The following is a 254,172-nucleotide window of genomic DNA, read 5'->3' as shown; positions in this document are numbered from 1 at the left end:
GCATGCTAGGCACACAGTTGTGTGTTGGAAATATGTACCATAGCTGTTTAAACAAGGTTTCAGAACTAATGACTACAGTAAAAAAGTCATCTGTATTCCCATAAATGTATAAAACTGTGCAGTTTAAATACAAATTAAGATCTGTTTTCTGACTGTGATTATTGTTCTATTATTTATGGTGAATAGAAAGGCATCATTAACAATCTAGGAACAGATGCACCCAGAGCAATATGGTGCATATTTATAATAAGATTATCCAAATATCAGTTTACTCACAAATTAATGTTACAAAATAGAATGTGTTCACATAGTCTTATGAGAGTGCTGTTAAAATTCATCATATGCAGTAATGCAAAATAGATCAGCTACAGGCACCAACATATATTTAAATATTCTCTACCTTGTTGAATATCCAGTATTTTCCTGCAACTATGTCCTGCTGGAGAGACTAGTACAAAAGAACAAACCTTTACCTGGGTCACTGAAGGTCAGAGATGGCCACTGCTGTTGAACAGTTTGTGTGACCATGACAAAGGAGAATTTGGATCACTGCTGAATACAAATGCATACCACACAGGCAATTGCTCTGGCATGATAGGCAGCTGCAAAGTTGGAAAAGATGGAGAGACACTGAATTTCACTTTGAAAAGGAAGACAAGTTGCAGTGATTTCTTCAGCTCAATAGAAAACTGTGCAACCACTGCAAAGCCAAACATCATTATTAACACTGATCTGCTGGAAAAGCTCCCATTATGATCAATGAATCATGCTCTTAGAAGAGGTACATGACCAGGTCTCACTCACAGCCATAGAAGAGAAAAATGTTACTTTAATCATGCCTTAGATACACTAGCAGCAACTCAGAGGGGTTTTCACCCAGATAGTTGTCAGAAGTTTTCTCTTTCTGCTCTTCTACTGTAAAAACCCACAGTGACTCAGTGATTCAGTACTTCTACTAAATAATTAAGTATAATCATTAAGAGATAATAATCATTTAGAGAAGCTGAACAAGGCACTTCACCCCACTGCACGGACAAGCTCCCAAGTGCTTTTACATTTTCCAAATGCTGAACAGATTTGTTTGCCATCTCTTGTTTACAGAACAGATACTTCTGGAAGAAGAGACCATTTATGCTATCCAGAACTTCTTCTGGATGGCATCAATCAAGAGTGCATCTGCCAGCCTGTAGAGAAAACCTGTTGGGGAGCAGCATTTTCCCTTGCCTGAGTTGAACCCGTGCAATCTCAGTGTATTACTAGGGTCAGAAAAATTCTATATATAGCTGGTTCAGGGGAAACACAATATTTATTTTGTCTGCTGTGGGATAATGATCTGGGTGTTTCCTCAGCTGGCATTTTGCATCCTGCAGAGAAGGAGGAATTCCCATGAACTGACAGCTACGCAGTTGTTGGGAGACAAAGCAGTCAGAGGGCGATTCTTTGCAAGTCAGCTTTGGCAGCATTGTTGCTGTGACAGGGCACCAAGCAGCCTGGACAGCATGCAGAGGCACAGGGCATTCCTCACATTTGTAGTCTTCCCACGTGTTGTGTTACAATAGATTGCAGTTATTGTGTACAACCAGAATCAACTTCTGGATTTTCTTGGCTGAGCAAACAGATCACTGAGGCAAGAACTGCAGGATTCTGACTGTTTACCTTCTGTGCTCCTATCTCCTCACCTTCACCATGCCTTATGACCACTTTTACCTTTCTTTCTATGCAGGAGAAAAGTCACTCTTTGAATTAAAAAAAAAAAAAGGAGAGGTTAGGGTATCACAAGTATGAGATGAAAAAATTAGAAAAGTAGTCTGTGGAAATTTATACTGAATTACATAAGTTAACATATCTCTTATAGAAAATGATAGAAATGCACCATTTGTGTCCCTGATGGACAGACTTCCCAGAAATATGCCAGAAATGCTACTTCAGCTAAGAGAAGGAGGAGACAGAGCTAGGACAAGTGCCTTGCAAATGGTTCTTGTTATGACTGCAACATAACAATATTTCTGCTATCAACAGCATTTTTAATAAAGTATGCTATTCTATAAGCTTGGCAAGAAAGCATCAGCTCTAGCAGAAGGAGAAATGGTTCATGCCACTCATACTTATGCAGCTACTGTTCAGTGGGTCTCATGAATCCAAAGCCAGCTGCTGTGAAGTGCTGTAGGTGCCCACTGTGGGGCTTCCTGAGGGAAGGGTGGGATATTGAGTAGCTGTATGAAAATGTTGGTGCCTAATGATGCCATTTGCATGTTGCTAAATCACTGCTGCTAAACTGGGCTGCACTGATACAAGAGGAAAAATGCATATGCTGTGTTCTTGTCTTCCCTTCATATCAACCACCAAAACTATGTCTCCATCGCCTAAAAAAGCAAATGCTTAAAAATGCTGATGGATGCAAGTTAATAATTTTGAAAGGATCCAAGCCCTTGGCAATGTAACTTGAGTTACCCTTTAATGTTTATCCTAAGACTCCACTTGCCTGTTGTAGAGCCAGTTGACCAGCTGGCAGCACCCTGCAGGTGGGGCAGGCTGTCCTTCCCTCGCGTTGCCTGAAAAGCCCTCGCAAGCTCAGCAGGAAGAGGCAGTGACATTTGGCTGTAGCGTCTTTTACTTTTCATGGTTTGCATTTCTCATTCCTTCTAGCAGCCAGCTGCCTGAAAATTAATTCACAGCCTTTCTTTTCAGTTAGGCATCTTTTGCCTTGATTTATAAAAGCTTTGTACATTTTTTGTGTTGACTTGGTCAATAACTTGCCAATGCAACTATGAAGCTTTAAATTTACATGAAACTTGTTAAAGTGGAATTAGCTTTTATAGCTAATCAAATAACCAGCTGAAATAGAGTGGAAGAATGGTGCAGTTGAGGTGCAGTTCAGAAAGGGGCAAAACTACTCCCAACAATGTCACTGGCAAATAGTGCCACAACACATGACAGAGATTGGAGGCAGCACAGAGGACACTGCCTTCAGCAGATAAACCTGTACCCTTGATGGACCTAATGTTTAATTCTGAGGGGTTGCTGAGCTGAAGCATCTATGGGCTTTGAAGTCTGTTTTCCAAATGTCAGCAAGAAGACCAGAGCTTATCTCTGTGTATTTGGTATTAGAATCATGTATCCTTGTAGTGCAAAAGCTTTGTCATGATGCCCAATTTGAACCTCTCAAGGCATAACTTCTGCCTGATTTACCCTCGATGTCTATTGAGAAGAATTTTTCTCCATTGTGTTTTAACTGTCTTTCAAGTACCCATAGGTTGCTTCTAGTTCCTTTTTTAACCTTCTCATTTCCCAACCAAAGAAGCCTAGCTCTCCGAATCTCCTTCCATGCCACATGTTTCAGACCCCTAATTGCCATGTTAGTCTTCTGCAGGGCAACCTCCAGTTTCTCAATCTCTTTTCATGGGCCAGCTCCAGACCAGAGAGAGTATTCCAGATATGGCCTCACCAGCATCAGGTAGGTGGGGATAACAATTTCTCTTGGCTTACTGGCCATGATCATCCTGGTGCAGCCCAATACATTATTTGCAGGCTTTGAACCTGGAGCGCTCAGTAACCCTCAGATCTTTTTCTGCAGGGCTCCTGGTTAGTTCCTATGGTGTACAGATGTATCCATTTGCAAATCTTTGCAGTTCTCCTTGTTGACCTTCATGAAGTTGCTGTTAGCCCAGTGCTCAGTTTTCACAGGGTCCATCTGAATTCTTCCACCAATCAGTACAACTCAAAATGAAGATTTCCACATTGAGCATATTCAAACCACAAAGAGAAAAAGGTAGATTAAACTGATTTACTGCTGTTGAATTCAACAGCAACCTTCTATATATAATACTAACCCTCCCCTCCCATCCTTTCACTTGTTTAGGAGGAATTCTAGCCAAAATCAGCTGCTTCCTCTTAGTTCCATGGAAATATCCCTGTATTCAGCTCCAGGGACCTATGTCTAGTTACACCAATAAAATATCTCAATCACCTTTTCCTGTCCTGTCTTGAAACTGATGGCTGAGTCTTTTTTCCCCCTGAAATCCTGAGAACTTGTGATGACCTGTAAATTATTGTTTCCTGTGTGCTGCAGGTGTTCTGCACCAATGCTTACACTTCTGTCTGATATGTTGATATTTAGATTTCTCTGTCCTTCTACATTTGATAGCAACTTAATATTTTGTGGAAATCCAACTGCTTTAATTTTAGGTAGGCATACAAACACTGCTAACCACGTTATTGGAAATAAATGAATGTTGTCTTAATAAGCAGCCAGGAGAAGTTGGTTCACATAGTGAATATGTCTGCCAGTAACTTTGCTGACCACGTAAATCCAGGTCTGTTTGAAATGTACTTGTGAAATTAAATGCAGAAGACCAGTTATGCCTTTTACAATCTGACTGCAAAGATAAAATCAGCACTGAAAGCAGAGACCTCTCACTGATTTCTCTGAAAGCTGTAACAGAAAATTTCATGCATTTTGGCAGTTCTGCTCCTTACTGCTATAAATACATATAGACTAGTGCCTCAAAATGCTCATATTCTTATTCCTTTCAGGATCAAGGAAGAAATACCATATGGTAATAAGTGCAGTAAGTGGGGATGGAAGAAATTTTATTGTGCATCTATAGAAAATATAATTATTCAATTATTATGATCATAATTTTAGAGTATGGATAGATAGATCTAAAGTATAATTATCTGCTCACTTTAACAGATACATTAACAGCAAGAATGGAACTATATACTTAACTTATTCTTTTCAGTTGCAAATAATATAAATCAGCTTTTTAATAGCACAGGGGAAAGCATTCTTTCATTTATTTTTCACAGGAGAAAGACACATTTTTAAAGATAATTAATGGTTTCAGGTGATTACACTTCTGAGTAGTCTTCTTTCAAGACCTGAAAGTCAAAGGCTTGGAGAAGCACTTGTAAAAAGCAACATCTGAAGTATCCTAAGTAGGACATACCACACCATGACTCATTTCTCAAATTCTCTCCAGAAACAGTGAAGATGATAAGACAGTGTCATGTGGGAAGCATTTTGTAACCAACGACAGGACTGCTGTATATAAAATGAGACTATAACCCAAACCTGATTAGCAAAGGGGATAAGGATCAATAACTGTTGATTTTAACAGCTGTCTGAGGTACCAGGTGACTTTTGCTGTGTATATTGTCACCTTCTGATTAGAAAGAAATACACACACACACACAAAAGTAACATAGTGATTCTAAAATATTCTAAAATGCAAGACATAATTCAAGATCAGCCAACTGAAAATACGTCATTTTCCTATTTAAAATTTGGCAAATACGAATCTAAAATTCACCATTTTAATCTTCATTCTCTTGTTCATATATAAGGCTTTCTTTCCACTACAGGCTACAGGATTAGTTACTAAAGTCAACTCTTTCCAATAGGGCCTATTGGAATTTTATTCTTTTTTCCCTAGGCATCAAGTTAAACCCTTCCTAAAGAAAGAAAAAATATATGAAGACATGGCAAGTCAATAACCATATTAATCTATGTTAGACATTTCATAGATTCATAGAAAGGGACCTAGAAGGTCCTTGGCTGGAAGGGACTTTAAAAATACTCTAGTTCCAACTCCCCTGCCATGGCTTGGGACACCTGCTCAAAGCCCCAACCAATTTTAAACACTGACAAGGATGGGGCATCTACAACTTCTCTGCACAACCTGTTCCAGGGACTAGCCATCCTTCAGGAAAGAATTTCTTCCAAACATCTAATCTAAATCTCTCTGGTTTTAGCTTAAAACTATTCCTTCTTGCCTCCTATCTTACCTATGTAAAAAGTTGTGCTTTGTCCTTTTTATAAGCCCCCTGTAAGTGCTGGAAGGCCACAGTGAGGTCTCCCTGGGCTTTCTCTTGTGCTGGCTGAACAACCTCAGATCTCTCAGCCTGTCTTTGTAGGAAAGGTGCTCTTTCTTGGTAAATCAGAAAAAGCTGTGCACACATCTACCCTCCATGGGCACACCAATCTCCATTACATGCACAAAGTTAGATTGAGTAGCTGTATAAAAATGTTGGTGCCTAACAATGCTATTTGCATATTGCAAACTGCAGCAAGTGTGGGTTTTTAATCACTTTGCAAAAACAATTTTACCTCCTCTCTCTCTCCTCAACCTTTTCTTCCAAATACTCCATTTATTTTTTTTTCCTAGTGGCATTACTACATAATACTATGTAATAGTTTTCTCTTTGTTTCTTTCTTTCAAGATCATGACCTGCACCAGCTACATCCCCCTGGAACAATGAAACTGTCAAGGACAGGAAAAACATGTGGCATTTAGCCTGTGAAATTTGGAAGCCTCCCCCAGAAATGATCATGTTGACTATGGACATCTGTGTCTTCAAAGAGAAATGCAAAATCCACTTCTTTGATCTAATCCTCTGCTCAGTAACACCACATTTGTAAACAAACATGCATCATATAAAATCAACATTAATTTTCTCCTGTTGAGCAGGGAGAGAAGAAGGCTCCTTCTGTGCCTGTTTTATTTTTGAGACACAACTGCACATTACAGCAAAGAGACACTTTATGTGAGGACCTAGATAGGTGGAGATGTTCAAAACTAACAGCACATTGAGCACTGCCAGTGTGGTGAGTCCGTTTTTGCCATTAACGCCTTGCAATTCTAACCACATATTCAGCTGAAATCCCACCTGAAATCTGCCAATGAAAGCAGCTTTAGCTTGATCACAGCAGTGACAGGGAATGAAGATACACATCAGGCTGATGAGCACTAAAAAGTAAATTGTTTGTCCAGATGGAAATCAATAGCTCTCTTCACACTCTTCATTCTTTGGCAAGATCAGGAGCAGTTGGATGGCAATTAAAGCTTACCCAGCTGCCAAGTGTCCTAATTATACACACAAGAAATCCCACGTTTCACCTCTACCTGAAACATCCCTTGTGCCACATTCATTAGGCTCATTACAGTCAGACCTGCTGTTGCTGGCACTGGTGTATATTTTGACACAAAACTCCCAAATAAATCCTTGTTTGCACCCAGCCCCACCGGTGAGGAATCCTCCCGAAGCACTGCAGATGCTCTGTGGTGGTCACCAGCCTCTGTGCCACACAGAGATTTTCACAAGGCCCTTCTGGGCAGTGTTTTCCCTCATCCACTGCATTTCCAGTGTTTTTCACCTCCCATTGAATTTTTCAGCTCACCCTCTCTTGTTCAGGGCACGTCCCATTCATCACTGCCCTGCTGACTACTCATGCACTGCCATTTGTTTCTTCTGCTCAGGCTGAGCTTCCTCAGGTCCTTTCCAGCCATCCCCTGCCTGCACAGGACCTGCATTGCTGCCCAGGGTGGGCTGCATCTGAGGGGCAGTGCTGACAAACAGGGCACCCCCTGCATGGCAGGGAACCCCCAGCAGGCACAGCATGGGCACTGGAGACTGGCTGCACTTGTCATGGATGGACTTGTCTGATTCTCTTGGAATTGAAGCCAAATCTTTCATGTGTTTGGTAATTACAGTGCTCATCCATCTTTTGTGAACTGAAGCAGGTCTGGGTTCTGAGGAAAGAGCAGATTTTACTTCCCTCTTAAGGAGCAATATAGCAAAAATTTCTCATAGAATTTCATAATTACTTTAATTTTCCTGACATGATTTTGGAACTGTATAAATAAAAGTAACTAATGGAGGGTTGAGTTTGAGCTGTGGAAACAGTTTCCAGGAATTCCTCCTAATTGTCCTTGACCAAAATATGCATTTTTTCCAGAAGTTTTCAAAAAGTCAGGTCTGAATCTAATATTATTAGTGAAGCTGTGCAAAATATGATAATGAAAAGAACCACTAAATTTTAGGCCTCTTATTTGATCATGATGATTAACATTTTATTATGAATTATATTGGGAAAACCCATTTAGTACCTATGGATTCAAGAGCAAGAGGTCTAAAAAGCTCCAAAAAACCGAAGCCCAACAGCTCCAGACCACATTGCCCAAACATTCTGTTGCATAAATCACTTTGTTTATGCACAAAATTGTTAGATTCTATTAAATAAGACTAGCTGAATAGAGTTCAACAATATTCACCAAGTAACAACTAAGCTATGGGAAACATCAAGGGAGAAAAGAAAGGGCCAGAGGGAACCCATCAGTCCCTGTGAGCCATCCATAACTTTTTCATTTACATCTAAGGAAGAAGGTTAAAAGAGTATTGTTAACATTATAAAGTATTTGCTTCTGTTACACTTTTTTTTGGCCACTTTAATAGCATTTTGGTTGCAATTTATTCTCAGCCTCTGGTGCACTGCTCTGGAAGGGCAGAGAGGCCATAAAGGCAGGCATAAATTAATTTATACTGCCTGAGAAGCACAGGAGCACCTTAGAGCTAATGAAAATTGTCTCCACTATCAGAGAAAGGTAAAATATTGAACAGCTGTTTCTACTGTTGATGCAAATAGTTAAAAATTTCACTTCATTTCAATGTGTTTTAGCTCACCAATAAATGCCATACTAATTCTCTTTTAATACAAATAATTCACATGCACATAAACCATTGCAAATAAAGCCTGAGGGGAATCCTCCTTGAAGGAGAAAAAGACCAGCTGTCCTGCATCAGTCAGGCACCAAAGGGATGCCTTGGTATTCCATAAAAGCTCCCAGTCAGTTCTAGGTGTGGGATCCTCTATGACAAGAGCAATGTGCCGTCTTTCACCCTGGTGAAGTGCTGTGTAATTTGCAGTGCTGTGAACATGGTTTGTAGTTATGTTTGATAGGGCCATAGGACATAAATTACATAGTTTTACATTTAGCTGCTACTGCAAATTCTTAACTGACATTAGCTCCTAGGGATTTTCCAGCAGTGATGAGGAAGAAGAGAAGGAAAAATACATGTTCTAAATTTCTTAGGAGACTTCATTTTTAAAAAGAGAGGTTTAGGAAAAAGAATTAATAATGTCTATATAGGAATGTTTTATTATTACTATTTTTGTTTTGCTGTCAGTTCAACTGGACAACATCCCAATAGGACTAGCATGCCAAAAGACACAATTTTAATTTTTTTTTTCTTTTTTTAAGGTCTAAGTCTGGCAGTATCTGTCGAGATATGTCACAGCAAGACCAGTTTTCTTCTCCTATTTGCAATGATTTGTGAGCACTGCTGTCAGGCAATATTTGGGTCTGGAAACCAGCTCCATAAAAAACGATAGCTTATAACCTCTTACGAACATTTTGAGTGCAATATTGATCATACTTGCTGACTATTGTGACAGATACTCTCCAGGACACAAAGCAAGAAGGCCCTTCCCGCCGAGACCTTGACAATGGAATTTGAGGAGACAGAGCCCGGTCCCAGTGCAGAGCGCGTACTCTGGGCTTCCCTGGGGTTTACTGTCATTAAGGAACCGGAGGCTGAAATGTCGGCACGCCAATGCCATCCCCAAACCCCCATCTCAGGGAAATGCTGAATGATTGAAGATTAGCAACTACTTAATCCATTTTGGCCTGGAAAGAATTTAAGAAGAATGAGAAGCTTGAATTAAAACTTGAGTAAGCCTGAAGCTATCTTGACATGTTTGTGAAATAAATTCCCTCCCGACACTTTTCTATTATTTCAGTTCTTGGATCATCATTCTTTGCATGCTGGGACCAACAATGCCTTTTATTGTAGCCTGCCCAATTTTCCTCTTGCACACAAAGGGAAAGCTCCCTTGGTGAATGCCAGAGGCAAATACTGCTTTCTCAAAAAGTTACATGGGAGAAGTATGCTTTGGCTTTTGTTTGCATACTGTAAGCTTCAGCCACACTGAGAACAGGCTGAGTCATTCATAAATATGGCCTTTGGACTTTAAAGGTCAGCTGTGCTTTTCATAATAAAAACCTGTTAACACAAAATCATCCTGGCAAACACAAACAGCAGTTTTAAGTGAGGTATCACAAAGGACCCACCAGGATGAATACCCCACCCATAAACTGTTGCTCAGCAGTCTACAACAAGCAGTACCAAAACAAGAAAAAGTTTTCAAGTGAAGGTGGTTTTAGAAAGGTCTAGGAAAACCTACAATATTTTTCACATACCATAGGGAAGAAGTTTACAGAAATGCCTGACACAGCTAAATTTGAGAATATGTAGACATCTGTATACAGGTGGCCACCTTAGGAAAGAGGTAGCATGCAAAGGACCAGCTCATGGATGAGAAGACTTGCAGAGAAACGATAAGGGCTGGTTGCAAATAAGAGAATAACATTTGAGGCCTAAAAAATCAGCACAAGCTATTTTCCAAACATAATGAAAAACTTAAACTCTTTCAGGGGCTTAAGGGTATTTAAATGCAAATGAACTTCCTTCACTCAACCCAGAATCAAGACCTGCTTAGAAATTGTTGGATTATCTTCTGTTGAGTAATCATAACATTTGAGCACCCAGCATAGTTTGGGAAAGGGCTGTGAGCATGGTAGCTGGGTGTGCATGGGATTATCTCCTGTTAAATAGCACAGATGTCTGCTCTAAATGTCATAGCACCTTCACAGCTGGGTTCTGTGTACATCTGTTTAGTGGAGACTAACTCCCTTACACATGTGCCTGAATGCCAGTACTCACTGGAAACCTGCTATTTTTATGAAAATGAGTTAGAAATATGTAGAAAGAGTAGCATGGAGTTACTTTTATACAAGAGCCATAATATACTTTAAAATTTAAATGAGGTTGATGAAAGGCAGTGGGATGACAGACAGACACCAAAGTCCTCCAAGCTCATGCAAGCAGTACTGGGAAGCAGCTGTGCCTTGTACTGCACTCTGGCTCATCTGCCTCCTACGCCTTTTCTTCCTTTCCTTTCCTTTCCTTTCCTTTCCTGCCAGTAGTCTCACCACCTCCCTTCCATTCAAGCTGTCTGATTCAGGTAACTTCCACTTCTTCTTACCCTTTTTGTCCTCCCAAAACGCGTCTAGGCTCCAATGTTTCTCTACAACTCAACTGAGAAATCTGGGCTGACCTGGTTGTGACTGCAGCATGGAACCCCTTCTGCCACCCTTGCTCTGGGCCACCCCACTGGCTTGTAACATTTCTTTTCAAACTGCTCAACTCTGGGATTCCTCAAAGCCACAGCTCCTCATGATTCATCTAACCTTCAGCAGGTTTGGGCTCCTTAGAGTAAGCCTGAGATCAGTGGGAGCTGCCCTAGGTCCCTTCTTGCTTCTCCTTTGAAAATCCAGCCCTGGCCTCATCAGACTCCAATACCATCTCTGATATACACACACACCCCTGGTGCTCCTTCCAGGCTCACCCAGACTGATGTTTTCTTCTCTTTTTTTCTGTGCCACCTCTCCAAAAGGAAATGTTTTGCTAATTCTGCTCAGTTTATCACATCTTGTCTTTTAAATCCCTCCTCAAACTCCCTCTCACCAGCCTGCTCACAATGCAAACACATTAATGCCCATTTATTTGCTTCAGCTTTATGCCACATTGCAATATGAATTAACTCTTTCTCTGAGTGCTTGTCTGGTGGGGTGCCAAAGGAGCAAGCTGGGGGGACCAGACAGGTTCCTGAACACAGGGGAAGGCTGAGAAGGAGCCAAGCACTTCTCCCAGCCACCCATATCAGTTAGTGTCACCATGGTCCCCACCCCCAGGTTCTTCATCCCCTCTTCTGACAGCTCTTGGTCATGCTTAAATTTGCAGTATTAGGCTCTCTGGCCAGGAAACTTGTGCCATCTCAAATAAGAGAATTTATCTGAAAATACCCAGCAAAATTTCTAGGCACTACCAATTTACCAAAGGGAAGGCTGTTTCTATTTCCAAATAATATGAAAATTAATTGATTTGGAAACATTTGTTTATAGTGTTGATAAATGTTTACTTGTGCTGATTAGGAGTGATGCTATTCCTATACCCAGTTTATTTGTGTGTGATTAAAATTATGTATCATTTCAGCTGACTGCCTCTCAGACCAATTTAAAAAGCCAGTGCTGGAAGCCTTCAAGTGAGCATGTGAAGATGGAAAATGAAACAAGAAATTAGCCACATTCTAGAATATTTGGGCTACTGGATTTCTATTGCAGATATCTAAATGCAGAAATCCCTCACGCCGTATTGTTTCCCTGCTCTACACCCAAAAAGACGTCAGAGATATTGTCATAGTTTCTACATTTGAACTTGTTAAGGTTTGATCCTCTAACCTCTGCATATTATGAAAAGGTCAATCCCTAGTGAAATATGTATTTAATTTGTATTTGAAGTAATTTTTTTTAAACTAGACCTGGGTTTATTTTACACAGAAGCCTTACGGATGACATTTTCTTAAGCTTCAAATTGTACTCCAATGAGTAAGATCTTATTTTAACTTGCTTATAAGGATTTATCTTGGCAAGTGGCTGCAATGTGCTATTTTATTTGTAGTTAATGTCCTGAAAATCAAGGCATCACAGACATGTTTTCTCCTCTGCTATTAGAGCAGTAGGGAGGAGATGTGCCATTGAAGCCTGAGTGAATTTATGAGACATGCTGTCATGAAGATGAAAAACAAGGGAAGAAGTGGCTGTGGGTGGATGAGTGAGCCCATGCAGGAAGAGTGCTTGGAATCCACACAGGACACACCATGGGGGAGCTGGGAACCTGCATATTGAGAGACATTTATTGCCTCAGTAATGAAGAGGAAGATGAGTATCCCAACCATGCAGCAAATGGGCTGAGAAAGAATAGCAACAACTGGATACAAATAGAATTTATAAAAGCATGCTCTAAAGCCAAGGACAAAGATACTGATATCATTTAGAGTCCCAGCCTAGGCAAGTGATCCAGACTAGAAACTCCCCTGAAAGCATAGGTCTCTCTCTGTATTCTAATATGCAAAAGCAAAATTCTCATTTAGACCATCACCTAAGTGTATGTGCTTGTATCTTTAAGCAATATTTTAAATTCACAAAGCAAGGGTGATAGCCCAAGGATATGTAATTTCCCACAGAGAAAACTGAGCTTAGGAAGAACAGATCACCTTTCTGCCTTGAGCCTACACATACTGGTGCTGACTCAAGGGAGACTTTCCTAGGAAAAACTGACAAGGAGGATGAGAGAATAAAATAACAGGCAGAAATAAAATTGTGGAGACAGGGTGGGTACATTCTGGTTGCTATTAGGAGAAGCAGGTTAGGGATGGGTATCTTCTCAAGTGTTAATATCTCAGCAAGAATCTGACCTGAAACACAGAGCTCAGCATTGCAGTAATGCATTTTCTGTGTCTGGATCTAAGGAGGAAAGAAGTCACATCCATTTCTGCAACAGAGCTTGGACTTTAGCTGGGACAGTTCTCCCACCCCTCCTGCCCAGTACCCAGGCAGTCACCTCAGGGCTCACCACACAGGTACTTGGAAGTTGTTTTTATAAGTCAGATGTCAAAAGGACACCTTTTTCCTCTCAAAATGGAAAACTTCTCGTACTAGAATCAAATAATTGAAAAGTTGCTGAAACAAGAGAGTAACAGTTAATCCTGCCCAAAGGGTAGATCTAAATTCTCCCTGGAAAGGCTACTGCATTTGGGATTATATATAGTGGTTAACCAAATATTCAAGGGACATTAGTAATTACCATAACATGCCACCACTTACTCTGTCAAATGCACAATTTATGCAACAAACCCATAACTTCAAAAGGAATTTGTTTACTTTAAAAATAGTTGGAAATACATTTCCAACCCACAGTTTTTCCCCCAATGCCTTCCTGTCCCCACCTCAAAAAATGCGTGAAAGGCTTCTAGGTGTTTTGTGCAAACATCTTTCCCTCAGTGCCATTCACTTCTAATGTGTGCCATGCCAGGGCACACAGCTCCTTCCTTTCCCTGCTGTCCTGGCAGAGGTGTCTGCTGGCTGCCAGTAGGAGATGGCTGCTCCTGCTGCTGGCTCCCAGGTCCAGAGCCCTCCTGCTGCCCCATCCATCCATTCCATTCCCCATTCCATTATGGGGAAAGCCAATTGGCTTTCTAGCTCAATGCAGCAGGGGAAGAGGGTCACAAAGAAGGCTTTCTGCGGAACAGAAATCAAACTTTATGCTGCCATTTCTAAAAATCTAAGATTTATGAAAAATATACATCTGGAAGGAGAAATACATCAGGGAGTTGTAGATGGGTGTCAGGAGCCAACAGTTCCCACCCTTCTGCAAAACCAGCACCAGCAGTCCAAGCACCAGAGGTATTCTGGGATGCAGGAAAGTTCATGCTTCTCTTAGCTGCTTTACTCTGGACTGCAAACAAGCTGCAGCCCTGGTTGGACGGCCCCTGCCCATAGGGAGCAGCTCCTCTCCATGGGAAACAGCCAGCTCTTGCACCAGGAACCTGCAGCTGTCAATGGCAAACCAACCAGCCCTTATCGTTTGAGGCTACACTGACTCAGGACCCTAAAAGTAAGAGCTGGTGCCAATCCCTGTGCTCTTGGATCTCATAGCCCTGATGCTGAGCTGACCCAGCACTCCTGGAGCACTTTGCCAGCTGAGCACTGGCCTGCCCAGACTTTCTGTAACCCAGAGCTCTGCCATTCAGTGAGGTGCCACACTGCTAACTGAACTCTTGCTCTTTAAATCCGATGCATGTTTGGTAACTTGCTTCTTACCTACACTCTGAGAACAGCAGATGCTCTTAGGGACGAGGGATCAGGATTGGTCCCTAATAATGCCATGTTTTTGTAGAAGCATTTCAGTTTATGATGGCATCTATTTAAGACTGTGGAATATTTTTAGACAAATGGAACAGAGCAGTGGAATAAAAATACACTTTATAACTTAGGTTTAGGCTGTTAACTGACAGCACTGGTAACCAAGAAAGTAGTGCTGGGTTATATAATTTTCCTCAATTGGTCCAGCTTGACGTGTTAGGCTGAGCTTAACTGGTCCCCTGAGCTTGTGCCCACTGCCTTCATCAGGGCCTAGGACAAGGTTCCCAGTCTCTCTCTTGCCTCAGCACAGGCACAGAGCTGGCTGGTCCCCCCAGTGTGGCACTGCTCCCCCCAGCGTGGCACTGTGCTCCCCCCCAGCGTGGCACTGCTCCCCCCCAGCGTGGCACTGTGCTCCCCCCCAGCGTGGCACTGCTCCCCCCCAGCGTGGCACTGTGCTCCCCCCAGTGTGGCACTGTGCTCCCCCCAGTGTGGCACTGCTCCCCCCCAGCGTGGCACTGCTCCCCCCAGCGTGGCACTGCTCCCCCCAGCGTGGCACTGCTCCCCCCAGTGTGGCACTGCTCCCCCCAGCGTGGCACTGTGCTCCCCCCAGTGTGGCACTGTGCTCCCCCCAGCGTGGCACTGTGCTCCCCCCCAGCGTGGCACTGTGCTCCCCCCAGCGTGGCACTGCTCCCCCCCAGCGTGGCACTGCTCCCCCCCAGCGTGGCACTGCTCCCCCCCAGTGTGGCACTGTGCTCCCCCCAGTGTGGCACGCTGGCCAGGGAGAGCCTCAGCTGCAAGGGAGGCAGCTCCCATGCCTGGGCACAGCTTGTGTCCATCTGTCCCCCTGCCCTCTCCCTGGGCACAGCATCACCTGCAGAGCTCTCCTGACCACCCTTCTCCTGCCCTGCTTTCTGCTCAGCTCTGCCTCTGCCCTTGATGGCTCAGCAGCTGAGCCTGTCTTGGCAGAGGCTCATTACTAAAGTAACTCTGTTAGGCTTAAAGAAAAGATCTTGCAAAGATATGGGAACTGAAAGCCTCACTTTGTTCATATTTGTCTTTCCTTGGCAGTGTGCATGCCACAGGGCTATCATCTTCCTTCTAGGCTAAAATAGAAATTCAGTAATGCATACTTGGGAAGTTCTGTCACTGCAGTAATCATTTAATAGTGACAAATAAGACAGGGAATAAAACAAACAGATGGAAAATGGTCATCCCCATCCATGAACACCTGCTCTGGGATACAGTCTGTAATGATCTATATACACGTTAGAGACAAAATTACTTTACCACCTGTTGGAGAGTATCTGTTCAGATCTGGGAATGAACAGTCTAAAAAGTACCTAGTTGTACTTTTGAGAATAACAGATTATCTCATTCACACAAAAAGCTCTTGAACTGGGAAACAAAACAAGAGTAAAAATTTTCCTTAAAGAAAACCAGTATGAGGTCCAGCATTATTTGCCCCCCAAGACAAGTCACTGACATCATAAACTTCCAGGACTTTTTCAAATGTGTGTTATTGAACCTGATTTTGTTCGAAAGAGGCATTCTTCTTACTACAAACAAGGTGGACCCTTTCACACATTCAGCTGCCAGGTCTTAATGCATTTCAGAAGTCAAGAACTTTTAAGATTTTTAAGGCTTCTGAAGCCCATATTGAGTTTGAGAAACCTACATACTCATTACTTCTGAAAGGCAAGGCCAACCCAATGGTATGGATAAGCAAGATTTAGGAGCATAATAACACTGGCAGGGATCCCAGTCTGAGTACAGTTTACATTGAAAAAAACCCTTTGCAAGAAGACCTTACATCTGTTCCCTCAGAAAAATTAGCTGTGTTTATTAGGTTTTTCCAGAGAAGTGGAGAAATGAAGCAAAGAAAACATGCCTCTATTCAACAGCACCCTCCCAGCAAAAGCTTCCAGTCACCATCCTTCTGCTGGAATGTGTTTTCATTCCTGCATTTTGACAGTATCTCAAAATGCAGATGGACAGAGAGCTCTTACATAAAACTAGTGTGGCTTTGTGCTGCAAAGTCACTGTCCAGTAAAATTTCAGCTGTTTCTGTACATGAGGGTTTTAAGACTGGGATTTCTGGTCTTTATTTGTAAGAAGGATAGATTTAGGTTTCCACAAACTGAGTAGAAAAAATTTTCTTTCCCCACTCTACCCTCCCTTCTGGTGTTTATGGAAGAAGCAGAATAGGTCCTGAACATGCACTGATTGGTTCTCTTGTACTTTTGAGTACACATAAACACATTCAAACAGCTCACTAGCTTTCCCTCAAACAAAAAGCCCAGGTAGATGGCATCATGTGACAATTAATTTTCTAAGGCAGCAATACTTGTGCACAAACAGAAGAGATATAATTGCACCTCTGGACTTTGAACTGAATCCTTGATGTCCAACAATGTGTTTGAAAAAACTTAATAATGGGAAGAAAAGAAAAACAGATGTAAACATGGGAAGAAAATTGAAAGCAAGTGGGTTGAATTTTGGTGGTGATTATATAAAACAAGTGTGATCACAGAGAATATATATAAAAGCCTTACTGCATACATCAATATCAATTATAAACCATCATTCCAAAAATAACTTTCCCAGCAAAAAAACATATCCACAGGAGGAACAGAAGACTGTTATATAAAGGGATTCAGGGTCAAAAAGGAAGGTCCAAGAACAGAGATCTATTCACAAACTCTGAATTACTTCACCTCTTTGATGGAAAAATACAGGGCGAGCATAAGGCTTCCTCGCTTCATGTGGTTAAAACTATAAATACATTCTCTGCCGACCTGCAGGTACTCACTGATGCCAGGCCGACTAAAAGGGAATTCTTGCCAGCCTTTCACTCCTTTTTTTTTTGATAACAGGTACATGTTCACAGTCTTTAGCCACAGCATGGTACAAAAGTTACTTTGGGACTTTTACCAGTAATGGTGGCTATTTTTACAACCCTCTTGCCTCGATCTGTGGGATTTTCCCCATTAGACAATTGCTATTTTAAGAGTAACTTGTCAGCCAACATGAGAAAGACGAGATCCAAACTTTGCCCTGTTTGTGTCACCATCTTGAGTCAGTAATTGGTAATGCTGTAAAACAAATCAGTTTAGGCATCTGAGGCACAGAAACAACTTTTGACCAAACCAGGCACTGTGAGTAGACCTGGCCCCAACAGAAAACCATTCAGCGTGCTGCAGATGCTGCCTACTGCTTTTTGGCAGAGAAAACTAATTAACCCTGTATCCAGATGCAGCCAATATTTCTTCTAACCCCTGCATCAGCCACCAGGTCATGGAGAGCCTGGCAGTGTCCCACTGGATTTACCTTTCCTTGCAAAGGGCATCCCTACAGGCACATGTCCTGCTGCTGCTGGCCAGCGTTGAACTTAGAGCAATGCAGATTATGAAAGACTTCAGCTGTATGGGAAAGAAATTGTTATTTTTCTTCCTGCACAGAAAGGAATGGATTTAGCATGTGCCAGACTTGCCTCTTTTTTTCCCCTTGACAACTTGCAGCCCATTGTTTATCAAATGGCACCCTGAATCTTCTGCGTCACATTTGCTTTGACTAAAATACTTCACTTTAATTAACACAATGTGTATGATGGCAAACAAAAATTTTTAAAAAGCAGGACTTCTCTGGAAAGAAAGTTTACTATTTTCCAGACAGATTAGATGCTACTTTTCTTAATGAAATAAAATATTTGCATATAACTTGCTGCTTTCTATTCCAGATAAACCCAGAGCCTCATGCTGGCTCTTTTCAGTGTGACACCTGATTACACACATGGTGAATCACCTCACCTTCTTGCCTTCTGACCTTTTTTATTTCCTCTAACTGAAATGAGACTGTTCCAAAATCCACCTGTGTCATCCTCTGCACCAGGGAGTTTTGGGGCAAGCCAAAACAGATGATCTGTGTCTCTGGCCCACACTGAGGTGATGCTCTACTGCATGTGATCCTGTGCCATCACCAAGCAGAGAACCTGCCAGCAGCTCAGTGGACACAAGAAGATTTTGGCTGGACCCCAATGCACTCCAGGATGACAACTGCTACAATTTGTTCATAGCTTGAAAAATTTAGAGCAGTCTTAGCACTGCTCCAAATCCTCTGAGGCTGCATAATCCCCCCCTGCTGCACTGTTGTGGCTATCAGAATCCATCTCCTCAGTCCTCTCCAGTGAAACTGTTTTAATTTTTGCCTTCAAACAGGCAAACTAAATAAGAAATTCTACATGCAGGTCATGAGGACACCTGGAGTCACCTGCAAGGGCCTGCCAAAGGCAGGCAGCTCCACAATGCCCTGCTGGCACCACTGCCTTCTGTGCATCCCTCTCATCCAACCTCCACTCATCCTCATTTGCAATAAAAAAATTTTACAAATCTCGCTCCTTAAAGTGCCTGGCTGTGAAGTATCAGGTTATCCTGAGGGGTTCCAGGTGGCTGCAGCCTTTCCAGGCTGATAGCTTTGCTGTGAAGGACTACTGCATCAAAAAGTTCAAACATTTATGATCCTGAAACAAGACCAGGAGATCTGCAAAGGGTACTTGTACTGTAACACTCATTTAGCATTGTTAAATGGTACTATCTTCTCCTAAAGACAATATTCATGTTTGGATTTTTTAAAAAAACAGACAAACAATATTGTTTTGAACTTACTTAAAATTTTCTTTTGAGATTGTTTTGTTCAAGCAGCCACATGATCTGTACTTACAGAAGGTCTACAGTGCTTTTGCTTTGGGTTTTTTTAGCGCAACCTTAGTTGTAAATAAAACCTCTGATGACTAAAATGGCATGGGATCAACGTGTGAAGCTTTTTCAGGCTGTTATTAGAACATCTAAGAAAACCTGGTTCATTTTTTCCTCTGCACAGGCAAGTTTCCTCTTCTTCTGTGTACAGCAACAGAGGAGAGAAAAACACTGGGAAGATGTTGGAAAATATGATAGTAAAACTACAAACACTGACAGGTGGGCTCAGAGGAGGCAAATCTCTCCATCATTTTGTTTTTAATGGACTAGATTTGATAGTGAAGCACTGCCTTCCCCTCCTGTTTAGGAAGGAGCTTCTTTACAGAGGAAGATGGAAAGGTCACAGGGCAGGAGCATCAGAGGATGGCATTAGCATTTCACTCGAATTCCTTAGCTCTGCAGAGCTTCTCCAGTCACCTTTGCCCTCCTGCCTCTCCAACCCTCCCAGGGACCCCTCCTGCAAGCAGGGGTGAGCTGGCTCAGCCCAGGTTGTGTAGGGATTCATCCCCAGGAGCAGCTCACATGTCCAGATGTGCTGTTTCTGGGCTGAGGCTTGGCTGTGAGCTGCTGGCTGCCTGCTTCAGCTGGCACAGCACTCAGACCAGCAGCCAGGTGGCCAGCAGGCCAGGACAGCTGGGGCAGAGGAAAGAGAGCACTGGGGGCACCTCCCCAGCATAACCTCCCTTTTGGTGGTGCTGTGTTTGTGGTGGCTGGCAGCTCCCTGTGCCCAAGGCAGGGCTGTGCCCTCAGCCTTGCTGTGCACCCACGCTGCTGGCGGCCGTGTGGGACCATGGGCAAAATGAGTAGCACAGTTTCTTGTTAGGAACATTTGAAAGCAGTTTTAGAGAAATGTATCACATTTGGAAAACTCTGTGTCACAGAGCTGTTGTGTTTCTGGAGTGAGGAGACAGGAGGTGTGGAAGTGCAGCTTTACACAAGCAGGAGGAAAAAGCTTGGCAGTGCTTTCAGCTCCACAAAATCTGAGCCTGTGTTAGCATGGATGGAACAGTGGTTGCCCAAGCATTCAGGTAATTTTTCCCAAGAAATACTCCTGAAGGGCTATTTTTTCCTTTTTTTTTTTTTGTTGCACAGCATCTCCCAGGTCCTGTGCTACTACCTCCCATCACTCTCCTGAGGACAGCAGGACTGAGTGGCAGCAAATGTCCCAACAGCCCAACCCTAAGAGGCAGCACCACACTCACAGCACCCCTGACCTCTTCCCTGCCGAGCACTGCTGGCTCTATTCCCAGTGGGGATGCTCACCCTCCCACGGTGACATTGACATCCCCACAGATTCTCTGCATCACAAATGAGCTGCAAAGCTGCCAGCGAGGGAAGAGGAAAGGACACCTTTGAACTCCTGCCCTGGTCTCTCTTCTCCGGCAGCCAAAAGCTGGGCAGAGCCTTCCCTCTGCAGCAGCAAAGGCTCACCCAGGGGTGCTGGAAGGCACTGAGGGTGGGTCCAGCCACGTCTCCATGCCTGGGTAGTGCAGCCAAGCTAACCAGCTGGAGTGTGGAGGAACAAGAGCTGCTCCGTGGTTTTAAAAGGGGAAATTATTTTTCTGCCAGACCATCCCAAGCTTCCAGCACTCGCCACACCATCTGACCATGGCTACATTTAAAACATGCTTTCTGGCTCTTTCTTGCCCAGGAAAGGATATGAATAACAAGCTGGTACAGCCTTCTTATAATGCCACATTTTTCTGGTTAGTAAAATCTCTGGCAAAAACATGAAGAAGCGGATGGCTTGCTATGTGCCAGCACCCCAGATGCAGGCTGGATGCCTGTGTGATGACGGACAGCTGGACATCACCTTCTCTAGCAGCACCCTGGCCTGGGAAACACCCTGACCCTGGGGAGGTGGAAAGGTAGGGTGACTCAGAGAAGACAAGTGCCCATTTTCCAATAGCCCTTCTACCAAACCAAACACTTGGAAGCACTGGTGGAGCCATGAGCAAGTTGTGGGCAGTAGAACTAATGAGACTCCATTTCCTATGGATTTGTGTCTTGTGGTTGGACTTTCCAGTGTCTGAAGACCATACAAGCACCAAGGAGACACCCTCTGTGGTTAGGGTGTTCACAGCCTCTCCCTCTGCATTCCCATCTTGGATTCCTCCACCAGCCTCTAACTGGAGCTGGGCTCAGGCCATCAGCTCTCCAAGGGCATTGGCAACACCCTCTTCCCCCAGCTCCTCACCTTCCCTTCCTGGGCTCTGCCTCTGGCTTAATCTCTTGGAAACAAATACTTTCACTGCGGGGTTGGCTGAAATAGATCCACTGGACTCAAAATTAGAGGAGAAACCAGCAGGCAGAAGTGACTAACAAAAATGCCTATAGCAAGAAAGCCAGCATAACAACCTTACATAAACATTAAATATAAAGCAGGAGCAGCCCACATCCTTGAGACTAGAAGCCACAAATGAAAACTTTCTCAGGGCCAGGAGATCCTGGGCATGTACCACACACCCCTGAGCTCCCAGGGCAGCGAGGGAGAGGGAGGGAGTTGTTATGATTGCTCCCAGTTACCTCCCTGGACATCAGCACTGTCAGCTTCCCAAGCTCCCCCTGCATCCCTGGAAAGCTCAGCAGAGCAGTCCCTGCTGTGGGTGTGAGGATCAGCAAGCATCCCGACCCCTGCACAGTCCTGCCACAGGTTACCCAGCACAGCAGCACAGGGATGAGTGGGAAAAGGCTGGTAAACCCATCTGTTTGGTACACAGCTGGGCAGGCACACGCTGCATTTCCCACATTACAAGGGGATCTGTTTTGCATATGGTGCTTACCCTCAGTGAAACTAATTATGTAGTGCCAGCAAGGAAACACTGAGCTTTGCTGACCTGCACATGATTCAGTGCCACGGGCTGACTGTTGCTGCACTAAACACTGCCTCACATTAATCTCTTGCAAGGGCACAGGGACTAACGTTTCACCGTGAAGATACATGACAAAATAAGCGGAACAGATCAGATGCAGAAATGAAAGGTTACCCAGCTCTATTTACAATGTTGGAGGTGTCATATGCCCAAAGCTATATAGTTTTTAAAATAGACAGAAAACAAGGTCAGGCATGTTCTAGTGACCATGGGGTTTGCTGTCAAGGGCAAGGGCAGGAGCAGGGTGCAGCCACAGCACAGCGTCACGGTGCCTGCTGGAGGGGAGCAGCGATCCCCCTGCCCCGGGGCTGCAGTAGGAGGGAGGAGAGATGCAGGCACGGCTCCCTGCATGCACACTGGGCAGGAGCCAGCAGCAAACGTGGCCGGGATGAGGGAAGGGTGCTTGTCGCCATGGAGAAGCAAAGCCTCCCCCCCCCAGCACCTCTGGAGCATTATCCGCAAGGCAGAGCGAGACTGATCCCAGTGGTGCACACCAGAGAGACACGAGGCATAAACAGCAATGAGAGAGGCTCAGACTGAGTTTGGAATTCCAGCCTGAATTATCCAGTGATCTTCTATTTTCCCTATGGCTTGGCTTCCCACGTGTAAAATGGAGAGGCACATATAGATAGCTTTTCCCACCGACAGGAGAACACATGCACTAAGACTGTGCGGCACCAGAGACCAGAGAGGCTTAAAAATAAATACCTTTATAAGACAATGAGGAATAAATACCCATCACATGAACAAGTGCAAAATTAGCTGGGACCATGTTGTCTGTGGGACAGGAATTCGCTTTGCTGTCAAGCTGGTTTGTGGCAGAGCTGACTGGCCACAGGGTGGGATCCAGCAGCACATCCCCTACTGCAGGAGGCGACCAGGACAGCGGGACATGGCCTTGGTCTGTATTTACAGCTTACTCCATGCATCTCACACTTACTTTCTTTGCGTGATAATCTGCTTCCCACAATATTTTTCTTCCTAAAACTAACATGAAAATGAGAGCAGAAGAAAACATAGCCTCAAATTGCAGTTTGAACAGCACTGGGTTACTAAAAAGTAAAGTAAAAAAAAAAAGGAAGCTGAAGATGCTATCATCTGGAGTAAAAGAGGCTAGACTGAGAGTCAGCAAGAGACTTCAAGACAAGCTGAGGGAAAGATGGCTCTCCTTCACATCAACAGCAAAATGTCCCTCAGCAATTGAATCAGGTCCCCTCTGCACTGGAAATCAGCTTTCAGATGGGGCCAGCCACTCTTTCATATTGACTGCCTGTGCCACAGTGACACTGCCACTAACACCTAATTTATTTTGTCCATTTAGGAGACATCTAGTTATCTCAATTATTTAACAATGTGTAAAATTACAAACATATTCAACTACAATATGTTCCTCTTGCGTAAACCTCTCCTCTTGGCCACATACATAATGAAAACCCTGTTGAGTCAGTAATAAAATCCAGAAAGCTTTCAAGTCTCAGAACTGAATGTTCAAATTTTGTGGCTCACTTCCTTTTCTAACCAGACAGCAGGGCTGCCAAGAGAATTTCTGGGCGTTCAGCCCCTTTTGATATACATACACACACAAATATATATATAGCACTCTGCTGGGACTGGCAGAGCGCAGGCACTAATTGTTTTAAATGCAGTTATGAACAAATGCACTTTAAAAATAAATCAGAATACTACTTGTTTTCATCTGACAGAACAGACATCTCAGACTTGGACAGGGAAAACGATCAGCTCCAGCTCTGTCAATAAATAAATATTTGCATTTCACTCCAGGAGAGGAAAAATGCAGCACTAATTTTGGGAACAAGCCTCAAAAATTCCTGTGTGGAAATACCATGGCTCTTTATGCAAATAGACTGGTTACACATGCAAATGCATGATTAAGGTACTGTGTGCATGTACAGGTCAGATGTGATCTAGCACACCACAGGCTTGGAGGCCAAGCCCTGCTCCTGTGAAGAGCAGAGCATCCTGACCCTGCACTGGAGCCAAACAGAAATGAGTGAACTGGACCAATCACAACTGGGAAGGTTTTGATAGCTAAATACAAGAGCTTTAAGGCTATAATACACAGAACACTTGTGGATCCTGCCCAAAAAGACTAAATAGCTTCTAAATCCTTTGCACTATTTATAACAACAACCACCACCACAATTACATTTATTTCTTTTCAGAAGCACTGCCTGCTTTTGTATTTATGGTGTAAGCAGCATATTAAAAAGGGGACCAAATAGATTTCACATATGTCAGTGCAATCCAAGAGCAGCAGCCATGTGAAGGGATGGCAAATATTCAATGAGTTTCATATGGCATGGAAACACAAAGCAGAGTTCAAGTCTGAGAGTTTTCCCACACTTTGGCTGAGTATATTACCAACAGGCACTGTACAGGAGCAGGAAGATCCAGAGCACAGGGCAGCATCCCCACATCACCCAGAGGTGCTTAAACTGCTGTGGGAGCAAAGGACCATGGAATGAGAGATACACTGGCAAACTGGCATTGGCTGAGGAATTAAACTCTGTGGCTCTTCACGTGACGGGTGGAGCAAGGTCATCCTAACCTACCCTGCACTCTAAACTGGGAGATTTTTACATCACTTTCATGATGAAATTTTTCCACTGTCAGTGGGCAATGAGTCAGAAGGGAGAGGGGAGGGATGCTGTTTACTGAAAAGCTCATGGCTCTAGAGAGAGTAAAAGGGAAATATATAGGAGAGGCTAAGGATGGGTTCCAAGAAGAACATAAGAAAAATAAAACACAGACAAAATATGGAAGTGAGGCTGGAGGTAGAAGCAGAAATACCAGAGAAGACAAAAGGGAAGACACATCTAGAAGAACCCAGACAGAAAACTGGATACAGACAAAGAATAGCAGAAGGATGTAAAAGGAAAGAGATGAAAAATGGGGGGATAAAAGGTGGTGGGTTCTCAAATTGTATGCTACTGAAGTACATGTGCCCTTTTTAAAAATAAATCCATAGCAAGAAGACCCTGATATTATCAGGATACCATTGACCCTATCAGGACAGCCAGCTTGCTCCAGCAGAGGGTACAAAATAAAGGTGCCTGACTAGTGAAAATCATTACATTGACTAAAATTATTGGAATCAAAGGGAAGACCCATTGCTTCCCACAAAGATACCATTCCTCCTCTTGAGAGGAGTCAACCTGTGCATTGTAGCTGCTCTGCATGTGCTCCTATCATTTACAAGCACCCATCGTATTCTCACTTCTGCTTCAGGTACCTCGTCCTTAGCACACCCTCCTGACCCCCAGGAGTCAGGCAATAACATTTATCTCCTGTCTACAGAGAGTCATTGAGCACAGGGAAATGAATTACTTGTCCAAGGCCATGCTGGCAGACTCTGGAAACCCAGAGCTTGAACCCAGCTCTCCCAAGTTCCAGGTCAGAACTGGAACTGCTAATGAGAACCAAGAAAACGTAAAACATGCAAACGAGCCATCTTGAAAGTTTTATAAGTGAAAATCCTGCTTCAGGCATGAATGGAGAAAGTGCAGACTCCAACAGGCAAATTCTTTGCCATCCCATCTCCTGAGTCCCAGAAATCCCGTTGATCTGGGCTAATAAATTTCCCTGAGCCCTAGACATTCTCTTGGCCCTTATCCCAAGCTCACATAAGAAGCTATTTCATAGACGAAGTTCTTATTTACAGTTACTCAACTCCCATAATATTTTATCTGAGGTGGCATTTTTAACACTCCCCTCCCCAATACTGGATGAACTGTCTCTTTCTTTGCTTTATAGGTTTGTAACTAATCTAGTTAAAATCCCATAAATATTGGGATGTTTCTGTGCTCCCCATTCAGACAGGAGGCTGGCTGAGGAAAAAGTCCATTCGCATTAAAATGGTGGTGACATCCAGACTGGAGCTGACAATTAGTTCATTTTCTAAGGCTACTGTCACCGTGCCAGCTGCCCTTCAGGAGCTGACTGTGCATCAACTGTGCAGCCTCCTAAATGTGTGATACTTGGGCAAGAGTGTCCATAAAACCCATTGAGAGTCACCAGTCCTTGCCAGGTCTCACAGAGGGTTAATGTGCTGTTTGCTACCCCTGGGGGGCCCAGGCAGGAGCTTTTGCTTTACTGCAGCCCTGTGTGCCACTCCAGCATCAAGGGATGTGGGGGTCATAAATGCAGGGAATGTGGCTCCAGGGAGCAGCCAGCAGGCTGCCTCAGGCCAGCAGGACTGCTGGAATCAGTGAGTCTCAGTTTGGGTCCCGCATGGTCGGGTTTGCTTGAGCCAGAGCTCACAACTGATGTGCAGCAAAGAGGAGGGAGAGGGCCATAAATGAAAAACCAGGGCTGTGGTTCAGCTTGCAAAGCAAAGATGGTGCTGCTCTGCCCCTTCTCCTGGATGTGCAATGGCCCCGAGTGCTGCTGTGGCAGTGCCAGTCCTCAGCCCAGGATCCCCCTTCTCTTGGCACCCTCCTTTCTTGATGCTCCCTGGGCAATGGGGTGGTCTGTGCATCCTTGTCCCAAAAGGAGCTGGCAGGCAAGGGAGCTGCAGCCAGGGCTCGAAGGAAAGGCAGCCCCTCACCCCTCTGCTGGAGGGCTCCAGGAAGGAGAAGTGCTGAGCTGCTTTCACCACCATGGTGCTGTCCTGCACTGATATGGGACAGCCCCAGCCCCATGTGCCACCAGGATGGCACGTCACCTGCAGTCAGGAAAGATGTCCTTGGCAGGTAAAGCTGGGGAGAAAGCAAAACCATCTCACCAGGACTCCTGACTTTCTCACACACATGACATGATATATATTTAATCATAAAGTGCTCAGCTATCCCTAAGACAGGCTTCTGCTTCCTAATTCCACTTTTTCTTCAACAGAAAACTTTTATGAGAAGTTTATCAGCCCAAGATCTCCTTTTAAAAGTTCAGGGGGTTTTTCTTTCAAAAGCTGCCAACTATTTAATCAGATTACTGAAATAAACTCACTTCTCAACCAAGGATAACTTCTGAAGAAATCTGAGAGAGGCAGATGCAGCCACCCATTCCTTGGGAACATTCCAAAACCCAAATGTCAGTTGTTTCAGTTAATCAATGTGTGCTAATTAATTGATGCCATTAATTTTGACCAGATATATCAGCCTTAATGTCAGTATAATGAAAGGGAAGCTAATCCTCATAAAATACCTCAGCCAATGTCAAAACGAGTTATTAAAAAAATCTTGAACGTGGAAGTGGGTTCCCAACCATTCCTGTCAGCATCTCAAGTGTGTGGGAGGTGTGTCCAACCTGTTGGGTGGGGAGGGCTCTGCACATTTTGCTTTCCCCACAGCATTTGGTTCCTCTCGGCTTTTAGAAATATTCCTCCGGATAAACATCCAGGATCTCAGCCATGGTCCTGAGCCCCAGCTCCTTGTCTGTGGAAAACCACAAGCACTGCATTCTGGCTTGCATCCCCACCTACCCAGGCTTCCCATGCACAGGGTTTGCTGCCCTGCTCTGCTCACTCCTGAACTCTTTATTGCACTCCCTACCTTCATCAGGGGCATTTCAGCAACAACCATCCTCTCCTGCCAGAAGAACTGCCCATGACTGTCCCTCTCCCCGGTACATAAGAGAGGAAACACTTACTGCACATCCCTACTATCCAGTCCCCTATTTTTGAAGTATGTAAGGCCTGAAATGTAGAGTTTGGGATTTTGCACCAGCTAATATTAATAGAAACATTCTCAGGATTTTTTCCCCCCCAGTGTAAATGGAACACTTTTATTTTTTTAAGCATGTCCCTGCAGAACTCCCAGGCCAAACACTGCAGCATTGTACCTGCCTGGGGAGCACGCTATAAACACATCTGTCTAGCTGCTCTGTCAGGCCCACTGAGCTTTCTATAAACCAGGAAAAGTAAACCTGTACATTAAATATTTACTGTTTTCAGTGTGTATAATCTAGAAGTGTTTTTAGCAGCACAAGCAAGGCACAATTTTAATCAATGATTTTTATTTTGACACGGCACTGTTAAAGGCTGCATGGGTACATCCTTGGAACCAGAGGCTCTCCTCTCACAGCCAGCTACAAACATTATCATGTTATCACACACTGCTCACCTGAAAGACCCATCCTATCCACCACTTTTCTGCCCTGATCCTAAATTATCCTCTGAGATCTGATCTCATGGAGGGGGCTAATAGAAGCAGACTCCAGGCTGTCCAGAGAGGACAGTGGCAAACTCGTGGTTGAGTGTGTACAAGAGAACAGAGATGGATGCAAAGTGCTAAAAGAATTAAAATACAAAAGCAAACTTATCTGAAAGTAAATAGCTGGTAGCCAGCACTAATTTTCTTTTACAATTAGTATATCAGCTAGCTTTTAATGCTTGCTCCATGCAGAAGAGCTTCTGGTTTCATCTCAACACTGACCCTAGGAGCCATAACTTAAGTACAACAGGAATAGTTATGTTAATGCAGTCATAAAAAAGTCTCTGCACCAAAGTCTGCTGATAGCCTCTGCTAACCTCCTACTTCCTGAGAACACTGGTGGCTGGGAAAGCAGTGGGCAGGAGACAGGCTTCCTGGCTGGCTCAAAGAGGTGGCCTTCTCCCTGAGGCTCTGCACACAGCTGCTGGAAGGAGCCCATGTGTGCACCCTTCCTCAGAGCAGCCCTCACCACCTTGCTCCCTCCAGTTTTATTTTAGCCCCTAGCAGAGAGAAGATAAAGATTCCATTCATATAGTTTCTTCTTTGCTCACCTAGAAAAATCATCCCAACCAGTCCCCATAACAAGACAAATTTTTTTTGTTTGTATGCTAGTCAAGTCAAGAGATGGTTTAGCACTTCTTCCCCATCACAGGCATGTAACACTGGGATGGGCAGCTATTTGCACATTCTTGGATCATCACCCCATTTCCACAAGCATTCTTAAGGCACATACATGATCTGCTGTCTGCCTGCAAGTCCTCCCTATCTGCAAGGATGACATCGTGTCTAATTATTTGTCTGCTATTGATTTTTCCACTGCACTATCACAGACTGGAAGCAAGAGGCAGAAGTAACTAATTTCCAGCAGTGGAGTGTCCCTGGGGGAGGTGGTGCCTGGCTTCCTTGCACCACTTAGCTCATGAAATAAGCATGCCCAAGAGAAGAACACAGCTAGCTGCCACTGCTAGGTGCTCACAAAACATACTGGGGGGAAAAGGGTAGGAGTCCAGATGGAGCAGAATAGAAATGAACAGTAATGCAGCAAACACAGCTAAGGTCTCACTGTGTTTTAGTAACAGAAAATGAGTACATAGCAGAGAATGAGTAATGATTTTGGACAAAGCCAACAGGCACCTTAGGGGATTCTGAAATTAATCCAGTGACATTTCCAGCAGCTAGCCTGGAAAGTGCAGTAAGTGACAGAAAGCACTGTGTGGCAGAACACGTTCAGCATCCTGCCAGAGCAGGCTTGTCCTCCCATTTGTGTGCAAAGAAAAAATAATTAATCAATACTTCCTTAATTTTTCAAGAAAACATCTACAAAAACTTGCTAATACAATTAAAGGCTAGGCAACTCCTTTGAATGCCCACAAATCAGTGAGAGAAAACTATTCTGTCAGGTCATAACCAGCAGGGAGGGAGGGAGGGAAAGCATCAGCAGGAAGGCAAAGGGTTCCCATACCCATAACACAGACTAACCTTAAGGAAATGTAGTTATGATTATTAATTATAATGAAAGAAAGCACCTTTGGGAAAAGAAGAGTTTGTAATATATCTCAAATGTAGACAAGGAAAAGAAACAAACCTGAACCTACCAGAGAGTGTGCGTTCTGAGCAGACAGTCCCACAAGGCAGACTCAAGCAGGAGCTGGTTGTCTCCAAGGTGCAGTTAGGCTGTAGACTAAGGCAGACTGCAGCTGACAACCATTACAGATCACAGCCTGGAAGTGTGCTTTGATCAAGGATTTCTCAGGCACAGCCCAATTGACTGCAATCTCAGGTTCAGCTGGCTCCAGTAACTCCTTGAGATCATGAGCAACTTTCTTCTGAGCTTGGTTATTTTGTCTTAGCTGCTGTCAGTGCACACACACAGCTCCACTGGGAAATCCTGCACTCTGAAGACCAAAGTTTAAAGTTAAGATGTTTTCACTGAGGTCACTTGGGATGATGAATTCTCTGCAGTGAGATCTCTGCCTGAGACCTTTGTCTCAGCAGATGCTGGGAAAGAACCTGTGTATGCCCCTGACACCTCAGCCTCCTTCATGTGAGTCATGAGACAGCTGTGAATTCTTTTCTGGAATTTATAAAGAGATTACAGGCTATATTGCTACATTCTGCAAGCTTCATGAATGCATGGGATGAAAACAATAGACATAACTAATACATGTGTAGCTAGGACCACCTGATGATTTTTATTTTGTGGCATGGAGAGACAGCCCACAATAGTCTCAGCATTGCAAACTTCAGCTATAGGGAGGTGCTTGTTGCAAACTGCACCTTCTGGATGTAGCCTAGCATTGAAGTACACCTGCATGAGAGTAGATGACCATGTGTAAGTAATTTATTCATCTCACTGAGGTAATAGTAGTCATTGGTGCTGAAGTTAATGTCAGATCCTTGAATGACCATGACAAAGGTGTTTTGAGTCTCTGACTGGGGAGGAACTAAGCATGAGCTGGCTGTAACTGCTGCATGTTTCTGCATCCAGCTTGGTGTGAGGAAGCCATGGAGTACAGACACACAGCACAACAGGGGTTCAACAGGAGCATGCCAACCCTGACTGTCAGCAGGGATGCTTCCTGCCTCTGTCACATTGCTGTGTCCCTCATGTCCATGTAAGTTGCAGGTATCCTTGTATCCATGTAAGCTGCAACTATGGCCATGCAGTTCACACACCAAAGAAGAAATAAGCACAACTGAATATGACATCAGATTTTCCTTCTCTGTTTCCCTGCTGGATGAGGAGGCTCACAAGTCCCCCTTGCACTTCCATACAATGGGAACCTCTATGACACCTTGACAGCAGCCAGGGGAAAATGCAGCACACTTACAAAGCACAATGTCTCTCACTGCACAAATACTACAAAGCAAACCCCACATATTAGAAACCACAAGTAAGGCACAGACTGTACAAAAACTGACAGGCATGAGCTTAGCTGAAGGGAGGGCAGTAGGGAAGAGGAAGAAAACAAATAGGAAATGCCATACTCAAAAGAATTCAGCATAAACTCTGAGCAAATCAAAGCAAGGAAAAACTTCTGAACCCGCTTGAATTTTAGCTGCCGAAGCCTCCTGGCTACTTGGCCGCTCTGCCTGTGCATTGCTATGCTTAATTTGCCCCACTGGATTTGCACCTCCTGTGAGTGACTGAGAGGAGCCATTGAGTCAGGGAGGACTGATTTAGTGCAGCAGGAACCGGCGGCCTGGCAGAGGCTGCGGGAGAGGCCCAGCCCAAGGTAGGTAAACACTGTCGTGGTTTCACCCGGCAGGCACTGAGCACCACAGAGCTGCTCACGGGCTGCAGCGGCCTGGGGGAGGGAATGGGGAGCACCAGGACAGCCCATGGCTCACACAGAGACACTTAACACAACAGAAAAGGATGCAAAGGAATAGTAAAAAGGAACATACAAAACAAGTGATGCCCAACACAATTTCCCACCATCCTCTGACCAGTGTCCAGCCAGTTCCCAAGCAGGGGCCCTGGCCAGCTTCCCCCTAGTTTACATACTGACCATGTGTCATATGATGATACAGAATGTCCCTTTGGCCAGTTGGGATCAGCAGTCTCTGCTGTGTCTTCTCCCAGCTTCTTGTGCTTCCCAGCCTCGTTGGTGGGGTGGGGGGGAGGAGCTGAAAAGTCCTGAACTTTGTGCAAGCACTGCCCAGCAACAACTGAAACAGTGGGCTATCAACAGTCTTCTCATCCTAAATCCAAAACACAGCAATGTACCAGCTACTAGGAAGAAAATTATCCCAGCCAAAACTAGGACATAGCAGAGGAGGGAAGGATGTGGTGGAACAACAAAAAAGAAAAGAAAGAACAGGAGAGATGGAGGAAACACACAGCAATGGATCTGCAAAAGAGAATGAGAAAGAGGAAATTAAACACAGTACAGAAATAGGGCTGGATGCTGGATTTAGTAAGATTTTTCTCCAGAGTCCACATGGTTGTAAGCCTCTGGTGTGCTCCAGTTTGGGGCTGGATACTTACTGCCAGTGGGAGCACCCAGAGAGCCTCTGTCCCACACAACCTTTCTGGCTGCTCCATGGTCCCTACGTACAGCTGTGAAGAACTGTTGCTGGGTGGAGGGAAATTATTTTATTCAGTTATTTTATTCTTGATTTGTTTCTCTGGAAAGTCCTTTCCCCGGAGAGACACAGGCCTGTGAAAATGACAGGATATACTCAGTAAATCTGTAATAGCTACAATGTAAGCCAACAGCATCAAATTCCTGCTTTGCATTAGCCAAGGTCCCAGTGATTCCCTACAGCACTAAAAGTGAGAAACCAGTGAAGTACTCTTCATGACATGAAGCAGGGGCTATTTCCCAGTAGGCAAACAAAGTTTACTTACTGGGAACTGTAAATTACACTGAACAAAATCTAAAAAAGGAAGATATTCCAAACTTCTTCCTGTTTCCTGATGTACATCCAGGATAGGTAGGCACAGCCTGGAGTGCAAATGCTGGGTCATGGTTTGAGATAGGGAAGTGTGTGCAGGGAAAGGGTCACAGACTTACCTGAACTCCAAACAAACTCAACCTATCTCAAGTGTTGTCAACTACTTGAAATTCAGGACAGGTTTGTTAAAAGGTTCTTCAAAGCTTTTGAAGTGACCTTTTCTTGAGCAAATGTAGGTTCAGTTGGTTTCCCATCAGAGTTGTGTGAATGTGTGGTAAGACATGAAACCAAGTGAGAAAAGGCACTATTCATTGACTTTTCCTGTGGCATTTGCTGAATGTCATAAATCAAAGCAAATGCTCCATGCATGTCCTTAAATTAAATGTAATTAAGCAAACAAGTGTTTGCATAAATCCCTGAAAAGCAAAACTGGCCAATTTATACACACAATAGTGTGTTAGCTTCTTTTTTTTCAAAATTTTAGACTTTTTTTGAAAATTTTCATTAATCAAGGTGTTGAATCACAAACATTTTCCTCCTCATCATAATGCTGCTGTGTAAAGAGCTATCCTGGGAAAAAAGTACCAGTCAGGTTCCCTATCTAAAAAAGTACTTTGGATTTTTAAAACTAAAGTACCACAGTTTACAGTACACCTGTAAAACTAAGACATAGTGGATAAAAAAACCAACATAGTGGATAGCTTGAAGTCCAGAGCCCTGCTGCTCCTTGTCACCAGCTGGGGCTCAGCTGAATCAGCAGGGATGGAAAGTCATTACTACCATTACTGGCAGCCATCAGAGCTTGCTGGTGGTCTGTCTCCAATTCTTGATGGACACATAAAATAATTTCTGCCATCAGAAATGGCACTACATGGTACATATTGGCAATTTCCAGAGAGCTGCTTATCACTAAGGACTGGTTTTCCCTCTCAGCTGTTGTTTTTTCTGGCCAAATTTTGAGGCATACAAGTAATGAACAAAACCACTGCCACTTTCTGAAGCACAAGTTCTGGGCAAAGTGTTCATGGAGCTTTCATCCCAACACCTTTTCCAACCCCCAAACCACCACAAAGTAAAGCGTCAAGTCAATTTACTTAAATGAAAAGAAAACCATCAAGACAAGAAACTGAGGAGGGGAAAAACCCTACAACGGGAACTCTCGATCGGGCCTGGCCCGGGCAGGGCCTGGCGGCGGCCGGGAGGAGGGTCTGCAGTGCTGAGGACACGGCCAGGGCCGCGGGGACATCCCTCAGGAGGAGGAGCAGGAGGAGCCGGGCTCCGCAGCCCGGCCGGCAGCGTCATCCTGTCCCCTGCGGGACACCCGTGGCACCGCCCCGTCCCCGGGGTCACGGCATCGCTCAGCGGAGAGGCTGCCCCGTCCACAGCGCCCACCCCGCCTGGTCCCAGCCCCCAGCCAGTCCGGTCCGGCCCCGCGCCGCCCGCGGAGCCGCTGCGGGGCCGGGGGCAGAGCCAGGGACAGCGCCGGAGGCAGCGGCTCCGGGCTGTCCTCACGGCCCCCGTGCCGGGCCGGCAGCGGCAGGTGCGCGGTGGCGAGGCGAGACCAGCCGGCGCTGCCGCCGAGCATCCGCAGCGCTCCCGCCGCCCCGGACGGGCTCCCCCGACCTGCGGCCCCGGCAGGGTCCCACAAGGTGCCTCATCATTCCCGCACGGGGAACAGCACACGGGCCCGCGGCACTTACCGGAGCCCTGCGCACCGTCCTTGCTGTCACCCACCGGGCAGGCGACGAGACGACCGGGCTCGGCTCCTCCGAGCGGCGGGGCTGCGGCTGCCTCCCCTCCCCGGGTGCCCGTCCCCGGCGGGCGGCACGCAGGGACACCCGCTGTACGGGAATGCCGCAGCCAGGTTAATCACATCCCTCCTGTCCGCATCCCCCCCACCCGCTGTCCCCCTCGCCCTCTCCCCCTCCACTTTTCATGACCTTTGGAGGGGGTTTTGCAAGCTTTCGCCTCTCTTTTGAATCCGCTTCTCTACCTTCCAGCCTTGAAGGCGACAAGAAAAACCCCAAACTCGTGTTGGGAACAGTAATCTCATTTGCAAAGAAAAATCCCTGGAATGGGGACTCATTGTAACGCCTTTGGGCAGCAGACCCAACTGCTGGGCTACTTCAATAAAGAAGCGAACTGCAGCAGAATGCCAGTTGGCTCCTCCAGCAGAGTTCTCCTAAATCATGATAGACAGATTGCGTGAAAATCAGGAATTCCAAAGAATTTCCTGCCCTGGGAACAGAAGTTAGGGCTATATTTAACAACATCTGAAGCTGTCAAGAATGCTTTGTGGTTGGATAACAGAGCAGAAAAATGTGAAAAATGCGGGCTACTGCTATACCAAATATGGAAATATTGTTACGTCTGGGGTCTAAATCCCATCTGGAAGTACTTACAGCCAGGAAAAGAAAAGACGCCACAACAGAAGCTGAAACTCTCCTCCCTATCCCCAAATATTAAACTTCAACGAGGCAATACAATTCAAGGGCGCCCAACCTGAGTGGGGGACAGAGAACCCAGGGACACACAGGCTGAGGGAGGCTGAGGGGGGCTGGTCACTGCGTGCTCATCCCGTTCCTGGCCGGGAAGTCGAGCCCCGGTGCCGCCGGGCATCTCCCGGGCTCCGCCGCGCCGGGAACCGCTCGGACGCTCGCTCGCACCGCAGCAGCAGCGCGGAGCGAACCCCGGCACGGCCGGGTGACCCTGCGGGCCATGTCACAGCGCGGAGCAGCCGCGGGCCCTCACGGCGGCCCGGGGAGCTCCCCCGCCGCTGCCCGCGCAGGTGGCCGGTCGCGGGGCGCCACCGGCACAGCCCCGGGTGCGAAGGGCCCCTGCGGCCGCGCTCTGTGTGAGGGGAGCGGGGCGCAGACCCCGCGTAAGGCGGAGAGGCCTCCGCGCCCCCCGCGCGGCCCGGCCGGGCCGGGACCCCCCGCGGCTGCGCCGGCGGCCGCGAGCGGGAGACGGGGCGGGGCGGGGCGGCCGCGGCGCGCGCCAGCCGCATTCCTGGGATGCCGCGAGCGCTGGACGCGGCCGCGGCCCGGAACGCGCGACGTCAGCGCCGCGGCGCACGCGGCGGCCCCGCGCCCTATATAAGGCGGTGGCGCCCGCCGCCGCCTCAGACCGCGCCGGCCGCGCTCCCGCTCTCACTCGCACGGGCTCCCGTTGCACCGGCGCTGGACATGGGCTCCGCGGGCACCCGGCCCGCTCTGGCGGCCGCTCTCCTCTGCCTGGCCCGCCTGGTAAGTGCCGCGGTTCTTCCCGCGGTCCGGGAGAAGAGAGAGGGAGGGAGAGGAGGCGGGTCGGGTGGCTCCGCTCGGCTCCCGGCGCTCACCGGACGCTCCGCTCCTCTCCGCAGGCTCTGGGCTCGCCCTGCCCCGCCGTGTGCCAGTGCCCGGCGGCCGCACCGCAATGCGCCCCGGGCGTGGGGCTGGTGCCGGACGGCTGCGGCTGCTGCAAGGTCTGCGCCAAGCAACTGAACGAGGACTGCAGCCGATCGCAGCCCTGCGACCACACCAAGGGGCTGGAGTGCAACTTCGGGGCCAGCCCCGCCGCCCTGAAGGGCATCTGCAGAGGTAAGCGGCGACCCCGCTCCTCCGGGACGGACCCCGCGCCCCGCGGTGCCGGGGTTCGGTAATTTCGAGCCCATGTATGGTTATGCTTTGTTGTCGGTAGCTTGGCAGAAAGGCACATGACTTCAGCAGTCTGGAATGCGATTCAGTATGTCTGGGCTCCGCTAAACGCACATAAGGAAAAGTGATTCCTGACTAAGTTATTGTTCTGGCCCCGCGTCCCCGGGGGGTTGTAGGGAGCTCCGCCGTACATTGAGTTTAACAGACCAGCAAATACCTGTGCTTAAACCAGCGATTCCCGCCGCTCACCCCCTTCTTTCCCTTCCTGTTGATCTCTGCAGCACAGTCCGAGGGAAGACCGTGTGAATATAACTCCAAAATCTACCAGAACGGCGAGAGCTTCCAGCCGAACTGTAAACACCAGTGTACGTGCATAGATGGAGCTGTGGGCTGCATCCCGCTCTGCCCGCAGGAGCTCTCTCTTCCCAACCTGGGCTGCTCCAGCCCCAGGCTGGTCAAAGTCCCCGGGCAGTGCTGCGAGGAGTGGGTCTGTGACGAAAGCAAGGATGCACTGGAGGAGCTGGAAGGCTTTTTCAGCGAAGAGTTTGGTCCGGATGATTCCGAAGGCGAATTAACCAGGAACAATGAGCTAATTGCCATTGTGAAGGGAGGCCTGAAAATGCTACCCGGTGAGTGTAGGTTTATCTGCGTGACAGTTAAGGGGAGGAGACTAGAGGGTGGCTAAAACTTAGACCCCTTAGACCCCAAGGGAAAGACAAAAACCTAGTGAGAGAATATATTTAGACTAACCCCTCCTTTTCTTTGCCAGTTTTTGGATCCGAGCCACAAAGCCGAACTTTTGAGAATCCCAAATGCATCGTGCAAACAACCTCTTGGTCCCAGTGCTCAAAGACGTGCGGAACTGGCATCTCCACCAGGGTGACAAATGACAATCCTGACTGCAAACTCATCAAAGAGACCAGGATATGTGAAGTGAGGCCATGTGGCCAGCCCAGCTATGCCTCCCTAAAGGTAAATACACTCTTCTGGTGTTCCTCTTCTCTCTAAGTTGCTTCAGGTAGAGGGTAAAGGCTGGAAAAGAATCTCCTGCTAATAATGTGATTGCCTTTCCTTTGCAGAAGGGAAAGAAATGTACCAAGACAAGGAAGTCCCCCTCCCTGGTGAAGTTTACTTACGCTGGCTGTTCCAGTGTGAAGAAGTACCGGCCCAAGTACTGCGGCTCCTGCGTGGATGGCAGGTGCTGCACACCCCAGCAGACCAGGACTGTCAAGGTCAGGTTCCGCTGTGATGATGGGGAAACCTTCACCAAGAGTGTCATGATGATCCAGTCCTGCCGCTGCAGCTACAACTGCCCACATGCCAGTGAAGCCTATCCCTACTACAGACTAGTCAACGACATCCATAAATTTAGGGACTAACTTGTGGTGGGGGTGGGATGCAAAACACAATTTTGAAGTACCCAGCCATGGAGAAAGGACTTTTGATGGAAGTGGTGCCTTGCCCATTTGAGGGCAACATTGAGATGTTACAGGAGTGCACTGTGCAACTGGACACTAATGCAACAGAGATTTAAGCATACTTAAAGCTTCATAGTACTGGAGCAACTTTACTGCTTCTTTTTGGAGCACCTTATCTAATTATATACTGTTTTCTGTTTGTAAGTGATCAGATTAATGTTTTGTTCCGGTTATGAAAACTTTTCTGTCCTGTTCAATTTAACACTATGCTTCTTCCCCTTCCTTCAATCTTCTCCCACCCTTTCCCAACTAAGTTGGAAGTTACATTCCTTCCTGAGGTGGGCACCTGTGGGGTGTTCACAGTGGCAGCTATTATGTACCAACTGTAGTTTAATGGCAAACAGAAATCAGTTGTTTTAAAGCTGAGTATTTTATTTATCAAACTGTAGCTTTTTGTTCGTTTGTTTGTTTCCTCTGAGGTTTTTTTTACCCCTTCCAGCCCCTGTAATACTGGAATAAGTTGTAAATGATTTTAATTTTATATTCAATGAATTAAAAGAATTTATTTATGGAATTAATCATTTAATAAAGAAATATTTACCTAACTACTCTTAGTAGAGTATTCTGATAGGCAACAGGCTTAAATATAGCATATGCAAGAGGTTTCTGTAAAAACTTGGAATTCTGAAAAGTTTGGATTCTCTGAAAGCAAGGTCTGCTGCAGATGCAGAAATGGACTAAAGAGCCAAGTTTAATTCTTTGGATAAATGATGTTTTGAAGGAGTGTCTGCAGTCTGCAACCCCATGCTTTAGAAAGTATAGAAACATAGAAAGAGCTTCTTGGCACTGAATGCAAATCTTTGATAGACTGTCAGATTATTCAAGCTGTCCTGGAATTTCCAACATAAGGTACTTCATTAGAATGCAGTGCATGCACGGTGATGTTGAACATTGGGGTGAAAACGGTCATCAGGTCTCACGTTTTTGGTGGCTGGTTTTTGCAAATTAATACATTTCTATGGCAGAGGAATGCTTCCTACAGGCTGCAGGAGGTAGTTTGCTTTCACTAAATTCAAATTAAATGAGCTTGAAGCAATGACTTTTGTTAATCCTAATAACACAGTGATGAAAAGTAAACATATAGTTAACAAAAGAATGTGAGGAATTTCAAGTACTAGTCCCAGAGTAGAAACTAGTAGTACTAGAGTAGAAAGCAAGGGAGCTACTCTTTTCCTCACTTCCCCTTCCCAATTTTAAATATGCAATTACACTTTACGTTGTGGGACACAGATGACATTTGGCTAAGCAAGGGAGCTTGCTGGCATGCAATAAAAAATGACATTTAAAGAAATGAACTAGAGCAGGATCTGAGAATGCATCCAACGCTGCACACTTAGGCTAACTTCTGGTTAGCCTAAAGCTGTGCTACAGATAAGACTGACAGGAAACCTGCAACAGGGTATTATTTTCTTCTTGTGTGGGTATTTCTCTGTCAAAAGATTCTCCCACACTCTTCAGCAAGAAAGACACTGCACATAAAAAACAGACTGATTTTGAGGTTTTAGAATTGTGAAGGGGTGTCATCCAGTGTCATTAGTTACAAGTAGAATTGGTTAAGGGTCAATTTTTTATTAATTAGACATAAGTATCTCAATAAAATAAATAGCCAAATATCTCAGAAGCTTATATCTGGCAGCTAATGCTTTGAGAAAGTACAGCCTTCCCTCTTTTCTGCTCAGTCAAGTTTTCTCCCTGAAGGCGTTCAAAAGTAGAACTGTTTTGGAATTCACCACCTGGCCACCAGTCTCAACTGTACCTAAACTTGTCTGTACAGTATTTGTTGACAGCAGAAGGGTGAAACTCAAGGAAGCACTTTTGTTTGGCTTCTCGGTAGATCTAGCAGTGAACACTTCACTACATCAGCCGCTGGCTGGGAAACCATCAGGTTTACTGTTGGGTTACTGTCGGGCAGGGAAGAGGATACACTGCTCCCAGCCAGCCAGCAGCTGCAGGGCATTCCTGCCACAGCCACTGTCACCACACTTGAATGACATCCATCTTCACAGCAGCACAGGTCACAGGTCCCCAGAAATCACAGGTACCTGTGACTGTACACAGAGACTGCAGCTGTGACACACGTCATGGACAAACAGTGGCCCTACTGACTCCAGCTGCAGCTCTAGCACAACCTGCCCTTGGGCTCTTCCATGGTAAGGGGTGCCTCTGTACCCTGCCACTGGAAACATGTGCTCTTGGGAGAATAAGGGCTGTAGAGGTAGGTCAGATAAATACTAAGTGAAGTTATCCTGTATAAAAAGAGTAAAATGAAACCCACTAAAAAAACCTGCAAGTCTTTCAAAGTGGAGCTGTCACTCCAACTGGTCATCACCCATATAGTCCTCTCTTCTATTTTGCATTTCACAATTACATGGCAAAACTACTTTTACAACACTATAAAGGGAATCACTGTAATTTTTTGTGTGTCATCTTTGTACTTGCTTTGAAATCTTTACATCCTCTGTTGTTCTAGCAGAATAAAAAAAACCCAAAGTAGTGGGTGTGGATATATAAAGGATTATAAACTCAAGTTTCATGAAGTGAAGCAGCAGAGCTTACAGGTAAAGTAATGAGCACAACTTGTATTTATTGTCAAAAACTAAAATATCAATATCCTGCTTCCAGAGGAATATTAGATGAGGAGTTAGGAATACGATAAATAATGTACATAACAAAAAGCTGTGCATTTGGAGCGAATTCAAACCCTGAAAGTCAAGCCACCAGCACCGTGTGGAGCTCCCTGGAGCTGAGCAGAGCCGGGGGAGTCTCAACACGCCAGGAGGGAGAGCGGCACCGCCTCAGCCTTCAGCGCAGGTTGCAGCACCGTGCCCTGCACAGAGCCCTACTGCAGCACCCTGCCTGTGCCCTGCACAGAGCCCTGCTGCAGCCACCCTGCCTGTGCCCTGCACAGAGCCCTGCTGCAGCACCCTGCCTGTGCCCTGCACAGCAGCACTGCTGCAGCCACCCTGCCTGTGCCCTGCACAGAGCCCTGCTGCAGCCACCGTGGCTGTGCCCTGCACAGAGCCCTGCTGCAGCCACCCTGCCTGTGCCCTGCACAGAGCCCTGCTGCAGCCACCCTGCCTGTGCCCTGCACAGAGCCCTGCTGCAGCCACCCTGCCTGTGCCCTGCACAGAGCCCTGCTGCAGCCACCGTGGCTGTGCCCTGCACAGAGCCCTGCTGCAGCCACCCTGCCTGTGCCCTGCACAGCAGCCACCCTGCCTGTGCCCTGCACAGCAGCACTGCTGCAGCCACCCTGCCTGTGCCCTGCACAGCAGCACTGCTGCAGCCACCCTGCCTGTGCCCTGCACAGAGCCCTGCTGCAGCCACCCAGCCTGTGCCCTGCACAGAGCCCTGCTGCAGCCACCGTGGCTGTGCCCTGCACAGAGCCCTGCTGCAGCCACCCAGCCTGTGCCCTGCACAGAGCCCTGCTGCAGCCCCCCTGCCTGTGCCCTGCACAGAGCCCTGCACAGAGCCCTGCTGCAGCCACCCAGCCTGTGCCCTGCACAGAGCCCTGCTGCAGCCACCGTGGCTGTCCGTCCTGTGCGCCCCGGTCCTTCGGCTGCTCCCTGCCCAGCCCCTGCTGGCACTGTCCCGCCGCACCGGCACGGGGCACTCGGCCGAATGCGGTGCTGCCGCCACAAGGAGCGTTTCTCACACTACAGGTTTAGGATCGAAGGAACGCGCAGCCTTGTGTTCCCCACGCTTATTTCCTTGATGGCGGTAAGCACTGTAATATCGAGGTTACGCATAAAATCTTCCCGACTATTAGTGGAGACAAAGTTTCAGCTTCCATAAGTGCTCCATGACAGGAAACATAACAAAAGCAGGAACACACAGACAGACTTCCATGACTACACAAAGTCCTTGTGGGATGCTGCCAACTCGCTCCTCTGCAGCAGCAGCAGGTGGAGGAAAAGCAGATACCATACTGACAGTGGCACTACTGAACCCTCGTGGGGCTGCAAGAATCTCTTTATCCACACAGCAATTCCTGCAGAGCCCATGGCAGATCAGTCCCCTGGGCTGCCTGACCCAGCTGACACTGTCTGGGAGCAGGCCCATCTCCCTGCTACTCGTGGGCAGCCGCTGGGCTATGCAGGAACGGGCAGTGACCCTGTGATCACTGGCATTGCTGCAGGAGGATTTCCAGTCCACTGAACCTGCATGAATCCCTCACATGTAATGAGGACTGAAACAGAAAAGTTTGCAGTGGGAAGTCATTCCTGGTTGGAAATCAAACCTACCTACACAGAAGCAGTTAAATGTGTCACACCAGAGACTTGCTCTTGCCAGATGCTTGCCAATCTGAGCTGATCCTGCAGAAATGCATGTGCACAATTTAGCTCACTTGTTTAATCAGTGAAACTATTTCGATGCAGGGCTCCAAGTGCTCAGCACACAGCAAGAGAAAGCTGTATAATTTCCCAGCTGCTCTGCCTCAAGCCAGTTCCTTTCATGTAGACATGTTCCCATTTTCACCTTCACAGTTTCTTCCTTCATATTACATAGCCACAATTAAAACAGCACACAGAAACAGGGAGGTATCACAGAGAAAGCAGTAACATAAAACTAGCTTTGGAGGTACTTAGAAATGCACTCCAATGCACAGACAACTAAACTGCATTAAGCTGCAGTGAGTGGTGTCTAGAAAATATAAATCCTGCAAAAAAAAAAACCTCCAACCAACAGAATGATATAATAAGCATCTCTCTATCATGCTGTAAAGACCAAACAAGAAACTGAAGAGATGGCATCCACTACACTATGGTTCCCCCCATAAAACTACATAGCTATGACTTCTATGTACACAATTTATATTGGAGAAGATCCTGAAAGACCCCAAGGCACCATTCACATAAGCAACTTCATCTGTCTTGAAGTACAACCACTTATGGGATGGAATGTAACAACCATCCAGGAGGAAAACATTAAACAATTTTTTTAAGTTTTCTTCTTCATGTCAGAAGAAATTCAAAGGTGGGGTGGACACATTTGCCCAGATGGGAATCCAGCTGCGACATACACATTAACTATTTCACCTCCTGACAAGTGTCAGTTTCAATCAGGATGAAAGGAATCAATTTAAGTGAGAGAAACAATCAGCAGTAGCCCGGCAGTGTTTTGAGACCACTGAATGTCAGATCAAAAGAAGCCCAGTACACCAGCCAAGTCGAAGACACCAGTTTCTCTGAAACTACTAATTTCCTTCAGCATCTCAAACCAACCAGGTTTGAGAACAACTCCTACTTAGTCTACTTGTCAAAATCAGACATCGAGATGCCATGGCTGTAAAACCAGCAGTCTGTTAGAAACTTGAAACAAGAAAATGCATTTTTCTCTAGAGGCAGGTATTTGTGCTGTAGTGGAACAATGCTGCTAAAATCAATATGGATGCCCAAGCACAGCTGAAAGTAGAGGCTGGGAAAAAAGGTCAACAAAGAGATACCACTGAGAATTTAGATCACAGAATCACAGAAATGCTAAGCTGGAAGAGACACAACAGGATCATCAAGTCCAACTCTGGGCCCTGTGCAGGAAACCCCAGGAGTCACACCATGTGCTCAAGAGCACTGTCCAAACACATCTTGAACTCTGGCAGACTGGTGTGGTCACCACTGCCCTGGGGAGCTGTTCCAGTGCCCAAACACCCTCTGGGTGGAGAAACTTCTCCTGATATCCAACCGAAACCTGCCCTGACTCAGCTTCAGGCCGTTCCCTCGGGTCCTGTCAGTGTCACTGAGCAGAGATCAGTGCCTGCTGCTCCTCTTCCCCTCCCGAGGAAGCTGTGACTGCAGTGAGCTCTGCCCTCAGTCTCCTCCAGGCTGAACAGACCCAGTGCCCTCAGCTGCTCCTCACAGCTTCCCCTCGAGGCCCTTCACCACCTTTGTTGCCCTCCTCTGGACACTCTCTGATAGTTCAGTGTCTTCCTTACATTGAGGCACCCAAAACTGCCCCCAGCACTCGAGGTGAGGCTGCCCCAGTGCAGGGCAGAGAGGGACAATCCCCTCCCTTGCCCAGCTGGTGATGCTGTGCCTGATGTCCCCAGGACATGGTTGCCCCTGTTGGCTGTGTAAAAGTGATGGGGACTTCTTGCCAAGCTTCTAATGCCACCCATCCATTCTTTTTTAGTATCTACACCTCATCCACTGACTTAATGCTTACCTCACTTTAGCACAGCTCTACTTCATATTGGCACTCTTGGCAAAACAGACAAGTTCTGGAGCTGCAATACAGACCCAGTAGAGAACCTGGAAGCAAGGAATGGAAAGGCAAAAGCAGCTTTCACAGTTGTTTCTTCCTTCTCCTTGAAGCAGAATAGGGATGATGTTTTAAAACAATTTTAAAAACAGTTTTGATTTTCCACCAGCTGAAATGATGCAGGAACCAGCCAGCTCCCAGTGTAGTCATTTATTCTCTAAAAAAAGACTCCCTCTCCCTTCTCATTTCTATTCTTCTTTCTCTGGCATATTGTTTTGACCTCATTCTGATTTGCCATGCAACCACATGAACAGCTGTACTCATGTAGCTGATACAAAAAGAAGTCTCATGTAAATGGATTAGATAAATACAAGGACTACTGTGACAGTAAATTAAAAAGGAATTAATTTCACCATTTCTATCATGAGTGCACAAAGACTTTCCCTTACTCCAAAGGTAGGCAAAACTCTTAAATATGGGAAGTGGCTTTCCATATTTTATCACTCTATTGATTTTTCCTGCCAAAAAACTCTACTATAGTAAAATATCCTGAAAATGCTTTTCTGCAGGAAAAACTAGCAGCAGTGAAATCAGGCCAGGCTAGGGGAACTTTGCTTCCAAAGCAACAACAAAAAAGCTACAGTGCACAGGACCATTGAGGGAAAGAAGCTCTTGCTACAAAAGCATCACTAGAGCAAAGTCACTGTACTATGGGTCTGTGAGACCTGCTGGGCCATACTGAGAACACACTTCTGCTAACAAATCACAGACAGCAGAACAACTACCCCTTTTTTATCTCATTTTACATGGCATCTATAACTTCCCTTTCAGTTTCAGTATTTCTATTGAGTTATTTTTGCTACCATTTCTTGTCTTGCATACATGTGACTTCTTTCCATTTCACCACAGATCTCCAGCAAATAAGACCATATGCACTACCATAGCAACATTTTAATACAAACACAGTGTAATCTTTGTTCACTGAAGTACACAGTTCATTTCTTTTTCTCTTATTAACAGAACCTGCATCTGCATACAGTTTAACTGAATGTCATAGCAACAACATAAACATCAATTCAAGATATTTTTTCCTTTGGAGGGCAGAAGAATAAATGTTTTCAGGAAAAGAGTGTGGGACTTCAAGCAGAATGAAATGTTTGTGACTAAACAGGGCCTGCAGTTACATCATCAGGGCTGTGTATTTACACTTGGAAAGCCTGCTCTTGCACGGTGTTATACATTCTCAGCTCCTACAGATGTCAACAGAGAACAGCCCTATCTGGCAGGGCAAGCACTGAATCCCAGCCATGCTGATACACAACACATAGCTGGGACTTGCTATCAGCACTCCCATGAACTCAGAAATCCAGGTCCTGCTTCAGACTGGAGTCCACGTTCTGCACTGAGTTTTCCTCTAATGCAGAGTAAAACTGCACTGTTGACTGGAGTAACACAAACTAGTCCAGTTTTTGTCTCCAAGGACCAGTGCCAGCCACACATTCTGTGGCATGACCCTCTTTTCCTCTATGGATCAACAATTCCTAATGCCAGGATAAATGTAGCAAAACTCAGAATTCCAATGTGTTCATTCAAAACTGAGCTGTTCCACTGACAGGGGGTACAACTGTTTACCCATGACAACTCAATTATGCCTCATCTCCCCAGGAAGTTCTACAAAAAAGGAAAAGAACCAAGTTCTCTCCCATGGCTGAATCAGTCCTACTTCCCAGCTATTGCTGTGTGCTTAGCTGTGCTCTATTTTTGTCCTTTAAGGTTTGTGAAAGGGATGACATCATTAAGCTTTTAATTTTTTTAAGTAGTGTTTTCATTCAAGACAAGAGCCTTTACTCTTTGTAAGCTGATAGTCCTTCAGCTCAAGCATGTTGAAAAGTCTAAACATTAAAAGAAATGCTGTAACAACACTACACAGAAATAGCTTGTTCCCTCTGTGACAAATAGTTTATAGAGGAAAATAAATGAGTAAGCATAGTAGGCATAAAATCAAGCACTCAATGCAAGCTGGTGTTGAATGACGAAGATTAAAACAACATCACACAGTTCTCATTCACAGACATGATCTGTTCTGAATCAAGGCAGAGTCCTGTAGGGATCTGTGTGTAATGGGACTACAATAGTATGTTTTCAAAATGGACAGAATGGAAGCCCTCTAGGAAGCCTCAGCTCTTTGTCTTAAATTTCTAGTTCTTGACCAGAAATTTAAAAAATACAGAAGATGCTTTTTCTCTCTTCTGTTTATTACAAGGTGCCTGTTCCAGGTTAGGTCACTAAAAAAAAAGAAAAAAGAAAAAAGAAAAAAGAGAACTTTCCTTCACTGCCTATGAAAGTGTTAAAAATATCTGCCTCCTAGCACAACAATGCATGAACTGATTAAATCAAGAACGTCATTATTATGAGGAATTATGACTAATATGAAGAATTTTGATTTCTTACTATAAAGAAAAATTGAAAAAGCTTAGGAAAACTGAATAAAATATTTGAATTGCATTTTGATTTGTATTTGATCAATCACTTCTGTTCAAACTAGTGTAATTGTAAAAATAGGTAAGCAGTAACTTAGTTGGAAAGAATGGCAAATGCTACCTTCAGTCTGACTGAACTCTGGGAGATTATTCCCAGCTTTGTCTAGGAAATTTCAGTTCTAGTAACCACCACAGGAATAATGTTTTAAAGCCTTCTTTAAGGTGTAAATCTGAAGGACAGATTCAACAGCATCTTCATTTAGAAATAAATTATGATGTGTTTTGACTCACAAGGAAGCTTAATGTAGATTTATATAAGAAAAAAAAAACCCCAGGCAAACCCTTTGGTACAGTTAATGAAAACCCCCAAGAGCACAGGAAAGTAATGCAAATCACAAATCTGTGCTCCTCAGCCAAAGACTAATCACACACACATGCAGAACAACACTACTACTTGCAGCACTCCCATTTTCACTGGGCTCTGGACCCAACAGAAGTGCCATGCTTTTCCTGCAAATGAAACATTTTCTGGCAAATGAACTGTGGCAGTTTTGCTATTTGGCTCTTTTACTGGTATTACTATGAATGAGTTCAAGACTGGTCTAAAGTAATTTGTGGCTACCAAGTCAGTGTGCAGCAATCACTGATTAGGAAAGGCTTATTCACTTTCACTGAACTGAAAAAATATGAAAGCAGCACCTATAGCTAGGAATCCTGGTCCTTTAAAAAGGGTTAAAAAAACAAACATTGAAACAAGAGGTGGGCAGAGGACCAACAATGACTAAGAAAGAAAACAGAGCACAGGTGGCTATTGCCAGGCGAGAAGAAAAACTTTCCTGTTTCACCAGAGGTTGCAAAACACACAAGAGAAAGGACACATGATACCACTGGGAGAAAAAGTAGTATGTGACTACAAAGGTCTGATGCTCTGGCCAAACTTCAGTAGTGAGCTGTCATGGTAAACAATTTATTAACTCCAATTTCTTTACAAGGGAAAAAAAAAAAAACCTTCTAAAACTTTGAACATCTCAGAAATCCTGTCCATGCAGCATGGCTGGTGAGGGCCCAGCAGCCTGGTGCCCTGAATCCCAGACTGAGGGTCCAGAAGCCTAAACCCTCTCCTGTACTGCTCCCCCAGCCTCCTGCTACCTCCAGAAGTTCCTTCACTGCTTTCTGTTGTGTTTCCACCCACAACATCAGCACTGGCAGAAGAAGACATGACTGAAATACAACCTTCATGGCAATTCAGCACACACCCCAGGCCACCAACACACCAAGGTGCTTGTCTCCAGCAGGAGACAGATCTGGGAACTAAGACAGCAGCAGCTTCAGAGAGCTGTTTAGAGTGAACATGAACTGAAGACAAATGCTGGCTTGGCCAGACCCCTGCAAAACCAAGGCAAAGGCTGATGCTGATTCCTGAGAATGCCCTGGTCAGTGGGGAGAGGGGCTCACCTGGCTTGCACCACTTGGGGCATTGCTGTTCTCATCCTCCACAGACCCCACAGCACAGGGGACTTGGATACAGGACAGCTGGTCTCTGATCTAAGAACCTTTGCAGAAGTTAACAACTGTCAGCAGACAATACAGTACAGGAATTTGTTTCCTTTACGATTTATTTGTTTTTAAGTAGGTAAATTTAGCTGATATGGCAGTAAGTATTTACAATAACTAACTGCAGCAGGTACTAGGAATATGAGATGCATAACACAAGCATTCTTTAGAGGTCCAGTGTTATTTGCATTAGTGCCACTCTATGCATCCATTTCTAGGGATATAAAAACTCATGCTAATTTAGAAGACCTGGAGAGAAGACCAAACACACTTGCAACATGCCACCCTGAAAACACAGTCTGACCTCTCCATTAAGACATGGAACAAGATGCAACCAAGTAAGGAACAAAAAAAAAAGTATTGCATCAAGCACCCAAAATGTCACCAGACAAGATCAAAAGTAACATAAGACCATTTTCAGTAGCTCAGTGTTACACAGAAACACTGTAGAAGGAAACTGATCTAATGAGATAACTGTACTTTTTTCTCAGTAAATTTAAGCATTAAGACTCAAATCAACATATAAATACAAATATGTGATCAGATATTTAAACTCAAACATTTGGCACTGAACTGGTTAGGGAAAAAGTAAAAACAATGGTGCAATTAAAGACTGCAATGCAGTTAGAATATTATTTTCTTCTGGAACCACAATTCCCCATCTTTTGATTTACATCCCTAAATATGCATTATTAAACCCAAAAATAGTCAAGCACTTTGAGAGTGCTAGCTTTAGTAAAGGAAGTTAAGCCAAACCTCTAGGAACTTAGTTGTATCAAAAGAATTTAATTAAATAATTAAAAAAATAAAAGCTCATTCCATCCTGTTCTCTCAAAGAACTGTCATGAACTGTCCTGAATCTCCCCTTCTTCCACAGATGAAAGGGATGAGCTTTCACTGTCTGAGTTCTCTGCAGGCTCACTGCCATCTGAGGATACAGAACACAAAAAACAAACAAGCAATTAGTTTCAGCAATGTTGTTTGCTCATCATACAGAAGCAGTTTTGTATCTTCTTCTCCTTTTAATCACTCTTTTCTTTAGGACAGCTATTTCATAAGACATAAAAAAGTTTCATGACATAGGATAAAGCCCTGGATAGCACCTCATTGTTGAAGGAGAAAGCAGGACAATGCTGAGAATTCCTTTTATCTTTTAAATCTTGGTCTTTCAGTCAACCAGCAAGCAGAATATTTATCCCCCACAAAATTCTAGATCTACTGAGAATTTTAAATTATTCTTTTGGCTTGTTTTAAATGTTGTTTTCTGGGATGTCACAGACATATATCACAACTGTAATGAATTATAAATAATTTACACTTTTCCTAGCATTTCAGTTAAGATGAGGAACTACAGAGAAACTGGAAAGGGAAAAATGAAATTCCACTTGTTTTAGCACCCCAAAGATAGTGATAAGCTATGTACATCCATAAGCTAAGGCTGGCGAAGTTCAAGGTACACAATAACTTGTGCTTTAGGGCACAGCTGTTGCGCCCAGCTGAGATCATAAAGTGAAATTCTCATCTCCAAAACTGGTCTTCAGCCTCACACCCCACAGATCCTTCTTAAACGAGCCCTGACCCTGGTCACCTTGTGCTGATGTCATCAAATGCCACTTGGTTGGTGACACTCAGGCAGCACAAAAATAAACTACAGCAAAGTAGGCCCATGAATCACACTCTGCTCTCATTGTTATTTTCAGTATTTGATCTATGAATTTAAAGATGCATTTGAGCATTTAGTATCAGAGGTTTCATTAAGAGAATGTTACCAAAAGGGAGCTGATGAAGTATAGCTACTGTCTGGTGAAGATAAGTTCTACAGCTGGCAAACATGGATAATACACAGGACACAGTGTGCACCTGTACAGTTTCCAAGGAATTTGTTCAAGAAAATAGAAGCATTTCACCCAGAAACATCAGAGGTCACATTTTGTCTATATTAAATCTAGTGTATAATCAATTAACATTTATATGCCAGATATGTACTGAGTAATGCACAAAGTAAGGCCTGTGAAAGCTTCCATAATCCCCTGCTATCTTCAGCCATGACTGACCCTGTATGCTGAAATCAGAGCACCTGTAGGTTTTGCTGTTAATCAAGTCAAGCAGCAAAACATCACATAAAAGAATGTGGCAATCTTCTGACTCACAGCAACGCTCCACAGATAGATTTTACTTCTGTTACAGTAATATTTAACAAGAATTATAGATTATCTTCACTAAAAAAGAGCATACTTGTATGGTGCTGATAGCATTGCCTATAAATTAGGATTGCCCAATCTGTGTCACCATAAAACTGTCTGCAGTTTACTTATAATGTAAAATTTAAACTCTGAGTTTAAGTTTTTCAGTGGCAGTTTCCTTTCTCAATCTTTATTTTCCTTATGTAGTTGAAAGTTTCAGCCAAAATACTTCAGCCATTTCTGAAAAGAATAATAGGAGGAATAGGCTTTATACTCATTAAATCCTAGCAGTTTCTCTTTGAAGGTGTCCAGCTCTTGCTATCCCCCACCTATTCCCCACCAGTCCTTGGGGGTTACTACTTGAATCTCAGGGAGAATGGTGATGTTTCCCCAGCATGTGCCTGTTGCTGTGGCCATGAAAACTTGATTCTGTTGTTTCCTGGGGAAGGAGGTAGATCTGAGATTGCTCAGGAAGGAAGCAGATTTTAGCAACTAAATTCCCCCAAGACTTAGCTTCTTGTTCTAGCCTGAGTCCCTTGCAAACAGGGTCAGCAGGGTTATGGCTGCCCCACGCTCAGCAGACGCCCTGCCACATGCCCACCCCTGGCAGCTGTTTGCCTGGAATGCAAAGGGAGGTCAGCACCAGGCTCCCAGCAGGACAAGTGTCACAAGTGTCCCTCTGGGCATGCCAGCAGGCAGAGAGGAAAGGCAGCACTGGGGGCAGTAGGATCAGCAGGGTGGATGGCTTGGGAGGAGAGGGCCACTGATACAGAGAGCCATACATGGCAAGGAAACTGGACTGCAACAAACTCTGAAGATACTGTAGCAGAAAGGTCACTTCTTGGGAGATGGGAAGGGGCTAAAATACTTCTCTGATTACAACAGAGAATTCTCCCTGGACAGCCTGGAGGTTAACGTAAGGTTTGCACTTTTAGCAATTATCTGTGAATGCAACTGCTAAAGCAAACTGAAAACTGTTTTGCTCCTCCTATGCTCTTTAAAGATCGCATGCAATAGAAAAGCACAATGATTTTGACACACTAACTAAAACAGCACTTTGTCTTCAGGCAGAGTAACAGCAACAAAAAGTCCTCCAGCTTTTATATTCATGTTGTGAACATGCTTTTCCTCAATGAATCTGAAATCACTGTCACATGTTTCTACTCTGAACAGAAAAAATACCAAGAACACAGGTTCCTAACCTAACTCAAGGCCAAAGTTGATTATTAATATCTTAACTAAGAAGATGACAGTAAGTTATGACAAAAGTTGTGAAAATCATAGTATTTTTGCCATTAGCTGTAATTTTTGCTATGTCACACCCAAGACAACTTAACAGGGAGCTAATTAATTCATTTTTATGGAATCTATAGAAACAATTAAAACAACAACAACAACAAAAATCAATGGTTCTCAAAACCTGAAATGGCTGTTAGTGTTCTCAGAACCCCTGCAGGGATGACCACACATCAAATGATTCCTGCAGCAGAGGAAGGTTACTGTCCCCAAGACACACATCTGCACTGCCCTGTGGCAGAGCTGTTGGCACTTCCCAGCTATTACTGGCTCTCTCTTCCCCTGTTCTGCCTTTTACAGAGGAAATAGGTGCTGCAGCAGCATGGCCTCAAAATACCATTGTTCAATCAACACTTCCTTGAATCTGCACCCTTAAAAGGACAATCTCCCTATTAGCTCAGGAGACAATGACAACCCCATACAGATTAAGTACATGAGTCAATCAATTGTAATTCCCTCCTGACCTCTAAGTCATAGAGGTACAGCTGAGTACTGAAAAGCAAGGCTCCTAGAAAAAGAAATAATGGATGAACTCAAAAGCTGCCAGCTTCATGTACTGCAGTGTCTGTATGTGCACTGCCAGGGTGTGCACCCCAGTTACCAGACCTGACCCCCACCTCATCCCCTGGACTGCTCTCTCACTCTCAGCAGCCCCTGCAGTGCATAACTCCAGGAATTGTTGCATGCCACATACTTGGGCCCAGATTGCTCTCACTTAGGGGATCCCTCAGTGTAATCTAGCCAGAACAGCCAAGCTCCATGGAGGTCCACATCACTGGTACAATATTCTCAGTCTCATATTTTATCAGTCACATTATATACATATAGAGCCATGGTTGAGCTGCTGCAGGGAAACAGTAACTGCAAATATATATCAAAGCTTTTTTGCAAAAATCTGCAAGAATTAGAGACGGGCCCATCACAGAAAGTTATGAGATATGATAACTAAGGTGACTAGGTGGGGGACTAGAAGATGAGAACTGATTCCCTCTTTCAACAGCTGAAATATCTTTGAGCAATCTTTTAGCTTTAGAAACAGATGCTGGGACATGAAGCCTTTACACTGGGGAGAAAAATTGAAATTAACTTAGAAACTAAAAGCAAATTCCTGCTAGATCTGGATTCTCTTTTAAATTAACTCCAAGATCAAAGTTCTCCCTCAACAAAGTAATTTTTAAAAGATAACACTGTGCTTTTAACTCACCCAAAAAGCAACTTTGCCATTACTATTTCTAATAACTATCTCACAACTCAGAATTATTTGTCCAATGTTAGAAGCTATGCTAGAAAATAATGGAGAATGATTCTTTGCATGATTATCAGGTTTATTTAAAATTCATCTTCCCCAGAGAGCCTGACTCTTCAGGAATAATCAACTCTGTCAAACTTTGCTACATAAAAAGAAGTTAGCACAAGTCTCAATAATTGTTTCACCTTAGTGGCTAAAAATATATAAAAAAAAACCAGTAAAGCACCAGTAAACAAAGTTAATAAAAACACATCCAATACAGCTCATGGATGGATGCCACCAGCCAGCAATTTTAAGACAAGAGCATTCATAACAGATTCTTCTATAGCCTTCTTCAAGCTTCAGAAGGAAATATAAGACATATTGCTCATTCCTGGCAGTATCCTTAACTACTGTTTATATAACTAAAATATCCAAGTATAACATAACAGGAAATAAATATGTACTCACCTTGGCCAAGGACCACCATGTCATGCTTCAGTGTTTTCAAGACCACAAATAATGTTGGATACTCAATTATTACTTTGCCTTTCAGATTATCTAGAAGGCTTCTGCTGGCATCCAGTTCATTGTACCTTAAAAATAACAGGAAGTTTACTTTGGATTTTAATACTAGCAAGGACATAATGTGCATTTGCTGTGGGGGGGCGGGGGGAAGAGTAAAAGGCTTTCTGGCATTTCACACAATTTTCAGGTGATACCATGTCCAGAAGAACTACCTTATAATTCAAATTACATATCCAGTCTTATACTTCAACTACATATTTTTTTAAAACCTTCCTTGTATCTAAGCATAAAGAAAAAAAGGAGAATGAAAGTCAAATTTCTCCAAGGGTTGAAATGTTTTATTATGCCTTAATGAATATCTTTAGCATGATAAAAGAAATCTGATAAGGACATAGGGCTATCAAAATACATTTGATACATTTATCAAAACCTGATTCTAAATAAAAAATAACATTTAATATTTTACTTACAGGTTTTAACACTACAGATTTAATTTACTTGATTAGTAGTGTACCTTATTTATCACGTTTGCTTATAAATTACCAGTGAAGCCCTAGGAAGATGAAATAAAACTACAAAATCACAATGTACACTGGAGCTCTTAGAGCTCTGTTTTTGTAGGAGAGATATCCTTGTTCTGATACAGGAGCATTACAGCAATAATTTCTAAAAGATGGTACAACAGCCGCTATGCCAGAGCAAACCTCTGCTCACAGCAGCATCAGTGAGAAGCTCCCTGCAGAAATCCCCACGTGTGTGTGTGCTCCAGAGGCACAGGACTGGATGTGCAGTCCCCTCCCAGGAAAGGGCTCCTCTTCATAACAAATGATACCACAGTAATGGAAAGCAAACTGAGCATCCTCTCCACAATTATTCTCTCAAACTACAATGCTCTCCCCCAGCTCTTGAGCTACAAACCTGGATGTGGGATTTTGTGGAAAGGAAGTATTTCAAAGGCTTCTGCAAGACGGGCTTTGTTGCCTTCACTTACCAAAACTGAGGCATCCAAAGGATGCTCTGATATTATTATGCTGCAATCTGAGTTATGCAACTTTCTGTATGCAGCATTATTAAATTATCAGTAAGCCAATGTATCATCTAAGGGTAGATGAAGTTCAAAACCAAAATATACTGTAGGCAGTACATGTGGTATTTCCCATAGCTGCTCTACCTCCTCTGATCATTAACATATTATACAGTTGTGTTTTCTTTTGCCAAAACCAAAGGGATGGGTGAAGAAAATTATATACTTCATGATTTACAATAGTGTGTGATTAAAAGCAGTACACTGGGAGTCAGCACACAAGAATACTGGAGGTAAACCAGGAATTGAGTTCCTGGGATTTAAGGGAAACTTAGTTTGAGCAAAAATTCTCTCATTTTCAACTTCAAATCATCATGAAAATATTTGGTTTCGTGTTTCTCTCAAGCCAAAGTAATTATGACCTCTTCTTACTGAAACCCTTGAAAAGGGATAACAGTACATTACATGTCTTATTGAATGAATGCATTCATAAGTTGTGGATTAACACACATGAACAGAAACATATTTACTGCTTTATTTACAGTACTCTAAATGCAAAGTATGGCAATACCTTTCCTTTGGCAAGGACCTCAACACATTCCTTTCTGGTTAAGCAAACATTTACCACCAAGAGGCTAAAGTAATTCACATGCCACAATACACTTTCCATTATCTCATATTTTAGACAAAACATCTTTAGCGTCCAGCTTGGCATAAGATAAAACATTTGTACTTAAAACTATTTTATGATAGTAAATTACTGAAGTGTTAGATCACTGAGTCAGAGCTTTATCTTTTTTTGTTAAAGTAAATTTTATTGGTTGACAGTGACAGGAAAGACATGTAAATTTTTAGTCCATAATGTGAGCCATAAATTTCAGAAAGAATGTAACAAAGGAGCTTAATGCTTCTCTTATTTAAACTTGCCTGTATGTATTATCCAAAAGACCTAACTCTACCATATTTTCTACTTCATACACAAGTGCAAGTTGAGGTTTTCTGCTAATCCACCTGTCAGGCTCTTCCTTGACTGTGCATGCTTAAAAGATCTCAAAATAAAACTATTATTCATCACATGAATTCCAAAGTCTACTAAAGAACAGCTCTTGAGCAAGACTGATTTTTCAGGTTATCTCAGAAAGACCAGGTCGTGATAAAAACCTTCCCAATTTCATCCCAGAGCTAGAACAAAGTCATGCACAGTGTCAGAGGGTGAACAATAGAAATCTATGGGCAAAAGAAGACTGCCCTGTAGGGTTTAACCAGAAGCCTACACACACACACACTTCTAATTTTTACTTATGAAAAGGCTAGACCTGTTTAGAGAAAAATGAAATGAAATTGCCTTTTTTACAAGTCTTGTAATTTCCTGTAGTGACTATTCACCAGGATGAGCTGAGGATGTAGAGCAACACTGGCATAGTAGGCCCTTCCATGTATGTGCAGCAAATTGGTCTCACCAAAAGCAGGAGATAGAAGAAGAACATCACAATCAGATATTACCAGATATCCTTTTATCACCACTTTTACCCACTAGTTCTGTTTCACTGGGATTGCATAGCCAGTGTGAGAAGAACCTGTAAGGAGCTGTGGCCTTTTTCAGACCCATCCTTCACTGTGCACCTCAACTGACAACCCAGTGAAATGAAGAACAACCAGTGTCAGTCTATCCTTTCATTTGGACTCTTCCTTACTCCAGGACCACCTGCATGAACCAACTTAATTGAGGCTGTCATCCTAAATGAGCTCCTTCACCCCCTCATTCCGGGATGGATTTGAGATAAACCTGGCTCCAAACTTACTGACCACACCAACAACACCATTGCCTTAACACCCATCTTCAGCTCTTTCTTTTAAACCTCCCCTCTGCTTTCTCTTTATTCCCACTGTCCCATTAATGCAAGTTGTCTGCACTATGGCTTCCTAATCCCTGTATTCAGCAGGACTTCTCTTTGCATGTTCCCTCTCCATCTTCTTTCCTTCCTGGTATTTACTTTCCACATATTTTCTTTTTCCCTTCCTTATGTTCCTTCAGCCTCCCTGAACAACACCCACTATCTAATAATACACTTTGCTGATTATTTTCTTGCCCCAAGCAAAGCTTTATGCCCATGTTGCAAAGCAATAATTAGGCCTGGATTTTTTCTTTATAAGAAATGACTCCATTTATAAGGACCACAAAGAGATGATCTTAGACAACCGTTTTTGATTTTAGCTGGAATGAAATAACAATAACTGCTTTTTGAAGAACCAAAATTAAGTAGAATTTGCCTGCTAGCAGGCAGTTTAAAAGCCTACAAAAATTGTGACAACTGAGAAAATTTAGCAAGATTCAGCAATCCCACATCAGTTCCCATACGAGCTCTATGAACAGTTGTTACCTTTCACAAAATACTGAAATTATTATGTCCCTGCACTTCTGATAGCATCTGTGAGTTTCTCCAAAGGCACGTTTCACTATAGTTATTCCACCACCTTCCAGGAATTCAACAATTCAGTCTCCTAATCTGTCTCCCACAGGCAGGAATGCCACATTAGGTCACTGCATCACAACAAGTTCCCCTCAAATGGAGCCTGTGGCTATAATCGCAGTGGCGTAACTTGTCTCCATGAATTCAGACAGCAGGAAATTCCCTGCTGATCAGGTCTTCCTGAATGTCATCTACAGGAATTTTTTATTCTTTAATAATAATAAAAAAAAATCTGCAATCTGGAATTAAAGATAAATTGTAGCCATGTTATTTCTTTAGTTTGCTCTTCTATACACTGAAAAGAGAACAAACAAGTTTTAGTGATCTAAATAATTATAAATATTACCAAAATGTGTATTTGTGTAACGACAGTTATGATTTCCCTGTGAGAGTGATCAACTAAACTGCTTGCACATATTTTACACAAAGATGACTTCTCTTCCTAGAACTGAGTGGAAACATCGAGGTATTTACTTGGCATAACTCAGATACAATAAATCACACTATCTATTTTGGGCCTAGTCCTAAAAATCCACAACCAAGCTTACACTAATGTATGGGAAGAAAAAAGGATTTTTTTTCACCAGACCAAAGAGAGTAGCATTTCCTACGTATTTGCATATGCCTAGAAGGGGGCAAAGACTGGGTACAGCATTTAAAGTCTCTCCCAAGCACTCATTCTGAAGTGCTGCAGTATTGCAAAGATAATAACTAACAGATGGACTTTCATTCCTAAGTGGTGAATAACCTCTTCGTGTGGTTATGATTTGGTGAACATCGAAGTAGGGAAATGCTCTCTTGAATTAGGTATGAAAGGAAAACTGTATGGCAGAAAGCAAACACAATGTATTGAAATAATGCACAGTATTTATATTTAACTTTGTCACTAGAATTCTGACATTCTAAAAAACCTAAACCAGTGAATTTGATTAGTCCAAATACATGACAAAATTGGAAAACTCAATGTGCAAAACAGCAGATATCTTAGAAACAAACACAAGAAATCCCTCAAGACTTGCCATAATACTTCCTTTATAACTAACTCTTACCAATAGCAAACCAATATGAAGGAATACTCTCCCGGAACACTCTTTTAAGGAAAGAGAATGGGAACCTAGCCCAAGTTGATATTTTAATATGAAAAAAAATATACTATAGTTTACAGAAGTATTTAAAACCTGCCAGCTTCTCCTTTCACTCTTGGTTACATTTCTTTTCCTGGTCTAGGACCTCCATAATTTGCCTCAACAGAGGTTCCTCCATACTACTGATGAACCTCTCCTCCATACTACTGATACCTGCATAACTTAGTCAATACCAGTACAGACCAGATGCCTGGCCAAACCCTTTTCAAGTCAAATCCCTATCCCAAGCAACACTTCCATCAAAAACGTGCTTTTTCTGGGGAGAAAAAAAAGAAAATTAGGACAAGAAATGGTCTCTTATCAACCATTTGGACTACAACTCCTGCTAGAAACCAACTAAAAAATACAGGAAGAAAAGTTGCCAGCATAACAGGAAAGCATCTTGGACATCATCACCACTTCCTAACTACACCTATGTTCACAGAGCAAATAAAGGCACAGCCAATTATTGAGACAACTAAGGAGCTGTTCCTTTTCCTTGTCATATTTCACCCATAGGTCATCCTCAAACAATGACTACACTAAGACAAGCTGTAACAATCCAAGGTCTCCTCTCTTTCATGGGCTAAGAAAGCTAAGAACTGTTGAAAAGTCAAGTGTAAAATGGGGAAAAGAAAAACTGAACTCACAACCCCCCTCTTAGGACAAACGTATTTCAGGCAGTTTAAACATCTTGCAAGGAAAAAAAGTAATATCCAGGTGAAGATAGCAGGAACAACTGTCACCTAAATGATATGACACCAATAGTAGATGTCCAGAAAAACTCATTGGTGTTTTTCTAGAAAATATACAAAACAGTTAATGGAGAGTGGAGTAAAGTAAGAGTACAAGTATGTCACCATAGATGCACAAAGGCTGTCCTTGTTTAAGCCTCTTGAGAATGAGGCAATTGCACAAAGGAAGAAAAGCACTTTAAAAGTTGATTAATGGCAGTAATGGAAAAATATATCAATTGAAGGCAAAACCCATTAAGCAGATAAGGCAACTGCTTCAGCAATTTAGTGGACTGAGCTTTAAGAGTGATGTGGTAAAAGGATTCAGGATCACAATAATGATCTAAAGATTAACTGAAGTACAGAACATTCTGCATCTTTTAGTTATAAAACAAAGTACAATAAAACAAAGGGAAAATGTGAAACTAGCAAACGTCGGTTTCTTGCATTTGGCAGAATTTGGTGCAAAGACTACAGAAATAGAGTGATACTGAATTTCAAGAATGCAAATTCTTTCCCCATCTCATAAGACATAATGAAAAAAAAGAACAAAAATCCAGCAGCAAGTAAAGATGCTATAATTCAAGTGCATCACAGCAATAGCTCTTTACACACATGGGAATTTACCTACTTTGTGAAGCCAGGCAGCTTCACAAACTGCTCAAAAGCTCAAGGTTCACAACTCTTTAAATACTATAGAGCTGACATATGAAAAAAACGCAAACCACAATCATGTAAGGCCACTATATGACTTAGATAAAGAAACAAAACAGCCTGAGTTAACACTAGCCAGAAGACTTATTGTGAATATGAAATTTCACAAGGGAAAAGTTCTGATTAGTAAGACAGTGAGCTGGCTACTGCAGATGAATGCAAAAACTGCAAAGGCATCAGTGGCATATTTAGTATAAGTAAAAGCTATGCATGGTTCCCCAAAAATGCAGAGAAGTCAAAATAGGAATCTTCCATCACTAATACATTATTGGCACAGTCACAGGGAAAAAGCCTATATGGTAAATCTACTTTACTGACAGCATACTGATACACAGCCCCATGAAACCTAACCATAAATCATTTTAGAGGTGCATGGGTTATCAAGGAGTATCAAGAGGTGAAATGATAAACACTTAATACATCAAGTTCAGAAAATGAATACATCAAATCTCATTTGACAAATTAGCGCAAGCAGGCAGTACACTGCTAAAATAAACAAATACAAAACTGATGAGAAATCAGTCACTGTAAATTGGAAATACTTTTCTTATTATGCTTGAGTTAATCTCATGAACCTCCACTTCAGGAAGAATTGACCCTTCTCTAATTTTGAATCCCTGAAGAGCAAGTATTAACTTCCAAATTTAGCTCATATGGAGAGAGTCTAAATACCTTTAACACTCTATATTGAATGGTGGAAACATATTCAAAAATTTTATACTTATTTTCATGGGAATCACAGTATCACAAACATTCCATTAAGGTAACAGGTTACCAATGCTTTACAATGAAAAGGAAAAGCTATGAAGTAAAAAAAACAAATTACTCTCTTGGGAAACAAGCAGGAAGGTCAATTCCTACTTGGCAATGTTGAAACAATCAGCCCTAGCTCACTTCCGTCAAAAGAGAGTTAAAAAAAAGCGGGATTCCCCTTTGGCAGGATCAGGAGGAAAGAACAGGTTTTCTCCTTCCTGACAAGAACGTGAAGAAGTTGTCCTCTCCTCTTTTTCTTTAAAAAAACTGATGGCTATGCTGTCATGTTTTCACAGTGCTGCAGATTCCAAGCTCAGCCTATCACTTTAACTGTCCAGCACAGAGTTTGTATCTTTGCTTCTAGAAGCCTCTTCAGCCTTTCCATGCTCCTGGTCCCTGAAATTTAGGAACTGTGCTAACTCTAAGTCAGCATCTCATTGGTTTTTTCTGCCAAGAAACAGGAGCCAATCTGCTTGTTCCTTCAGAAGAATATTTTAACAACAACCCACAGAGTTGAATTAAGCCCCTCAATAGATCTCACAGCTCTTATTCTATACTGGAATAGGACAAGGTTTCAAGATCACTTTGGTTCTACAGCTCATTTTCACCAGCTCCTTCCCTCAGCCAAGGGGCTACTGATTATCCAGCAGGGTTTTTCCAACTATAGCAATTTCTTGAATTTCATAGCCTGTTTTCCTGCCTTCTAGCCTGCCTTACATGTGCATGCTACACAGCAGATGAACTCGCATGAGGACTCTTTCCATACTATACATGTTACATAGGTACATACATATAGGGGAGCTCCCCTCTGTTCTCCAGTAGAAATGGCAGGCTGGAGCAAACTGCAAGATTTGTTCTTGAAACAGCTGCACATTCTAAGAGAGGACAGAAAATTTGCTTGTGCCTGTGCTGAGTAGGCTGCTCCTATGCTTTAAACCCAGACACAATGAGAAGAAGAGAATACTGTGTACAGTTTTTCTGGTTTAGAATTTGGGGTCTGCCAACCTGCTTTGCAAGCATGAAGTGTCTGGGGTATTCAGATCTGCCTGTGGTGCTTACAGAACACCACTACATGGCTGGACAGGTCAAACGACAGCTGAAGCCAACCTTAATGCCCTTACTGCTCTCTCATCTCCACCTCTTTAACTTACATATTCCTCCTCTGCAAGTTGTCTGGATTTAACTTGCTGTAGTATAGACAGCAGAATTTTGGAGTGGAGGTTATGATCTCAAAAAAAATCTCTGTGCAATAAATGTCTCAGTCAGCAACTCTCTAGCTGGGACACTCTAGAAACCCTAATGCAATACCATTAATTATAAAACAGTTCATCCAAAAGAATTCAGCATGGATTACAAAACACTGGATTGTTACTTTAAAAAAACCAGGCGTCTACTGGTTCATAAAGGAATCCCTTTCAAGAAAAAATGATTGCACAAGATAGTAAGATGGACAAACTCTGGGTGTTTTTGAAATCATCCCAAAAATCTTTTGAAAGGTCAAGTAATTGTAGTCAGACATCACTAACATTTAACTATGCCTGCTATGAATTCTGACCATACACACTTACTATACTCAGCAATGAGTAGTTTTTTGCTTTCCATCTCTGTTGTGTAACAGGATTTTACTGAAAAATGTAAGTAGCTAGGAAGGAAAGTGACTGTTTTTTACAGTAAAAGCTGTGTAACCTGGCATCTGCTGCTCTGCATTGCTTTTGTCAGCAGAAAGACTGATGTTCAGATAAAAAAGGAGCATGTGAAAAATGACACTGAAATGGCTGCAGTAGCAAACTAGGAAGTCTGAAATGACCTGCAGGAGAACGTAAGGAAGTATTCAGTAAGAAAAGCAAGAAGTTTTAATTCAAAAAGCCCCACAAACCAAAATCCAACACTCTGGGGGAAAAACAGCAGCAAATTTAAATACACAGGAGTGCTGTGTTTAAGAAAGAGACTACAGGCCAAATTCTATTTCCCCTTGAACAGCACAAAGTCACCGGTGCCTGACTACAGTTGTGCAGAATGTGAAGAATGACTATTGTAAGCTGGCTCCCTGCTTTTGTAAAGCTGGCAGAGCTGCTTTTGTGCCAGCTGCTGTAAGCTACAGAGAAGTAATGAATTCTACTGTCAATCTTCTGGCATAGGTTAAAGCCAGCTTGGGGTCTGTTCCAACTCATGCCAAGGCCAGCAGTTCAGCCAAGGATTTGTATCCTTAATTCCTGTCTCATGTATATTGTCTACTACACAAATGTGAAAAGAAATTGCTTCCTAAGTAAGACTAGAGAATAATAAATAAAGCACACCACTTTTCAACATTTGCAGAAAATGCAAAGAAGAAATAATGCCTGAAATGTACTAATTCTAGAACACTTGCTCTGCAAGATGAAGTTTCTTTTTAAAAGAAACTGAGTTATGTGTGAGAAGCAGAAAGCAAAGACTGTAAGTTCTCTTGGTTTTACATGAAGTTATTCACAAATGATAATGCAGAAGGAAGTGTCTAAGGAAAACATAAACAGCTCAACACTTAAAGCTACCGTCAACGTATTTCAATAACAGGGTTTTTAAAACAATCCTAAAGTAACTGACACAAGTATCTAATAGACATTTTTAAAGATAAGGAAATGAATAATCTAAATGCTACATTAAAAAATGTGGTTCCATTACATTTCTACTGCTTTTTGAATTCCAGGATAATTTTCCAAAAGTATGTTGGCTTTATTTGCCCATACTAAGACAAAAAGCTTCACCTTCCTGAATCTATTACTGCGACTACTGCAACCTACTGATGAGATCTAACCCATAGTTATTTAAAAACAATAGACTACAAAAGAAAATTCTCTTTGAGCACAGGGCTAAGTCATCCAAGGAAATAACTTTCATTTCTGCCAGCTGATCTTGAGACAGGGAAGTGATCCAAAATTACTAACATCATCCAGCCTTCTGGAAAGCAACTGAATTAAATCAGTTAAAGCAAAAGAAGTGTTCACCACCATAAAACAATGGCATTTAGTAGAGGAGAACCTCTGATACTTGTTTAGCAGATTTTCTTCCCTGTGGTCCACAAGAATTAAGTGCCAAACATGCCATTATTCTCATGTGCCCCAGCCAGTGCCACCACAGACAGTTAAGAAGCTCCTTGATGTTGGAATTGGCACAAAAATCCTTTTGGTATTTTTGCTTTCTGAGTAATTGAAGCATGAGCTACACCAGTATTTCTGATACAGAAAACAATTCTACAACTGATTCTGTATCCATTCCTGTATGATGTGGCAGTTTTACAACAGGAAAGTGACAGGATATAGTCCGGTACAGTTCTGTACTCCAGCTCCTTCATGTATTTGCTCTACTGAAAGCAGTGGGCTTTGCAAAGTTCTTAAAGCCAACCAGACCATATTTTCCAGGCACCTAAATATTCTGCCAGTGCATACTCTGACCTTCCAATCACCAGAAAGTTTTCTGCAACAACTTATTCTGAAACAATGCTCACATGCTACTCTGAATAGGCCAAAAAAGAATATTACTATATATAAGACCTAACACTGATGTTTAAGAAAGCATTATTTTTCAATTCTATTAAATCCTATATATGTGATTAAAGTGTCAACTATCTAAACAAGATTCATGCAAGATGTTGCTGAACCCAATAAAAGATACTCAATTTTTGTGGTTGAACCTCATTTAGATTTATTTAATTGTCTCTGAAAGTATCTACTTCAAATTAAGTTTAAGTTGCAGTTATTTTTCTTATAGAAATAGGATCATCTTACATGGTAAGACTGAGTAAATAATTTCTCATAAAGTATCTGCAGCTACAAAACAACCTAACTTACTAATGAAAAAGACCAATAATCTTTTTGATTTTGGAAGGGCTGCTGGCTGTTTTGGTTTAGGTTTTTTTTGTTACACAAAACCTGATAAGGATATTCTCAGGAAAATGAGAAGGGGTATTTCCCAAACCACACTCTGTAATTTGGCTGTTGCACCTTTCCTTTCCTTACTGGAAAAAGCAATACTCTTAACCATATGAAGTCACTTTGAAGGCATCCAAATAAAGGTCTGAAGACAGTCAGGACACTAATTTATCCAGAAGAAAGAAAATACTACTTTATGAAAGAATGTAGACTATAAAAATCATCCAAGAGGCAGAAGTTAAACCTTCCTTGGAATAGTTACAGCCAAGGAGAGAATTGACACCAATGCTAACTAAATATTGCATAACAGGTGATGGAAGCAAGCAGTACCCAAATGGAAAAGTATTCTGACCCATTCAAAGGCAGATTTTTTCCAAACTTCATTTAAAAACAAAAGGTTTTAAACGAAGAAGAGAGTTATGTAATGCTTGTTTTTTGAAACTCTCCTTTGCAAGATTCTTCATGAACTAAGTGTAGCAAATGAGAAGATAAACCAAGTGAAACTAAGAGTTACAGAGCATGAAATGACAGTTAAAGCTGAAAAGACAGGAGGAGAAATTATGCTTTAGGTTACCCCAATTAACTGTGGAGTGCTACCAATTCATACTGACAGCAATTCTTACAAGCTGGTTTTAGAGAAGACAGAAAAAAGAACTTATCATAAAGTTCTCTACGAACTGTCACCACTGATCATAAAAGAAACATAGCAAGAAGAAAGCAAGGACCGTGTTTGGCAGCTATCCATGATATCAGCACACCAGTGTGCAGAAGTTCCACAGAACTCCTGTGAGAAAGCAGAAATCAGTACTTCATGGCTAATTTATATTTCTGGAGAAAGAAAAAAATAAAACCTCAAAAATTTAAAGCATTCTACAGAGGACCTTCAAACTAAAAGGATGATTTGCTGTGAAACACAGAAAACAGCCAAAGCTAAACCACTAACTCCTGTTTCATAAACAAGTGCAGGAAATACTAAAATCCTTCTGTAACATACTTATCTTAGAACTAGAAGACTAACATTTTATAATCCTGTTTAGATACTCTGTGAAACACCACTGCACTGCCTCAATAATACAAAATTGTAACTATGAAAAGGATTTTTTTCCAGAAGGTTGTAAGGTGCTAAGCCTAAAACCAACATTTGATGTAAAAACATATGTTATATGTTTTCAACTTTTCTATTTTTTATCAGCTTATGGAGAAGAAATTTTTCTGGTGGGCACAGGAGTTGTAGATAACAAACATTCATGACTTACATGTATCAGTAGCCTACATCAATCCTACTCCTTCAATCTACCCTCAAAGTGCATTGGCAGAGCATTTTGCCATACAGGAATATACAGCCTAAAACCACGCAGAATGAGGAGGCACAGGATGAGAAATTACACTGAGCTGACAGTGGCGCTCAAGACTACACAAACCAGCAGTTAACACTTCCCACTGTTAAAGAAACATAGATAAAGAAAGGTGAGGGAGCTCTGTTTCCACTCCATTTTTGATCCATAGGGAAGATCACTAAGCAGCAAGTGGTCATGTTTCAATCACAATTACTTCCACTGCAATTCCAGCTGTTGATTCATAGAGTACAAGCCAATACTCTCCAATCAACTTAGGGACGAGGAACCAAAAGGATAAAAAATCAAAACAAATTCTCTCTTACTTATCTGTAATGATTTTTACAGTAAAAATCTGCATTCCCTCCCAGAGCCGCTGTCACAACAAGCGCTCTGAGCGCCTGCTGCCACAGACACAGCTTATGTTGACAGAAGTGACTTTATGCTGACATAGCAGTCCCACCATTTCAAACAAACTTTGTTCCTTCCTTCCACAGGAGGAATTTTTTTTCAGTATGCTGTTTTCTTGACCTGTCTGCACTGCCCCAGCTGGGCCTGCACCACAAACTTATACGAAGAGATTCACAAAATTTCCAAGTGAGGAAGTGCAGTTCTCAAGTCAAGATACAGTTCTATTTTAACCTTCTACTTGTTTTCCTGTACATTAAACTTTACATTCACTAAGTGGGATAAATACCAGTTACTCCAACCTCATTATCAACCTCATATAAGAATCAGGGCTCTGTATCTTCAAATTCACTTAAAAACAACAGGTTTCTAGCTGGCGATTCTGATGGCAAACATTACAACCATATATCAAATAATGATTGCAAAGAGAAAAAAATCAATCAAAATCATTAAGAGTTTGCATTTGGATTTGAATTGAAAAGTACATTGCACATTTTTTAATATTACTGGGAAAAATCCCCAGTATAAACTGGAAGCTAAATTACAGCTAAAATTCTTACAATATATCCTTATTTGCCCCTTAGAAAGAATGTATCATATTTTAGGGAAGCATATTATTTACATTTGTCACATTTGAAGACAAAAATGTAATTTCAGATGCCTAACTAGGAATCACCACTGAAGCACAGTAAATTATGCTACTAAGCTGCTACATATCCTTTTCAGCAACAATGACAACAGGGTGGAGTGTTCAGAATAAAATATTTCAGCAAAAAATATTTCTTTGAAGCCTAATTTTGAAGTTCAAGATTATTGTCTGTTCTGAAAAAAAAGAAAACAATTCTGCACAAGTCTGAATTCTGAAGACATAAAAGCCCACACCCAGAAATATGGTAACATGAAGAGTGATGAGCAAGTAACTTTGAGAAAAATGTGTAATTTCAAATGCAGTGACTGGATTGTGATAAACACATAATTTTTGCTGCACTAATTGAAAAAGATAAGTCTCCTTGATGATCACTTCAACTCCCTCTCTCCCTCTGGGAGGTTAACATATCCACAGCAGAACTTCCAGAAAGAAATTGATGTATGCATTTCTCTGGGTCAATACAATTATTTAGCATTTTAACACAGACCTGTGCTCTGTTACATGGACATGGACTGCTCCTGAAGCAGTTTAGGTACAGGCACACTCACTCAATAATTGCACTGAAATGTCAATGCTGACATTATAAAAGACAAAGAATTAGCATTTTTGCCAAATCATTTTTATAACTCACTGAAGTTTAATCCATGAGATTATGTAATCTCCAATTGTAATACTGGAGATTATTACACACTAAGAAATGTGTTAAATCTTCTTGTTATTTTTAATTAGTAAGCACATACACTGAAGAACCACCTTACCTGACAGAGTTTCGGCTCCTGTTTTCTATTTTCATTAAAATTCGTACATCTGATTGAGGAGATGCTGTATAGATTTTTAATCTGAAAAAAAAGCAGCAAAGATGCAGAAATGATGTACAATGACTTTTCTTCCTGTCATCCATAAGAGATGGATCTCTTATGCATAATCAACAGCCAAAATGATGTATTTTTTCATTAAAACAATAATTTGTCAAATACTAGGTGTTTTCTATAAATGAGGGTTAATATATTAGCATGTTTTTCTGGGTTAATTATTAGCAAGGTTTACTGTCACCTCTACTGAAGTTAATTATGGTTACATTTTTCAGAATTATAGTTGCTTTATTTGGTCTTTATGCCATGAGTCAATTTCTTAATTTTTTGTTGGTTTAAATTTGGTGGCTGGACTCCAGGGTTAGTTGGTTGGTGAATGTAAGGATGTCACAGGAATTAAAGATGTACTGCTGACTGGGAACTCAGCACTGCAAGCTGATAGTGCAGCTAATTTAAGCCATGTATTCAGAACCATTCCCTTTTATTAGTGCATTAGATCAACGAGGCAGGAAAGTTATTCAATACCCACCTTTGACAAACTACAGGATCTGACTCCACTGGATCAATGTATGGCTTGAGGATATCAGCAAGTGTTTTATCGTCAGGCACCCTTTCAGCAAAGATAGAAATCAAGCATGTGAGACATCCCTCATCACATACACAAATATCTATTGTGAGTCACCTGTATATTAGCATGCTACACTGGCACTGAGTAGCTCATGGGAGGATCATAAGTGTGTATCAATACTGCATAGATATGGCAGCTTTATCTCAGTTTCAGCACTGGGATTTCACAGGCACGTATGAGGAGTAAACAGATGCATATCTCCAGTTTCTAACTCTGCAAAGAAACATGCTGTTCCAGTAGCCCTAGGAGCAGACAACACATAATTCTCATCTCCCTTCAGGCTAGGAAAAAAGGAGAAACATTTGTCAATAAAAGCTTATTTATTTTTTGCCTTTTCAAAATGTGTTTGTGGACTTTCCTACAAAGCAAACAATGCAACCATTTCACCCTGTATGAAGGTCAGTTCCAGAGTGCAGGTGAGGAGGGGTGGCAAACTGTGCTGAACATCTGCTCCATGAGAAGAGAGTGTGTCAGGTGTAGGGGCACTACTATTATGAATATACAAACTCTCTATTTACATAGAGAAAAGGACTAACAAACATTATGCCTGATTTGGAAAGTCTGCTAGCTTTCAGAGAGAAAAGGACTACACAACTTTCAACACTTTTTAGATTGAAATGCTCTTTTATTTAAGACTAAAATAAATACCTGAGTTTACCCTGTATAACAGAACTCAGTAAGAACTGATTAAAATATTTTGCAGTTCAACTTCAGCAGATTAATTGAAACTTTATAAAAATATTTTTTAAAGCTCTGTACCCTTTTAAAGTGTATTCAGCATGACAGTGAGGAAATATGAGCTTCAAATGCCAGTAGAACTTGTTCTCCCTGAAAAAAAAAAAGAAATGCATATTCTTAGTCTTAGTTGGCAACAACAATTTTTTTCTGTGATTAAGCTTGGTAACCTACAGCATAGGTGCAAAGAAAATACACAGTTAAGATTTTGAATGGCTTCAAAGAGTAAAAGGGGCATGCAGAGAAGCTGAGATGTCCTTTGAAAGATGTAATGCTCCCACATCCTGTTAAATTTCAAATCCTCATGGAATGAAAATCTGTTCCTTACAAATATATGAAGATATCACCAATTAACTGATCAACAGTATTTCACATTTTAAAAGCGAGTCCAGCTGCCCTTTAATTTCAGAAAAGGAAACTGCTTTTTGGCATATCACCCAGGACAGATTACCAAACCTGTGTAACAATAATAGCCAGAGTCCCAGGTGAGGCTGGGTCCTACAGAACACAGGGGACTCAACCTCTTCCAGCGATTATGGCCTCAATAGAAAATGTGTCATGGCCAGGGAAGGAAGCTGCCTTCTGGCATAACATGGATAAGAGAAGTTAGAAAGAACAAACATTTTACAGAAAGATTGTAAAACTTCTGGTAGAGACAAAGTGATGTCACATTCCTTTCTTCTGTATGTCAGTTGCTATTTTTAGGATCATCTTCCCTCTCCAGCTAGCATAAGTAATACCTGAGAACAGAAGCTACTGAAGCATAGCTCAAAAGCAGAATCAATCTAGGCAGTATTTCTAGAGAATTTTGCTACATCAGGCAGTCTCTATTTGCCTTTTTGCTCAGTTGCAGAAAGTCTGCAGAAACTTTTCTGAAAGAATTCCATGGGAGAAAGCTTAGGGAAAAAGATTCCCTAATCTAAAAGTCAGGTTCCTGGCCTTTTGCTCTGGTTCAGAAATTCACACTCATGACAAACAGCAAAGATTTAGAAATTGGAGCACAAACACCTGTGAGGCACAGGGATATCCAATGGTGTCTTTTTTTTAACTGCTTTTTAGAACATTATTATGATGAATCATTGCATCCAGGATAATCACCTTCAGTTATGCAAAGATTCTGGTCTACAATAAAAAGTAAACACAGTGTTGTTCCAACATGTTGATTAATTTGTTTATCAGGCCAATGAAACATTATCCAGCAGGTTCTAGCTGGCTGCAGAGAGAAGCATATGTGCATCCACTAGCAAAACAGTAAACTTAGCTGCTAAAATCAATTAACTCTGATAGTAATTTTTAAATGAAAGCCCTTTTTATAAAGTGAGCTTATCAAATAAGTAATTCTCTTACCTAGTTGTTCCTAGGAGAAAAGTGAGTTTTACAACTGAACTACACTTTCTGGAGTATAAGTAAAATCACATATATTAATATTTACAAAAAAAGAGCAAGCAGGAACCCCCAGCTCCAAGAAAGTAATAATTAGAATAAAATAAATTGATGAAATCCAGGGTCCCCAAAACAATATGTGCCTCAGCAGAGTTGTGCAGCACGCCTTGTGATTCCTCCCTTCTTTCTGCTCATATTTGTTAAAGTAGAGAATGAGAATGTGGAATTAGAGAACATCAGGTCTGGAAGAGGTAAGAAGACTGTACAGCCAGAGCTGGAGGGTAACACAGAAAACATTATTAATCATATAGCATATATATAACCAGAAGTTGACAAAGTATTTGGGCCCACGAATTTTATGCTCTTTTGCATATTGGTATGACAGTCCTAAATTACCAAACTGCAAAATGTTTTGAAATAACTCAAAATCACTGAGTGGAATTTTGGGAGTTTTCTACAAGGTAGGTAAAACAAGGTTTTGCAATTCTTATCTTGACAGCTGAGGGAAGCACCAACGTTACTATACACACAGAGCAAACTGGAATATCCCTAAGGTTATGTAACCAGTTCAGTTCCCTTGTGATTAACAAGCTTGTGATTCCTCTCAAACATGTTAATATCTGCCATTTAACACAGAATAGTGTTATTTCAAAGCACTTTCCCAAGGAGACTAGTAAAAGTTAGACACAGAAATAGGGTGACCAACAGTAGCTGAAGGAAACGCTTACGATGTATAAAAAGTTTATAAAAAGTTTATAAGGACTGTTCACATGAGGGTTTTGTTCTATGTTATTAACTAACTTGAGGCTTGGTGCCATGTTTTCATTTAACTCACCATCTTCCACAATTTTTTCAAACAGACCATGTTCATCTATTCTAAGTGACCCTTTCTGTGACACTTTGATCTTTATATCAAGACAGCCAAAGCATGAGAGAGACAAACCATGACACAGCTCACAGAAACATGTACGTGGCTCAAGGACTGTCTCTAACACAGGCACTTGAAAAAGAAATACTCCAAAAAGAACTTCTAGCTATCTGCTACCTGTTGCTAGGAACCCTCTACATGTGTCTGTAAATGGCAGTCACACAGCACATCCTCATTTCACATGCAAGGCTGATTCCCTGTGGGCTCACCGAGGCAGACTCAGCTCATCACTGCAGCTGTAAAATCAGCTTAGAGGATTCTTCTCTCACTTCTGCCCTCCCTCCCCCTTCCAGGCACAATCTTGTCTATGGAATAGGGCACAGAAAGTGCTGTGAATCAGGGAAGCTGAAGTTAAAAAGCTCATTTCTCATCAAAAAATTCCACTTTGATAAAACAGAAATGTTGATTTTTTTTCTCAGCAAACTAATACCATAACTGGCAATTAATGTCTTAGTCTCTCTTCAAAGTACTCTTTGGAATAGCCTGGAAGTAAATGGCAAGTAGAAAGAGGTAAGACAGTTTAAGAACAGGATAGAAGTAGGCAAGAAAAAAAGAAGCTTGGAACAGGAATAGCCTCATTCTCTTCACTATATAATGAAGTCTTGAAAAACAACCTGCTGGGTGCCAGTTATTGAAGTGAAGCCTCCCTCACCATCACTGATGTGTGCCCAGAGGACTTGATGTCAGCTATAGATGCTATCAAGACTGCTTCACAACAAGTTCTGATCAAAGTTAGATACCCTGGCTCCAGATCTCACTGACTTCATTTTCCATTATGGCTCACTGGGGCAGTATTTTCTTCAAATACAACGGGCATGTAGTATGTTAATTTTCTAAATGAAAATGCCTAATTGTACAAGTTATCTGCATTTGAGTAACAGCTCACTCCATGAAGCATTCCATGCCACTCTGCTGCCATGGAATGCCCCTCCAACAGTGCCCTGGTTTTTTGGATACCAAGGCACTGACTTTAAAACTACAAAAGAGCAGAGATCTGGGTGAAGCACTAGCACATCAGTGATGTCAGTAAAAGCAGCATCATAGCCCATCCCTGCCCTGCTTGGTTTCATCTCATTTTCTGGCTACTTCAGAAGCATGGAAATGGATCAGAGGGAAAAGGGGAGCCAAGCACCTCTCTCCCTACACGAGATGTAGATAAAAAATACTTTCAGAACTGCACAGGCTGTTTCACAACTACAGTTTTACAAAAAGTGACTATCTACCTTTCATTTCCCCTAAAACTTCCAAAAACTTCCTTTGTCATTAACTGTAGTTCCCCCAGAATTACATATAGATGATTTAAAAATTTTTCACAGCAACAATGGAAACATTTTTACTTCTGATGTTACAAAGACAGCAGCAGTATATACAAAGTGGCTGTCTCCTCCAGCAGGCTCTCAGAACAACTGCAAAAATTTGCACCACCTTTACAGTTACAGCAGTACCTAAGAAGATGCTCAAAAAACTGTGATTGCAGACAGTACAGCTGCTGGGAATTAAAGGACTGATCTAAAAAGGATTCTGGACTTGGACATACCTGTTAAGTGCCTTGGTAGATTTCTGGAAGTGTCTAATATTTATGCATTTCGTTAAAAATATATTAAATATCTCATAAAGCTTGATTTTCTTATCTAGGCTTCCTCTGAGCATTTCCTCTCAGTTTTGTCTAGGATGCAGTAGAACTGTTTTAACCATGTTTAGAAGATGTTTTGAAATGTGTGTTTATATATATGCAAACTAAAATACTGACAAAAATTCCAAATTCATCACATCTTAAGATATCAACAGCATTTCTGGCTCTACAGAAGTATTTCACTGGCAGCCTGTCAAAGATAGTGATTCACTGATGATTCTGTTTCAATTTAGCAACTAGTATTCTTAAAATATTAGTATACAGGATATCTTACGTCAAAGTGCAAATACTGTACTATTTCCTGTCTCTTTCATTTTGAATTCATAAAAGTGATTAAAAGGACATGAAGTTTAATGACAGACCAGTTATCCTTTCATCTGACAATACCCAGTACTCTGTCAGAATGCAATGAAGTTTAACTGAAGTACTGGGCATTCAGCTCATATAGGTTTGGATAATACTCTGACTTCCTTTAGCAACTTAACTTTCTTCTTCATGGGTCCAAGAAGGCAAGCAAACCTATGTACTAAGTAACAACTAAATTCAAGTTTAACAGCTCCAGCAGTGTTATATTAAGTCAAAACCCAGCTCAGAAAACTCCTTGCTACATTCTCAAAATCAACACTTCAAACAATAATTGATATTATCTCTACCTAGCTAAGGATTAGAGCTGACATTTTAGAGCTTCCAGGTGTACCTCAAAGTGTAACAATAATGATCTCTTAAATTATGCTAGTCCCCAAATCTCCACACTGTATTTTTTTCTCACAATTACATTGAAGAGGTGAGTTAATGTAAGAACTTCCTCCTCCTCCTACATATACCCCTCTGATCAAATGCTCCCAGGCTGCAAGCATGCCCACTGCAAGAGAGGTTTGTAGACCTCTGACCCCTCTTGGTGGGGAGGAGAGGTAAAAAGGATTTGGTCTGGGAGATATATGCTGTGGAGTGTGGAGGAAGCTGGCTGGAGATGTCTGTGACAGCGCAAGCAGCAGGGAGGCCTGGAGTAGGGCAGCACAAGCTGCAGAGCTCAGGGAACTGCACTGCCCCATTTCAGTGTCTCACGACATCACCTCCTGCCAGGAAACAGGAGCCATGGACTTGCAAGCTCATTCCCCTCTTCCTGTTTGACCTGCTGCCTGGAGCTTCCCAGTTGGTGCTCCTGCCCTTGGTTTCAGCCTGGCCTCACCCTTCACCCTTTTCCCTGAGGCCCCCTATCCCAGCAATTCACCCCATCAGCTCCATGGAAGGATGTATCCAGTGGGCAACTCTCAGCTGTACTGAAAAGAGAGGCACCACAGGAAATGTAGGGTGCAGCAGCACTTCAAAAATAATTTATGAATAAGGACTCAGATGCACCATGAGTTCACACTCTGGACTCAGACACTACTTTCTAATGACCCTCCATTACCTAGATATTCAATTTTACACATCAGTCTAACCCATGTGTTGCCCAGCATTGGCACGTATGCTTCCACAACATGGGATTTAGCAAACAAATTCATGGAATCCAGGAAGTGAAGAGTCTGGCTAACACTTCAAAACAACACTGATGTGTCCTCCAGTGCTGGCACAGGCAGGAGATGACACAAGAATACATCTTGTACTTCCTAGTTCTGGACTGCTCTCATTCCTGCCTTGTACTGCCCAAGAGCTTGGCTTGCAGGGAGAGTGTCGGGAGGACACAGGAGAAGCTGTTCTCAGTTTTCCACGCACACATGTTGAGCAGCTTCCAGCCTCCACCCTCTGGAGCAATCTGTCTACAAATCTTGGCTGACAAACAGCATGAGAAGGGGCTCACATCTACAGGAGAGGGACACACCAGACCCTGAGCACTGTCAGGTGCTAAGCTCATATAATGGATATATGACTATTTGCACAGCTTTACCTCATTTCAATGTGATATTCAACAAAATGTTATGGGTGTCATGAAGTCCTGTGACATCCACAGTCTGGGTTTTCTCTAACAGAACCAGTAAAATAAGTAACTTTAAAAGGTTACACTTCTACATCTATTTGATGTCTAACATTCTGCTAAAATCTACGAAACCAAACCTGCCAGTGTTTTTCCCTAGAGCAGCCTCAACGACCCAGGTGGGTGTGTTGAGCAGTTTCCAGGTGGGTTATTACTCTTTCAGAGACAGACCTCTGGTGGCCACCCAGAGACCAGCACCGTGGAATGCACAGCTCCCAGAACAGACGGAAAACACATCCTGAAAACATAAATGGCCACCAAAACTGAGACCATGAACAAAACAAGTAAAGGAGCCATCATGGGCATATGAGCCATCAGGGATGTCACTGCTGTGAGATGCTGAGAAGGCATTTTTATTTGACCCCAGGATACCACTGAGCTGAACTGCAGACCTGATTCCTGTCACAATGAAATACTTCCTAATTTCTTTCACTTTCACTGTGAAAATACTTTAAAATACAATCTCTGTATATTAGAGAAAAACCTCAGTGTGGATAAAGGAAGAAATAGTTAGATTTTCCTTAGCTTTCTTCCTGAATTTGTACTTGTCTGCACTTGTCTCTCTAAACTGTGCTGTATCAAACATTCCCTTCCCCAGCACAGCAGCTCCCATCACAGAATGCAACTCGGGTACTGAAGCACCTCTTCAGATTTAAGTCAGCCTTTTCAGAGACAGGGATTTGTGCAAGCTTTCTACATCAATCAATCCTCTATCATAAAACCTCCAAAGAAGCATTTTCTTTTTCCAGAAAAAACCCCAAGTGTTAATTAAAAGATCACAACAGCACTAATTCTTTGTTCCATTATCCAGTGTTAGCATTTTTCAAAATAAAGCATGAATTATGTAAGCTCTTAAACTGAGCTCAAAGAACCTAAAGAAAATGAAAACGTAAAGCATGAAATATTAAACAGCTTTTGCAAAACAAGGTGCATCTAACAGATTTCAAAGCAAGCATATTGGTATGAAGTCAAATTCTCATCACTATATGCTCAACATATTGCTGACTGTAACCAGCTGAAGACTCACATGGAATTGAAGGTGGTAGAATTTTCTCTTCTTTTTGTGAATCCAACAGGCAGTGTTTTTAGCTCAATATTGCACCCTCGAGCTTTGTTCCTCAAGCAGTATAACTGGAAAGAAATAAAAAAACATTAAAAAAATAATTGAATATATAAACCCCCAAAAATTAAACAATAAAAAGCTGACAGGAATTATGAGAATATTATAGAAAAGGCCATATTTAATGAAATACTCTTAATTTTTTAAAAACTATCCCGAATGAAAAAAATTAACTACACCTAGAAAACTCTCTGAAACTTTTCTGTAAGTTTCTTTACTATTAAAAAAGAACATGCAAATGACCTTTTCATAGCAGAAGTTCTTCAACATACCATGAAAGTCACCGTGTGACCACTCTGGGTGTAATACCACCACAGGGATGCTTTCTGGGTTACAAACCTGCTGGCAGAATGTACATACAAACACCATCCCAGCCACTGCCAAATTCTGATTTGAAGGTACCACTAATGGCAGCATCCCATTAACATGCCCAGTACCACACCCCTAAAACTGGCACCCATGCAGCATCTCACCCTTGTCAGCACATATTTCCAGAACATCACAGTGTTCAATACACACACACACAGAATATTACTCCAGCCAGAGAGGAAGCTGGAGCCCTGAGTGTAGGGCTGTATTTCAAGGTATCTTCGCAAGACTAGAAAACAAAATGGCCTTGATATCTTTTTGTCATTTACCAATGAGTCAAAATATTTTGGAGTAGAGTTGGTTGGGCTTTTTTGGGTTTTGTTTGTTTGTTCATTGGTTTTAGTTTGGGGAGTGTGCTTGGCTGCTGAAAGAGCTTAAGCAAAAACCCATTCTCCCTTAGAAGGCTATCTTTTATGTCACTCTTGCTTAGACTTAGTCTTTGAAGAGCTCTAGTTATCTTCATTTGGTATATAGGGAACCACATAACAATTTCTAGGCTATTATTAAATCCATTGTTTACCTGGGAAGCGTGTACTTAAAAATTCAAAAGTTGCGGCGGTGTAAGGAAACAGACTTTCCTAACACACATCTATCATCCAACAGCAACAGTGGTCATACATAAATTTTAAGAAATGTTAGTGATCTTTCCTCCCAAGCAACTGGATGTAGGCATCAATACTATTGCTGCATAACCTAGAGATTTCTTTTGATTTCTGGCTCTAAAATTCAGGGTCATTCATACCTTCATAAGAGAGGTACCAGCTCTGGAATCTGGACTAGGACTACCTCAGTGGGAATTCAAAGGTAGCCAACCCTAATTCCAACAGAGCAAAAGGAGAATCAGAAACTTACAAGTCTTTTTGTTGCTGGACTATGCACAATACAATGTCGAGCAGCAGCATCAGCTGTCCTTCCCACATCTTCCAGGAAACGATAATCTGAAGGTTAAATGGAACAAAGAAAAATGTAGTGCCAGCCTAGTAAAACCAGTGAGTTTTAGAACACACACAGTATGTTCTTACCACTCAGAAGGTTCAAGTCAGTAAATTCATTTACAGAGACAAATGCTGTTTTATCCCTGACTCCATTACAGCTCAGTGCAAGCTTATGTTTCTTTACACACAACAGGCTGAAATGACAAAAAAAAAAAGGAATTAACATGTTCAGTACATGAATGGGGAAATAATCAAAACTATTTAGTTCAGATAACAGATACCTGCACGAATATTTCATGCATCGTGGACATCTGTACTTGGCTGCTTCTTTGCTACAGGTTTCACACCTGAAAGAAGTAAAAAATACTTCTCAATAAGGGAGCATTTTTGCACCTTACTGGCCTATAGAAGTGCCTGCTCAAAAACCAGGCACTAGGCCATCCATCAGCATTTTCAGGAAAAGCTATTTTAGTGCACCTTGAAAGGAGAGAGAGAAAATACAAATATGCTGGATTAGGAAAGGTGGCAGACAAAACAACACAAGCCATGGAGAGTATCTCCAAACACACACACATTACAACACTGTAGATGCTTGAAAGAAAAAAATCCCACATGCTAACTGAAGAGCTGGAAACAGAGCAAGCCTTTATCAGCCTTTATGCTTTGTGGCCTGTGCTTTTCTCCTCCTGCATCACCTGTACTGTGCACTATACCAGGCTGGCTTATAATACTCCCAGCTTTAGGCACACGGAAAATAAGTCTCATGGATTCACACTAAACCCTGAACAATGCATCCCATTTTTTCACTGGAACAAAAAGAGCATGACAACATGGTCAGCCAAACAACTTCTAGCTGTCAGCAGGGCAAACTCCAAAGTCAGGGAACCTTTCAGGCACAATATGTAAGACTTATCAATTTAACTAATAAATACCAGTGAAAAATTATATTCCTCGACAAATATGACCATACATTTTTAACTAGGCTATCAAAACAGCTGTTTCTCCCACTCTTAAGAAAAAGGTCTCTATATCATCACTCTTATTTTAAATCTAACAAACAGAAAAGAGAAATAACAGTTCCCCCACTTCAGAAAAGTTTTTGCGAATATACAAACGCACCATTTTCAACTCCTAGGCGATAAATGCCAGCCCTAACCCATTTCCCTTCCTCTCCCCACCACGTGCTCACTGTTTGCTGCTAGCGAGGGCCTGAAGGACAAGCCCAGCAATACCATCGCCTGACGAGAGCTGTGAATTAGCAGTACAAAGCCATTCTAAGAACCGGGAAAAAGGGTTTCAAACATTGCAAACCAGCAACGGGGAGTTATTCTGAACAGGGATTCCCCTTCCCCTCTCTACAGGATCTCAGCGGTGCCCGCTGCCCACACCGCTCCAGAGAGGCTCTGCCCCGGCCGGCGGCAGCGCGCAGCCCCTCGCTCGCTCGGGCCTCACCCGCGCGGGGCTGCAGGGCACAGAGGCACCCGCCGAGACCCGCGGAAGGCGCTCCCGAAGCCCGTGCGGCCGCTGCCGCCGCCATGCCGTACCTGTGCAGGGACATCTTCCCGCCGCCCGCCGCCCGCCCGGGCCCGTCCCAGTCCTGCTCCCGCTCCGCCATGGCCGCGCCGCGGGGCCTCACGGGGCCTGCGCGGCCTCTGCGGCGCCGCCTGGCGGCCGCGAGCCCCAGCGCAGCCGCACGGGGCGGGCCCGGACCCGCCGCGCCGGGGCCTGCGGGGCTCGGGGGCCTGCGGGGCTCGGGGGCCTGCGGGGCTCGGGGGCCTGCGGGGCTCGGGGGCCTGCGGGGCTCGGGGGCCTGCGGGGCTCGGGGGCCTGCGGGGCTCGGGGGCCTGCGGGGCTCGGGGGCCTGCGGGGCTCGGGGGCCGATGTTCCAGCCAGGAAGGCTTTCCAGAGCCCAGAGGAGGCTTCCCGAGCCGCTCACTGCGCCACACAGCAGCACGGTGCCCCGCCAGGTGACACCGGGCGTCGCTCCTTACCTCTCCGTGTCCCGCCGCACCGGCCGCCGTCCCGCTGTCTGCGTGGGGTGTGCATTTCTGCCTCAGCTACGGAAATGCACATCCGAGCAGCCTTATAAGACTTTAAACTCCTTGCTTTTAAAAGAGATATTTTCTGAAATTAAAAACTCCCAAAAATAGAGCAATGAGACGAATAAAAATATACATGAAGCAGACATTTTCTTTAAAATTATAATCTTAGAAAACACACCCAACATTTGCCAAAATATCACCGCCAAAGCCAAACTCAGAGCAAATGTAAAATCATGATGTCAGTGTATTGATCTTGAAAATACAAAAAGTGAGACATTTTCTCATCCTTCTGTAACCTGGCTTTGTTTTTTATCAGATTTTTGTCAAAGTGGTCAAAAATGATGCTTTGCTACAAAATGTAAGATGGGATGTGGACATACATTACTTTGTAAAAGCAAACATTGTCCCTCTGTCAGTATTCTCTGGCACAGAGCATATGCATTTCCCCTTGGGAAGGGAAACACTGCCACCTAAGGAAAGTGCTCTTCTAGAGGATTTTCATCATTTCTAAGAATGACCTATACAATATGAAACAGAATAGTAAAAGACAAAGAGATAGCTTGGAAGCTTATTTTATTATACTTTGGTGGTGTGGTTTACTGCAGATGAAGACAGACAGGTTGTTGAACACTCCCAGGCTCCTCAAATACAGTCTGGTATCACCTTGCTGTGTACTGCTGAGCACACTTTCAATTGATAATAGATAGAGGCATATCAATATAAAGAGTGCTTTTCCTAATGGTAAAACTGTTCTTTTTTACAAAAAAAAAACCCAAAAACCAAAAAAAAACAAAAAACAAAACCCAAAACAAAACAAAAACTTCACTGAACATTTTAAGCTTAATTTTAAAAACCCAAAATGATCTAATAAATTTTGCAAAAAAAATGGAATTTCTAAGAGGATGAAATGCTGATTATAATTTAACAGTAGCCATTCAGAAGACACACTATAGTAGATCTTTTCAGAAGTTACAAAATATATACAGAATATATCATCTTAAGATGGCTTTGGCATTAGCAATGTTAACTGAAATGCAAAATTTAAAAGTCAAAACTACTTTAGGTAGTTCTTCTTACAACGATTTTCACAATGGCTGTAACAGAAACTGTTCTGACTATATGCATCATATACAATATGCTGTCTTATACACCATTTCCAAAATAGTACACAAAAATATTTTAAACAAGAAATCCACATAAATAATGTTTTCAGTTATGTGAAGTATGTGACCAACGGTTTAAAATAAGCACCTTCACAACAGAAACATATCCTGATGTAACCAGCACATACAGTCTGAAAGATAAAAAGGGACTCAAATAATCTCTGCTAAGGCCACAAGCGCCCTGTGTTATGAAGAGCACCAAGGCAACACGGACAGGAAACACAAAGAGGTAGTGTGCCATCTGTTCAGATGTATGTCCACCAAGGACTGGAATAAAGCAATGGTTAAGAAAAGAAGACTTATTGTACTGTGGCATGATTCACTTTTCATACAAAAGCTATTGCACATTTAGGAGCATTAGCAGGTATTGCTCCTCAGTATCACACGTCTCCAGCCTTCCTCAGGATGGTTTTTGTGCAGTGCTGTTAAAAAGCTTGCTAGGAACGCTTGATGTCCTGAAAAACTCCACGTTCAGATACTCAATTCCAGAAAATTATACAAGAAAGCACCAAGAAATTTATTTTTAAATACTTTAAGAAAATCGCTTTAGTATTTTCTTTCTTTTATTTTTTGAATGTCATTTCTCCTTAGGAGGAAGTCTTTTTCTTCCTGAGGTTATTTAATCAACAACACTTGAAATGATTCTTCAGTTTCCTAGTAATTTTGCCTGCAATGGATCATTACTTTTCATTCAATCTGTGCAGCACTCCATATGGATGCAACAAGAAACCTAGGACAGGAATCTTACAGGAAGCATACGGAGCCACTTTCTATGAAATGCTGCTGGCCTGGTTTGAGGTGAGGAAGTGCATTAACTTGAACAACTGGAAGCTGATTTGTGTCCTGAGTGTGGAAAAAGAACTGGGTCTTATGCCAGCTGCCGTCTTCAATCTGAAACACACAGGAGAAACATATCAGAGTCATATAAATGGTGAGCTTCAAAACACAAATGAAAATTGTGCTTACAGAGTGAAAGAGAAGTAGCGCACAGAAACATTTATTCTCTCAGCAGTTCCTAAAGAAACTGTGTAATTTAACAAATGCCATTTCTGAAGCCTGAAGTTTCATTTTGAGGGCAACTGTTCCTAAATTTTCCTGGAGGACCTCCCTATTTCTGTGCCCATGTCTCTGCAGTGTCTTTGTACACTCTCAAAATACACGAGACACAATGCAAACAGCAAGTATAGATACCCTGTATCATGGCAATTGCTTATACCCTTGAAGAGATGATGAATTCAGTATCTAAAGGCTGGCATAGGCAGAGCTATGTAAAGAAGCAAGCTTTAAGGAATGTGAATCTAAATGATTGTTATTTATTTGCAGGAGGTTAGTAATGTCTAAACAGTACCTCTGTCCTCCCTTTAATAGTATGATGCTAAAAGGCATTTACCATGCATTCATCCAGAAGCACTTTAGGTTCCAGGAGAGTATTTGCTTTAAATATTTGACCATTCCATCCTTTAAAGGTAACTGATGTCTTCCGGCTCCCTGCTGCAGTCAGTCCCCACATGGGTGTGTTCAGACAATGGACTGTGATGCTGTGGGTTGCTTCTGAGCTCAGTAAATGAAGGAAGTTCATCTGCACTTTCCCAACACCAAACTCCAGCTGAATTCCGAGAGAAAAGCATTGTTAGGCTTACAGCTGGACTGTGCTGAATGGCTCAGCAGCACAAAGTGCCATGGAGATGGCAGGATGGTGTTCAGGCACAGGAGCATGTATACATGTTTATATACATTGGGGCCAATGCCAAAAGAGCACCATCTGCATTCCTCAGGGAGATGTTAGGTCCTATTACAGGCATTACTATAAACAGAAGCTTCCACAGGACATGTTCAAAGCTTAAATAGAAACATTTGCTGATGCTTACAACACTGCTGAAACACAGCTGGTCAGAAAACAGTATTTTTAAATAAGGAAACTGAAACAAATGCTTTTGTGATTCAGACAAAGATATTATCAGCAGCAGTGTTTTAACTGAAGCCACATCAGTCTGCTGTTTAGTCTTCTTAGACCACAGGTTCTGTCAATACTGATAGTCCATTAAAATGCAAAAGTTCATAAGTATACTTTGATTTTAGACAGAAAATATAGTAACTCATACAAGAAGAATTTCTCTGAGACTATTCCATAGTCAGGGATCTTCCAAATGTAGGAACATATATGTGAACTTCACAGTATTTCTGAAGCTCTTCAAAGACTACAGTGTATATACAGAACTTTACAAACATAAAATTTCTATTCCCGAGATTCAAGAACTACATGTAAAGAGGAGCATGAACTATTGATGGACAGAAAACTGGTCCCTCCCTAATGGCATTAAAAAGTCCCTAAGTATTGGAAAGCAGTAATAATTTTCTTTCTTTCTAATGATCTCAGCATCTCAACACTTAAATGTCCTGAGTGATGAGATACTAATGTAGCTTAGAAGTATTTCAGGCTTATTTTTATTCCTTGTAAAAGAAAGTATAAAGCAAAACAAAATAATTCTATCAGCATGGACAGATTCTCACACAGTGAGAATTACTAACATATATAGTGTCCAGAAAATCTGTAACTTCTGTACCAGAATATATAAAGTCCTTCCACAAAGATGCACAATAATGCCCCCCTGAAACCTAACTCCTTTTAATGAGTTAAATAAATAAACATGCACTTGTTTAGAGTTCAAGCACAGACACAGTGTCTCTAGGAGCAATGCATACCTTTGTCACAGACAGTGGTGTTAAACATGTCTGACCACCTGCAGTGAAGTTGCAGAAAACTTCAATGGCATCAGAAGGACATCCAATATTTGGGTCAATCCAGTATTTTCCTATTAGTATATAATTCCAGACAGAAAATAAAACCAAAATATAATTACTACTAATTTGCTAAAATATTAACACTTCTTGGCAAATATTACATGTTATCACTATGTCTTCACAAGGAAATGAAAGGAACATGAAAGTGTTCTCACTACTAAAATTATGCTAATAACAGATACTGAGAAAAATTACCATAATAAACCACTTCTGACTACAATTACATGGACAGCTTTTAATAGGGGGTTTTTAAATTTGAAATATTGATTCAGGAACTTGTGAGATACAATGACTGTCAGTGTACCTGACAGTGGTAATGTATGGTATGCAATTTTTTCATTAGGAATCTAGAATCTTGCAAGATTAGCTATAAATATTTGAAAAACTTCAAATCACAAAATTGCACTCAGTTTCAAATTTTCTGGATACATCTGTTTGCTAATAGATATTATCTGTCTCATATTTATATATTAGACAGCTACATACTTCTACCTTTAAAATTCAGAAATTTTATCTTAAAAGCTGAAATAAATCTATTTGTGACAGGCCCACCGCAAGAGAATACAATAAAAAAGAATAAAAACATTAAATCTATCAGATCAGAATTTGCATGCAGAAAGCAACACTTGGAAGCAGCACCTTTCAAAGGTACTTGAGTGAAAGTGGCACTCACCATCTGCCACTTTATGATCACAGTGGAGCAGATCCCTGCAGATGCGTGCTGGGTTATCCCGTGTGCCAAGAGGGTTCTTGATGCTGTGCAGTAAATTGCTAAGGTAGTGGAGCGTTTTGAATATCTCTGTACTCTGATCTAGCAAAGTTACTTCAGTATTCTGGTATTTCTGCCAAGGGCCATTAGCAAATGTGTTACCACAAGGAAGTGTCACAACAACAGTATATGCAGTAAGAGTCAAATGTCAAACGGCCATTGAATAGCCAGCCAGAATCCAAGTGTTTATATGAATGCAGTCAGCCATGTAAAACCACCTAAGGGTAACATATCCCAATAGACAAATCAGGACATTTTATTAAAACTGACAGAATGGTGACATTAAGGCAGGTTTAGGTCATGCAAATTTGTCATTATGATCTATTGACATAAAAATATGGATACAAGGAAGAAAAGGAAAAATTTGGTGCATTTTTAAAGTAAACTTAGAGATTTCAGATTTGAAATAGCGAAATTTACTCTTGGACTTAACCTAAAAAATATATGCACATTTATTTGACTTCACCCATATAAGGGATTTTCATGCAACCAATGCAGCCAGATACCTATATGTTGATTTTTCTTTATCAAACCCTAAATGCTACTATTGTTATCTATGTCTGAACAGATACAGTCCACTATGTGTGATAGTAAATTTTCACTACTACCAATTATCACAAAAGGTAGAAATCTTGCTGCTTCTCTTAATTTCATTTCAACTCTATCCTGTAAATCCTAGCATGTTTCATTACATTCTATAACTTGCTATCAGTTATTAATTTAAACTAAGTCTTTGAAAAGAAACTGTTATGTCCTCAAAAAATAAAATTATAATTGCATTCCCTGTATGATAATGTAAATACGTTTAAATATATACCTCCATCTGCAAGGCAGCATTTGACTCAAACAAAGCTTGAACAGCAGCATTGAGATCCACTTGTTTCTAAAAAACAGGTATTTCAGAATATAAAGTGATGAAAAAGAATATACAAAAGTGCAGGTGGTAAATTCTTTGAACAGTGGAACAAGGAGTACATTTGAAGAGGATCCTGTTATTGTCCCTTTCAATAAAGCACTGGTTAGGGTAGGTTAGGCTTGTTACAGAATTTACCCTTGGTCCTGGTGGTCCAGGTGGTCCCTGGAAAATGGGAAAAAACATATATTAGGTGCTTCACATCTTTATATAGTATAATCAAAATGGAAAAATACAGGCAGAGTTTTTTATGCACTTACAGGTGGTCCAGGCTGGCCCTGCCGTCCCTGAGGCCCCTAGAAGAAATGGATATAGAATGCAATAGTTATACATTAAAGTTTCTGTTTTTATATTTATGTATTTATTAAATCACAAACACGTCCCAGTGTGTATAAGGAAGAAGGTGTGATATCAGCTGTGATAAAGTTGTGGATTATTAGTTACTATTGTTAAAGTAACCTTGCACCATTTACCATATGAATATTCACGTTGGAATTCCTGTGTTGTCTGGTTCCTTGTTTCTCCAATTACTTCTGATATGAAGGGAACATTAAAGGTCATAGAAAGTATCAATATATAATGTGCTATACATTGTGCCAGTGTTATATGTATGCTGAGAAGATAAGTACTAGAAGGGGTAAATAATCACAAGAACATTTTAAATAATGTTATCAGTTACTGCAAAAAACTAACTGATCCATTTTAATCCATGAGTATGTGCCAGGCTTTTATCAGTTTAATTTATCAGCAGTGTCAATTTTCAGCCAGAACATGTTTTGTTCATTGTTTTACAGTGATATGGCAAACTTCCTCTTTATTCAAGAAGTTATGCCCTTATTTTAGTGTGTAGGATGATTGCAGAGGAGAGGAGAAGGAACTGCTTTTCCCTAGCTTACAGTGCCTACAATGCACGTAAATCTGTGTTTTAGGCTGCCTTAGGATTGAACATGGACCTTTCCAGTACCCATCTGAATAATTCTTTCAAATATTTATTCAACTATTCACATTGAGCTAGAATTGGTTCTGGACATTTATTAATATGCAGTGACAATTGTGTCTCTGTTAGGTTCTTCAAGCTCTACATACTCAAAGCTTCTAGGAGCTATTGTAACAAACAATGGCACAGATGATCACAAGGAAAAGAACAGGTGGCAGTGCCTTAAGAAGAGAAAAAGAGAAGGAATGAAAGGCATGGGCTAGATCTGCACCTTAAATTACTAAAACCCTTTCAACACAGCTAAGTCAATTTAAGCAGAACATTCTTTTGTCAGTGCTGCTTGTACCAATTACTTGAGCACAATAAGCTGTTCCAACAAAGCCCTCATACGTCAGGACGGTCATGCTAGAACAAAATCTCTGCCAAAAGTGAAATAATCTGATGTGACGTGGTCACGCTGACAAACGTTGTGAAACTGATCTAGTCAAATAGGAATTAAGCTGTAAATCACTTGATAAAGTAATAACAAGTGTTTCTGCTGTGAGATTTCACAGCAAGCAAGGTCTCTGTGAGTGTCACTTCATGCTACAACTCCTGAACTCGGGTTGTGCTCAAGCTGCCAAAAGCAAGGGAAGCTGGAAATGGTTAAAGACCACCAGATTAAATCTAATATTAATTCATGCATATTTTAAAATAGGATCTCAAACCAGATAGGAGCAATGTACCTAAGTCACTGAGGCTGCAAATTTATCAGTACTTAGGTCCTGAGGCAGAGCACGTGGTGGTGCCAGGGAATGCATCTGCTGGGGGCTACAGTGGCAGCTGCACAAGTGAAGCGTGTCTGCACATCACCTGCCCTGGCCGTGCTGAGGGCTCAGCTGCTGCATCATGAAGGATGCAAAAACTGGGGCCATCCTGTAATTTCAAGCACCAGCTCTATGCAAGGCTATGTTGATGGCTATGTTGCCTCAAATGGCTTTGAGGGAAGATCCATGTCTTGTATATGTTCTTTGGAGAATAGAGGAAATTCAAAACTGAAGCAATTTCTGGATGTTTAGGTAGATGATTTTCTGATACTTAACCAAGAAGACCTTAATCAGATAAGGTCTATGGATTGTGAGCTTATTTATTTATTTATTGTGAACTTTTCAGCTGATAGATCCTGACCCTATTTATTTATGTTTCATCCCCTTACACCAATAGAAGGGACTGGAAGCCATCTTTTAAGTAGATATTTAATGATTAACTTCTTTATAAAAATGGTAACCATTAATGTTGGCAAAAGAAAATAGAAGAACAATTTTAGCATATGTAGTACTAATAGTATGGATATCCCTGTGGGTTCTGTGTGAAGTAACTAGCTGTCATTACTTTTCTGAGTTTGCTTATTGCCCAGCTTGAAATTTCTTTGAGATCCTATTATTATTATTAAATATGCATAAAATATTGTTGTTATTCATTATTAGAAAACTGTTCCGAGTTTACATAGATTACATTCATTATTCTGGCATAGTTCCTCAGCTATTGCAAATCAATTGAGTTTCAGAGCTATACTGTTGTATGCCAGCTGGGAAGGCTGACTCCACATTTAATTAATCAGGTCAGGTGCTGTTAGACTGCTCCAGGATACCTTCAGTCTCATGTGAATATATTACTGGCCTGTCTGATCATGCTTGGCCAAGTATGTTTAGAATAAAATGAAAGAGAAAGTGTGAAAAAGAATCTTGAGAAACAAATTTGACATTGTAAGGATATATTTGTTTATCTTGGTTCAGAACTTGATTATTCAAATACCAAATCAAGGAAAGGTAAAAAGTCTTCAACAGTTTGTCCCTAATAACCACTGCTCTTGGATGAATAGATGTCCTTGTTCTGAATGCTGAGATTTAGACATTCCAGTATATTTTTCAGATGACTGAATGCTTCAGTTAATGTTCTGTGTTCTTGGCATATGTCACCTTTAAAAGACTCAAGAAGTCTTGGGACAAGAGTGGTTCAATTTTATAGTGGTTTCTGAGATAGAACTGAATGTTTTAAAAATAAAAACCTGCACTGTTCCAATGAGTTTAAGGTATTTTGCAAAAGAGGAATGTCATTTGTCTTGATCCACTGTCTCCTTGCCAGTAAAACCCATGGGAAAAAAAAGGAGGTAAATAGTGAATGCTATTTGTGAACTACTTTGTGGAATATCACATTTCTTAAATGCATTAAACTTCAGAGAGCTATAGCAATTATCTTTACAAATCTTTAAAATATAATGATACTGCACAGAGTAGGGATTTTACCAATGTTCTTTCTTTCTGCTGCAGAGCAGAAAACTGAGGCTAAATTACACTTTTCATGAACTAAGTTAATTGCTAAATGTTTTACTGGAATGTACCGGATTACTTTTACAAATCTACTTAACTTAACCTTTGGTCGCGTTAGAATTTAAGTGAGAAAAGTGTAATTCCAGTCCATGAAAACAAAAGCAGAGACTAAACCAGTTAGTTTCAGGGTGTTCTTAATTCTTTAATCACTCCATTTGATTGAACAGAAGTTCAAAGGCCAAAATCCCAATCTTTTACTAATGCTGAGAGGCCCTGACTTTACATACAATAGTACATACACTTAACTATGAAAGCATGAGCAATCCCAAGGACATTCATATTTTCTAAGAATTTTTAAATTCTTGAGGAGTGTATTTTTAACAAAGAATGTGTGCTTTACCACTGGCCTCAATAAGAAGACATGATTTTGCATTCCATGTCTTTCTGGGGATAAAAGGACATTTCTTGCAAGTACTGAACTCCGTAACCCTGACAGACTGAAAAATCTAACTAAATATACTACAAAGAGGTTAAAATCTATGTGATTCTAGGAAGAATGCCAATATAAATTTTAAAGGTATAAATTAAAGCTCAGAATACACAGTTGGATGAAAAAAAAATTTGGTCTCCTTTGAGACCAAATAGTAGTTGGAAATAAATCCCTTTTTTGAGGGAAAGTAATGTCACTGTATATGACTTAAAATTAAACATTCTTCTTCTGAAGACAGCCTTACTAGATTAACTCATCATGAGGAATTCAAGAACTTATTTAGGAAATAACTTCTTAAACACCAGCACCAATAATGGAAACAGATGTTTCTTGTTCACCATTCTGGATGTTTTTTTTAAGGATTATTCTTGGATTTTTTTTTAAGTGTCAGCATTTTTAGCTTTATGCTGTCATAACAATTCTTATGAACAAACAGTAGAAAAAGACAGCTAAGATGTATAACAGCAAATTGAGAAAACAGCTTTCCTCTTATTCTGAGATAGCAATTGCCTCAAGAGCATTAGAATTAAAGAGGGGAGTTCTCCAAGACGCAGAAAGAAGCTTCTTTCCAAGCTTTAGCTCTTTAAAATGTTATGAATATTTCAGATTCATTTTTCAAAATTTTATAAGGCAGTTTGATTGAATTTTTGGAGGTGGCTGCTAAAAGCAAAATACAATAAGTGAAACAAAATAATTTTAAGTGAGATGGGGTGAAAGGCAGGGTAAGAGAAACAGGAACAGGATCACATCTGCTAGTTACTGGAAAATGAACTAATTATACATCTGTCATAGAAGGTAATATAGTTATCAACTTTGTGTTCATAAATTTGTTGTAAATATGATAACTTAATGACTTTTCACATAGCCATAATTAATTGGAGACTTTACTGGCTCTAACAAAATTTAATATTAAATCAAACATTCACGAATGTAGAACAACTCTTGCTGAAAAATGAAACAGCAAATTCATAACCCATCAGTGCTGCCCACAATTCCTACAGCTGGAATGCATTGCATGGACACCCACCTGCAGGTCTGGGCTTCTCCTGAGCTTCTCCCTTTCTAGACAAGAAGATCCAGATCTAGGACCATGTGCATGCTGTGAGCCACTAGATCTTTGACAGCAAATATGACTCAAGATTTTCCTTTTAGATCTGAACACAGACAGATTTGAAGTATGCTCCAAACTGCTGTATGACCAGGGCCCAGCAGCTCACACCCACGGGGCATATCTGCTTAAGTCAACTTGAACAAGAGGGTCACACTTCTAAACCCAGGCTGCCAGCTTTCCTGGGCAGTGCTCTCCAGGAGCACAACACAACTGCCTGGCATGCAGAGCATATTCAACCCAACACAGAAATAGATTTTACACAGCCAAAAGAATGAAAGCACAAAAGTCGTTTCATCTTACCATTTCACCCCTCGTGCCCTTTTCACCTCTTGGTCCCTGTAAAAGAGAGCAGCTGTTAATCTGATATGCTTTCTAGCTGCCTAGGACTGAAATAAGCAGATTAATATCCATGAGAATTATACTGCTCACACGAAAAGTCCAGTCTCATCTGTGGAAGTATTTACAGCTCTGGGGGTTTAATTTTCCAGTACCACTAGAAATTGAAATTAGTTGAAAACATCTTGTGATTCCTATATGTGGAAAGCTGTGTTCTTCAGCTTGTATGTTTACTCTCAGTAATTTTATCTGTTGTCTGTCAATCAGCTGTGTTCTCCACAATTTCATCCACATTCAACATCTTTAGAGAACAAAACTCAATACTCTCCATCACTGAAGAAATCCATTCATCACATATGTTTTTACTATGTTATTAGTTCTACTCTCATAATCAGATTAGATGCTATTTTTCTGTCCCTGTTTGTGGCTGGTTTTGCACTTATGTTCCCAAGGATGGCAACAATCTAAAAGTTCTTCACTGGAAAAATTTTGCATCTTAATGGCTGCATTTCATAACATGTAGAAGCAAACTTCAACTAAAATGCTTTCTTGATGATAATGGCAAACTTTTACATTCAATATGAAGTCTGTTAAAAGCCTTCATACAAGTGCACACAGCTGTAAAGTTTTTCTCCTCAGTGCAATTGAAAAGAATGGAGCAAGACAAAGTACTGATTTTTCCAACAAGTGGAAAGAATTATATAAGGGACATTCCCCTTCTTTCTATTTCCCTTGTAAATATTTGCATTTATTACTTTTATTGCATATTTACTATTTTTATGATTATTTTGAATGTTAGACATTCTCATTTACTCCAAGTTTACTTGATCAGGCAGAGGAACGTTCATGGTACAAAGAGTTTCTAAAACTGCCTTACATGGTTGGATGGTCTGGAAACATGAGCCAAGGGGTTCTCTTGCAAAACAAATCTGGCTCTGGTACCATGAGTGTGACAAGAGATGGAAACAGGAATGAGGGCAGAGGTCCCCCAGTGCAGAGAACCTGGGGTGCACTGGAAGCTGTCAGAGAGGCCACAATGATGTTTGAAGTGTAACAGGGACCTCATCAGCACCTGGAACAGCATTACAAGGGCTCACAGGCACTCCCAGAGTGTCTAGAGGGGCACTCTGAACAGTTCAGCCCACAAGAAATGAAAAATAAACTATATTGAAACTGAGTGTGGATATTTTGTAGATATATCTCAGACCAAAGGCTGAAAAAGAATATCCAGGTGGCAATTCCTGTGCGCTGTTTTACACCTTGGCTTGCCACTGCCCCTTTACACGTGCTGTCTGCATGCTGTACTTAGGCAGAAGACCATTGCAATTACTTTTTTGTTACTGGTTTTGGTCATTTTTTTCTTGTTTGTACTACAAATGCCAGAGTCACATACATTAACTTACCAGCATGGTATAACATGTTGCTATTGACAAACAGAAAAATAAGAAGGTTGCTAGTTGAAAAACAAGATGATTAAACCAAAGGGTAATGAAACAAACAAATTATGCAAAAGTGAAGGGAAACTTACAGGTCTGCCAGTTGGGCCTGCTATGCCTTCTTGACCAACAGGGCCAATATATCCCTGTAAACAAGCAAAGAATTTATTAGTTGACCATGTTTCCAAAATGAAGAAAATCCTCATGACATGTCCTGATTTAAAGTTGCTCAGCACACAGACCTGTCAAATATCCAAAAGATCATGGTGGTATTCTCTAAATACTGAGTGCACATTACAACAAAATCAGTAAGGTAAATACTTAGGTAATTTGTAATACTCATGCTTGGAAAGCCCCCACACATTCTTTAATGTGAAAAGTGATGCACTAAAAACAGTGGAAACTTAAGCACTCTGATTACAAAAGACCACATATTTATTGAGCTACAACCAACTCTATCTTGAGCTATATTACTGCCCACGAGGACTCTTGTATGGCTGCCAGTAAGTGCTGCTAAAATGCCACTTTTCAGTTCCATTTCACTTAGAGCAAACTGCTCGTGTCCAGTGTTTATCTCATATAGGAATGTTTAGAAAAATAAAGTAGCTATTAGAACAGTCCCCTAAAGCTGCTGCTCTGCACCTGGTTAACTGAAAAATTCAGTTCTGTGATGGCCAAGTGGCAGTGAGAGAACATGCTGTAGTAAGGCCTCCCAAGGTTCAGCCTTTCACACTTGATCCCACACTGGATGCAAAAAATGCTCATGATGTTTCCACGGTTTTGGGTGAGTAGCAAAGCAGAATATCATGAAGAATGAGCTAGTGGAGGTTAGGAACATTTTAGATAAAATGAAAATCTTCATTAAAAAAAAGACTACCTACTATTAATCAATAATGCCTGAGCACCACTGTGTCTTACTACAGGCAAAGTTTGATCCCTATTTTCTTTCGCTGTAGAACACAGTTACACAATGAGCAGTTTTGCCAGTAAGAAGAATGTTCAACAGATAAAGAAATACAAGGTCATAAAGATTACACTAGGAGAGCCACACTTAGCCAGCAGAGCCTGCTTTTTTCTTTCAAGATTAAGGGCCCAGCTCTGTTTGTGTGTCTGTGTGCACGATGTAACCAGAGCAGTGTTGCTTCTAGACTCAGACAGAAAGGTTTGGGTAGAGACTTCTGGCCTTGTTAATAAGAAAAAGGATTATTTTCTATGTTAAAAGCATGTGCCACTTTCAAACCATCCAAACAATCTCTTTCATGTAGTGAAACACTTACAGCTTGGCCTGTTGGACCTTTCGGGCCCAGAATTCCAACTAAGCCAATGTCCCCTGCAGGGCCCTGAAAATGCAAAGGAACAGTTTAATCCAACATGGACATTAGCTACCCACTTGTTTCAAACTCTTGCAATCAGTGAAAGGAAGATAAGTTCTAAGAGCAGTAAGAGTGAAAATATCAAGTGCACTGACCCAGAATGTCTGTCCTGAGACAGGGAGTACACAGTTCTGCCTACCATGTTCCAACAATCCAGAGATATTTTGAATAAATTAGTGTTAAAGCTGATTAATTCTATGCTTTCATAATGTTCTCACTCTGTAAATAGCTTACAATCTAAGACAAAAGAACGAGCACATACTTTTGGACCTGGGAATCCTTGAAACCCCATTAAACCTTGATCTCCATCTTCTCCCTGCAATAGGAGCAGGCATCCTTAGCATTAGTTCACCTTGCTAGCTCTTGAACTGCTTGTTTTGCATCAACCACTGTGATTACATACAATCTGTCCTTTCAGCCCAGGCTCTCCTGCTGGTCCTTGGTCACCTGCTGATCCTGGAAGGCCTCTTGTGCCTCGCTTGCCTGGATGACCTAGAAGCCCTTTCTCACCCTGCCAATAAGAAGAAAATATATATTTTAATAGAATTATGGAAGTTGCAGATGCAAATACAGGTTTCCTGTCAGAAGCATGGAACTTGCTTTCCCCTTAAGAAATACTCTTACTGCATTTATTTTATTTCCCGCAGGAAAATAATTAAGCATACACTAAAATGCAAAAGCAGTGACTTGACTGCTCCTTGACTTGGAAATATAAAAACCATACATGTTGGATCAATTCTAGTATGGTATCTCTCAGTGTAATCAGTAAAATTCACAAAATTAAATACAGAACAGACAGGTTAAAAGTGAATTTTAAAAATAATCCTCTGAGCAAGACACAGTGTGCTTGTTGAAGTCCCTGCTGTTAGACTAAAAATCCGCATTGATTCAAATGGGAACTAGACAAGTTCCTGCAAGAGAAATCCTCTGAGGACTATCAAATACACTGAAGACATGTCTAGCTCAGGAGGTTTTTGAGGTGCAATAAAAGCTGTGAAGATACAGGTTTCATGCTTTGTGCTGATGCTCTTTCCCAAGTTTTACCTTTGTGTTACTTGCCTTGAGTCAGTATCTGCATTATTAATGCTTATTCTGTAGTATATGTGGCAACAGTTTGCCCTCAACTCATCTATTCCTTGCCTTTCTCAGATTGCAGGCACTTCTGAGCAGGAATTACTTCCTACAGCTCATTGCCTAGGCAAAGAAGTAAAATTCAGACTGGAGGCACTGGCAATAAACACTGCAAATAATGAACACAGTTTATACTAAAGAAAATGATAACAAAGACATTATTGCCAGTTTCCAAGTAACTTAAGGTTTTAAAGAACAGCTTATCAATAAAATCTCACAAAGAAAATGAGCTAAGATAAAAATAATGATTTTACATAAAAAAATTCTGTTGTAAATAAAGAAAATTCTATTCAAAATTAAGAAAATCATCTGTAATTGTTACTTGTTTTCTTGTTTTAAAATTGAAATGAGTCTAATTTATATGAGGATATGCTGATATCAGGTACCTGGAACTGCCTGGAAAATGGAACACACTCAGATTTCTTTCTTTCTGAAAGGCCTAAAAAAACCCAATTTAAGTCCTGTGATAAATGATATATTTATTAGCCCCCAAACCTGAAACTTAGGCTTGAAGTTATGGTAATTCTCTGCTATTAGATTGCTGAAATGTTTGAATCATCCTGACTGTTCTAGTAGCTACCGAAGTTTAGAAATAAGTCAGGAAACATCTGACCCTAAAGCTGGAGTGAACAAATACTAAGTGTTTTGATGGCTTCTGGAGTTGGGAATAGCATTCAGATGGATGAGACCTCTATTTTCAAGTCACAGTTTATAGAAATGTTGTAAACCCTTCAAATAAGGCTTGATGTCTTTTACTCACATGATTAACAGCAGTGTGGTGGCTCCACAGCCACCAAATGCAGCATGAAGAATAAGCAGTATCAGCAAAACTGTAATTAAACAACCAGATCCCATGTATGTACCTACCTTTAGTCCAGGTGCTCCCATGGGCCCTGGCATGCCTGGCAATCCCTTGGGACCTCGAGCTCCAGGATAACCTGCTAGACCTGGTAAGCCTGAGTTTCCTTTATTGCCCTTAACAAATTGAAAATAATGGTTTACATGTAGAACAGTCAAGCATGCTTTTTCATTGTATGCTGAAACAGGAAAATTACATAAAATCAGCCAAAACCACTTAATGCTGTCTGTATATATGGACACACAATGGTAGTACGTCAAAATATATAGAAAGACAATGATCAGCGGTATCATGTGGATTTCTGCAAATATTCCAAAATTAAAAGGCTGAAAATTGTTTGAACTTCTCAGTATTCATCTTTTAAGAAGAAATAACTCCACATGAAACAGAATGAGACTACCTTCCCAAAGAAATATTCAAAATTCAACATGTTTATTTCTAAGGAACAGGCATGCTGGTAATACTAGTATGGTTGTGTGGACTCTGTAAAGATTCACACACAATAACATTACCAGATGAAGAAAGACCAGAACATTTGTTATGAAATTGTATGAGAACATCAACCTATCAACAAAAGCAACTATTTTAAATGAAAAAACCTGTTAGTGAGTAGGTGGAGTTTAGCCACTTTTGACATGCCACAAAATAGAAATTTGCTACCATACAAATGAATATTTCTGTGGTGTAATTTAATAGAAATATAAGCATAAAGAAATCTTCCTTATTTCCTATGACATCCAGTTAAGCACTCATAGAAATAAAAAGGTTGTATAAAACATGATTTTTGTATTAAATATAATTTTTTGGGCTTTTGAATATGGTGATGTGGCTTATAGATTGATGGACTGATAAACTTACATAGCAAAAGTTCTGCTCTTTTTATTCATTGCGGCAGAAATCAGTTATAAACCTCTCTTTGTACAAACTGTAATGGGGTAATGGAGTTGTCTTTACCATGATTGTATGACATTTTCTGTGGAAAGGCAAAAATGTAAAAATCCTTTGGGGTGATTCTCCTAAATCCAGCTCCAAAGAATTTTAAGAACTTGGAAGAGGTTCATGACCTGAGAGTGGAGAAGCTTGAGTAGGGTGCACCTGCCCCCTACGGGTAACTTGCTTAATTTTCTCTTTACTCAACCAGATTGGAAATTCATACCTGAAACAACAGTGCCTCATCCAGCACCTTGGCTAATTCCTAACTCCAAGTCTAACTCAGTAATATTTTATAACAATTACTGATCCATCTGGGTAGAACTACTGAGAAATTCATACTGGAAATCAAAATGGTCAGACTTTCAATGATGAGAACTACTCAAGGAATCTTCTCCCCCTCCCTGAAGGGACTAGTTGAAGATCTGTGTCACTGCTCCCAGTGGCAGCAGTCACCACCTTTGGCCCACAGCAAAGAACAGTCAGACAAAAAACCCATTTCCAAGAATGCTTTTAGATACCTCACATACCTAATACTCTATTTCACTGACTTTGGACATAGCTTCATAATTATTTAGGTGGAGAGACATAGGTTACAAATGCAGAGTCAATAAGGAAATGTGGGATTATCTCAGACCCTAAGAGGAAATAGTCTCAGTTAAGCTAATGTTCAGGACCAGAATTGTGCAGCTTCTCTAAGAAATGACTTTCACTTAGCTGTAGTTACTACTGTCATATTCCAATGAAACTGTTCTCACAGCACACTTCCCTTACACTAACTTTATATCTTGGCTGGAATATTAGGAGCAAAAGAGAAGGAAAATAAAAAATTGGTCTAATTTCCAAGATACTCAGGGAACAGAGAGTGGTCTCTTCCTTTTAAATACCTTAACCCTGGAAAATTCTGTAAAATGCAAAATGACATTGAGGAAATGTGGAAAGCAACTTACCTTAGGGCCAGGCTTCCCCGACAGCCCAGTCTTTCCAGGGTTCCCAGGAATGCCCTCTGGTCCAGGGTACCCAACTACTCCTTTCTGCCCTGGGGGCCCTGGTTTTCCCTTGAAAAAAATTCAAATCCAATATAGCACAGTTTGCTCTTTTCATCTTCACCCTCCCACAACTGGATTTCAGTCACAGTAGTTCCTAAATCCTACATAACAACAGACCCAGTGATATGAATGAGTAGTTGTGGAGGGAGCTCTGAGTTAGGATGTTTGGTTTAGAATTCTACTGGGTTAACCATAGACTTGCCCTGCCATGGGATCTGAGCAACTTCAGCTGAAATCATGGGACTGATTCGTGTGCCAGCCTGGAAGATGCCTGAGAGTGTCAATTCTTAAAATGAAGTGAGGAATCCTGATAAAGTCATCTATTTATCCCTGGAAAAAACCCAACCATACACCTTTTTACCTTTTATTTTACTAAATGCTCAGTACTGGACTTTCACAAATTTATGCTGTTCAAATTTGAACATATCAAAAATACAAATTTGTAATATGGCAAGTTTGTGGTAACTGTTGCTATACTTGCACAAAAAAGGCCTCATTTGGGATGTGCTTTGAAACTTCCTCAAGTTCTAGTTTTACTGTATCCTCATTTCTCTGTATGTCCCACTTTCCTATTTCTCCTTTGCCTGCTGAATGATCCCTGCAGCCCTCCAAAAGAAAATGCTGAGTATTTCCAAAGGACACACAGTTCCTTGTCTTCAAAAGGCTCCTCTTGCACTCTGCCCAGCAGGTACAAGCTCTGTGCAACAGCTGCTTTTCTCCAGTTACTGACAATGTTTTGATGTGAGGTTGTAAAAGTTATTTACAATATGTGCTTGTGTGGCATTATTTATTAGGGGACCAAAATAACCTTGATGCATTTTGTTCTTGGTTATGTTTACAGGACACCTACTGCTTCCTGCTCTGGTTTCTCCCTCAGGGAGAAGAGCATGCAAGTCAGCTCCTCTGCAGTTACTCAAGAAAAAACATTAAAATTTCAGCTCAGGGCAAGCAAAAGAAATAAATAAACCTCAAGGCATCTACCACATGTATCCATCATGGACATAAGGATCCAAACTTCTGTAGGCTGCAGTGGATCAAAGAACTGATGGGGTCAGAAGTGAACACAAGTACAGTTCTGTGCAATATAATGTGGTAACTTCCAAATAGACTCCACAAATGAGCCAATTAAATAACTTCACAAGTGGTAAGGACCTTGTTGTTAGTTGCACATCACTTCCATATGCTGAGTAACTGAATATAATTCAGTATAATTTAACAAAATTTCAAAAATCATTCATATTCAAAAATGAATATGGAAAATAAAAAGGTTCTTCAGAGTGAACACAAGACCTTCTGGTAACCCTGACATGATTCAATTCTGGTTTGATTAGTTAGTATTTTCTTTGTTTTATAATTTGAAAATAGGCTGTAGAATTTTGTTACTTACAGGAAATCCAGCTTTGCCTGCTTGACCTGTTGCTCCTTTCTTCCCTGTATGTCCCTAGAAGTCACAAATAGCTGTGAACTGACAAATGTCTAAAATTCAATCCCCTAAGAGGAGCTAAGGATTGTTCCCCTCTAGTATTCATGTTCACATTGCCTGGCTTTGGACCAGATTATTCTCATTTCAGGAGACAGCAGAAAGTTTTTCAAGTAAAAGCAAATACATTTTTGGCAGAATTGTGTATGTTTTTTTCCTGTTGTGAACCAGTTTTTAGAACTTTTCCAACAATAATCATAAAATGTTTTTCATCATGAATCTGGTAATTTCCCCTGAATCAGCCCCCCCTCTGTGAGGAAGGGCACTTTTATTGCATTTCCTGTACTCTTCAAAAGGGAAGTCATGAAAAGTAGGCAATGTAAATGCACTGAATGTCTGTGGAAGAGAATACTAGAAAACAATAGTGTCACGTATCACAGATGTGAACATTTGTTTGTATCTAACTACAAAAAAGATAAAATTTGCTTAAAACCAGAATTATTTTCATCTTTACTGATCTAGAAATTGGTAGTCTTAGAAAACTGAGAGAGATACTGAGCAGATAACATTCTTGTAAGTGGTTTAGTGGCACAGGAGGTCATGCATCAAGGAAGAAAAGCTCAGAATGGTCAAAAGCTTCTCAGAGAACTTTGCTATAGGATAGTCTGCACAGAATATAAAGATTTATAGCATCAATTTTATCCTACCTCTAAAAGATGCAACCACTGAAGAACAGGAACAAGTATAACACTTTTTAGCATAGAACAAGTAGAAAAAGTTTTCCAAGATTTTCTAGGCTAACTATTTCAAAAACACTTCTTAAAAGTTATGCTATCACTACCATGCTGCAATGACACAACATGCAATAAAGTGAAAAAGCCTAGGTTATTTTAAGTGTAAATGTTTTATAATTATGCAAATATGACAAAACCAGCAAAATGTTGTTCTATTGTCAATTTAACACCTTTTTTGTTAAGAATGGTATAAAGAAGTCCACAAGTCAGAACTGGAATGTGCATATTCAAATTACTTAAGATTGTTTTCCTTAAGATTTCTGGATGCATGTAAAGAAAACCCAGCTGATTCAGTGTTGCAGTTGGTGGGGTTAGCTTTGCAAGGCTTGCCATGGCAGCACCAGCAGTGGCACTGCAGGTAAGGCTGTCACTGTGCTCACTACTAACACTTCTGTGGAAATCTTTAAGCTCTCATGGGCAGCCCCATGCTGGGTATTGGTTCTACATTAGTAAATTGCAGTATTGATCTGAGGGGCATTTGCAAGACAAAGAAAACATTTCTTCAAGAGGAACTGCTGATTTTGTCCTGGGATGTGAGTAGTTTGTAAGAGCAATATATCCAAGTTCACAGCTGAAGTACATGTTCACGTCTCCACACCAGGCTTCCTTCCTGTTGCTCCCCAGTTCCAGTCTACTACAGATTCTTGTAGATACCTACAAAATGTTGAAACTCTAACAGAGTTGCTTCATGGAACTTTTCAGACAAACTATGTCATTTAAATTGCAATGGTAATTGGTATTTTAAGAAATCTTATAGCCAAAAGCTTTTGAAATCTCAAAAGCCAATGACATTCAGTCCGTGGAAGAACATAAACACTTCTGGCAATTTTCAACACACCACCAAGATGAGCTAATATTTCTAAAGAAAAAGATTTGGTCTTTGATCTTTGTCATGCCTTGCTCTGTCATTATTTCTCTATATTCTGTAGCAAATTCCTTATTCCCAGGTCTCTGAGAATTCAGTGCAGTGCAGTACCAGGAGGCTTCATTTACAGATCAGAGAAGCAAAATCCCAGTTGGCCTCCAGAGCTACTTAAACACAAGAAACTCCACTTTAGGGGATAATTAAATATCACTAAAACGTTTCCAAAAGAGCTTCTCATAATGCTTGATATCACTCCAAAGTAAAACTACTTGCCTATCAAATAACACCTATTTACTAACCAAGATCATTATGCAATTTTCCACTTTATATTTCATTTTGTCCCTGCAGGTATGAAAAGGAAACCCAAACACTCAGTTTTAGCCTTATGGAACAGTTTTCCAAGGATAGCCAGAGAACAACAAAACCCTACAAATTCCAGGTAAGTGCAGTTTTGGTTTACTTTTTTCTACTTACTTCTGAACCTCTTTCTCCTTTTAGTCCTTGCTCTCCCAATTCACCTGGCTCTCCCTTTGAAAAGAACATACATTAAATAAATTCCAGGAATCATTTGAATGCAAATGAAAACATATTTTCAACAGTCAATAGAGAAATCTCCCTTGTTTGAAATACTTACTGGAGGTCCTTGTTGTCCAATAGGTCCTCTAAGCCCTGGAAGACCTGTATGACCCTGGAAAAGAGAAAATATAACATATTGCAGCAGAGTAACTCAGGCTGCCATGCTTAGTGAGCTGCAGGCTTCCTTGTAAAGCCCATCCTGGGAGGAGTCAGGTGGACCCAGATTCATTGACACAACCTACATAAAGTATGGTCAGATCTCCAAGATCAAACTCTACAGAGTTTTTATTCTTTACATTTTCTACTCCAAGCTGCAAGTGGGAATTACATATTGTTTAAACATGTCTGCACTTCTGTAAACATAGATTTGGTTCATTCATTAATTACTATGTCTGTCTGTACTACTGTGTAACTTGGATATTCCCTGTCAAGGACTGTCTCGTATTTCAGTGAACTGCATCAGTGATAAGCATAAGTTACCATCCAATTTTTATTGCTGAAAGACTGAATATAATTCATGAATAATTTTTAGGATTAGATTTTAAATAAGTAGTGCTTAAATTTCAGAGAAAAATGTTAACTAATACAGTATTACAGAAACACAGAACTGTTTAAGTTAAAAGTGACATTTTGAGATAATTTATGGCCTCTTTCTCAAGCAAGGCCAGCTAGAAATGATTGTCCAGGACCATGTCTAGTCAAGTTTGCAGTATTTCCACAGATAGAGACCCCACAACATCTCTGGGCAGCCTGTTCTGGTGCTCAGTCATCTTCACAGTAAAAAAAAAAAAAAAAAAAAGAAAAAAAATTCAAAAGGAATTTCATGTGTTTCAGTTTTTGCCCTTTGCCTCCTGTCCTGTCACTGGACACTATAGAGACAAGTCTGTCTACCTCATCTTCATTTCCTCCCATCAGGTACTTGCACACACTAAGGTCACTGGAGTCTCCTCCAGCTGAGGAGCTGAAGCTCCCATGTCCCCCCAGGAAAGATGCTCAGGGTGTTCAGGAGTGCAGCAGTGCAGTGAGGGACCAGCACAGGCACCCCTGCACAGTTGTGAGGGAAGGTGACACTGCTGCTGCATTACTCCACATGTCTGCAGAGCATGCCAAGCTCAAATAAAAGGATAAAACCCAAGAGGTATTACCTTGTAGCCCTCATCACCAGGCTCTCCTCTATCTCCACGCTCACCACTTCGACCCTAGAGAGCAAACCAGGGAGCAAACTGTAACAGCTGAACTGAATATAATGCTGCAGTGAAATATGAACAGAAAGCTGGGATTTCTCTTCAACTATCCACTGAGAGGGAACTGAGGAATACAAACATAAAGGGTAGCTTGGATAAAGGAACAAACATGATATTTTTCTAAACAGAATGCATTGCAGTCATACAGTAGCCACATTCTAAATTTTTTTGTAACTGAAGACTAGAAGCTAAAAGATAAATATTAGATGGTGCTTAATGAAACAGGAGGGAGAATTGACCTCAGTGGAACTTCCCCAGATTTATACTTATATATAAAACATATATATATATATATGTATATATATATATGTGTGTGTGTGTGTGTGTGCGTGTGTATGTATAAACTTAGAATCTTAAACTTAGAATGGATAAATGAAGTGACTCTGGTCTCAAGAAAGACATGCAAGGAAAACTCTCTTATGGCTTCTGTAAGACATATCCATTAAAAATTGGATCCTTTCCTGAAATGACTTGCTGCACTCAAAATCTGCTTTAATTTTGAAGTTTGTACTAATAATTTTGAAGTTTGTACTAATAATTTTGACAGATTCATAAATGCTGCAGAGATACACTCCACATATGAATTCAGTACAAAAATGGTTACAAAATGCAGTCCTCTAAATCAGCTGAATTAGTTTGCAGTGATAATGAAATAAGTCAAAACATATTTTTGATTAGTAAAGCAATCAAGTGTAACTCTGGTTAAACAGGGTAAAATTATTTTTTAAAATGTGCTGATCTAAACACAGACTAATGGCATTAATGCAATTAAATAGAGGGCACAGATGTTTAAGCAGGAAAGAGCATACAACAGCATTTTCAGACTGAGACTACTCATTAAAGGACCATCATTCTATATTTTTGTACTGATTCCTGAGACAATGATATAAAGCTTCAGAAATAAATGCATTTGCTCGTGTCTTGAGATGCACTAGTATAATTTTTTTGAGAAAGAAAGACCTACTGGTTCACCTATGGGCCCAGGTAGTCCAGGGACTGTATTGTCTTCACCTGGGTAACCCTAAAGCAAAGCAAAGTATTAAAAAATGTTAACTTAGAAATTCAACTTCGTCTACCATGCACATAAGTTCAAATGCTGATAAAAAGCAGAGAAGACGTTGTATAGATGCTAAAAGTGAATATGATCCTTATGGTTTAATATAGTAGATATGGTAACTCCATTTTGACATTCACCTACATGTCCCAAAGACATTAAGGACTAAAAAAACCTAATATCTGCTTTATTCTCAAAGGCAGCTATAAGAAAAAAAACCCAACTAACTGAACAATATCCATGCAATCATGTCTCTGTTTAATGAAAAAAAGGATAAACAGGATATTTGACAAGGGGAAAAAAGAAAATTTCTTCCACTGTTTTGAGAAATACATGTAATAGAAAGAAAAACAAGAGTACAGAAGACTCCAACATTAAGTCTGAAGTGGATTAAAATTCAAATATTAAATAACTGTCATCCAAGTTAATAAACAAAAGATTATCTATTCCAGATGATACCTAGCAATAATAATGCAAAGAGACTCACAATTTAAATATGATTAAGGACTTCTACAGTGCATCAAAGTAGTTTTTCAGAAGTGACCCAGCAACCTAAACACTTAGCTGTGAACGAATCAGTTTTCAGTTTTTGTTTCTTAAATCATATCAAAACCTATTTACAACATCAGCCACTAAATGCCTATTCAGACTATTTATTGCAAAACTCGCTCCAGGTTGTAGCTCTGTGTCAAGGGCAGCTCCAATCCAATCTTCATGAAGTGAATCCATGTACCTGCCCTCTTGAGATCACAAGGGTTTCAGTGAGCATACAAATTTGTTTTCAGCATTTGAGACTTGAGAGAAAAACAATAAATTTGACACTAAAATAGCAGTACTGAGGCCACATCCTGTCCCTAACATTTTATATTAACCACAGACATTTGTCCATCCTAGCTGGACTTTCAGGCAAATCTGTGGGTGTACTCACAGGCTCAGAGTTAAGTAAATATTTAGCTGGTTCTGCACTGATTATTTTTGTCAGCAGTGCTCGCTGAGGGCAGTGGTGCTGTCTGATACAATAGACTGTGTTCTGTACAATGGGTACCTTGTGCTTTAAAACCTCAAACATTTTAACAGTATAATTTTGGACTCCAGCTCTGAATGACCCATTTCCTCACTTTGCATTTCTTTTCCTAGTCTTTGACAACACTAACAAATACTGCAAATGGTGGCTTTTGCTGCTTGCTGTGGAAAACAGTGGGTGTGCAGTAACATTTCCTCCCTTTATAACTTCACAAATCAGATCAGTGAAACCCATGTTCATACCTTTTCTCCTTTGGGGCCTGGGGGCCCTGAGGGCCCTGGAGGACCCTGGTGACCCTAAAGAAACAAACCAAACACAAATTATTAAAAAAAAAATTTAAAAAGTAATTAATTCCAAAATTTCTTTTAGCTACTTGCCACATTTCTTTTTCTGCTTGAAAATTATTCTAAATCATGTTATGACAACAAAATCAATGGCAGAAAATGGACTGTGTGCAGGAAAAGCTCTGGGAACTACAAGTTCTGATAGGGCTTAATGCAGCTGATGGGAGCTGGGCTGGTTCTTGCTTCAAGGTTGGGGTCAATGATGGGTGTTTTTGTTTGGAAAAGAGACTGGACAGTCTGCTCTGTAAGAGGACGACTCAATCTATGATGATTTTCACAGCCATTTTTCAGTGAAAGCCACAATATCTTTATGTCTTTCAACTAACATAATTCAATCAGTTTCTGTTACTTAAATGGAAACTACATGGCCAGACAGTAAGCAGAGGTGGTGGTGTTTGCTGAGCTCTCTTTATAATGAATAGCTGTATTAGCTTTAGAGGAACTTTATTCAGGAGGGATGAGATACTTTGGATAAACAACAGTTGAAAGTTTATGGTAAAACCCCCCTGTGAGCAAACTAAAAAAAGCCAGGCATCCTTGCTCAAGGCTAACAGTTCTGAGTAGGCAAACACACCACATAAACATACGTGAGTCCTGAAAATATTTGTGTAGTCTAGATACAGATTCCTAGGATATTTGAAATTGGAATACCACAGAGCTACTTTGGGATGTATGTGTATATGAATTCAGTAAAAAACATACCCCATAACCTGGAATTCCTGGCTCTCCTTCAGGTCCCATTCCTCCTAGATGTCCCTGTTAAATGCAGTAATCAGAGAGAGAAACGAGCTCCTTTGTAGAGTACTACAACAATGCCTACTATATAAAGTAAGCACTTGGAAAAATCTTGAAATATTGACATTTGACACCATGGACAACTTTCTTGTAGGTCCTACTTCATTTATTAAAGAATACTGGGCTTTTCATTCTTCTGTGGAAAAACTGGTCAATGTTTTGAGTCCTAACCTTATAGTCTTTGTGCATAATTAAATCAAATAGATCTGAGCTTTGAGAGGTGAGGAAGAACTCTCTTTATAAGTACTAGCATGCTAAGGGAAGAAGAGGGTGGTCATCACCTCAGAAAGTTGACTCCTACTCTTGAAAATATTGGCCATTGGACATCAAACTTTGCTTCTGTACTTCATGAGCTCAGGAGAGCACACTGCTGCATTCAGTGGCCACAGGACCGGACTGGGACAGGCACTTTGCCTCTCTAGTGGGGAGCCTGGATGCTTCTGTGCATCTGCCACACAGTATGGAGCAAGCCTGGGGAGCTTACTATGAAAAGAGCTAAAAGTTAATGGAATATAGACTTAATTCAGTTGGCTTTGGACCAGATTCCTATTTGATAGGAGTAGTAGCCTTCATCTGAAGTGCTTTGTTTCAGCCATGGCTAAGGTATGTGATAGCAAACCCCTTGATTTTTGTTCCTGGAACTGGAAAGGTTTATAAACACCCACAGCAGTGAGGTGGTATGTGGAGTGTGAGACATGAATGTTCCATGGTATGCTCTGCCATCCCACTCCCATAACTGCCAGATGACCAAAAGCTTGAGGTGGCTCCTTCCAGGTCCATGCCCCAGGTTTCTGTCTGGAAAGGTGAACAGGTCTCATTCTGATGCTGAAAGACCTCTGCAAATAAGAATGTTTTGTACTAACCATGGGACCTCGGGTTCCTCTTGCACCTTTAGGACCAGTTTTTCCAGGTTGGCCAGAATCACCAGCAGGTCCAGCTTCTCCTGGAGGGCCAAGCTGCCCCTTTTCCCCCTGTTGGTATTATTGTATTAAAAATACTAAGAGATTGACACTAAGTTTCAAAATGCAGTTGATGCTTAATCAAAATGTGTAACAGCATTTTTTAATAGGTATGACATTTACTGTATGTTATTTACTGTAGTTATTAGAATGTCTGAGCTCAGAACTCTGCAGTATAAAAGAGTCTCTGCTAAAGCCTTCCCATTAAGTCTTTGTTTTTCTTTTGGTCAAAGCTTGAAGCAGAAACTGCTCTGAGTTGCAAAACCACATCTTGATACAAATTTAAATTTCCTAAGACCTTGAATGTTATTGATTGCAGAATGATGACAATTCTAATTGCTATGGCTAACAAGTAAAAAAATTGGCTTGAAGCATGACACAAAACAGGGATAGTTTTGGTTCAATGGAATTCTGTAATGTAAATCTGAGTTTCAGATAAAAGGAAGGGAGCTGGGGAAGATGAAAAATACTACCTTCTTTCCTAAACGGCCCCTCTGACCTGGATTTCCTGGTGTTCCTTCAGGGCCCTATAGATTTTATTAGGGAGAGAAAAAGAAATGTTTGAGAAGGGCCTAGAAACATGTTTAACCTCTGCTCCAAAATGCATTAACTAAGTAGGCTTTGGTAAAGCAGAGAGGTGGGAGGAAAAATGTCATTAACTCTGTCTTCAAGCAAGTTATTAGGGCTGTCTCAATTTATAGCATAAACAAGTGGGCAAGTTTCAGGGATTATTTATAAAAGTAATGGAAAGGCACTGCAAATAAGGGTGAAAAAAACCATTAAGTCTTGTCCACACAGAAAATGTTACTTTACAGATTTGTGAAGCTTATTTGTTGCTTTGTAAGCTACTGTTTAAGGAAAATGTAGTATTACTCTCACCTCCAATGAAACACTTAGACAATGGGCTATAGGAAAATGATTTCCATGTTTAGACTAGGATATTATGACTGTCTGCATCCCTAGAACGAGGTCAAACCAGAACTGTGATGTGTACACTCCCAGATGCCAGGGAGGACAAGTGGAGAAGAAGGCAGCTCTACAGCTGCCTTTGGAACATGTAGAACAAAAACATGAAAAATCCCTCCCTACCCACATCCTCCCAAAAATCGAATTGCCAGACCTGCCTGTCTCACTGAGGCACAGAAACACTGCTGATGTTGATTATTGTACACAAGTATAATTACATAAAGCTTAGATATGCCAGGGTTGAGCTGTTTTACAATAATTTCAACATATGAAACTTCCAATGTTCCCCAAAACTACCAATTCAAAATAGAGTCAAAGAAACAAAACTTGTTCTGCAGTGCACTAAGAGTGCCAACAACCAAAAGAACACTTTTTTCATTTCCTAGAAAAAGTAATTCACAGTGAAGAACCCAGGACAAAAGACAGCAGAACGTAGCACTGATGCTTAGAGGACAGAGTGGACAGTGCTCCCAGCCATGAACAGCTGGAGCTCCAACCAATGTTTTGTCAGACCCCACCATCACACAAGAGCTGCACAGAAGGCAGCCAGAGGACTGCAGGTGAGAACATGATGGTTTTTGGTAAGGGAAACTGGTCTGATTTAAGCTACAATAGTTGCTTTGGAAGCTGTGCTCCAAAATTGTTCTCATGAAGGAGTTGTATGCAGTTTCATGGATGGATTTTAGTTGCTAGGAGTGATGCCAGAACAAATAGGCAAACTGATCTAACAATGTTGTCTGTGAATTCTAATGCTTGTCTACTATTTGATCTGTGTATGTTTGATGCCACATTGTTTGGAGAGGAGAGAGCTGAAGTGAGAGGCTCCAGGTTGTGTGGTACATGTGTCTGGATGACAGATGGTGAGGAATCACTATTTGCCAAGAGGTCCCATATTTAAGAGAGGAAAAGCATTTGTCTCCTCTCTCTACCAATCCTGAACCACATTGGAAGCTTATTTAAATACAGTAATCTCCAATTACATAGAAAACCAGAAAAAATCAAAAATAAAGGAAGAATGAAAAATTAACATTGTTTACTAAAAGCAAACAAGCAAGAAGTCCATTTCAACCAGAAAACACTTACAGGAATTCCCATTAGGCCGGGTTCACCAGGGGGCCCAGCAATTCCTGGTAATCCCATCTCTCCTTTTTCACCACCTTCTCCAACAAGTCCCTGGTCTCCAGGGTCTCCCTAAAACACAGTAAAAAACCCCCAAAAATCCCTTAGTCAGCCTGCTTCTACAGAATTACTTGTTCATAAGGAAAGGGAATTCTGGATCTCTGAGTTTGAAAAAAAGCCCACTGAAACTGATGTGAACCTTACTAGTCAAATTCAGATCAGGCTCTAAGTTAGGGTAAAGCCCTTTCTATCCCATTCCCACACTCCTACAGCCACATTTTGCCTCATCCATCACCAAGTATCTGAGATTGTTCTCTATGACATCCCCTGTGCTGGCACCTGTCCCAGTCCCTGGCACAGCACTGATCTAATTTGGGGAGCAGAGCAGCCTTGGGCTTGCTTCCTCCAGCACTTTAGTCACCACAGACAAAAGCTGTACTCAGGTAAAACTTGCTCTTCTTTGTCAAACCATTCAGCTTTGCAGCCTTTTCAAGCTAGGTATGTACCCAAAAGATACAGAAAAGCCTGTACTTTACAGGACCTCCTATGTTAAAACTAAGTGCACTCAATGGGCTTAGTTGATCTGGTGCCGACCTAGGATAAAAAAGGGGATTTGGGTCCTTAGGCTAATAAGAGTACTTTAAATCTGCTGCAAAAATTTAATGTACCTTTGGGCCATCTTTTCCTTGAACACCATCTTCTCCTGGAGGCCCTGGTTCACCCTTATAGAAAGAAGCAGTTGAAAACAAAGTTATTGCCGATATTTCTTGACTAGTTTTATATATGTTTATTATCTTTTAGACAACTTTTAGTTGCTGTTACAGTTTATTTATCTTCAGTGTCACAGCCATGAATATCTAATGCAAGAAAACATACAAGATGATCAGCATTAGAAAAATGAGGCAATACTATGCCCATATAACCCTGGAGATTTAGTCAGTGGCACTGAGATTTTGTTTGGATTCAGAGTATATAACACATAATTACAGTAACCTCAAAAATATACCAGTTCTGTCCTGAAACTTCCATGTTTATGTGGTAACTACTGTATTGGTATGTTTACTGTAGGGCCATTTATCATTAGAAATATTTCAACATTATAATCACAGAATCATCAAGGTTGAAAGAAAGCTTCAAGACCATCAGTCCAACCATCAGCCCAGCACCACCATAATCACATTCCCAAGTGCCACACCCAGATGCCTCTCAAATACTTCAAGAGACTGTGACTCCACCACCTCCCATGGCAACTTATTCCAATGCCTAACCATTCTTTCAGTGAAAATTTTCCTTCTAATCTGAAGGTTCCAATCTGAGCATCTCCTGGTACAACTTAAGGCCATCCATTCTGTCCTTTGTTTGCTGGCAGAAGAGTCTGACCCCCACCTCACTACAGCCTCCTTTCAGGTAGCTGTAGAGAGAAAGGAGCCTCCTTTTCCTCAGGTTAAACAACCTGTGCTCTCCCAACTGCTTCTCAAAATCTGTGCTTCAGCAGCTCCATTGTCCTTCTCTGGACATGCTCCACACCTCAGTGTCCTCTTTTGAACTGAGACCCAGAACTGGACACAAAGTTCAAGGTGCACCTTCACCAGTGCCAAGTGCAGGGAAAAATTCACTGCCCTGCCCTGCTGGCCAAACCATTGCTGACACAGGCCAGGGGGCCATTGGCCTTCTTTTCATTGGCCACCTGGGCACTGCTGATCCATGTTCAGATGGGCTGTTGACCAGCATCTCCAAGTCCCTTTCTGCTGAGCAGCTCTCAAGCCACCCTTCCCCAGTCAATACTCTTTTTATCTTGCTACAATATTACACTGGTTTTTTTTTTTTTCTTTTAAAAAAAGAGGCTGAAGAAAATAGCTTCTTATTGAATTCTTCTGTTAAATCAAGATTTCTCAACCTGCACTTTGTTCATAACTTCTCTGTTGTGGAAGAAGATTTGCATCCAGAGCTTACCCTCAAACCTTGGTCACCTGGTTCTCCAGCCTTCCCAGCAGGTCCAATGTCTCCCTGGATATCACAAGGAAAATCATTCAATTTTAAAGGACAATATTTGTAACAATGAGAGGGTTTACAGCTGATGGAGTCATCATGACAATAACAGTATTTCTTAATGGTCCGTCACTGTCTACTTGGCTAATGAATCAGATATCTCTGATTTGCTTTTATGAGAATTTGAAAATATAAATATCTTAAGACAGAATGATTTCAACATTTACCTTTGTGCCTGGTTCCCCCTGCAGACCGGGTTCTCCTTCAGGGCCAGGAGGTCCCTGCATGGTACAAGAGCTACTGTTACATGATCGCCAATAATAATTTTGCAACAACTAAATAATACACCCAAAACTGAAGCAGAAGAATGGCCTGAGACACTGGGAAAGATGAATGTCTGAAAAATCAAATCAAGACAACATAGTTCTTTGTTTTTTCTAGAGACAAACAGAAAAGAAAGAATAGAGGAAATATAGGGTGGGTCAGGAATATATTGAAGACTCAGCAGTACCCCTAAGCCTGTACCTTTCACCATAAATTACTGCTGAGCCAGCATCTATCTTCTGCAAATCTGACTGACAACTTCAGCTCTGTTTAGGCTTGGAGCCAAGTAGACACAGCCTTTGGAGAACTAAACCCTTCTTGGAGGCCTCAGCCCCTAATGAGTTGATGATATCAGACTGCTTTTTGTAGTTTACACATTTTGGTAGTTAAATCAGAAGTCTGGATTTTGGGTGACTGAGGAAGAACTTTGAATAAGCCAAATCCCTACTGCTCTAAGTGAGCTCATCCCTCAGGTACTTGATTACAAATGCTGCTAATACATTCTGTCACATTTCTCTCAATGAAATATTAAAAATAAAGCAAAAAACAGTAGCAGAAGCAAGCAAGAAGGCTTTCTACAGCTGCTTTCCTTTATCTACAAATTGAAAGAACATATGATTAATGGTGTTTTACTGCTAACTGCAAGGAGAACAGTGCTTTCAAAAAAAAAGTTTGCTCAATTAAGCATTCACCTTCTATGACAAATGTCGTAACTATATGCTCAAAGACAGTGCTTACAACAGAACAAGCTACTTATTTTAGACATTCTTTGGTAACAGCTTTAAGTAAGAGTCTCTGATAAGCTCATGATATTTAAGTCAGCTGCAGGTTTATAAAAATTTTTTATAAACATATTGTCCAGGATTAGTCAGTTGTTTGAGTATTTGTAATTGCTATATTAGTGATTAAAATCTCACCTCAAAACCCGTTTCTCCAATAGGGCCAGCATCCCCTGGTTGTCCTCTTGGACCCTGGCATGAAACAAAATTTTGGATGCATTATTCAATTAACATTAAATTACATTGTAGTGTGTTCAATTTGTCTCTTCACAACTCTTCCAACTGGAATAAAGAAATGTATTTCATTGTCCTTCCTCCTGAATCCAACAGTGTACCCAAAGTCCCATGATGGCATACAGTACCAACCTTGATGCACTGAAATAACATCTCAAATAATAGCACAGATGTCTTTTCTTTTAGATCAAAAATAAATTATTATCTGAACTAAGCTCTTCTCTTGACTAGCTAAGACTTTGTTTAATTAAGGTTTGTTAGACTGTCTGGTTTGCTTTGTGGAAAAGCCTACAGTCTGGTATGGAATTAACTGAAAACAACCACCTCACCATGGACAGGACAGTCACTGAGGCATAACAGACTAAAGGCTGGAGCCTTCTTAGTAATATTGATAACTACAGCATAAGCATTTTATGATAAGCCTTACATGTAAGGAGTAAATGTACTGCAGTAAAGCCAGGGATCATTTCCCAAAGTGGCATGTTCAAATTCTCTGCACATGTAAGATCTGAGCTCAGAGGGCAGGATTTGTGTGCTGGAAGCAGAAGCTGCCTGTAACAGCTTACTGCTGATTCCACAGCCACTGGGAATGTAGGTCCAGACAAATCAGCTCTCTGCATGTAACCAGTCTTTGAACTTCCTTGAAGTTCATATCTATTTATCCCTTTGGGACTCATCTGTGTCTAAACACATTCTAAATTCAAAACATTGTCTTGATCTACAATTCTCATGTAAAAGAAAGATGCTGCTTCTATTTATGACAGAAGCCATTTAAACAAATATTTACTCTTATTTTGTCTCACTTCCTCTTAAAGACTCTGCATATGGTTTTGCTCCTCCTGATGACCTGTGAATATTCTCTTCCCTTGTAAAAACAATGTAAATTGCATCTTATCATCAGAATTCCAGCAGATGCATCTATTTTACCTTTTATCTTCATTTAAATATGAACAACTAAAACTGCAGTTACTTGATAATTTACTTTGTCCTAAACTAAGTTAATTGATTTTCATCTGCAGAAACTCCATGAAATTCCACTAGGCAAGTGTCACAAAGCTTCAGTTTGCTTCACAAATCAAGTATTTCTGCATATTACCATGGAGATAAGGCTGCTGGATCAGAAATGTATCTTTCTCCTGAGACTTTCAGAAGCCATAACTTTATAGCAATGTGGGAACTCATTTTAACCATTATTATCAGGTAATTTGCAAAGGATTTTACTGAAATGTCTGACAAGTAGATAAAGTTTGAGTGCAGTTTAGATCAATCCCGTTAATACAAATAGTTCTAATTGCTCACATTTCTCGGCTCCTCCACCAAAAATTAGGGCTTTTCTGCTCTTTGTAGAACTGGTGACAGGGCCAGAAAAGCTCAGCAGCTGGCTTTCACACAGTGACCAGCTGACAGAGGATGAAATCAAGCTGCTTGGTCAGGCAGCTAAAAAAGAGCCATGCATTTTATTGTGCAATATCTTCTGTCATTTTATCACTTTCTAGCTCCACAGACCTTCTTCTGAAGACATTTTACTCTTTCAGCACTTGATAGAAAAAGATACCTTGTTCACAGGATAAGATTTTCTTCTGACAGCGAACATGTAGTTTCTATGATGGTGAGCACAGAGAAATGTAGACCACTTAGATTAGGTAAGGCAGACAGGCATGCTATTGGATTTGAAAATTCAGACTTGGCCAGAAAATGGCAGGAATTTGACATATAAACCTTTCATTGTAAGGCTCTTAGATGCTGCAACATGAAGATAAGCTATAATAAATGAAAGAGACGAAGTAACAAGAATCCAGTGATAACTATTGGGAAAAACACATTTTCTGTGAAATATTTTGCCATTCCCATTTTGAGCTCAAGTTAAATATGCAATTCTATCCTAAAGAAAATTTGTTGGGGGTTTTCTAGCCCTCAAAATGTGTAATTACTTTCTGTAAGCATGGATTAGTAGAAATAATATTATAAAAATACTAAATACTAATAATACTAAAATTAATGCAATTTTTATCAACATTTCACTTTCGAGATTTAAATTACCTATGTGCAATTTACTGTGCAAAATGACTCTCCAGAAGCAATGTAAACACACAATTTTTAACAACTCTATTAGATTTCTGCACCAGAAAATGGGAGCCTTCTCCCAAATTCTTCTTAGGCAGCATATATTCTTTTACTGTATTTACATAATCTGATCTACCCCCAGAGATGGTGCTGCAATACTATTCCTGTCACAGCTATATCTTGCAGTTCAGTGCATTTATTTGCTTCAGGTTCTTCCCTGATCTTCTGTAACAATATCAGCCACACTAAAGTGAGCGTGGCTTTGACACAGTAACAAGAATCCATCCAGCAGAGGAATGTCTGAGGTTTATTACAGCAGGCTCTTCTTGAAAATTTAACCTGCCAAATGCATGTGGTCCCTGTGTTCCTGAACAACAATCCTAAGATTTGCCTAAAAAAACACCACTAAAGTATTGCCACATACATTTACCCAATACTTAACACAGATTTCTACCTCAATGTGGTGTTATATCGTGGTCTATGCTCTGTTATGCTCTCTTGTGTTGTGCCCCCCTTACTACAGAGCTTCCCAACAAGATTAACAGGTCTCTATGAACAAGTTACACTAAGCAAGGAAGGCAGACTCCAGGTCTGCAGTTTTGGAGCAATCACTCCACAATTCCTACCTAACCACAGCTGGAAATACTGGATCTCAGTAAAATGGAGCTTGAGTTGTCAGGGAGCTTGTATAATAAATACATGGAAAAACTTTGAACAGGCATAAGGATCAACTTACTGGCTCTCCCACTGGTCCTCTGTCTCCTGTGGCTCCTGGAGGCCCAAGCAAACCCTGAAGATTAAAATAAAATAAAAAATCACTGGAAAGAAGCTCCTTCATATTCTGAGCAGGCCACTTTCTCTCTTGTTTTTGCTCACACAGTAACTAACACAGAAACACCCATGAAGTACGTGTGGCCTTTTTTTCTGGTTGACATGCACTGACATATCACTGGCTTCTGTGGCAGGTGAGGGAGTCCTGAGTAAGTCCTTCCTCAGTTTCTTTTACATACAAATGAATCTTAGCTGAACCACCATTTACCAGTTCATTGTAATTCTCTGTAGATCCATGTGCTGCTTGTGTGTCCAAACTGCCCTAGGGGCTGCATTTTAGATAATCAGGAAGCTTCACAGCACACTTTTCTCTCTGCTCAACCTTTCTCATAGCATTTCTTTCTCACACTGTCTTCTAGGAACTGTAGCTGTAGGAGTAATAGATCACTATCCTGTACTTTGCAATAAATGTGCTATTAGACATCATTTCAGCCTAATGAGGTTTTGCTTCATTTATTTCTGTGTTTATAAATACATCTAAAAGTTCTAGTGAATGAAGAGGAAATGAAAACCCCTTGTGTCAAATGTGAGAGGCAACAAGCTCCTAAATCTGAGCAGAAGAGGCAAGAGAAGTATGGTGACAATCAACATTTTGAGCTTCAACTGCAGAACAAAATCACCATCATTCCTGCTTTATTTTTGGTTTTTTTGCTTCCCTCTTTGTTGAAAATCCAGTACAATTTGGACTGACTGATAACCTGCTCTGTAAAAAAAGCCTCAAATAGAACACATTAGATTTCCATTCAAAAAAGCACTAAAAGAATGAATTTTCTTCTATACATGATATTCATTTAACACATTTTTACATTTATCCCTACATTGATAACACACACCTACCCCAAATTCTATCAAAGAATTATTGTTCTATGTTACAAAGACTTTTATCCTTAAAACTGCACTTCTGTCCCTGGTTCTTTGTATGAATAATTGCAAACTGTCAAAGTTTTCCAGCTGCTCTGAAATAGATAAACTTCCTCATACCCAAGTGTCAAAAAAAGTATGAGATTTTCTGGATTTCTTTTTGGTAGAAGTACTAGTGAATTTCATACTCACAAGTGCACCCTGCTCTCCTCTCTCTCCTGGATTTCCAGCTTTACCCTGGTTAAAGAGAAAAATCAAAGGACAATGCTGGCTTCAAGTAATTTCCAAACACAGCTCAGAAATCAGCTACTGTGTTAAAGCTTACTGCAAGCACTGGCTCCAATACTTACAATGAGCCCAGGGACTCCTTTCTTTCCTGGATCACCTCTTTCTCCCTGATAAATAACAAACAATGTTATTTATTGTTATTAACAATGTGTAAGTTCTACATACATTTTCTTGATAAGCTACAGGCAGTTACTGAGTTTAAATGCTGGGTAACTACAGAAAATCCCTCAATGTACCTGGAAAAGCCAGAAATTTGCAAATATCTTAGATTAAATGGAACTCTCTGGCTTCTGCCATGATGGGCTGGAGGTTTTTTTGTTTATTTTCATCTGTTATGGTCTGCTTCAGTGTTTTATATAGTACTGAGCAATGCAAACACTCACCTTAACACCTTCTGTTCCCAGCTCTCCTGGAGGACCATCGAGACCTCTTGGCCCCTGAATATTGAACAAGTGATTTGGAATACTAATTATGCATTATTTTTGCTTATCATTAAGGAGATGTTACATAAGCTTCAGGAGAGGGGAAACATTTTGTTAGCAGGAAAACCAATTCTCATTATGTGTCAAGTGTGAAATAAAGCTTCGAAGAATAAAATAAGTTTCTGGTTTGTTGAATTATGAACTTAAGAAGAAAAGTTTTTTTAAAAAGTATGTAAACAAAACATTCAGTGTCCCTGCTGGAGCCAGATGGCAGGCTGATATTTTCTGCTCTTTTTTTCATCCAGCTTGGAACTCAAGCAACAGACATGGTCTTAGAGGGATTTAGATGATCACTGCATATATAGAGCAGTTGCTTTTGAGCACATTATAAGATGTATATCCAAAAATTAATCTTGCTAGTAAGACTAAAAAAAGCAGATAAAATTCTTCCACTAGTAAACCAGTTTGAGGCAAGATTAGAAGAAATTTATAATTGTGAACTATTGTGGTCTGTTGTTAGACTAAAATGCTTTTTTTTTATAAGCAATAGATGAACAAAGATAACCTGTTATATTATTGTAGCATAATATAGCAAATACCTATTGCCAAAACATTCAGAGTTTTATTATTTAGATTGGGAATCCAAATTCAAAAGCTTACAAGCAAATGAAAAATCCTTATATATATCATGAGCAAAATAGAAAATAATATTTTATCCATGCTGACTTAGGAAGTTATTTCCATAATTCTAAAAACCATGACTGTTTAGGTATGGAACATTAATTTAAAATCAGTTAATAACAACTTAAAACTAATGACCACTTCCTAGGAAGAGCTAGATAAGTATCAAGACAGGCTCTTTACAGCAGTGTGCATTGGGAGGATAAGACACAACAACTTTCCTGGTGGCATTTTTGCTGGGCTGGCATCAGAAGGAGTTAGTACACTACTATGGCAGTGCCTGGAGGAAAACAGTCTCCATTTCTATGGTGAATTTCTGAATTGTAGAGAACCTGACATCTTGGGTCATGTTTTATAGTGAAGGGCATCCAATCATGACTGATTTTCAATCACATAACTGTTCTAAATGATAATAATAGGGGCTTGTAGAATGACTTTGTTGGAAGCACATCTGAGTTAATTTAGTTTACTTTCCCTCCAAAAAATATCTGTGACTTCCATATCTCTCTTGAATATTTTGAGAAAAAACATACCAGAATTTGTTGTCTTTGACTCGGGCTGACTGATCAATATCAAAACCTCTCTTGGAACACTTTTCTCTGGAGCAAAAGGGAAAATGGCTGACTGGGAAAAGTGGCTCCCTGGCAAAAGGGAAAATGGCTGACTGGTAACTCAGGACCAGAGTGTATCCAGAATCATTTAGGCTTTTCTCCTGAAATGAAAACCTCTCAGGAACAGGCCTTTCCTGTGAGCTGATAGATAACCACAACCCCTGGCAAAGCCAGAAATATCCCATGAGAATTCATCTGTCATCATTTCAGCACTGCTACTTCTGGCCAGCACAGAGGAACACAGAAAGCATAGGAAAAGGAAAGAGGGCAGGCAGGGAGAGCTGTATGAAATGGGACACAGCTTTTGTGAGGCAATCCTTGGCCCAGTCTGGCCACCTTTTTTGTTCTGGTGTAAACCAGGACTGAGCAGTTACAGGCATTTCTTTGGGCCAGAGAGGAAAAGAGGCTACAGAAGACAACACTGAGCTGCCACATGGCACTCAATGTGAAAGGTCCCAAACCAAACAATACTGAAGATCTATGGAAAAAAATCTGTGACTTCAGTGCCCTCAGAAATTAGAAATGAAACACTAGTGGTGTTTTCAAAGGGGGCTTTTATAAAAACATTTATATTGGGACTCATGTTGAGCTTATGCAATTGGGTAACTCAATTGTTGAATTACTCTATAGCATAATTCAAAAGAAAGCTAAATGTCTCAATCAAATTAAGTTCAGGTTACTGCTCTTCACTTTTTTCTGTCACTGCTATCTGTAACACAGGTATCAGTTGTGATGAAAATTCAAGGCAGATCTGGCAGGTTTATTGTTCCCTGATCTGAAATGTCTCAAAGAACAGGAGGAGAAGGGACAAGAAGAAACTGAGATGGAGTGAGGACAGGTCATTGAGCTGTGGGGGTGGAAGGGACAGAAGCTCAAGGAAGACCCATGGAGGAACCACCTATGGCAACACAAGGAACGGGAAATTGACAGCATAAAGTTAAGCAATTGCGGGATAGTTTTAGATTTTCTCAGACTTTTTAGATATGTGACCTGTCATTTCTCCTTGTGTGTTCTCCACAGGGCTGACCAGAGGATAGAATCCCAAGAATAGATACTCAAGGAAGAAAAAGGACAGGTTTCCATTTTACAGATTTGTGTAATAAGGAATTGTCTTTCTACGTTTTATCTTCTATCATTCAGAATTACCAGATAAAGTCTTTCAACACTTCTGACATAATTTTAATTATGAAGAGGATGATAGCTTGCAGTTTGAGAAACAGGCCTGTCAGAAGACTGCACAAGATTCTTAGTCTGTGTTATGCACACACCAAAACCTTTCTGGCACTCACACAGATCTCCATTTCAGTGGAGTTCACCTTGAGTTCACCTTGGAGTTCATGGCAGCCCATGACAACTAATCTGATCACGAATAGTTAAGCAAAAAAGTCTACCATTTAAAACACCAATCTTCTACTATATAACTCTGAATTAAAAGCAAAGTAACAGAAAGCAACATGATCCTCTGGGCCATGCCTTCCTTTAGCCAGCCACAGAACAAAGGGCAGGAATCCAAGGGAAAGGCAATTTAATATCCTGACAAAAGCACACAATAACATTCCTATAAATAGTATGGTGTGACTCCTTATTGGCAGAGATGAATTGGATTGTACAATTTCTTACTATAGCTAGTACAGAATGAGAGATATACTTGATTTGCCTGCTGTTATTTAAATTAGGTTCCAAAAGAGCTGGGGAGTGAGGCTGCCAAATGAGTGCTACTGCTTTTTTCTTTGGCACGGGTTCAGCTCTGTTTCTAAAATGGAACATTTTACAATGAAAACTCTAGAATTATAATCTGAGAAAAAGTTCATCCAAGAAGGTGAAAAAGCACAATTTAACTATTTTTATTCTTTCTTGTTCTGTCTCCAAAATACCAGAAAGCAGAAATAACACAATGTATAGCTACTTCCCTTTTTGGGGCTGATATGGAAGAATATTAGAAAACTACATCAATTTACTCTCACTTCCTTCAAACAATTAAGAGACAAAAACATTCAGCTATCAATGAACCACCCTGGATACTGGACACTTGTTTCACAACTGCACAGAATTTGCTAAGTTCCATATTCCCTGTGAGAAATATGAAAGATATCACTCATTAAAACAAAGCACAGATGTCCCCAGGCAGCTGAGGTTCTTCATGCCAGTACAGACACCACTAAGCCAGGGACAACCCTACTGGCTGCTAGAGACATGAGTTGCTGCTGCCTGACCCTAAATTTACAGCAGTTCACTGTGTCATTTATCTGCATTTTCAAGTCCAAATTTCATGATCTGCATTCCAGGAAAGTTAAGAGCAGAAAAATTACTTCTTTTGAGCCTTAAAATACCAAATGCCAATCTGAAGAATACTAAATGTCAAGAATTTTAGCACCTGTTGGGAATTTTGCCCAGGTCTCACTTATGAAATGAATCTAATGATACAGAATCTCTTCCTTTCAAACTAGGAACTGCAGTTGAGTTAGTCCAAGATTATGGCATGAAGTGAAAGCAGTCTCTGATGTTGTAGTTTATGTCACACATAAGCAAAGACAACAGAAGATCATGCAACAATGACTTCATGGCTGCTTACAGTGCCAGGCTTCCAGACTAATGCATTTCTTCCCTCTGGTCATGGAAAGAAATTCTTTCTCCTACATATTGATACATTCACCCTCAGTGGCATTCTGCCATTGAAGTATCTACAAAATGGTGCTCTCCCTCTGTGTTTTCATAAGATTAACAGTAAAAAATAAAGTGCAATAAACCTTCCACATGATTCTAGCCAGGTGCATCAAGTCCCAGGCATGAGCTGAGGAGGCTCTGAGTGCTGTGCTCAGTGGCATATTCCCTGAAACCCCCAGGGGGAGAGAGTCCATAGGCTCCTAGACAGGCTGCCTTCAGCTGGCCGGAGCTCCTGGGGTACTGCAGAGTGAACAGCTGCACACTCTCACACAGGAGTAACTGCTGGGTAAGCTTGGATGCAAAACCATTGCTGAAAGGTCCAGAATTTATGAAGTGAATGAATTCCATTCTGTGACAGTGCACAAGTAGAGGGTCAGTGTTTCTAAGGCTTCTCACAGATTCCAGCTGTGAAGACAGGATAGATTGTTGTTTCCACACACAGTGAAGGGAAATTTCCATATGCTTCCATTTAACTGCTGTATCTGACTGTGTTATGCATTTTCTGAGGCCTTCCACACAGAGCTCTGGGTTCTGACACTTCTCCTTCTGAATCCAGAGATGACAAACCCCAGGTTTCAGGGCACCTCAGATATTTTCCTTATGTGAGATTCCACTTCTGATCTGACATTTTGATCTTGAGAGCAGATAAAATTCTCAGTGGCCTCAGTGGGAGTTTGTTCTCAGATCCTGAGGACCTGGGTCTGTTCTGAGAGCCTCTTTCATGAGACATTCCCAGTCATGCTGGGCAGAGGCAAAGGCATAAATCACAATTCCAAAACTGGGCTTTCACACAGCTTGGGATATTTGGGATTTATTTTGAGTGATCTTTAATTATAAGCACTGTACTCCATGATGTGCTGCCAAAATCACAGAGACATATTTATCAGGAATAAATGGAGCTGTGAAGAGACTCTGATCCAGCCCCTGGTATGAGCGGTACAAGTCTCTTAGGAATCGTGGATATGCTGTCAAACTGGTAGGTGAGGTGAGAGACACTTCACTAATATGGGCCTTGGATCAGGGTTTTGTATACAGTGAAAAAAGGGTTTCCATTTCCCTGATAAAAGTGAAATGGCAATGACAATCTAACAAGTGCAGGTTCAAAGTTTAGCACACAGTAACTTCTGATTACACTTCTGTCTCCTTCAAAACTGTCTTTGAGAGACTTTGATTGTATTTCCAAAGAACTAAATGCAGGTAAAGAAAATTGACCTTAAAACATTGAAATAGTCCAGTGGTAGTTATAAATGACAACTTTTGCATGTTTATGTGTACAGAAAAGAGTCAAGTGGCCATTTTGGTTCTAGTTTTGCTCTCAGCTGACACCAATGGCAAAGCCCATTTCACTGTGAGGAGAAATGAAGATTCAAATTGTTTCCTCCATGGAAATATAAGTATAATCTATCTGATTTCAGCACAAAGGAGTTCAGTCCAGAGGACAAAGGGAGCAGCTGTAAATGGGTTATATTCCAGATTCATCTTTGCAACACACCACTCTCTGCTCTAAGGAACAAAAGGAGCATTGGTACTTACTCTTCTTCCCTTAGGTCCCTGTGGCCCTGAAGGTCCTCGTGCCCCTGAAGGTCCCTACATGTCAAACAAACTTATTATTCATTGGCTTCTAAACACAGGTTCCTCAAAATTACAAGGCTTATGCACCTTGAGCAACAACCAATGCAAGAAAAACAAATCAATCACTTTCACTCATGGTTCAAATTCAATTAATCGTGTTTGTACAATTTATGTAGAAAAATATAATTAACAGACTCTATGTAACATTATTTTTACAAAACACTGATGTGACTGTTGGATAGATTACTTCTAATATCCCAAAATTTTCAGAAGATACTTGTATTTCAGCAATATTATGTTAAAAAGCATGAATATTTTCTGAAAAAAGTTTAATTTTTTTATCTGTATTGAAGACCCATGGTAGATAAATTGTATCAATTATACACAGCAGATTAGAATACAATTTATTTTTTATTAACAATGAAACTAAACACATAATGAATCTATTCATACTGTATTAGGCACCAATGAATTTTAAAAATGTTATGCAATTATTAACCATCCTTGCAAAATTCCATTTCCCTACTCGTCTCAATGGAGTGATTTTTGAATGGATGAGTAAATCATATAATTATTTTTCCCTCTCTCATAGATCATCCTGGCAAAGTGAACAGATTCTGTCTGGATGGGTGCATTTCCATGACAGTTTGATAGATTGCAATACAAACTAGAAACCATTCTTAGCTTCACCAAAGCAAGAAGACAATTTGAAAATAGTTCATTTTATGTCAAACCCAAGCACCACCCTATACCTACAGGTAATCCTTCTGGGCCCACAGGTCCAGGGCCTCCTGGAGGTCCTGGATAGCCCTAGAATTAAAATAAACATAGAAAAGACAGAAAAGTTTTATCAACATTGCTATTATAGCAAAAGCCAAGCCTGCAGCACATTTTCTAGAGAACCTCAACAAGAGCAAGGCCATGGGCACATGTGTGGGCTGTCACTTCTGCACCCCAACAGCCTTCCATGGAGGGAGTGACCTCTGGGCTGCATGGAGTGCTGTGTCCTGCCTTAGGACAAGGGGGATTGGCAGGAACCCACAGGAGTGGCAGCCAGGAGCTGTTTGGGCAGTGCTGGGCAGTGGAACCAGAGGTGATGATATTTACTAGTCTATCTACTAGAATAACCTGAGTTACCCTGGTTTACACAGGAAATGGTTATTTTACTTTCCCTCCTTTTAATTTTCCCTGCTTAGAGCCATATTTCAGAAATGCAGTTGCTCTGCTATTCATTCAGCAGATCACTTTGCAATCACTGCTGCAGAGGGGATAAAGCCATAAAATGAAACTTTGTAGGGACTATGCATCATAAATACTGCTCTCCCATAAGGTCTGCAAAGCTAGAAGGGTGAGAATTTATTCTTATTTTGGAGACTAAAGTGCCTTTCTAAGTAACATAATTGTGGATTTTACATTACTTGTAACTTACCATGACACCTTTGTCTCCAGGAGGACCTACAGGTCCTGGACTGCCTCGCTCTCCCTTTAACAACAAAGAAAGAGAAGAAAAAGAAAAGAACATTGAATATCCTTCCCCTTTTTCCAATGTCCACTGAGTACACCTGTCAGTGCATGACACTATTGGTTGAGAAACTGCCCTTCAGAAACAGTGCCGAGACCTTTTCTAATTTTTCTTTTTTTAAATTTCTGAATTCTTTCCTCCTACAAGCCTATCCATCTTTTGAAAAAAATGATAAAACTGAATTTCTCTGTCTTCTCTTTTCCTAGAAAACTGAAGAAGAGGTTTGGCTACATCAGTCTCTGAGAACTGCTAGACATTTCCTCTCTGTGGCATGCATCATATTTATAGTATGCTCCTTAATCCATAAAATTCAGGATAGCAAACAAAGAAAAAAGACAATTTTTTCCTCTCTTCCTCTTTTCTTCAGTATGTGTTAGGAAAGCACAGCTCCTAAAGGAAGGCCAGCCCTTCAAGAGCTGCTGAAGCAACTTCAGTAGGGGAAGCAGGAAGGGTGTTTTCTGGTCTTCCATACCTTTTCACTTTTCATTCATGTCACATCCAGCCCAAATATCAGACTTAGCTGTAGATTATCCTCAGAAGATTATACTTTTATTACAAATAGTGCACATGACATAGTAATAACACCATAATTTATATTGCATACTGTAATTATGCTGGAAATGCGTTTGTCATTTAAATCCACATAGCATGTGTTACCCTTGCACTACTTAATCCATAAGAGAGGAAGAATAAATTCTATAGAAACAGCATAGCAGTGCCAGTTATTGCACCATGAAGAAGCTTCCTTCCATTTGCTGATGATAAATTAATTAGTCTTTTACTGCCTTTCCCCTCCTAGCTAAACTAGCAGCAGTATCACAAGGTAATCTTTTTGGGCCAAGTGTAATTATGAAGAACAAGAATCCTTTGACATGAAATTCTAAGATGATATTATCACTAAAACCATAAGAGATTTGTCTAAATCGAAAGCAGGGCTTTCCACTGATGTATTTCCTTTCACAGATTATATAAATTATAATCAGCTTTTAATGGAATTTCTAGTAGTAGATTAAGACCTCCTCAATAAAATATCTAAATAGCAGACACCAGTCTAGGTGAAATAATTCAGCCCTGCAGGAAAGAAATACAAATGGTGCTGCATCATTCTGACAAACAATTATGTTTCTATCATAATTGAAGCTGACATGCAGTCCAGTAATAAATTCCTGGTTTTCAGTTTTAAAATACTTCACCTAAATAAAACCATGTCAAATACACTTAAGCTGTTTATACTGTTCAAGTCACGTTGAGTCTGCCAGGCTTTGCTTTCACAAACACAACTGTTACTGCACAGCAGACAAAACTCAGGCTTGTCTTTTTTATTCAGTTCATGTATACAGCCAAGTTTTAGCTTTCTACTTCTGTCTTCATTATGTAGTAGTGCTAAACCAGTGAGTACTGTATAAAACAAGTTTCATGCCAGTTTCTCTGAAACGATAGCAGTATAATAAAGTGATATAAGAAAGGTATCAAATCTGTCAACTCCAAATTAACTGTGAAGTAAAATCAAGGATATCAGATATATACCTCATATAGGAACATCTGGATTACAAGTAATCAAATCCCCATGCTCTGAAATAGCTACAGGAATATTAACTCTGACAGTGGTCAGTAAATAATCTCTCACCAGTACTTTACCACCCCAATGGTTTTCAAAGCTGCTGAGCAGTCAGATCCATTATTATACCTTTTCACCAAGGTTTCCAGATGGCCCAGCTTCTCCAGGTAAGCCAGCTGATCCCTGTATACAAAGAAAGGAGACTTTTGCTTGCATGATGTCTCTTCTAGTTCATGGCCAGCTGCTCTCCAGCAACAGAGCAGGGCCCATTTCTCCCTCACAGAGAGCCCTGTGAGACAGAGCAGGGCCCATTTCTCCCTCACAGAGAGCCCATGGCAGCCTAAGGGCACCTTGGGACAGTGGGGGCTGCAGGGGGTTCCTGGCTCACAGGGACCCTGCATCTCAGCACAACTGCAAACAGCTACTGCCAGAGGGAAACTGCATCCACTTCATCACAATAGCACCCTGCCAACTCAGATCTGCCACTCAGCTCTACCTTGCACTGCTAAAAGCTTTACAAACATACAAATAAAGGTGATAATTGCTCTGCTAGTGCTTCAGTCTGACCACAAATTTCAAAGGGAATAAATTCAGTGGAACAAAGTAAAATGCAGTCAAAACAAACTTATATTGGATCAGGTGTTTTCAGAATTTTCCCTTCAAGAGCAGTAGCCCCAAATGCCTTTGAAGTCAGAGGATCAGAGCCTTTCAGCCATTCAAAAATGAAATAATTCTCTCCTGAGGCTTTCTCACAAATTTCCACTGGATAGAACAAGTACGTTCATATGGGATGGGAAACAGGAGAGGAAGTACTTTTAAAACCTTATTCCCAGTGCTTACAATACCTACTTTATTATGAAAGCTAAAAGAAAAAGAAATTATAGCACAAGGTTCTAATTGAGAAAAATATGACACAATGAGCCTGAAGAAAAAGCACTGAGTGCCCAGAGTACACTGCAAGACTGCTCTTGGAACATGGCAGAAATGTGGAAGCTCCAGTAGTGATATAACACACAACTGTATGATGCCTGTATCACTTTAAAAAGGAAAAAAAGAGAAAGTGATGTCAATTCACACATTGGCATTGCCATCTTTTTGTGTGCAAGAAGGAACTAGCATTAGTAGCACTACACTGGCACTGAAGTACAATTTGAAAATAAAAAGGCATTACTTAAATTAAAAATGCAGTCTTTATCTGTAGAATCTGGATACAGTTCGGCCTCAAGTCCTTTAACAAAACAGGTGCAAAGTAAGTAGAGATTTTATGATTACTTGTTCTCTTGGACTGCTAGCTATGCTGGAAATCCCACAGTTTGACCATATGGCAAAGAGCCAGTGATACAGCTACTTTTGAGGCTGACAATACTGCACAAATCACTTTATGTAAGGAACTAAAGAGATAAGCAGGCACCTCTATGGCTACTGGACTGATATATGATGTGTGGGAACTTGTGTATTATATGTCAGAACTGAGATGTCTCTTGCCTTGGCAGCAGCCAAAGATGGGTCCTGGTGATACGGGTGCTGAGGCAATGGCCCCGACGTCACTGGCAGCAACGAGGGACTTTTGTGATGGATTCTGAGAGTGAGAGCTCCCAGTCAGAGCCAACAGTAGGCCTCAGTAGCAGGCAGAAAGCTGTGAGACAAAGAATTACCCTGTACTCCTGTTTATCAAGGTAAGAGGTGTGGAGGTACAGTTTCAAAACGCTAAAGATTAATCACTTTGATTCCCCTGCTCCAGAAAGAACAGGAGACATAATGAGAGCCAAGGTGAAACTCAGACTGTTCTCTTCCCACAGAGACATTCCTGATCTCCCACCCAATGCCATGCTGCTTGCAGGACTGAAGATGCTGATCAGAAAGATGGAGAGCTGTGCCTTGCCCCAGCAGTGAATCATTTAATATACAGCTCTGCTCAAGTTCTCTTTTCAATTCAGAAGTACTGTCTTCCCAATTTGATTGCTCTGGGCTGCAAGCAGCAATGACTAGGAAGCAGTGACTGTGAATGTGCTCTTGTAGTCCCTAGCACATTAGGGCAAGGGACTCCTCCAGAGAAAGGACAGAAACTGGCTATTAAACAGAACATTTCTTATACAATGGCTATTTCTCAAAAGCAGTTAAGAAAATTTATAGTAAAAAAACTAAGAAGGCTAATAAAAAGATGCAAAAGAAACTTGGCATACCTGCAATTGGATATCTATGGAAAGCAAAATAATAGTCAAGATGACTAGAAGTGAAGCCAGTGAAATGCTAAAAGCAACAGGGACTTCAGAGGTATGAAGGGGAAAGAAATTCATGACAGGTTAACTAAATGCTCTTCCATCCCTCTAGTCAAAACAGAGGTCAAGTGTCTGAGACTGAGAAAATGCTAGGGCTGGTATGCACACAGGCAAAGGAGCCAAAATACTTGCTTAAGAATAGAATCTTGAATTTCAAACAATTAGTAGTATTCAGTGAAAAGAAAGTACAGAGAGCAAAACATCTTGTTCTGTCAGCATATTAACCATAAAGTGAAGTTTCCCCTACATCATTCCTGACAGACTTTCTGTAAGATCATGTGTCTCTTAAAATCCCAGATTTGGACTGGCTTGCTATAAAGACCAGCTACTAGGACTGGATTGAGGTTTCAACTCTCTCCATCTTATGTAAGAAAATGAATACAGTCCAAAGCAGATCTGTTGAATCAATGTCTTCCAGCATCCCTTCAATCCTCTGGGGAGCACTGATGGATTCCAAATATAAAACTGAATATATTAGAAAACAAAAAAGTGAAGCAAAATCCTGAAGTGATTAAAAAAAGAAATCAGCAACTTATTAAAAAAATAGTCATCAACTTTCACTTACAAGGACTTGTGTAAAAGTCTCCAGTGACAATAACAGCATAATAACAGCATTTTAGAAACCTTCTTGACAGGAGCATTTTTTAGAAAATGAATCAAAGACCAGATCTCACAACTAACACATGCCTGAGAAAGACAAAAACATCTTGCCAGGGCATATGCTCTGTGTTAGAAACTGGACTGCAGCTGAATAATTGAAAACACATTGTACACTTAATGCAAACTCAAGTATGAAGTAATCCATTGAAAAACCTGGTAGTGAGAAATGAATATACAGCTAGTTCCAAACATTCCCATGGCAGCAGTTACCTGCCAGATTGTACTTTAATATGCTCGTCTGTGATAATTGAAATTTTTCCAATCCAGTGCTATTTCATTTACAGTTCAGCATTCTCAAATGTTTTTATTCAACATTCATTTAATACGATGACATAATACATTTAAAATACTATCTTGTCACAATGACATTTTTCTATTAATTTCCTGTCTGTTGAGAAAGTTGGTTTGTAATCAACCAGAGTTGATAATCTGAGTGAAAATCTCTGATTTGCTATGGTCAATGGAGGAAATGAATAAGAGCAGAGATGCACCATATTTGTACCTTGCAGCTGATATTTCACTCCATTCTTTAGAGGACTCCAAAATTCAACTACCTGAATATTTGAAAGGCAAAATGTACTGAATATCCATGGAAAGCAAACAATAGTCAAGATGACTAGAAGTGAAGCCAGTGAACTGCTAAAAGCAACAAGGACTTCAGAAGGTCTGAAGGGGAAAGAAATTGATGACAAGTTAACTAAATGCTCTTCCACCTCTCTATTCAAAACAGAGGTCAGAAGTATCTGAATATTTGAAAGGTAAAATGTACTGGCACCAATGACCTGCTCAACAGCAGTTTTAATAAATAAATAAATAGATTAAATTTTGCTTCCGGTGTCAAGCAGGGTAATTCTGTTTGATAGCACCTGTAGAGGAATGCTTGCATTTAAGGGAAGCTGCCTGACCAAGTGGGGGTAGGATGTGCTCACTGACAAAACCTTGGAGGCTGAACTGCAGATACCATGTGCAGGCACTATTATGAACCCTAAAAAACAGCTGAAACCAAAGGATAAAAAGAACCACTAGCAAAAAATCCTTCAAAAAATGAGCAACAGCTTGATAAATCTAATCTCTAGATACTGTAACCACTTCCTGCACTCCTCTCAGCAGGAGCTATAGCATATCAGGTCACCTGGGGCATAAACAAGAAGCACAAGGTAAAACACAGAAGTACCTTTATTGCCATTCACTGTGAAGTCCTTCATAGAACCCACAATAATCTCTATCCAACTGCTTTCTGAAAGCAGCTGGAGCAGTTCCTTCTTTGGCAATGTCCCATGCATTCACCAGACTTTGAAAAAAAAAAAGGCTTTCCTCAATTGACTTATCTTTTAGCCTATGGTTTAAAATTCTCTTTTGTATATCCCTAAAGCCCAGACTTTTCAGGATAATTCAAACAACTCCTTCTGTTGAGCATCCTGAACACATCAGTTAAAGTTCACTTAATCTTTTCTTCAAGCAAAAGGAATTGCAGTTTCCATTCTCCCTGAATTATGCATCCCTGGTGCCTAATTCAGCTAATTTTTACCCCTCTGAAAGATGTGGTAATTGCTTTATGGTAATTCTTCCCAAAAGCAGCTCGGCTACAAGGCACATGGCCTGTCTGCAGTATTTTATTGTCCTTCACAGACTCCTGCAGACTGACCATTTGCAGCCTGCTCTGGAGCTGCCATCCACAGCCCAAACATCACTGCTTCTCCTTTGCTGCATGGTAAGGGTTTTTTCATGGCAAAGCACTTTTTATTTCAGCTTGGTTTCCTTCTGTTGTTTCAAAAACTATGTGCAACTAGGGAAATTTGCTGACATGTAATTTCTGAAGATTATTTTTCCAGGATTTGTGTTCATGAACTCTGCCTTTTGACACCAGTTGCACATACTACAGCTGACAGTTCTACCCCTTCTACTCTGCCTCAATGTGTGTATAAACCTCAAGGATTTCTAATTCAGAAGTGTACAGGCTGAATTTAACAAATTTTAGCAAATAGATCATTTGTATGAGATGCTTGAAATCAGTTTCAAATATTTACTCCCCATCACTGAACTACATTTATCTAAGCATAAAAAAATCCAGTTGCACATGTCAGCAAGGAAAAAAATTTTCCTCCCCCAAAATATAAGGGGAATTTTCTCAATAGCTGAAGGGGTTGTTTCTTTTGGCATGGCTTCCAAAAGATTTTGTCTCATCAGCAGTGTACATTTGCTCTGTCTGCTGTTCCCTTGCTTCTCACTATCTTACCCAATCCCTCTTCAATTGGACCTGTTGGTCCTGCAGTTAACCAAATATCCTGCAGCAAGGAACAGCTGCTGGATTCTACCTCAGCTCAGGGCTCTGCTGAACCAAGCAGCCCCACCTCAATCTGCCTCCCTTCCCCTTTAGACAAACACAACATATGCTGTAGCCTGAAAAACAGTTTTTGGTGTAGGACTTGGTTAAAGAATAGTGTCTGAAGTCTGACTTTAAGCACATTCCTGGTCTACTCCTAAATGTGTGTCATTTATGCCTATGAGCACAGCAAACATTTTATAAATTTAGTCTACTCTGTTTCCACAGTGGACAAGCATCCAGAACTATTTTGGCAGAAATGTGCTCTGAAGAATCAGCAGCTTCATGTGACCTAAGAAATGTTGGATGCTGTGGCTTCTATCCTATTGACAGAGCTGAATTTCAGCACATATTCCACCTTACTAGGCTGAAAAGCCAAGTGTTACAGTCCAATCTCCTGCTGTTGAAGTTTCCCTGCTTGTGCAGAGTTGCCATCTGTGCTCTTCAAAGCAGGTATTAAGCAGGACCTGGGAAAGCTGCTACAGAAAAAGAATAACTGTTTTGGTACCTCAAACAGCAGTTACAGACATTTTAGTCAATAACAGGAGATGGATGATAGCAGGGGAAGCAAGCAAATTGAAAGAAACAGAAGAAAAATATTGGTACAACCCTTTGGTATCAATAGCAGACAGGCACATGTGGTCATGGCATAATTTTCAATGAATTCACCATTTACAGGATTTATGATTGCAAAATTGCTTCTTTGGACAGCTTATTCAGGAAATGCACTAGTTGTCATTTGGAAAACTGAAATGCTGTGATAGATTCCCCACTGCTAAGAACCAGTATAATATATTTTAACCATGGACTTGAAAATATGTGTTACATCCTGTAATTTGAAGAAGTCTGTCCATAGATGTAATGAATAAACAGAAAACCATAGACAAGCCAAAAAGGGAAGCTGGTGAGGTCGTGGTGCAGAAGGGAAAACCCAAATACACAACATTCTTTAGACATTGGGCTTATTATCAATATTTTAGCAATTTCTTTTTCCTTTTGCCTTGAATAGTAAATAAACTTTACAGTAGTTGTAGATTTTCTACTGCTATTTGTACAGTTCCTTTCTATATTTAGTGTCACCAAGCACCAGGTAGCACACAAACTGCACAAGGCATCAGTAAGGACAGATATGCCCCTTTTTTTGACTCCATCTCAAAATCTGTCCCAGTGGTTGGTAGCACTTGTACTTTGCTCTTGCACTTTGTTTTTCAAACTTTCTTCTGTTTTTCAAATTTTTTGTTTATTTGTTTTGCGTGTGGCATGTTTTAGTCCATGAGATGTCCTCGTGCCACCAGAGCCAATACTGAATAGCAGGGAGTGGATTTATCTGTGAATTAAGAAGTCCATACTCCATGTGCACACCAAGGGAAAGAGAAATTACTTGTTACAAACAGAAGCTGTTGAGAAGCTGGAAGCAAAGTCTGTGTCCAAAGCACACAGAAGTGAATATTTTGCATCAGGGCTCACATCTGGAAAAGCATTTTATGCATATGAGAAAAACCATCTTCCTGTTAGCACTTTTCAATTCTCTTTGGAAAAGCTTAACTGTTACAGATTGCAGTGGTGAATAAGGTGAAGGAAAGGCGTTTTAAAAGGTCTGAGAGTTCAGTGTGCTTGTGTCTCCTCTTGGTGTTTCACCACTGGCCTCAATGACAACAAAATATATATTATCCCCCTAAAAATCATGTAGTGGGCACAGGTGCTCTGCTGCCAGATAATGCAAAGGTAACAACAGATCAAGGGCCTATGAAGCTCATTTGATTAGATAAATGTACCTAAAGCAGAAGATATTCTACAATCCACAGGTAAAAATAAGAAATATTTATCAATAACTTAGAAACTAGTTTGGTTTTCAGGTATCACGTGCCATTCTGTATCACATAAGTTCTCCAAATAACACATGCAGGACATGGCAATTAATGATTGGCCATAATTATCTTTCTTCACAAGACTGTAACAGGGCTTGTTTGGCATAGAAAATATTATTTAATTCTTGCAGCTTAACCCTGACTATAGTCAGGTAGCTGGTATGAGGATTTTATTTAACATCACTGCAATGTTTCATCATTGATTATGTGTTTGAGCTAGTAATTGCTACATAGAATGGAGCTCTTTTAGTGGTATATATTATACAAAATATCTGAGTTGTGCAAAATTTGTCCACTGAATTCATGTACTAGTATTGATGTAATGATTCAAGATTGAGCCCAGCTTTGTCTTTTGTTGGGGGTTTTGGTGCATGTGGCACTGTAGAACACAGTAAATTCTATCAGTTTTCCCTAGCATGTCACAGGCTGAAAAACAGAATTCACACATAACAAAAGCCACACTTAGAGATACACTGGATGACTTCCAAGGGGACATTGTGGCATGTCATGGCACTGCTCCTTCCTGTGTCAGCAGATACTTTTAACAGACTGAGAGTCCAGCTCCTCAGTGCCCTTCCCCAGAGCACAGCCTCCAGAGTGCCCAGTGGGGCTGACCTGACCAAGCAGCAGTTTGTACCATCTCTGCAGGCACCAAGCAGTAGATGAGGTGCCTCAGGTACATCTGCTCTGTGCTTTGCTGACCATGGGGAGCAAACTCTGACTACCCACTAAGCTGGACAGAGTGTGTGTGAGTAGTACAGCACTAAGCCCAAACCAGGGTGTGATATCTCTCCTCAGCATAGGTTAATTCCAGAAATAAAATTGATTTAATCATGTTCTACACAATATTTGGGTAACTCAAGCATAGGCCAACAAGCTCACATCTGCTCATAAATCCCAGATGAAAGTTAAAATACAGAAGGGCAGGGGATGAAGTTAAGTAGAGAGAATTCCAAAGTGGTATGTTTCAGTGACAACTATCAACTAAAAAAGCACCTACAGTGGAAGAACTGAGAGAGATCAGGCCTTGAAAAAAAGCAGGATAGGAGGTTGTGGATCTCAAACTGAACAACAACACACTAATGTAAAAGGGAGCATGTCTATGCAAGAAATAGGCTTGTAGGAAGCAATGTTTCCTTTCTCAGCATTCTTAGCAGCTTGGGCAGTAAGCTGGAGTCATAGATGTTTGGATGAAATGGAAACAGACTGCAGGGGAGTTAGAATGTGACTTAAATTATCTCAAAAACATAACAGGCTAATTGAATTGGGACTGTTAAGCCTGAAAAGAAAGAATGAGGCACAGAATAACAACCACCATATGTAAAATGCTGTTTCCAGCAGAAAGGAATCAGGTTACACAAGTGAAAGAACTTTTTAAAAAATAGAGAAGCCCTGGTCTTGGAACTTTTTAATAACTGGCTAGACAAATATTTGTCAGAAATTATGCAAAGATAACAGGTCCTGCCTAGGCAGAAGAGGATGGACTACATGTCACCACAAGGTCACCTTGAGATCTGTGATTTTATGGAGCACAGGCAGAACAAGCCTGCAAAATACATCTCAGGCTAAATGCAGCCTCTCAAATGATGTAGTGGAAAAGGATCACTTGCTCACTTACATGAACATGCCTTGGAAAATCCCTACAGCCACCTGCAATATTCACACAACATGCTGGGAGAAAAGCAGAATTAATTTTGGAAATTGCTTAAAATGGGAAATTTCTTTAAATAGTATGACTCTTAAAGATTACAAAGGCATAACTGACATACTACAGCTTCGAATAGAGGCAAACTTCATCAGAAATGTCTACAACCAATTTTTCATTCAGTTACAAATAAAACAGAATTAAAAAATGAACCAGAAAGAGAATTCAAGCTTACTGCTTCACCAGTTTTTCCAAGATTTCCTTGGTCTCCTTTTTCTCCCTGTTAAATGTAGAAAACAGATGACTGAGTTCACTAGAAAAGTAATTTCTTTCATATGTGTATATTAAAGTCCTCTGTTCTCCTAGGAGCCTCTTTATTTTCTAAATTGCATCTGCCAATTAAAACTTTAAAAGCTAAAATTAAGTAACCAAAACCAATTTTGTCAGTGGCTAATTTTGATCTGGTAAAATGATGTCCTAATGCATTCAGGATTTGCCTGCACAAATAAAAACTATCAATTAAGTGCTCACAAAACGCATTAGGTCAGCAAACACTATATATTAATTATTCTATTTTTATTTAAATCTTTCAGCAAATTACCTTCACTATTTCACTACTGCTTTAAAGGTAGATATTGCCCATGCAGTTTATTGATTACTGTAATTTTGTTATGAAATATTAGGAAAATTGATATTTGAATGACATTTTAACAAACTTCTCCCCCTTCCCCCAAAATTTTGAAACTGTCATTAAGTATCAATTAATTCTGTTCTCCAAAATAACACTGTTACATAACTGGAACATTCTGCTGTGTGTTTCACAGGTGGAAGCTGGGTGTATAAGCACTATTGATTATCTGGCTGGGACTATAATCCAGTTATCTAATAACTGATGAACAGTTATTTGCACACTGTTTACACAGATTGTAGATCAGCACTGGGAAATTCTGCTGCCAGGAGCTCCTCTTTTGAGCTGCAGCACTTCATCTCATCCCCATTCACTTCCAAAACCCTGCCAGTGTAGGAACTGCCCTGAGTCCCTCGCTGCCCCCAGGCACAGGCACCCTCACATTCCCAGGCTGTTCAATTTCATTTTAGCAGGTGCAGTCTTTGCTCACACATCCCTGTCTCCTAGAAATCCTGTCTCCTGCCCAATTTTCTCCTTTTTCAAAATGGGATCTTGCAAGAAACAGAATCATCAGTATGATACACATTTATAGTCTTTGGAAGCATGTGTGCTTTCACTGGTATGTCACAGTAAATAGCTGTGTATAACTATTCCAAATACATTCTATTTATTTCATAATAAAACCATCATTTACCTTCAAACCTTCTGGTCCAGGATCACCTACATAACCGTTCTGTCCTGGCTTTCCCTAAAGTAAAGATTAGAATAAAATATTGTAAATATTTTATTACAAAAAGATAATTTGATCCCAGTTTATCCATTTATCAAAATACATGCACTAAAAATGTACCATTTAGTAATAATTAATATAAAAAATTTAAGCAAGTGTATTTAGAAATCTGTATCTGAAAATACACAGTGGAATATTTCATCAAATACTGGAACAGTAAGCAAAATTTGTATTAAGTCTTACAGCAGTTAACACTGAGAAAAAACTGTCACAATCCAAGATTGAAACACATTTCAATTTCACGTTGAAAAAACATATTAGGGAGACAAAAAAAAGGCAAGGCAATGTTCTCTCCTGGTTAATTCCAGCAGAACAGGGACTCAACACTAATAAAATTTGATGCTTAGACTTGAGGGACTGCTGTCATAGCTGTCCTTCCTCAACCAGACAAAACCAGCTCAAACACCCTCTCCTTATTCAGCAAATTGATGATTTTGAGCCTCATTTCTGTCCACTAGCATTTTGCTGCTGACAGATCTGGTTGCTGTGATACTGTGGTAACAGCACTGCTAGCCAGAAGAAATACAGCAACATCAATCAGAGCAAGATCACCAAGGAACAGGATCTTTGAAGCACTTGACAACATGCATCCCTCCCTCTGTCATCACTCACACAGACTCACAAAGGCACACGAACCAGAAAGCTTTCCCCTTAATTTTCAATTAGATGTTTATAATGTAATTATGTCTCCCTTTTAAGGAATTGTTTTCCCTCCTGGTACACTTTACTTCCTCAACCACATAAAACATGGCCTAACCATTTGTCTATCTGGAGAGCACAGCCCTGCCTACACAAACTTTGCCCATCTGCTCTGAGGAAAAGGCCCTGGGCCAGCAAACAAAGGTCCAGGGGACTGGACCTGGCTCTTGAGCAAGTTGCTGATGAGATTGCTGGAGGCTGACAACTGGAGAAAGAAAATTAATTCAACATTTTAATGATTCAGTATCAAAACCATGCTGATGGGTCCTAAAAAGAAATGACCAGTGGCTGTTCCAGCAAACTGAATAATTGGAATCACCAGAGTCTGTAATAAGAGTTTTCCATTCCACATAAGCTGAGAAAAGAGCAAGTAAAGCAACAGATAATAAAACTTTTCTTAAAAAGAGATGGCATTTTTTCATTTGGCTCTTTTGCTTCAGCTGCTCTGTTCCTGTCTTTCAGAGTATGTGTGTGTTAGTTTCTGAGCATCTAAGAAATTGTCTATATGGCTTAAAATTGTATTAAACTGTTTCAGCAGGTTCCATGACTTCTTGTATTAATCCCTTTCTATAACTCTCATTCTCTTTGCCCACCTGAGTGATTTCATTCTGCCCAACAAGTTCCAACAAATTAAATCACTTTAGGAACATATTTTTGTTTTTGCCAATGGACTAATATATGGAAAAGCCAAGAATGCAGGGAGAAAAGACCACGAAGAGAAGTTCTGAGAGAACCACATAAAGCAAGGCTTAACAAAGAATAAGTGATGGGCTTCTGCAGGTCACTACATACTGTTGGACTACTTTGTTGTAAAGAAACTTAAGGTCTTTCTATACAGCAAGACTGTAACATAAAAATGTTTTAAGTGAAATTCATCAAAAGAAAAGTAGTGGCCCCTGTAAACTGCCTTGATAATTTTAAGCCTTATGAGAGCTGAACTGGAGTTACAGCTTGTAAAGGTTTCTTGGCTGTCACTCCTCAGCCATATACTAGCTGCAAAGGACATAGAACAGATGGAAGTGGATCAGAAAATGGAACAAGTGGATTTAACTGGTAAAGCAATCTGAAACACATGGATTTGGCTTTAAACAGAAATACAATACATTTACACATGGAGGAAAAGCCACTGACAGAAGGTTAAAGTAGGGATGGCTGCTTTTCCACTCACAAACCCCTGAGAAAATTACTCTTCCAGGGCAGGGTAATCCCAAAGGAAATGTCTGTTTCCTAAAATATTAACTGCAAATTCTACCCTTCTCTTTCAGGAAACAGCAACCAAGTTGCTTCCTTTCACCTCACAACTGGTATGTACAGGTGTGGATATAAATATCTCTCACTATCACTCTATTTCAATCCTTCCATAGGCTTCCCACATGCCTTCAGCCCACAGGCAGGCACTTCCAAAAAATACTGCACTGGGGGCGTGGGGCAGATTTGAGAACATTTTCCACTATCAACAGGAGAAACTGCTCATCTTGTGACTACATAAATTCCAGCTTCTGTTTAACATATATAGCTCAGAAAGGAATCAGCTTGCAACAGTTCCTTTTTATTTTCTGGTTTAAACAATCTCCACTCTTTTAAAGGCATTTTCTTCTCCAGCAATGAAGAAATTAAAAAAAAAAACAAACACCAATGCTTGCATTGAGTGAGCTGAGCTGCACTGACAGTTACAGTGTTAATATTTGGATAGCCTTTGAGAGAGAGGGTTAAGTGGGTGGACACTGAATAAACACTCACATCTTTAGTACGGCAACTCCTGTAGTTTCATGGGACAAATAAGCAAACACCAAAAAATCAGGTAGTTTTTTTTTAAATGTAGAAGGATTAATTTAAGAGAATGTAAGTATTTGACTTTGGAATAGAATGGGTGGGAAGGTTTGGAAAGGAACGAATAAAACATCAAATGATGTGATCACATTCAGTTCAAACACTTCTTCCAAAGTTGAGACAGACTGAGGTCTTTGGAACTGAGATATATCCTGAGTAAGCAGGGGAACATCCTCAGTTTTGTCTCTAGTTGCTTTAGACACCTGGAGATGCTTTTTTGAGAGGTGACTGAGAACCCCTGTGCAGGTTCAAATTCACTTGTGTTCCAGCAGAAGATGATCTGTTTTGATGGCAGCACTGCTCAGCTGAGTCTCAGGGGTCTTTGGTCTCTTTCATGTTTTTAAAAGCAAATGGTAGAAACAAGGGCAGGGAAGGGAGGAGGGAGAAAAACAAGGTGAAATTTTATGGCTGCCAGCTTGCCACAAGCCCAAACCTGAACTAGGGATTGGATATTTTGACCAGAAACTGTAAAAGAGATGAGGATGCCAGAAGCACTAGAAACCTGCTGTTATTGTTTCATAAGAATAATGAAAGGTTTACAGTACATCACCTACAAGGGTACTTCACCTACCTCAGACAAGCCCCAGCAAATTAAGGTAACAGTGGCTGAGAAGAGGAGGAACCTATTTAACCTTGCCCACAAATAAAGGCTGTGGGGCAGGAAGCAAGGCTGTACTGAGAAAAACACAGGCAAGGCTTCCAGATAGAACAGCTAGACATTAGAAAAAAGGACTGAAACCAGGCAAACAACTGAAACAGATTGATGAGGAAAATGAATTCCCACTCCTGGAGGCTGCAAAACACAAGTTAAACACATCTGTCAACTAAAGACAGAGCTGACAGCTGATGGTGCCTTGGGGCCATGCATGGCCAGACCCCTTCTTCAGGTCCCTCCTCTGCCCCCATGGCTATTTAATGAGTGCAGTGACAACACAGTAGGGACAGTGTTTACTTTCAGGTGTAACATCCACTTCCTAAATCTCCTTTCATGGAAGATGGAAGCAAAAGCTATGTAAATCAAATTAACATCAAACTGCAGTCAAGGAAGCATAATTTAAAAAGACAGATGTGTTCAGCAGCTTATCGAGTCAGTCCTGCCACACTGTGTGAGATCTCAGCCCTGGCTGTGACTCTCACCCACTCAGTGTGTGTCACATGTGGGAGGCAGCACCAAGGACAAGCAGAGGTGGGAGCAGAGTGCAGAGCAGCAGCACAAACAAGCTGGCCTGGAGCTGTGAAACAGCTGGAGTCCAGAGAAGCCAGAGAATCCAGGCAAGAGCCTCTGGGCCCCTGGACAAGGAGGAAAACCAGGCAGAGCTGCCCATCAAGCAAAACCCCCTTTTGCCCTATCTCTCATTTCAGGAGGTGTGTTAGCCAGCAAGCTACTAAAAAATGTCTACAGCCAGCAACCCTGGGGCTCCCTTCATACTCTGCTCCCAGCTGCTTGCTGTGAGAGAGAAGCCAGAGAGCCATAAGACATGCCAGTGGTGTGCACATTTCCCACTGAGAGAAATAAAATCCTAAATGATTTAGGTCAAATTGACACAAAATAGATAAAAAATATTTCAGTTTGCTAGGTTACACAAAAATGTTTCCTCCTGGGTCACTCTGACAGCGGCTGATGGTGGCCTGTGCGTGCCCGGTGACGTGGGGATGGAAGGTGGTGTCTCACTGCCCATGAATCACCTACTGCAGCATCTTCTTTTCCAATTGCCACAGTACAACGTGGGAGTTGCTGTCCAGCCATGAAGCCCTGCCCAAGGAGGAGACTCAAAGGATGATGCAGCCAAAATAAAAATTTCCATGAGGCTCTCGGCAGAAGCTCAGAGAGATTAAACTCAATATTGAACTAAGTTACAGAATGTTTTGAAATTCTATTTAATTTTTTGCATGTTTTCCTCAGCTGAAAAACAAAGAGACTTTTGTGGGAAGGTTTTGTGTTTGGTCTTTTGCCTTTTTTTGTTTTGGTATGGGTTTGTTTGTCTTAACACCTAATCTATGTGGCAAATAAATATTTTAATATAATTTTTAACAGAAAGCAAATTCCCAGCTTTGACTAGCTACTGAACAGGAAAAATGACATATGCATATATCCACTCCAAAAGCAGAAAACAGTGGAAAAGACTCTCAAACTCATGCAAGAAATGGGAAGTCAGCCAGAATGAAAGCCAAGTCAGTGATTACCACACATAATCAAATCACGTAAAGGCAGAAGATCAAATTGCACTCAATAAACTTAGAGACACTCCTGTAATCCCTAGAGCAGGTTAGTACCCATTTTAGCCCAGAAATTTTCTAAAAATAAGCTTCAAGTTCACTGAAATACTCTTAGACAACAGTATGTTTTTATAACTAACAAAAAAATTGGATGATAGTTTTAAACAGCTACTTTTAAAAGATGTCAGCATAAACAGCATTGTGACCTTCCAGCTTTATTGTTTTCAGTAACTATCTGCCAGGTTTCTGGTAGATTTCTTAAAGTATACATCCTTTACATCGCTCCCTGTGAGCTGAGTAGGTTCTTCCCCAGTAGAAATATTTTGATATATCAGCTGGTTCATCCCTAGGAGGTGCATGGCAGTTTCATCTGTCTCAGAGGAGCACTATATTTTGTGCACTATAGCAGTGATTTCCTTTCAAACCCTTTATATGGAAAATAATTTCCTCTCCCAGCTCTGCTTTGAGCATGTTCTGAGGAAAAACACACATTTATTCAGGAGATGCCATTTTATCACAGTCACTTCTCACAGAAAACTTACATTTCAAAGCAGTATTCCTACTGAAAAACAGCCTGCCCTACCAAAATTCCTCATACTTACTCTTGGGCCGACTCCTCCAATAGGTCCAGCTGGTCCTACTTCTCCCTAAAAGAAATCAGGGCTTCAATGATCTTGATGACAAGTCCAGTTTTAAAAAAGAAAGTCTGCAGTTAACTGTTTGTATTTATTACATCATCCTAAGCTTCATGTGTGTTTGCCTGAGTCCAAGTCTGATAGAGGCACCTGGAAACAGACCATTGTGCCACTGTTAGCTTTCACTCACTCAGTATCTGGCACAGAAGCCCATCATTTAGCCCCTGAGAAGTCTAGAGATCTTTCTTCAGAATCACCAACTAAATTATTTTTGATCTTAATTATTTTTAGCATTCAAGATATAAGCTTTTGTTTTTATGATGATGAATTAAGAATACTTGATGACTCTATAAGATGAGGAACTGCCTTTCTCCCCTTTCAGTTAATAGGGGTCTAAGTGTTTACTTAAGAGTATCTAGGACACTGTAATCAAATTGGTATATGTTTTCTATTTCCATACAGCTCCCATTCCCTTCCCTCCCATCTCCCCAGTTTAACTAAAACAACCACATACAGCTCTGGACATACATTATATGAGATTCCACTGAAATTAAAATAAACCACATAATGGATGCACATCCCCATAAGGCTGCTAAAAAAATTTTAAAACGCTTGCCAAAATGCAAAAGAAAACTTCAAATTTTGCTTGACAACACCATGCACATCTAACCATTGTTGTCTAACCCTCTTAACCCCTCACAACTTTGAAACATAATCTCTTAATTGGATAATTTTTTCACCTTACCTCAACTCCTTTGGGGCCTTGTGGCCCTGGAGGCCCTCGGTCACCCAGAGCTCCCTAAACATCCAAACAAACACGGTGAGAACTTTCATCATGTTGGTCTAGTTTCTCTCCTCCTACAAACCCAAAACTGAGGTAGCACACCTAATGTCTTACCATTGCTCATAGTGTTTCCCATAGAAAGCCAGGCAAAGATGCAGAAAACCAAGCATCATAAAAACTTCTACACAGATTTTGCTGAAGCATTATTCTTTTTGTGTTGTGAGAAGGAAATAAGAAAATATTTGAACACGATAGAACAACTTCTCTCTTTTGGAAGAGGTAAAGCACACTACCATAGTAAGATTAAAGCATTATCAATGTGCAGACCTTGTACTAGGGAAGTCTTCAGAATAACACATGTTGACAACATTGCAATGGGAAGGAACTACAAAGTGAATTTAAACCACTAGCTTGTCCAAAACTACTTGTGATATTCAGCCCCTACTTTTCTATTAGGATTATAATCAGCTACCCAGAGATAAAGCACCTTAACCTCTGCCAGCTCAGAGTTTTCATGACTGCTCACACCAACATTTTCAAAACTTTGTTAAAAAGACTTTGCAGCTAGCAGTGTATCAAAAACATTGGGCACTCCAATTACAATGGGATAATTGGGAAAAGCACTTGACCTGGCATAGTACAACCAAAAAAAAGTGTAAACATATTAATGATCTGGGAAACCTAAGCTTAACAATATCAGATAAAGCAACAAGAACAAAGAAACTGCCCTTTAGGAGAGATATGATTATCCTCTGAGGAAAGCCATGGTAGAAAGTGTAAACCTTATTAACTGTGTACTAATGAATCTGATGTCTAGACTTTGGTCCAGGCATTGGTCCAGTAACAATTTACTCAGCAGGCAAAAATGCACCAGGCCATCTCAAGGTAGTGAGTGTCATGGAAGAGCCCATCAGTGTGGAAAGGGCTGGGGCGGAGTGCTGCTGGACACCACCACAGAAGTGACAGAAGGCCTTTCAGCAGTAATTAAAATATTACTAGATAAGTAATATTCTCCTATGGTTAGTAATGACATTTTCTCATGGGCACAGCTGTTTTATTCTAACAGCAAAGCCCATTAGGAGATAAGGATTTCAGTGCAGTGTAACTGCACAGTGCAAATGGCAGCAGCACTGCTACTGTACACACCCTTCCACTGCACTGAACTGAATACAGAGAAAAAATTCCAGGCTGTAAACTGAAGATTAATACTAAATGACATTTCCATCTCCTCCTTGGGGTTTCAGGCAAAAACAGAAAATGAAGGGAGTCAATACACATGTGCCAAAGTGTCTGGAAAAAAACAGGAGTCAGCAAATGGGGTATCCTGTATTTCCCATATGTAACTTCCCAGTTGACCATTCCTTCCAGAAGAGGTGAAACTCCTAATAATCACTTTATCAAAATGTGTTATACAAACAAACTTAAGTTAAAACGGGAAGGAAGCTCTTAGCTTCTTCCATGGTACAACACACTCTGCTGGAAAAACTACAGAAGAAGTCAGCATATTCTGACCATCTTTTCCTCTCACTTTTCTTGGTTAGAGAGCATAAACACTTGCAAAGCATAACATAGGGAACAAAGTTATTTCAGAACTTCTTAAAAACATTCTTTTTCCCTTTTTTTAAAAAATGTGTGTTTTGCTATTTGTTTAATAAGTGGTGGACCCAGATCAAGCACCTTCTAAAATATTGTTTCCAAGCTGAGTAATGTTCTGTAGACCAAATTACATAATAAATCCTTTGAACATTGATTTAGAAAGATCAGATTTGCTGATTATTTCACTAATTTGGGGAACATTTACAATCCAGAACTTCTACTGGCATTTAGAGACAGCTGATCACACTCAATAGAGCTTAAACGTCCAAGAAGTTGAATTTATCCCACACCAACTCCTAAAAAATAAAGCTTATCCTGCTTTTTTGGCTTTTAAAATGGGGTTTGCTTCTGAGGAAGCATAAACAAAAACATGAGGAAAATAGCAGCATAATGAGAACAGTTTTCTAAAAATAAAAGCTGGAGGAAAATTTTAGAACTGCAGTCAACTCAAGGCAGCTGGGAATCCCAAAAGCCAAACATTTCCAAAGTCATGCAGAGCTTCTCCCTCAGTACTGGGAGCAGTATAAGAGTTTTTCCAGTTTGGTAATCCTTCTTTTCAAATGCAAGCCATCAGTTTTCCCTGACTAGGGCAGGCTGTCTAAGCTTTTTGTCTCTAATACCAAATGTGCTGGAGAGCACCAAATCTGGTTCAGCTGTGTAATTTCTGTATCAAAGGAACATGGAGCCTCAAACTTTATAGTCCACCTCTTAGTAACTTTTTTCCTCCGGAATCTGTGAAAATGCAACAAATTTGTAACATATGTATTAAACAGAAACAGGATTGTAACAAATTCCTCAGATATTATGTGCAACAATTCAATCTCACTGAAGGAACTGGGCAGCAGGGATTAGATCTGTTACATCGTTCGCGTATAGTCTTGGGCAATTAAATCTGACCTGCAGCACGAGAATTGTTGTATTTCTCTTCTACTATTTTCCCTAGGCCCCAGACAGAGTCTTTCACCACCACAGGGTTTTTTTTGTGAACACTCTGGTAACTCAGAAACAAAAGAGCAACTGCCACTGCAATGGTGGGATAAACTCATTCACATAAGGCTGCTAACATTATGCATACATGCATATAAACTAGTTAGCAAAGCAATAAATCAGAATTGAAGCTGGACACCCTCTAGAAACATTTTAACTTCTCCTCAATTTGCCCCATCAGATAACCAGCTCTCAGCCTTCCTAGCGAATTAATGTCCATTTTGGTAAAAGGCTCTTGCCCGGGTTGAAAGAGAAGAGATACAGAAAACATTGGCTATGGCTTCAGCAACTGGATTATTTGAAAATGTCTGTTTATTCAAAGACAACCTGTATGATTTGTTCTTGGACAAATGATATTGTTGGTCTTGCACAGTTCTTTTGCCTCACCAGTTTCTGCCCTCTGGTTTACCTGAAGGTCAAAAAAGGCCTTCATTTTAGTCTAATAAACAAACTCTCTCTCAGAATAAAGCCATTCAAGTATTATTTCTGCATCTAGTCTCACTTGACCGAATCCTTCTGGAATAAAAATGCCCAGTTATGTACTAAAGAGATAAAGCCTTCTCATGCTTGAGCAGTGGCATTAATGAGACATTTGACTCATATGTTCTACAATTTCACTTAATTTCTAACTGCATTATTGTGCTTTCATTTCAAAGAGATCTGGCAATGTCCTTGGTCTAAGTTTATAATGAGATTTATTGTTTTGGTCCTTGCCTTAATCAATCTGAAATAACTGAAGTGGAATGACTTAGCAAAAAATGCATTTTTTTAGATAATCTAAAGATGCTCAATTTGGTTTCATATACAGTTTTCATACTGCCATACTTGTGCCTATTCACCACAGAAAATACAATGTAAGATACATTGTACATTATCTGTACATAATACAATAGTCCCACGGCTGATGAGTGAGGAACTTCATTGGTATTTGCCTTTCAACATGCAGTTAATATTTAGATATCATCCAATCATTTTCCTCTGGGTTAATTTCTGAGCTACCTGCACTTTTTCTATTAGTCTCTACCATTTCCAATTCAACAGAAGTTTCCTATATCTGCTTTTATTCCAAGCTTCATTGAAAACTCTACCCATGTGAATTATTGCCTAAGTTGGGTCTAAAATCTTAGTATACTAAAGAGCAGAAGCTAAATTATTCTGGCACAGTTTTGTAGATAAATTTTATCCTTAATTGTTATATCTATTATTGTGTCTATAATTTAATCTGGTGCATAAATTTTACACATTTTCCACACCTTCAAATATGATTTCTTTTAAAAATTGTTAAAAACAATTCTTAGGGCAGGTGGAACCTGAGTAATACAAAGATCTGCATACATTTGGCATGTATTCTATTTAAATACAGGTGAAACATATGCTATTTTCTAGCTACATAGCATTTTCTCAAACTTATTTTGCTATTACATGCTTCCACCTAACACTGTAATTGCTCTCAGAACTGTGTGGACAGCATTAAACTTTCAAATAACTTCCTCATATAAATACCTGAGGCAAAGTACCTGCATTCTGACAGTAGGATTATCTTCTCATAATGCCAGGGTCCATCTCTCAGAGCCTTTTCCTCAGAGATTAACACTATTTACTGTTATTTTTAAGAGGTTTTCATATAAACTTACCTTAGGACCTTCAGGGCCATTTAATCCAGGTACACCAATATCTCCTGGAAAACCCTAAAGAAATCATACAGACAAGTGATTTGCAGAGTAGGAATGTTTTCAATGTACTTGTTTTGATTCTGTTCATTCGTTTAATAAACCTGAGTCACAGAAACAAGAAATAAATTTCTTCTACCATCCCAAAAAATGTCTAAATCCATTATGTTTCCTTGAAAGGACTTGGATAAGTGACAGATTTTAGGCAGCTTTTGTTAAACTCAATTTAGCAGATGTCAGCATGGATTCAATTTCTCACACGATAAGACTTTTTATCCACTAAGCAATGTTTGAAATTAAACCATTGGACTGGTTTGGAGGCACAAAAAAAAAATCACCAGAGAACAGCCTGCACCAAGTCCTGCACTTATGAATTCAACTACTCTTTTCATAAAGTTGAGAGAGCAGCTGAAGCCCTTGAATCCACATTAAGGACAAGATCACTGCAAGATTAAGAAAAAGGGAAGAGGCTTTTGCCTCCAGACCAGCAGGTGATAATCGAGGTCTGGCTGGCACTAGCTCAAGGTCATCAGCATGGAGCATTATTCAGAACTGGCCTTTGTGAAATACACTCTAGTGTAGGTCAAGCTGTTAGTAAAGAAAAAGTAATTATGCACAGGAAAGGAATAAACTAAAATTATCACTGCGAACCTCCTGGCCAGTAGGCATTGGCTTGGGACACCATGAGCAGGCCTCTGTGTCAGAGGAATTCAGCTCCAGCTAGATTGCTTTGAAGAAATGAGTGTATTTTAAGGAAAAAAATGGTGCTACTAACCTTTATGCAATACAGTAGTAGTTAAGTAGTAGTGAGTTAAATTTCATAAACATCCAGAGTGAATACATGATCTTACATTTGTAGGATAAAAAAAAGCATTGGTAATTGACCCTGTAGTTAGCACACTGCTTATTCAGTCCCCTGACAAGATTTTGCTTTTTTAATAAACTTCCACATTTCATTAAATTTTGACCATCTGAAAACAGCAAGATTGCCACTTCCTCTGAACAAAATATTTATTACTACATCTAACCAAACCCATGGTCTAACACTAGGAAGAACAAGTTTCCTTCTTCATTAAGAGAAAATCATCCCAGATTAAAACATATGCATATTTTTCCAATAATGGAAACAAAAAGCACATGCACAGAACAATTTTTTAAAAGCAGGTTTAACACTTGGATGCTAATGAGTCTGAAAGAAAACCACTAAAGAGTAAAAATGGTCTGAGTTTTCAGAAGATGGGCAACAGCTCTAACACTCAATATTTCACAATACATCAGTATTGTGAAAATATTGTGAAATACAGTGGTTTCCCTTTCTTTTGCCATAAATAAGCAATTACAAGCAGAGCTGTGCAACAATTCCAACATGCCTCTAGGTGGCACAGAGCATATTATTTACATGTGACCAAGGCCCTGAGACACACATCTAGAACACTCACTTGCATCACCCTTGATTTCTAGACAGTTCAAAAGAGGATGTGTTGTTTTTAAAATCCTGGCCACTGCTGTCTGCTGAAATACATTGAAGAGTTAAGTCTATTCCTTAGAATTTTTTTTGCTTGTCCTTTCTTAATTTTAAATTTACTTATTTATAGACCTTAAATAGTTACTAAGGGGTGAGTTGTTTCACATATCTGTAAATTTGCTCATTTCTAATGTGTGAACAAGTGCTAAATGCTGACACAGACAACTTCCTCTTGGCAATAAACATTCCAGAAAACAATCTGCCCACAAAAATGGTAATTAAGAAAGATCATAATGCTTTTATGAATGAATAGATCTACTTTATTTGTTTAAATTTTTCTAGAGGGAATTCAGTAAGGACCCTGAGATCTAGGTGTGGACAGGTAGACATGTAGTTTCTATTGCAGGTAGAACAAACATGGTATTTGGAAATCTTTTCATGTCAGCAAAGTCTTAGGATACAAGAGGGTTACTGGCCTGAGAACATCAACACTAAACAATGCATTGAAAAATTTAAAATCCTCGTAATTTTTATCTTTTCTGCGAAGATGGATTAAGACTTTTCTTCTTGAGCACAGCCATGAAGAAAAGGCAGATGCTATGGCAGTATTAGAACACCATTTCTAAGATGTTCTCACATTAATAATCCATGAATAAGTGTAATAATCCACGACACAAACAGCCACTTTAGACAATTTCAGAAAAAGAATGAACCAGGAAGGAGCTCTTGAAATACCTCAGCAATGGCACCTACCAATCAGATTCCTCATAGTGAAGTGGGATGAATCTCTGGCAAAGCCTAAATTTGAAATGAGTTATTCAGCAGCCAGCTCCATGGGAAGTTACTCCAGATTAAAAATTCATTATTCTTCCATAAGTGAAAGGCCAGGAGATTAGTGTATACTTTCCAGCTGCAATGTAGTTTTCAGCACAGACTATTCAGAACCAACCAGCCCTTGGTATTATGACTTCTAAGGAAATGCAGATTCTTCATTTCCATCAGCCAGAAGCCCAGCAGCCGGTAGGATACAAATTATTTTCAAAATCTTGCTACAGATGTGATCTTTTGCCAGCAAAGCACTTTAGAATCCACTTCATTTAATCAAAAGAAATGTGGCATCAAAGAAATCTGAAGTGCCAACTATCTTAACAAAAAAGTGCTTTAACCTTGCTGTGGGAGTTCTGCTTTTTGTACTGAACACTTAACATAAAATTAACGTATTTATTGCTCTCATTTATCAATATAATGTTTAATTTTAAAAAATGTAGAGATGACCAAGTTGTTACTATGCTGGGCCATATCTCAGTGTCCCAGAGAGGAGCACTCTGCCAAAGCTTTTGCTTTTCTTTTGTTTTTCTGTGTGGCTGCAGATATGGAAGCAGAATATCAGAAATACTGAAACATTACACTCCATTTCCATGGGGAATTCTCTCTCATTTGCAGAATGCCACCTCAAACCATTTTCACGTGACATTTGCCAGCATCACTGGCCACCCATCTTCATGCCCTTGGCTGCCCTGAAGGGGATCAGGACAAGCACAGGTCCACAGGAGAGGCACCATGGAGGGAAAATGTCTCCAGGGAGTGCAATCGCCCCTTCAGTCACCAGGTTTCCCTGCTCCAATAAGAGTTCATTCAATAACAGGTTGCAATTAATTTCAATGAGAATTTAGAATAAATTTTCAGAAGCAAGACTGACTGGATGCAGCTACTGAACTTCAACAAGATATTAGGGATTCCTTACTATTACATTATTATAATCAGGTCGCCAAAAGAAGGTTTCTGCAAAAATCTACAATTCTCCAATAAGTGTTTATGATTCTTCTGAAAGCATGTGTTATGCAGACATAGAACTTTGGGAAAGGACCAGATGAAGATTCTATGCAAAGGCAAGTAGAGAATATGAGCAATTTCACAACAAGAGCATTTCCTCAGATATGTGCCAGAACATGAAATTAGTTCAGCCTTTAAATTGTCTTTATTTCTATATTTCCTACAAATCATTTGCATGCAACTCATTTGATGCAATATTGAAACATAAGGCTATGTTATCACTGCACACCTGGCATTGTTTGCAAAAACTCAAAAAATCATGTGATAATGCATGTGAAACTTGCACTAAAAATAAAGTTTTTTTATTAAATGAAGATCTCAATGCAGCCACTGATTCACTTACAAAATGTTTGCCTTTTTGACTCTTTACTGTTTTTTGAATGTATCCTTTCCTTTTGTAAGGCTGCTGCCTTGAGCATGGAACACTTCAGCTGAGTCCCATACAAGTACCTTCCTGAAGGAGTAAGCTCATGACTTCAGATCAAAATACAATACTGCACAGATGAAAAATGTTCTATTGAAGACAATGAAAAATTCTCCCTGCTTCAGATGAAACCTATTTATAACACTCTGAAGGCACATCTGAAGGGAACTATCACTCACTCTCATTTTGGGGGGATAATTAAATGCAATTCCTAGAGCAAAATTTAACTATAAAATATTCTGAATACATGTGGAAGCCTGTCAAAGGCTTGTCTAATTTCATTCACATGAACAATAAGCACTGCATACTTCACTGCACACAGTAAACTGAGACATTGTGGGTTAGAACAGTCAGATCTGCACTTTCCAGTCATCATGCCAATAAAACAAAGCTCTACCGAAATTTTATATTTCAGTGGTTCATTTTCAGATGCACAACAAAGCAGCCCAATGATGAAGAATCCACTCCATGAAGTGTTCACTGAGTATATCCAGTGGTTGGTGAGCAGCAGGCACTCAGGCACACGACAGACCCTGGCTCTACAGAAGCACACCCAGAAGAGAACTTGGCCTGACACTGCAGGACTCCTGCCCTGAAAGAGTCACTTGGCAGCCAAAACTTGTCTGGCCACCCAGAGAGCAAGAGCCAGACCTCTGTCCCTCCCTCTGCCCTCCCGCCAGCAGCACTGCAGGTCCCAAATGGACCCTGGCTAGAGGTGGGTGGCTTATTTCAACTCTGACCTGGTGTACCTTGGCTGCACAGCTGCAGAGGAAAGATTTAGGAAGCAATTCACTGGTGATCTGCATTTCAACCCACAAAACCCCGTGAGGATGATCAGAGCCTGCCCGCCCTGCTCCCACGGCTGTGTGCAGAGATAGTTACAGAGTTACTGCAGTTTCCACGGGAAGAAAATCAGGGACAGGACTACTTATTCTTTGCACTGGGAATGAAACACTCAAATGTGTCACTGCAAAGATCAAAGGATCCCCAGGTTCTTATTACACATGTACCCAAAACAAATGGGTATAGAGCACATTTAGAAATCCCACTGTCTTAATGTTGGACAAAAGGAGACAGGAATAGCTGGAAGCAGAGTTTGAGAGGTTCTGCCACTGGGCAGACACAGCCTTGCTCCTCCTGCTCACAGCAAAGTCCAACAAATCCCAATATAAGTTTTGGGGGATTTAAAAATGAAATCTTTCACAGAAGGCATATGGTATGTATTGCCACATCTATACTAAATCCAAAGTACTCTCCTTGAAAGACACTAATTCATCACATTCTTATATTTTCAGAAACATCAAGGGAACATTGAGTATACTATGTAACGCATGTTTTCTGCATGGGGTCACAGGAAGTCTGACCATTCAGATAATGAAACAGGAACAAGGAAAGCAGCTCTGTCTGACCTGCTAGCTGTCTGGGTTTGGAAGAAGAGACCTGATCAGACATATGACAGTAGGCTTTTCTTGGGGGAAAATCGACATTATTTGCTCATACTTCATATATTTGGTTGTGTCTAAATAACTTCTGGCAACAACAACTAGTTTATTTTTATAAGACAATGTAACATGAGGGACGCATACACTCTTCAGTTTTAAGTTGCTTAGTTTAAATTCCTTTCATTACAGAACTTCTAATATCTTCAATTTGTCCAAAATCCCAGTATGCTGCTATTCCACATCCCTTCTGTTTCTATTTTGCCATATGGTGACCATATTTTTATGAAGTAAAAGGTGGAAAAACCTCTTACTTTATTTGGAACTGTCTTGCATGACTGAAGTTAAGAGAAACATTGCTTTGCAGTTTTAAACTGACCATTTTGCAGACAATTACTAAAAAAAAAAGTGCCTGGACACCCTAGTTTTAATTATCTAGCATCATGCACCTTATTTGCCTTCTAATGATGGCAAATAAGGTGCATGATGCTAGATAATTAAAACAGAAGTAATTCTGCACTCCTGAGCAAGGGGAAATGCTGAGCTTTTCAGACAGAAAGATTCTCATCCCTATCTGCCCTGAGGGTAACCAGCCCAGGATGAGCTTTTCCCCAGACACAAAGGAGCAGCATGTCTGTGTTGGAATAAGGAACTATGAAGGACTACCAGCAGAGACAGCAGGGCCAGCAGGACACAGGCTTCAAGAGCAACACTTTGGGATTAACCTGCCTCAAGTCTCCCTTGCTGGAAGCTGTGCAAGGAAACCATGCAATGAAGAGTCTTGAAAAATCTAAAACCCTGAGCCACAGAGGGTGGCAGCTGTGGACAACACGCACAGGCTTTGTGTCTTCTGCACACCCTTTGGCCAAATGAGAGGGATTTATTCTCACAAGACCACCTTGTGTTGCTACAATGCACTTTCCAGTCAGTTTTCTCTCAGTGAGGGCTTCTGCCTAATAAGAAAGGTAGGAACACAGAGCCTTGGTTTGAGGAGATGTGCTCATGTAGAGGCAGAAAAAGGATCATTCCTAGTACGTGCCTTCCATTCATATTTTTTTTAAAAAGGAAAACCCACAAACAAAGAAACCCCACCACAAACCAAACAAAACCCAAAATACATTCATTGCAGGAGGCTGATTAGAAAGAACAATCTACAATTTCTGCTTTCATCTCTCCAGCAAATACATGTGTCTGTGTAGAAACATGTCTTTTTGGTACAGACCACAGCATTTTTCCTTAAAGCCTGTGGTATAAATGCTAAAAAGCACCAAAATGGGACAATTTGGAGACTGAGTTTCTGCACAGACTTCCATAGCACTCAGGAGTTCTTAGGAAACTTCACTTCCAGATTCAATGTGTGGCAACCCTTCCCAGGTGAGTGGGGTTTATCCTCTGTGTGTCTTGTAAGTGATAAATATGCAACCAGGCCTGGAAAATGGAAAATCCCATTTGTAAGCATGTTTTAGTATTTACAAATGGAAGTGTGCCTGAGAAATCACGTGGATCTCATTCCAGGTGTACCCCATAACAACAGGATTCAGGAGACAAATCCTAATCACATAAGCAAATGAAGAACTACTTTGTATTCAAAGATCCTGTACATTAATATTTTGCAGAAAAAAATATCAGCTGGAATCTTTTGTACTTTATGGAGGAGAATTAATTCATCAAATATGTCTGACTAAAAAGATTTCCCTAATTCAACTAAGAAAACAGTATTTTATGAAGCAAACCCATTTACCTTTTATTTTCATAGTTTAGAACCAACATTCAATTTACCACTACCAAGCAATTTCTTACCTCAGGTCCCTGAGGACCCAATGGTCCACGGGGTCCAGGTTCTCCAATTTTCCCCTTGAAAAGAATCCAAACAGTTAAGATTTCTGATGATAATATATTTTTAACAGCAGTTGGTTGTGAAGATTTTAAAAATATTTATTAACAGAAAGGCCAACAGAAAAGTTGAGATGACTTTTTCACTAAATAGGAAATTTCACTAAATAGGAAATTATATCTGCCTCTCTTTGGATACTATTAAAACTAGTTCTTCATCCCTCTTTGAAGTCACAAGAAACAAAAAATTCAAATTAGTTTAGGACAGAGAAAATTGGGACAAACCACATAAAAATCCCATTAAATATATAGCTGTTTTCACAATAAAAACTACATATTATTTAAACATCCAGAAAGTAACTGTAACAGATATTGGTTTACACACTTATATATTTTAAGTATCTAATCATAGCCAAAGAAATGGCAGTTTTGTGATTAATAACAACAAAATTAGCTCCTATCCACATGTAATGGTAGCTTCATTATATACAAATTTCAACCCATCTAAAAATGGGCCAAATTTCTCTAAGTTATATCTGTTCTTCCACATTTTCACAATCTTTCTGCCACCATAAGTAGATGTCATTTGAGCAAAATTAGGGTCTGACCTGGGAAACATTTCTCTAATTTTTAACATGAATGACTTGATTGTAAATTAATTCTACAAAGGTAAATTTCTATCACCTGCAGGACTGAGATCTCATAGATTAATTTAACATAAGTCATAAGGTTGGTCACATTCAGCTTGTGCTTAAAACCCACAGCTCTTTCAGGAACAGGCTGATTCACATGCTTATCTTAAAAGATAAGCGTATGAATCAGCCTATTCCTGAAAGAGGAAATTCTTGCATCTTTAAAAAAAGTTTGATTTTTCCCATCTAAGCTCAAGCAAATATGCATAATTTTATTGCAGGATTTGTGTTTATACTGTAAATTCTATAGGACAAAGAAAGTGTTATTGAATTTAAGGGCCCATGACATTCATGAGGTCTAAGTAGGTTTACCAGTTATTAGCTTGATTGTACATAAGAAAATTAGACAGCAGAGTGAGTGTTGGCAGCTTTTAATTTTATATTGAAAAGAGACAGATATTAGGAAAAACTAAAATAGGTGAGGGAGAGCCAGGTAACCCTGTGCAGTATGCCTTTTCTGCCTCAACATCTAAAAACCCAGCAAAAGTGGCAGCAGTGCACAGAAGCCTTTAAAGCTTCTAAAAATCAGTAAATACAGCAATCAGTAAATACAGGAAGTTGTGACTACTCCCATCCCTGAGAAATGACTGGCTGTTATTAATGAGATCTCACACATTTTCTGCAAATTCAGCTAGTCCAAAAGGTCATCTGCAAGTTCCCAAAGCTCTCAGTGGAATTGCTTCAAATATTATCCACATGTCCATTCCCCCCCCACAGTGATTGTCCCAGAATATCTAATGTCCTAAGCACTCTATTAAAATTTGACACATATACTAATCTTGGTAATAAAGCTTCACATTTTAGGATCTGACTTGCTCATTAACACCAGTCACTAGAAATAAAAGCAGCTTAGACCTTATCCTTTGTGCATTTTGAATCAGGTCACTTCTAGGGGATTACATGCACTGTGAACATAACAATCACACAAAAGTGTCAAATATCAACAGTAGTAAAAAATATCAACAACACACAGTGATATACTGAGAACAAAATTTGATGTGTAAACTTACTGGAGGTCCTGGTTTTCCTCTGATCCCCGGAGGTCCTGGTAAACCAAGAGCACCCTGAAAAAAGAAAGCTATTAAATGCACACAAAAATTGTTGTGTTATGTTGGAAGCAATAAATTGCTATACTTTGACACCTGAAACAGGCTTCAAAAGAATTCTTCAGGTTGAAAACTATCTTCTAACATTCAACTTTCATCAAAAGAGTTCTCACAGGATGTGCTATTTCAGTGACTTCTGATGTACTAGCCAAACAGGAAAGAAGATCCTTATTTATCTCAGTCTGATGATGTGAAGGAGCATGCCAGACTGTGTGCTGCTGCTAACCACAGTAGGTCCAGGTGAGCTGCAGATGAACCTCAAGGGTCAAGGGAAAAATACTTTTTACAACAGTTCCTTAGACAGACTGAGACCACACCAGAATCCTTGTTTGATGCATCTCTAGACACACAGCTGCCGGAGTTCTGCTTGTGCCCTTTACTTGGCTTTGTGCGCACTTCCCATAACTGACTTTTAATTAGCACAGAATTTCTTAAAAATATCTTAATACAGTGATAGCAGTATTACTACTGCATTCTACTTTTATGCAACCAACCTGCTGCATTTTAAGAGACTCATAAGCCTGATGAAGTTGTTGGAATGGGGTAATTTTGTAAAGCAATGCAGTTATAACTTACCTTGTCTCCTGGGTACCCCTGATCTCCTGGCTCTCCTGCAAGGCCATGTTCACCCTAAACAAGATATAATTTTATACAGACATATGTGTGTGGCTTAAAATGGGATAGTTTTCAGAAACAGAGAAAGATTAATTCAATATTCACTATTTAAAATGAACACAGATCTTTGACAAGATGCAAGGTGCTGCACTGAAATATCTTTTCCAGGAAAGTCTAAAGACACAGACCTGGATATTATTATGTTCAGTAGTTAGTGTTCTGTTCTGAAAAAACCTTGTCTAAACTACCAGATCATGAGTCTGACACAAATTTAAAAAATAAAAGTCAGAAGACCAAAGAAATCAAAAGGAAAAAGGGAAAGCTTTACCAAGCACGTCATGGTCAAGTTTTAATGAAGAGAGCCTGAAAGAACTACGTATCTCCAAGATAATGAAAATATTTAAATCACCTTATCACCTTTCATTCCAGGCTGTCCCACACTCCCTGGGAAACCCTGTTAAAGTAAAGAAACCATAAATCCAATGCTTGACTATAATTTGGAAAGCAGCATGAGCAGCTGGCTGTGGAATGATTGAATACCATACCATGGGCCCTGGAATTCCTGATGGTCCACTTGGTCCTGCTGGCCCAATGTCTCCCTGCCAAACAGCAAGAAAGGTGACTGCATTTAGTGAAATGGAGTAACCTAAAGGCTCTCAACAGAATGTGGCATTTTTCTGCACCACAGAGAGAAACCAAAATATTTTCAGGTTAATTTCTTAGGGAAAAAGAAAGGTATTGGTATCATAAGCCCTCCATGTTTACAGTTCCCAACATCATCAGTAGAAACACGAGAAACAAAACTTGCCTCTTCTCCTGTAGATTATAAACTCAAGAGAAGATCTCAGTGTATTAGGCAATGCCAATTAAGGAAGCTTTCTTTTGTACTGCAGCTGCAAATTCAGTGGCCATCACTGCTGTCCTTAGGGTTACATAACAGCACTTCTCTGTAGGCATCAAATTTGGCTTAAAGAAATTATTCTATGATGAGTAGGGCCACAAAAAGAAGCCTTTTTAATGGTCCTTTTACTCAATTTCTCATCTATCAGTGACTTCTATGAGTTAAAAGAAAAAAAGAAAAAAAAAGAGATGTGACTCTAAATACCACATGTGCAGAATCAAATCTATGTTCCCATGGGCACGGTAACCTTTTCTGTTTTAATGTACCTTTAAAGTCCTTACTGCAACTCTTCTTTCTGGGATTTATTTAGGCAGTTTTATGACAGGAAAAAAAAAAGTGAGTCACAAAAATTAAGAATCTTTAAAGATCAGCACAGCAATAATATTAATGAAAATGCATGAGCTAAATATAAGACCTGACTCAGAATACTTAAGACTATATTACAAAGGGAGAAGTCAATCTACTTTCTGCCAATTCAAGCTCGGGGGAAAAAATCCCCCCAAAAAAATCCCCAAAATGTAATATCTCTATGGCTATGCAGAAATTTAACAACACATATGAATAAAGAAATCTTTTGCCACTTGCTGAGAATGATATGGAAAAGATGAGATGGACATCTGTGCACTTCCAGTTGAGCACACATTCATTATTCTCTGGAGACTCTTTAGCAATGTCAGCAACCACATTCTCTGCAGCCACCATCAGACTTATGGCTCAGTGAAGAAAAAGCAAGACCACTCACTTAGTGTCTCAATGGTGCTTGGTAGAGCTCCCAAGAGCGTTGCCACTCTACATTGCTTTAGCTTTCCATGACTGCGTAAATGATATATTCTGCCATGCTAGCTGATCAAGGAAATTGTTTACATTGCCGTCTCTGAGCTGTGCTCCACATTCTAGCTCAGCAAGGCATTTATGCATTCATGATACTGAATGTTGAAATGCACACTTATGGTAACAACAGCATTGATTGCAAAATCACAGAGGGATGCTGAGGTGGGAAATCTAGCTTACAACAGCAACAGGAAGGAATTCCAAAACAGCTTTGCAACATTCGGGTTCATTAAACACCTGTCACAGTCTCCAGATACACTGAGTGACCTTATTACCAGCAAAGAACAGGAACTGCACAAAAATAAAACTGAACAAGTGTTGAATTAGTAAGTCTGTCAGGTTTTTTAATAATTCTCCACCTGAGACAGGCTTATCACTTTGGACAAAACTTGCTGATCAATAAAACCTGCAGCTACATAAATTGTACCTTTTCCAACACTTCTAGGTGACAAGTGAAACTAAAACCACCTTGCTTTTTCCAGGCAAAAAGATAAAATACCAGAAAAGGAAGACTAATGTTTTCCTAGCATTAAGTGGGTTTTGTAAAAGGGAAGAAAAAATTAAAAATTAAAAACTAATTTGGGTATCTAGCAGTAAATTTTCTACAACTCTTCATCTTAGCAAGGCCATGAGTTTTAATAAGTCTTGAAGGACTGACTATTCAGTCAGCCAAAACTCTGAACTTGGCAACAGCTTTGTATATTGAAAATAATCATGGATGGAAGGAATTACTGGACTCATCTTGCTGATGCTGCTCATTTTGCCATTGTTCTCATGAACAAAGACAAAAATACAACTAACTCTTGACATTGACCAGCTGGGCTGGACAAGCTACTTGAATTAATGCTCTTGGTTTCTGCCAGAAAAATATATTTAATCCCATGTACAATACTGCATCTTGTAGTAGTATAGTGTGTTATTACTAACTAAGTATTCTAAAGCAAACATTGAGGGCTGTAGCTCTTTGCTCATTTTTGGTTGACCATTAGCATCTGCCTGGACAAGAGAAAGCTGAGGCCAGGGAGCACAGACCCATTTGGAGAGCAGGGGTGGCTGAGGAGCAGGGCTGCTGAGGTCACCTGCAACTGCCCCAGGATCTTGGTGAAATTCTGCTGCAGATTAAAGAGTGCAATGGTCCCTTGTAAAGAAACTCTGGAACAGAGCACAGCTCTTCCAATTATCTGACTGGGAAAGAGGAAACCAGACTAACTCATAAACTGGAACCATGAGGAAGAGTCCCACACATAAACACGAGAAGGGCACTCAAATGGAGCTCACACTCTAAACAATTGTTAATTTTGTGCTGTTCAAAATCTAAACATGCCAAATCTAAACATTTTTTCCCCCCAAGAAATAGCTCTAATTATGGTTATATTCCATCTATGTACAAGTGGCAAAAGCTTTGGACTAGTTACAGATAATTATTTTTCTATTTCACAAAAGATTATTGACACTCAATCTCTCTGGAAGTGAATGCAACTCAGCAAGAAGGCATATGCAGCTTTGATCCTGCAAATATTTATGCTCACAAACTCTAGGCATGGATAAACTGCTAAATTTTAGTCAAAATAATCAGTAACAACCTTTTTGGAAGTGACATATTTTTAAAAAACTTCAGGTACATTTGTACAATTACTGAAGTCTTTGAGAGTAAATTCCAAAGACAGTCATGTAAGAGAGAAAAGCAAACCACAATTCTAAGCAAATTCTCAGGAGTGCAAGCTCCAGTCTCACGAGTGTGTCAATTGGCCTGAAGGACACAGAAAGTCATGTTTGCATGATGAAGGCTGGAAGCGACACAGGTTTCTTGCTTTTGTTTTCACCATAGCAATGCCATAACAATCCTAATCAGACAGCAAGGGATGACTTACAGGATTTTTTTTTTGTTATGAACATATAATTAGGAAGGGTAACAATTGAACTCAACTGTCGTGCTTCAAAGGAAAAGTAAGATGATCATCAGTGTAAAATATAAACTTATCAAGAATGTCTCAGATCTGCAGATAGCAAAAAACCCACAAAGCAAACACTGGAGACAATCATGGCTTTCTTAACTCAAGTGTAAACACTTGCTGTTTCTCCCTTGTTAAGAATGTGGCCCTGTAGCCAGACATGACTGAGACAACATCAAGAATTAGAGGTCCTCTACGAGCAAATACATGAATTAAAAAACATAAGGGAGTGAGACTACTCAGAAGGAAAGTCTTTCCCACCTTCTGTGGGACTCAGAGCTTCTCTGGCACAATTGATAGATACAACTACTGCGTAGAACATAGTGAGCATAACAGCCTTATTCTACATATATTTTTTAAAAATTAATATGATATTGTAAACATGATAAAGTAATTTTTCTTAGAAATTAATTCTGCTTTGAATTTGGTAGCCATATTCAGGAACCAATGAGGACTGCTGTCGTTAAAATATTTGAGATTATTGCACCCTTCACACTGGCTTTAGTAAAATAAATTATAAACTAGCAAACTTGGTTTCAAATAAAAGACCTGAACATACTGGGTCAGAAACAAGCATACAAATCCACACCAAGTATAGAAGTGCTCCATGCTGCCAACATGATAGCAGTTTTGTAGAGTGATACTATTTAAAATCATGGCTATCTAAAACAAAAGCTGTTTAAATACTTGAATTTTCATAATTGTTTTTATTATTTCACAAACACACAAGACAAATGCTGTAATGTAGCCATCTCAAACTAAATAATAAAAGTATACTCACTCTTAGTCCTGGAAATCCAGGAGGACCAACACCACCAACAATTCCCTTTAAAGAAAGTTAATCTTAGATTATCTGAATTTTACCATTTAAAAAGAAATCCTAGAATTAAGATAAAAGTGACCTACAAAGCAAATCAGTTTTCATTTTTACAGTTTCCAAAGAGTGACAGCTTATCACTGTATAGAGAAATATGCTTAGTAAAATCCCTGAATTGTAGAATTAGATCACCAGATATTTGCATCATGGGAACATTTCTGCTGTTAATATAGGAATATGAGATTTTTTTTACCATGATAGTTAAAGTGGAAGGAAGAAAAATCAATTTTTTAAGGGTGAAAAACAAACTTATTAAGATTTCCTAGAAAAATAAATAAGAACACCATCTCAGTTAAACTGAGAAGAGGCTAAAACACTGCTGAAAAGAGTTGCTAGGTCTCTTTGCCCTACGTGAAACAGGTATTGCAGTCCTCCAGGTCTCCATGTCTCATGCAAGCTGTGCCAGCACCTGGACCTGCTCCTCAGTGGGCAACACTCACAGGGCCCATTGCAGCCTGCTGGCACCCACAGGGAAGGGGAAGTTTTATGCAAGCAAAGCTAAGCCCTTTCTGTATGGGTCCAACCGGGCACGGCTGCTGGCCACGGCCCAGAGGACACCTTGGTGCTCCCCTCCCTCCTCAGGTGCCTTCACACTTTCCCCAAGCTGCTCTAAACTATCCCCAGGGGAAGCTGAATGCTCCAGCAACATCCTCCAAGGCAGACTGACATCCTCAGAGAATGGAGAGGGCGTTGTGGAAATGAAGGATGGCATTAAGCAGTTAAGCAGAAGATATTAGGCATGGAGACAAATGCCATTAGTGTTAAGTCAGCACATGGAAAGAAATGTCTTCCCTTCAAGTTCCTGCTGCCACAGGCCTCCCAGGCAGGCCCTGGTCTCCAGTGCCAGCTCCCAGAGAGGCTCTGTAAATATGCCATTAGCATTGCAGACCCTGCAGCTGCAGCACTGGCCCCTTGCCTGAACAAGCCCTGCAGGGTGAGCCCGGGGGAGGAGGGGAGAGGGGCTGCTGCCTGTCAAAGAAGGCAGAAAGATCAGCAGCTGTCTTGGCAGATTAGATGGAACTTGTTTGCAAATGCTTGCAGTGAATTGGGCTGCTTTGTAACGGGCACGTTTGTAATTTCAGATCTGGTGGAAAGACAATATCTGCTTTATCAGGAATGAAGGGAGACTTGGGAGTACAAGGAGGGGAAGGAAGAACTCACCTTTTAATATCATTTGCAAAGCAGCTGGTGACACTCAAGCCCTCAGTGGGTTTTCAAGATGAAAACCATACTGATATCACCTGACATTCCAACAAGGGAAGCTTTGCCTTAGGGACCACAAATGCATAAGAAATTTTTTCCTGTGTTCCAAAATATTGACACCAAACATTGATAATCCACCAGCAAAATTCATGTAAGCTTTCTAAAATAAGTTTCTAAGATGGGTGTTAAGGCAGATCTTCAGAAAATAGAGAAACTCTGCCTAGCTGATGACTCTGTTCCACATCAGGAATATCTTTAGAAGCAAACTGATAGCAGTTTCCAAAGGAGCACCCAACAATACCAGATGATTTAAATCAGCTGCTCTTTTACCCAGCACTTATTGCTGTTCTCTTCTCTTGCCCAAAGCCTTTCACTGGTTTCTGACACCGAAGGAAACCTGAGTTTGGAGTCTGCAGCCAGAGTTTCCCTACAAATAGAGCAAGAGAGCAAAGCTCCTTTGAGGGCAGCCTGTGAAGTGACGTGAGCGTGGCACAGGCTGGACAGCACACTGCAAGGGCACACACTGCCAAGGACAAAGCTGCTATCACACTGATTACAATGCACTAAATGACAGGCTAGCATAACTGTGTTCAGTACCAGCTCAAAGGATGAAATCAACTATCAAATGCACAAGCACACAAAAGCTGGGGTTTTACATGCTGGCCAAATCCTATTTTGTTAAGGTGATCTTAGAATAATGGTTTAAAAAAACAACACTAAGTCATCTAATGCAAGAACTTTGGAAGACAGAACATTCATCACTCAATGCAATGAGGACAGCAAGAGATCTGATTCTCAAGGTAGTCAGCACATGCTGCAGTGGAAAATGTGTTCTCTCGGCAGCTTTCTGAATATTTTCTTCCTCTCTTTTATACTTATTATAGTAGTTTCCTAGTAATTTCCATGGGAAAGTTAAAAGTTCAAAATTTTCCTGTGGCTTTCAAGACATTTCTTTTGAAGCAAAAGTCTCCTTTAATTTTGGAGGGGAGTTAACATCGAGTTTTACAAATTTTATCATGTTAATCAACACACAATTCAATACTTACAGGACTTCCATCTGGACCAGGGGGGCCTCTATTTCCAAAGTCACCTGGAAAACCCTAAAGCAGAATAGAAAATACCTGTTCTTCATTATTCAGGACATGAAAGGTGGTCTGGACACTGAATCCCTATAGATTTGGAGAATTAAGACCTCATAAATAGATGGAGGGAGTGTGATGAAGGAATGGAAAAAGCAGGAAGTTTCAGCTACACAGTTCAAATGAACAGAACAGTGATATTTGTTTGCCTCCTAAAGTCATAAAGCCAAAATGATAAAACTATACACAATGCAAACACATGGAAAAAGCAAACAATTGAATTACTTTCAGAGCAATATTAAACAAGTATTACTTGAACTGTTTTTTTGGAGCTTGTTTTCCTATTTCTTAACTCTTTTTTTTTCCTGTTAGCTTCAACATTCACTAAAACATTTGTCCTTTCCTCAACTCATCCCCAAATATTAATGGTTAGCATCTCAGTATGAGATCTCCTATTCATTAGAAATCAGAATTCTCATCTAACTGATGTGAACACTTCCCTGAGTCTGCATCTAGACACAAACAATAACTCAAGACATAGTAAAGCCTCGTTTATTTTATGAGAGTTTTAACTTCAGAGACTAGATTATCAGAACAGGAAAGAAATCTGATTTGCCAATTCAAGCATTGAAGCTTAAAACAGAATTTCCATTTCTTGCTTCAAAAAGAAAATGGAATGGAATTCCACCACTTTGCTGGCTCTAATCTTCTGTCCTTCCTGCTAGGGTTTTGAAAATTGCTTTACTTCTTTCAGATGTTGCCCACTGCAGAAGCATGTAAGTTGCTGGGGGAAAAGTTATTTGATTTTTTGTTTGGGTTTTTAGGGGGAGGTAGGGGTAGAATCCCATCCTTAACAATAAAATAAAATAACAAAAATATGTGAAATGCTCTTTGTGCTCTCAGTGTTTCAGTATCTCTTTACCTCTCCGTGTGTACCAGGAACAGCACTTGGAGGCATTAACCTTTCCCCTCAGTGAGACCATGTTCAAACCTGTTGCAGCTCCAAGCTACAGCTCATTTGGCCTTTGAAAGCTGCTTTGTTCAGAGGGCATCCACACAGCTGCCCAGCCCAGCACTTGCTGCAGCAGTGTCTTTCCTCAATGAATTGGGGAATATGCATCACCATAAAACAGTATTCCAACAGTAGTCAGGAAGACAATATGAAAACTGTGTCAAGGAGATGGAAAAATCATATAATAAATCAAAGTAGTTGATAGTAGTTAAGCCATATTTGGCTTTAGTAACAAGCCAAACTTTTATAAAATTGAAGGCAACATTTTATGCATATATATATATATATATGTTTGCATGTACACTGCCAAAATATGCTGAAACAACTGAATAACTATTAATTCTCATCATCGTGCACAATATATGAAGTAATCTGAGACAGCCTTCTGTAGCATCTTTTGGGCTGATTTTTAGGTGGAGATTTTTTCTGCTTTCTCACATTAATTCAGAAAAGGTAAACACAGGAATTCCTCTCACTACAATGAATTTTTTGTTCAGCATCTGATCACAGAATTCACAAATAAGAATCTACAGCTGTAAGATCTGACATATTTTTGCCACCTTATAATTTAAAAAGTAGAGGTTCTTAGGTAATGGTCAATAAAGCAGATTTAATTGATTCTGAAGGTTGTACACCATTAGTCTGTTTTTTTCCCAGCTGTCAAAATGTGTGTACAATTTTACATAAACAAAATGGATATTTGAGAGTGACTATGTTGTTAAAAGCTATCAACTAAGAGGATGAAGCCAAAGATTAATTTATGACCTTTTCCCAAACAGCATATTTGGGTTGTACTGCCTACTATTGGTAGGTGTTGGAAGAGGCAGAGTTGTCGTAACAGGTCTATTTTTGAAACTACAAATGAGGCCTCAAAGGGGAAATGAAGGATGCTGTGGGACAGTTTTACCAACCACACTGAATCACAAATGATTCAGCACAATCCCAGCATAGCAAGGGTTACAGAAGTGACAGATCACCCACAGTCATTATTATCACATTCTCAACAGCATGCATTTTTGAACTGATACTGAAAATCTATCTTAGTAAGTAGAAAAATGAAAGCAAATGCAACAGTCACAAAAGTATAAAACTAGAAGCAATATAATAAAACTACTGTGCAACAACTGTTTTATTAAATCAATATTATCATTTAACATTATTATTAAGCATACAAAGGATGATTATTCATAACTTTAATATAAAACAGAACCTGAACTGGTTTTACAGTTACAGTGGATTTGATTAATGAATTATTGGTAAAATTTACAAGGTCTGTTCTGACACATTGACAACTGGTTTTAAGTAATCACAGATAGAAAACTATGTAAAAATCTTCCCCCAAATAAAAGCAAAATGCATCATGCTAACAGGACAGCAAATGCATTAGAAATACTGCAGAGCTAGCCAACAGAAAGAAATTGAACACATATACTTCTACCATGAAATATTTCCTTTAAATGATATTGTATGCAAAACAAATATAAAATTAAAACAAATCCTCACTCTATAGATTCAGGCAATTGAATATTTTGTTCCATTTCAAATATGCCAGAAATATTACAAATATGAACAACTGTTCAATAAACCTACTAAGTAGCAGCATTTTGTCAATTAAAAATGTTTACAATCCCTTGTATGATCCACTTCTATACTTTAAAACTGCTTTCCAAAAATGAGATTATACTTCAGATCTCATGTCTTTCAAAAAGACCTCTGCCAGCCAGACAGGGTTTTAATTTTCTCAAGTATTATTAGGGACAGTTTTGTCCAAAAAAATAAGTTGTACCCTAGAACAAAAGGTGAGGATCCTGGCTTCAGGCACTGTAGAATTCCCATGGCAAATTTCTTTTAGTGACAGTGCCCTACCCCAAAGCTTTGTTAACTCTAGGGCACTGTGCCAAAAAACTCTCTCATTACAGCTATCTTTGTTTTGGGTTAAAATAACATGTCTTCTCTAGGCCTGTGATCCAGCAAAGTACTTCAAGCCAGGTTCCCATGTGATTTCTCTCCTGGCTGGTCTCACATTAGTAGCCTTTAGTCAAATAAGTACTTTATAGATCATAGAAAGGAATTGGAATGAACCTTGGGATTGAGGAAATTAATGACATTACAAAGAAATCAGTACTAAATGAAAGTAATCACAGACATCCTGCAGAGGTGCTTTTGGTGCTCTGCACCTATGTGAATCCTCTCTGAGCAGATTTATGCAAACAAAAGTCCTTACAGAACATAGCCTGGCACTGACAGAAGCCCTGCTCTTACTGTAAATGGAAAATAACTGCTGACCACAGCACCAACAGACTGCTATGGACTGGGACAAATCCTACAAGAACCACGTCATTGGCAGGCAGAAGCCTCACTGAAACCTACCACAGAGACTGATGGCAGAAGGCAAAACGTGCTCCAGTGTACACTGCTGTCACCTGAACTTCCTATTTCACACTAAACACCAGCCTTTGATTCCCATCCAGGCTCTTGGCCCCTTTAAACGCTGCCCGTACCTCAGGGGCACAAGACACTGCCAACTTCTGCAAGGACTGATGGCACAGGGCCCTTCTCACCCAACACTCAGATGCAGAGAGCAGCATTTCAACCAGATTCTATGCAAACTGCAGTATGCTCTCATGGCAGCTCCAGAAAGAGCAATCTACAGACTTAATGTAATTTTGCTTGCTTTTCTTTATATCAAAGCAATTTTTGTAGCCTAGTGACTTTTTTGGCTGATCACACAGAAAACAAAACACAATTAAACAGAATCCTCTACGACTTCCATAGCATAGATCAAGGGCCAAATGATGACCATCATACTACTGCTGGACAAATTTGTTCAACATGGTAGATGAAAATCATCTGAACTGCTGAACACAACTGACTGCACAGCTGGAGAGCCCTATGGTGTTTTCCAATCTCAAACCACAAGAAAGTTAAAACTGGAAACTCCTGGATAGCTTCAAAGACCTAAAATAATGTGGTTGCAACAGAAAACAAAACATTTGACATTGAAGACACCACAGGAAATATGTAAACCTGATAATGTGTACTTGGCAGATTTGTGTTTATTCTCAGCTGTAGAAATACATGTTAAGAAGAGGACAGCTTTAATTTACTACAGTCCAGAAATATCAGACATTAGAAGAACCTGATTTTCATCCAAGCCAACATCAGACTTATGAAGCTTGCATCATAGCTGCACCTCATGCTAACACCAATTCTACACAATGTATTTGTGTGTTTCTGTCACCTTCCAACCCTCCTCCTAGCTGATATCAGTAACCTGCCACAAAGCTCACAGTGCTGAGTCTTCCACACTTTAGTGCTTATAACCTGCACAGAATCTGCAGTTCAGAAAAGTACTAATTGAAAGTGATAGAAAGTCATTGATGGACAAAAATAAAACTAACATTTTTCAGCTGATTAAAGCTACAGAGTTAATTCCAGGTGGATTTACAGTGGCAGCAGGAATTGTAACAAGTATTAGAATCTTTACCTGTCTCCCTTTAGGACCTCTTTTTCCACGGAGGCCTGGGATACCCTAAGAAGGAAATAACCCACCATAAATAGATTTTCTTTTCTTCAATACTTAAATTCAAGTAATTAAACCTGCATTTGATTGGAAACAACAGAGTATGAGGAGCACCATTAAAAAAAAATATTTGAGCAAAGTATCATAGAGCAAATGTCCTGGAGCAGAAAGACAAACTTCATCTTTCCTGTGGCAATACCAGAACAATTGTGAAAAAGGGCCTTGTCCTGCTTCCATCACACTACATGTCCAGACAGCCTTTTGGCTCAAGTGCAATAAGAAAAGGCTCAAGCACAGTGATAGAGATTAACTATTCCATGGCTGGTTCTACTGCAAAGATCATCCAACAAGAGACAAATATTAGTTATTGTCAAAAAGAAATTGCTTAAATGAACAATATTCATTCACACTTTGCTGAAGAAAAAAAATAACCCTAATCCTTGCAGCTGTAGATGAAAGTAAAATAATACCTTAGAGTTGCTCCCCATTTTACTTTAGGACCAAGGCATTTCATTGATTAAACTAATTGGGTATGTCCTATTCATCTTATTTTCTTCAAATCAGTTTTGCTTTTAACCACCCCCCCCCCCCCAAAAAAAAAACCAAACAAACAAAAAAACAACCCAAACAAATGAATGGTTAAACCTTGTACATTTCCCCCCATTCTAACATATTGCATTACCACACAAACATCAACATTTCATTAATGTTCCATTAGGCCTACCCTTTCTCCTTCAGGTCCTGGTTGTCCTGCCACACCTGGAGGTCCAATAAAACCCTAAAATGTAAGAAAAGTGCTTGATTTCAAGGCTGGTTGTCCCTCAGTACTGGCCAGCTAAGGCTCATGACACAGGGATTAAATTCAGGCTCATTTGAAACTGCCAGTGAAGCTCTAGAAATTTAAATGTGAGTAGGATTTAATTTCTTGGAAGTTGATCTTTTTTTTTAATTATGGAAGATGGTACCTACCTTGTTATCCAGACCTAAGGGAGTAAGGAAAACAAAGGCACCTCTACTTTCTACAGTTACTTAAAACAGCTGAGAAGCAGAGCACAGTTTGATTACAGGAATATTTTAAACCTAAAGCTCTAAAGATACTTCACATCCTGTTGTTGTACACCTCCATGGCACAGCAGTATGTGTCAGGAGGGCTGTGTCATCATTTTTACTGGAAGTTACTTTTAGAATTCATACACAAGATTTAGCCTTAAGGTGTTTTCCCCTAAATTACTCATGCATTGGCCATTTTTAACTTTGTGTAAACACTTTTAGGGAAGTGACTGGAATCACTTATGTCTTGTTCATTGAAGGCAGAACAAGTCAAAATGCAGATGAGAATCTGAACAAAAATAAACTGAAGAAACATAAAAGAAGCAATCCCTGAGGGTGCAATATCTGTTGGCACTTGATTCTGCCAAACTAATTTTTCCCATCACCGTAATCAAAATGGCAAAAAAAAAAAAAATTCCAAAACCCCCAGACATGTGTTTGAGAAGCTGCTGCAGGTAAAGGCTTCTAGTAACTACACTAAAAAAAACAAAACAAAAGCAACTCTTGCAACACAGTAAGATTATATTAATTGATACTTGAGAACACAATACACTGCTGAGCAACCTGTATATGAGCTGAAGGCCTGAAAACACCCACCAAAAGCCTCCTTCCAATCCCAGATGCAACCAGCAACATAAAGGTTTCTGGAAACCTGTGCCTTCTGCTTGATGGTGAGAGTCAGTCTGAAGAAATACTTATCCATGCACAAGCATGTGTGGGCATGCTCATGTGTCTATTCAAAGAAAACTAAATTACACAGCACCCACCCAAAAAAACCAAACCAAAACAAAAACCAACAAACCCACAACCCTCAAAAAAACCCAAACCACCGAGAAAGAGCATGATAAAAGGCACAGAGAGAAAACCCCAAACCAGCCAGGAATAAAAACCAATCTATTTTGCTTCCAAGAGTAACCAAAACCAAACCTTGAATGCATGGAGCATTAAGAGCCTTCAGTGCCTGGGATACATATAACTATGACTGAATCAGTCTAAAATTTAAAGATCCCTTTCATGGTTTTTATGTGACAAGACTGTTGCCCTTTATCTACTTCTTTAGCTGTTACAGATTGCAAATGTCAGATCTGTCTCCCTTCTTGAAAGCCTCCATTATGGAAATAATGCTTCAGGCCTGAAACATCCACTCAGCCCTCACACCCAGCATGGCTTTCTTTTCTCTCCTGCATGCAAGTGAGAGGAAGGGCAACCATGGAAAACTGCTCTGTGCTGCTCACCATGGAAAAATAATAAACTCTGAGTTTTCCCATTTGTAGGGTCTATAAAAGCAGTGTGGTTCTGCAGGCATACCCTGGCACAGCTGGATTAAATACCTCACCCCCTTTCTTACCTACTGTATGGGTAAAACTAGACATGGATATCAAAATGCTTATGATGCTTACTTACTCTTACTCCTTTAGGACCTGGGTTACCTTCCGGTCCAGCTAGGCCCTGTTACAAAAAGAGAGTTGTAATTAATTTTAAACAACCAGATATGCTCTATGTAAAAGAACTGCAACAACATTTGTTAACTGTAAACTGGCAACACATTCTTGAAATTTTTAAGATTGAAGAAGGTGTCATCAAGTAGTCCCCTGGGACCTTGTTCAGAAAGGTCTCCCATTAGTGCATGGCTGAAACACAGATCATGACTGAAACTTCCATTACATTAGATTATTTCTTCTGGGAGAAATTTTTTTTCCAGACACAGTGATGAGGCATTACAGTGACATAATTTCACAGGATTTTTTAGGAGCATTTGTATTTGGACACATTTCAATTACGTTCAAGCTAGTGTCAGAATTGCACATGTGGTCCAAATGCTCTGAACACTTTATGTGATTTAACACAAAAAATGTTATCATCCATTACTGTATAAAATATTGTAATGGAACTTTGAAATACATAGCTACTACAAACTTAATCCAACAAACACTGAAGCATTGGTGAAATTCACCCTTTAAGCAGATACAAAACCAAAGTCAGTTGTTGTCAACTGGCTCACATACCTTTACACAAGGAAGATGCTGAGCATTTCTACTTTTTATCTTATTTGTATTACTGCACTGAGGTATCTATTACTTTATACATAAATCAATATTTATATAAGTACTTCTGTTTAAAGAAAGCTGCTTTCTGGCTTTATTGGTTGTCCTAAAATATCCAAGTGGGAATAAAACACCAAACTTTTAATGTTCCCCTTCCCTAATGGACTGAAGAAATAGTTTCAGCAGTGAAATAAACACATTGGTGAAAAATGAGGAGGAACAGGTTGTCTCCTACTGCCTCTGCCTCTAGACTTGAAATACAAAGAAGATAAACCACACAGAACAACATGAATTTTATGAAGGAAGTGTAAAGTATTCACATCCAAGTTTTAAAGTCATGAGACTCAACATTCCCTCCAAGTCACTACCAGAGAATGAGGTTTGTTTCAAAGAAAAAAGACAGGATGTAAACAAATACATTTTTACAATTAGTAGTTTCAAAAGAGTTATATATTGTACTTTTGAAAAGAATAAATGAGAAAAAAAATAAAATGCAAAGGCATTTGTATAGTTACTGCACCTGCCTGCCAGGGTAACCAACTGCCCCAATACTGCCAGCAATTCCTGGAATTCCCTAAGTGGAAAAGGAAGAAAGAAAAGGAAAATAAACAACAAACATGTTTCATGTCATGGTTTGGAGTCTGTTCTATCATTTCTCTTTTAACATCTACTCATATGACACAGCTTAAGCACATGGAAAAATTACTCTTTAAGCAAGCTACACAGAACACCCAAAAATTGACTCATCATACATAAGTAACTCTGCCAATTACAGTCATATATCCTTTAAAAGTGTGTAAGATTTTGTGAAATACAACAGTGGATGCTTTATTTCCATAATTCAAAAATAATTCAAGAGTGCTATTGGAGGCAATGAGGTAATTGCAGTGGTCCTAGATGTATTTGAAACAAATACATTAAACTTTCCATTAAAGAATTCTCGTGTCCTTACAAAGCCAATTTTTGTTTTGTTTCTTTCAGAATCAGGTCAATGTAGCACTGGATAAATCATGAATGCATACAATTGTCTCCACCTTCTTCTGATGGTAAGAATCAACTTTGTTTTTTCCTCACTAGTTATCTCTATCTCACTGATAGATTACAGTCATCACAGAAAACATACTGTGAGACTGTAATAAAAAATCACCACTCATTCAGCGAAGGCTTGGGCATAAAACCCAGGAAAGTCATCAATTATGTCCTTGAGTTTTCGTCTCCTTTCAGGGGTTTACCATCAGTTATCACCACCATTTCCTTTTCAGTGTGATTCAAAAGGAGATTCCGTCCATCTACTCTGCCTTTAGGGGCATCATAAATGCTAACAAGAGACATTAGCAATTGGATCTTTGAAATCATGTTCAGATTTCTTCCTGGACAGACAGGGCAGTTTAAAAAAGTGCTGAACAACTACTTCATTTCCTACATGCTAGGAGATGTAAAATGCATCAGTAGAGGTTTGAAATGTGCCTCTTATAAGAATTTTACATCAACATCCTCCCAGTTGGTGTGGTAGTTAAAAAATGAGCTGGATAAGCTTTTCCATTTCATTTAGACTAATTCTTTACCACACTGATATCAACACAATCTGAATTCTTGCTCAAAACTTGTCCAATATTTCCTTAAGCAGTTTACACAGCTTGCTTATATTGAACACTTTTAATGGATTATACATTCTCCTATCCTAATGGTTCATCTGCAGAGCACAGAGCTCTGTGCTTGCATCCCTTACCTGCTCACCCCGTGGCCCTTGCAGTCCTGGGTAACCCTTAAGACCCTGCAGGGAGAGAAAGAAATCTGTGACAAACACAATTAGACAAACAAAATAGACCTTCTTTTTCTACTCTATTCTCTTTTCATCAAAGAAAAAAATCCAGATTTTTCTGCCTGCAGAGTTAGTATGGTTTACATTTAGCTGCTCATGAAAACTGAGCTAGAGAAAAGAAGTAAGAAAACTTGGCAGTTTAGACAATTTCAAGACATCAGTATGCTTAAAGGCAGTTTCAGACTTGTGCTCTTTTAAACAAATGACTTTCCATTTTACTGCTGCCCTTTGTGCTTTACCAGAATTTCTAGGTATTTGTAATTAAAACCTAGCACATCATTGGCAACTACAGAAGAGTGCCAGGAAGTTCCTGTAACCTGTAAAAATCAGTAGGTAAAGTGTTGTGACTAATGCTACAACCATCAGCTACAGAGAGAAAGCAAGTGCAGCAAATAAAAGGACTCCCATGTGCTGTCAGAAGCTCTCACAATGCTGACTTTTTTTCAAAAGTTTCATCAGAAAACAGCTCTGTTTTATTTTTCCTTAGTGGTTCCATTCTATCTTGTCTATCTTGTTTGCTGATCTTTATTCCACAACTAAGACTTCACCTAGCAACTCAGCCCAAATATCCCAAGGAATGGAAATTCTACTTTTCTCTTACAGGACTGGAGTTTCCTTCTGCTCAAGGAAAATAGGATTCTGTAGAAGAAGCACTGGGAGACACTCAGTAGCATAAAGATGACACTTAATAGAATAATGCTGATCTTACCATAAATATACTGCTTTTGAAATTTGCTGATCAGCCTTACCCTTACATGATGCCAGCGTAAAGAAAAAATGAAATATGGAGCCCTTCTCAGGTTGAAACCAAGCTTTTTCCTTCCACATTTCTTACCGTGCTCTACTTCAGTATGCAAATTTTATCAGGATTTTATAGACCCAGATTCTCATGATTTACTGTCACACACAAATAGGGAGTAAACTAGAGCAAAAATTGTAGCCAGTCTTGGTACAGCTCTTTCCCAGAGCCATTGCAAAGCACCTGTACCCCCAGAGCACTGCAGAGGTTCTCAGGTGCTGCCATGGACTCAGGCAAGCCCCTGCCCAGGAGTGCTGTCCTTTGGTGCCAACCCACCCCAAGGGCCCTGGCTGCAGGGGCAGGTACTGGCCTCTCTGTGCAGCCAAGTGGGGCCACTCAGGGGAAAGGGGAGCCTTCTGCCCTATGAGATCTCCAGACTGATATAAGGAAAGTTTTGAGTGCTGATTTAAAAATGAAAAAAAAAAAAAAAAGGGACACCATTAACTCATATGTAAGACTTTTAAAATCTTTTTTCTTGCCTGGATGAGAAGAAATGTTGGAAATATGCTATTTATTCAATATATATTTTGTATATCAAAATATAATAGTATCATTATATTAAATACAATAATTATATATGAGAATTTTATAGTAACTAATTGTATATTATTATTTTATGTAATTACATAATTTTATGATAATTTAATCTATATTAATATAAAATAATTTCTCAGCAGTGCTGGAGTACAAAGCAAAAAGGATATATTTGATTCTTCTGCAGTTTCTTTCATGTGGCTGTGATTTACATCCTGCTATGATGATCCCACTGAACTGTTGTAAGGGGAGGTTTTGCACAGTAGACACAGTGCCAAGAGCAAGCCTAAAGTTCTTCTACCACCTCTGGACCATCAGACACCCACCTGGGGGGCACTGATTTGAGCCAGGATGAGTCACATGGGAACGGAAACAGCACCTTACCTTCTGGCCTTTGATTCCAGGTGGGCCTGGAAAGCCCATGGGGCCTGGATCACCCTGTACAACAAAACATCCAGAATTAATATGTTGCACTGGAACATGACCCAGGGTTATAAACATGCAGCACTTAATATCTTGTCTGCACTCTTGGACATTTGGTATGGAGAACTAGCTGATGTTGTTTGATTTTTATTACGTTTTTAGAGGAAGAAAATGGAAAAAGCAACAGTACCTCAATTGCAACCATTGAGTGCAACATGTCTGCTCCTGCAACATGGCCAAATCATGGCTGGAACAGACCTGGTTCACAGCATCAAAACGTTTACTTTTAGCCAACATAAACAGGAGTGAAGAAGCCATACAGCTCTTGAGGCAACACTTTCCTCAGAAACAAGTGGTTTCACCTCAAATTAATACATATATATCACCACTAGTGCGTATTGTTTGTTTTAATGTTATGCCAACAATCTGCAGCCAAGAGCCAGGACACCATTATGGGGTGTGCTCTGCAAAATCTGCATAAATCTGATCTCTGTGAAAGACAACTTGAGAGGTGCATATGGACAGAGAGGCTCTGGGGGAACACTGCTGCTCTCTTCAGGTTCTTTAAACTTCACAACCACATAATGGTATACGGCAATAAGAATCAGAAATCTCAAATGCTGGGGAGATGGAAAGAAGACACAAATTTTCATGGTTGTTGCAGATGGGGAAGGAGAGTCTTCTTGCTCAGGACTGACAGTGAAGAGATTCACTCTTTCATGATTAGTGCCTGAATTCAAACCCAGTAAGTCAAGGATTGCATCCTGGAAGTGAATTACTGTCCAAGTTAACGTAAGTCTATTAATTAGAACGAGCAAATTAAGAACACAAAATAACGAGAACTATAAAATGCGTATCGATCCCACAATTTTGGATTATAGATGTACTCTACATGTATTTAGGGATAGTCATACAAATGTGGGCTTTAGACTGTTCTGTGGCTGCTTGGGCTCATGCCAAAGAACATAGCTTGAGTGTCAGGCAGCCATGTACAGCTCACCACACTATGATCTGATTGCCAAAACCTGGCTAGATTAAAATATTTCTGTAGAAGCTGCACTTCAATTTCGCATCGGTGCATCAACGTTGACAACATATATTTGTGAATTTTAGGGTTTGACAGCATGGATGCACTAAAAAAATAAGTTATGTACACATCAGTAGGGAGTAAACCATAGTTATTTCCTAATGCTTTTTCATAACAGAGAGTAGTCCTCAAATCTTATAGTGCTTCCTACTTGGAACAAATATTCCAAAACTGATCTACTAGTAAATGCTCATAAAAGAACTTAGCATAAATGCAAGATATTCTTAAACATACAGCACAGGCTAGCATATTAGAATGCAAACATTCAATTACACTTTAAGTGTTATCACATTACTGTGTATGAAACTTCTATGTTAATCTGAAAATGAAACAATCACAAGTTTTCACACTGAAAATTTCCATGAAGAATGGAATATTTGAATATTTATATTCAAATGTTTGGGCAGAGAAGGCAACAACTAGTTTGACTAAAGTTGCTTAGGAGGCAGTAGCAGGAATGTGTGCGCTTGTCATCACCAAATTTTGTTTTACACAACTTTCTGGAATAATGCAAGGTACTAAGGGAAACTGGAATCTGTACTTTGTTATATCAGTGTGAATCTAATCCAATTTCATTGTTCTAAAAGTCCTTATATTTTATTTTTATAAGTTAAATCAAATATATAATTTAATTTTTCAACTTTTAATATATTTTTAAATTTGCCTTGGATTCATTATGTCACCTGTGTCTACAGTAGTCAGTCTAACATAATTAACTGCTAAAATACACCAGTGTTAAAGTAAATACAAAACATTTTGCTGTTATAATTTATTTGAATATTAAACCAGACTTCACAAAAGAATAGGACAGACAAAACATTTTTCTATAATTAAGAAAATAATACCTTTTCTCCACATTTTGCCCGTCCTGGAGAGAATCCTGGGTCTCCTTTAGGGCCCTGTCACAGAGAAATTAAGCTCAATAATACCATCAGGAGATGATTTCTAATAATATATGCTAAAACAAGTATTCTCAACTGTTACAGCAAGAGCAGAAAAAAATATAAATGTGCTTCCTATTATAGATACTTTTCTCATAATTTTTTCACTAAAGAATTAAGAAAAAAATAAAATAGTGTAGGTTCATACTGAAATGAGATTTACATTTTCCAAATTTTGTAAAGTCACAAAACTTTGAAAAGCAGATTTTTCGGTAAATTGAAGCAGGATTAGAGCAGATGCTCCAGCCAAATTGCTCTGCCCCTGTGTCCATCACTTCAGGGCAATGTGCAGGATTATCAGGCTGTATTACTGCATGAACCATTACCTTGTACAGGTTTCCTCAGGCTCAGCCTTCCCACAGTGCCAGAATCCACAAAATTAAATTTTCTTAACTAATCTATTTTCCAAAGAGCCAAGAATAAAGCCAAACCTCATGGATACCCTTACATTACTTTAAAAACACCCCCAGTTGTTTCTCAGGAATAAATGCTGAGGGATTGGCCATTGCTTAGAACTGCTGACCCTCACTCAGGGCTGGATACTTTGCTGCAAGGATATTCATGTTGTGCCTGTTTCAGAAGCAAATGCATAAAGGATCCTTCAGCACAGGAGGGAAACATTCATGCATCTTAAAGATAGAATAAAATAAAATTCTGCATTCATTTACTGCTAGAAAATTCTTGCAGCTCATCTGCCATGTTTTAGTATCAAACAAGAGTGTTTGTTTCAGTGTGGTCAGCTGGATCTTCACAGATAAAACTTCAAGAGCACCCAGTTAATTTTTATTTAGAGAAAACCACTTCAGAATATGCTTGTATCAAAAAGATAACTTATAATTTAACAGAAATTAAAGAGATCACTAAGCACCTAGTAATATGTATATTTGATATTTAAATAAAATATATATAGGTACATTTACATATGTACAATTCCTTCTATTCTTAAACTAATGGACAGAGCTACAGAACTGATCAAAATTATCATCCAGTCAATGGAGAAAATAAATTATAAAACAAAGCCTAGGAGTAATTGGTTACAATTAATTATTTTCCTAGAAATGTATTCTATTACATAGCCAGCATAAATAGAGTAAAAATTAATTCTGAATCTTTAACTGTCCTTATAGAGCTAGATAAAAACAAAAACACACAAAAACCAGAATCACTTGGTTTTACAGCACTTGGCACTGAAAGCTTTATTAAATTTCTTTTTATGTCCTCAAGCAGATTTTAGCACCTGTCATGACATGTCAGATTCCTGCAATTAGGAATCATGCTAAACAAATCATGGTGCTGCCTTTTTCCTAACAGATCTATCAAATTGTTCAAACTAAATATGAGTTGAAGGCATTCTGCAACTGCACAAATCTGTCAAATCTATTTAAAGGCCCTATGTTACACAAGATTGAAAATGTTATTTGAGCTTTAAGTCCAGTATTTTGTCTTTGACTTTAAATATCACTTCCATAAATCTTCAGAAAATTATTCTAGCATATTAATAAATAATAATGTCCAAGATATTAGAATATTTAAGTAGCAAAGCTTGGGCATGGGCAATAAAATAGCAATTTATAGGGACTTACAGTCTACATTTTTTTTTATTTTTTTTTAAGCAAAGCAAAAGTTTACAGCAATTAAGCATTTAAACCTCAGTTTATCAGAGGCTGAGCTGATTTACAGGAACTCTCTTGGGAAGTACAGATTACATGCAAAGATAACCATTCTCAAGTCATCATTCTGCACACATAGGTGATTTTCTTTCCACTGAATAACCTGCTATTTTGTTTTGATCTGAAGTTCAATTTGATCAATTACATTTAATTAAAATATATTTATAGTAGCAGTCTCCACCTGTAAACAAAAGAAGGTCAATTATTTCTATTATAGGAAACAGTTCTGAGGCTTCCAAAAATATTAAAAATTTCATGTGTTTACATGTCAGCATGGATAAATAAACTCACCTTGGGACCTGGCAATCCTGGCAAACCTGGGTTCCCATGTGGTCCTGGAATACCCTATTAAAAAACCCCAAACAAATGAGGAGAACAACAACTGGGATTACTCTGTACAGCACTGAATAAATGTGAATGGATTGCAGAGAATAATTTTACTGCATCTTTCCTGCTTTTAGAATCACTGGTTAGGATTTTCAAAGGATTCACAAGAAATAAAACATACACATCTTCCAAAAATTAAAAGTGAAGGTAAGTATCCCCTTTTTCATTACAAATCTCAGTTTCTATTGTCTTCCCAGGTAATTCTTAACAGGTTTGGCATAGTCACTGCAATGTTGCTCTCCAGCTACAACACTTGAAGGCATGGAATAAAATCAGTAAAATCCCATTCTGAGGTACCCAGCTACACACTGAAAAGTGAGTGGATGAGTTCCTGGTGAGTTAAAAATGTCTCAAAGCAATGTATCCCACATTCTTAAAAAAAAAAATAAAATCACAGATTCTCCTGATTCTCCCACAGCCAGTGTAGAAAATGGACTTTTTACTAAAATAATTCAACTTCACTGTTCCAGGAACAGAATAAGCTATCAAGACTATCTAGGCCTTCCAGTATAAATGTCCATTCCTGCAACACATTCAGCAATCTTCACTCCTTGAAAAATTGCACATTAGGGAAAATATTTGTTGCAATGGTTGTCAGCAGCTATTCATCTTCCAAGTGCTGAAGGACCAAACTGGTGAAAATCTGTCCCTGATAAACTAGCAACAAAGCTTCTGTTGAATTCACTAAAGCAAAAATTCTTCCAAAATCCAAATACCAAATATATTAAGAATACTTTTGAACTTTCTTGTATATCCAGTGGTGTAACAACAGATAAACTCAGTGTTTGTCTTTGCACCACACGAGGCCCCATTCACCAATGACACCTTGCAGTAACACTGAGAGCTGCATCTCTTAAGTGCTCCCTCTCTCACTAATGACCATGTTGACATAACCCCACAGAAATGCTAATCCCACGTGCTGTTTGAGAGATTAATTTGCACACTGGCAACTCTGGAGGCACTCTTAGGGATTTAGGAGAAAGGAAACAAATAGAAAGAGCCAGCAGTGCTGCAGTGGCTCCTGCTTTCACTGCCTGCAGTGTTACTGTCTTGGGGCACAGTACTGGAACACAGAAGCGCAAAAGGATTTTCATGGAATGAGGCATCAGAGGAGTTTCATGTCATCACTAATTCTGAAACCATTGAGATTTCATTATCAAGAAACTTGGAACAAGCCAAGACACTTAGAAAACATTGTCACATGTGAACTTCTTTACCATAGAATTGCAGGGATCAAAATCAGTTTCCAATGGAAGTCTCTAACCATGAACCACACATGCCCCAAGTGTCCCAACCATGTGGATCTCTGTCAGGATCAGCTTTGGACACACACTCTGATGAAGGCCCAGGCAATGCAGCTCTGCACTCTGCTGTTTCCCTTTGACAACTCAAGTCACATTTCAGGATCACAAATACCAACTCATGTGAAGGAAAACAGACGTCACAGGGCAGGCTGCTGGATGAGGAACTGAATTTTGAGTCAAAGTTTTCACAGGCATTTTGGCTCACAAAATTCCTGTCATAACATACATCATCACTACCTGCACCTGCCTGAATTTATGAGTATTGTACAAAGTAAAGAACACTGATATTTCAAAACCATTTCTTTTTTATCAAATAGTTTTATAGACTTGCTTGGCCTGTATAAATATATTTTAAACTCAGAACAACTGGTAAATATTCATCTCAGCCATTTTCATACTTTTCCACACCCCTTAGAGTAAGCTGTCCCTTCACATTGGAAAGCGTATCCTACACAATAATTTATCCACATTACTGCTCACCCAATAGAGCACTGAGCTTTTAAGTACTCTATGCCTCTAAAAAGACCTTGAAGCCCAAACAAATTGCAGCTGGGCAAGAGCAATCTCAGCAACAGGCATGGCTTTAAACATATGAACAGCCTCCTCTGAAACAAAGAAAACTTCCCACTTGTGAGGATCTACTTGGATATGTGAGATCCTGCCTCTGATTCCAGACATATCCCTGCCACAGGCAGTGTGCAACATAAAAAAGCTGAGTTGTAAGAATTGTCAGCTCCTACACAGAAGGATCCAAAAAGTCATGAAGAGATGAATTTGAAGGAATGTTTTTCATTTTATACTTTTAAATGTGTCTCTTCTCCTCCCTTGCCTCCAAAATGCTCTGAAACATGAGTTTGGTTTTTGGTTTCTTTGACCAGTGCCATGAGTTTCCACCCATCAGGCCAAGTTTAGAACGTCCTGTGCTCTGCTGGCTTTCAACAGGCTATTGAGCAGCATCTCATTTAAACCTTCCTCAAAGGCTGAACCAAAACTCCTCCCACACATCTGCTGAGCCCACAGATGTGAGCCCTTTTCTCCCACTTTCCATCTGCCTTGCTGACTGCAGCCACAACCATTCACATCCCCAGCTACCATGGCCTGAAATCATCCCCACACCAAACCGTCACCTGCTCCCTCCAGCTGCCCTTCCCCTAAACCCCTCTGATCAGCCATGACCTCAGGGACTGCTCAGCACATGGTTTTAGTACACATTGCACAAACAGAGATTCAGCCTCTTTTGCCCCATTAATTAATCAGTACAGTGGCACAGCACAGGCCTCTCCCCCGTGCATGGCAGAGGGACACAGGGCACTGGGGCAAAGCCCCTGCTCTGTCCCCAGGGTCACTGGGGCAAAGCCCCTGCTCTGTCCCCAGGGTCACTGGGGCAAAGCCCCTGCTCTGTCCCCAGGGTCACTGGGGCAAAGCCCCTGCTGGGCTGCACCCACTCACACAAAACAAACCATTGCCTACTGTAGCTCATTTCTTTAGCAAAGCACCCTGATGGCAACCTAGGATCAAGCTGCTGAAGCTCAAGAGACTAAAAGAGATTTTTGGAATTACTTTTTACCCCCACTCTGTCTTGCAGTGGTTAATTTTGTATCTGTGCCTGCTCCTCTGAGGCTGCATTGCTCACTCCCCCTCACTCCAAAACAAATGCATGTGGTTTTAGATTGCAGCAGATGGGAGCAGCATGGAAAAACCAGAAGTTAATATTGGGAGCAGCAAAAGCCAGGTACAAATATAACAACGCCCAGTGTATGCGCCCATACATGGAATTAATTATGCTGGAAGCTCATAGCAGGAGAAACTGTTTGTTTGTCTTGCTTTAACCTATCTGCCAAATGTTCAGAATCATAACACTTTCATCATAAGCATACCTCACACAATCACTAAGCATATGAATGAAGTTGAGAAAACCAAAATTATGCAAACTCCAGTGTGATTATTGGTGACCTGCCTAGAGGTGCAGAAGAACACAGTTGTTTTACTCACCCGAGGACCTCTCTTCCCTGAAGGACCAGGTAAACCTGGAGGACCTGGAGGACCCTGGTGATAGAAAATCAAAGAAGTTGAGGCTAAAACCTGACACAAGGACAGTATCACAACTCCAGATGAGACCAGTTTTGCTAACTGACAACCCTGTGCTCGTGCTTACCTCCTCAATTTGAAAACCAATTCCAAACAACAAGAAAGTGGTTTTAATCTGACTGCAAATCAGATTTCTGTTTAGAAAGTATCTTGTGTCAGAGAAATTGGAGCTAAAAACCTGGATAGTAACTTCTACTCAGGTGTATTTGTACTGAAGGAAGAAAAGTTTAGATGAAGAAAGCAAGTGCAATGTATTTCTAAACAAAGGATAGAGAATAATTATTAAGCCTTTCCAATAAGCTTGCTGGCATGCCAGACATTTCAGAAAGGTTAGGGTAACTGTGAAAAAATAAGATATCACCTCACAGAAATTACAAATATCAAATAAAGAAAATAAATGTGGACCAATTACTGTTCAGTTTCCTATTAAAAGCTGCTATTAATGATAACTGCTAGCCCATTTACCCTTCTATATAATGAATATACTTCTCTTTAAAGATAATGCAGACTTTTTAGGATGCTAGTATATGATCAAATGTATCTTTTGCAAATGAATTAGATTATTAGTCACCATATTAGATAGTGTAACAGCCCCTGAATATCTGGTTGTTTTGAACATAGAAACCTTTCCTTTTCTATATAATGACTGCTGTTCAGATTCATAACCCCAGGATCTACCTTACTGTACTCAAATACAAATGAGTGCTCTAAACTAAAATATGCACTACCTTCTATTATATTTCCCCTATCAAATTAGGGGAAATACATCAAATTCCTACAGAGGAATGGGCTGTTCTTAAGGGTGAATTCACCCCCATCCACATGCCTGCACAGCAAGCCCCAGCTGTAGCAGTAACCATGTACTTTCTGCAAGGGCATTTGGGCATCAGGAGAGTCAGAGCTCTTGAGGGAGGTCAGTGGATGACAGCATTAGGGGTTCAGCCTGCTTTTCACACAGGCTCCCTCACACTGCTCTGGGTGCATGACATCCTCTCAGCTGAGACACCAGGCAAAACCCTGAGTGCCACACTGCCCACCACCCAACAACGGAGCTGAAAACTGGCTGAAAGGAATACCAGCAAAAGCAGAAGGGCCATTATGGTGGCCAAAATGATCAACAGGAAGATTTTGCTAAACAGGGAAGAGATAAAAAAGGGAAGTGAGGAAGGAAAAACAGCCTTGAGGGTTTTATTAGCAAGCAACATTTCATTAAGACAAAGGCTGGATTTTTGAAAAGCTCCTGTTCTGTGTAATACTTTTTTTTTCTTAGAAAGGTAATGTCACTGCAGAGAAGACAGTGCTGATTATGGAATTTAGGCATCATCAAGCTACATTACATTAATTTGGCCAGAATACAGATCACTTATGCACAGTTCTGGGAAAACCACCATCGTTCTAAGGAACGAAAAGTATCAATTATTTCCTCTTCAATTAATCATAATAAATGTAGGAGTTAAATGTAATTGGGAATATCTGCATGTCCCTACATGCTACATTAAGTCATGCTGAAACCCATACCTGCACTTCCCCTGATCTTTAGATCAAACCATAACATCTCATGCTTTTAGCATAGGACATTCTCTATTCATTAGGACTGCACAAATTCTCACTAACATCCTCATTTTCTGAAGTAGAAAGACCCCTTGCTTAATAGCACAAAAAATGTAACGGAGATACATGGAAAAGTCTTGACCTGGCTTTCTTGTCCAGGTTCAAAAATCCACTTTAAAGGTCACAGAGAGCTCCCACCCTGCCCTGCTGAAGCAGTATGTTTTAATATCTCCTCTCAAAATGTAAGTTAAGAGATGCCTTTTGATTAGATAATTATCCTGGGACTACAAAAGAAAACATATTTTTTGTTAAGTGAAATGGTTGCAACCAGTGTGCATTCTTTTGTGATTTATGTTCTTCTCTATCCCTGTTTCAGACATTTCCTTAAAAATACATGAATAGGTAAACTCCACCATTTTCCTAATAGGAACTGAGTATTAAGATCCCTGATGTTTCTTGCTGATTTATTGCATGAGGGCAGTGAGAACATTTTTCCCTATGTGGCTTCTAAGTTTTTTTAAACACTATCTGCTTCCTTTGCAACAGAAAACAAATAAACACCCAAATCCATCCCACCCTTACTGTGATTACTCTAATTCAAACATAACTATCTCTTTTCATACAACAAAAAAAAAGAAAATCTAATCACAACTAAGCCCTCAGAAACCCCTAAAAGAAGCAGCAAAATTTTGAACTGGGCAGACAGAGCATTTTAAAACAAAGTCAGCTGTGATAGATGAAGTCTCTGGTTCACAATAACAGGCAGCCCCAGCCATCCAGGTGTTTGATTAAAATATTAAAGGAGTCTCCTTAACCGGAGGATGTTACTCTTTAGCCTCCAGCACAGACTCCTCCCTACAACTCAGGCAACACCTCTGCTGAGAGCAGACTTCAGCAGAGCACACCTAAGGCTTCCTGAACATGCTTTCCCAGAGAGCAGTTCCACATTATCCTGCCCTATGTATTTCTACAATCTGGGAAAGCAACTACAAAATCAGTATTGACTATTTTTATACTTGCTAGGAAGCTACTTAAGCCTCTCAGGCATCCATGTAAACCACAGCAATCAACATCTGAGAGTGAGCCAATCTCTCTTAAACCAAGGAATAAGTCACTTGTTTGAATAGCTTTTCTTCCAACTACTGGAAACAGTAATTAAACAAATCTGAAGCAATTAGAAATGTCAATCTGATTTTTAGCATTTGACACTTTGACCACCACTATCAAACAAAACAAAAGGAAGTTACTTTGTATAAATATTACAGATGCTAACTTAAAATTGTTTAACAAAATCAGTTTGCTCAAAACAGATAATTTGTAACTTAAAAAGATACTACAACTTACTGTCTTTAGGAATTGTAAAAACTTCATTTAGCTATTAAGCAAAAAAGCTCAAGTTCCAAATATTCATTGTTTAATCCTGAAATAAAAGTAGATGCTATTCTTCCAGAAATTTTCACAGCCTTTCCAATGGTCACTGGAATAAACGTAAGGAACTTTCCTAAACATGAAATAACTTACATTATTTTCCTAGGTTCTGAACCCTATGTTACTTGGGTTACATGTGTTTTAAATTTGACCTATTATCCAGAGGTAATAGGAAACATTTCATTTACATATAGCAAATCTTTATCTGAATCATTAGGTACTGAGATTTCTCAGCCTGGGCAGGGAAATGCAAGAAAGGGATTAGGTGACCAATATATCCCCTGTGGTCAGGGGAGCCTCAACAGGCAATTCTGTTCAACTGACAAATAAGCAAAGAGTGCAATCAGCAGAAGTATGAAAGGTTAGCTGAGAGTAAAATAAATGAAATAAGCTAAGTGTGAAAGAGAAGCTACAACATTTGGGATCTCTGAACTGCTCTCTCAGTGTTCTTACTCTCACACCTCTGGATTGCAATAGGACAGCTTCTCCAGGACTCAATTCTGCTCATTGCAGGGCTTGCCATTTCCCCTTCCTCCTGGCAACAATTCCAGACTGCTTCTCTTTACCAACTAGAAAGAACACCACCATTTGGTCTTCTACCATTCCTCCTTCTGGCAGAGTATCTTGAAAATCTAGAAAAACTTTTCCAATAGAGGAAATTTATTCCTAGTTCATTTCTCTTACTCTTAGAAGGCCACATCCTGTACAGATAGCCTGAAGATGCAATTACCTACCAGCAAGTAACATAAATCAGCACTTCAGCTCACACCAGCTTCTCCTTCTTCCTGTGTGGGACTATGCCCCATGTTATTCCAAACTACTTTAGATTGTGCAATGAAAAATATCAGCTTGAAAGTTAAACAGTTAAAAATGCACACCACATTTATTTTTGTAATCTTTACAGATTGCCAGCACCCTCTGCATCCCAAAAAGGAGTGGTTCATCAGATGGACAGAGCAACATTGCCTTGAAAGAAGTGTTTCAGGAAATCTTACTATTCCAGTTTAAACTCACTTTATATTTTTTTAGGGGGGGGTTTGGTCATTACAGCTGCTAGAATTTTAATCAGGGTTTTAATAGTTTTGAAAAAATAGCTGTTCCCTTTTTATACCCTATCCATAAATGAAAGCCTGAATTCTGGAGTCCTGCTTTGCAGCGGGAGGGGAATTCCACAGCTGTGGGATCATGGAATATAAGAGGCCTAATTATACAAGTCAAGAATCAGTTCTGGTAGATGATTAAAAGCTAAAAGAAGCTGAGTAGTTTAAGAACCACAAAAGCTAGTTCTTGCCTGTCAATTCCAATAGAACGAACATTAACTTCTGTGTTCAAATCTTGAAAGAAGATTCAAACCAACCACAACATAGTAAAAGAAGTAAAAAGAGGGGGTTTCATGCCTCATCAGGACATTTTGCTGCAAGGGAAGTTTTCAAGTTCTTCAGTGTTGCTTTTTAGGCTCCACATTGCAGACTCCATGAGTACATATAAACTAAAGTGTTAGAGCCACACATATAGAATTAATTCTGCATTAATAATTCTCGTCATCTCTGCATGGGAGGACTAGACTGAAAAAGCAAACCAAGATCATCTCTTCAAGTCTGAGACCAACAGCAGTAGCAGATACAGAGCCACACAATCTCCACAGAGCACAATTCTTAGTTTCATGCAGAGATCTCCTCTCCCTTTGGTGTCAGCCTCTCTGGGAGAGTGGTGTTTCAGCTTTGCCTCTGTTCCAGCAGGTGCTGCTGGTCCCTTCAGCCAGCCTGGGGCCCACAAAGGTCTAGATTAACTTCCTAGCTCTACCACAGATCTTTAAGACCCTGGGCACGTTATCTAAATCCTAACCCAGCAAAACACCTCAGTAGAAATGCACCATATTCCCTACAGACTACAGTGTGCATTCCCAAGCAAGACAATCTTCTCTATCCCCAGTCCATAAGACAGCATTGAAGATGGTAACAGACACCTCTGAACATTCAAGTCAGCTGTCACTTTGCCACTGTATGTGTAGTGTCTGTGTGTACTGTCTAGAAAAACAACCCAGAGCATTTGCTTGGAGTTTCTTAGTAATGCAAACAACCAACACTATCAGCAGCCATTTCTGACACGTGAAAAAGAGCAGATTTAACTTTCTTGGCTGTGACTGACTGAAATCACAACAAATAAGCTACAGGCTAAAATTAAAACCTTCCATTAGTAGTTACTAAACATCCTAAGGTCCAAAAATGGAAATTAACCTCATGCTGATGACAGCAACATGCTTAGTGACATGTCACCATGAATGCTATCATAAGAGACAAAGAGAGAAAAAAAAACTGACTTCACAATTGAAAAAGATTAAGCAAGAGCACTTCTGGAGTAGTGTGAATTACTTGTTAACACATTTTTCAATTGTGTAACAATTACTTTGTGCCTGGATCCTGTTTAGAGTAAAAAGTGAAGTTTTGAATAGGTTCTTAGTTGTTAACTAGTTCAAGAAAAAAATATTTCAGTGCTGAAAGAATAGATACAATAAATTTATAGCCATATTTAAATATATATTAGGAGCTGCTTAACACATATCAAATTGCTTTCCAGTAATAACCAAACAGATGAACACTTACAAAACCAAAACCAACCAAACAAAAAAAGCAAGTGGTTTATAAACTACGGTTTAAAATTTTAACCAAAATCTCACATATGCACGAAGCATGATCTATCATATTTCCCAGGCTAAGCAGGAACTGATGTTCTTTCTGATCTGTAGCTTCATATATACGGGCACATTTCTATGTATTAAAAAGCTTATGAGACTTCTGCACACAATAAGAAAGGATAAATGAGTTTCTGTTAAAACCACTACTGTGCATTTGCAATTTTATCAAAAATCACTTACCCTGTGAACTGAAAAAATACCTCAAAACCTTGTAAGACTGTTCTAAAAATGTTTTCCATGCAGGTTTGCTTAACCTCATAACCTTGGATTATGAATGCCTGCAGACTGGATTCTGCAGCTGATCTATTTCTACAACTATAAATTTTGACAGCATTGCTCAACCAAGACAACTGTGTCAGTCTTCCAAGTAGCCTTGGTTGTTCTTTTTATGGACCAGCACCCATACTTGTGAACTGCATTAAATTAGCCTGCAGTTTTATTATGTGATCAGTCTCTGTAATTAGTAGTTACAAACATCCACCTGCATTCCAAATTTTAAAGAAGCCTGGGTTGCCTACCACTTCACCAGAATGTGAATATTGTGGATGCCTTTATATTCTTCCAGTAAATAAAAGTATATTACACTTACATGAAAATTACATGTGAGAAAAAGACACATTTAAGGCAGACAAACATTTGTACAATACAGCTGGGAGAAACTGCAGTCACAGCTTTGGCATGCTTGGAGAGGTTTCTTTCAAAGCCTCTGTTAAATGTATGCTGCTGCAATATAGTAAAAAGAGTAATAAAGATAACTTACAGGAGGTCCAGTTTCCCCCTTTGGACCTCTGACACTTCCCCTTTCAAACATTTTGCCAAGATCTTCATAGTCATAAGCATAATTATCAATACCATTTTCATAAGTGCTTTCTGTACGATAAGTCTCATCAGCATCAAATGCACCTTCCTGCCCCGGATGGAGTTGATTATCCAGAGGGAGTTCAGCAGGCAAACTGTACAGAGTTGTGTTGAAGATTTGCTGCTTTTTGTTTGGTTCATCTAAATGCTGTTTTGCTTTTTCCATTCCCTTGCTTTTAGTTTTACTCTGTTTTACAGGGGAGATCAGAGAAGGCTCGCTATGTCTGTCTGCATCTTCTGTGGTATTAGCTGAACTATTTGGATACGATCCTGCAGGGGTTTTAGTGATGTTTCTTTTTCTGCTCATCTCCTGCTGCTGAAGAGCCAGATCAATGTTCTGCTGGAGTTCTGTTTGAGGCCAAGCTTCCAGCAACAGAGGTTTGGTCTCTGCAAACTCCCATACAGAGGCATTTCTTAACTCAAAGTGGTCTGGTAAAAAGTGAATCTGAGCAACGTTGGTAACAGGCATGTTTGATACTTCTTTCCATCTATAAGCTGATATATCTTCCAGGTTTTCCTCATCAGTGATCATCTTTGAAAAAGCATCCAGCCCATGTGGCAGAAGTGGAGCCCCACGCAGAGATTGATAGGTTTCAGCCTGGCGACACTGCTGTTTCACATATTTACAGTAGTTTGCAGAGGCTTCTGCAGAGGGAATAATATCCAGCTGACATATAACTCCTTCAAAGCTGACAGAGTGAGAGCTCTTCCTTCCCAGGGTAAATACACCCTCTGAATCAAATGTCTCCACTTTAGAAAGTACTTCACCACTGTAGTACTTGTTTCCACACTCAGCAAATAGTGAGACAGTCTTGTCCCCAATGCCAATGGCAAACAAATGCCATTGTTCATCATGAACACAATAATCAAAGTACACGGGCTGCTTCCCTCCGGTGTACACTGCTACCTTTCTTGGTAGCAGCTGGACACCAAACTGCAGCCTGCTTTTGTTCCTAACACTGAAAAGAAAAGCATTACTGGCTCTGTAAGAGTACAGCCCAACCAATAAGGTGAACTGATGCCCTAGATTTGATGGTATGACTTGAAGGACACGGGACTCAATATGTGCATCATCGCTTAGCACCACTCCTGATGCAGTTAGACGAACACCCTGAGGTAACAGAGAGGATGGTGAGGGCACTGCTGTCTCTGAAGGCTCTTGGACATCTTTCACAAGGCCTAGTTGATGAAGAACATCTATTGCTGTAAAAAGAAATAAAGGCACACTGTTGATTTAATTTACAAGCTCATACATTCAGATCCATATAAAAAATGTACACACAACATTTTCACAAATCTCTACCTCTCAGAGCATATACACTTCACACAGTAAGGCCACCAAATCCCTCTTGGAAGGCACTGATCTTTCACATGAATCAAACAAGTAATTAAACCCAGAGCAAAATTTCCATCTTAAAAAAAACTCCAACCAAGCTAAACAAACACACACACAGAAAGGTCCACAAAATGCCCATTGTAGGTTAATTCACTTATGAAAGTGAAAAATCCTCATTTGCTCTCTTCAAACTTTCCAGTGATCAGTGAATACACTTTCATTAGTTCCTTACTTACTAAGCTAATCCTGTCCACTCTTTGAGCAGAGAATTAGTCTTTTTTTCAAAAACTTTTTCTTCTGCAAAAAATCTTCTGCAATAAATCCATGCTGTTGCTCTTTATCTAAAATGTTCAAGTCAAAGCATTTGAGGGAAGGGTTGCTTAGTTTATAAGAAAGGAAAGCTATTTATAGCACAGTTAGCACAGTACCGCCTCCTTCCCCTCCACACAGTTTACTTGTTAGAGCCATGGATAAGGTGAACTCTGGAGCTGTGGAAGTCGTGAGAAGCAAGGAAAGAGAAGAATTGCCAGGACTCAAGGGGTACTGCTCCTGTCTTCTGGCTCATCTCTCCCCCTAAAGTGCACAAGGCTGCAGCCACCACGACAAGACATTGAACTAAGAATGCACTCCACAGCAGAAGGCAATAAGGAGACAGAGCAGCCAGCTGTCCTACTGATTGATGTTCTATAGATTTGGCTTCGGCATACAGAAATCTGGATAGATCTTCCTAGAGAAGAATGGGCAGTGGTTTATTCAGTGTTGGATTCTCTACTTTCTCATTCAATGTGAGCTATGTCCTTTAAGCCTTCCCTTAGTCTGGGTCACACAGTGTCTCCATCTTTTACCTGGCTAAATATCTTCACTTAATGGGTAGAAACACAATTATCTATCATCCTGATAAACTGAAATCTTGTCTGCTTTGGGATAAGAAATCAATGCCACCTTTGGGTAAATCAACAGTTGAAGATGACCCAATTAATTTCTTATTGCCTAAATCACATTTAGGCAAGTTGGAGTTGGTGGGCATAGACAACTTCCTTCAGGATGAATATAAAGATACATCCCTTATGATGCAGCTGAAACACTACAAAGGCTCCTTAGGAGCTAAACCACAGATCCTCAAGAGCCTTTCTGTAGGATCTCAAAATAAGATAGCATTTATGGCATTGATAGACTCATTGGTAAAACTGCCTGCCTGAGTGTTTGCGAAAGGTGCAGAAATATTGCAGATGTTGAATCAAAATGCAGTCACAGAAATATGGAACAAGAAGATAGGGAGCTAAAAGATGCTGAGAAGGCTGAAGAAATATTAGCTTGGTCTAGAGACAGGAAGGTTGGGGAATGTAAATAAAATTGTCCATTATCTGAATTGAGGCCATAAGGAAAACAGAGAAAAGCTGAGGAGTAAGACACAAGCTGCAGCACAAGAAATTTCAGCTCCATACAAAGAAAAAGCAGTCTCACCACAAAAGTGGTCAAGTGCTGGACCAGGGGAGGCAGAGACATGAGATAATCCCAATTCTTGGAGATTTTCAAAGACCAATTGGACAGAACCCAACAACCTGAAGTGACTCCAACCTCATTGACGCTGACCTCAGCAGGAGTTAGGACCAGATGAGTTCAAGGTCCCCTTAACCCATATTTTAGGATTTTTTTTCACAAGGGGTACCTGAAGACTAGTTCTTATAAACAGCATTACACAGCAGCATAGGATATCATCTGTTTCCACCTCTCATGGGAACAACTTCAGAGAAACACCTATATTAAAAATTACTTGTAGTATCTAATAGTTGCACTGATCAAGTAAGCCTGGCTGGGCAGACACAGGCACTTCCTATAGCATTTTGCTGAGGCTACTTTTGCTATGGGCATGCTTATACTAAGTATATAAAACTATTATAAAACACAACAAAAATTTAGCTTAAAGAAGAAAAGTTAAGAATTTGCTACAATATTGAAAGAAAAGAGCCACTGAAACAAATGGATATTTACGCTTTAAGTGGAAAAAAGGTCTCCTTTCCCAGTTTCCCTTTCTCTGTTTACTGAATGTATTCATAGCAAACTTTAAGAATAGACAGATGTTGGCTTAGTTTCAGTGCTAAATTATGAGAAGTGCCTGAGATTTCCTTGAGAGTGATTTATAAGTTGGAACCAAAAGCATCAACCTGAACACACTGTACATCTTGAAAATTAATTACACACCTTGTAGTGTTTCTAGTCATGTTTGAGATTCACGGACGGGCCAAGACTCTCCTGGCGAGCAGCCAGTGCAGACGGAGGTATGGAGAAAGAGTATTTCTGCAGAAAGTCCTGTGTATGCCAAGTTCTCAAGATGTTTTGCCTCAGAGCAATTAATTCACCATGGCTGTATTTTTATCTGTCAGGCTGATAACAGAGGTCAGGTTCTAGTAGAGCTCCAAAGCACAGTGCCTCTGCTAATGAACCACTGCTCTTTGCCAGGACCCCGTCCTGCCTGGTCTGCCTGTAGCTCTGCAGGAGAAAGCTGTGCTTGCACTGCCCTTGAGGAGGGAAGCTGGGAAGAAACACAGGTCCTGAGCTCTGGGCAACACAGTTGTACACATGCAAATAGTCCCCAAGGCAGAATGCACTGCTCCACTACCTCTTTGCACTGGGAGGGCCAGCTGACTGCACAAGAACAGCTGCTAGCCTAACCTAAGGTTGTGCCTAAGTATCACATCCTAACCTGAAATACTGGGCAAGTGGTTGCATTTTTACTTACAAAAATTTTAATTACCTATTTTTATTTTAAATAGTAATGCATGTGATCCATCCAAAGTATTATAAATTCAAGTGTAAAATAAAAAGCTTAAACTGGTTTAAAATAGTCAGCTTAAAAATTACATTCAAGCCTATCACTAATAAAAGGCAAACTGCAAGCAAAATGGTCAATTTTTTGGCAGTTCTGATTTGAAAAGAGCACATAGTTTAAAAGTTATTAAAGAAAATAATCAGCATGAAGAGGAATAAGATTTTTTTTTCTATCCTGCAAATAGATTTCTGCAAACAATGGCAGGTCTTGAGAGAGCTAAACGCAAATAAATATTGTGTGAAAAATGACATCAAAAAAGTAAGTATAAAGGAATTACTCCTTGCTGACTTGCTGTGTGTTAACCCACTGTCAAGCCAAAAGGTTGTTCCAAACTTTTTTGGCCAGTCATTTCGCTTCTGGTCCAACATGCATATTTATTTTATTTTAAGGCTTTCAGAAGCTCTTGGCAGCACACTGGATTTTGGGAGCAGGCAACCCTCTCATTCTTCCTTCCAGCATGACAATCACTATTTGCTTTACCTATCAGTTGTCAGTTTTCTTTGTTTACTCATGTCTACAAAACATCTGTCTTCACTTACTGCTTATTCAACCCATTAGTCCCCCAAACTGTAACAGCTCAACTTCTTGAAGGAAAGGTTGTTTTGAGGTTTTGGTGTCAAGTGTTTTCCTTCCACCTTCTAGGAGATCTTTAAAAATTCACAGCCTTACTGCATCATGAGGTAAGGCAAAACCTTACACCAGCTTTGGCAAAAAGCCTTCTGACCCTTGTGTGGCACAAAAATAACCCCACAAAGGAACTGGGGAGGGATGAAGGGATTTGACTATAGGATTGTTTCACATGCATATTCCCTTCAGTCCCTCTTGCTCATTTCCACATTGCTCCATACTCACAGCTACTCTGAAGGCAGGATCTCGGAGATGCTCTCCCTGTTTCAGCAATCTTAGTACACACATTTCTCCCTTTCCCTTTTCCAGTGTGGGTAAGGGAAAAGAAAAGGGCCATTCATCAATCAGCTCCACCAGAACCAAGAGTAATTTCTCATCAGATGGCCAATTTTCTAGGTGATGCATCTGCAACTGGGTATATTAAGATACCTGGCTGCAACAAATGCTCTCCTGGATGCCAGATCAATTACTGGCATAGGAAAGCCAGCAAGACACATTAATTCTGCATGTCCTTGAGCCCCACTCAAAGTATTATTCCTAAAGTCTGAGACTGTATCTTTACAAGTACTTCCCTGAACATGGTTTATAGCAGCATACCAAACTGAACAACGTGTATCCTCTCAGATGAAGCATGCTGAGGCTGTCTCCTCAGCTCAGGAGAGAAGGCATGTTAATCAGCTAGCATCTGCATGTTTGGCAGAATATTCTTTTTTCAAAATACCACTGCCAAGGAAGTTTAAAAACCAAGGTGCTAACATGTTCCTAATGGGCATGCAATCCTGTTCCTGGACTAAGCACCACAAATGTAATAAAGTAACTCTGTAGCTTATATACTGAAACTGAAGGATATACTTGAAATGCTCTATGTTTTTTCTGAGGAGGTTTCCTTCTCTGAACTGCTTTTTCCAACTTTGTTTACACACTGTGCAAATAAAGTGCAAGAGGAAACTAATCCACTCATGGGAAGAAAGTTTCATCAAGATTCAATGCATCATTTTGATCCCAAGCAAGCATTTAAAGAAAATAAAGTCATGTACAGCACTTGTGCATCAAGGATGAAGAGGAGTTTCCATTCAATAAGGCTTCTCATATGGCTGTCTAGAAATGCTGTTGAATAACAGTAATAACAATAACAACAAAATAATAATAGAAAAGAAAAGCAAACTCCTTCATCTGCTGGTAACAAAATAAAAAATAATTCAATATAAGCATGTTGAGACCAGAGGCTTTACTCCATTTCTGCAAAGCTCTGTGCATGGAGGCACTCTCAGCCAAGAGGCAGGTAGAACAGTCTCCACCCACTCCCCTGTGTTACTGCACCCCCCACCCTGCAGCTTTCACTGTCCTCACCTGAAGGGTCAGGGAAAAGCAATTCTCAGGCTGAGGGGCATGAGAGTGAGGAAAAAAGGTTTATTTCTTTGCAGAGGAGGAGGAGGGTGGGTTGGAGGGATGAAGACACTCAAATTGTCACCACACATCTGTCTCTGCCATCTGTCACCTGCTCCCACCACACCGGGAAACTGTAAACTGCCTTCCTAAAACTGCCTCTTCCCTTCCCATCCCTGCAGGCCTGGAGCAGGGCAGGCCACACACATCTAACAGTGCTGCCCCTCCTCCAGTGAGAACTTGGCTCAGCTATTATAAAAATCCGGGAAAATCCCATCATCACAAAAGCATATGGCCCCCATTGAGCGGGATGTGAAAAATCAACAACCAATCTTACCAGGCAAGAAATGGGCAACACTGGAGGGCAAAACTACAAAGGCAACGGGGCGGGGGGGGAGGCAAAACAAGAACTTCACAACTGAAGGGAAAATCAAACTCTGCCAATCTCTGGGAATGACAAGCAGGAAAAACGCATTGGTGAGAATAATGGTGGGAGGCTGCTGAGATATCCCAAAGGGCTCTAGCAAAACATTATCAGGAATGAGTCTTGCCTTAACCACGCAACCCATCTGTTTGCATTCAGATGAGTATTTGCAGTTACACACTCACCAGCCAAGGATGATCTACTTCATGCTTCACCTGTACTGCAGAGGATGATGGTAGAGAACTGATGCTGCCACTCTCATGGCAAATAAGAAGTGGCTAAATGGCACATCGGCCACCACCACTTTGGGACCTATCATTCCCACAGCAGTCTCCAGAGCAAGTTGCACATCTGGTGCTGTTATAACAGCTGGCAGATTAAAAAACAAACTAAAAACAAGACAACCCTTTTTGCTCACAACATCTGCATCTGAATGCAAAGCCAAATGAATACCAAATTTTACATTTTGCTTTAGCAATGCCAGCCTGTATTATATGCCATAGTTTGCCTGCCTTAAGTGCAAAGGTAACTCAGTCATAGCTCGCCACCCCCAAGGACACCCACTGCAGTGAAGACACAATCAAAGCCTTTTCACTGTACAAGGCTTCTTTTTTGTGAAGAGTTTGCTTAAATATGTAAGCAATTTCATAGACAGAAAATCTGAATAATTTTCGAAAGGTCATCTTTTCCAAACTGGTGCTTTAAACTTTTGCTCTCATTATGCTGTAATTGGTATTTTCTTTAAGTCACATGAATTAATGAACTGAACCTAAGGTCACAAGTAACAACAGACATTTACTCTTTTCATCTACTAACATATTACACAAATGTCCTATTATAAACAAAGCATTCTCACCTTGTTTGGGTACTTGTGCAACACCCACAGATATACATGTTGCAATGAAAAGGAGAGCTTTCCTAAAAGGGAAAGAAAGGGAAAAAACATGTGAGCAAACAGCTACCGTTTCAGAACTCCAAGGAATTAGAAACCTGGTTCAAGATCCAAATGGCAGAGTACCATTGACTTCAGCAAGTCCTGAATCAAAGCCATCACACTGTACAACTTTACTGATACTGAGAAGGAGTTTCACACAAAGATCCAGGTTGTGTATGCCCTCATGCATAGCACATATATTTTACACTGGTTTTTATTAATAAAATGACTGCATCTGCTTTATATTTTCTTGCAGCAGCTTTCAAATATGGATGCTGCTACATAGTACATTTCTTCCTGGAAAGAAAAAAAACATGACCATAAAAAACCCATAAAATAAATGACAAGCTAATTCCTGTAGAGATCATTAGATACTTTAGATACTTTTGATGTCCTATCAATCTTCTCACTAGATCACATCATCTTCCCATAAGTGAAAATGTTGTGTCAAACTTTTGTTCTTGTATCATAAAATTTTATCATGCTATAAGTCATGATCTTCACAAAGTAATAAAAAAATCCCATCACACTTCAACTTACAAGTCCATGCTCAGGTAGAAGAGTGTCATATTGATAGCTATATTGAGTGTTGTGTTTTGATTTAGTACGAAAATAATGTTGATAGCACACTGGTGTTTCAGTTTTTCCAACAAACATACATAAGATTGGTCTAGATTATGTGCTCAAAATTCACTTTAGAAGTGTTGAATGCTGTACAGACTACATTTTTGCTGTGATTAAGAACAGATTGTCTGCTGTTTCTTAATTATCATTTTAGCCAGATTAACATCTAACCACTCTCTTATCAGTGACTGAATCTTTTAATAAATGAGAAATCTGTTTTCTGTTACTGTTGGACAACCAGGCAGAGATGCGTGTAACAATTACAGTAACCTCTATCTACTCAGTTCTAAGAAGAAATATTTCAAAAATATCAGAAATATAGTTCTGACACTAACTAATCAAGTCACACTCAAGCCTCTTGCTCGTTAATGTTTGCAATCTCAGCATTTTTTCATAATATGGAATGCTAGAGTGACTAAAAAAGTTTCCTGGACCAGGTCAAAGAGCACTTGAGTATCTGGATTCAAGTGTACTTGAAAGTGACATAGCTGCAACTAAACATATATAACTTCATGTCACCTAATTTTGCCAGCTAATTAGCCAGATTTTCACACGGGGAAAAAAAAGGTAGGAAGAAAACACTACCACTCTTTATACAGGAACATATGGTTTAAACAGAAAGAAAATATATGTAAGTACATGTGCATACACACAGAGCAGTATTTAGTGAAAAGTCTTACTAATTCTTCAAAGGGTTTGGAATTCAAACATTTCAGAAACATCCAAGTACATGAAAACCACAGAGCAATAGCCTGATTTCGTCGAGTGGATTTGTATATTGTGAGAGCTTAAATTTTGGCAAACAGAACAAATTAATAATTTAAGCACAATAAGGCATAATAGTCGTCATTGCCACTGTAAAATGGTAGATACAGCATGCCTTTCAGAAGAAAATGCATAGAACATATAGGATATTCAAAAATATGCATCAATGCTTTAGCTCTGATCACAGAGGGAGGGAAAGGTGGAAACTATGCCTTACACATCCCAACATGCTTGTAGGGGCATGTTCTCTAATTAACCACCACTACAATCCCTAGCTATTCCTCCCTTCAAGCTTTCTCCTGCTACAGCCATGAAATGTCTACTGGAGCAGTTCTGTCACTCCTAAAAAGGACTTAACACCAACTGTTGTCCAAACAGCTCGTCCACTACAGGACACTCAGTTCATTTTTTCAGAGTCCTAAAGCTCAGAATTCAAGTTCAAAGTTTCTGCATCACACAATGCATCATCTTTTGATCAAATGAGAAACTCAGTGACAGAGACAGCTGTGCCAGACACAAAGTCCATGCATTGCACTGTATCAGCTAAAACTCAGGACAACCCTTTATTTGACCCTTATTATTTTCAAAGGTGCAAAATGGATTTGCCATTAAAAATCACATAAAACACTTTAGCTAGCTACAAAAAAAAGGATAATCAAAGAACCCCAGAGCCCAAAATTCAAAGATGACTCCTCTAATAATTACAACAGCCTCTTCTACTACACCAGACAGGTATAAAGCTGTGTCTGTCAGGTACCTGCCTCTGTCACTTCCAGCAAACATTTTAGGAAAGCAAGAAATTACAACATGTTCCCAGGGTTGTAAATTACACAGATGTAACTGAATATAAGAAACATTTAGTGAAAAGTAAAGACAAATGTCTGGCTTACACAGTGCTCTCCAGCTAATGTCAAGAACAGATGAGTTATCAACTAAGAGAAAAAACAGGGACCAGAGACAACCATAGTGCTGGGGGTCCTCTAATGCGTGAGAAAAGTGAGACTTCCTTCTATCTTTTTTCACAGGAAAATTGTTTGTAAATGAAACCATGTGCAACCTAATCCGTGCAAACCCTCCCTCTTGGTTGAGATCACCACACTGTACATTTGCAGAGCAGTCAGTTCTCAGTCTTCACTCTCACACCAGCACAGCCACTAAGACACCAGGCTCCAGGCATGGACAATGTGTATGTGGCTTGACCTGTCATCTGCCATAGCTGCATGAAGCTTGGCTCCTTTCTCAGCTGAGTCCACAGCTCTTGGAGATGTTGGGACACACCAATAGAAAAATGTAGAATCATGCAGCATGGAAGACTTCAGCTGACCCAAAAGCTGGCTATTTTTCCCCATTTAACATATCACCTGAAGCTGTTCCAATACCTTGGTTTTAGGGCAGAGCCAAGGGGTCTCTCAAACTTCCTCCCCTTCTTCTACCTTTTCATCTGCTCTATTGTACATGCAAGCATATGCTGAGGACCACTATTGAATAATTTTGGAGGAAGGCACTACCAAATGTGACTGAGCTATTGTACCACTAAAAAATCTGAGTTTATCTTTCTGATAATCTTTGTGGCCATTTGCCTCTTCCTACAGAGTGAACAGCAACTATCCATGGTGGTTTTTTGCGTTAGGGGTGATGGAGGGATGAGAAAATTGATAAGCTTCAAAGCAAGTTGTGGCAAGCTACAATGAAAAATTCTACCCTCTGAAGACTACTCAGCAGCATACAGAACTCAGGTTTGGTCAGTGCACAGTAGTATCCTCTTGATTCCAGCCTAGTTTCCTAAATCTCAAGTTTAAAGGAAGGAATACCACCAGCTGGCTGCTAGGGAGGACAAGTAAACCTGTCTGCAGTGTGACTGCCACAGGTGCATTCAGTCCTGCATGCCTCAGGGACAATGGTTTAAACATCAGCACCTGCCCCACACTTGTTCCTTCATTGGATCTGCCTGGGGAGAATGGCACAGCTTGGGTCCATCAAGCTTGAGAAGGGCTTTGGAAAGGTCACAGCACCTTGTGGACAGAGATGCCCTGCAACTCTCAAGCTTACCTTTCAAGATATAAAAAGAAATATAACTTTCTTTGCTGCTATAATTAAATTTTAGCCAGCAGGTCCAGTGCTGCTTCCCAAATTTTAAAAGACCTACTAGCAACACAGCTTGAGGGGACACAACAGCCTGCAAAACCTCTCTGGGTGTGACACTCACCGGCCCTTTGGTCACAGTCAGCACCAATTAGCCATCAAGGAATTCTTTGCCAAATTTCACAACTTGAACGAATGGAAAATGGGAGAAATACAAGATGACGAAAGAGGTAGAGGAGCATTGCCCTGAGAGGAGTTCTACAACAGGACTGGGGTTCAGAGAGAGGAAACTCCCTGCCTGGTGGCCCATTCTTTGGACAGCATCTGGCTTAAAATGAGAAACTACCAAATCCAGAAGAGCAGTCAACTCTGTTAGTATTTCTAAAAGAAAAAAAAATATAATTGAAAAGACATGATTTTAGAACAGTTTTATGAGTAAATCTCTGATTGCTTACCCTAGTTCTCCAGAGAGCACACACCTTTTTTTTTTTTCTGTATGAAGTGTATAACTTGTATTCTTACTTACGTGAAATATTCTTCTTTCAAAGGGTTTCTCTCTGTATCTTTTGTAGATCATTCTTCAAATGTACTACAACTCGGTGCTTGCAAGAAACAAGGGTGACACAAGGCTGCTCATACTTTAAATATTCTGTCAATAAGTGGGGTGAGAGACTGAGAAGTCATGCAGCTGTTTTACTTATTTAACCTGCAGAGACATCCCTACACAGGCCTGACCTAATGGTATTTCAAGGAAAAGGTGGCTGAAGTTGCAAGGGATTTACTGGTTTGACATATGCTAAGGAAACCTGATCCTTTTGTGGGGAATTCTGATTTCTTAATACAGGCAAGTGACCAGGTTGCTTGCTCTCTATAGAAGTAAATGAGGTAAATATTATAGAAGCATATAGACACATTCTGAAGCTATGTCATATTTTGAACTTGAGTAAACTGTATCTCTGCTACTATGCCTCTTTCCTATAATGCAGTTTATGTTTCTCCATCAGCAATACCCCTTTATAGATTTAAAATAAAACCATTCTTTGAAATTGCACTCAGACAATTCCTGAAGAAGTCCCAAAGACACAGCCATTAAAAACAGATCTCCTAGGAAGGCGACCTTCGGGAAACCCCTTACCTGCTCACAAGTACACCCGGATTATACATCAGCAGCATAATCCTCACTACGATACTAAACAAATTCTTCTGTCCTGCTCGAACGCTCAGTAAACTTAAGACACAGCCAGAACAAAATCAGCCCTTTACAGAGACACATGCAAGTAACCTCTCTAATATCGTTACAACTATAAATTCAGTCATTTTACCGAGGCTGCTTTTAGATAAAGGGCAGGGAACAGAGCTCTACCTTTGCAGCACAGGTGAGAATGCATCAGAAATACCTCCACCAATTGCAAAAACACGTGAATACAGAGCAGCTCATCTGGCAATCTCTGGTATTAAGAGAGTACCCTTAGCTCTTTAGCGTAAATTCTAAACGCTCTTGCGTTTGCTTGTGTGCCGCGTTTTACTAGCCAGGCACCAAAGGGGCGCAGGAGCTGCCAGGTTTCTGCGGAACGCTGGGCCCCGGGATCCTCGCTCCCCCTCGGGGATCACCGGCTCTCGGGTCACGCTGTCCCCGCTCCCCGGGGCACCAGAGCCAGGCTGCCCGGTATGGGCTGGGGAAGGACGACACGAGGGTGCCGGACGGGATAGAGCACATCCACAAACGACACCGGGGGTGCGGAGGAGAGGGACAGGGACAGCCAGCGATACGGGCGGTCTCTGTCCGAGCAGCCAGCACCCTGCCGGTCCGTCGGGGACCCCGCGGGGTTAGGGCTGGCGCTCGGAAGGTAGAGGTGGGGACGCTGCCCGCCGGGGTGGTCGTGCCCTGCCCGCGGTGGGAGCCGAGGCGCAGCCCCATCCCCTGCCCGGCCCCGCGGCGGGCTGGCGGTGCGGTGCGCCCCGTCTCGCCGGCTCCCGCTTACGTTTGCGCCGCGGGAGAGATGCGTCCTCGCCTTGTCCTCTCGGCTCTCAAATGCATTTGTATGCATTTGCCCGGGCAGCGGAGATCCGAGGGAAAACCGAGCGCCGCGCCGCCGCAGGGTCAGCTCCTGTCCATGAAAGCCCGCCGGCCCCGAGGTCTCCGCCGAGCTCCGCGCAAGCCCGAGGGCGGCCCGGCCCGCGTACGGCCCGCGGGGGCGGGCGCGGCGGGTGGGGGGGGCGCCGGGGGCCGGGCGGCGGGGGCGCCCCGCGGCTGCCCGCGGAGTCCGGCGGCGGAGCGGCGCTGCACCGCCTGCCCCGGCACCGGCGGAGCTCCCGCCCGCCGCGGTGTTGAATTTCAGCGCTGCTGCCTGGCGATTACATCAGCACACGCGGCCCCCGGGGCGGGCCGGGCCGCGGCCCCGCATGGTGCGCGCTGCCCCGCGCCGCTCCCCGAGAGCCGGCCCGCAGCCGGGGCAGGCAGCCCGAGCCTGGAGCCGCCGGCGCGCAGCGCCGAGCCCGGCCCCGCCCGGCCCAGGTGCGGCCGCAGCGCCGGGACAGGTGATGATGCCCTCAGCGCAGCCGGAGGGCGAGAGGAGCCTTCGGCTGCCGCTGGGCTCCAGCTGGGGAGACTCGGCAGGAAGCTGCAAGTTAAATTAAAATTTGGGACGGGCGGGGAGAGTTGATGAAATGATCTAAACACAAAAAGCTGAGTGCGCCGGACGTTTTCTATCTCCAGGATAATTGGAGTTGGGTCTAGAAATCCTCCCTCTAAAAAATGTTTGAGGAGCAGATGTAATTTAGTAGCATTACAGTGCCAAAGAAATATGACACCCTTCACTGTCTTCCTCGAGAGACAAAGGTCTTTTTAGTTTTAATTTCCAGTTTTCTTACCTTGTCCCCAGAACAAAGCCTATTTGTAACTTTATCCCATAAGACGTCTTTATGCAAACTGTCGCTAAAAACAAACATGGTAGAGTTAAACAATACCAGACGTTGCAGTACACGCTCTACACCGAACACGTGGTCGAGTCCCGCAGCCTTACTTAAGCAAAACTTCCATGGGCTTCAGAAGAAATTTGATGTGAGTTAGGGTTATGGTGCTTATCTCTTTCTGGGTGCTACAAGAATGAAGTTTTCACATCATGCAAATACCTTCATGACATACAGCAAATACCTTCCAGTTGCAGATAAGTTGAAGAAAGATGTCATGAAATAAAACCAAAGATATTCCCAAACAGCAGAAAATAATGGAAGTGCTAAAACAAAAAGAAAGGCTGTAAAAGATAAAAATTGGATATTGTTGTCACTGAGGGTGCCCCCCTTTGCTGAAAAGGACTTCTCTGGGTGATCCAGGTAGCTGGGAACTGGCAAAAAGATGGGGGGGGGGGAATTTTGAGGGAACCAACAGCAAAACTAAGGTGCTGAATTTTACTGGGGATAGGAACCCGAAGTTAGAGGGGGGGAAAGTTATTTTCAGGCAATACAGTGGAGTGTTTGATTTCAAATTCAAATTAATTTTCAATATCTTAAATAATTCAAAACTTGTATACTTTTACAGACTACAATGGGATTTCCTGTTTACTTCACTTTTTGAAAGCCAAAGATAGAACTGACAGCATTTTACTTTCTTATCTTTGTACCTTACGTTGGCCATACTGACAGCTAAATATGAAAATGTATATTTCCACTGAAGAGAACATGGTGCCTGCCCAGGCAGATATTGGACACTTCAGTATTTGTCAGCTTTTCTGTTTTAAATCATGCTTTAATGGCTTCCAACAAGAGAAGTATTGTATTTTATTAGGTTTTGTTTATCAGCATTACAATGAACTACCACAGAACGTTACTGATTGGGTTTGGTGCCCTTCCCTGAAATCTATCCATCTCTTACATGACATGGCTTGTATGAAGTAGACAAATAGTTGTTTTCTTAACTTTCTAGCACCAGCATTAGGGATATTATGGAGAGAATGCTTCCCTGAGAATGACCCTGGATAAATCCTGCCCTTGCAAGGCACATCTACAAGAGCCATCCTGCAAGACGTGGTGAGATGGGCTGGGGATATTTTGTGCAGAGATCTCCCTGTCTAGCAGCACTTGCACTGAAAAAGGCACAATTTGAGATTCTTGCCAGCTGCACACACAGGGTGTAAATGAAGCTTGCTGACCCTGATTATGCTGTTCCATAAGACAGCATAAAGTTTAAAAACTAGCATTGGTTGTTCAGTTTTCTATATTCAAAACTACCCAACTAATTTCACAACGTAGGACTCTTGTTGGCCCTTTGCTCTTCGTGTCCCTGTTACAGCCCCAGCTGGGGTTGAACACAGCCTTTAGGCTGTTTGGACAGGTTCTTTGGCCATGGGGAGGCCAGGAGAAGGGCTACCTGTGCCCTACCATTGCCTCACTGCACACAGCTCACACATCTCTGAGTCATGTATCCACAGATGGGTCAGGAATGTGCCGGGCATGTTCCTTCTCCCCTTCCCTGTGTCCTTCTGCCTGGAAGCTCTTGCACTCCTGCTTTTTGAGAAGTGGCTGATGCTGTTCTGCACCTCAGTTGCTTTCCTTCCATAATAGGACCCTGCAGAAATGCTTCTCTTCTAAACTTCATGGCAAAACCCAGTATTAGTTCTATTATTATACTTGCTTCTTCCAAGTGTTCTTAGAGTCTAATAAGAAAACCAACTATGTTTAAAGCTATCAGATTACATGTGTTTATTTCCAGAGCTATATTTAGCAGTCTGTGTACTTACACACACCTAAGACATGCTCAAGCTCCAAACCTATTAGCACTTATTGCAACACAGTGATGCTGGAAGTTTCATTTCCTATGGCAAATGTCCCAAGATCCCATCTTTCCACATCTGCTATCTCCTGCTTGTTCACAGCCTATCCCCAGTTATCATCTTTCCAAGTAAACTCAGGGATTACTGAAATACAAAATTAATTTTTCTGAGATATCACACCTTACCTTTCTAATACGATTACAAGATTTCCTTCTGGTTTTTTGCTCCTTTTCCAGCAGCTTTTTCCTCCTTTCATGATCTGACTTGCTCATCTGTCACTCCAGATTACAGCTGCTGAGTTCCAGCCGTGCTTTGGGGCACAAAACAGGAGCTACTCTTAAACAGTGTGAGAGATGAGGGAAAGGGTTTCTATCTGTGATTCGCCTTCCAGAAAATATACCGGAGAGTGCAAGGGTTTTTCCAGAGCCTAAAAATAAAGGAAAAAAAGAATTTGAAGGAAAATGTGTGAAATGGGAATGTGAAGGCTGAGTGCTGGAGCCTGAGCTTTATCCCTCTGCAAATGGGGGGAGCTTTGCCTTTGAATTGAGTAGGAGCAAAATGGGACCCACACAAGTTTCCTGGTACTGTCCCAAAATTAGGAATTTTTGGCAAAAGGTCCATACTGCTATTGAGTTCTTTTTGGAGAACTGTTTTTCTCTGCACACCACAATATATGGTGTTAGGCTACATACCAAAACTGCTGGAACCTAGTTCAGCAAAATTGTTTAGAATACTCTGCAGCAGCCAAAAAAAAGTTTAACACATTGCTCTGGTTAACGAAAGTTACTAAGTTATCAAATGTGATTAAGAAATACAAGAAACGGAAAGGATTACAGCATGTCTTTGACAACAATTGGCTAAAGTTGAAGAAAGGGGGACTCCAGGTCTGAAACCATTAGACTTGCCTATTCTTTGTAGAAAATGAAAGAAATTGTTATGATGAGCATTTGAGAGTTTTGAATATGCCAAAAATCTGGAAATGCCTTTAAAGAGCACAGTTGATTACTATTTGGATTAATCCTATCCCTTCTAATTTCCTACCAAGAAACTAAAGAGAAAATTGCCATCAATTTAATTCTGAAGCATTTGGAGTGGAGAGGATTTTCCTGCCTTACAAGACCAACACACAAAAACCTGTGACACGAAGGAGCTGAGAGAGGAAAGGAGAGATGCTGTGGATACAGGGGACCAGAGGTCCTTGCTCACAGAGCAAGAAAAATGGCATGGTAGGGTCAGGACTGACAGAAGTGCCAAGCCACAAATATCTATATAGACTAGTGAGATTCCTTAAGATACTTAGTTAAAGCAAGTAAGGGAATATATTCAGCCAGGAGCAAGAAACAGAAGAGAGTCTTAGCGAACCACAAGACAGGGTAGAGACTCCAGACCACAAGACTCCAGCAGCTCCAAGTGAAAGGTGTCTCACTGAAGCCAAGATACTTGCAATTGTTTACAAGTCCAGGTATTATCCATTTTGGAAAGTCACTGCTACAGCAGAAACCCACCATGAAGCAGAATAAAAACTCATGCAGAGAGAGCTCAAACGGGGAACTACAGCCAAGTTTGCTAGAGGAATAACCACACACACAGCCCCTGAAAAGCTGTGACGTCTTGCTCCAGTGATGGCACATAGTATGCCATATAAGAATGCAGAGAAGCCTAGCCAAACACACAAGAAACAGTAAAGGAAGAGAGGAGCCTCAGAAGCAGTTATTAGGAAAGTAATAAGGGAACACTTAGTACAAGAGTGAGTGTAACTAGGGGGCCATGGGAACAACTCACCAAATGAGAAGACTCTAATTACCAAATAAGCCAAACTGCCAAGAGAGAAGCAAGGAAATTTCCATGTTAAAGAGGGTCTCTGGAGCCTAAGAACAACCAGTGAGACTAAAACCAGGAGGAGTTAGAGAAAACCCAGTGACTGTCATTTTTGGTTAATCTTTATCCCATCGTCGATGGAGTGTTTTGCCATCCAGGCAGGAAGTGGAGACACCCACTCCTGCAGGCACTAAGATGTATGAGACATGAGGTATTTTCTGGGATACTCATTGAACTGAAAAACTCCTTCTAAGCAAAGTCCATAAACACAACTTAAGAGTCTGATTCCTGCCATCACTGCTGGGTTGTGCTGAGAGACACACAGAGCAAGATGGACTTCAGTGGGTGTGTTAAAGGAGCATTCTCCCACCAGTATGGGGGCTGTAACCTCCTGCCATGGACATTCAGAAACCTTGGTGGGGGCCCCTGCATCAGGGCTTCCTCAGCATGTCTCCCCAAAGCCTCCTATCCGCAGCAGAAGCTTTCCCCAAAGGGTCCTGGTTTTCTTGGTCATGGTATAAATCTTGCTGTATCCATCCCTAAAAGGAAGTAAAAGACTACATCTGCAAAAGAATAAAATCTGTAGTTGGCCAAGGTAAAAAACCCACAAGCTTATAGCACCCAAGGATCTTATTTAAGCTCCTTGATAGTGCTTTGGAGCATCTTTTCACACTGGAAGGATGGGGCAAAAAACCCTTTGAGACATCATATAGGACATCTTTCTGCATGCTAAGATCTACAGGTATTTCCTGAAAACCATTCTCTGCAATATAAAAGCAGAGCCTATCTGAAGTGAAACCAGCCAGACTCATATGCTCTTAGCTGGCTAGCAAAATCTCATCAGCACTAAAAATTGCTCACACATCTGGAAGGAGCAGCACAGTCATCTGAGAATTATTTCATTCCCAAGCCACAGAGAGCCCTGCATTAGGCCAGTGCTTTTTGAAGACATTCTCTTCCTTCTGTCAGCAACCCTGAGAAATGCCTCATTCTGCAGTTCATCAGTCCTAGAAAAGTCTTTCCTGATCATCTCTGCTTCCAGACCTCTGGCTGCATGGGTTCTCACACTGCTGCCCTGCAGCCAACAGTATGTGTTCCTTCTGCAATAATTGAAAATATAATGTTAGCTTGCTTCTGCAAAATTACCTTCTGGCAACTGCAAGGGGTCTTTGCAGAAGCCTTCTCACCTGATTAGAGATGAGATACTGATGCTTGGTGGCCAACACCATGTTAAATCTCTGCCTTGGAATAGGAAGGCTTGTTCCCACATTAGAAATCTTATCAGAATTTTCTCACCATTTATAAAAGCAGAAAATTCCATGAGATTTGTGTTTATGACATTCAAAATGATACAAAATATAATTGTTCGAGACAGCTACAAGTCCATTTCCTGTACTCAAACTTCGAAACTGAGGAATATCATCATACCATGAACAGTTTGAACTCCATCTTCTAGAAGTAAGAAATTTAATTGCAAGACATAAATAATTTGACCAATTTTCCCTACGTGGCTCAACCATTAACAATAAATGATTGCACTGATGTGTCAGAAAGCTTCCTCCAGCTTCCCACCAATTCTCTCTAGTGGTTTTTAAATATCCTGAGTCTTTTAACACACAGCCTACATAAATCATGGGGAACAATGGAGTAGGTTAAGGCTGACAACATTTGTTGATTACATTCAACAAAACAGGAGTTCCCAGGCTATTTCCAGGCAGGTATTAACATTATCAATGAAAACAGAAACTGTAGTACTTCCCACTTCTATTGTCTCTCACATAAGTAAGTCATCATTGGACATCTTCAGTACTCTTAACTCCCAATAAAGGAAACAAATGTGACTTATTGTTGTCTGATTTCTTGGAATCTCTGGATTTAAGAAAGCCAAAAATACAAAATGTCAATAACAACATGGTATTTTTGTATGAGGAATATTTAACTTTCAAATCAAGAATTTTAGATCAGGCATGTATCTAAAATTCATGCCTGAATGAATTTTAGAATTTTTTTTCCTGCATGTATAATGGCAGGAAAAAAAATTCTATAGAGAAATATTTTAGATTGATTGCTTTTTTTGAAAATACCAGACAGATAAAAATGGAGTCCAAGACCAAAATACATTGGCACTAACTTCAATGCTGATATTTTTACAATAGTTATATAATTAATTTTCATAAATCCCTTACAGCTGTACCACCAATATAGCATAGTATTTTTAATAGGCTGTTTCATCCCTTTAGTTTTAGAGATGAAGTTTTGATTGTGTTCCTCAGTCTTTTAAAATTGATATGTGAGGAAAAACTACTGTTGCAGGAAAGCAAAGGATTAAGTCTTTCACCAAGCCCAGAATTATTTCAGATAAATCTTCCCCCTGCTCCTCCCCACTCATGTCATGTAAGAAACTGAATAAAATATAAACACTCATTTTAAAATGAAAAATTAGAAAAAAATATTAATACATCTGAGAGATGAGACTTATTTTTTTTTTCTGGGATCAAAGAAGTTCATTAAGCCAGATGTGCCTGGATTATTCTTATTACAGAGAGCCATAAAAAACCTCATGGTTGCTTAGTTATCCAGTGTTGGCTTAGATATAGTCAAAAGTTGAACAACAGATGAGTAACTGCACCATGTTGACCCAAACACACATGCAACAGTTTAATAAATTAACTTCTTCAAAGCTGAGAAGTTCAGAGCCTGTCAAAGAACCGGCATTAATTTTTGTTTGCTACTTCACCTTGCACACTGGAGTCCTTACAGGGTCCTGGATTACTTTTCACTGGCCACCAACCTGCTTCTGGCACTCCAGGTCCTCCAGATGGGTGTTGCACCTTTGGACCTCCAGGAAGTGTAGGGGGGACACCTGCAGCATCTCTCCTGGATGCAGCTGAGCTGCTGCTCTTTGAATGGCTCCCAGCCTGTGTGGGTTGTAATGGCAAGGCAAGAGACGTGGGGCTGGCACAACCATCTGCTGCACCACCAGGCTTCAGCTGTTTTCAGCGAAGCAGGAGATGCCAAAGCTTACCTCAGCCTCCATTTTCAACCACAGGCACAGTATAGTCTTTACATCTCCTCAGAAACTACTGAGGCTGCTTGAAGTTTTCTGAACTATCCAGCCTAGACAGCCATTCACGCATGTCAAAATGTAGACATCTCTAAAACCAAAAAGAGGGAAAAAAATCATAAAAATTCTACAGTTTATTATTTTTCTATTTATTGTTTGAGGATTGTCTTTTTATCTTGAGTACTTATGGCGATAGAATGTGCCTATGAAAAATAGCATTTATGGTTATCAGATGTTCAGCTTTAAAGTGGTCAGCCAACACATGGAAGCTGACTGCACTTTTCCAAAGATAAATATTCTCTATAATAGCAAACTTGCAGCGATTGAATTGTATGTATGCAAATGTTACAGCATTCTTATTTACCTGTTGGAAAAAAAGGATTTAATAAAAATTCTCAACAAAATTAGTATTTTTGCATCTCAGAAATTATTAATATAGTTTAAAGACACATTAGGTTGGGCAAATATCACTAAATGTTTTTACAATATTTACACCTTTCTTGTAGTGACCCTAGGCTTAAGAAAATAATTTTCTAATCAATAATATTTTTACAAGTGTTTTTACTTTTTTGTTTTTATTTGGGGTTTTGGGGTTTTTGTAATTTACTGTTAAATTTGGGTCATTTCATTTGGATATTCATAGAGCCTAAACAACCATGTTTGTTAAAGCAGACTCCTGAACAAAGAATGACAATCAAAAGGTGTTAAATTTTTTAACAAAAATAGCAATAAATAAATAAAAGCCTCTCTTAAATCCATCTGGATATTTCAGCGAGACTTCTTCATATGAACATAACTTTAATTTTCAGAAATATCATCTATACCAAGTCCAGTTTACTTTAGCAAAATGCCAGTAACTGTCAAATGCACCCAGGGGTTTTAGGTTGTGACATGGAAGGAGGGCATTTCACAAGTGCCTCTGACAGCCAGCACCAGCTCTTTGTCTCATCTCAAAGACATCTTCTCTTTGGAGGATGGAAAAGATTTTGAATACCTTTGGTTTAACAAGTTCAGGAGTAGGACTTACTTTTGGGCTTCATGTGGATTGCTGGAAGAAATGACATGTACTAGTTACAGCCAGGCAAACACGCTCTTGTCCTGCACATGGAACCAGAGATGATGTGTTAATCCAAAGAAATGAAAACATGCATTAAGAAGAACATTTTATAATCCTTATAATATTTTTGAGGAAATGCTGGTGCCAGCAGGAGCACTGGAAGTCTGATCCCTGCTGTCAGACCATCATCAAGAGGAATCCAAGTGGCACCAGTGTCCAATTTTGGGCCCCTCACTTCAAGACAGACATTGAGGGGCTGGAGTCTTTCAGAGAAGAGCAGTGGAGCTGGGGAAGGGCCTGAAGCACAGGTATCATGAGAGGCAGCTGAGGAAGCTGGGGGTGCTTAAGCTGGAGAAAAGGAGGCTCAGGGGAAACCTCATTGCTCTCTACAACTGCCTGGATGGAAAATGTCATTAGGTGGTCATGGTCTTCTACCATGTCCCAAGTGAAAGGATAAGGGGAAATGGCCTTAAGTTGCACTGGGAGAAGTTCAAATTGGATATTAGAATGAAGTTTTTCACTGAGAGTTGTTAGGCACTGGAATAAATTGCCCATGGAGGTGGTGGGGGTCACCATCTCTAGAAGCATTATTTCACTTAGAAGTCTGATAGGAAAAAAAAAAAATCTAGTCATCAATTTGCATAGCAGCAGGTAACATATTACTCCAAGTCTGTAAATAAATTTAACGGAATAGTTATCAGGGAAATAATTGCTAGGACTGACTTCCTCGTCGCTTCCTTGTTGATGTTAGGGGATTTATTTTCCATTCTTTTCCTATGCCTCTCCAGTTCAACTGCTTCCCTCATTTGACAATCTTCCATAAAGACACTGAAGAAAAAGATACCACAAGGCATTTGGAAGAGAGAGTGTTTACAAAGCATATAAATAGACTGTGCTGTATCCAGAATAATTAGCTGTAAGCTTAGTAATAAAAAATGTGGAGAATTGACAAGTATGCCAGATAATTGAAAATCCAACATTTACTCAGATGTTAGGGATAGGTTGCATGCTATAAGCACATAGGATAAGTGCCACTGCATAATCTGAGGGGAAAAAATAAGCAATGAGCTACATTCAGACCAAATGCATGTAATACATCTGAAATATCCATCGAGCCAGATGTTAATTTAGCTCATGACCCTAAAAATACATTTCTGCAATCTTATGCACAATGTGCAATGCAGGATGCATTTTCCAGACTATCTACTGAAAACTGAATTATTCTGAAATAAGAGCTTTAAAAACCTTAGAATTCTTCAGAACTTTGCCATTGCAAACACAGCTTCTGGGGAGAATTATTTAGAAAAAAAGAACAGTAAGCACTGAAAGTATACCTCACTTCAATTGTGTAAGCAGCTAGGTCTCAGTGAAAAACCCTGTCCCTCCTTGCCCCCTGCTGTTATGTTTTAAAAATTAATGCAGGACTCCATCAGATCAATGTTTATTTCAGACAGGGAGCTTTTGGCTGAGCTGTAGCTGATGTCCTTGGCATGTTTTTAGCAGCTATCAGAATGAATCATCTGCTTTGGTAATACCACATTACATTTCTGTAGCTTGTTTGAAGAAGTAATGTGTAACAAGGGAACCTTTAAGGATTCAGTCTCCAGTTTGGGAGACAATTACATGTACTCATGGTGTGATATGTGACTGCAGTCCATTAAACAGCAGCAACCCTGGACTTACGCACTCCATACACACATATCTTCTTGATTTACCTTCTATAGCCTAAAATAGTAACTAATCCTCTCACCTCACATCTCCCAGAATAACATAATAAACAAACCCTCAATGCAATAATTTAAATAATTTTGTTTTACTAAGGGTGTCAATGTATGATACTAGGAGGAGCCTGCAGCACTTTCTAACCACAGCCTGAGGAGCTGGATGAAGAAGGAAGCAAACCCAGGTTAGGGGAGTACATCATCCTGTTATCCTCTAGCACCACTTGGTAATTCCTAAACAGAGTATTAAATGCATGCAAAATATAACAGGTGCTGTTGATTGCGATAATGCATGGTGATCACCTCAAACTGAATGGCTTCTTGGGCCATTGAGATCCCTTATTACTCTCAGAAATGCCCCTTTTGCAGAGGCACACTCAGCACTTGAAGCAGCTCTGGCAGCTGGAGGTAGCTGCTAGCTGTGCTGCCAGTCTCTGCCCTGAGCTGCTCACTTCAGCCAGGCACTGTCAGTAACAGCGTTTCTCAGTGGGATGCAAGATTGGTTCCTGCAGGAGAGGAAGCCACTGAATGAGATAAAACCATTCTCCCTAGAAAAAATATCAGATAAATGTATCATAGCAGCCTGGCCCTTGGCAGCCTTTACAATCTCTAGTGTGGTAGCATGAAGTTTCTTAACACGAGACTGCTTCCTTTCCAGTCTGTTGTATAATTCCAAGTACTGTAAATTCAAGAAGCTCAAATAGCATTGGACAATTTTTTTGTCCTGTAGCTATGTAAAATCTGAAGATATTATCCTCCCAAACAATACCAGCCATGTTAGTGACTTTTTTTAGTTGTCATTTATTTGGATTGACATTTCTAACACCACACTAGAGTCCACAGCACAGGCTTGCTATCGTCCGTCTGAGCTCACACACCCAAAAGTGTAGCAAACAGGAGCTTACTATGCTCTGTTGATATTCCTGCCCAACTTCAAAACAAAACCAGGAACAGTCCACTAATGGAAGGTATTTAGTTTTCCCATTTAACGCACTGCACCTCCTGACCATGTCCCAAGATCCCCAGGAAACCCCATTCCTCTGTATTTCACTTCTGCATGTGCCTTATCCCTTTTCATGCTCTTTTCTCTCCATTTGTGCCCTGTGAATCTGTAGTCAGAGTGTTTGGTACCCTGTTTGCTGTTCTGCTTTCACTAACAGCCGAGCTTCCCTGTGTGGGGAAGAACATGCACAGAGGTAATTAGGGAACCAAACAATGCTGCACTCCCAACAGTGAGCCATAGAGCTGTGTCTTGCATGTGGCTTTGTTTGTAACTTTTGTGGTCCTCAGGCAGTAGCCTTATTGAAGCATTTTGATAACCTCTCACAGAACATTTCAGCATAATCAGCAAAGGTTTCCTTGGCAAATCAAATCAGTATTTTATCTCTTGGCTGTATATAAGCATGGACTTATTTTCCATGCTGATTTTTCCCCCTCTCCCTCTGTTTCATACCCATCTGTCATAAGGTTTCATCAATAAATACTAGGCTACATAACCTAGTATTATAGCACTACATGTAGGGATTTAAAATAGAAGGTAAAAAGAATTTTTGGTAATATAATTTCATTAAAATTTATTGAACAGACATGCAACCCAACAATGTCATTCAGAGGTCAAAGCATGCCACAGCTAACTCTAAGGGAACTATGACATAATTTTTAAAACTTTTTCTTCACCCATCATATTGGGGGAAAAAAATCTTGCCCTTCCCCCACCAAGCATATTTAGAGCAGTCCAGCCAGCTGGATTATAGAGGCACAAAATGCTTTCAAAGTGTTAGAAACAGCTCTCTCCATTTGCTGATTCACATGACAGATGATAAAATAGCTTTATCCTGCCCTTGTACTTGTGTGTTTTGGTTTTTATCTTTTTTCCAAGATGTTCTGACATTTGTTAAATTACTTCTATATTGTTTGCTGACAGCATAATTGACCTCAGGAAATGTTATCTCCAATTGTATGGAAGTCTTGAATTGCTTTCCCAGCAGCAGGTAATGACATCTCACACCAGGGCTTTGTTTTGGTCTGCTACCCTTTGTCAAATTTTCAGTCTTAATTTACCTTGCAATTGTGGATTCCTAAATGTACTACAGTAGAAATTCACAGTGAGAGGAATACCAAATAATTCAGAAATTTTCCACCAGACAGGTTGGGTACTGGTTCATATGTAAAGGAATAAAAGAAGTACTTAAAATAAGTACATTGCAGGGGATTAGTTTTACTGTCTCAGTAGAGCACTCAGAAGTATAGCTCATACTTTGCATGTCTTATTTTCAAGAAGATTGGTTAAGAAACTTTCATTTTTGCCTAAAAAATTATATATTCGTGAGTCCTTGTTTCATACTGCATACAGTATTTCAGCATCCTTAACTGACAGTAAAATGCTGCAAGCTGTTGCTCCAGTTCCTTGTAAACACCAAGCCTGAAATTCTTTATTCTGCTTTACTTGAAGTTTAACCAAGCTGAGCAAGTACATCCTCTTTTCTATAGAATTGCTACTTGCAAAAAGCAGCATTTTTTTAAATATACAAATATATAAGGAAGATGTTGCAGTCTATCATATTCTTCTCAAAGAGACATATTTTAACTTGTTTTCCACAGATGCATCTCACAGGGACACATCTCAACCCTACCAGTTTCAAGTAAAATATTTACAATAAGCAACAAAGGCCCATGAGGAGAGTGGGTTCCATGTTTTCCACTTGTGTTTTGGATTCAGCCTCAATAAAACCAAGCAGGCAACTGCTTTCCTTTGAGCCATCATGACTGAAGCCATAGATGCCGATATGTTATCAACATCTACACCCACCACACAACACCATCTAAAGTAGAACACATTTCAGGGCAAGAAGAGTCACAGATTATTTTAGTGAGATATTTGTGTGCCTGTGACAGGAATAGGAAAAAAACCAACTAAGAAACCATTGGGGGAAAATAGCAAGAAGATGCTGCTTAAAAAGCTTATTTGGGAACATCTCACAGAACCAGCACCTACCCTTCACTGAACATTAAAGTTGCTAATGGAAAAAAGCATAAAGAAAACTCCACTAAACCCAAAATAACTGAGTCTTTAAGGATCTAGAGGTGTTTCAGGCTAAAATAATAGTGGGAATGAGAAAAACTTGAGGTGTCAAGATGGCATACCTTGCTGTGTCATGGGACATTTGATGGGGCATTTCCAATGCCAGTCTCAGTTGAATCCTGTCATGCCATCCTCAGGGTAACAGGTCAGCACTGTCAGGGTGTCTAACACCACCACCAGGACTGCAGTTCTTTAAATTCAGCAGCACAAGTCCCACCTGAAGGACCACTTTATCTTCCCCAACACAACCACCAAGAAACTGTGCTGAAGCCTATTTTTACTGCTGGTTTCAAAACTCACTGCAATGGAGTTGGCACACAGGCTCTACAACAGCATCAGTCCTGGTGGCAGAGGCACTTCAGACACTGCAGACAGGTGTGCAGGGCTGGTTCAGTGGACAATGTTCCCTTTGGACAGCAGAGTCCAAGGCAAATGTAATTAAAAATGCAGTCATTGCTCAGGTCGGCTGCTTGTATTTCTCATGTACAATCAATCAATTCTGTCCTCACTTAAATTTGTTTTCCACTAACTGTGCCAATTTTCATGATGTTATCCTAGACTTACACTAATGAAAAGAATAGAACCAGACCTGCTAAATTCCCTGAAAATTGTCTTCATTTTGGTTTTGGCTTTTCTTAGCTCATCTAATAAGAAGACATGTGACAGACTTACTCAGTAACACTTCTTCAGCCAACAACTGATGGTAACAAGAATAATTGAAGGAAACATTGCTGCTCTTCACAAAACATTTGTAAAGGAAGAAAAATTCTTTACATCTGGCATTTTCATTTAACAGCAGGTACTTTTCATAATTTTCTAGGATATTATGTCCATAAGAGAAGGGTATTAAATGATCCAACAAAAATAGTTGATAACTACAAAGCATATTAAATACTGATGTCTGGTTTGGGATTGGGACAGAACTGAACTGGTGACAAAACAAAGGAGCCATCTCCCAAGATGCTGCAAAGTAAAAACCAGCATTAATTCATTTTTCATCTCATTTTCCATCCTGATTCAACAACCTTTTTGAAATGAATGAATGCATCTCCTTGATGACTTTCCCAGCCTTGTTTTACAAGAGGAAATGGAAGAGACTGTGGTTGATGCATTAAAAACAAGGGGAAAGTGGTGTAAGCTTTGTCATGTTTCCTCTTAACTCTGGACAGGGTTGAATTCATTTTGGTAGGAAGCTTATCAAAATGAGCAAGTATTACAAATATTCTGGAAATTAGCAGGTTTTGGCTGGTGACCTTTGATGGTGAAAGACTGCTCAAAGGGCCAGATACAATAGGAAGTTTGTAATAGCAAACATTGTAATTGAAAATGGATAAACCCTTTAAAGTAATTCATTTCTGCTGGTTTGTGCTTTTGAGGAGGCTCTCCCTTTTTATCCCTCTCAAAACGAGGATAATCTATATGTGTCCTTCACTGTTATAAACATGACTTCCATGAGAAGCATCCCAGATGGGGAGGATGGAGATGGCTCCAGTGACCATACCTCAGAACAGAGCCATTGCACTCAGACGCTGGCACTCTGAAGGGTTTCCATTTCTGCCAGTGCCCCAGCATTGCTTTAGTAGAAAGCACCATCACTCAGGCTTCAATTCCCTTTTGCATTCATGTACAGCAGCTTTACCATAAACAAAAATCAGTCCCAGATGTCTTTACAGGAAATAGTACATGGGAAAGAATGCATAGTGTTACAAAGATAGAAATCTTTTCTCTCTCCATCCATTTCCAAACCTGAAATTTTCCCTAGACATAAAAAGACACATATAATTAAGGACATTGAGCTGGCTGTAGGGATGCAAATTTGTAGCCCTGCTCTAAATTAGTCCATCGAAGCAGAAGCAGTAAGACAGACCACTAATCAAGGAGGAAACCATTTATAGAAGGAAGGAGGGAACATGTGTGCCCATAGACCATGAAGCAGCCTTGCACCTGCAATGTCCCCATTACACAAGTGACACATTCTCTCCCTCCAAGCATCACCATATTTTTTGCCTGGAGCATGTCTTCACCCAAATGCCCTTGGCAAGGGTTGAGGGACTGGAAGAAACACCTTCTGAATTTAGATAGTGTGATCAGGGGCTTCTGAATGGCTGAAATATCATACTCACAGCTCCCCAGCAGCTTACAGTGAGAACATCCCAAATGGCTTCTAGGTTTAAGTGTACAAGGCTTCCCTGAGTTCATTCCAGAGTTTGAGTGGGAAAAGAGGGATCATTGGCCTAAAAACTTTCACTGCAATAAAAATTATTATCAAATTACCTGGTGTTTCATAGCAGAACAGGAATTTCTGTGAAGTAGCAGTTCCCCCAGGGTTGCTACTGAGCAGTGTCGAGCCCCTCAGTGTGCAGTTGTGGGGGCAGCAGTGGGGCAGTGACCCACAGCATAGTCCTGTCAGCACCCACACATCTGTCAGACTCCAGACACCCTCCCTACATCACCACTCTTGAGTGAAACTCCATTGCAGAGCAGGCGCTATATGAAGCTACAAAGAAACCATGTGTGCAGCCCTTCTGATACTGACAGACCAGGCAAGGCTGTCTCAGTGAGAGAGTAGATACTTAAATATTTAAAATTAAAGGATATTTAAAATTTTCCTCCTTTATCAGGTGTAGGCTGACAAGGCCAGTGAGAGCATCAGAGTTGAGAAAGCTTTCTTCTTTTACATGAAAGCCTGTACTATGCAGCTCTCAAACATGTAGTTTGCCATGTTTGACAGAAATAGTGTGGATGAAAGAGGAACTCTGTGCAGTTTACCCATTTGTTGCAAAACCTGTGTTTGCCCCTGTTCCAGGAGTGAATCTAAAACCAGCAGTGACCAATAAGTGACACACCAGGCAGCTCCAGATAACCACCGTTTCAGTATTACCAAAACTTTTGGAAGAGCCCACCCACAGCCACCAACAGCACCAGGAACATGGGGATATTTGTTTTCCAAAGCATTTCTAAACTGGTTAGGTGTGAAAAAGGAGGCTAGAGAAACAGATGGAAGCACACAGCTGAATTGCACTTCAGAGCTTCTGTATTCCTCTATGGTGCTTCACCTCTTCGTGAAAGATTCACTCTCCTTCCCTCAGAGTTCTTTTTCCTCCAAAGACCACAGTCCTCCTTTCTTATGTCCCCAAAATTATATTCAAACAAGTAATAAATAAACAAGTAATTGTATAAACAAGTAATCTAGCAGCCATGCCAAAACAGTGGAAATACGTTCCTAGAAAGGGTTGCTTGCTGAGCAATGAATTTAAAGGTGAGTGAGCCCTGTTTTGCTCCTCGCAGCAGCAAGCGGTGGAAATAACAATGGTGCCACTGCAGTTAGTAGATTGCCATTTGGCAGTTCTTAATTGACTGTTTCCCCTGCCCTTTCAAGACCACAGATACATTTTTATTACCAGCTCAGTGAATGCAAATACTGCCAGAGGTGAGCATAATTACCTAAAATGCACCTCCATCCCAGTGTTTCCTCTCATCTGCTGCAGATTTTGTAGGGCAAGTCTCATGACCCACCACTGAAGGCTTCCTATTCTTCCTGTTCTTCTTGCTTCCTGCAAGAGCATGAAAGAAAGTAAAGATGTGCCTCAGGAGGCCATGGTGAGACTGTTCTGTCTGTCTCATGCAGTGGGCATGGCATGAGACAAGGTGAGAATATTGTGCAACATACCTTACCCTCACCAGCTGTTCTTGGAAAAGTTTCTGCCCTAAAACTAGACGTGACCCTTACTTTTCTGTCAAAAGCTGTAAAAGAACATTAATAGGTTTTATCAATTTGTAATATAGAGTTTGTGATTTTAATAGTGAATAAAATTTCATTAATAAAATAAAATTATTATAAAATTAAAATATAATTATTATAAAACTTCACCAGACATGTTGTGAAACATAACTGTGCAAACCCTCCTGCCTGTGCCGCCCACCCTCGGGGTCTGGCACCTGCAGTGTCTGCTGGCTGCCCTCGGGGGATGCCTTTCCAGCCAGATGCCTCTGAGCTTTACACAGCGTGTGTGTGGCTTCCAGCTACAGACTTGATAATATCTAAACACCCACTTTTCACCTCTTTAGGTGAGATGGGTTGAGTCCTGTATGTTCAGCTTTTATTTCTCCACATCCTAGAGCACATAAATCCACACCAGATGTGCGTGAGAAGGGATGAACTCCTGTCAGACAGCAAAAAGCTGCATCAGAGCTTGTCTTTAAATCTGCACCTGCTTCTGAGGATGCTTTTGCACGGGCTGGTACCAGCTGGTGGTTCCACTCACAGGGCCCTGGGGAAACAGCTCGATGTCGTGACATGGTCAAGGGCTGACCACCATTTTCACATTTCATCACTGAGGACTAGAGAGCATCCTTCCTAAATATGATACCCCAAAGGTGTATTTCACTGCAGACTGTGCCCTTTGGGATTCAGCCTACTAGAATTAACGTTCCAGTAAATTTAAAAAGTCAGATACAGAAGATGGAAGTCATATGAATCTTTTAACCTAAGTGAAGAAGACATCACAGTCTTGCCTTGACAAAACTCACATGGCAATTTCATACATCATTCTGCCCCCAGTAACTACCAATGAATGGTATGATTAGATTTTGATCATGTTTAAAAAACTCCTCTTTTTCTCTACTTCATAGATTTTTCTCTCTCTTTACAGGGTACAAAATTCTTAAGGAATTCTTTCTGCTGTAAAGATTTTTTTTGTTAAGGGAACATGTGTCTTTTATTTCCAGAACATTATATACAGATATATTGCCAAGCACTAGATTTTTTTCACAATAGATAATAGCTAAAAAAAGAAAAAAGTGCTACAGACCTAAAATTAAATCTTTCAAACCAGTAAAATCATCAACAGGAGCTCAATTATGCTGTTTATTAGAGAGATGTTACTAATACCAAATGGTCAGGATAGATTCCACAGAAAAATGTTCCCTAAACGTAGTAAATTTTAATGATAATTTTGCTGAAAATTGAATATATTTATATATAATGCCCAGTAATATATAAACCAGATAATGGTTCTGCTTACTATAGGATACACTTAATCAAACAGAAGCACTCCAGAAACACTCTTGGAGTGCCTTTATTTGACTGAGTCCAGCTGAGAGCTCCACATATGTTAGAAATAAGATTTACAGTTAATTGGCAAAAGCTTAAAAGATTTGAGAAAGGTTCTTCTGCACAGGAAGACATAATCCACATCCACAGAAAGTCATATTTGACTCACAGATGCAGCTCCATCTTGAAGATGACTATTTCCAGCAGAGCTGGAGCTGAGGTATCTTCAGCTGTCGCACAATCACCCATTGGCTAAAATGGAGTCAGCAGTGCTTGGCTCAAAGCATAGTTCAGCAACAAACTTGATGACTGTTGTTCATTTTAATTTTAGCCTATTCTTAACACCCTCTTGAAAGTGTACATATATTTTTTGAGGAACTTCACTAAAAATAGATCAAGGGTGTTAATTTGACTGTAAACATAATGTATCTGGCATCTTTGAAGTAAATTATTTAATGATTTCACTGAAATCAAAGCAGCTTACTAACTGTTAATTAAGCATCTTCATCTGTTGGGTCACAGCCTATAGAATTAAAACTGTGAATAGTAAAATGAAAGAAACACAAAAGAGTTCTTTTGATCTGGAGATTTCCCCACCAGAATGAGATCACAAATGCTTCATTATGTTTCATAAACTGATGGAAGTTCAAAGCTAGCATGACACAGAAATTGGTTGTCCTTATTGGATTAAATATCAACTATTCAATCAGATGTAGTTAGTACTTATGGTAATTCCTTAAGAGTGTAAGAGTGAATAAAAACAGCAAGTATGGTAATCATACACAGTCACAAAAATGTTTAGACTTTCCTTGGAGCACCTTTACTACTAGTGGAAACAAAATTCAGTATTTTACTATGCAATGCCAGAAACAAAATAAACAAGATATCAGGAACATTTGAAAAGATGCAAGTTTCATTTAATACGCAGCTGTGCCCAGCTGATTGCCAAAAGGCCAAGGATGTGCCTCTACTTACCAGGGGGTAGCAACAAAAGCCCATTATTGACTGTGTTTCCAGTCAAACAGACTGCAAAAGCTGCCTGCAGAGAGGAGCTGGGGACTCAGGAGCAAAGCAGAGCACCTGCACAGAACCTGATGGGATGGGGTCCCTTGCCTGGAGAGCAGAAACTGTCCATGGCCTAGGTCCTGCTGCCACACTGCTTAAACCCTGAGACCTGAGAGAAATGAGTAAATTACAAGGAATTAGTCAGGACCATATTTCATTTGGTGTAAAAATATATTCTTCATTGCTCATATACATCTTTAAAAACTGGGTGCTGCTGAAAATGCCTGACAGTTTTGTAGCAGGAAATTTGCAAAAGCTCTTAAAAACATAACACATATGTGAGTGCTGCTTTGCATACTAATCTTAAATGGACACCCTACTTCTTCAGCAGTTCTTTGATATAGTTTTATTCTCTGGACTTTTTGAGAGGACTTTTTTTCACATCAATACCTTCTTTGTTTTATGTAGGGAAAAATGTGAATGAGCTCTGAAAAAAAAAATACACACACACACACACACACACATATATATATATATAAAATAAGTATAACTCCATATGATGGTTAAAGGAAATCTGTAGGAAGCACTCATTGATATTAAGCATACCATTTTCTAAAATTAATGTCTGGTATAAATGAATGTGACACAAATCACAGGCCATAGCCTGAATGAGCTTTTACTTACTGTAGGAAAGGTATTGATATATAGTGTAATGCAAAATGGAGAATAACCAGGGTTTTTCCATTGATCTTGAGACTTTTCCATGGATATTACAGCTTCCAAAATTTTCACAGGCAAGACTTGTCATGGCCATTTTTGCAATCACTATTATCACAAGTTATTAATAATATGGAACAATAATGAATTTGATTGGATGCTGTGATACAGGAGCCTGGAGAGTTAAATTGTGATACTCATAGGAGAGCAATGGTTGTTTAGCAATTTGAACAGAAACAATCCTCTTTGAGAGTTAAATCAGATAAAAGACAGAAATAATAGTGTATTTTTTCATTCCCTCCCCTATTTCCAGTGCTTGTACTAAAACAATACATCCAAGAATACTCCTGCCTAAGCCACCATATCATCATGATGTAAAACCTTGTTGTGCAGAAAAATGAGAAGTATGCAAGTCAAAGACACAATAAATGCTTTCTTGAAACTGAATTAAACAAGCTCTCCTTGAAGGTATTTTGCTGTTGTACTTCTATGGTAAAGTTGGTTGCTTTCATTATCCCTGCTGAGAATACAGGCTATCAACACTCCTAAAATAATTCTGCTTGTGCAAGTGTTTCTGTAAGAGAAATGACTGTGGACAAAGCAGACTGTAGGACTGTCTAGAATGGATAGTAGTTCTAGTGAGCAAATCGTGACTAACAAGACATTTAGGCACGATACTCACAAATAAGCAGCTATAGGCACTTAGTTTCATTCGTAGTCTGTTGTATTTCTGCTTTTGGATGACTAGAGGTGCATTTTGAAGAGAGCTACTGACACAAGCACACAGCTGAAGAGAGCAGAGGAATTTTTCCCAAGCTTGTATTAAATGACAATTTCTTTTTTTAAGAAAAGTGATACCAACATTTTCCAAGGTATAAACCGAATCTTGTGTACCTGCATTGCACATCCACTGAACACCTAACTCATGCCTATGATTGGAAAAGGAAAAATTCCTCCAAATTTGGGTTTGCTTGGGAATGGGAAGGAAGAAACCAAGGTTCTAAGTTTTGCCAGGTGCTGAGTATTTATTTTTGAGGGCTGATTCTTGGCCTTACTGACTGCAATGAACTCTTTGTGACAACTCTGTCTGGTTTTCTCTGGTTCACAACTCTGTCTGACAATTCTGTCTGGTTTTCTCTGGTTCACAAGCCCTCCAACCCTGAAAGTCTATTTGAAATTGTGAGGGTGGCAAAGAAGCTTTTCAGATTCAAGCAAACTGCATTTCCTTGAGAAAAACTTCCCAACCACCACTGATGATGCAAGGGACAGAATATCCTGTGCCAAGGAAGAGCTGCTCAAATGCTTCCAGCTTTCTTTGATCCTCAAGGCAGGAAGAAAGGCTTGGGTGTTTTGCTTACCATGGCTGGCTGTGCCTGGGGCACAGAGCCTGTCTTTGGTGGGGCAGGAGAGTCTCTCAAGGGTGAAACAGTGTTCACCAGGGAAACGAGTGTTCCTGTCTCTCCAGCACTTTTCCTGGACGCAATTTTCTGGTCTTTTTGCAACACTGTCGTCCCTTTTGTTCAATTTGGTGCCCTGGTAAGAAAGACACAGGAGATGGATGTGCTTGAGCTGCTAACACTGAAAGCTGCATTAGATGCAATTTTACTAAAATTAGGGTCTGTTCAGTGCAAGCACAGGTCTACAAGAATTCTTTGTCTGATGAATGAAACATAGATACTCTCAAAGCAAATAGGGGCAAATGAGCAAAATCTGATGTACAGGGAGTATTTAAGAACAATAAAGGGGAATAATAAGGAAGTCATTTCTCCCAGGGTGTTGGCTGTGGATCTGGCATTTTCCGTGCCTTATATAAAGTTTTACTATTCAACGTGAGTAAAATTGTCATCTACTTTTACCAGCTCCAATCATTACCTCCTCTCCTTTATAAGATCAATATACTCAATAAGGGTTTCAGCTAATGAGTTCAACATAACGGAAAGACTATTCAACATCCTTTTCCTTGAGCAGATGCTCCAATGAGTCAATTCCAACTCATCATTTGATTTCACAGGTTTCAAGATTATGTTAAGAACTACAACCTTCCTGATTATTTGTTTAAAGGAATCCAAATATAGCCTCTTTTATTGTTTTAGTACCTAGAGAATAAAACAGCTGTCAGCAATATGTTCTCCTGAGTGGCTTTCAAATGAACACTCAGTCTCTTGTTTGTAATTTTAAAAATACAGCCACAGTCAATTGTCACCCACAGACAGGTGTGCGGTCCAAATATAAATTTTATATTTGCCAGCACATATGCAAATTAAATATGAAGATTCCACTAAATTTTACACAGTGGAACAGTAAGAGCCCTAAAATTAATATCAAATGCTTTGACACTGTCAGATGGTTACCAGGTGCCTTACCCTATGAATTTCCCATTATTAAGGACATATTTTAAGAAATGAGTGGTGCAATATGTCACCGAAATTGCCAAATTCAGACGTTGAATTATGCAGGGTAAAATTTCTCATGCTGGACAGACTTAAGTGGCTTAATGGATATTTTTGTCCCATGGGCTCTGTGAGCGCTTAACACAAACATTTAGAAGTGGGCAAGCTGAGGATCCCTGAACAGCGTCACTGAGTAAAAAGGTGTGACACCCTGTGTATGTTTGGGTTGAAGAAATCTACAATTGTCTACAGTTCTGAATAAAACAGAGTCTCAGCTTCAGAAAAGAGTTTTTTTAATTTGAATACAGTGGGTAGAAACGTATCTGATACATGCCTGGTCATGTTGATGTCACTGGCAAAACCCCTATAGAGTTTTAATAAACCCCTGTCCACTGACTCTAAAAGTAACTATTTTAATATCAAAAAATGTTTTGGATAGCGCCTGAACACAGGACTAGGAGTTGCCTCATTTAATATAACACACTGTGTGAATTAAAATTTACTTTTGCCTTTGTTTCTGCTTAACTAACAATAATGTCTGAGGATGTGTGGCGCAAATTGCATAGAACTTCCAAGATACTGAAGTTACCATTGAGTTTCTTTTCTCATGAAATAGTACAAAATCATTATTTTTAAAGAAGAAAGGGAGGGTAAGTTGAGGAATGAAACCAAATGTTCTAAGATATTTCTGTATGAGAGTATTATTTCATTTAGCCAGGAATAGTGGGCATGCCAGACAAAAGGACATGAGGGCACAATAGCTGCAACCACAAACATCCACACTCTCACTTTGCTCACATCCCCCTTTTTTTTAAAGTTTCTGTCCATGCCTGGAATTCATTACATGTCTGCACATTTCTGATGCAGCACACTTCTTATATAAGTGTGGGGCTGGGAATCACCACCATGTGTGCTTCCATCTCTAAGCACTGGAACCACTCTCCAGTCCCAGTGGCTGGGAGCACCTTCCATAACAACGCCATGAAAAGCCATTGCAGATTCAGAACAAACACAGCAGTCTACTGATAGCAGTTGATTGCTTTGAAGAAAATGCCTGAGATGGGTAGTGACCCAGAAACCTCTATTATTGGCCTATGATTTTTAATTTAATAAAATTTTGATAAGGCCAAGTTAATCTTGAGTAATGTACTGGTATGGAAACAATCTAGTTCAAAGGATGAATAATCTGTTGCAGTGTGATAAATGTTAAGTAAGGATAATTAATTCCAGATTTTTAGATTCAAGAACTTAAGCTTCTGCATGGCTAATCAAATACATAAAATGGTAAGATAATGCAGGAAGTCTGATCACATCTCATATGCGCCGCCAGAAGCCTCATCTATCATAAAAGAAATAAAAGAAATAATCTTATTTTTGAAGCAACTTGACAGCACAGTCAGACATTGCACCTAAAGCTATCCACATCTAGCCATCCATTCAAAGCATACTGTTTGGATATTCACCTCAGACGGACTTCTGTAATCCACATGTTCTTTCACACGACTTTGCAAGTGTATGTGAGTCTTCATTTTGATCTCTGTTTGGAAGTACTCAATTTATATCATTCTAGATCAAAATAGATGTCAAATCATTAAAATCTGGAATCAAACCTGGCAACCTTGGACATAACTCTAAATAATTTATCCATGTTTAGTGTACAGTTCTTAGATGCATCTTTTCATACTTTGTGGAAGTCTGACATGCACAATAAAGTATGAGATTCACTACTATAAACAAATATTTTTCCAGGAGGTAATAGTTACACTAAAGCACACTTCTCCCTTATTTAAGTAAATGATACTATGAGACTAATAAGATTTTAAACCATAAGGTTTTGAAAAAAACCCCAGGAAAACCCTGAAAGTTTAGGATGATCCTGAATGAGTAAGGAGATTGGTATAGAGTACATTGTGCAGGGGCAGTTGCTGTTGCAGTCTACATGTAAGGTCTGGGCTACTTGTGTTGAGGCAAAGAGGAAAATTATCACCAGAGAATAATGAATGAGTTCACCCTGAGGAATTTTTGGCATGATTGCCTTGTTTCTGATACTTGATTCGCCAAATTACAGCTGTCACTGAAATATACCATTTTTGAGAAAAATGAAATGGTTGTTTGACATAAACTCTTCACTGTAGAGTCATACATGCCTGTGAAGTACATCATCCAGAGTTTCTGAAACTTCCACAGCTGATGGAAATAGCAAGATGTAAAGCAAAGACAAAATGGAATTGAGCAACAAGTCTTGGGGCTACATTACATCTTCATGTGGACTAGAATATTCAGGCATTAGATCTAATGTGTGCAAAGCTGACTCCAGTGTAATTCTGATCTGGCTTTCAAAATAGGTTTTAGAAAATTATTTAAAACTGTCTTTTTTCTGCCTGGAAAAATTTAAAAGGAAGGAAGCCACTTCAAGAATTTCCACGTTGCTCAAAGAAAGCAAAACCACATCACCAACATGTCCTTTAGAAGCTGTGGAGAGTAATTAGATCAAGTAATGTGAGTTTGCCAAAAGGTTCCTATTTTAACACAAAATTGTAGCTCATGAAATACAGTGACAAGACAAAGAGAAATTAAAGATTTTATATTTACCATTTAAAGCCAGATATAACGCTAAGAACTGAGAAATTTTTAGGCTGCTAGAAAGAAAGGAGGTTTATTTTATAAAATTTGCCCTTTTTCCAGACATTAACTTGGGTTAACTGAAGCCAGAAGAGCTAAAACCTAGCAAGCAGTATTTTATGAAAATTAGGAACTGCAGTATCAGTGTCCCCAGTATCCCTAGCAGATGGGAGTAGTGCTTAAACACATTAAGTTCATGAGTGGAACCCTGCCAAGAATGCTATCCACAAACAGTACCTAGGAGGATTCAAAGATTATCTTGTGCTACACAGCAGCATGGAATTTTTGTTTCTGCTGCTGGGATTTATTTCATTCTGTTGGGCTTCTTTTTGGTTTAGATCTTGGAATGACGGGTCTATTAGAAACATGTCACTAGAAGACAAGATTTCCCCTTCATTATTACATGTGCACACTGAAAGAGAAATCCACAGGGCTACCACCTCTGAATGCTCCTGTCTGGGGAAATCTCCCATGAAATACAAGTATGCAAAGAAATATATAAATGTCTATTCCTGCATCACACATGCTTTACAATATGTTGGTGCTTGGCTGTAACTGCATTGAGTTACAAAGGATTGGAACGACAACAGTAAATGTCATTCAATATTTGAACACTGTCCTGGTTTAGAGCAAATTTGGTAGAGAATTTCCAAAGGGGGCCCCTCCAGAAAGCAAATCCACATGGCCCCTCCCCCCAGCCAGTGCGGGAAGGATTCCTCAGGGAGAAGTGGAAAGAACCTGTTCATTTAACAGGCACAGCACCCCCCAGCACACAGAATGAACAATACCAGATGACACCACTCTGAAAAAGATGACAAATTCAGAAAGTCTCTCTTGGGGGTGGTCGCTCTGTTCTCAGTCCCTCCAGCGCTGGGGCAGCTGCTGCAGCCACAAGGTGCAAACTCTCGGTGTTCCCAGGTCCCAGTCCAGAGCAGGTTCGAGATGGTCGAAAAAAAGGAAAGGAGAAACAGTCCAGGAAGAAATTTGAACTGTTTAGCTAAACTAGCTAACGAGCAGGAGCAAAAGCAAGCAGAAGCAAAGCAGAAGCAAGAGTGAGAGATGGAGCAAAGCAAAAAGCAAAAGCAAGAAAGCAAAAGCAGCACTAAGTACTGCCCCTCTGTGTCCTGCCAGGCTGATAAGAAAACCCAAACAAAACTTTCACTCTTCAGAGCCAGTCTTAAAGGCAGAGAACATAATATCCAGCATAAACAGAAGACATGAATGGGGATACAAGCATCATAACGTCACCCTAGGACAAACACTCACAGAACTTGAACTCCATTTTTGTCTATTCATAAATATCCATGAGAAATTTCTTCTGAACCATAATATTAATAATACAAGACTTAATAAAAGAAGGAAATTTATTTGAAATGGAAAGAAACTGGATATTTTTTCCACTCTTGCAAAGGATTTGCAGAAATACTTAAAAGATCCTAAGTTTGGCTCTTTCTTCAGATTTCTCCAGATTTTTTCCTCTAGAAAGAGAGTGAAATGTTAATATAAACCAGTTTGTGTTTTGCAGCATATTAATATACTGATTTTCTCAAGGAGAGGGAAGAAGGGGAAACCTTACTGTGAAGGAACAGTGAATGTTCTGAGAACAACCTGAAATGCCAACTTAGCATTTTTGCGCTTCAAAAAAGTCTTTGACTTTTATAAACAGCCATGATGGTAAAATTGAGGCTGTTAAAAATACATAGTTTACTTCAGTAGTTTATAATTCACAGTGGCATTTAGTGGGTGGAGTTGTAAATTAGTAAGTGGACTGTTGCCACAGCAGAATAGGCTGCTGCTCTGCAAAGGAGAAGCTTTGCTAAGAATAGGAATGTGGTCACAATGATAATGAACAAGGGCTCCACATGCCTGAAACGTTGATGGGAGATTGGGAAATGGTTGTTGGATCTTTAACAGCTGCTCTAGAAATTAGACGTTATCAAAGATCTGTTTGAAAGATTGAACTGGATGAAAAGCATGTAAAACCTAACCAGTAAGACCTGGTTTCAATTTTTAGTAGCACTACCAAAAGGCAGAGTGGCACATGAAATATTTATGTTGTCAATAAATTGGAAGGTACAGTTTTACAGCCAACAAAATGCTATGTTTATCCTGCTGCAAGAGGGAGGCAGGATTGCAGCAGTCTCCACACATAAAAGTATCTACTTTTTCCCTATTGCTTTCAAATTAAATAGATTAATGTGCCAAGAAAGCATTACAATATGTTAATCAGGTATTTGATCTGGTCTGTCAAACACTCAAAGAAAAAAAGTCAGTTACTTTCTGGAAACATATAATGTTCCACATAAACCCAGCTTTTTAAAAGCACTAGATTTCTCTGAGGGGGGATTATTTACTTATCACTAGGATGATTTGCCTTTGGACTCTTAGTAGCTGTAACAGCCTTATTTAAAGGTTGAAAGCCAACAGCATTATATCAGAAATCCTGAGTGAAGGGTGCAGATAGATATGGATGGCAATATAAAATAGGCCACCTTCAACTTTTGGAAGCTTTACTACTGAGTGACAGCTGCTGTGTGATTGCTGTTCAGCCAGAAGTAGACAGGAAAATATTCTGAATTCAAATGCACGACCTGCATGACTGCAATAATTTCATGTTTTTTACTGCTTAAATTCCCATTTGGTGGACATCAACACAGTGCTCCCAATTTTCTGGCCTTAAGATACAAGTTTGAGCTATGTTAACCTAAAGTGATCAACAGGAAACTGAAGAGAAAAAAAAATCTATATGAAATCATTGTGTCTACTTCACATGCTGCACAACCCTTTCCAATGGGGCCCTGCTTTGATCCCTGTTTGTGCTGGCCAGCTCTAGGCCCCCCAGAGCAGAAAGAGCTGCATACAGATGTTGCACTGCTAAACAGCTCATCAGTAGAGGAAACCAGGTCACTTCTCCTGTAGGAAGATCATCAACAAAGTGATTTTGTCACAAAAAGTCTAATCTGGCTGTTTTCTGAGTCAGAATACAGGACATGTTTCTAGCAGAAGACACTTTGAGCTGCAGTCCCTCCCCAAACTTTCCCAGATACCCAAATGCTGATTTCATTCACTATTAAATAGGCAAAAGAACTTCTCAAAAGGATTGCTGGGCTAGTAACCCACCACATTCCACTGAGGACTCATCCATACGGAGCTCAGTGATCACTGTGTACCTTCTATAAAGATATCCCCCAGGGAGTCATGTGTCTGGTACAAAATTGAGTATCTCTGCTCTTACTGGAAAGACTTCAACCTACAGGAGAATTTATAGCAGCTTTTGGGACATAGACAGGAAACAAAAAATATCTTTTGTCAAACTGAAGCCACAAATAAACTACTTGGCAGACAGGATTAAAGGTGTAGAGTCCCAAGAAGCCCTAGACTTATGCTCTTTGGTTTAAATTGTGTGTTCCCACACACTTTCAAATCTAAAGCATATCAGATTGCAGTAGGGAGTAGGGAATCCAGGTCAGCTCTTTAAGATCTGCCAGTTTCAGGACTCTACATGCTTACAATTTTAACAAATTAAAGCTAAAAAATTATAATAGAATATGGAAATGTACTAGCTAAAGTGAATCTGTCACAACCTCAAATCACTTCATTTATTGTAACTCTGAAATCCTGTCCCATTATGAAATGTGTGCAGCAGTGTATCCCACACTGACAAAAGGGCACCCTACAGGTTCAAATGTGGTGTCATCTCTGAATCATGTTTTAAAATGTGGTTTTGAAAGCTACTAGCAACAGTCAGATGTGCTTCCCAGAGCCTGTGTCTTCCTGCCCAGCTGATGCCTGCCTGGCCAGCAGGAGCACACTGCTCATGAGGGGTTTGAGCACACTCATCCTCACCCTAACAGCTCCTTAACTCATGGCTACCTTCTGTGTGTGCAGACCAGTCAAGAACTGAAGTATCCTTTTAAACTCTGCATATTCTGCTGCCATAGTCTCAATAAACTGATTTCAAAGCAGATCCATAGCAATCAGATTGAAGTCGTTCCTGGAAAACTCCACAGCAAAAAAAAAAAAAAAAAACAAACCAAAAAACAAAACAAACAAACAAACAAATTCATTAACATGGGTAGCAAATAAAGCAATAAAGCAAGATATAGGGGGGGGGATATTGTAACACTGCAGGTGGCTTTGATTTGGTTTACAAGAACACTTGGCATCAGTTCAGCCATGGGCTCTCTTACATACCTTGGATCATACTGAGCCAGCTTCTGCAAAAAATTACTACAAAATCCTTTCAAAATCAAAAAAATTCTACAACACACACAGTGTACATTTGACTGTGTACCTTAGTAAGCCTACAGTAAAAATGGCTTCTTACTAGGAAATCTAAATAAACTGGGGTATAGAATGTAGTGTTTGAATCTTTTTTTCTTTCTCTGTTCTTAACCAGCTAAAATCTCTTCCTATTGGAAGAGCTCATCACTGAAAGCATGGTCAAACTTTTATACAGAATCTCTGGGTTTTACTGCTTTTCTGGCCAAGGACTTTCTGCACAGCAGAAGAGAAACATTCCTGCTTGCTAAGGGGCCTGTGACAGAACAGTATCTGATCAAAAATATAATAAAAGCAAGCACTGCATGACCAGGAACTTTGGGTTTTGTACTTTTTCTGTCCATACTTACAGCTATAAGAGGTTTAATCTGACTGTATTTGAAAACTGCAACAGCATGTTCAGCTTTTTTTTTTTGGAAATGACAAATTAAAATCACATTGGAAAAAAGGCTGAGACGTGAGATGGTGGCAAAACCATCCTTACCAAAGGCTTCTAAAATTGTTAGAGATGACAACACCCCCAAAAGCAAGCATGATTAGTCTATTTCTTACTGTAAAACTGTGTCACTTTGCTACATGATGCAGATGGTATTAATTGCTTTGAAGAAAAATAGTAGAATCCCAAAATGCAGTCAAATCAGTACAGCTATATCCAAGAATTTTGTGGCAGAGCATACAGAATTCTATACTACAAAATGAACAAGGCAAGAACTAATTTAGCCATATATTACATAGTTACTAAAAATACAAGCAGCAATCCCAAGTAAACGCTAGATCCCTCAGTAGTTAGACAAAATTTTATTATTTTATTTATTAGAAAGAAACAATCCACAATAACTTGTCCTAAATTAATTTTTTAAATGCATAAGACATGATAAGCTAACACCAGTTCAAAACAGAGCTGAGGAAAACTAAATGATCCTTGTGACTATCAGCCCCATTTCTACCATGGCAAAAAAACCCACACAAACAAAAAGGTAATGGAGAACCACAAAAAGAAACAAAATAAACTAAAAAGGAAAAAACCAAAATCTAATGAAAGGTGTACAGCTTTTCAGTATGAGCTCTGGGAAACCACTCATGCACTGGACTGAACAATTTATTTCTGAACTCTTTCCTTCATACATGTTGACTTTCAAAAAGGTTTTTTGATATTTTATAAGTAGCACAATCAGAACTAAATGAATCCAAATGTTTGTGTGTAATGCAAACCCCCAAATTTAAAATAAATATTTGCTATTAACATGTCATACAGAATAAATGATAATTTTATTTTTAAAAAGTGCACAGAAATAGATCATTAGCACACATCAGTATTTGTTAAGATGGATAAGCATTTGCAAATCAAAGGTCCATATTCAACACATTACTAACAACTAATAATGAAATAGAATGGGTATTGCCTATGCATAAACAAACTTAAGGTTTTGGTGAAAAAATACATATTATTTAAGTAACAATTGTAAATCACATATGTAACTGAATGTACTATTTTAAAAAAAACATAGCATATATCTACAAAACTTATTAGAATTTAGAACTGAAATTAAATCAGGAATTTTTTCTTGTATAATCCTGTATCAGCTGAATATTTACATGTGTTTTACTTGAGGCACAAGCCATCTTATTGAACAGCGGCTCTGGAACTCAGACAAATACTTAAATATCTCACTGGAGCTGTGTCACCAGGGTATATCAGCACATTCAGAGCTTAAACTATACCTCTATCTAAAAATTTTTTCTACTCATATTTTTAAAATACTACTGTAGTGTATTCCTGAGCATAATGATGAGATGTAGAGAAAAGTGGCTGGATGGGACAGCCTTGTGGTGGCAACTCTTCCATGTAGTGTAGGGCTATACTGGGGCTAAACTGCAGGGGAAGAAAGAGAATGAATCTAATGATCTCAATTTTTGCCTGTTTTAATAGGTTAGATATCATTGAATTGAAAGATAATCTGTGATCACCTGCATTTACCATGGACTAAAAGGACTCAGGTAAGATTTTACAGGCCAGGACATTCAGAGACCCATTGTGTGCATACCCCACACATACACACCTGCTTTGCTGTGCCATGGAGAACACAAAGGTTTCTGTCAGCAACACCAGCTCCATTCCCCACGTGTGCCCAGCCACTGGGACACAGCAGTGGCTCTCCTGTTTCTCCTGCCCACAACAGATGTCCTCCTAGGGAAGAATTAACATCAAAAAATTTAATCTGTCAAAATAGTGTAAGGCCTCAATGGCTTTGCCTCCAACAAGACTGGGAGCCCAATCCTGACAAGTTTCTCTACTATAAAATAGATTAAAGAATTCAGCCAAACATTGTTACATATGCATCTTTCAAAAACTGCAAATAATTCCGGATGCTCTGGTTCTTGATCACTGACTTCTGTAGGCTGTTCTCCAGCTCTTTCAAATGTACTTCATGGTGCTTTTCATTCTAATGAAAAAAGAAAAATGCACAGAAACTTAGAAACAAAATATAAATCAATCAAAATAATAATCTAAGACACAAAGAACCTAATTTTTATAGCTTTATTTACCTGTAAATGTTTTCAGAGGCTCCACAAAAGCAAAGGTGTTAAAGCTTCAAAGGATTGAAGCTTTTATTTATGTTCAGTCAGGACCAAACTGAACATGTTTGGATAGACTTAAAATCAAAAAAAGCCCTACAATAATTTATAAAAATTATAAATTCAGATTACTGGCATTAACTCAGGAAAGAAAAACAAGCTATCACTACATCATTATAGTATTGTTATGCACCTAATCAAATGTAGATATACTTACTGAACACAATTGATCTGAGGGAAATTACAACTTCATACTTTATTTTTGTCTTGCAGGGAAAACTCAACTGAGTAAGAGTTGTAAATTCAATATTATTCAAGTGATTTAGTTAGACTGGACTTCTGTTAGGTTGGTGGGAAATGTCAATGTACAAAGTATATTGTCAAGTTGAACTAATTTACTGCTCTGTCAACTGTACTAGTAGTGTGTTTTCAGTAAAAGGAACTTGTTTTTGTAAATGGTGACATGGCAAGTGATTTCTTGAATCACAAACAGCATTATTTACTCACATGGTGAAATAAGAAGAGGAGTTGTTTTTTTTCTTCTTGCTTCTTTCTCACTTCAGCTTCAAGAAGTAGCAGTTTTGTCTGAAAGGCTTGTTCTTTGTATGATATTTTTTCCCATTCTTCAGCTACCTATAAAAGCAATGAGAAAGAAAGGATATATATATATACACACACAATGTATTTATAAATTATATATGTATTACATATATATTTACTCTTAAAACCCAAATAAAATTATTTTCTTATCTCTTAACATTAATAGCTCTATTTCCTAATCTTTAATTGAATACTTAACTTATTTCACATACATAGGTATTTAACAAACCTGAGAAATATTCTGGCTAAATTAGAAAACTGTTTCAATTTGGGAAAAAAAAAAGTAATACAGTGGGAGTGGAAGAATTTTTAGCTTATTTTCAAGTTAAGCCAAAATTTTAGTTTTCTCAAAACCAAAGCAATATCTTCAGTAGTGAAAAAAATCAGATGGTTATTTCTACATTTTTAATCTGAAATTACAACTTCATACATTTTTTCTGATTAAACTAATATAATTCACTACAATGTAAATTCCTACGTTTCCTCTTGAATTTTTTGATAGATTGTTTGCATAATTTCTAAAATTATAATATTCTGCTTAATATAGAAAGAATGCAAAATCTTCCTCTAAAAGGAGAAGGGTTTCAACACCAACATTCTTGTGGGCATTTAATACAAAGAAAAGGTAAGATTAAGCTTTTGTACAGAAACTTTTTGCCATATGTGTGGGATTTAATATAAGGTGGTTAAAGAATTTTGATTTGTCAATTAAAAAAAAGATCATAAAACATTGGCAAATTGAAACTTGGTATTTACTTCCATAGTATCCAAACTTGATAAAGAAATTGAATTGTTCCATCCTTATTTAAACATGCAGAAATTCACAGTAATTTTTAGTAGTTCTCCCTACATGCAAAATAGTCTTGTCCCATAACTTTTCTCAAGCTCATTTTTAATGTCATTTTTAAATAGAAAGTAGAAAACAAGATTGAGAGATGTATTAAATCACCAATACCATTTTTCTCCCTTCTTCCAAAGCAGATTCAAGTTGTCTGGTCAATGCATTATATTCTGCAATTTTCTCTTCAAGCTGCAATTTACTGCTCTGAAGACTCTCATCTTCTTTCCTGAGCTGGTGAGCAAGTTCTTCATTCTGATATTCCATCTGTCCTAAGTGCCTTTACACAAAACAGATAAGTGCATTAAAATTCACTACAGCAGAAAAGTGTAGTAATGAATTTTGATCAGATTTTTCAAGTTACCTTTGAAGATCTCCATATTTCTTCTGAATGTTACAGATCTCTTCTTCTAAGCAAAGATTGCCCATAGAAGTTACACTATGGTTATCCTGTGAAAATGACAATTTGTTTCTAGTTGAAGAGACCTGTATACAGGATCTTAATGGAGTCAAGTAAGTCTGTCTATTAAAATCCATCAAAAAATTTAACTGTAATTTCAGATAAATGCTATATTCATTCAGACAAACGCTATACTATAATCAAGTAAATATTATCTTGTATTATATATATCTTGTATTGTACCTTGTAAAATTATCTTAAATTAGTAAAATACAGTTAAAGTTGGAGACTAAAATTTTGTATGAACACTTTAAGGCTGAAAACCCCCTATGTAACAAAGTCCTAAAAAACTCCATGTGCTGCCCATGCAGCCTTGTGTATTAGGGCCAGCTAAAAAGGCTCCCTCACACTACAGTCACAGGAAGCATACAAATAACACTTCATACACATATGGTTATCACAGGAGAACAGTGCAGCACAGCCAAAGAATTGCAGAATGCATAGAATGTGAAAAAAGAAAAGTTCATGAAAAGAGATACATCAGCAGCAGAAGCTGATGAAGAAGAAGTCTTCTCCTGCCCAGAATCCAGAGTGCTAAACTTTTACACATTTTCCTTCAAATCTCAGTAGCAATAAGATTATTGCTCCTTGTTGCACCCATCAGCAGCATGTTAGCAATAAACAGGCACACCAACAGCCTGTGGGTGCCATCATTTACAGGGGTGAGCAGCACCATTCTTTGGACTACCTCAGGCAGTCCCATCCAGCAATTTGAGCTCATCTGCCTGATGGTGTTTATCAGAATTGCAGGCTGTTCATGTAGCAGCACACTGGTAGTAGCAGAAATTAGTCCAGATGAACCCAGGAGAGGTTTTCTACAGAAGGAGCAATTGCTCCAAAATGAATTTTCCTAAATTCTGGTCATAGAGTCAAGGGTAAAGTACATCAATCACCATGACTTAATGCTGAAATTTAACTACTGTTCCACCAGACTAGTGATTATATTCCCAATTATTTTGCCATACTTAAGAGGTTCTTCTCCACTTTTTCAAGTAAACATGTAGTTAATTAAAATGACATTCATCATTTTATATTATGTATAAATTTTGCACCTCAAAATTAATTATTGTTTAAGTACTTGATTTAAGAGTTTATGAACATTCCTGGAAGAATCAAAAATCAAGAGCAATGTTTTATATAAAGTCTATAGGACCACAGAGACTCACATTACTTCAGCTGTAGTTTTCCTACTGACATAGCAGGATAGGCCCCTTTCCCACCCTACTAACTTAAAAATCTTTGTCATTTATGCTCTTCTAACTTAAAAGCACATTAAAATAAAGACAAAAAACAATAACAAAAAAACCCCAAACCTACCCTGCCATAGAAATTGATGTCAGAGAAAAAAAAAGTCCAGGAAAATTCATTTTCAGGCTTTAGAGAAAATACAAGCATTAGTGTTAAATACAGCTAAAAATTGCAATTATCCTATTAAAGCATATTTTAAAAGTACTTACTCAACTAAAAAATTTTAAAATGTTATACATCATCAAGAATATAATTTATCTGATTAAATATTGTATGGTTTATAAATTTGCCATTAAAAACAAAACTAATGTAGAATTAAATTGTTCTACTAAATACAAAAAATATCTAGACTTGCATTTATTTCCAGGGAAGAATTCTGCAACACATCTCAGGACATAAGTATTCAAAAAGATCAAAAATATATTCATTATAAAATTTACAAGCCTTATCACATAATGAATTCACATAAATACAGTTGGCAATAGTTTTATTTGCATTATCTGATTTCCACAGAAATTGATTTATGATTTATGAAGATTTCCACAGAAATTTTGATTTATGAAGAAAATAACAAAGGAAACCTCACTACTGTCACACACACCAATAGCAAAATGCCCCAGTGACATTTTACCACGTAATTTTCTCATTTATCTTTAGAAATTAGCATGTTCTAACCACCTGAAGTTCCAGCTCCCTGAGGGTTGTGCATTTCTGTGCACAGATCCTTTCCCAGGCCAGAAGTTTTTGCTGGTTTTCCTCAGCTGCTTTCAGCAAGTCACAAACATGTTCTAACTCCTTTAACTCAGCCTCCATTTTGTGCCTCACCTGCATAGTAGCATCACAGGAGAAAAATGTAAATGTAAAACCATAAATTAATTGTAATACGTAATGGATTTTCATGTAGGTAATAAAGCTAAAATTCTATACAATATGTCACCTATTTTATAAAATACTGAAAAAGATACAAGTTCTTTTCTGATACTTAAGAATGTGCTGTCTTCCAGTGTTCAGCTCCATCTGCTGAAAAATTTATAACTCATCTTTGTATGGAGTCAATCTTAACTGTTAGTTAAAAAGAAAAGAACTTATAATAAGTTTGCTTCCATGTGCAACTTTCACAACTGTTCTGTCAAAAAGATAGTTTCAAAATCATCAATGATAAAATCACACTTTTGAAAGTGATAAAGGAATTCTGCAATTCTAAAATAGTAGCCAAATTACTTAGTAATTGCACTAGAAATCATTGCTCCATTGTTTGCAATTGTGTAGTATCCAAAAAGCACCAACTTTAGATAGCAGTCAGTAAAACTCAGAAATTTAAAACCAAGAGACAGTACCTTGTGACTTCTAACAAGATCACAAAAATGTAGAAAAGATCTGTGTTCTACAGAATTATTTGGAAACATTCTTTACTACTGAAAAACTTACCTTATCTGCTTCTAAGCATTTGTTTTCTGTTATTTTTTTGTTTTCATTTAAGACTGTTTCATATCTGGATTTCAATTCTTCCACAGCAATTTGTCTTTTTTGTACCTAGGACAACATACATTATTCACATACATTTGCAAGGTCCTTCATTTAAATATAGAAAAGGTAGAATCATTAGTATGAAGCATAAAGGAAAACCTCTGACTTTGAAGTTATTTATTTTCATTACCCTACTTGTCACAGGAAGTACAAATTGGTTACCAGGTAAAGGGCACTGTCATATCAGCAATGTGTTATGAGCAATGCAGAATGAGCTACAGCTGTGCTGTAGAAACAGCCAGTGTAACTCACACCTCTGTCCCCAAATAACAGCTGTCACTGACACTTCCCATCTGGAGTCACTACAGCCCTGACCTAGAGAATTCACTCCACTCACTGCTTAAGACTGGCTGTTACTTGGAACTACATCTACCATCTTGAAGCTGGCAGCAACTTTAATTATGATGAGGCATTCCAAAGACAAGGCTCTCTGGCTCTACTCTAGATTTTGTATCATGTCTTTCTTTTCTCTTGTCAGTGATTAAAAAAAAAAATCAGTAAGTGAAGAATGTCAATGAAATTGTGTCTATACTATAGCATAAATAGACACATATTTGAATCACTGTTCTAAAACTTCTGTGTGAATGAAGTCAAATACAAAAAATGAATTGATAAAGAGCCCATTATAAGTTTGATTTATTTGTTTCGCTGGTATTTCTTTGTGGATTTCCCCACTGAAATAAAACAACTCATATAACCCTATACTCATAACCTTAATATATATTTCTTGAATGAACTTGGATTTCTTGAGCTTACTTGAATACTGATATGCTCTTAGGAACATGAAGATAAAATATGGCCAAGTAGAGGTAAAATATCATCAGTATATCCACTGAAGACATCAGAGTCAAACTTTTTAAACATCTGGTTTACTGGGTCACTAACCCGCTTTTTAGCAAGCAAATCTTGTCAAAGCAATCTTGTCTTGTTGGCTTCAATGAGCTTCATGTGGGCTTCACACAATTCAGTACAGACAATGTGTACCTGTAACTGTGTGGAGACTATTCTTCCATATGGTCTGTAATAGCAATTTCTTCTTTCATACTCAATATTACAAAAATACTACAATCCCCATGACAACAAAATTGATTTATTACAAACAAAACCTTTATCATTTCCTCAAAATGGCTTACAAATTAAAAAAAATACTTGAAGATTTCAAACATGATAAGTCACCTCATTTTTACTGTGTTCTACAAGGTTTTCCTGTAGCTTTGCTTTTTCTTGAAGATGAAGCAACTCATATTCAACAGATGCTGTACTTTTCTCCAATGTAGCAAGGGAAGCCTTGATCAAAAATAGGAAATATAAAAATGTTAAGAGTGTTACATTCTACAATATATTACCAGCAAGTGACTGGCACTAGGACGAGTGATGTAAGTATTTTTCCTGTCAAACAAAAATGATAGTCTATAGTTCATTTGTCAGCTCATCAGAACATTTATATCAGATGATAAAACCTGCAAACTCTTACAAAATTGAAATTAAACTCAGCTCTTTCATTTGAAAGTTTAACAAACATAAAAGAACAATTTCTACTTAAGAAATTGTGCAGTTATTGACAGTAAAATAAACAGCATCCTGATTAAGCAGATATATCATCAGACAACTCTGTTCCTAGATTTGCCACAAATTTCCACTGGAGAATTTTCAGTATCTCATTTGTCCTTACTATTATAAACGGATGGCAAACTTATTCTGCAGGTCTGGGGTCTCTAGACAAAAGGTCGAAAGAGAATTAATGTAGTTGCTTCATTAATGTGTGAGAAATGTATAGCCATTCAACAATGATTTATAATCTCACCTTTAATTTTTTGTTTTCAAGGTAAATATTTTCATTTTCAGAGTTAACAGAATTTAGCTTTCCAAGAATTTCCTTTTCTGAGTTTCTTCTCCATTTCTCCCTTCTTTCCATGTCTTCCATCAGGCCTCGGATCTGACTTGTAAGACAGGCAAGTTCTCTATAATACACAATGCTTCCAAAACTCTCACTATGAAAATTAAACTGAACCTTAACATATTCCCCTTCATAGTATATATATATATAAAAGGGAGAATGCATTTATGCATCCAAAGAAAGGATTATCTGCTTATATTCTGAAATAAACTCTCTGCAAGAGGAGAGTTTCTACTCCAAGGAAGGTGTCTTAGCTCAGTTATAGAACACCAAATGATACTTCCAAGAGAACTATGCATATGTACAAAATATAATTATACTGAATTTATAGGGCATATCACATAATGTCCTACTAAGAACACTCACTAGCTACTTTAGGAATGTTACTTTCTATTATTAAAAGCAGCAAACTATGCTAGGCCTCATTTTTTGCTTTTTTTTGCTTAACAAAGTTCACAAAATTTGCTTTGCTGTTTAGTCAGCCACACACTGTGTAGTAGAACAAGTCTTGTTAGAATGGCACATTTCAAGTAAAGACTTGTATTTTCAGCTGAAACAAAAACAGCAAAAACCAGCTGGAAGCAGAATGAGTATTTGTTCTTTCTTAGATGCCTTCCTATATACACTGGACCAACAATGGGCTAGATAAATTTCTGGACTGATGTCATCTACCTGCCCTGTGGTTAAATTTTAAAATCTGCTGCAAATATTTTCAGAAATGCCAGATTTGCTGGTACAAAACCAAAATACTCAAGCCATTTTAATGTGAGCTGTTAAATACTTGAGCATGAATCAAGATCTCTGTGAAATAAACATTATCTTGGACCTAGAATAAAGGCATCTAACAGTTTCTTTTGCTGGTTTAAATTATAGTCTATATTTCTAACAACAGAAATGGTAAAAGGACATTTGTCATTGTCTGCTCAAAAAATAACATATCCTTCACGTACATTAAGATTTGACTGTGTAATTTGAATAAGGTTGGATAATTTTGTTCTGCTTTTCCTTACATGAGTGAACTGTTCGAATGGCATCTGAGAGGAACCCTTCTCTATCCTCTACTGAGGTCAGACATTAGTGGAACTGAAATAATTTGGCCATCACTAGTCTGAAGTAGGACTTACAAGACAAAGAACCTTTTTCTATTCTGTAAACAAAAGGGTTAACACTCAAGCTTTTGAATCAGTTATTAGATAAGTGGTTATGTGGAGGCCTCATAGGAGCTGCCAGCAAGTTCAGGCTGATCAGAAGAATGCAGGAAAAGGAATATGTTCCTTACTGGTAAAGGGGAATAAACCTTCAAAAGAAGTGAAATGCAACAGAGAGGAGGCTAAAAATCTTAAATTTGTTCTTATTTCCAACTTCCAAATTCTGCTCAGAATTTTAAAATATTAATAAACTCATTTACATTGTCAACAATGAGTATAGCACTACTAAATATCAACACCCTGCGACCACAGAAATAAATAAACAAAAAAGACCAACAGTCTGTGGTGGTTTGACAGGAAATGTTTTTGGAAGGTGCTGTGGTCAGCAACTTACTTCTCAAGATCTTCTATTTGAACTTCTAACATTGCCTTTTCTTCAACTATTCTATCATGCTGGTTTTTCCAGACATCAGAAGCTGACAGTATCTCATCCAGTTTGACTTCCTAGAGAATGCAGAAATTATAAATTATGTAACAAAAGAATGCCACTGAAGAATGCCATTTAATTCTACAAATTTTAGATAATAGAGATATCTAATATAGGATGGTTTTATTGGATCTCCCTTGTACAAATCAATATACATTTTCTCTCATCTCAAAATAAAATCAACAAAATTACCCACATTTTAAAAAATCAAAATCTAAGTACAGACTTACTTTCAAGGCAGAGACATAGTTAAACACTGGTACTGTATATCAACTGTAGAATACAACATTTCAAAATTTAAGATGACAATCTTTTCTTACCAAAAAAAAATTGTCTTTAGTACATCTCTATTACATATAAATTATATCAATTAATAAATGAATAAAATTGTGCCAAAATATTATAAGAATGAAAAATGCTAGCTGGGTAAGGAATGAAGCATTAGGTAAAATCCCTTAAATGAATATAGATAAAACTATTGATAGGCAAAGCAAGATTCCAAGGAAGAACTTGGATTAAGGAAGTTTTATGTTTGGATTTTGAAAAGGTTCAGAGCAAGCAGCTTTGAAACTAAAAGCTAAGTAACCACATGAGACATCACATATTAATAAATAAAGAAAACTAACACTTCAAACCTCAGTCATGGATTCTCAGTTAGTACACTGTATTCCTGAGTTAGTCAGTGCTTATCCACAGAGGACTAACAGGAAGACCAGGAGAGGTTTAAACAAAAGCTGATGACACTCCTCTTACTTCCTACAGCTTAAAATGTTCAACCTCTTAAGACAATCACTAAATTTTAACAAAACAAAAGTAGTTAAAAGTAATAGCTTGCAGGACACCTAGAGCAACCTTTTCCTTAAGAAATGAGCAGCAAAAAGACATACAAAAACAGCATAATGAAACAAATTTTTCTATTTTCCACAGGTGAAAGTCTTTCATTTGTTTAATTTCAAGCAGTACATTATAACATTGCTCATAGCATAGTCACTCACATGTTCTTTTATTTTTGAGGTTACATCTTTCACAGCTTCTTCTAAGCATTGAGCTCTTTGTTTCTGGGACCTTATTGCTTTTTCCAGAGCTATCTTCTTTTGCTCATTTGTTTCCTTTAAAGCTAACTTCTGGCACTTGTATTCACCAATTTGATGTTTCCACTCTGCTATTTTATTTTTTAGAGTCTGCAGCATAATTAAAATCAACTCTTCAGATTCCAAGCCTTACAGATAATTTTGTGCTATAAAATAATTAGGAAGAGCTGTTACATTTATAACATCTTTTTCCATATAATCTTGGTATCTCAAATCTTGTGGTTGTTACAAGGAGCCAGCCAAGTACAACAGTTGGCAAGAAAAACACAGAGAGAAAGTCATTACAAAGATGAAAAGAAGAGGCTGAGAAGGTGCAGGAGCAGGCAGGAGCAGGGGGAAAGACAGCAATCTACCCATGTCTGTGTGCTCTTGCAAACGGACGCAGAATTTCCACGGGCAAGGCATGGTATCAACACTACATGATGATATTCATTAAGAGCAATACCAGACTGTTTCAAGGAGAATCTCAGATCCACTTATCAAAAATGATCAAGCTACCAATAGACAATTAGTTTCATAAAGACAAATGTAAGTCCTGTTCATATCTCTTACTATTCTTCCACCAAACTCCAGCAATTTAGGTAAGCCAGCAGTGTCAACTTTCTTAGTTCAGTGATAAATGTCTGAATTGTAGGAATGATTAATGCATTTGTTTCCTTCCTTTTAGCCTAGGTCTGACACTACATTATGTACTACTAGTTAACTACTGAATCTGTGAATGTGCTAGCCTTATTCAAGATACTCATTGACAGTTGCTATAAAATATGCATATTATGGGTACCTCTCAGTAAAGTTCCTGCTAATGGCCCAAAGCTTTTACAGAATCAAAGCAAAATGTATGTGGTTTTCCAAGTAAAAGGTGGTCTCAGGTACTGGGATTCACTGAAAAGCTGAAGTACTACTTCAAAAAAAAGGAAATTACAAAAAAGACCCAAATATATAAAAAGTGTTTTTCCTATATAAATGCTTACAGGGCACCTAATAAACAAAGATGTGACTTGAGGTGGTGGATAAACATAGCAAACAAAATTTCAGTCTATGTATGGATTTCAGCTGTCAGTGTAAGTAAACAGCTGCTATCCCCCATTATAACCACACGAGGTCAGAATCACGCTAAGAATAAGTGCTTTGGGCATTAGCCAGTGGCTGAGGTAAATTCGAATTGAGAACTGATTTCATAGGGGCAATGCTAAGCTTTTGCAAGCTTTTGTCTAGTTATTAACAAAATCAACTCCAGGATTTAAGCTAGCAAACGACTTCAGCAATTTCTGAAAGTGATCAAAACTTTTAAATAGAGATTGAATGGCAATACAGCTGCATATCAAGTTATTTTATCTAATGAAAATGTTGTTGGAATTCTATAATTGTACTAGGTAGAACAAGAAAACAATTTTTATTTAGAAGGAAACATGAGACATTTAAGCAGACATAGACCTGTGATTTGAAATTGCCTTGCTACATGTTGGGTAACAATCTCAAATGATTCAATTAGCAGGGGATGCATGCTAGTAAAAGAGTTTGGAAATTAGAAATACATTGTTTTTAGCCAATGTTTTCTCATTCATGCCTATGTTCTTGACAAGTTTCATATACTGTATTCTGAGGCCGCATACAGCTACAGCCTTTCACACATGACCTCCTCCTTGCCTTTTTCTAAAGCCAGTAACTGATTCAAACGCTCAAATTTAACTTGTGCTTTTTAGAACAGAAAATGGAAATAATTTAACCGACTTTAAACAAAATGAGATTAGGCATTAGTCATCAGTGTTTTACTTTCAGTCAGTATTAAGAGACTTATTCTTCACAGACAATAAGAAGAAACAGGGTGTGGCTGTCACTGTTCTCTTAGAACAGGAAGTCACCATAGGGACTTGCTTATCTCTTGACCATATGGAAACTTCTAGACAGTGCAGTTGAGTGCAAACACATTTATGCACGTTTCACTTTGCTCCACCAGAACTGTACAAGTGTGCATAAGTTGAGAAAAGAAAAAACACCAACAAACAACATTGCAATTCAAATAGTGTGGTCAGGCAGATCTTGCAAAACATAAATGGTTATGATTTTAACTGTTTTGGATTTTTCTTCTATGAATAATTTGATTTCAAAACAGGTTTGTTTGTTTTGGGGGTTTTTTTCCCAATTCACTGAAACACAAGTAAAAATATTTTGACCTGCATTTTCACTTTTAATTCATAATTTTCTGCTTCTTTTCTTTCAATCTGACGCTGCAGGTGAGCTTGTACTTCCTTTACTGATTTTGACAGGTGGTCCCGTCTCTGTATCTTGATCTAGGAAAGATAAACACAAATTTATTGTACAATGCTGTATGATGCTCTCTGTATTTTTTCTACTATGCTGTAGTTTCTAACTGACATTTGAATGTCCTCAAAACCTGAAAAAGAAAAAACATGCTCTACAAGTATATTCACAAGTAGTAACTTGCTACTAACTGTATTAACGTTAAACAGAAATCACCAACTTGAAACAATTTATGTATAATTTTACGTATAAAATTTAATCTGAGTTTAAGTAGCAGGAATAAGGCCTGGAAGCATGAACTCAGACATCCAGGCTAAGGAAAGGCATCCAGCTAGCAGTATAACTAACACTGAACCACACTGATCAGCTGTGCTCTGACTAACTAGACCTGAACTGACCTTCATTAAATTCCAAAGACCTTCATCTCCTATTAGAACTATTGATACATTTAATTCAAACTCCAATTTTGGGGGATATGTAAATCACAAGGGAAGAGGAAACATGTCACCAGCACTCAGGTCAGATGATTCTATGAAATTTCTTTCAACTTAATTCCTTTGGCTCATTCTAAGTAAGAAGTAATAAGGTAGATAAGTATCGTGTTATCAGTATAGACTGCAAGAGACTAAAAGAATGTACCAGAGGAAGTGTTCATTATAGACACCAGTAAGAAAGGCAAATTCAGTCAAGTGTTGATCAAAGTGCCATTTATTGAAATTAATGTAAGAAGAAACAAGGGGACAGCATAGAAAATTATTTATCCTTTCAGATGGTAGGCACCCTAAATTGTCCAACATTAGGTAGTCTCCAGTCAGGGCATGGTATGCCACATAGACCCCACCAACACTGAAGTCTGATGGCATTGGGGTCTCCAGAATTTTTATAATCTTTTCTGTTCAGCATTTCTATTCTCGAGCAAAAAGATGTTTCCATGAAAATGTGCTCCTTCACTTCAAGATAAAGGCAAAGACATGACAAGAGCCCCCAAAGGCTCCTCTATTATAACCAGCCGGTCAATAGAGGTTAATATCCAGCAGTCAAGTGATATGTTCATAGTACACTGCTGCTCCCTGAAAGGTTTAACTGAGCCTATGCTGTCCCTCACTAACACTGAACCACGCTGCATGGCACGCACACAAAGTGCCCTGGAGGTATTCAATCTGTAAGAGACATTTCCAAACTGCCTGTCAAATAACTTTCAAACTTTTACAGTGCCCTCTTATACAGGAAAGTTCTCCCTTTTCAGTGCTGGTTTTTGCACTGAGCCCCTTCTTTTTGATGCAAAGAATGAATGAGCTCTCACCAGACCTGCCAGCCTTTGATGATATTAGCTCTGCTCTCTGTACTACCTGTCCTAAGAGAGCCATGGAAACCAGCTGTGATCAGTATCTGTTTAGCTTACTCCATATTATTCCTTATAAATACTTTTCCCCCAGAATATTGCAAATCAGTAAATGAGAAGTCAAAAGCCACCTTAGCTGGTTTGAATATAGTTTTGATGGTTTGAAGATAATTCTGTAGGAAACACCTTTCAGGATTTTACTTTTTTCATAGATCTTTGAAATAATTGTTTTACTCAAAATTTATATTTTTTTAAATTGGGAATCTAGTATGTTGGAAGGAAATATTCATTCTAATGGAACTGATCACTCACTTTTTCACACTGGAGCATGGATGACAGTTCTTTAATCTGTTTCTCCCTTTCAAGTATTTTTTTCCTGAGATTCTTCATGGGAAAAAAACCAACAAAGAAATTATTTTAATGTCTGTATACAACAAAGCATCAGAAATGCACAGTGATGAACATTTCAGATGTAAAACTAAGATTCCATTTTGTGATGCTAAATCACAAATATTCCCACTTTGCCAATCTTACTGGAAATTGTATGACTCTATAAGGTCATACAAGCCAATTTCAGATATTCAGCACAGAACAGAGAGAATCAAATTTTAATTTACTTACAGAATTCTGAATTTCACTTTCACTTAGCTCCTGCATCCAAGTGTCAATGGTTTTACTGTCTAACTGCAACACAGAAAACATTAAAAATTTATTCTGATTATAACTGATTTTGTTTTTTTCAATAGTTTTAAATTGGTTACATATAGTTTGCTACATTTCTAAACCTGGTACATATGACTAGAAAAGCTCACATACTCACAAGCTGCTTGGTGATTAAAACCTAAAGATTCAATTTATTTTGTGCATGGAACTTTGTAGCTGAAGAAACAAACCAGGGTCATTCCATACATCTATTTATTTCTTTATTTTATCTAGAAGGGCTCTAAATACCATTGGTAAGTATTATTTAAGCATGTGGTTAAAGGGTAAAAGCATTTGTAGAATTCACAATATTTCAAAGACTAATATTAAGTGCTAAAGCCTTTCAGGAGCCTCAGTTAGGAGAATTTGAAGACTGAGCTAGAAAGCATAAGGTGGAAGATCACAAAAATCAATTTGAGTTAACTCTTTGTAGAATTTATGTGCCCGTGATATTGTCAACTAAACATTTCTTTTAAAATATCCTCCTGTGTGTGTGTGTGTGCGCACAACTTCCTATTTTAAAAAAAGCAGGCTTGTGTGGCTTTCACACTGTAAATCCAAGACATTTTAGTTTCACTGATGAGAAGATCAACCCACAAACTCAAGTTGGAAACCTTGGTATCAAAATTTGACTAGAACTCCTTCATCTTATCCTGGCCTGCGTCTATGAACATTCCTCATAATGTTCTGTAATCTTGATGCCATGCCTATCTGTAAAGTCAATCCATGGACCTCAATTCTGCATCCAGGTTTCCACATTTGCATGCACAGCAAACTTATAAATATTGTATTCAGTACAAGTCCTAATCTTTCCTGACTATACTGAATCAGATTTGTTGTCATCAAAAAATAATATATAAACAGGAATGGTGTTTTGTGGCCTGACACTGATTTATCAGCAAAAATACTTAGAAGGCTTCCCAGAACTGAGAAGTGACTGGAAATCTAAATTTATCACACTATCTTTCCATTCTCAGGAAACAGTCTTCCCCACAGTTTGCTCTTTTTGAACTTTCTTTTTATTTAATGACCAACAGAAAGCCTCATGCTTGTAAGACAACTAGCAATGTCTATGAAAACCTGAAAATTAAGATTAAAATTAAAAAATAAACTTCAGAATAAACACCCATTTTGTTAGCTTCTGAAAGAGAGTTAAGAAAGTCAGTAATGACAAATTACATTTAATTTTAAGAACAATCTACAATCTTCACTCCATCAGGTTTCTGTGTTAGTTCCACATGTGAGTTCTACATGTCTTCTTATACAGGAACTCACTCAGGTTCACCTCCTGTTTTAACAGACATAGTTCAACAAACTCCTTTCAAATTTTTAGTAACTTTCTTAGTGCATGGGACATAACAAAAAAAATCTTCCCACAATGTGTCTTATAAAGAAGATTATATAGATTATATGACAACATGTTTCTTTCAGACTAGTGTAAGAAACATACATTTCCATTGATTCTGTGTTTATGCCCTACATGTTTTCTTACTTGGTGTTCTAGACTGTCAGATTCTTTGCTCAAATCAGTAAAACACTTCCCATCTTGGATGGCTTTTGTAGTTCTGTGACAATCCTTTTTATCTGGCTGAATCAGTGAACACAGTTTTCCTGTTTCTCCAGGTGGCACACGTGTTTTTCCCTGAAATAGCAGTCATAATTATGTAACATTTAGTTTCACTCACAGTTAGGTCACTGATATTGCTGATTCAAGGATATCAACATAAAACAAGTCAGCTCCTCCAGAGAATCTTTTAAGAGAAAGTTTAAAGATCAAAGAATCATTTAGGACTTTCAACAAGGATAAAAGCCTGCCATATCACAGGATGTACCTTCAAACAGTTTGCTCACAGAACACAGCTAATTCACAAGGCAAAGGCAGATATTACCTCCAGTAAAGGTGAAGGCCAAGAGCTGCTCAGATTCCAATGTTGCTGTTTTTCACAGCAGACTTCTTCCAATTTGGAGGCAGCAATGGCTTTCCTCTTTCCCCAAACTGGAAAAGCTTCTCTCCAAGCCCAGCTGCTCAAGCAAATGATGCCGCCCATGCCATGGCAAGTCCAGAGCCATATCAGACCTAAAACCTAAATGAATCCCATTCCCTCCACTTCCTTATCAGGTACCAGCAACCTGTCATCACCCCTTCTCCAAACACCTCTGTCCTGCCTCCACCCTAGCACTCCAGAATGATTGATGCCTTCACCAAGCACAAAGTTACCGTTTACTCCACTCAGTACTCCACTGACTGCTCATTATTTTTTCAGAAGTGGATTGTGATGCCTTCTCCACCCACCAGGACCCATTTCTCCTGTGCATGTCCATCAAAAGGATTAGTCAGAGTTACAGCTCTTATATCCATATTGCCCTTCATATAATTGAGAAAATGAGTAACAAATTCAGGAAGTTCCCATCCTAAACAATCACTTCCTCACAGAATCAGAATGCAGATTGCTCTTTCCAATTGTGTCTGACAGCAAATAAGTACAATCAAACTTTTTTATTTTATATATGTGTATGAGTGTGTCTTGTTTTATTGCAGGATTAGATTTCCTGGCAGACCTCAGCTTGTGTAACACAGTGCAACTCTCTGTAGCTTTTTCCTGGATATACAACCAAAACCAAGTCCTTGAATTTAATTACTTCCAGTGAAAACAGCACATTGGAAGATTAAACATTTATCATAGCCAATTGATATAAGCAGAAAAGCAGAAAAGAACAAAGAATTTTGCCATCGTTTCAGTATACTGTTGCCATGTCCAGCACTGTCACTTAGCCAGTTTTTGAAATATCACCTACTTCACATCTATAACTAGGAAGTATATTTTAACCTTGTTAACAAAACTAATGCAGTTTAAAAAATCAAGCCTAACAGGAACAGAATGAACTTGCCTCAACAGTGTGAAGAATAAACTTTTCCTGAAGATCAAAGTCCAAGGAAGGAGCAGAACAGTCATGTACAGGTAAAGACAAGGATGCTCGTGATGATGATGACATTTTGATTTAATGCTGTATAACAAGACAATGTATGTCAACATATATTGGAATTCCACGAATCAGTAACTGAAACATGCCAGGGTGTTCCCACTAGCGTGGGACTGCTGGACTGGACCAAGCAGATCCCAGTCACAGCAGAGATGTAACACAGCTAATGCACCTGAAATCTTCCACAAGAATTCACAATTTGCAATTGCTCAGCACTGAATTCACAAACAAGGTGTGCAGAAAGCAAATCTTTCCACAGCAGAAAGCTGAATATCCTCGAAGGACAAAGCAAAGCTCGCAACTGCAATTTCCCACTTCCATGCTCTCCAGCACAGAGGGGAGGCTCAGGGGCACAGGTCACTCAATGCCAGCCCTCGCCCCGGGCCCACTCGGGCTCCGACCTCACCAAAGGCCCCCGCGCCCGCTGCCTGGGTGTCCCGCGAGCCGCTCCCCCAGCATCGGTCCTACGGGGCAGTGTCCCCTCAGCACCGCTCCTGCGAGACACTGTCCCCTCAGCACCTGTCCTGTGCAGCACTGTCCCCTCAGCGCCGCTCCAGTGGGGCACTGTCCCCTCAGCACCTGTCCTGTGCAGCACTGTCCCCTCAGCGCCGGTCCAGGGGGGCACTGTCCCCTCAGCACCTGTCCTGTGCAGCACTGTCCCCTCAGCACCGCTGCAGTGGGGCACTGTCCCCTCAGCACCTGTCCTGTGCAGCACTGTCCCCTCAGCACCGCTGCAGTGGGGCACTGTCCCCTCAGCACCTGTCCTGTGCAGCACTGTCCCCTCAGCGCCGGTCCAGGGGGGCACTGTCCCCTCAGCACCTGTCCTGTGCAGCACTGTCCCCTCACACCGCTGCAGTGGGGCAGTGCCGCTCAGCACTCCTCCCGCGGGTCTCCCCCGGCGCCCGCAGCTCCTCGCCGCCGGGAGCCGTTGCCGGAGCAACGCGCCGCTGCCATTGCCGCTGCCATTGCCGTTGCCATTGCCGTTGCCATTGCGGGTGCCGGCCCCTCTCGCGGCGGGGGGAGGCTGTGATGCCCTTCCCGGGCTGGCCCTGCCCGGCGCTCCCCGCTAGCGCCCAGTGCCCCCGGCCGGGGCCGGTGAGGGCCGTAGCCCCCGCGGGCCCGGGGAGGCGGCATCGCCCTTTCCCCGGGAGCACGAGGGGCGCGCGGGTGGGATGCGAAGGGGTCTCAAGAAGCGGCTGTGCCCCCTACTCGGCCGGGACGTGCCCGGCGCACCCAGGTTACTGTCCAGAAACCTGGAGACTTCTGAGGAGCTTTAGGTCCTCCAGATGATTACTTTCTGGGTGTTTCCATTAATTTTTAAATTTTTTTTTGAGGTTAACAGTAAGTATTCATATAACCTGACTGTATGTGCAACAGATGTGTGGAAAGATCATCTGCAAATCATAAATTTTGCAAAATTGAGTGATCATGTGATACAAACATGATCACTTGTACAGGTGCAAAGGTAGATATGTACATAGACACCTATACTCATACATAATTATAATTTGTACATTTTGTTTAAAAAATTGTACTGATAGAAATGTTACTTTTTAAGATTCTAGGCAATAGCAGCGTCAGCAACTTACATTAAAAAATAAGCTTGAAAGAAATAATCAAAATAAAAATCAAACATATGCTTTGTCATCTTTTGTAAACATGCCAGTGTATTTTTTCTTCTATTGCTGGTAATGGACTTTCAGAGAGCAGCTACTCACTTTATATACTCTTTGGAGAATATTACCTAGCCATGTGTGCCTGGTAATAAAAATTAAATGCTAAATTTCAACCTTTTAAATTCAAGTAGACATGAAATCACTTCATTATCCGTTCTGGAGTGAGTGCCCGATTGTACCTGAATTCCAAAGACAAAATCTTCCAAAGGAGATTTTGTCTTTGCTTGTGCAAAAGGCCTAAATCTTTGTTCTATATAGGACCCACAGCCTGGTATTGAGAATTCACCATCTCTGACAGACCTTTGCTTCAGCACCACTGTTATGAGCTGTGGCTTTGGGACTCCATAGTCACCTCAGACAAAATTCTTAATTTTAGCTGCCCAGAACTTGCTGTAAGATTGGCTTATTTTAAAAAGAAAGCAATAAGTTTTTGGAATTTTCTAAAAATCTGGTCATAGTTTATAAAATACCGCAAGCACTATCCAGCAGTGAGGGCTAATTAGCATGATAATTAGCATTGCACTCTGTACCTCCTAAACAAAGAATGAATTACAAGTTTCAGTCCTCAAAACCACATTTTAATGAGTGGCACAATCCACAGAGTGGAAAATAATTGAAGGAAATAGGACACACAGCTCCACAATGACGTAATTACAGGCCTTATTAAAAGAGATGTGCTTGAGAAAAGCTTCTTTAGGTACCACAGGAACACTGCTGAGTGTTTGTCACAGCTCATGACTTCATCTGCTCTAAAGGTATAATTGAACCTTTCATTTCCATGTCAGAAATTCATTACTCCAGTGTGTTTGTTCATTGGTTAATTTTGGCAATAGTCTGCTATTGCAAAAGCTGCAGATTTGCTGTGACCCTGTAAATACACTGTTCCTTCCCCACCCTTGTATGCACTGCTTGGTGCAGTACTGACCAGATTTGATTTCTCCAGCAACCCTTAGACACTCGCTGCCTCACACAGAAGTGGACATCAGGCAGAGTACTGTGTGTTCAGATCTAAAACTTCACTTTCCCAAGCAATAATCAATGTTGTAACTTCATATCAAAGCCAGAATAGCTGTTGCTTTATGGTAGAAAGACTCCTTTGGAGAAAAAAGTCAGAGATGAAGCATTATTTGCTAGTACTAGTTCCCTCAAATTGCTTTTAGGTTAGTGAATGCCCTTTCAGTCAGAAGTATCTCCTTTTGTTTGCTTCTGATAAATCTTCTTATTCCATAAAGGAGTTCTGCTGCATACAAATTCTTTAATAGGAACTACATCACACAATCGGAATAAATAGGTTGCAGCATTGTTCCTGTAACTATTTCCCGGAGTTATGTAAAAATATGACATTACACAGACAATCCCTGTGATCCAGGACAACTCATTTGCTACCTGGGAGACCCAGTCCTATCTGCCTAGCAAGCAGAGCTGCAGCAGTCAGTTGTATGGAGGCACTGACATCTAGTGGGCTCCAGCTACGTTTCCAGTAAAAGCAGCCTAGGGCTGAGGCTGGTCCCGAGGCAAAAGCCGTGGAGGCAGCCATGTTGTGGCAGTTTTGCACTCCCCTTGGGATGCCTTCGGCAGCTGCGGTGTGCCTTGAGCTCTGGGCTCTGTGGTTTTTGGACGCTAACCCTAGGCGTAACCCTAGGCAATAAAAGAAAGCTAGGGCTAAAGCTGGTCCCGAGGCAAAAGCCGGGCCGCGTTCCTTGCGAGCGGCAAGATTTCCACGCTAGGGGCGCGGACAGACGTGCCCAGGGGGTCACCCCCGCCCGCCTGCCCGCCTGAGGGGACTCTGCCCGTGCTGCCCGCCCTGCTAGCGACTCTTCATGGCAAGGGCCGCGCCCGGCTCTCAGTCTCCTTTGCTCAGGGCTGGCGCGCAGGCTGACCCGGCCCCAAAGCAGCATGCCCGCTAACCCCGAAGGCCGCCGAGAACGCTCGGGGTTAGCCGGCATGAAAACTATGCCCTGACATCAGTGCCAGACCTGCCCTGCCCTGCCCTGCCCTGCCCTGCCCTGCCACCCCACCCCACCTCGCCCCGCCCGCCGTCACCTCACGCCAGCGTGGGGCGGGCCGGAGCTGGGGCGGGGCGGGGCAGGAGAGGGAGGGGGCCGGGGCGGAGTAGGGCCAGGGCGGAGCTGTGGAGGAAGGCGGCCGAGGCGGAACGGGGCCAGGCCGATCCGGGCCCTGGGCTGACGCCGTGGCTCCGCCAATCGGCTGCGGCCGGGCCGGGCCCGGCCCCGCCCCCGGCGGCTCCCACAGGGACGGGCCGGAGCGGCCGCCGCCGCCGCCGCGGGTGCCCGGGCTGAGTCAGCGCCCCCGCCCAAGATGAACATCATGGATTTCAATGTGAAGAAGCTGGCGGCTGACGCGGGCACCTTCCTGAGTCGCGCCGTGCAGGTACGAACCGCCCTCCCCTGCCGGGGACCCGCCGGGACGGGGTTCTGCCCGGGCGGCTCCACGCGAGGACGCCCCAGCCGGGTCGAGGCCGCGGGCGGCTCCGCTGCGCCGCCACCGGGCCTGGCGCGGGGCGCTGGCCGGGGCGCTGGGCTCCGCCCCGGAGGCCGGCAAGGGCCGGGCCCACCGCGGGCCCCCAGCTCGGAGGGAGCGCCCGGCGCGGCTGTGCTGGCGGGGGCGAGGCCGAGCATTGGCCGGGCCGGGCGGCCAGGGCTGCTGCGAGAAGTCTCCTCCAGCCGGCCCCTCCGGCCGTGGGCTGGGCGGGCCCGGCGGTTCGGCAGGCAGGCTGCCATACAGCAGTCTCGGGGGGCTGCGGGGGTGACACAGCCCAAGGTCAGGCAGGCAGAGAGGGGAGAAGGCGCCAGCACTGGGAGCACGAGATGCGCAGGCATCAACTGCCGGGAGATACGGCCGGACTTTGTGCATGCAAAGGACGAAGGTGTGTCTCGCCTGAAATAAGCACCTGGGGTTTATTGGCTGCTAGAAACGTGTTCATATCGCTACTTGATCGGTAAAAATCGAGTTCTCATGCGACACATGAAAGCCCGGTATGTGTCTGCTTAGGCTGTTTGGTTTGTTTTACCTTTAGTATCGTTTTAATAGCCCATTGTTTCAGATTTGGTCTTCCCCTTTCTTCGCAGTAAGGGCATTGTAACTGTCTTTTGTTCCTTAGCGCTTGTCTTGAGCCGTAATCCCCTTTCCTTATATAATCAAACTTGAACAGATGCTGTATGGAGATGGGCATCCAAGCAGTATATAGTAATCCACTTTGGTTTCTCATGAGTTCTCACTGGGTCACAGTCAGGTTTGGAATGTGGTGAGCGTTGTTATCTAGTCTCATCAGTCTGATGTATTGCCCTAAATCTCAATATTCAAGCAGAACCAATGATCAGCAGCACAGCAGAGCTCTGAAAATGCAAACTCGTCAAAAAATATTGTTCAAATTCAAATGAAGTTAAAGCAGTCATTATAGCTTCTCTTTGTGGTGGAGGTATTTCCATGCTTCCCCCACTGCTCCTGGCTTCTTCCACACCTACCCGCTTCCCAGACCGACTCTTCCTTTCCTGCCTCCTCTTTGTCTTTTCTTGTAGGACAAGGGAAAAAAAGGAGATGCAATTTCACCCTTCATTGTAAGATCTTGTGATGGGGCCTTGTGATTTCATTTAAGTGTATGTGTGAAATCTAACATTGTGATCTTCACAATCTGCACACTGCTGAGAGGATTTATGGAAATATTAATAAGAAATATTAATAATTTTATATACAAATACTCGTATCTGTAATTAATTATAAAAAATAATTCCACACCTATTTTTACTGTCTGGTAAAGAATCTGTACAAAGTTTTTGAGAACACCTGGCATAGTTTAAAAAGCCTTTTAAACAGCAGCAGTAGTAGTAGTAGTATGTTTATGAATAAATTCCCTTCTTCCCTATACAGCAGCTGAACTTTCTCATGCCTGCAGTTTGCTTTTATGTAGAGCTGCAAATGCCAGAAGCATTTATCAAGATGTGCATGCTATCAAAGTTGGTTAATCTACATGTGGCAGAAATGAAAACAAACTTGGACAATGCAGTTTACTTCTCTTGTATTCTATTTCTTACTGGCCATCAAAGAACTTGTTAAGAATGTAACTGGACAGTCAGAATGCTTCCAGTCCTGTTAAATTCCTAATTGGTAAATTTGTTAGTGACTTAATCATGAGCCAGGTTCTCCTGAGAATGCCTGACTTGGAGCAGGGGGCTGTCAAGGATGGGATCTTTGCTGGGAGGAACTGCTGCTCTGAGGGGGGAGGGAGAGCCCTCACTTCCGCCTTCCCTTGCTTCCCTGATGTGAAATGTGGAGCTTCTCCCTGTCTGGGATTGAAAAACAAACTGCTCGTGGATTAGTCAGACTTGGCATGAATTTTGTATCAAGTGAAATGAATTGTCTGATGGATTTATTTAGCTAGATGATGTTATATTGTACTTCATGGTCATTAAAATCACAGCTTGGATGAGAACAGC

General features: G+C 40.2%; 5 protein-coding genes and 1 long non-coding RNA gene across 20 annotated transcripts in view; 2 read left to right on the top strand and 4 right to left on the bottom strand.

The window, feature by feature from the left end:
- Window positions 1-28,180: 28,180 nt before the first annotated feature.
- Window positions 28,181-34,666, bottom strand: LOC139594366 (uncharacterized). 4 transcript variants are annotated; one of them, XR_011680615.1, is made up of 4 exons: window positions 34,496-34,666; window positions 31,907-32,557; window positions 29,990-30,289; window positions 28,181-28,894 (listed from the first exon to the last, which is right to left on the bottom strand). It is a non-coding gene; the product is annotated as an uncharacterized lncRNA (long non-coding RNA). The 4 variants fall into 4 exon arrangements; XR_011680614.1 differs by having other exon boundaries at window positions 28,181-30,289; window positions 31,907-32,248; window positions 32,386-32,557; XR_011680616.1 differs by having other exon boundaries at window positions 28,181-30,289; window positions 31,907-32,099; window positions 32,386-32,557.
- A 1,195-nt stretch (window positions 34,667-35,861) lies between these two features.
- Window positions 35,862-38,453, top strand: CCN1 (cellular communication network factor 1). The gene is made up of 5 exons (XM_071436359.1): window positions 35,862-36,040; window positions 36,157-36,373; window positions 36,712-37,059; window positions 37,200-37,402; window positions 37,510-38,453. Exons 1-5 carry the CDS (start codon window positions 35,981-35,983, stop codon window positions 37,807-37,809), a joined length of 1,128 nt encoding a protein of 375 aa, XP_071292460.1. The 5' UTR covers window positions 35,862-35,980; the 3' UTR covers window positions 37,810-38,453.
- Window positions 38,454-48,173: 9,720 nt separating this feature from the next.
- ZNHIT6 (zinc finger HIT-type containing 6) lies at window positions 48,174-79,079 on the bottom strand. Its single transcript, XM_071435644.1, has 11 exons — window positions 78,998-79,079; window positions 78,551-78,941; window positions 77,288-77,353; window positions 77,094-77,200; window positions 76,924-77,009; window positions 75,610-75,713; window positions 68,688-68,756; window positions 67,830-67,910; window positions 67,247-67,327; window positions 53,316-53,440; window positions 48,174-49,065 (listed from the first exon to the last, which is right to left on the bottom strand). The coding sequence occupies exons 1-11, from the start codon at window positions 79,077-79,079 to the stop codon at window positions 48,980-48,982; spliced, it is 1,278 nt and encodes a 425-aa protein (XP_071291745.1). The 3' UTR covers window positions 48,174-48,979.
- A 525-nt stretch (window positions 79,080-79,604) lies between these two features.
- Window positions 79,605-199,606, bottom strand: COL24A1 (collagen type XXIV alpha 1 chain). 3 transcript variants are annotated; one of them, XM_071436357.1, is made up of 60 exons: window positions 199,285-199,606; window positions 193,754-193,815; window positions 186,197-187,497; window positions 179,667-179,720; window positions 176,275-176,328; window positions 174,218-174,271; window positions 172,247-172,300; window positions 170,437-170,481; window positions 169,228-169,281; window positions 168,067-168,111; window positions 166,337-166,390; window positions 165,577-165,621; window positions 161,045-161,098; window positions 158,700-158,744; window positions 154,780-154,833; window positions 154,644-154,688; window positions 154,196-154,249; window positions 153,524-153,577; window positions 151,789-151,842; window positions 144,792-144,845; window positions 140,536-140,589; window positions 139,758-139,802; window positions 134,314-134,367; window positions 133,227-133,271; window positions 124,346-124,399; window positions 122,566-122,619; window positions 121,893-121,946; window positions 121,098-121,151; window positions 115,570-115,623; window positions 115,249-115,293; window positions 115,091-115,135; window positions 113,943-113,996; window positions 111,047-111,100; window positions 110,033-110,086; window positions 109,770-109,823; window positions 108,485-108,538; window positions 107,781-107,888; window positions 106,205-106,258; window positions 105,636-105,743; window positions 104,680-104,733; window positions 103,876-103,929; window positions 102,520-102,576; window positions 101,457-101,510; window positions 100,370-100,423; window positions 100,210-100,263; window positions 98,044-98,097; window positions 96,558-96,665; window positions 94,686-94,793; window positions 93,091-93,198; window positions 92,950-93,003; window positions 92,592-92,654; window positions 91,407-91,460; window positions 89,843-89,878; window positions 84,956-84,991; window positions 84,834-84,860; window positions 84,600-84,665; window positions 83,687-83,855; window positions 82,915-83,024; window positions 81,602-81,817; window positions 79,605-81,102 (listed from the first exon to the last, which is right to left on the bottom strand). In XM_071436357.1, exons 1-60 carry the CDS (start codon window positions 199,338-199,340, stop codon window positions 80,956-80,958), a joined length of 5,073 nt encoding a protein of 1,690 aa, XP_071292458.1. In that variant the 5' UTR covers window positions 199,341-199,606; the 3' UTR covers window positions 79,605-80,955. The 3 variants fall into 3 exon arrangements, 2 of the variants coding, with proteins under 2 accessions (XP_071292458.1, XP_071292459.1); XM_071436358.1 differs by lacking the exon at window positions 115,570-115,623; XR_011680612.1 differs by lacking the exons at window positions 79,605-81,102; window positions 81,602-81,817 and having other exon boundaries at window positions 83,687-83,769.
- A 29,986-nt stretch (window positions 199,607-229,592) lies between these two features.
- ODF2L (outer dense fiber of sperm tails 2 like) lies at window positions 229,593-249,332 on the bottom strand. Of its 7 annotated transcripts, XM_071436356.1 has the most exons (17): window positions 248,562-249,332; window positions 247,950-248,066; window positions 246,553-246,702; window positions 244,980-245,042; window positions 244,671-244,742; window positions 242,929-243,045; window positions 240,659-240,844; window positions 239,571-239,680; window positions 237,936-238,071; window positions 237,308-237,418; window positions 236,033-236,137; window positions 235,283-235,429; window positions 234,674-234,730; window positions 233,261-233,346; window positions 233,014-233,176; window positions 231,966-232,091; window positions 229,593-231,325 (listed from the first exon to the last, which is right to left on the bottom strand). In XM_071436356.1, the coding sequence occupies exons 2-17, from the start codon at window positions 248,052-248,054 to the stop codon at window positions 231,197-231,199; spliced, it is 1,863 nt and encodes a 620-aa protein (XP_071292457.1). In that variant the 5' UTR covers window positions 248,055-248,066; window positions 248,562-249,332; the 3' UTR covers window positions 229,593-231,196. The 7 variants fall into 7 exon arrangements, with proteins under 7 accessions (XP_071292457.1, XP_071292450.1, XP_071292451.1 ...); XM_071436349.1 differs by lacking the exons at window positions 246,553-246,702; window positions 247,950-248,066; window positions 248,562-249,332 and adding an exon at window positions 246,950-247,896 and having other exon boundaries at window positions 235,280-235,429; XM_071436350.1 differs by lacking the exons at window positions 246,553-246,702; window positions 247,950-248,066; window positions 248,562-249,332 and adding an exon at window positions 246,950-247,894.
- A 2,532-nt stretch (window positions 249,333-251,864) lies between these two features.
- Window positions 251,865-254,172, top strand: part of SH3GLB1 (SH3 domain containing GRB2 like, endophilin B1) — a 20,755-nt gene continuing 18,447 nt past the window's right edge. Inside the window, exon 1 of one of the 4 annotated variants that reach the window (XM_071436344.1) lies at window positions 251,865-252,109. In XM_071436344.1, coding sequence (XP_071292445.1) covers window positions 252,038-252,109 — 72 coding nt within the window. In that variant the 5' untranslated portion in view covers window positions 251,865-252,037. Of the gene's footprint in view, window positions 252,110-252,291; window positions 252,606-254,172 lie in introns of those variants that run through there. The other 3 variants (XM_071436345.1, XM_071436347.1, XM_071436346.1) reach the window with 3 other exon arrangements.

Source organism: Agelaius tricolor, unplaced genomic scaffold, assembly GCF_023055355.1.
Source record: "Agelaius tricolor isolate 1412-34295 unplaced genomic scaffold, bAgeTri1.0.p SCAF_11, whole genome shotgun sequence".
In the NCBI taxonomy this organism is placed as follows: Eukaryota; Metazoa; Chordata; class Aves; order Passeriformes; family Icteridae; genus Agelaius; species Agelaius tricolor.
This window is presented reverse-complemented; position numbering and strand designations above follow the sequence as displayed.

Bases quoted from the DNA above. Each gene is read 5' to 3' on its own strand.
- CCN1 (XM_071436359.1), top strand. From the start codon at position 35,981: ATGGGCTCCGCGGGCACCCGGCCCGCTCTGGCGGCCGCTCTCCTCTGC. The intron at 36,041-36,156 runs GTAAGTGCCGCG...TCCTCTCCGCAG, and splicing joins TCCTCTGCCTGGCCCGCCTG to GCTCTGGGCTCGCCCTGCCC. The intron at 36,374-36,711 runs GTAAGCGGCGAC...TGATCTCTGCAG, and splicing joins CCTGAAGGGCATCTGCAGAG to CACAGTCCGAGGGAAGACCG.
- ZNHIT6 (XM_071435644.1), bottom strand. From the start codon at position 79,079: ATGTGCATTTCCGTAGCTGAGGCAGAAATGCACACCCCACGCAGACAG. The intron at 68,757-75,609 runs GTGAGTCTTCAG...TTTTTTTTTCAG, and splicing joins TCTACCACCTTCAATTCCAT to GGAGAACAAGTTCTACTGGC. The intron at 67,328-67,829 runs GTGGGTATTGAA...CTTTTTTTTCAG, and splicing joins GATCCTGTAGTTTGTCAAAG to ATTAAAAATCTATACAGCAT.
- COL24A1 (XM_071436357.1), bottom strand. From the start codon at position 199,340: ATGCATTTGAGAGCCGAGAGGACAAGGCGAGGACGCATCTCTCCCGCG. The intron at 122,620-124,345 runs GTATAATAATGG...TTGTTGTTAAAG, and splicing joins CTGGAAACCTTGGTGAAAAG to GGAGAGCGAGGCAGTCCAGG. The intron at 96,666-98,043 runs GTAAGTAACAAA...ATTTTTTTCAAG, and splicing joins CAGGCAAAGCTGGATTTCCT to GGAAAACCAGGGCCCCCAGG.
- ODF2L (XM_071436356.1), bottom strand. From the start codon at position 248,054: ATGTCATCATCATCACGAGCATCCTTGTCTTTACCTGTACATGACTGT. The intron at 233,347-234,673 runs GTAGGTTTGGGG...TCATTTTCACAG, and splicing joins ACATCAATTTCTATGGCAGG to GATAACCATAGTGTAACTTC. The intron at 231,326-231,965 runs GTGAGTAAATAA...TTTTTTCATTAG, and splicing joins TCCTCTTCTTATTTCACCAT to AATGAAAAGCACCATGAAGT.